Below are 285,128 nucleotides of genomic sequence, written 5' to 3'. Positions count from 1 at the left end.
ACCAATGCTAAGTTAGGTCGCTAGCACGAGCGCTAAGTTAGCTTTCTCCTGCAAGAACTCATAAACTAAGTTAAAAGTGAGTTAAAATCGCTAAGTAATCTCACTAGCTTTCAAATAGAGCGCAAACCAATATTCACCTTCCAAAAGTTTTTTCTTTTCCAGTATTTCAACCTGAAGCAATAAGAAGAATATGCAAGGTTTGCTACTTGGTGTGTTCCAGATCGTAGTCATGCCGCAGGGTGACGTCACCTGATGTCAGATTACTCAGCACGGCGAGCTCCCAATCCAAGATGGCTGCCCCAAATGTAAACAGGAAATAGATGTTCCGAAGCAATGAAACAAACACAGCTTTTCTCAAACAGAGACGTATTTATCAAGATGTTACCTCCCTTCGGACAAGGCGCGCATGAGAATAGCATTCATGTACCGAATAATACCAAAAAAAAAACATATCATAGGAGAGCCACTTTCTTCTAACACAACAAGCAGCCATCTTGGATTTGGAACTCAGGGTGGAGGGAATTCTCCCACCTTCCGACTAGGAAATCCGATGTTGGGTGACATCATCGTGGGGGTTGAGCTCTTACCGCATTTGTTCCTGTCATTGGCAACGCTGTTATCAGAGATTAGCCGAACTACAGTTTACTGAACCAAGACATGCTATTGACTTTTTCATCATTACATCGCAATGTCGTTGCTATGGAAACCAGAATAAATAAATGCTAATAAACAGGGCAGGGACGACTCAGAGAGGATTCTGCTTAGTCACAGTCCCACAATCAGATTTCACGCACAACTGTTTTGGGGTCCGTTTTTCAAATTCCAAAGTGCCTTGAGAGTCATTGCTCTGCTTCCTGTTTGCGCAGATGCACCAGTATGGCCCCTCTTTTTTTTAAAACAAGGCTGAAAGATTATTGCGTTTTATTAATGAAATCCATTGTGTTCCAGCAGCTGACTGTGTTTCTTCCTTCTACCGCCTCACTTTAAAACATCAATGGCTTCATTAGAGAATCAGGTCATTTAGCTTTTAATTGAATCCCAGCGTGTGGTCCTTGTTGCATAATTGTGTGCAGCTAGTAGCTCCCACAAACATTTACAGAGTTAAGGCCGAACGGGATCAAAGTGTTCAACAACTGCTTCCCACCATTTGAGGGAAAGAGTTTGTTTGTTTTGCCCCTTGCAGGAGTCATTTCCTAGCAATGCTGTAAAGGCCGACAGCACTTCCTAGTGTTGTTCGCTCGACCCAAGGAAGGCAGTTTTTAGTCCAGAGCCTTGTGACGTCCGAGGGAAAATTATTGTGTTAAAGTGACACGGAAAAGGGCTGCAATCTTTGTCAACATCTGAACTACTGTATTGGGTTGGTGGAAAGTCTTTGAAGCCTGCAGCCACGGAGCGTGATCACGGGTGCGGGCAGGCGGCCAAATGGCCCGCTGTCCTATAGACGGGTGAGGCGGATGAGTGTACGTGACTTCACATCTTGCTTCCCTTTTCCAACGTCACATGGACTTGCACAAACATATCCTGCTTTGTGTCTGCAGGTTTCAGACACGTTGCCTCACCCAGAGCCCGAGGCCACGCGCTGCACCGAGTTGGAATGAACCCAGATGAGAGGGAGAGGAACCCGCTCCGGAGACACTCCTCCAGTTCAAACTGCACTTTTACTTCAGGGGATTTTGGCTCCCATCTTTGACCTTTTTTACCCCATTATGTAAAACCCGAGTGTTTACCGGCGCAGGGTGGTCGCGAACACTGCAACTTTCTTTTTCGTTTGTGAATTTTAGCTGCTCTCTCACTACCACTTTACCGTCGTCTCTGATCCGAGACGAACTTTCTCTTCCTCTGTTTGACCATGGGATTAATGTGACTCAAACATGCCCTGAAATATCAGCACCTGAAACCAGGAAATCATTTAAAAAAAATCTTATTTCCAAACAACCCGCGGCTGGAGCCTCAAGCTCAGCTCTCAGTGTTTCGCAGCGTTAAAGCAAACAGATAAACATTTAAACTATGAGGAAATACCAGCTCTCAAGAGGAGATAAGACAAAGCTACTTTTCAGTTATGCGGTTTTGAAAATACGCCGTTTACTCCGTGATGATAAGATTAGCTTAAAGCCTTATATTGCTCAACAATATCTCGCAGCACACGTCAGCTAAAACTGAACACGCTGTCAGTTTTGACATTGACATTAATATTTTCCATGTAAATAGATTGTCCTTAGCAGAAATAAAGTGGCTCAGCAATTTCAGAAATAAATAAATAAACATCAGTTTAACAGCATTCATCTTTATTGTTGCTTGTTGCAGAGAAAAAGGCAAGACTGTAAACCAGGCAGCTTGGCTTGCCTAATGGGAGGGAGGGCCCAGGCTCGGAGTTTATTCCGCTGAAGTTGTGTGAACTTCCACACATCTCTTCCCTATACAGGCTGTGTTGAGAGGCTGATTCACCGCGCAGTCATTTCATTCGCTGGTGCCACATTTGGATGACTGAATGAAAACGTGGGCAGCGCCGTGATCACGCTGTAAAAGCGCGATCCATTCAAGTTCACCAGACTCCGGCTGGAAATCCCCACCTCATGACAGCGCTTCCTGCTCGCTGGCTCATGGAGGCGCCTTCTCTCTCTCTCGCTCTCATGCGCGCGGGGGGAAACAGGGTCTGAATCCCCACGTCAGCACATGCTGCTCGCACACAAAGACGCAGCAGACGGCGGGGACGCCATAAACACGCGTCGCCGTTCGTATGATTTACAGCAGAATTCGGAGCAGACCGTTATAATAAAGAGGCGGCTTTCTCATTCATGCGCAGCCGCTCGCATTGAGGAAACCAAGCGCGTGCCATCATCGAAATAAAAATAAGTCGGTGGCGATTGAAGCACACGAGCGACCGAGTCTGCAGCGAGACAGGAGGGGAATGTCGAAGAAATCAAGTCAATAGAAGCTCAAGTGGCAGCAGGCGTCGAGAGCGTGACGTCACTGCTCCACATTGCGCGCTGGCGGAGTCAGTCAGATAGAGCGCGCGGCGCGGGAGTGAAGTACACACCGACATGAACTTCTCCCCGTGAAACTTCGCCGCCGTCGCTCCACTCAGTCGGGACCGGACCACGGAGCTTGCTCTTTTCCTCGTTGGTTTGTTTTTCTTTTTCTTCTTGTTGAAGCAGGGGAGCTCTTACGAGGAGAAGGCCGGACTCGAAGGTATTATTTGGGGGCTTTCTTTGATCCGAGAGGGGCGAGCAACATGTCGTCCGCGGCGGTCGCGGCTTCTTCCAGGAGGCAGTCGTGCTACTTGTGCGACCTGCCCCGCATGCCCTGGGCCATGATCTGGGATTTTATCGAGCCCGTGTGCAGGGGATGTGTCAACTACGAAGGAGCTGACCGCATCGAGTTTGTCATCGAGACCGCCCGGCAGCTGAAGAGGGCGCACGGCTTCCAGGAGGGCAGGTCTCCCGGGCCGGGGAAGTCGCAGCTCTCCGGGAAGGAGATCCAGGCGATGAACCACGCAGCCGCGGGAGAGCCGGGCTCCCGACCGCCTCAGCCGCTGGACCGCTACCCGCTCTCCTCCGATCGCCCCCCCAGGCTGGGTCCAGAGTATCAGTCTGGCCGGCAGGCCAACGGCATCCCGGTCCCGAACGGATTTCCTAAGCCAGACGAGCCGCCTGAGCTGAACCGCCAGAGCCCGAACCCGCGCAGGAGTAGCGCGCTACCGCCGAGCCTGATGCCGCTGGTGAACGGGAGCATGCAGCCGGTGCACGCCGTCAACGGCCGACCGGGACAGATGGGTCTCCCCTCGGCAGATCTGGGCGGCAAGAGACCCGCCTCGGTGTCCAGCAGCGAGCACGACAGAGAGGGCAAGGAGAAGCACCGGGCGGACAGTCTCACCCCGGAGATCTCGGACGGCCACAAAGGCAGGACGGAGGCGGAGTGGCTGGGCAAGGGCAAGACGGTGAGGGACCTGATGGTGCTGCACACCTTCGACAGCAGGTACAAGAAGGACCATGCCATGCAGCCTAGAGTCATGGGCTACGAGAGCAGCGCCTCGGCGTCCAAGTCAGGTAGGAAGCTGCATGACCCACCAGAGTTGTTTGTTCTGTTGCATCACTGAGTCAGTGTGAGCCACACATCCCTCCATACGGATCGTCGCGCTGACAGAGTGTGAATGAGGAGCAAAGACAGGCTCTCAGATCCGTGCGACTCATCTCCTCTGTTTAACCCCTTCTTCCCTCCACCAGACCGTGGAAAGAACCCCCGGAGCATGAAGAGAAAGGCTTCTCCCGAACCGGAGGGAGAAGGAACGGCGGCCAAGCTCAACGGCGAGGGACAGCAATGGTTGCCACCGCCTGCTGACGGACTGAAAATGCCACCGGTTCCCCCTCCAAGCTTCGCCTCTCCCCCTTCCACAATATCCCCCCACTCCCGCACCACCCCGCCAGAAGCGGCTCAGAACGGACAGTCTCCCATGGCGGCACTCATCATGGCGGCGGACAACGCAGGTGGGAACAGCTCCCCCAAGGACGCCAACCAGGTCCACTCCACCACCCGCAGGAACAGCAACAGCCCCCTGTCGCCGTCCTCCGTGAGTCAGAGGAGGCTGGCGCAGAGGGAGGGGTCCGGCGCGGGGACCCCCCACGTGCCGGGCATGGACCAAGGGCACCCCCAAAGCATTCCGGACTCCTCGGTACCTGGTAGCATACCCCTGTGCTGCACGTTGTGCCGCGAGCGCTTGGAGGACACGCACTTTGTTCAGTGCCCGTCAGTGCCCTCTCACAAGTTCTGCTTCCCATGCTCGAGGGAAAGCATAAAGCAGCAAGGCGCCACCGGCGAAGTGTACTGTCCGAGCGGAGAGAAGTGTCCCCTCGTGGGCTCAAATGTACCGTGGGCGTTCATGCAAGGAGAGATCGCCACCATCCTTGCAGGAGATGTCAAAGTAAAAAAGGAGAGGGACCCTTGATTTGGCCCGCATACTTCTTTTGGGGAGGGGAAGCAAATATATGAGTATAAATATATAAATATCACATACATACCATTCAAAACAAACTAACGGACTTGTACATATTGGACCCAAGGGAAGAGTATACTTCGTAAACATGGTTGTATAATTTTTGATTTTTGAATACATTGTGTTTCTATATTTTTGAAGATAAAGGTATGTACTCATCATAATGGACTACGTTCCTCTTTGTTGATGTTTAACAAAATTCTTGATGTACTTCTAGGTCTGGTGGCAGTTCCTGTTTAACGTAGAATGTGACTAATGCTACTCTACGAGCACTTGGCAAAACTGAAATGCTTTTAGCTGTACTTGTATGCACTTGTTTAAAAATTGCCAAATACAATTTCTGATCTTGTATGAACTTATTGTCTGAGCTTGCTTCATTTGAGTGGTTACGTGTGCACAGATTAGGATACGCAGGCTTGTTGTGACGGCTCATGAGGCTGGATTTACGCTGCCCTACATACGCAGGATGACTGTTGCACCACTGCACCCGTGTGTCCACCCCTTTTAAAAGCGCAGTTTGGGTTGGAAAACCGAACAGAGGGTCTGCGATTTGCTTCGGTGCGTGCATCGCTGTAATTGCTGCATACAGAAATATTTGCAGAGTCATGTTCAGCCGCTGGAATCTGTTGAGTCAGTACCGTGAGAAACTGTATGACTGTCAACAACAGGGTTTGACCGCCAAATATTTGCTCTCCCTACGACATATATACGCACTTCTATACGCTGAAGTAAAGAGCTTGGCATTCATGCAAATTCAGTGACGGCACAGCTCTGGTGAAAAAGGGGAAGCAAATGTACAAATGCTTGAGCGGCCGTTTCTGTGGCTACGAATGAGGAGCTGTCTCTTTCAGACAAAGAGCTCGACACCGACCCAGCGTGGGGAACTTGCTGTAGTAGTAGGCGGTTGCGTAATTTCTTTTGAGATCCAATCTGTTTCCTGCTCATGTTTTTACTGCAGTGAAGCAACTTGGGAGGAAAAAAAAAAAAGCACATGATGATGATGATATTCTCCGCACATGTGATGGGTGTGATAAAGAGCTGTACAGTTAATGCTGAAAATGTTTGCCATCCGGGACAGATAAAGCGTTAGAAAGCCAATAAAGCATTTCACAAGGCGACCTAAAGTTCAAGCTGACAGGAGAGTGTTTTCTAAATGGTGCTCATTACCACATCTGTTTGTTTACCGGCCTTTTTTTCCATTCACTGCGGGCGCTATCAGCTCCTTATCAGGTGGACTTTCAGACCAGAGAGAGGCAGCCCAGCCAGATAAAAGCTTAACGCTTGACTCAGTAAATGTGCTCATCAACAACACACCCACGCCAAGGTTCACCTCACATTCTGTTCCCGGAAATAAACATTTTGACCCACTTTGACTAACTTAAAGAATGACTGCGTAGTTGTAACGACGGCGGCGCTAATGCCTGTGTGTTTACTGAAGCATCTCCAGCCGTATCTCACCCAGTGTGTTCCTGGAAGTGGCTCTGTCGTAACACAAAGCCCTGCCGTTGCGTAGTAACCGCTGACATAGGTGTGCAGCAGATGCTTTGCCGTTGCCTGTGCAAGAAGATCCAGGAGTTGCAGTCAGGGTCACGTGGAAAAAGATGTTAAGTTTGTGGGTTTGTGTCTGTTTCTGGTGCACTCATTCAGCAGCCAGTTGTGGTTGATGACTCACTGCTTTGTTTACCTATAACAGCCTTCAGGGATTCTTTTCATGTTCTGCGGAGGAGGCTAACATTTCCCCCCTTGTCTTGTTGATGTCAGGGTCATCTCTCTGCTGGTCATCCTGTGTCTTCACCAACGTCTTGCTTGTGTATTATACAGTATTCTCCATTGGTTCAACCCAGTCTTGCTTGTGTTTTCTAATGTTACAGATGCGTTTCGTACGTCAGGTAGACTCCGCTCATGCTTGAAATGCCGCCGTAACCCATTGATCATGTGCTTTATCCATCAGCTGAAACACAGCGCCTGATCAATGGTCATAAAATCCCTCATTGACCGCTTGATTGATTTACTTGACTCGGCGTTGTGTTCATCAGGCTAAGTGAAAGGCAATAACAGACAGGAGACCCCGCGACCGCCCCGCCTTCCTTTTTAATAGTTAACCAGAGCGTAGGTTGACATGTGCTCTTATGCAAAGACGTGATCGTAAAGCTGTAACTGGGAGAGTCCTGTTTGTTCTCTGAGCAAACGCATCACATGCTCGACTCTCGGCTGCTTCCGTAACAACTTTCTTCATGCTGCGTTTGAGGGCTGCTGTGTTTTGCCGATAAGGTGGATCTATGGTGGCGTTGTGGAAAAGTGAACGCCATGTTTTTGCTGGTCATTGAAGCAAAAGCGCCGCGTTGTGTGTCAGCAGGTGTTGCTCGAGTCGCGTACAGATGTTTTCTATATTTATCCCAATAATACGCCAAAAGCAGAATCTAGCTCACATGTCCCCGGCCCCCTACATCACTGATCCGCTGGGTTAATATTAGACTTGTCAGGGAAAACAAGGTCGCGGCAAATGTAGTATCGAGGACACACTCTGATCTGCTTCCTCTTTTCATCAATCAAAGTTTCCCTTTGGAGTTGAGCTGCGAGACTAGTAATAAAGGTTGCTCTTCTGAGCACCGGGAGCGAGGGGTGGCGGAGGGGGGGAGGCTGGATCTCCAACCAGCAATTAGAAGGCACTCGGCTCAATCCCCAGGATGTGAAAAATTTCCCCCCAGATTGTTGGCTTTGTCCACAGAGGAGGCCTTTTTATCTGTCGGATCTGGCCTGTTTGCCATAAAGGCCTTCAAAGTTAAGATGATTACAGTCTTATGAGCCAAGTTTGTTTTCCCCTCAAACTGGAATCAGCAACAAAGGCGACGCGAGTATCTTTTTTTCCCAGAGTTCAAGGGGTTTAAATTCATTTCATGCTGCTTTTTTTTTTTTTCTTTCAGATTTCCATATAGAATATCAGCTGCAGCCACGAAAATGTGTTTCACTTCTGAGTCTTTCATGTTTGGATTTCTTTACTGTCATCATATTTTCTGAGGCTAGTGCTTATCTCTCCATCCCTTCTTCCTCTCCCCTCTGACAGGCGGTTATACTCACTCTAAATATTCCTTCTTCTTTCTGCTGTGGTGTTGCTATGAATCAAGTCTGTGAAATGGAAATGAGGACTCTCTCGCTCACACACACACACACACACACACGCTCTCTTTCCAGACATCAAAACCAGGCGATGCCTCCAATGTTTTTCTCAGATCTTGGAGTGCTGCCAAATCTTGTAAGTGGAGCAGAGAGGGAGAGGAGGAGGGAAGAGAGTGAGCAGAATGCAGAGGAAGGAGAGGAGGCGCAGGACAGAGAGATGAAAGCGGAGCGGATGAAAAATGAACAGGGGAGAGAGAGAAGCAACGTGAGAGACGAGGACAAAGCATGGGACTGATCCAAGAGCATTTGGGCTTTTTCTCATTTTATAGCCGAGCCCAGCACAATCCCGTCTTTTTCTGCTGAGCAACTACTCCTGGCTTCTGGCTGCAGCTCAGCTGATGAGATGGTGAGCCGCTACTCTGCCAAATGAGAAACAGGAAGAGAGAGAGAGAGAGAGAGAGGGTGATGCTATCTCTTTGTGCAGAAAATAGCGGCCGAACGGAAACGCAAATGTTATGATTTCACTGAACAAAGGGGCTTCTACTGAGACCAGATGAGAGCTCAGTCCAGATGTAGCCCACCACTCTTTATATATCACTCCCTTCACTGATTCTCTTAAGTCTTTTAGTGAGGGCCTATTACTACGCTATTATTATTGAGAGGCCAAAAACACATTTGCTGACTCGGAATTCACTGTGAGCCCAAAACCCTGGCTCTGGGATAAGTTGTTAATAAGAAGTAAATGTTAAATAATACACAACAAAATACCTATATACCAACCTATATATCTCCCACTATAACGTCAAACCTCCAACATAAAAGAAACATCAGAATAATGTGAAGTCAATCGGAAAGTTCCCTATTTGTAGTATTAAAAACCACCAACTAAAGTTGGCAACTCAAGAAATCTGTCTGAATGAATTTAAATAACCGTTTCAAACGTTCAGAAAGAAAAAATACAGTTTTTAAAAAACTGGCATGTCGCCAATGAGTTGAGCAAAAGCCCCGTCACACATCGTTTACATCCCCAAAAAAGTCCTGACTTCCCGTCATCTCTGGCTGAACGCTTCTCCCCAGACGTGTGTATATTTAGGGTCAGTGGGAGGGGCGCGACAGCCATAGCAACATACTTGCTGCCCCCCTCTCACATTCCTGGCTATAGTTAGTCAAGGGCTTCATGTGAGACGTGCTACAAGTAAACATGTGCGCTGCCAGAGCAGCTCGGCTCTTGGAGGCTCCGCGCGCCGGAAAATTACTGGTCTGGGAAAGTTCAGCCAATGTAAGGCTCAAGATAGACTGTTGCAGCGGATCGACAGCTGCAACGTTAATTATGAAGTTGGTAGTATGAAGACTGTTATTATATCATCAACTGAATTGTGGCGTCGACACAAGAATGTACATAAGATTCCAGCCGTGGATATTGAAGCGAAGAACACGCTTCTTTTTTCACCAAACTGGAGCGTTGTAGCACCTACATATAACATATTGGTCACACTCTAGATTAGGGGATGTATATTATCGTAAATAAACTACTTTTTCATATGTGTATTAGCAGCGTATTAGACTGCAATTGAAGTACTTCTTAGTTTCTGGTTAATTTTACTCTAAATAACATCAGAATTACTGATTATTGACTGGTATTCAACCTCTGGTTTGTTGTTAATGTGTTCCCCAATTTAAATTGCGAGCAACATATATCATGGTCAGACATAACGTTCCTCATAAGGAAAACGGAATTGGTTAGTAATATATGATTCAAAGAACATTATCATTTCGCTAACTTACTGATATTTGTGTTCATGAATAACTACAAATACTGTTCCATCGTTGTATTCTATAGCTACTCAAATCTGCTGCCCAGACTACATGTGTGAAACTTTAAAGTTGTACACAGTGCAAATCGCATTCTTCTAACTGCTAATACGAGTCGAAACCGAACATGATGTTAGCGCTCTGTTAGCTAGCGGAAGCTAACTGCAGGGTAGAGCATCTATCACGACACACTAGCACAAGAGGCTCTCCATTTGGAAGCGATTTGACTTTATTGTCAACATCTACATGTATTTTAAATACTAGCAAGCCACAGAATTCCTTGGCGAGTCAGATATCAACATTGTTTTGCTTCAACACATCAGTAACTTTGAATGTGAGCCAACTACAGCTCTAAAGACCTTCAGTTGCAAGCTACAAATGTTGTGTGAGAGCTGGTTGCTAGGCTAGAAAACATGTGACCAAGAAAGCACGCGACCTGGATGACGAACAAACTACATAAAGTTGGTTGAAGGACCTTCAAACACTGCGATTGCTCTAATACGAATATAGATACCTGAACTTTCCTTTAACAGTGTTGTGCTCAACAATAGTTTATGACACTCGAGAGTCAGTGGGGAGCAGCGGGGCCGTCGTGCTAGTCTAGGTCTCGTTTCAGTGTGGCTCATCTGTGAAGCGCCGTGTAGATAACAAGGGAGAGAGCGGAGTGTGAGATCTTCCGATACATGAATGTTTGAGAGGCCCGCCGACCGCCACTGCACGCCGTCATTGATCCGCCGGTCCGATCAGGGGCCGGGCTGATGAATGGCTCGGCTCCCGGGGTGTGTCAGCAGATTCTGCGGTGATGTATTATGGGATGTTTCCTCCTATCTTTGGCAACGCTCCTCCCCAGACTTTGACAATTAGAGCCAAACTGCCAAGAACAAGAGCGAGTATATCTGAGATACCGGCGAGAGTCAGCGAGTTGCCTTTGCTGCCAAGTCGCTGTCGGCGGATGAGAGCGGGACTCTCAGATATGCTGTCACGTTGTTTTTATCCGGGAATACGTCAAGCGAACACACCCACACGGCAGCTCGCTGATACAAACTCGCTGTAGTTTCTGTTCTGTTACATAACTGAGTGGGAGCTATTTCTCCTCCGAGTGCTAATGCTGTTGTCAATCAGGGCTTTATAGTGGCAGCAGCCACCGCAGCATCTCTGCAGAGGCAGAAGAAGGCTCTTATTGTCTGGCGCTCTCTCTCTCTCTCTCTCTCACTTGCCAGTCGGATTTGTGTGTGTGTGTGTGTGTGTGTGTTGGAAATCATTCGCTGGAGAAGTGCTTACGTTGTCTTGCAGCCATGGAACATTTGAGTAAGGGAGCGAGTGGAGGTCAGGTCAGCGCGCAGAAACAAGCAAGGCCTGTGTTTGACAGGTGGCTTCTATTATTGGAGGCGGCCAGTTCGAGTGCGTTACACAACTGTCACTTGGGCAGGTTTGATTTAAACTGAGCTTGGGTGTCTGGTAACTGGCATTTACCAACAGGTGTCCACGCTACAGTGAAGAAGACCCACCAAAACACGCTCGAGTTTTCGCTGCCATCAAATATAAGTGGCCTGATGATAGGCTGCGCTTCATATACTGTATACACGCCGACTGCTCTGTAATGATATAATAACAGAGCAGGAGCCGCTCCCCTCCCGCGACCTCCACTTTGGCTGGAATGTGCAGCCGGAGAAAAATGATCCAGCGTTGTCCGCAGTGATGGAAGCTTCTCTGTTTGAGCCAGAGGGATATGTTCAGGCGAGCGAGGGGGGTGGAGGCGGGGCGGGCGGATATTTCTGTTTCAGTGTGAGTTTGAGTAAGTCCGGGCACTTGGCCAAGCATGCCGACGGAGGGGAGAGGAGGGGAGGGGCCGAGAGAAAGGCGAGTGATAGAAACCCTTTTGGGCTGGCGCAGTGTCAGCTTCACCAGCACACACAGCTGCTTCTGGAAAATTCTGCACCCTGCCCTACTAAAGCAGCAGGCATGACATGAATAACAAGAATGGCCCGGGCCGTCAGCGGCGGATGCTTCCTTTTGACGTGGGCCTCGCAGACCGGCGCAAATGCCCCGACCTTGCACACGGTGGAAAAATCAACAATGACGGGGGGGGACACCGGGGCACAATGTAGAAATAAAAACCCAGGGTTTAGAAGGCTTTGTCTGGACAAGGACGCGGTGGACGCGGACCCTGTGGGCTTTTGGAAAAGGCCACGAAACCAAATGCCAACAAATGTGTTTTGATAGGGAACTTGCTCACCAGCCAGGCACTAATCGAGCGGTTTAACTGGAAGTCGGCTGTCGAAGCGACGCCTTACGGCCGATGAAATAGTGGGTTTTCTTTGGATTTAGAGGGAAGTGACACATCAGTCAGACATGGCGTCTGGAAGATGGCTCGCTCGCCAGTCATTACTTGCCCCAGCCTAAGTACAGCCTTGCCGTAACCACATGAGTGCGGCTCTGCAGATGAGATAATGCTAGGCCTTATCCGTCCACGAGGCTGTGAGAGGAGCGCAGCCCTCCTCGGTGTTGACATTTCCCGGCCCGACCTGTCTGAACACATCGAGCCACCACGGCGGCTCCTCTTGGCCTGTCTGTATCCGTGACTGATAAAGAGGTGAGTCACCCTCTCATCTATCCTCCTCTGCCTGGCGATACTCTCCTTAACCTCCGCCGCTCGCCGTCTCAAGGCCTTATGTGTGCATCCAGCACATGGGTGGGAATATAAATAGCAGCGAACGCGTGGCTTGACGCTGACACCTGACATTTTCGTGTCCCAGCAAGCCACCGATACGTTTGGCACGCATTCCATCCCCGGGCTTATCCATCTGTTGATGTGGAGCCCAACCCCCCAGCCAGTACTACGTTCTTGTAACACAACGCGAGGCTCGCCTTTCCCTCTATTCATCTTTACGTGCGAGCGCGGCGCGGCACAGTCGGAGGCCCCTCCCAGCCTCGGCGTTTCTCCTGCAGCCCTTTCCGTCTGTCTTGTTGTTTACATCACATAACCCCGCTGCAAACACTCAGGTCAGTGCTTCTCGTGCTAGCAGGAGCGCGTCAATACAAAGCATCAGATGTAAAGAGAAGTCGGAGGGGGAGAGACGAACCGGAGAAGAGGGAAGGTTGTGTGAGCGCGCAGGGTGCTTCCTGGCTCGCTGCCATCTCCGGCAGCAGCACTGCAGCATGTCAATACCTCCGTCGCCATGGAAACAGCGAGAGCACACATAGCAACATGGAAGAAAGCTTCTCTTCTACACCTACTTCTTTTCATTATGGTTCAAAAGACGTGTAGTACTCTCCTGCCGCAGTGTCATCCACAGGCCAAGCCGCACGAATCAAGGACACATGTTTCAGTTGTGTCAATGGTGGCATCAATTCTTTTCTTTTTAAATATTATCTCTACTATCTTCTTTTTAAACAGTTTCTTCATACAAAAAATGTCAATACTCTAGTATGGTGCACTAGAACAAGCTACACTCCAAACTATTTCATCATATTGCTCTTCTATCTTCAGCTACACTTCCTTGTGAATGACAGTACACCATGCTATACTAAATTATACTGTACCACTGTGTCATTTTAGTCCACTCAAACCTCTGTTTTCTGATGTATTAATACAACATAAGGCTGGCAGATGCTACTCCTCCTGTCCTGGTGTGGGGTTGTCCAGCTTCATTGTTGCCTGCTCTAAATAACTCGGACGTGAGTTACAGCTGGCAGCTCCGCACTCTTCCCTGTGAAAGATGGACCTCTGATACACCATGTGAGTCTGTTGCAAAGTCACAACTTGCAACATAAGTCATGTGTTCCCAACAGTTGAGCCACGGCAACCTAATCAGCCTGACTCCAGCGTGACCTTGATCCAGGCGACTATATCGCTCTGCTGACACTCAATCATGAGCCAGCAAAAAACGGTTTTCTTCAGTGCGGCCGGACGCTGCTTCTGCGATGTCGAGGTGGGATCTGCTGAAGCACAAAGCTGCTCGCAACAAGGGTGTTTTGCTTGCTCACTGTAACGGGGTCAGTCTGTGGCTGCTGAGGGCCTCAAGCTCTTTGTGGGAATTTGCTGAGCACATAGGTTTGCCAGCACATGTCCATTTTGCTGGTTCTCTTTAGGATGGAGTTACCTTTTAAGGCTTCGGGCGAAATATTAGAGCTGCTCGATGGAAAAATATTGAAAACTGAAAAGCAATTTCATTTCATTTCTAACTCACAGTTCACAGAAAACTATAAACAAAATAATTTATTGAAACAAAAATATTTTATTAATTTTTCCATTAATGATTAACATAAATATTTCTTTGAATTCATGATCAGCCTTTGTTGTTTGTTTTATTTTATTTTATGAAACCACTTTATTCCAACGCACTTTCCTATTTATTCTTGCAATTCATTTCATTTTAACAATAGAACAAATAAATAAATAAAAACTTTAAATAATAAAACTTTTTTTCCACAATAAAAAAAAAGTTTTGCAGCTCAATAGTTTACATTTCCACCGAGAGTATTTTAAAAAACTTCACTTATTGTTGTGTAGCCTTAGATTGTTGCTTAACATTTTGACAATGGAGTCATTTCTTTACTTTAAAATTGAAATTGCAATTTTATTTTTAGTGCACTGAACACGTTTGCACACTTGAAAGATACAATTATTTTCTTTAATGCACTCCTTTGTACTGCAATTCATTGGGATGGATGAGGAGTCGGAATATTTGGAAGATCTGCGTGCCAGCCTTTGAAGACTTCTCAGACTAGTTTTCACAGATGTCTTCTGGGATCGTGCTGATAGATTCTGATTCCTGCTTTCAATGATTACACACTTGAGTTGTGCGTGGAGATCTTCTCCCCAGGCCTGACTCTCTGATCAACGTCTGGCTCTGTCAGTGGAGCTGATAGGAGGCGTGACAGCGCTTCAGTATTTTGGGTCCGTGCCTGTGAGTGGTCCGGCAGCTGCCGCGGCGCTGCTCGGCCGAGGCAGATGAAAGTGCTGATGTGTCCTGTTATTTTCAGATGGGTGCTGCTCAGGGGGGGCTGGAGGAGATAGTTGGCAGGGAGGGTGGAGCGTCCAGATGGGGACCTTAGCTGAAAGCCTTTCCTCAGAACGCAATGTGACCCCGGTCGCCATGTGGTGCAGTGGGAGTCTTGGAAGGGCTCGGAACTGCTGACAGTACCGAGCTGAGTGACGGGCACAGGCACGAGGATGTGCTCTGTGTCGCCCAGGATTTCACTATTCCTGGCTGTTTTAATCTCAGGTTTCCACCAAAGTTCACGCCGGTCACCTCCGGTTCCAACGTCCGTTATTGCTAAAGCAGACGGTGAGCTCACCTCAGAGTCCGCCTGGTAACAATCCGGAGCATTTGATCTTATCTCTTTGGCCTTTGTTGCCGACTGAACTTTGGAAGCAAACAAGAGGGAGCGTTGAAGTGTGTCAAGGAGGGTGAATCATGTGTGCGGAGAGCCAAGTCATCAGGCTGAGTTGACACGCGTTTTTATGACTCGTGAAGCAACTTTGCCACGTGGTAAGGACTTGTTCTTCCCTCCACCCATTTAACACCTGGGCTGTCAGAACCTGGGGTAATTATGGGTGAAAATGAAATATGACGCCGACAAGAAAACATCTCAGAAAGCGTGAAATAAACACTTGTTCCTGCCGCTAACTGATCATCTTGCGTTTGGTACAGAGGAAGGTTTCCTTTGTATAATGAGAATGGCTTGTCTCATGAGCCTAATTAGCTGCTAAAGCTAAAGCCACTTTTTATTTTGACACATTTTATGGCGACATTCTGACTGAATAATAGCGTGTAATGCTGGCGTGATATTAGCGTAGCAGTCCAGACCGGGTCGTAACTGCGACCGACTTTGAAACAGAGAGAATATGTAACATGGAATGTTACTCAACAAAAAAAAAAAATACAAAATAAACATAAAGACATTCTAATACATACAACTAAGCACGGATAAAAATCCAATGTTACATTACATTACAGTGAGTATAATACAAACTACAGTGGTACCTCGGTTCTCGACCACAGTCCGTTCCAGATGGCCAGCAGTTAACTGGAAAAAGCTGTGTGGTACATGGAACCAATACAATGCAAGTGAATCCTGAGAGTATTTGATGAATGCACATAGAGCTCCAGTTTGTAATTCAATTTCACTTCCTGTATCTGCCCTTCACATGGCAGCTGCTGCTACAACGCCTGAAATGTTAATGCGGGACATTATGCTTCCATTAACACCGGCTGTAAATGTTATCATAGATCTTTGCTCCGGCGTAACGTCCCCATTTCCATTCAGCTCACACGCGGCGCTAATATGACCTCAGCGGCCGAGAGAAGGATGGCCACTCTTAATGGTGCATCCCTTTCTGGGTCACACCTTCAGGACCACAGACCGCCAAAGTGTTTTTTGTTGGAGCCCGGAGGAACGACTGCAGGCAGCAGCTTTATTGTCATCTCCGCCTCGGAGACAACTTTGACAACCGCTGACTCACTGTTATGCTTCACATCTGGGACATTCATGACGCTGGGTGGAGAATAAAGCAAGAGTTCTCCTCCACATGTGTCTGTCGGGTCTCTTGATGTTCTCTCGCCGCTTTGCCTCTCTGGCTGGAATCACTCGGACAAAAAATATTGAATTTAATTTATTATTTAAAGTGCTGTCAATCGATGGAGGAATACATTAAGTTAATAGCTGCAATTATTCACAAAGTCAAAGACATAAACCTCCTGGCAGGAGTCCAATGCTTTAGCAACGCCAAAACCAAATATATAAACAAACATATCTGATATTAAACTTACAGTTAAGAATCTTTGTCACTGAACTATTTGCATCATGAAAAACATGGTGTTGCTTCAATTCCAAAGCCTAAAGCACATGAGGCTTCATCTAGGCGGGGCCTGTCCCAGCTACACAGGGTGAGAGGTGGGAGTTACCCTGGACTGGTCAATGTGGATATAAAGGGTTGTAAAATTGATGGAATTTTGAGGAACTTTGAGCTGTATTCTGACCTGCTTTGTAGGCGTTAAATGCCCACCTGGATTGGTGTGTGACCAACAGCTGAATGTTTAGGGGTCAACAAATAGGTTTATCAACGTGTAGATGTGTTTTGTCCTGAATAAAAGTTACTTATACGCTGCAATACATCAAAGCATAGGCACAAAATAATGAAAACTGAGGGCAAGTTGACTTCTTCCCAGTGAAATGATTCCACAATAATTCAATATTGTCGTCTCATGAATGCTTTCTAAGAGGATTAGTGAAACCGTGCCCCTTAAATAATGACATAATGAGCGCATGGCGTGACCTTTGTCGACCTACGTCTTAAATATATGATTAAAGAGGCTTTTCCCTGCGAGTAGCAAGCATGTGAAGATCAGGCTCCGCTATAATCCCTGTCAAATGATCTGCAGAATGTGACTTAAACAAGCCTCTGATATACCTGCGCGCAACGCTTCCTTCACTTTGGCCCTGCGGCGTAATGTTATCCGCATCTGACAAAGACCAGTGACGGAGGAAGGAAGCTGTGAGTGAATGTTCCCATTCTTTCCTGATCTGAATCACGAGAGTCCGCGTTGACAAAGGCCTGAATCAGACTGCTTTGTTATTTTAGCCGCTCATGTGATCGGCGTGGAGCACCAAAGGGCACCCCTCCCCTCCGCCCCGGACCCACACACAGAGACTCTTTCACCCCAGAAACAAAGGTCAGTGTACTGTGTCGTCACAGGACCAATCTTGAAAGAGAATCCAGAAGGGAAACAAACATGCTTTATTTGGGCCCAAACAAGGCGAGGGTTGTTGGGATGCTGCGGGAGATGATGTCACGTCATGGTTCATCCTCTCCGTGACCTCCGTGGTCCTTCGGCCGCTTGATCAGGAGCCCACTCCATCGCAGTTTGTCTTATGACTCCCACTTGGACCAAAATAAACCGGTTTAATCGGATACCACCGACACAAATCAGGTCTTGTCTGAATCAGCGTCAGGACGTGAATTCACCCAAATTCATTTTTTTAACCAGTAGACAAGCGTTTTCACGCCGCTTTGTGTTTCAGCTCAGTCATGTGACGGCGAGGGCTGAAGCCTCACGGGAAGGTTTCAAATCTTGTTCAAGATAGCTGTTGGTCTGGAGTTTGTCTATTGTCATGCACTGTAGAGCAGTGGTTCCCAACCCCCGGGCCGGGGACCGGTACCGGTCCGTGAATCAATTGGTACCGGGCTGCACAAGAAATAATAAATTATTTCCGTTTTGTGTATGATCTGAGTCTGAAGGATCTTTTATTTTGAAAAACCGTCACTTGAGAGTCAGAATGTAACCCAAACGCTTGCAAAATGAGTAGGAAACAGCCGTTTCTTTGCGAAGGGGAAAAGGTTCAGTGAAGAGAGAGGACAAGAGCCGACGACTTCCAAGTAGAAGAAGGTTTTTTTTACAAACAATACCAGGAGTCGTACTTGAAATTTATCGCGGCCTGCCGTCTCATCGCAGAGAAACAAGCTCAGGGCTCCCATCTATTTAACAATATGGTGAGCTAAAATTTTCATGCACTTTATATTCGGTATTGTGGTGTATCTATATGCAACTTTGAAGGCATGCGTAAACGTTACCATAGCGACCAGATGGCACCGTCTTGTTGCAGAGAAACAAGCTCAGGGCTCCCATCGATTTAACAATATGGTGAGTTAAAATTTTCATGCACTGCAATATACTGTATTGTGGTGTATCTGTATGGATTTTTGACGGCCACTGGTTGAGAGGAGGAGAGTTTGTGAGTCTTAGCGGGCACACAAACATGCAGAGGCCTTAGATGACGGGTCAAAGTGGCAACTTCATACCTCCCAGGCCACGTTCCAATTCTCAAGTGTTGACCGGTCCGCAGTGATAAAAAGGTTGGGGACCACTGCTTTAGAGGGTTTCAGAGAACTGTATTTGCAACCTCTGTTTTGAACTGTTTTGACATGGAAAAAAAGTGTATAAAAGGAGCTAAATAAAGCAATTGCCAGCCTCCAATTTGTCGTTTTTTTTTTTTTTTTTTTTCAAACGTTTAGAGAAACAGATGTTCTGTGGTGAGGGAAGACTTCAACAGCTCTATCTCTACATGCGACCTTTGATGATGTCACACAGCCTCTTGATAGATGTGTGGAGCGTCGGCCTCGAGCTGCTCGCAACGTTCTGCTCCCCGAAGGCCTCGTCGGCTAAACGTGTCGCCGCCTCTGGATCACCTCGACTGCCGCGCTTGATCTCTGCTGAATTACACGCCTTCATCACACGGCGAACAACAAACCTTAGCGCCTCATTAGCAGCGCACGAGTCAGAAGCTAATTTGTCTGCCGTTTTGGCCCCAATAAGCCAAGACTTTTACCTGCGAGTGCTAATTCTGCTGAGCCAGATCAAAGAGGGTTCATTCTTCTGCGACACCGACACAACAAAGGAAGATAGGACGCTGAATTTGGGGGAAATTACCGTATGTTCTTGACTGGTGTTAATAGGATTATACAGAAAGTTGGTAGAAGCTCATGATCTGTTTTGTGGAGGGAAAAACAGGGTCAAACTTTGTCAATGGCCGACACTGCAGCCTGCTGTTGCCCTCTTTTGCGTCCATCTTAGCAGCACTTTCCACGGACGGCTTCACTGAGCCGTAGCTGCATCTGCTGCTTCGCTGCTTCGCATGAGGTCTCCAGCTGCGGAACCTGATTTGGATCCCGAAAATGTATCCAGAGACTCCGACAAAGTTCCGTTGGAACTTTGGTCTTGTGATGATCTTTGGTGTGGTTTTTGGGAATAAACACCAAGAGGTTTTGTTACTTCCTGCTCCTCTCCTCCGACTCATTAAAACGTGATGAGGCGCATCAGCTGAGCGGAGCATGATGGTAGCGATTGAGCAACTTCCTGATTTCACCAGCCTACGTCGGTGTTGCCTCACACGTTCAGCAGCTCATGAGGAAAGGAAGTTTCGACCCTTTGTTATTAAGCTTTGACAAACAGCAGAAATAAACAATGGAGCTGAAATACAACTAATGATGCAACCGGGGACAAAAGGGTGCAGGGCAGGGCGGCGGTGCTCGGATGAACCGATAAAACACACAAATGGGAGGAAATACAACATGTGGAAACAGCAGAGCTCTGGGACTTGAAGACGTGTTGCGTCAGAACCTCTCTGGAAATATAAAACTGAAATCTTTCACGAAACACTGAAGTGAAAGTGGCGTTTTTTTTTCTCACCGCATTGAAAATGTCAAAGTCAAAAATTCACTTGAACAACCAACATGAGACTGAGAATTTGCCATGATTTCATGAGGTATAACTGTTGAGGTTCAGCACGGACCCATGAATACTTACTTACTCGTGGGGCTGTTTTGATATAATATAAGGCAGAAGATGTTCAGGAAAAACATGCAAGGAATTTAACAATGTTTTTGATAAAAAGACAAAGAATCTGAACAAAATTATTTGTCGGCATTATAACATGATACAAAAAAACTTCAATAAAAATGCACAAAAATTCAAGAAAAAAAAAAAGGGCAAATAAAAACAGTACAAATAATTCATAGAAAAAAGATTAGGAATAGGATTTAAGCCTCAATGCATGATGAACGGACAATAAATAAAAAAAGTAATTAATAAAGTCCTAAGTAAGTGTTGTTAAAAGAAAATATGTTTTTTTCATTTCAGGTTTTTCAAGAAAATGCAACTGAAATAAAAATGTATTTAATATATTCACAACACAACATTTAAGTTTCATGTAGAATGTTTCATTTCATATTCAATTCATACAAAGTAATTAAATATTTTTTTTCCATTTTTAATACTGAAAAATAATGATACAACATGGTTAAAATATTGTTGATAATATTTAAAGTGGAAGGCAACTTTTAAATATAAACATCAAGCTTCATTTATATAATGGCAAGACCATCTCAGGGAACATTCAGAAGAATCAGGGTAAAAAGGTTTACAGATAAAAATAAATAAATAAAATTGAAGTAACACTACAAGTCAAAGTGCATATTCCATACATTAACGTCTCACTTTAAAGAAGCAGCTGGCATGTTCAGCATAATACGGTGGCCCTATAGTGACAGTCTCAGGGCCCCTTTCCTGGGCCAGTTATTTTGGGTAAATCATCATTGACATGTCGTGTGTCCCAGTGTGACACTGATCAACAGAACAATGGCCCATTGGTGGTTAAAATGAATTGCTTTGTTGACAAGTTGGAATGAAAATCCCAGGTGACATTGCTGCACCAAGACAACATGTAAATAATACGCCTGAGCTAACAATCACAGGACCAAATGATTTCTATTCCAATGGTTTTCAGTTCAGTCGACTGCCTCACAAACGTCTTCGGCCATGACTTGTTCCTCACCCACCTCGAGTAGTTTTGCTGAAAAAAATAAATCAAAGTTGTTGTAGGACAGAAGGGCAAATGAATGATTCAAGCATCAGGAGAGCAGAACGCACCACTCCCCAGCGCTCACCTCACTTCCTGCGAACATGACAGTGTTATGTCAGCGAGCTGGGAAATGGCAGTAAATTGAGAATCCAAGTGTTCCACAGAGGAGGAGGAGGGGGGTCTGAGATCGAGGCTGTACCTGAGGCGTGCAGGGCTCCATCATTATTCACTGGAGCACTTTGATGTTGGGGACGTGTGGATCTCGGGGAGCAGCGGTTCTAATTAAAAGAGTAACAATGGCGTCCGAGCTGCCCGGAAAACATCGCAGCTTTGAAGAGTCACTGAATGTCCCATTTAGGCTGGACGCCCGCAGTTATCCAGGCGACGCTCTCCCAGGCTTCTGTCACCGAGTGTGTATCTTTGCCAGTGTTTTCCTCAGTGTGTGTGTGTGAGAGAGGGATGAGTTCTCCGTGTCCTACTTTCTGGGTTCTTCGGTGGCGATGTGGGGCTGACAGCGGAGACAGATTGAGTCGGGCTGCCGGTGCTCAGAGGCCAGGGAAGACAGGAAAGCCGCAGGGAACTTGAGACAGGTAGACGAAGGAGAGTCAGGACTCGGACTGAGAGCGACGTTTGTTTCTCCGGTTTCATGTATCATTCATGTCCTGATCTTATTTCGTGACGCCTTTCTCTGAAGATGGGCAAAGTCGAATCATAAAAGTCATTTGGTTTACATCTTTAACTCGGAATAACTCTTCTGCCACGGATCAAATCTACTTTTCCCATTTAAAAAAGTGCACAAGTTCTTCTTGTCCTAAATAAAACACTTCTCCGTCTGGTGTCCGCTGACTTGTTCAGACTTGAGAGCTCTTGATCGTGAATTCTGAAACACGTTCAAGGATCAACTTCGCTGCCATGCTCTTCTGTACTGTTTGGTTTCTCTCAAGATTTTGTTTCCGCTGCCTGTGTTTTGCTATGTTGTATCTGTGAGCTAGTTCTGACTGCCTCGCGCTTTCTTCCATTGTTTCCTCTGCTCAACTGTGTGTGAGTTGGACCACCACGTTTGTCTGATTCTTTTCTTTGTTTCATTACCTCCACTTTATCTTCTGTTGCTAATTTTTTGCTCTGTTTGACTGGTATATCCTGTACAGTGGTACCTCGGTTCTCGACCACAGTCCGTTCCAGAAGGCCATACGAGAAGCGATTTGTTCAAAATCTGAATGGATTTTTCCCATTACAATGAATGGAAAAAGAAACAATGCGTTCCAAGCCTTAAAATAGTCTTTTGTAGGAGTGAATGTAGAGTGTCTGCTGCAGGTGGCTGTTCCTCTATCTGTGTGGCCGCTGCATGTGGGAGGGGTTGCCGAGTGAGTGACGTCTCTCCAGAAGTGAAGAGGTGCCCGGTGCGTGTCCAGCTCTGAATGTGCGCTTCTGTGCAGTTTGGCTGTGACAAAGTCATAAACCAAGTCACGCTCTGTCCCAGACTCGCCTCATCCCTGTCCCAGCTCCAGCCCACAACAGGACATCAAACCCTGGAGTGAGCGCTCCAGCCTCGGAGGTGTGGAGAGCGAGCACCTCCCCTCTGACACTCTACCACGGTCCAGTGCGGAAACAAGGTTTTACACCTCAATATGGAGAAAAAACAATCAGTAAATGGAGCTAACGGGACACGTCTGCATACAGAGGCTGCGTTATACACAATAACAAAGCACGTCTAAGTTTGTTGCTCCTCAGTATGTTTAACCACGCGTGATTGTACATTTCACTTCTAAGTATTCCGATTCCCATTGGCTTTCCTCCTCTGTTCATGTTATAGTGCTTAATTGTTCAATGATACTCATGTCCAAGTCTGCCTTCACCCCACCAGCACTAGGGTCTTCATCTTGGTCCGGATTTAACAAGAGATCAGACCTTATTTTCACTTTGAATCTCTTGCCCACATCTTACCCACGTCTCTGATCGCAGTCCTGAAGTCCTGAACACTGATCATAAAGATGAACCCCAAAAACACATCCATCACACTGAAACTACAAAAACCTCGACGCTAGTAGATGCTCCCAGCGCATTACTAGGCCCCTGTCACAGTACCTGACAGTGTAAACCGGCTTCAGCATCGACATTATAAGCAGGAACTTGTGGCAGATTGGAAGTAAAACACTTTACACTTGCAGTTGTGAACCCCGCAATAACCAACGGTGGCAGTCTGTAATCTTTCTGAAAATGTTTTACATCACAGCAACTGGAGTTGTGAACGCCGCAGTGCTTGTATAACTTGTCCATCAAGCATGTTTCCGTCTCTCCCGGTGATCCGGCGAGGCGAACTTCACTGAGCAGCACAAGTAGGCTGCTGATGTGAGTGATGCTCGGAGACAGTAGCAGTTCAAAGGGACTGTCTGCGTGGAGAGAAGGCTCTAATTTTAACTCGGAGACAGAACGGCTCATGAAACGGCTCCTCGCCTGACTACAGCTCAATTATTCATCCACACCAGAAGTCTGTCAACTATAAAGCTCGCCGTGTTATTTGTTCCCCTCTGTTCTGGCATGCTGTTTCATTCAGGCGCAGACCGACCCTCCCACCAGCAGACCAGCGCTACACACCCTCGGCTGCACCAAGCCCTCAGGACCTGAAGATTTAGTCAAAACAAGTTGAGAATAATCAGGTGTGAGAGAAACTCTTCAACGTTGTGAGGGTGTGTTGAAGCCGACTGAGCTGTGTGGAGCTGTGCTCTCTGTGTTTGTGCAGGTTTCCTGCCATGGTCCAAAAACATAGGGAGGTTAATGGAGGACGACGTCGAGGGTGGGCTGTCAAACCAAAGAAAGAAGGAACAAAGAAAAAGTGTTATAATAGTATATTAAGTGTTTCATTATTCCATGTCAGTTTAATAAATATTTGCATATAATTATGTGCATTTAATTCATTATTAAAGTGCCGTGTTAACTTTTTTTTTTAATGCTTTGAAGGCTAAAATATTCACCTCAAAGAAGATAGTCATGTTTGTATAAGACAATATTCTTGCTTGTGCAAAAGAAAAAAAACGTTTGGAGAAAAGAAGAACTTTCCCTTGTATATAAATGATATAAAGCCAGCAATTTTTTGTGCAACCGTTTTCACAGAATTTCACCAATTTTATTTTATTTTATTTTTTGTTTGTCTGATTCTTTAGTCTCATTACCTCCTCTGTATCTTCTGCCGTTCAGTGATGCTCATGTTTTCCGAGTCTGACTGACCACTCACATCCAACGTTAACAGAGAGTTATACAAACGTGAAAGAAGCTTCACCAGGCAGTTCAGTGCTTCTGTATAGCAGAAGCAGAAACAGAAATTATTTCTCCGATTCGTTTTGAGAGAAGGTTAAACAAGCCAAAATAAATAACTTTTTTTACTCCTCCCTCTCAGTATCAGCTAGTGTACCTGGACTTATGTGCAATAACTCCTTCAGTGGCAATGACCTGCTAATGTGAACACACTGTTAATACTGTCTAGATGGTTCTTTTTTCTATTTTTATATGGAAATACATTGTGTAGATGGTTCTTTTCATTTGTGCTTAGCAGTATACATATGCTTCCTCTTCATTACTCTTTTATTTTGAGCAGGTTGTGGTTGTAACAAAAAGCAATTTCCCTCCAGATCAATAGTTTCTGATTCTGAAACAATCTGTCACTTCTACGTGAGCAGTTTAGTTGGTGTGACCTCACCTGGGGTCCTTCATCTGCAGCTCAATCGTGAGAGTGGTTGTCTGTTTGGACCGGCGACCTGTCCAGAGTGTCCCTCCCCAGGGATACGAGTCAGACCCCCGCACAGGGAATAAGCCAGCAAATATGAGTCAACAGCAGAGTGGTGCCGATTTAGACCCTGAAAATGCTAGTTGATAATGAGTGTTAGTGTTTCCAAGCTTGTTAAACTGAATGTCTAAAAGTTTCCAAAACAAATGTGGCTCTTTATTTGCAGCACCGAAGACGATCATGTGACACCGAGACACTTTTTGCTTCACAAAAGTTTCATTTCCAGTTGTGTTTTTATCAGGGGCTGCGGATATGGAACGCTCCCACGTGACTTTCGAACTCTTCACCCACTCCTTCGTATCAGATTGATCAGTTTGGGCCTGTTGGACGCTTCAATCTTCGCCGGGCTCAGCTAACCAGTCTGACCTCAGGCGACATGACGGGAGACTTGAGCTGGCTGTGATAATTGTGTCATTTACAAAGTGATCCACACAAGCTGACAAAATGAAACGGTTGACTGGCCACGGTGAGACAAACACGTATCAAAACATCCCAGCAGATGGATCATTTATCTTTCATTTTCAGATCAAAACCACGAGGCTGAAACACACGGTAGGACAAACATCCTGAAGGTTGTCATTGATTTCCGTTACACAGCAGTGTGATTTTCTTTGAATTGGAGGTGTGAGTGGGGACAGTCCAACTGAATTTACTGAGCACGCGTCTATCTGTGACAGGCAGCAGGGGCTGTAGATCATGCAGAGAGGAAGACGAGGGCCAACTGGAGGTCCGGTGGTGCTGGCAGATAAGGGATACCAGGCTAACCGTGCCACTTCTCATGGAGGGAAGAACGATGATCTGCTGCTCTTTGAAACTCTGCCTTGATAAAGTCCTGAGAGATAAAAGAGAGAGAGAGATCTAGAGACGTCACGGTGTCTTTGATTTTGGAGGCAGTTGTGTGGGGGAGGCGACCAAAAAGTACAGGGTGGCTTGAAGGGTTCTTTGGGTCATGAATCAAATGTGTTGCAAGTGTTTATCATTCCATGTCTAATAAATATTAGTGTATAATTTCATTTTAAGTGCATTTAATTCATCATTAAAGTGTGGAAACGCTGTCGTGTTAAGGTTTTTTTTTTATGTCGTGTGAACGATAAAATATTCACCTCATAGAAGAAAGTCATGTTTGTATAAGACAATATTCATGCTTGTGCAAGAGGGAAAATGTTTGGAGAAGAGAACTTTCTCATTTTTTTGGGACAAAGGCAGCAGAATTCTTTTTTTTTTAATTCTTTTGGGGAGAAGTAATCACAGAACTGCCTCTTAAGAGCACCTGCTCTTAAGCACCTGCGGCAGGGGCGAGATAGAAGAACTTGCCAGATCAACTTTCCCCCCCATGTTCTCCTGTACTTTTAGGTTTCTCTCCTGATTTACTTTCTTTTGTCTGAGAGCTAGTTCTGACAGCCATGTGCGGTCTTCCTCTGTTTCCTCTGCTCAGTTGGGTGTGAGTTGGACCACCACGTTTCTTTATTTTCACTACCTCCACTGTATCTTCTGTTGTTCAATGATACTCATGTTGTCCCAGTCTGACCTTGTATTTGTCACTTTGACCTTCAGTCCACATCCTATTTCTGGCCCACATCTCCATTAAATCAATCTTATAGAAAATATTTGGTAAAGAAAATGCTGAAAATATACAATATTAAACCATTAAAATGACTAAATACTAAATACAGAACTACTGCAGTAGAACCAAACCTAAACCAAAAGTAGTTCATTTCCGCTGGTATTTCTGTGCGTTTTTATCACAGTTTTTGTGCTTGCTTTTCGACCACCCTCCCAGTCGGATTGAGCTGTGAATATCTCCACCTTACAGCCCTGCCCTCACCTTCACAGTTGAAGCGGCAGGTGGTGCCTTCAGGTGACCTCCTCCGTCATGTGGGCCAATGACATGTTTGTATCAGGCGCTCTTTGCTCAGTGTGAAACTACTTTGACGTCGCCCTTCAGTTTCAGCGCTACAGGAGTTACATTTCAAGTTTGTTTTCTTCAGTCCACGGATTGTTTGGCAGAAAACCTATCAAGTTTTAAGAAGCGGGACGTGGTGCCAGGCAAGCTAAGTATTTAGCTGCAGGCGATCAAGACAAACTTACTTCTTGCACTCGGTGAAATAAGCAAACCCGAAAGACAGAGCATTAATTATTCACCCGCTCTGCCTGACATTCAGATTATGACTGGAGGTGGTTACAGGATATCAGGACGGCTGCAGACTCGGCATGACAGGAGTTCAGGCTCTAATATGTTTGCTGCCAATGGGCGTGTGTGGCGTGTAAACTGGCTGCAGGTTCGGTTTGAACAGCAGGAACTCCAGACTGCGGCTTCCACTGTGTAGCCGTGACTGTGACTGTGGTCCTGTTCTTATGTAAGTGAAGCTTCCAGCAGGAGGGTGGAGGCGAACTGGTCAGATGCAGCAGGTTCCAGGTCGTGACGTTTCTGGTGAAGGAGCCAGCCCGAGGGCTGGGTTAGCCTCCGGTGACGGAGTCTCCTGGAGTTGTGCAATCGCGGGCGAACCCAGCTCATTGTTGTGTTGGTGCACGATGTACAAATGCCATGACGGCTGAGTCATACCGCTGACGGTCATCTTGTGCAACGGCTCTGACACGGTTTTGAGGAACACTCGCCATCAATGGATATTGGATGAAATAAAAATGGCAAGAAAAATACCGACTCTTCTCAAACAAATCAATATTTCAGTGTGGAGTTTGACTGTAGGATCACATGCCATCACGATGGGCCATGAATGTTGCAACATGTCTCCCAGCAGCGTCAGTCTTTTCTCTGTTGTGAAAGTCAAAGAAAGTCTGCGCCGACTGTGAAAACCGGCATGTTGATGCCTTCATGCCGCTGTCACGCCGTTCACAAGGTGCCCCGGAGAGGTGTCGTAACGCATTCTTCTCACTTAGTAGAAGCTTGTCGCCCTGTCCAGAGTCAGATGTGGTTTCCCTCTTCCATCTGCCGTGGCTGTTGTTGACGCCGCGTGGAAGTGTTCTCGCGTCGCCCCGATTCAGCCGAGTTCTCATCGTGACACAGCAAATCAGGACCAACTTTTTTTTTCATTTGAGCTTTGATTCATCAGTTATTGAGGCTTCGTGCAGAAAGGAGATTCAGGAAGTAGCTTACAGATGAGTGTGGAAGTTTGCGTATTAAAATGTAGATTCATTTATGCAGTCTGCAGTACCTTTTGTTGAAACGTCTTAAGACTGAGGAGCTAGATAGAGGTGCCCTGTTACTCTTGTTGTACTAGCATCTTCTGTGCGTAGAGCCAGGGACGCTCCGAACTCAAATACCAAAAAAAGTTTTTGGTCGTCGTTGGACAAGTTAGGTTTTAATGCTGTATAAGTCACTTTTTCCACAATAAGGGAACCTGAGCAGAAATGGAAAACCCCAGCAGAAAGTGAACCTTTTTATGTAAAGATGTAATGTTAGCTTTAAAACCATAATGAAATCTGCAGTTTTTGACATGATCATAAATAGGAACATTATCTTCATCAATACCACAACATGAATTGGACCTGGGCTATGACATGACACTGTCTGAGTTGAACATTTTTGGAAGTCATTGACCTTCTGACAGTCTGCAAATTTATTTTTGGTTCACTGGGAGCTGGTGTGTGAAATGCCAACGGAAGTGGGAAACACATGCTGCTGGAATACACTAGATTTGGTGGCATCAAAATGTGGATAGCTTGAGAGGAGAAGTTCTAGCTGGAGATAGCGTTTCAACTTTACAATTTAATTTATTCATCTACTGCTTTTTCCCTTGTTATGTGGGGCTGAAGCGAAGACCAGCCTTGTTTTGTCATGGCCTTTGACAAAGCAACTATCCACACCTCATCGCAGTATTTTTGGACTGTGGGAGGAAATCAGAGTAACCCTAAAGCTAGTAGAGAACACCCACAGAAAGGACTGGGAGCAAACATGCTACCTTACTGTGAGGCAGGTCAGAGTGGTGTGACAAATGAGGTTGTACTATTATCAATAATACTAGTGAAATTCAAAGAGAATAATAAGTGAAAGAATAGTCAACATAATGCCAGGATACATCTTAATTCACAGTTTAATTCTCAGCACGTCGACAGGGAGTCCTTTGAAAGGAGGCTCACGCGTGCTGCCTTGCGTCGTGTTAGTACAACATTTGTAATGTTGAGGTTTCCTCACCAGCGTCCACCGCTCCCTCCTCACCCCCCCCGACTCAGACGGCAGCACATGGTGGCACGTGGTTTTGATTACAACCAGGATGTGGCCTCCGAGTTAGGAGGGTCATTGTGTAGCGTGGCACGTGGTCTCTCTAAAAATCAGTTTGGTACACGCGGCTCCCCAGAAGGCTTCTATTTGTGCTGAAATATGTCAGAGTGGTGCAGTCGACACACTCGATCGTGAGCTGAAGTACAACCAGGAGATGATGCGGTCGGAGCGAGAATCAGAAATTGTATTATGGGCTGTTCAGAGGAAGATCATTTGTCTTCTTCCATTTGGAGTCCAGGCACTTAAGACAATTCCCTCGCAGTCTACAGAGGGCCTGCATCACTTATTGGCAGAATACGCCACCGTCTTTCACGTTCACGTCCCAAACGTCCTTCGGCTTGAACCGCATCTGCGGCCGCTGTTGTACATCCGGTGGTGGCTATCTGACGAGTCACCTTGAAGATGCCAGTTGACAGCCGCTCCACACGCAAGCTGGGCCTAATTGGCGGGGAAATTAGCCCGACCTTGACTGTGTCGGCGCCGCGTTGCGTTCAGCCACTTGAAATGACATTGTTGTAATTTTCGACAGCAGCGAGCAAACACTGAGCATTAATGATAAGCCGGAATGTGCAGACGCGCCGGGTGAATACTTATGTAAGCCGGTCTCCATGGCAACCTGCAGCATTCTAACACATGCCTCCTCCGGTGTGCCATCCTTGAAGTGGGCAGTTTCCATGGAAACCAGGCAGCTGGCTTTGATGCTGGCTCTCATGAATCGACACCCGCTGATATCTCGGGCGCCTCCGAGTGAGAGCACGTATGGGCGGCCTGGTGTCGGCTCCTGGTCGGGGGAAATGATGATGAAAGCGAGAGCCGATTAATTTCTGCAGGAATGAAATCTCCTGCTCAGTCTGACAGGGGAGACCTGGTACATGGGCGCTGGCACGGTCGCCGTGGATCATCTTGATTTGTCAGCTGCCTCCAAAATGTCATCAAATATGGCTGCCTCCAGACACACGACTGCATCACCGTTCGGAGACGTGACTCCGTCAGCAAGAACTGTCACAACATCGTACACGACAACTGACACGACTCGCTATTCAAATTTGAAAGTTAATTTCCCCGATTTAAAGAGAAAAAAAAAGGCCCAAAAACAAGTGTATAGGCAGCAGCCTGAGCCCAGGATAGAGATGAGCACCTCCAAATCTGAAACCATGATTCTCGTCCTGTGTGGGAGATTCATTGGTGGAATCTACTTCCTGGACGACCCCTAGTGAGGAGCTCCTCGACACACCGGACTGCATCACCGTTCTGAGACGTGAATCCATCAGCAAGAGTTGTCGAGACATCGACATCATACACGACAACTGACACGACTCGATATTCAAATGTGAAAGTTAATTTCCCGATTTTAAAAGAAGAAAAAAAGACACAAATGCAAGTCTCTTGGCAGCACCTCCAAATCTGAGGCCATGATTCTCGTCCTGTGCAAGCTACTTCCTTCTCGACCCCCTAGTGAGGAGCTCCAGGCATGTCCAACTGGGAGGAACTCGCTTGAGAGAGTCTGTCCCTCAGGTGACCTGGGAATGTTCCCCCTAAAGAGCTGGAGGTTTATGGGTTCAAGGAAGAGTCATTACCCCACCTGACCTTGGGTATAAATGGACGGATGTTTCCCCAGAGATTGCATTAGTAGGAATCACAGAATTCTGCGTCCTGAAAATTGAGAGGACCTTTTAAGCTATCTGAAGCAACGCGCCCGCAGCGATAGCAGAAACGTATCAAACCATTCATATCAGCGCGCCCACCATGTGAGAGGGATCCGGTTGCATCAGCAGCAAACAGTTTGTGGTTGTAAGTGACTGTTATTCATTACCGTTGTGCAACATCCTGAAATAACCAGATACTTCTTGGCAATCCCAACTGAAATTGGCTCCAATTCCACTCCACCTCTTGAAAGCTGCCGTGTGGGTTTTGCGAGGCTCTGAATGTCAGTGGGTGGATGAAACTCTAACCCGCGTCTTCTGCCTTTAGGCGAACGTGGCGCGCATGCTAGCTGGAGAAACGGCTCTGGCAGATCAAAGTGATCAGACGAGTAATCCCCCGTGAGTCAGACGCAGCTGAGGTTTGTCTGTGTGTGGGCGGCGGCCAGAGAGGCTTAATGCCACGTATGTAATCTGTGTATCAGCACCTGCGTGTCCTCCTCCAGCCTTCCTGTGAAGCACCTGAGGTTCCAGTTTTACTTTGACTGAGCACCAGAAGTCTGTAATTCCCCCGAGTCGCCGCGTGTCCGTTCGGAAAGTGAGACACGTCACATGTGTCAACCGCAGACGAGAGCGTTCTGGCCAGTTCTTACACAGACAAAGGCAACAATTTTGGTTTAAACCTTTGGGACTTTTCAACTTTAAATTCTTCCTGTGGTTTTTAAGCTCGTCCAGTGAGAACAAACACTCCACCCGATGATGGATTCATCTCCATCTTGAAAATGCTGTGAGGAGAAAGTGTAGTCACAAGCTTTGGCTTTAGTTTTAAGGATATTTTGGAGATTATCAACATTTTTACTTTGTACTGCACCTATCAGTATTGTTTTAAAAAACTTATTCTGAAATGGCGTGTGATTTTATTGAAGGGTTTTCTTCCTACTGTGACATGTTCAAGTTTTTTTTTTCCTTTGACATAACAGTATGACTAAGCCATCCTTGTTGACATAAAGTTACCAGAAAGTCCTTCATGTTTGAGTCTAGAGGCTCTACGGTGCTAACTCGAAGTTTCATCAACAAAGCTTTGTGTTCTCAGGGATGACTAACAGTGAATAAGAAGCCAGTCACATGCTGGCTTACTCTCTGTTGTAGAGTTTTTTAGCCGCTGGCACAAAGGAGTGTTGGAACTGTTCAGTCCCGAGCACTTCAGTTGACAGAATGTTCCACCGTAAGGGCGTTCCACTCACAAATTACAGCTTGAAAAGAAAATGACTCCCTAACACGACGCGGAGAACAGTCAGCGGCACTTATGTGCTGATATGCCTCTAAAACTGAATGGCTTCTTTCTGCCACTGTTAACAGAAGCTTTTACGCGGCTCCTAAGCCCAGTTCCAATAATTAAAGCACGTTCCCCAGAGTTCTCTGCAGTGCTTTTGTTTCTAGATTAGCCGGTAATAGAGAGATGTCATTAGATGGCGGGCTCACACAAAACAGTCCTGCTGCAGACCTTGTCTCTCAGGCCCCAATCTTGCAGACATCCACCTCGTCTCTCAAGCCCCTGCAGCTCAGCTCTTCTTCCTCAGTCCTCCACCTTGCTTCTCAGGTCCCTTCTTCCTCAGATCTCCACCTTGCTTCTCTGGCCCCTTCTTCCTCAGACCTCCACCTTGCTCCTCAGGCCCCTTCTTCTTCAAACCTCCAACTTGCTTCTCAGGCCTCTTCTTCCTCAGACCTCCACCTTGCTTCTCAGGCCCCTTCTTCTTCAAACCTCCACCTTGCTCCTCCTGCCCCTTCTTCTTCAAACCTCCTCCTCGCTTCTCCGGCTCCTTCTTCCTCAGGTTTCCACCTTGCTTCTCCAATGCCCCTTCTTCCTCAGGTCTCCACCTCGCTTCTCAGGCCCCTTCTTCCTCAGACCTCCACCTTGCTTCTCCGGCTCCTTCTTCCTCAGGTCTCCACCTTGCTTCTCCGGCTCCTTCTTCCTCAGGTTTCCACCTTGCTTCTCCAATGCCCCTTCTTCCTCAGACCTCCACCTCGCTTCTCAGGCCCCTTCTTTCTCAGACCTCCACCAGGCAAATATTGTATTTTAGAATATACCGGTACATGAAAAATACATATGGAAGATATACAGTTGATAATTCTATCTTACTTTCTATCTGAAATAAATTTGCAGCACTTAATCACAAAATAAAACAGGCACCTTGCTCAACAGAAATATGTTGATGGCTGACATCAGTTGATGTCCACCGACCTGCCAAGATGGAACACGTGTAGTTCGAATCTTGGTGGACATTGGCTCATGGGTCTGGCCCAAATGGACAACTCTGCTGGACAATATATGAAGGACAGTTTGCTGAGAAGAGCCGGTGTGATGTGGAACTTTGCTCAACAGATATATGTGGATGGCTGAGTGATGTTGTGGACCCTTGGAAAAAACAATATCAGTGGGTGGACACCTGCCTCAGACAGGTACGAGTGAAAGTACCATCCCGCCCGTCTGGTTTCAGAGCCAAGGAGGAAGTGCCTCGGCGCTTAATGTGATGAGTCACCTGGCTTTCTGCTAAATAATCATCACTGGACTCGCAGCTGAAATTCTTGGGTGAATGCGTCTTCAGAGTGTGGCGGGTGACTCACTCCATGGAGATGACAAATCCTTTATTTTCTTCACTTATCGATGAGGCCGCAGGCTGCGTGAAACACGACTGCACATGCCAGGGCCACTCCCAAGGTGCTTAGTAGGACAAGTCAGGCAGTTTCTCACCCGTCCTGGCTTTGTTGTCTCTGCGATTGCGCTCACCGTATCCGTGACAGCAACTGGATCCAGCCTCGTCGGATTCTCCGTGGCAGATGTGCTACTGGAAACCAGTACAAACACTCGCACACAAAGGCGGGGGGGGGGACTATTTCCTGCTCTGAAGTAAAGCAGCGCCACGTGTAGCGCTACATGTGACCGTTGAAGCAATTAGACTAGAAGTGTTTAAAAGAATCTACATACTCGACCTCATTTCTCTTTCATTAATGTTTTATTCTGCTGTAATTACCCGACTCTGGAAACTTTTCCACTGCACACCAGCATGTGAACTCAAGGCCTGTGCAGGATGCCCTGTGTAGCTGGGGTAGATCTTTCTCGTCCCGTGAGTTCCACCAACTTCATGTTTTTCCCACCTTAGTCTGACCTGTAACAAACTGCGGGGCAACTTCCAGCCCACCTGGTCATTTGACAAGTCCAGCAAGAGGTTGGAATAACTCATCTAAAACACCAACAATCTATGTCAGTATCGTGACCCATAAGGTGTTTCAAGTTGTTTTGTTGCCACTGGCGATTACGAAGGTCAACAATGACACCAGCAACACAAAAGAGAGTTTTCTCAAAAAGCACATGCAAGTTTGTGCGTCAAACCAGTTTCTGTTATTAGTCAGAGGTGTAGGAGGACAATTTATGCATTGCGACACGGAGAAGCTTTACGCTAAGTTTAGCCTTTGGTTATGAAAAGAGGCAAATAAAATGCCTATTATAGGCTCATCGGAATGTCTAACTGTGGAATTCTAACTGATGGTGAAGAGTTTTCAGAGCACAGTGGTTATGTATTGTTTGTTTTTGTGTGTCCATGGCAGTAGTTACAACAGCTGACAAGTGAATTCCTCTTCTCGATTTCAAAGTATGACAACAAACAGGGTGTGGACAGATCTGTGAAGATCCAGTTTCCTCTTCCTCTTTGTTTATGATGGGTGGTGAGCTGACATGCAAGAGGAGGTTTGCGTGTACTTTTTTTTGCCTGCACGTCTGTGAGAGATGCGGTAATGGAATCTGTGAATGTCGCGAACACGTGTGCGGTAATGGTGTGAACAACACTTACATCACCACATAGGTGTGTGACAGAAAGCGCTTCACTATAGAAACGAGGAACTCGGCATGAAAGTAGGACAGCTGCCGCTGACGGAGTTTCGCTTTGTGTTCCTCCTCAGACACAACACTTCCCTGACACAGACTTTTTATTTGCTCTGAAGAACCTTGTAAAATTGTCTGTCGGACTCCCAGTGTAGACAGAAATTTGTGGCTTTGTTTTGTTTTCAGAAGAAATTTGACTACCCCACTGTGACACATTTGTTTCCCCTCAACTTCATCACAGACACATGACAAACACATGGTGATTTACTGCTCTGAACGTTCTCATTCTTAGTGCCGCAAACCTGTTGTAGTTCACTGCTGGAGGTCAAGATCATGGAGGACAAGAGGTTGTCCATGTCTTCAGTGACTTAGAAGGACCTCGTGGTTTTCTTTAGCGGAGCAGTTGGACCGTCAGTTGGCCATCTGAATCCCCTTCTCATTTATAGATAAAGCTATTTCAAGGAAATAATTTTATACAATTCATCTTGAAGAACAAATAATCATTCATAGTTCTGTTGACTGGAAGCTAGAACTTTTTCTTTCTTACTGTTTAGCATGGACACAGACTGAACACTATGATTGATGATATGCTGGAAGCAACCAGCTTCACCTGGAAGGGCATGATTTGCTCCAAATATAATTGAAAATGCTATTTAGAGACTGGGATATCGTCAGCAAACAGCACTAGAACTTGCCTGCTTTGTCTCTGCTGTCGACGTCTTGGGCCCCGTCCACACGTCTACAAGTTCTGTGTTGGATCGGCTTTCTGTCCACACAAATCTGCCCACTATATTCAGTTTTTTTTTTTCATACCAGAAATGCATCTACGTGTGGACAGTGGATCTGAATACTTTTGAAAACGGTGACACCTCGACTCTTTCCCCGAAAGTCACCACCTCACACCCATACCAGCGAACCAGAAAGTGGTAAATGCTCAGCAACAACTGTTCAGGTTATTGTTAATATGAACAGCAAATCTTCAACTACTGTTATTGTAATGAGCAGCAGATGGTCATTGTGATACAGCAGTGCCGTGGACATTCACTGAAGCCTGTCACAAACACAAGTGGAATATTAATTTTATCCAACCATAACCAAACAACAACTTGGAAACTTGAACTGAAATCCAAGCTTATTACTTCCTTGTGGTATCGAAGCACGAAGCAGGGGACCACAGAAACAAAACACTTGAAACACGTGTCCCCGGCTGCTCGCTCGTGTCTCTGACGCCTTGTAGTTCAGTGCTCAACCGCCTCGTCTGAAGAGACTCATAGCTCTTTTACATCCATTCAGCTTTTACAGATAAAATATATGATCTTTGGTAGGTAGCCCATTCACGAGCAACTCCATTGCCGAAATACGCGGGAACCCATTCATGTGTCATCACTGTTTACAAGCCCATGCGACATTGATTTGACCCTCATGACTCACTCAAATACTCACACTAGACATCCATTCTTCCCCATCCCTGCCCGGGTGCTGTTCTCTCATGCCTGAGTTCATTTGCCTCTGTAGGACCTTTTTGTGGACCTGAGGACCCTGGAAATGTCTCCACTGGTCCCACTTCTGACACCATTTGTCGTCTACAGTGCTGGTTACTAATCCAGACTGGCATTTCTTAGGGAAAACATGCACTAAAGAGTTGTCACTGAATGACAAGAAGTTTAAGTGTTGTTCAAAGCTGTTAGGTTTCGATCTTTGCACTGATTCGTGGGCCTTGAAAACAAAATACAATCATCCAAAAGGCATTACATTCAGAAGCTCTGAGTTCCAGAGCGCTACTTGTCAAGGTCTCACACTTAAATATACAACTTTTGTAAATTACAGTGTTGGAGCGGCCGCAACCTTGATCCGCGGGAGTGAGGTAATTTCTCCACATTTGCAGCTGACGATGAGGCGCAGCGCTCCAGCGACACTCCTGCGGATATTCAAATACTTGCCCTCTGCTCTGTGTGAGAGCGAGAATGAATTTGAATAATGTATTGCAAAGGGAGAGCGGCCACGAGGCCTCGGAGGTCGTAAATTCAGCTGCTACGTCGGATCGGCCCACGGGGAAGGGAGGCACACTGGGTTGTTTATAAAATGCCCTTGGAAAAATGAGTCTAATCCCCGGCCAAACCGTAAGCCATAGGGAGAGCATTAGATAACCCGCAAGCTTGCAGAGTAATGAGAGTAATGAGGGAGACGGAGTAGGAGAGCCAGGACACAGAGAATGCATCCATTTATTGGCTGTATGCTCTGATGGCTCAGACCATTTGAGACAAACTGGAGCCTGACACAAGCGCTGGAGTCCATTTGGTGCGATCAGGAGCAATAAGAGTTTTCCACTGGCAGTGAGTGCTCCGGGCGGCAGCCATACGTCATGCACGTTTATATAAAAGCCCTGATACCATGTCTCGCTGAGTGTTCACCCCCGACACAGACAGGCATCAGATTCATTTAGAGGAGGGGGTGGAGTGGAGTGGGAGGGGGGGGGGAATACAGTAAAACAGTTTGAAGATGGGCGTGGACATCTGACTGATGAAGATCAAGTCAAACATTTGTTCTGGTGAGCGTTGACTGAGCGTTCCACGCGCCTGGCCGAACCGCTGACATCGTAGAATTAGCTTGGTCAGCTGTTTGCCCGATTTAGCAGTTTCGTAACCTGCCACTACCAGAGCCCCATAACGGCTGACGTTACACAGACAAATGTGTCTTCTGATGAAATGTTACTTCACTTGGTTGGTCGAGGTTTGTGAGACCCACGACTCGGCACACAAATCACTCACTCTAGCTTGGGAATGCATGAGGTAACTTAATCAGAACAGACTTGGCGATAGAATCCCTCACAGCTTTTACAGGTTTCTCTTTCATGCTCAGTGCAACAAGTGCTTTTTGGTGGTCGGACAGACTTGTCTGACTCAGGTGGACCTAAACCCTTCGTAGTGGCCAACTCCAAAACTTGCACTTATACCTGCAACTTTTCAAGGTTGAAAGTGCAGATGGTAGCGATTTCTCCGTGTGTTTGGATGTGAATTCTTCCTTTTCATAAATGGTATGAAAAGGAAGTTTCAGAAGCTAGCTGGAGATGTGAAGACGTTATAGCCATTTAAGTTCCCACCACGTGCAGCCCCTCCCTGGCTTCCTCTTCTTTAACACATTGCTAACACGCCGTCACCTCGCTAGGTGAGCAGACGTCGCTGTCATGACAGCTCGCGTGTCTGATGTGAGAACGTGATCTGAGGGCTGTGGCGATGACGCACTTCATTCTGGCTGCGACAAATCCCCCATATGGATGTCAACAAGGAATGCTGTGAATTATTATGGTGGTGTGTGTGAAGGTGACAAAACCTAGAAGTTAAATTTCCAGGAATCATTTGAAGAGTTTGTGTCTCACCTTCATTCTTGTGTTGGTGTTGATCTGGCAGCTTCTTTCTTATGCTGTTTTCCATTTGTTTGGCCTGAAAAAATGGTGTAGTGAATCACTGGATGGTTCTAAATCCACCAAGGAGGAGACATCTATTAGATATGATATTTTTGAGCAAGTAAGTTTGTACAAAATGCATTTTAATTGCAGCTCAATGTATGACAGTTAAATATGAGGTGAACTTGATCTGTGAAAACGCAATAATTTTAATGAAATTTTGAGAATAAAAATAAATATAATTCAAAATCAAATGTTTGACTTGGAAGACGTGACTCTGAAAACTTGGTAAACAAACATTTTAGATGCCGTCAGAGATCAGTTCAAGGTTCCTCCTGAAGTCCTGTTGGCTGCAGCTTTCTCTGGAGCAGCCAAAAACGAGGCGTGTCGTGCGGGGCGAGGGGGGGCGATGTGTGAGTTTAAGGTGGGGGTGTTGGGTTTGTTATTACCTCCAGAAGGTTCCTGTAAATGAGAGCTGCCTGCCACTGCATCGCCCCCCCCCCCCGCCTCCCTCCCCAGTCATCTCCTGGCAGCCCACCTCGTAAAGCTGGGGTGACGGAGCAGGTAATAAGGGCCCTGGAACAGCATGACTCAGCACTTTATCCTCAGTTTAATTTCATGTGAGTGCAACGCTTGCTCCCCGCCCCCCACCTCCAGCCTGTCTGTCTGCCTGCACGTACCTCCACCTCTCCGCAGCCAGCAGACTTAACCCTTCCCTGCCAGGTGACGCAGTCTATTTTTGAACCTGGACAGAAAGTCACTGACAACCTGTTCCGTCCTTTATCGTTTCTGATCGCAGCCTGTTTGACTTCTGCACGCTGTGCTTGGGAGGCGGGGGCCGCAGAGGGAATGTAGGCCACACATTCCTTTCCTTCAATCCGTCTGAGCTCGGGCAAACACGGCTACACAATCAGACCAGGATTTCCGCCATTCCACAGCAGGAGCCAGACTCTTCAGCTTCCCTCTTTTTCCACAAACTCTGGTGCTCGCGTTCATGACGTTAACTTTCCGACCGCTGCGACTGATCCGTCTTCTCTCATTGGAATTACTGACATTTTAGGGCTCCTGCATTGCTGCCCACTATTACTTCAGTTTTCCTTCCGCAGGCTCCACGACAATATGCCAAGTATTACTTCCAGGTTTTTCAGCAATAAAACAAGGTTTCAAATACCTCGGATTAGAACCTCGGGAGTCACTGTCCTGCGTTGATACACATCATCGCAACATTGCACTTTGCAACTTACTCTTAAAATTTGTGACGTAGTTCACAATGAATCACAACACTACTTTCTATTAGACTATACAGTGTACTAAGCTAAGCAAAACACAAATTACTACACAATTCAATTTGTACCATAGTATTGTCATTTAAACTTCACTTATATTTGCTGAACTATTCTGAGATGCTACACTACAGTTACACGACACGAACATATCTGCTTCACCATTACTACACTAGATAAGCAAGTACTAAAACAATCCATACTATACTACCAGACATTTAAGTTTTTAATCGAACATGCTGTGCTATACTATACTACTACTGGGCTACATCCTAAAATACACCACACTATATTCCACTATTTTATGCCAGTGTTTTCTATATTATTGAATGTGATACATATGTGGCATAAAAACTGAACAGTCTTGCATGCAACACTATGTAGTTCTCATACAGGTCACAGGATGTGTCACCACAAAATGCTTTACGTTACACCTGTATACCAAATACTATAATACTATCATACCAAAGTTGCTCATCCTGTGGAGCTGTGATTCAATGTACAGAAGTACTGATGTGGGAAATTCAGTTTTTAGATGAGCAAGAAGAGACTAGTCATGTGGAATTGTTGCTGTCACTGAGATTGTTTACAAGTCTGCTGAGGTTCTTGCTTTAATAATAAGCTTTATTTACACAGCACTGTTTTGGAACGCTGTTCACAAAGTGAGTTTCTCCTAGCGTCCACCAATAAGAGAGCGTTGGTTTGTCCGTGTCCATAACTTTTAAAATAACTTTAAAAGTTATGGAAAGATTTAGAGGAGCCTGCACCTGCTTGGCAGAGGTTTGCGCTCTCTGAGTGCTTCTCTAGTTTGTAATTTTAAGTGCTGGTCGGCTTCACTAAACTTCGCGACCGGCTTGAAAGGGTCAATGGTAATGGTGTGATTTCCATTTCCTGAGACCCCATGTCATCAGAAGACGACGGTCGGCCACTGTCTGGACACAACGTATTGGGTTTCTGTCTGAATACCTGTAATGACTCTGCAACTTCAGCAGCTAAAACAATAATAAAACTGCTTTTCCCCAAAAATTCTGATCCGATTTTGTTTGGAAAAACAACATTCATCATCCGGAGTGAGTCGGCGCTTGCTCGCTCCCTCTCCCGCCCGCATGCTTCACTGATTGTTTCTTGTGGTTTCCTGGGAAGGATGGATGACATTATCCAGACCTCCTCTCCCCTTCCCTCTTCCTGCTTCTGCCCCTCCCGTGACAACTCTCTCTCCTGCTTTTTTCCGACTGCGTTTCTGTCTCCTGCAGCTGCGGTACAATAACAGTGTTTGAGTGCAATAGTCCAGACAGGACTTTGGTTTAAATAAGCACCCCCGGGGCCGTGTAATAACCCAGCAACCCCAGTCAGCACCGGGGGCCGCTCCATAACACATTCCTGCTCATGCACACGGCCAGCCGCTCGCTCCGCCAAACCACCGTCGGAAAAATACAGAACATGGAGCTGTGATTCACAGCCCTGATATAGAATATCGCCTCCTCCCTTCTCCTTAATTCAACAGCTGGTTTCCTGGAAGCAGACGTGTGCGGTGGGAGTTCAGAGCGGAGAGGGGGAGTCACAGAGGCCCCCGACTCTGCCTCTTCAAAGACTTCTCTGTTCACATCTGCAGCTCTGAATGCAGAGTTGCAACATCTCGGTGAGAGCCGGTGTTTATGAGAAGGGTAGTGGAAAACAGGGTTTGACGTAACGCAGGTTATCTCACTGAATCACTGGAGACAAAAACTGATGACGTGGCCTTTAAAGCGACTCCAGGATTCCACTTGGGTCGGAAAGCTGGGGATTATTAGTGGCTCATTGATGGAAACTGTCAACTCAACATCTGGTCACCATCATAAACCCTTCAGTGACAGCGGTCCAAATATGTTTAATCTCATTCATCATCGTAAAAGATGTGCTCATGTCGAGGTGACACCATTTTTGGCTGCTGGGTTCAACCAACGTTTACTGGAGGAGCGAGTCAGTGGGGACGTTTTCTTGCCTCTACTGCTCTCATTGACGCAAACCTATTGGAAATTGGCTACAAAAAAAAAAGAAACACTGTTAAGGGAACTGGTTCATCTCGCGGGTTTATGGTTTATAAGTGTATTAGTATTGATCAGCAACTTTCTTTTTTTGTGCTGCACAGGTGCTGCTTAAACTTTTACTTCCTAAATACTAAAATACAAACAGATAACTGAAAGTGGTTCATTATAATGCGACTTGCTCCCCTGCTCTTTATCCATAGTGTCACTTGAATTTTCTTTTTTTAGTAAATGTTTTTCCTTTATTTTTTCCAAGAATAGGCCTTGTTCTATGCTTCCATTTTCTTTTTCCAACCATTCATAATTCTGTTTGCATCAGTGACAGCAATATAAAATATGAATTCAGAAATTCACATCTGCGGATTATAGACAATTCAGGCACAATTCAAATAAACTACACACTCGAACTCGAGTTACACCATCAGTTTAGTTATCTTTGCAACTCAGCTTAAAATAAAACGAACAAATGAACTTAAAAATGAAATGAACATTTATTTAGTTGCACTTTCTTGTAGTTGTAGTATGTTTATACCTTTTGTAAAGTTCAACAAAAATGATCATTTTGAAGGCTAGAAATTGATGCTGCTATATGAAAAATGGCTTGAAATGCTGATGTTTACCAGGATCACAGCTACAGACGTGTTATATTTTGGATACAGCTCAGTACCAGCAGTCAGTCAGATTTAATGAACTGTCAGTATTTAATATCAGTGAGATGTGTCGCGTGTCAGAGGAGGTGAGTCCACCTGCTCCCCACTTGTATGTTACAGTACAGTACATCACCAGTCAGAGCGAGTTCAGCGTCTTTTGTTGTGCTGCTCTGAATCGGTCGCCTCTAATCCCACTTTAAATACCGCTCTGTGTGATTTTTTTTAACATTCGCAAGTGGAGCGCCCTTAACCTACTTTGGTGAAGCACGTCAAGTCATATGTCTCTGTAGCTTTTTCCTGTCTGCACAATGACCCTGGAGTGGAGGAGAAGAATAGGAGCAGAACTTGTTCCCCTCCTGTGCATGAGCAGCCTAATTTAGGAAAGCGTGTCAGCGTGAACCTTTGTCACACCGCCGGGCTCAGAATACCCATTGTTCCCTTGATAGAGTCACTCCACTGGGCTGTTAAGGGACCTGCATCTGACACACACACACACACACACATCTGCATTTGTATGCTCACACCAGCCGAACTGGTGCGCACACACTCTCTCTCTCTCTCTGGCAAACTCTTCACTTCCACCCGCACACACACGTGCCTGATGCGGAAAGATTAAGAATGGAAGTAGGCTAGCATGAGATCATGCCTGCTCTGGCTCATTAGGTACATTTAATGTAGTCTGCCCGAAAAACCATCTGTTCCAGGCGGATGCTGCCAGAGATGATGTGATGCTGGCAGCCGTGCTCGTTCCTGTTTACCATTTTCAAAGCGGTCGCGAGGCAAGACGATCCTCCTGAAAAAGCCTTTTAATGAAATCTTTGATTGAGGTTCTGTCCCCAAATCAAAGGCTCCTCCGCATCTAAACGGGTTATTTTTAGGTTGGGACTGAAGAGTTTGTGACGCTCTCTGTGGCTGTATAAAAAGAACGGTGACCCAGTTAAGATTCTCACTGCTGGACTTGGCGTGTTGATGAAAACCGAGTTTCATGTTTTCCAACAAATCGGTGCTTTTTTTTCTCATTCAGAAGTCCAGGTCAGGACAGGTTTTCTAAACTCTTCCATTCTGAAACGGTCTCAGATGTAGAATGGGCATGTGGTCGAAGTGTGGTCCATGCATGTGAAGAACCACTGGGAATAAGTCAGTGGAGGGTTTTGAATGGTGCTGCGTGAAGTTCTCAGGTTGGAGCCACTGAAGACCAGGTTAAGAAAACACTTCCAGACCGATATGACCAATTTTCTTTGACAAATAGGGAGGAATACTGAATTCCACACTTTCAATATCGGCTGTAGCCGATAACCGATGATTCACGTAAAATCAAACGGCACCATATTTTTGGTGCTTCAACGTATCCTTGTGACTGACAGGGAGCAGAAGAGTGGACGTATTTCCAAGCTAAACACACCTTAGACATTAGCATTTACCTATAACTTCTTATTTGAAAACAAACATTCACAGTGACTGTTTCCGTTGCCGCCATCGTGGCTCACATCCATCCTAGATGTGAATTAAAAGCCTTGCGAGTGTCTGCGGCAGGACAAATGTGTTTGTGTGCGTGTGACCCCACTCAGCAAGAGACCCTCTCCTACATCTTGTCTGGGCCTGGGAGGGTCTTGGGGATTAACTTTCCACTTCTCTGATCCACTTTTCCACAGAGCCAATAGCTATGTAGGTCTGGAAAAGTGTATCGTGGCTCGGTGAGACAAAAAAGGAAAAAAAAAAAATCAAGGTCAGTGGCGAAATAATTCATGACCTCCATCTCAAGGTTGTTGCCGCTCTTCACCTTTGTCGCCGGTCGCCGGTTCGTCACGATGAGCTCACCGCCATCATAAATCCTGCAGTAAACAAAGACGCCATTAAGACCCGCTATGACTTTGCCAAACACATTTAGCATCACGCCTACATTAAAATTAATCTCTTCTTTGTTACGTAAGGTTGTTTTGCACTTTTCCATGTGCTTCTTTGTGTGTCCGCTACATTCCAAATCACGGTAATTGCTTCCTCCTTTTGCCGTTTTGGAGTCAGAAGAGATTACGCTCGGCAGCTGCAAATGATTTGGCTTTGAATTTGGAAAGAGAATCCCAAATTAGAATGGCTGAACACACAGAAGGAGAAGTGAAGCGCCATTCTCTCGTTTCACCTCTAGCTAGCACACTTTAATGCACTGCGGTTTTATTGGCGCAGTATATCTCGGGTTTCAGGGAGCGCTGCAACATTTCAGCACAGCGTCAGTCAAACCGCAGGGTAGTGATATGAAATTGGCGAGTCCTTCAGGAGACGGGATTGAAAGCCGCCATCAGCCAGCCGGGGAGGAGGCGGCGGCCCAGGCGTTCCTTTGAAGTGGGTGGCTCAGATATTAAATAATTGAGTTGTAGGAGATTAAAGTTTCAGGAGCTAATTTGGCCCCCTCCAGGTCCTGTCACTCTGGGGCTCGGCGAGTCTGCAGACGACTGGTGAATAAGTGTGAGTCACTTCCTGTGTGGCTGGGATGGAGAAACCCGATATCTGCAGCAGACTGAAACAGGAAGTTCAACCAGGGCACACTCTGTGTCTGACTCAGAGAGGGGGGGTGACGCCATCTTCGCTCTCCAAGTTTTCAGGAATCCACCGTGTGTTCACACAGAGGTTTCATTTCCTCTTTTTTTCTTCACGAAACGTGGCCAGAGCTGCTGACAGACGAACTGTAAAAAGAGGAAAGACTGGCCGAGCTATAGAAACGCTTCCATTCTCACCGACCATTATTCTGTGGCGCTGGGACCGGATGGTTTCGGTTTCACCCTCAGCTGAAGAGGAGGCGGAATAGCCTGGAGGAGAGAGTGCAGTTAAATTTGTCAGGAACGTGCCTCTCCGCTGACATTGAAACCTAATTTTCAAACACCTTGGGGATGACACCTCCAAAGTCGTAAAGTAATTGATATGTGCGAGGGCATATAAACACAAGCGCGGCGTCTTTGAGGACAAAAACAGACTCCAAGGAGTTGTAAGGACACAGCGGTGACTAATGCGGCGGTGCCACGCTGGGCCGGGAGTCTTTATCAGAGACTCCAACCTCTGCTGGGATAAGTACCGGCAACTTCATCCAACCTGTGGTGAATGATTGCCTCATGAAGTCGCCGCACTTGTTTTTCTTGACTGGCCTTTTAAACGCCAACTGTGGTTATGTCAGGTGAAAACCGGTTTGAAATGATTTCTGGTCATTCGAAAACCAACGGCAAGAAATGTCGTCATCACGGAGCATTCCTGAGTCAGAGGGTGAGACAATGACGTCTCCCACTGATCTGTCCATTGAGACAGTGGTCCCCAACCCCCGGTACCGGTCCGCGTGGATCAATTGGTACCGGGTCGCACAAGAAATACGTAATTATTTCCGTTTCATTTCACCCTGGAAAGGTCTCCAGTCCCTCACTGGGACACTACTGTAGACTATCGCGTCTATGAACAATTTAGAGTCATCAGTTAGCTTCTGTATGTTTTTGCACTGGGGGGAAGAAACCAGAGTGCCTGCAAGCACCAAACTTCTCTGTGCTCCACTATAGGGAGACTTGATCTTCCTACTCAACACTGCTTCAGCGAAGGCAGAAGTGTGTTGGTCCTACACACTGGCTCAGGGGGAACCATTCTGTTCAGGAAAAATGTATTTCACCAAACAAACAGACACTCTGAAGGCTCTCAGCAACTATCTGGAGCGTAGATCTTCAGCCAATAATGTGTTTTGTCAGTCAAGGGTCAGGCTTACCTCAGGGTGGTGTTGCTATGCTGCGAAGCAAAACAGGCCTCCTGTTGTCATGAGGGCCAGAGGGCTGCTGAGAGCCGGAGCCAAAAGCCCTGCGGTGAGATCAGTTTTTGGAACGCCGACTTTCAAAACGAGCCATCGTGAGCTCTTGACAACGTGCTTAACCAGCAGCGCTCTCACGTAGCCGCAGGAAAAACAAATAAAGCACAAACAGTGAGACTAAACGGACCATTATTGCTAGTTTGCTGGCTGTTGCATCACCAACTGCACAAACCAAATGTGTGTTGTGGCGTGTTTGTCTGCGGCCCCAACTTACTGTAAGCTGCAATCTCCATTCCAAATATATATATATGTGCAAAAGTTGCATATATTCATCTATTTGGGTTGTCTGAACTCTGGTTTCCTCCCATTTCTTGTGTGTGTGTGTGTGGTTGTCTTATCTGACCTGTTTTGGGTTTTAAAGCGATGACACTTTCTGTTCATTCTTAATCATTTCCTGTTTCCTGTGGCAGTTGTTCGTACATCTCTCGTGACCTTGTTCCACAAACCTACACACTCATTCATTCTTCACTCACCTCAGCATGTTTTTGGATTGTGAGAGGAAATAATACTAATAAAAACAATAACAATAGACGAGTAACTGCCGACAACCTTACGTTTAAATGACTTTATTCGTCAGCGTTTCTCATGAGTCACCACGGAAAGCTCAGCATCATCTCCAGAAGAATGAAAAGCACGACGACGACGGCGGCAAAAGAAATCACAAACACCGGAGTCGTCGTCGTCGGGGGCGGCGCTCGTCCCTTCACCTGCCTCCCTCTTCTGTTCATCCTAATCCGCCTTTCCAATTTAAGTGCTCCCGACAAAAACCAACAGCCGCAGGCCTGCTGGTGTCTTCACTCAAAAGCTCTGATGTCACTTTACCTTCTTTTTTTCCCCCTCCGCTGAGATAATGTCTTGACTGCCTCGAGGGACGATCTCGACAAAGACGCCTGCAGATGAAAGAGAGCAAAGTGACGACAGGTGAAGGGGGAAAAAAAAAGAAAAAGAGCAAACACGACCTGGCAGGGAGTTTCTAGCAGTGGCAGCTAAACAAAAGGCCCACAGCGAAGTAGATCCCACCCTACTCTGGTTTGCAGCCAGGCGTGCTGCGGCTTAGTCTGGGCTTCTGTGGAGGCTTGGTAGACTTTAGCTGCAGGCTCGGAGGGAGGAACGGTGGGCCGGGTGTGTCTGCTCTCTGAGGGAGCAGGTGGGCTCAGGGGTGATAGGAAGACGCGGGCGGGGGAGCGGCGGCGCTGAGGTTTACCTGCCGACTCACTATTTGCATTTAGAACCAGTCAGGAAAATATGCTGAGGAGACATTTGACTATTCTAGGTCATGACTTTGTCCCACTTCCTTCACTGTACAAGACATAAGAAAGTTCAAGGGTATCTTATCTCCGAAGGACCTTTGTCTGTCTGAGGTGTCAGATGTTTGTCAGCTGACGATAACGTGGGAAATCCTCCACAGCAAGGGTGTCCAACTCATTCAGGAATGGAAGGTCGTGGACCTTCATGTGTCCAAACCATCTGGTCTCCCTAACTTTGTTGTTACTTCACAAACTGTCCCGGTGTTGATAACCTCAGTGTTTTTATCTGTGTAGATATCCAGGTAGCATATCAGGATTTGACAAAATTCCAGTCTGCAAAGGGAATGAAGGCTTTATCAGTTGCCATGTTTGTTCATAAGGGTGTATGATTTTGTCACTTCGAGCGACACAAATGTGACTGCTTTGGTGGTTTGCTTTGGAATTCGGGACTCCTTTGCCATCCACGTACTTCATTACGTCCTCTGACTTTTTGGCACTGGTAGTTATGGTGTGAAGGGTGACAAAAATCCAAGTGATCACTGGGAAGAATAGCTCATACAAAGATGGGATATAGATATAGTCAGATATAGATATAAGGGCCTCTAATGGTGCTCATCTCCAACTAGTATTTTTCCTCAAACATTGACCTCATGTAGCACGTTGTGTTCTCCTGAGGCAGCTTGAGAAAGGTGGGTCACCAGCTAAGGTGGCAACGCTGTAAACAGCACGGTATTCATCCATGCTCTCCATCTTCTTCTCTTTGTGAGGTCACAAAGTTCAGCTACCTGGACGAGAAACGGAGTATAGCGACACCAATACTCACAACTACTTAGAGTCATCACTAGCATCTAAACGTTTGAGAACTGTGAGAGGAAACCAGAGTGTCTGAAATCCTAAAAGCGGCAAGTTAATGTACAAACCACAAATGAACACAATTTGAATGAATTTGGTATATTACTGAATCAAATGATGGAGCCATACATACATTTAAACAACACAATGACAACAGCACAGTAAATCACGATGGTCGCTATATTCAAGTTTTTATAACACCTTATTTAAACTAAAGCTCTTTTAATGTCTTGAAAATATTTATATAAGAATTTCCAGTACATTCAGAGTAGTGGAAACCCTGGTCATTGTGTAGTGAAAAACATCCCTGAACAAAAGCAAACAGATGCTTTTGTTTGCTTTTGTTTTGATTCCTCCATGTTTGTTGTTGTTGTTGTTTTCATCCTAGCTGCCACGTGTCTTGTGCATCAGTGTGATCAGTGGAACAGGAACTCCTGCACTAACAAAGGTTCCCAGTTGTCTGGAGAGTAAACTGTTCAATTATTATTAGACCTCGTAATGCATTTATAAGACTTGAAGGTTAATAATCATGTATGGTAACTTATTTCAAGGTTTATGAAGTATTATAAGTAACAGATTTAACTCCATCTTTTATTATTCTTTTTATCATACAGGATTATGAAGACTTATGAGATCTTATACGAAGCTTTATAAATGCATTATGATGCCTTGTGAGTGTTGTAATAATGCATTATAGATGAGACCTTTGAGGTAAGTGCAATAACCAAGAGCTTCACAAAACTCTCCGCAGCTCTAACAACAATCCGCCCGGAGACAAATTTATTTGAAAAACATCTTCCTTTTTTTAATGAAAGGCAAAATAGAATGGTCATAGCATTAGAAGTATTTTCTTCCAGGGCTGTTGTCCCAGATAAATTTGATCTAGGCCAGCTCCACAGCAGGGTTGCCAACGGGAAACCAAGAAGCCAAGTTAACTAGTCCATGTCACACATGCCGACTTATTTTAAGACAGAAAACCTTGTAGAGAGAAGGAAAAAAAAAAGAGAAAAGTCTTCATCCACTTTCCTCGCCGACTGACCTGTTTTTAGTGACACATTCTCACATTCCGGAGTGATTTCTCCTGACACTAAGCAGCTTATTTATACACGTTTGTTCGCGTCGACTCCTTCCTGGTCAAGGAAAAGGGGGATCGGCAAGTTCAAGCAGCGGCTAAACAAAGCACTCGCTGTCATAAGGCATCAACCTCTAATAAGGCAGTCCGGGGTGGGCGAGGGAAGCCGCTGTTTTTCTGCTATTTCCATTTATAGACTGCACCAACGAGCCCCCTGGGAGATTACTTGCCATGACTCATGTCTCCAGCGCTTCTGGTCCAGACTAGAACTCCCCCTCCCCTCCTCATCATCCCCTAGAACACCATCTCTACCCCGCTACTGGCGCTATATTTATCTCACCTTTCTAATATGGATTATTTCTCCGCATTTCCCTGTCACAGCCTCCATTCATGCAAGATAAAGCTTTGTAAGCCTTGATGGGGAGCGCGGCGGGAGGGGGCGGGGGGTGAGGGAATCAATGGGAGGAGTGAAACACGGGGGTTCAGACCAGTCACCGTTGCTGATGATGGAAGCGATAAGCAAGCTGAATCAGTCTGGAGTGAATAGTAGCTACAGTACAGACGGCGGCCATTTCCCAGAACTGTTGTTGTGGTGAAACGGCAGCATCAATATGTGAGTGTGTGTAGAGGAGGAGGAGGAGGAGGGGTGACACTGTCTGCCTTTCCCAGCACATCAGCCTGCAGGCTTTTCAACGTCACGTGGTGTGCTTGTTCTCTCACCCCAACCCCTCTCTATTTGGTTATATTCCAGTCACGGCTCCCCCACCCCTCGCTCCATCCCGCCCCGCCCCTCGGTGCTCTGTCAGGTCACCCGCCTTGTTTGTTCAGATGGAACAGAAGAGGAAATGAAAGCTGGGAGCCCGCTGTTAACCCGTTCCTGGCTCTGTTCGACGCCATTGTGTGCATTCCTGCTGTTTCTCACGTTGTTTCCGCGCTTTCAGGGTGATTTATGTCAGGAAGCGTTGCCCATGTTTGGGATAATAATAGCACCTTGCGCTGGGAGAAATCACACGCCAGATGTGTTTACGTTGGGCAAGTGCAGCATTGGATCTAATCTTCGCGCAGGGAAAACTGCAATTTGACCAGAAACTCTTTGAAGACATTTTTTTGTAAATATAATATTCACACGAGAAACCGGCAATCAGAACAAAACACAAGGTTAAAGAGAGTGAGAGCAGGCGCTGGACGCAGACGCCGCACACATCCAGCCCAAAAAAAGAACAAAGCACAAGGGTCATTTTTGCTGTGAATCAGCAGCATTTTTTGATCCCTTCAACCTAAACGAAGAAATGTGGGCTCGAAATCGTAACGGCCAGAGACACGACGAGTCATCGCTTTGATGGAAGATAAAAACTGAGTATGAACAGTTCAGGTCCTTCTGGTTTTCCTCGGAAAGCCAACAGACAAAGTTCAGACCGGCGCAGAGATTTTCTGACCGGATCGATGTGGACATTTTTCAAGGAGACCTTTCCAACTTTTACATTCGATACATTTGCACTGGTTGAACTTCATGTTGTTCATGAACTGAAAGTGCCTTTGCAGACAAACAAATAGAGCAACATAACAACGACAACATCCTTTTCTTTCAGGGCAGTTTCTTCCAAATCTGACGATGAATTCTGATGATGATGGCAGCTTCTCTGTCTGTGCCGAGGAGGTGATCATGTTCATGCAAAATAACTCCTACACAGGCAGATTCCAATGCAATTTTGAGGATCTGTTGCATTTTGTTAGTGATCTGAATCACTACCTGAGCAGAAGAACGAGCTCAACATCTTGCTGAGCTTGCTGAGTGTGATGTGTTAGTGAACTCTCAGATACACAAAAAGTTGTCAGACTTGGCAGATTAAATAAATGTAGGTGATATCATGGGCGACAGAAACTGGGTGTAAATGAGCTGCTTGGAGGAGGTCTGTGCTCTTTTGTGCTTTTTATTATGTTTTTTTTTGTTTTTGCTGAGCCTAAAAACACAGCTGTTTTTGAATCCACCGTGCACATCGCAGTCTGGTGATATCACTCCAGTGCACCCGGAGGAAACCCACACAAGCATGAGGAGTATTATTATCTACTAAAAATGTTCAATTAAACAAAGCAATGTGAGTCTCTCTGCACCTTTTTAAAAAAGATGGATTGAACTGACGTACAGTGTCAGAATAATGTATTGTGTTTGTGTGTTCTCATATTTTATGTAACCTGCACTGTACTCGTGTGTTTGCATATGTTTGTGGGTGGGTTTATCTCCCCCGTCTGCCACGTACGAGCTCGGTTACTACGCAACCAGGTCAGAACAACACGGACACCGCAGTAGCTGGATGGCCATTTTGGGTAAAAGCTCTCTGCAATCATAAACAGCTTCTGGCGCAGACAGCCTGTTTTCCAGCTGCGGATCTGTGCCAGAATTCAGAATGAACTGCAACACCGTTCAGCACTGTGGAAAAACATCAGCCGTCCAAAGCCTCATACCTTTGCAGGCTTTGAACAGCTTGTAATCTGGTGGCTCTCCCGAACACGACAGATCCCGTCACTGCCAACGAAATTACCGCAGTTATGGTGTTTGCCTTCATGAAGTGGACTCCGAGCAGAAGCTCCTCCGGGGAGGGGAAAGTAATTGCTGGAGCTTAAATGAGTGTTTTTTTGGCCACAGCTGGTTATTGTGTTTGCTGGTAAGATAAGCCAGAGAGGCGCAACGTGACAGCTGCTTTGGATTTGAATGATATTGGAGCGGGAATGTCTTGTCTTGCTTGTTTGGAGAAGGCTCCAACATATTCAGAGCAATTTGATGGGAGATGGGTTGAACTCTGTAGACAAACAAGATGATGCTACTGCTGCCAGAATCTTCAGAGTCGGGATAATATCAGTGTTTTTTTTTTTTATTGACTCGCAAGAATGTTTTTGATGGAGGAGCAGCAGAGATGAAGCCAAAGTGGCCTTGATGTTATGAACGATTTCATGGTCGGCTCGACTTCAGCATGGAGGGGAAACTACAGTTCGCTAAGATACTTGGATTTGACTGACAATTTAGCCGACAGTCAAACCCAAGGTTAAAGCGGGTAACGGATCTGTTTGCTGTCCCTAAAATACATGGTGAAGATTATCTCCTCTCTCCATGGGGAACAAGTTGTGGTTCAGAGTTTCAGGGTCTTGTTACTAAAGAGGGAGACATCTTGGTGTAGTGTCTTCAGTCAAAACGGAGCATGAGGTCATGGGTTCTACACTCATTGGTACCAGTGTTGGCAGGTAGGGATCAACATCGAAAACCAGTTCCTATTCAGAACCGGTTCAAAACTGTCAGATTCTCTGGAATCTTAAAGAGCTGTCAATTTCGGTTCCTCTAATCGATTCCCTAAGTCCGACTCTTTTCGCTGACGTCACTACGTGTTCATGGAGCCGCGTCACCGCCGTCGACTGTGGTCTGTCAAGTGGAGTTTGAGCGTCGACGGATTGTGAAGCGTTCATAAGGCTTGGTTTCATTTGCAGGGATGATGCGACTTAAGGACGACCGAACCCCTTCAACACCATGTTTTAATGATGAACAAGTGTTCCGTGTTGAACAGCTATGTTGACAGTTAGCTTGGCGCTAAGGTTTTGATTTGTTTTTAATAACGTGGCACACGTCAGATTTGCGCTGCTACCCTGCTAGTTTCTACAGTGATGTAGCGAAGTGTCCCCAGTCTGTCTCCTCGGGACAGACCAGAATTGATCTCAGCAGCTACACTGAAACTGTCATGTTTATATTGCTTATACAAATAAGACCGTTTAAGCACGATGACCAGATATATTAAAGAAGATATATGCACATGTACACTGACGTTTTGAACTGGTGTTCATGGTTCAGGCGTCACAGGGTTCATTTCCGTTCCTGATCTTAGAGCATGTCTGAGTGTTTTTGACTCTAAATGACTCGAATTCAGACGTCATTTGTGCAACACAGTAAACCGAAGTTTAAAAACATGCTCTTTGATCCTGATCTGACTTTAAAAACTGACAATCATTACGAAATAGTTTTAGCTAGTCATATCATAAATGGAATTACTCTGTATAATGACACAAATCTATTGATACTTATTTATCTGTTGCTCTTCCTTTTTTCCCCCATTGAGAATCGATAAGAGAATCGCTAAACAGTATCTATAACACATTTGTGGTTGTTAAAATCTTATCAGTTCCCATCCCTATTGGTAAGGTCCTTGCTACACATCATGACAGAGTTGGGCTCTCTTATTATGGAATGTATAGTACTAGTGGTAGCTTTTTTTCAAACTGTGAAATTGTCAGGAGCCCCACACTCATAATTTCTAACCAACTTTTGGGCATAACTGGACGCAAAGAACCCTTGGCTCATATTTATGACCATGTCCAGTGCTGAGTTTTGAACATTTTCTGAAACACGAAGGAGAAGTCTAAAGGATTCTCCAGCTCCCCACAGCCCAGTAACATGTGAGCGCAGCTTGTGCAATCTGTCCCAGCTCCACTTTCTGCTGAGCTGTGACTGAAAGAGCTGTACTCTGTTAGCCCGCCGCTGACATGTCATCATCGCGGGCTCTGTGACCACTCGTCCCGGTTTTCTTGGAAACGCAGGGTGGGGGGGGGGCAGGACTGTTGCTCCTGGCCGCCGGCCACATTCAACAGATTACTGAAAGAGTGTGTTTGGTAATCAAATAAACAGGACGGAGCTGGTCAGTCAACAGTGTTGCTGGAGATCTCAGGTGCTGCTCCACCTTCCACAGCCAGCGAGGGGAAACAAGACGGCCAGTGTTGCTTGTCCAAAACACATGCTCTCATTTTAGGCAGGAAAAGGAAAATCACATCAACAAGTGCTTTTTGGGTTGCTATCAGTCCACATGTAGACCACTCTCTAGCTTTCAGGACAAAAATAGCCTCTTTGAAACTCAAACCCAAGTGACAGACTTTCCTCCAGGCGTCGGTTGCTTTGGCAGAGGGAACGCTTCGTGGGAGAATCAGTCATTTAACATCCCCTGTTCCAAGACGAGACACCGATTTATAGTATTTAGGGACAGTGAGAGTCCATTGGGATTTTGAGAAATCTTGAGTCCTGACACGTTGAAACGTGCCATTGGTTTTCTCTCCAAAATATTTCAGGTCTCACACCGATGATCGGTGATCATGGATGGGGGGGCGGGACTGAGGTGGGGGGGTTCATAGGTCATATTCCTGCCTGAGGACACACAGAAGGCCACCTTTGTGACTGGTGGACAAACATGATTCTGTGGAGCCCTTGGCTTCATGTGGACAGGGTTTCACTCTGCAGCCGCGCCCCCCCTCCCCCGCCCACTGCTCTCTGATCAGTGGGTCGGGGGCTGTTGTGACGGGGCCCCGTCTGACAGATAGGCCATGATGAGAGTCAAGGCTGAAAGCCCGGCTCTGTGGCTGCAGGGCCCGGGCAGGGATGACGCAGGCCTGGGGAAACAGAGAGCACTGTGGACGGACCCTGAGCCCCCCCCCACTCACCGGCCCCCTCCCCTGCCTCCCAGCACTTCCTGCGTCTGTCATTCTACCAGCGAATCCAATCCTTGATCAAAGGCCAAGGAGAAAAAAGGGCAAGAGACAGAGAAGGCAGAGGAGTGAAAAGGGTGAGAGAGATTGACGTGTGTGTTGGAGAGCCGGTGGGAGGGGAGGGGTGAGGAAACAACAAACCGCTCTTTATCTGAGGGGGAGGCAGCTGCTCGGGAAGGGCACCTGTGCGCCTCCCTGGCCAACGCCAAGCTCCGCCCAAGCACTGCCGGTGCCAGGTCCATGAAAGGCTGCCATGGCAACACATGGCTCATAGATAGAAATAAACAACACTTGAACAGAATCAGTGATGCTCATGTGATCACTACCTGTCCCACCTCACAGATGAGTCAGTCACCACAGAGCCCGGGCGTCCCGGGTGTCATTTGAGGTGATCTGGTTTATGGTACTTCATTCACAGATCAGTATTGAATTGTGACCCAACTATTTCGGGCCCCTTTAAACTGACTTGGCGGGACAAATTCAGCCCTCAGGTCTTCAGTTTGACACGTGTTACTGGAACATCACACAAGCGGTTGGTGGCTAACAATGTTTATGACTTGGATGGTGTCACCTTCACTTACTGGCTTCATTAATCACCAGGATCTGATGGCGAAGCTGCGAGTGGTTAGCCACCAGATGAACGTGCACCTCCCGGCACAGATAACCCACCTGCTCGTGTGTTTTGCCAGGAGCAACGCGCTAATCCTGCCGGACTGGAAACGTCGTAACACCGCAGATTAAAAACCATTGAACAGATGTCCTGGTAGTTTCTGCCGACACACCACCAGGGCGCTCTACCAGCATCCGACTGGACCCGTCCACACACACACACGCTGCGCTTTAAGGACGAGACCTCAGGTTCTAAGCAGAAGTGACATGCTATTCATTTGAGCTGGTCAGGGTCTGATGTTCCCTGTCTTATCTTACAAGGCTTAGTGCGGTGAAATGGTGTTGGCGCCGCTCCAGCAAGGACCACTGCAGTGACGCGTCTCTCCGACACACACACCTGCTCCCTTCAGTATCACTTCACACTGCAACAAACACCGCTGCGTTCACAAACAGCCATCACAGGTGATGAAACATGTACGAGTCAATAATAGTTTTACAGATTAAGAGCCAGATTATCCCCTCTATATGAGTGGTTTAACTACTGTTTATTGTTAGTTCGACGAGACTGTTTCACAGTTCATAATGAGAAAAAAGCAAAGCCTTCCTCTCACTACTTCTTGTTTTCTCAGTTTGTTTTCTTGATAGACGCGTGCAGGTGCAGGCAAGAGAGGCATGAGACGGTTGCCATGGTAAACATGTTCAGTGATGTGGAGGCTATTGTGTTCCGAACATGTGACACCTTTCCCTCCTGGAAGTGTTGAAAGAGCACGTGCCACCTCAACATGTTTTTTTTTTAATCCATGTTAAAGAAGGATTTTCAACAGTCTGCTCCGTGACAGAAGCAACACATGACGCTCCGGCGCTCGACCGTCAAAAGTGTCCGAGTCGTCCCCGTCTGTCCTTTTGAAGGTTTCTCTTTCATTCCCCTTCATTTAACGACTGCAGCGTCCCGCGTTTCCACGCAGGGTGGGTTCACAGGGATGAGCTGAGTGTGGGCGGGAGGATGATTGATGCTGGCGGGCGGCTCGGCCATGACGTGGACTGGTTACATGTGGCGCCGCCAGATGATAGAGGGGGCATATGATAAACGGGTAGGTGATGAAACCAGGTCTTTGAAGGGAGACTATTTCTGTCCTGGACCTCGGAGGCTCATTTTTTTTATATTTATTTAAGCTCTGTGGTACCAGGGTACAACACGGCTGACAGATATATTCTCTTCTGGAAAACGATGCTCGACAAAGTAACAAAGTAGCTTGAAAAGTTCAATACAAGTTGATGAATTTAACAAATGGTGGGATAAAATGTTATTTATATCTCTCTTTTTGTCTTTTGTTCCCATAGAAATAAATGAGTTTTTTTTTTGTATTAGGTACACTTCAGTATAAGGATGGAAAGTATACTGCAGATTGTGCACTCATAGTTTAGTAGAAAGTATATCATGTAATACTTCTTCAGACTAAATTGGAACATTCTCAGGATACTTAAGTACACTTTCCAGTATAGTATATTCATCAATGTACTAATAGGTCAATATTTTGGTTATCCAAAATATTCTTGAATTTCTCTCCATGTAACTTCTCGAACATATAATAGCTGCACACCACCAAGTAATAAGAGCAATTCTCAGGTACTTGGCCTTTATTATATTGGGCGACTTATTTTATACTACACAAACACGCACACTCCACGCTAAGCATCTTTACCGGTGGCAAAACCAGAGGTTTTTCTTCGTCCAAAACAGGCTGTAGATCCTTCGCGGACACCCTGACTCATTCATTTTTAATAATAATAATAATAATAAAAGAACATTGTTTGGGCAGTAGCTTGTGTTAGCATCTGTGTCTCGAACAACCTTCTGAGAACCAAAACAACATCAGAGCCACGTGATCTAAAGTGATCCACCGATCGCCGACTCCCATAATCCTTTGCACTGTTTGCTTCTGGATCCCCACAATCATATAAAAATAAAAAGTACATTATACTTGAGTGTGAATACACATGCTTTCACTTTTAGTGAACATCCTCAGTTTTACTGTGAAACATATATAAATATATACTCAGAACACTTGGGAAACTTCTTTTTGCGAAGGTGCTAAGCTCTGTACACATCTTAATGATCAAATCCTCAGATGATTCTACAACAAGTTCCTGGTGAACACCAATTCGCACCACGGTGTACAGTGTATGACTTGGCCTACATTGTGTTTGACAACATTTTCACCAATTGGAGATGAGTCATGATCCATTTCTGAGTTGAGTTTGTGCGTCTGATAAGGTGGATGCCTATTCATATAAGGGACTTTCGGGGGATTGGCATGTGTGAAAGAACAATGGTTGGAACTCATTGTTCTCGACCAACGTAATTGTCATTTTAGTATCAAGACAGCTTGACTGAACACAAGGAAGCTGACATACTGTAGCTAATGTAATGCTAAAGTGTAGCCCTGCTCAAATGTCTTCATCTGACTCTGAAGTCCAGTGAGTCGGATGAGAAGCACTCAAATCCATGGTCATGACTCAGCAGTTCCATTGTTATGACAGTTCACAAATGTGCTCTTTTTGATATGAACTTCCACGATCATAACACCATTTGAACTGAAACCCAAGCTTCATATTTTAGTTGAGTAATTTGATTTCAAACATATATGTGTTGATCCTAGACTTAAAAAAGAAGCAAAGAAACAGAGTTGTTGAGATAAACGTGGAAATATTATTTAATTTTGGCATTACTTTTTATTTTTAAAACACCCTGCTTAGTAAAGTGCAGCAAAAGAAAGAGGCGCCATGGGACTGAATAATCCGCTTGAGCATTGTTTGTGCTTGATCAATTAATATTCCCATCATCTCCTCTTTCAGCGCAGGCAGTGAGACAGACGCCCCTTCATCTCTGCTAACACCAGCTGTGCCGAGCCGCAAGACATCCACGCCTGCACACCGAGCAATAAACACAGCGCCGCAGATGTATTTATAGATTCATACATGCCAGTAAACTTATATAATTGAGAAGTTTTGCCGGCGCCTCATCAATTTTGCATGACAATCACGCCGCACCGTGTGCAAGTTGCTCCGGCGGATTCCGAAGCACCTGCACAGTGTCGGAGGAGACGGCGAGGAAGTGAACGCCTCCAGATATCACCTCCCGCAGTCAGTCTGGTGTTGACGTGCTGCTGGCAGCCCCAACAGTCCCTCCTTTCATATTCCACTCATCTCCCACATCCTCCTGCCAGCCACTCATTTCGGCAAGACATTCTGTCACTCATGCTCCCAAATATCCTTGTGTTTCATGCCTCCGACTCAAAACTGCAGCCAGGCAGTGGTTTTTCCATCGTTCCCCCGGGCTCTGCTTGTTCCCTGCTCCTCTAAAGCGATTAGTTTCTCAGGCGGTGAGTGGACTTAGTCTCCCACTGTAGTCTGGAAGCCTCTGATAGAGGACCGCTCACAGCTGGGCCGACAGAGTCAAGGGCATTTGACTCTTGTTATTGCTGTTTGTTGCAGTTTTTTTTTTTTCCGTGTGAAAGTGTCCAGATCCTTTAGGGGCTGATCCGGCGCAGTGAGCCATGGAAATTACTCGTCACAGTGCTTTTGCACTCTGCTCTGACCAACGCCGGCGAAAAGCTAACATCTTGTGTGTTATCTTGGTAATGATTCACCCATCAGTTCACATGGACGCAGCACTCTCCCGCCACACAAACACACTCAGCCCTCTGCAGATTTCCCCTTCAAGTCGAACACACATGACCCTGGCTGCGTTGACTCATATTTCTAAAAGGGTTTTTGTATTACTGTGTGGTTCAGCTTTTAAAGGAGATTAAACCCTCCTAAACCTGGGCCTGCCTGAAGCGGGATTCAAACCACCAACCTCTGCCTCGATGCTGTCCTTTTCCCAGGTTTAATCGGGAATCCTAAATGCCAAAAAACATGCCCCCTTTCGATAGTTTCCCCGCTTATTTCATTTCAAATGTAGCATCATGAGATCTAAATTCGACCTTTACAATACCAGCGTATTCCAGAGCATGTCTGCTAGCAATAAACTGGTCACGTTATTACGTCACGTAACTGCCGGGGCTGTGAGTTATGATTTTCCTGGGCTCGAGAGACATGACTACATCTTAAACCTGACCTTGAGAGGTTGGTTGCAAACAGCTTGCACATAGTATCCAACCTTGGAGCGCTAGCAACAGCACTGGAATCCTTTCGCCAAATGCTAAACCGTGGTGACAAGCGCTTACACCAATCGACTCATCACAAACATCGCACAAAATATTACTGTTGTTGTCACTGAAATAACTTTCAGCTGCCTAATTTGACGAAAACACGTTCTCCATGTGCAATATTTAGATCTCTTTTGTATTCGACAGTAGCCTAGTGGTTAGCACTTGAAAGGTTACTGCTTTGTGTCCGCCATCAGACTTTAATGCATGGAACTGATGGGAGAGTAACTTTTTTCCCTCAAGAATCTAAGAATGAGTCAAGCGCCACCAAGTGTCGGGATCGAAATCCCCGCAACCCTTTTTGTCACCCCCCTGCCGAATTTTATTCCAGCTCAAATATTCATCCTAGTTCATGGTTACCAACAAGGGAATATGAACCACAAAGGTGCTGCCATTTCTAACACTCTTCAACATGTCTCTTGTCTTTCTTCACCACCAGTCCAAACCATCTGAGTCTCGGCTTCCTAACTATGATGGTAAAGTTGATCCTCTCCAAGTACAGGTGCTGCTCCGCAAACACATGTGTATGGCAGACCTGGGCAAAGTGCCACCTGACGGGCCATCGGGCCTGTGTTTTTATGGCCCTCATGAGGTCTGACTAAAACAATACAACTGATAAATTGTCATTTTCTGTCATTCTTTTTTTTTTTGTCCTGTTTCCGTTTTAGCCAGTACTGGTTCAACATTAAATACAACACATTCATGACTAAATTTATGTTTCTACTTTTGGTTTGTCATTTTAGTATTTTCCTCAAAATTAGTTGAAAGAAAATTAAAAATATAATAGATTTTGAAATCATATACATATAACATCTTCGATGTTTGGTCCATAGTTTTATTATGATTTCTATTTAAATAAAATGCATGAAAAGTGTTTTTTGTTTTTACACTTCTTAATATGTTTGCTTCCATTGAACCTTTTACGGTTCATTTCGTGCACGTTACTTAAGATTTTTTCTTTTGGCATGGCGGCCCCTCACAGCAGTCACAGTTTATAATGTGGCCCTTTAGGAAATTTAGCTGCCCACCGATGTGATCTGGTGCTACAGAGAACAACCTAGAAATTTCACCTGCAGCTTGTTGGTTCCATCCATTTGAATCTGGAACGTTCCAAACACGCTTGGGTAGATCGTTGCTGAGCAATACGGCCGGTCACCTTGTTTCCAAGGAAACAACCAAACCCAATTACAGCAGCCCATGAACCATCGCAACATGTGGCGAAGACTGCTGGGGGAAGGATCCTCCATCATCGGAGGTAAAACAAACAATTCCTGCAGAGTGACCCAAACAAACGAGAATATGTACGCATGAGGAAGCATGTGTCCAGGCAGGAAGCCATTCGTCTCTCGCCGCCAAGAGAATTCTCCGTATTGAGGAGAGCGATGATAGCACTGATGAGCTTTGTGGCGAATGCATTATTTTCCCGTCTAAACGTCTTTCATGTTCAGAACAAAGCACCTCCAGTTGTTTAGCATTTCAAAGGGAATGTGTTGTGCTGATGAGGATTGATGACGCTATGTAACCCGTGCTAATTGTCCCATGCTAATTGTGCCGTCGAATACTTTCAATCCGTCAGCCTGGTTCTTCCAGGGTGATTCATACCCTGGCGCGTACTTCTGCTTCATCATATTTGAGTCTAAATGTTAAGGAGATGCAAACATCTGTGGGAGGACGACGTTCTGTCAGGCGTCCAAGTCATGACGGAGTACAACCTTCCCATGGGCTGAAGGCACTCATATGTCCGCTGCTCTTATCTGACACGTCCCGTGCAGATAGGCGACGCAGACGGCTGCGCATTCTCATCACACAGCCAGGCGACAAAGAAGCCATGTGAGCAGGAGCCGTCGCCGCTATGTGGAGCAGACACGTGTCAGAGATGGAGTAAGGCAACGCTCGCTGGCCCAGTTACCATGGCAACAATCTAACAGCACTGATGAATGGATGTGTAACCGGGCAGATTAATGCAGATGTTCTCCATGTTCACTTTTTAACAGTGGCGATCAATCCCCATCGAGGGAACATGCATTTTGTGTTCTCATTTTAACATAGTTCCGAGTCCCGATTATGTAATGACCATAATGGATGGATGGATATTCACTTTATTAATGGATTCATTCATGAGCTGGTGGATGAATAATAGATTGACCTGTTTCTAGATTCAGAAATGTATAGACCGATAGATGATATGGTGCTCTAGCTTTGAGGTGGAATTGTTCATAAACACACACACGTACTTTGATTGAAGGTAAAGGATCAATTGATGGATAAACAAATGGATTGACCAACTAATGCAGGATTTAATAGCATAATTTCTCAGGTCTGCAGGTTTACAACGTATGGGTGTCAATCATGGGTGCTCAAACTGACCTTATTTGAGGGGCTTCTGTATTGTAGGTGGAGTCTGAGTGGTCGATTCAGTACTTTTGTGTGGCTCGGGGGCCATATGCGGCCCTTTGCCTGTGTTTTTGCGGCCTTTTTTTGCTTCGGATTTCCAACGAACGCTTTGTTATTGTGTATAACGCAGCCTCTGTATGCAGACGTGTCTCGTTAGCTACATTTACTGACTGTTTTTTCTTCATATTGAGGTGTAAAACCTTTCCTGTCTCCGCACTGGACCGTGGTAGAGTGTCACAGGTGCTCGCTCTCCACACCTCCGAGGCTGGAGCGCTCACTCCAGGGTTTGATGTCCTGTTGTGGGCTGGAGCTGGGACAGGGATTAGGCGAGTCTGGGACAGAGCGTGACTTGGTTTATGACTTTGTCACAGCCAAACTGCACAGAAGCGCACATTCAGAGCTGGACAAGCACCGGGCACCTCTTCACTTCTGGAGAGACGTCACTCACTCGGCAACCCCTCCCACATGCAGCGGCCACACACATAGAGGAACAGCGCACCTGCAGCACACACTCTACATTCACTCCTACAAAAGACTATTTTAAGGCTTGGAACGCATTCTTTCTTTTTCCATTAGTTGTCATGGGAAAAATCCATTCAGATTTCGAACAAATCGCTTCTCGAACAGCTGTCTGGTACGGATTGTGGTAGAGAACCAAGGTACCACTGTGCAACACATTCATGACTAAATTTTTGTTTCTACTTTTCATTTAAATATTATGTATTTTGAAATAAAAAAAAAAAGATTTTTTCATGCCATATTTACATCTGCTTCCATTGAACCTTATGGTTCATTCCGCCCACGTTAAGATTTTTTCTTCTGGCATGGGGCCCCAGGCAGTCACAGTTTATAATGTGGCCGTTTAGGAAATGTAGCTGCCCACCTCTGGTTTCGACCAACCGTGGCAACAGTCCTCTCCAGCTGACCCGCACGACGCTGCTGCGGCGTCCTGCATTTCCCCCTTCATCTTGATTCACGGCGTTTAGGAAAGTGACAGGCGGATGATTGAATCGTGTTTGCTTGAAATGCAGGGAGAGGAAGGAGAGCGGTGGATGTGATTGAGTTGTCCTTGTGATTTGGCTCCTGCAGCCTTCACACACACGGCTGTGGACGGTCACCATGGCAACATCTGGTCTCCTTACCTGCTCAGAGGGACACTCGTGACTCGGAGCTTGGGTTACTCGCTAGCAAGATTGCATGGAGGGTGGAGGGGGGAGCGCCACAAAGACCCCCGGTGTTTCCTAACGTCCATTCAGTCGCCGCAGATCAATGGCAGCTGATTCGAGTAACTCAATATCACATTTGCAAAGCAGAGCCGCTGTTTCTCTCACGCTTATTCACACACAGACATCACTGTGCCACAAGTTTGACCCTGAAGTTGCTCTCATCTCATCCGTCACTCATCCTCGCCGCAGCGCTTGTGGGGCCCCGGACTAGCCCGACTGGAAGACCCTCCGGGTCCTTTATTTACTCTTATTATCGAGAAGCTGCTTCACATGGAGAAGTAATTAATTTTTGACTAATGATGTGCCAGTCGCTTGACAACAGCAATTACATCTTAATGAGTCAAAAGCTTTCGTGTCAAACGATGGAGGTGCTGCTGGATTGGTTCCGGAATCTCTTGTAAGCCCTTTCAAAGAGCCAATCGCGTTTTCATCTCCCGTGATTTATGTCGACTCAGTCTGCTGGAACCTAGCAGAGACTGAATAACAACAGAGAAAGTAACAGCTAATACGTGGCTTTCAACTAAACTGATGTCCGGGAGGTTGATGTGAAGGGTCTCCTGCAGACGATTCTGTCGCGGGGAAGACTTCCCTGCGCCACACTGAGACGCTCCGCGCACTCACAGCTGAGTGAGAGTCTAATAGCCTCAGGTTTCCCCAGAAACAGGCCACACATTCCTGCATCAATGGGATTTGTTGTTATGATGGAGCGTGGGCTGGCAGTGGCCAGATTTGGAAAGGCTGTTACCATGGAGACTAGTGGAAGGGCCAAAAGCAGCTGCAGACAGTCAGCTGATGCCCTTCTGAGTTAGTCCTTTCAGACATCTTTAGTTCTTCATTTATTTATCAGCCGCAGAAAAGAACCAGGTGACCACCGGCTACTGTCATCTGCCGTCTTGGTATGTTGCATATTACACGCCATTTAGCGGACACTTTTGTCTAAAGCAACTTGCAGTTGAGAGGCATGTCTCACCAAGGACATTGCCTCAGGGCTCACATGCGTTAGCTCATTGGAACTAACCCCACGACTTTGTTCTCCATCGTCACTGTTGCTTAGCCAAATTTAAGAGACTTATTCTCCCCAAAGCTAATGTTGCTACTATACTATATACAGTGGTACCTCGGTTCTCGACCACAATCCGTTCCAGACGGCCGTTCGAGAAGTGATTTGTTTCGAAATTGTTCACATGAAAAAAGAAAGAATGCGTTCCAAGCCTTAAAATAGTCTTTTGTAGGAGTGAATGTAGAGTGTGTGCTGCAGGTGCGCTGTTCCTCTATGTGTGTGGCCGCTGCATGTGGGAGGGGTTGCCGAGTGAGTGACGTCTCTCCAGAAGTGAAGAGGTGCCCGGTGCGTGTCCAGCTCTGAATGTGCGCTTCTGTGCAGTTTGGCTGTGACAAAGTCATAAACCAAGTCACGCTCTGTCCCAGACTCGCCTCATCCCTGTCCCAGCTCCAGCCCACAACAGGACATCAAACCCTGGAGTGAGCGCTCCAGCCTCGGAGGTGTGGAGAGCGAGCACCTCCCCTGTGACACTCTACCACGGTCCAGTGCGGAAACAAGGTTTTACACCTCAATATGAAGAAAAAACAATCAGTAAATGGAGCTAACGGGACATGTCTGCATACAGAGGCTGCGTTATACACAATAACAAAGCGCATCGTGGGGCAGCTGGTCGGTCCGCGCGCGTTATGTTTTTTCAGGCTTTTTTCGGGGGCGTTCGCGTTCTGGATTTTCATTGGAAACCCAAAGCAAAAAAATCTCGAAATTTTTGTTCAAACTCTGATTTGTTCGAAGTCCGGGACGTTCGAAAACCGAGGTATCGCTGTGTTTTATTTTTGTCCACCACACTGTTTCCCTCTTTTTTTTAACAATTCCCAAATGTTTGTGGGTTCAAATTGCACTGTGCTTTTCATAATCTGTCACAATGCCGCCCCACTTCCCCAATCGGAGACACCCCCCATGCTGAGGAGGAAATCCTGGGGACAACCCTGCTGAATAATAATAATAAAAAAAACCCTGATTCTAGAGATTTCCAAACGCTGTCCATCTTACACAGCAACTATAATCAATGTCAAAAGAAAAATAACAACAGACTGTGTCACCACGCTTACATGAAAGTTTGTTTCGTATGCTGCATTTTACAATGTCCAGTTTGTTTGTGGTTAGTTCTGAACAGAGCAGGACGTCTACGTAGCAGAAGTGAAAAGTAAACCCAGTTACTTAGTTTCCTGCCCCATTATCGAGGATTCTTGAAAATGTAATTCAATGGGGTTCAGAACATTTCGAGATATTTCGTGAGCAAGCTCACATTAAGGTACCGAACAAAAATAACCATTGAGATGTGACCTTGGATATGTGTCTAGAAATGACCAAGAGGGATAATAAATCAAGGTGTGTGTGTTTTCTGTGGAGAAATAACCAGAGTTGAAAGCATGTATTGAACGTCATGACTTGTTGTCGTAAAGCAGTTTTTCTTCATGTTTTAAATTGCTGCTCTTGTTTTCTGAGCGCACTTCCTCGTGTTACCCTCCGTGTTAATGTATTCATCATGTCACCATGTGAGTCACATGCTGGGCCGTGGAACAGGCTGACGTCTGTGAGAGCCGACCTGCAGAAGAAAATAATGCAGGCCGGCGTGTCAAAGGGGGCAACGTGATCTTTTTTTTTTCGCTCCGGAAAACGCCTGCAACACAATCTGCTGCTTAAATGGAGCGAGACAAAGAGTCAGGGGATCGTCGTGTATCCTCACTGTCCCGTAGCAGACAACAGCGGGTGTGTTTGTCGTCGCTCAGGTTGCTGTTTTGTGCAAGTCATAGTTGATAATTTCACAGCGTGTAATCTGATCGCGCCTCGGACGACGTGATGGAAAGGCAGGGAACTGTCGTAGTCATCAGTCATAGTACAAATACCTTTGACATGAACTCAACGCTCACGTCACATCAGCAGCTGCACATAAAATCTTGCTGAGCTTGTTTGAATGTTTGTAAAGTCGCTCAGCTGATCTTTGCTCAGAGGCAGCGAAACTCGGCGGCAATATTTGCTTGCATCATTCTTCAAACAGCTCAGGGACTGGGCGTGCCCGTGTTGAGCCTTTATTTTGGGAGACTTTTTGTTGTCTGGCGGTTTAAAAGGAGGCGGTTTAACTTTCCAAACAAACAACTGAGACCGCATGACTCAAGTTCAGCAGGCTCGGTTTGGCAATTTCAACGTGTAAGAGGCAGTGAAAGGTCGGGGAGGGCGTGGGTTTGTGTGCGCTCGCCGTCCTGGATGGCGTTTGTTTGCAGTGCAACTAATCCGGCTCACCTTACCCCACGCTGCCAGTAATCGTGGGAAAGAATGCGGCTCCTCTACTGTACTTGTTTTTCTTTTGTGTCAGAGGTGTGGTGCCGCTTCTCATGACAGCTGAGTCTCCAAGGTGTCACCTGTCCAGATCTGCGCCTCGATACCGCAATGAGGAAAGACTCCAGACGAACTGGAGCTGCGTGACCTCATTTGCTTGCGCCGCAGTTTCACTTTACTGTCATCGGTCTGCCCTCAGCAGTCATTAGTTTGAACACGACCGGTTCAGCCTCTTCACTTACCTGTTGCCTGAGCCAACAAGGAGTGAGGTCATCGCTTTTCATGAATATGACTCAGAGGTAAATAGGGGCTGATGAATAGGCTTCTCACTTTGTTCTGTCTTTCATTCAAAATACTTTGGATTCATAAACTTCTGCGCTGCTTTAAATAATGGGGTGGTGAGTGACTTATCCCACTACTATCCCAAGGTTCTGATGCTGAAATGGACGAGTGATCGATTACTTTATTTGGATTGAGTCTTGAGACCTGCTTCTCTCTTTACTCAAATATCTCCTCAAGACTTAAACACATCACAGAGTCCTGCTGACATGAGAGTATTTAGACCTAAAGGAGCGCCACCCCATGGCATAGCCTCAACCTCCATCTTCCTCCACATGACACAGTGCTCAGGACATCAGGATGTGCCACGGGACATGCTGACTTCAGCGTCACCTCGAGCTGCATGGTTACTATTTAATGCCTTCAGAGTGTGTTTAGATTCCCAAGCTTCAAGCTCAGCTGCTCCCTCTTGCACTTCTTTATTTTTGAATGAAATTCTGGGCTAAACAGAAACATACGCCAAAGATCAAAGGCAGCAGGATTTGCTGTAGCTGACCTTAGTTACTGCAAAATGACACGCAGGACACAGGTAGACTGACAAGCAATCGCGCACACTCCTGCTGTATCTTCAGATGTTTCAGCTTTTTGCTTAGATTTTCAGCGGCTCAAAGTGCAGAAATAACCCAAAGAGCAAACCCTAATTTAAGTTGTCAGAACTTCTTGTAAACAAAGCCAACATGAGGGTAAAAAGTTGACGCATTTCATCATGTTGCCTTGGAATAATGATGCAAGGCGGCAGTACAGTGTGGCTGCTTCATGGTTCTCGCGAGCGAGGAGAAGCAGAGTGCAGGAACTCATTAGTCATGTTTGTCAGAATCCTCTCTGTTGTCGGTCCTCACAGCTACAGCACTACAGATAGCTTGATTCTGCCCACTGCCTCAGCTCCAGTGTGAATGAAGAAAGCTTAACTGAGTCACGTTTGAGGGTGACTCCAGGTTATTTCCTCAGAATAATGGAGCTTTATGCCTTCTTCTAAACACCGTCTCCAGCTCTACTATGCATCAGCAAAATGAAACGCTGACCACTTGGCACCGGTTTCCAGTGCCACATTTGGGTCCGTTTAAAATGATGTTTTCCAGCCGTCAGCAGCTGCTTTCCATCCAGCGGCTTTTTCCTCGTCTCCCCACTTTTCTTCTTCCCCACCAGCGCCGTCCCCTCCTTCTTCACGTCAAACTTGGCAGGCAAGTTTACACTCAATTTTCAAAGCCACCCTGTTCTCCATCAAATGTTGCGTGGCAACATCAAACGCTCGGCTGGACTAAGGCTGCCTGGGATTCCAGCGTGGTGGGCGGATAATTGGAGGCAGGCCTCGGCAGATTTGACAGATGTGTGATGAGTTTTACTGGGTGTTTTTTTTTTTCTTTTTTGCCTCTCTTGTTTTGTATTTGGGAGGCTGCTTTTAGAGGGAAAACATCAGGGTCGGCTTTGTTGTCGTCGTCTTATAAAACCTCCCCAAAAGCTGGTCACCGGAGGGTCGAGTGTGGCGGTAAACATGGCACACACACACGATATCTCAACCCAGCTTGTGGAATTTGATGTGTAAGGTCCGAATCATAAAGCCTTCAAAGTGTGCCCTGTCCTTTTCTGGCCGTTTCCGAAAATGTCTGCCGCAAGTTTGCATGAAGGTCACAGCAGTTGTCAAACAGCGATTACAAAGATACTCAGGAATTCCCCGCTTTCCCTCCACCCGCCCTGCGGCAGGAATGCTGGGCCGCTTTGCCGTCCATCCATCAGTGAGCAAGCATAACAGACCGGACCAGTTCCTCCCAAGCTGAGGGTGGGCTTCCAAAGAGAGTGCAAGAGGCCAGAGTGGGGGGAAGTTTGGGAAATAATTTAACCGAGGGAACTGGACGGGAGGAAAAAAAAAAAAAAAAAAAGGACATACAGATTTAGTTTCAAGAAAGAAGAATGAAGCGTGTTTGTGTTGCGTCCCTGGGGCTCATGCAGACAGTATTAAGTTGAAGGTTTTTTTCTTTCTTCCTAACAGGAAGGCGGTGCAGATGTTCCTGAGAGCGCTCTTGTGGTTTCCTTGTTTTCCCTTTCTGAGTCTGTTCCACCGTTGCCAGGGCGCTCCTCTACTCGGCGCTGGCGTTTTTTGTTTTCCCTGAGAGTGAGGCTCCAACAGGAGGGTCATCTCCAGGCCAGCTCCAAATGAGAAATAGTTGGCCAGCTGCCCTGGCGGCCGCTCAAATCCACCCTTTTGAAAAGATTACTGTGCTGCTGCCGCCGCCGCCGCCGCCGCCTCCTGTGGGGCATGCCAGATCTGCTGAGGGGAGAGGAATGTGCAGGAGGGCTAGAGGAGGGGAGGGGAGCACCGAGGGGGCCACATTTCATTCGACCTCTTTCAGAAAGTTTTTCTCATTACTTTTCCTTCAAATGTTTCAATTTACGCGGCACGGAACAAGCTGTGGACTGTTCCCAAATAAACCTTTTTTTTTTTTTTTTCCCACCAGCTCTCGTCTCTCCCTTGGTTGTCTTTTGCCTCTGTGTTGTTGTTGTTGTTGTGGGTGAATGATGGGCTTGATAGGCCCACAGTGGGACGGCTGCTTAGCCTGATAGGCTGCAGACTGCGGACACTCCAAAAGCTGCAGCAGTAAAAGGTGATTTGTGGGGTATTGTGAGACGCCCCAGATGCTCAGCAGAGGTGTGCGCATCTCCTCTGGCCTGTCACGATCGATACAACCCCCACAGCGCCTCAGCTACACTTTAAATAATGCAGCACACCCTCACAAACTTGGAGCAGTGTGGAAATGTGGCCTGGCTTCTTGGGTGATTTCAGACGAGCGAACTGAGCAATCCAATCTTTTACGGCTCAGATTACACACCTGCCTAGTTTCAGCCAGGATTAGCCTTGGAGGAGAAGCACATAACAATTAGCGCAACAAAGGGGATAAAGCGAGCGGTGCAGTGAACCCGGACATGTTTGCGCCTCATATAAAGGTGCCCTGAGGGGGAGCCGCTTCAGTGTAGCGCGTTAAATAAACGCTGAGTCATCCGCTGGCGTCCCCAGATCGCGCCGATACGAAGGCCTCGTTGGGTGGTCCTTATCTCAGTCAGGAAGCAGGACCAGACCCATAAACACTGGCCTCAGAGGAAGCCCCCCCAGAGGAGACCACACCCTTCAAAGACAATGCTGGATCCAGCAGTCAGGCAGCTCGCTTTAACTTGTCTGTTCCAAGAAATGTGGCGTCCACACTGACTCTGTAAGAATAGCAGCGTGTATCCCTGAGTCACAGCATCTGCTTAGCAACACGCGCACCAGGGAGAGCAGGACGTGGCGACGTGATTGGGGGGGGGGGCTCTGACCCTCAGGACATGGAGCGCTAATTGCAAGGCTGTTTTCTCCTCCATTTTTAACAGAGAGCAGGTTGCGTAACAGGATTTAGGCTTCCACCCTTTCATGCACTTTCCCTTCTCCTCCATCACCTCCTCTTCATCCGCTCATAACAGCTGGAGCAGAGCCAGATGCCTCGGAGTCTATTTTGTGCAGCGCGCTGAGAGTCGTGCGGCAGATCTCTGCTAATTGCTTGAGAGTCGGTGTTTTCTGACCCGATTCTGTACGTTTTGGCAGCCGCGACAAAGACCTCGGCGGCGCTGGAAGAGCCTGCTTCCATATTGGGACAATATGCGCTTCGACCTCCGACCTCGCTAAAAGGCGGCACATAGAAAGCGTTGGGAGATCTGAGCTTTCAGAATTTCCAACGCACGCAGAGCAACAAAAAAAGCACGTTGGCACGAGGGGGACGACAAACACATGCGCACCAACTGTTACTTTTGGTTCGTCAGGGCCTCTGGGTCAGAAATTACACATGCGAGCGTTTTGCAGGTTGACGGGGAGTGGAGTGGGGGGCAGACTTGGCCGGGGGAGTCAGAATATTTAACACACGCACACACGCACAGAGAGACAAGTGATCTCACTCTGTAGAGGGAAGCGAACACAGAGTATTTGTTGCCACAGGGCTAAATGTGTGTGTGGGATGTGAGGGGGTGGGAACGGCTTTGTGGGAGAGGAGAGTCGGAATGAGACATCACTGTTGTATGATTTTTTTTTTTTTTTCATTAGTATCAGCCCATCATGAGGAAAACAAAGAGGCATTACGCAACGTCTGTGTTGCTCCACCCTGCGAACACCAGGAAACAACAGGAAATGGAGCACATAGAGAGAAATGTCTGCGATATAAAACAGCCGCTGCAAGTGAATATGAGCAATCGTTTTGATACAATGAAATCAACGTACTGTTGCAAATATATCCGTAGAGACGTAGAAGGACATTTATGTTTAGCTATTCCGGCCATCACGCTTTGTTTTGAAAGCTGCGATGAAAGAAAAGGCTGTTGTTCATTCACATCACACAATATTCTCTGTAATGTGCAAAGATGATGAGAATCCATGCAAATAAGGAGATAATTTTCCTCTTGTTGCTCAGATAAATGTCTCGAATGTGTCTTACAAATGCTTGGTTTGGCTTCATTCATGACTATTTTGGGTCAATATATTGATACATTGTGGTGTTCATTGTTTTCAAGTGTGATATAAGAGACAATATCCATAATGGTTGTGTGTTATTTTTTTCCTCTCTGTGTTGCAGGTCACTGCAGGAGCAAGGCTCTGTCTGAATGCATTTTTCCTTGGCCTAAAAAAAAGGCGGAAATTGACCAAAACAGAATTATCTTTTATAAATTTGAACAAAACTTGTCCACCATCAACCTGCATGTAAAATTTTGCTGTTTTCACTGGAAGCCAAATTGAAAATATTTTCTACCTTGTTGTTTTTCGCAGTTGACACTGCAAAAATATATTACTCATTCACGAATAAAGAGCACTTCCTGTTTACGTTCGGGGAAGCCATCTTGAATTCCGTACTTGGGGTGGTGAGGATTCTCCGACTTTCCAACTTCAACAACACACCCTTAATGTTGGATCGAATGGTGGATAAGCGCTACAGTCTCACAATAAGCAGCTCCACAGAGCACAGTGGTTTCCCACCTTTCAAAGGCACATAAAATATGGAGCTTTATGGGTGACTATACAATGTTGATGCAAATATTCTGGCCCTCGTGAATGTTACTCATTCATCAATTAAAAGTTTTAACATGATACATCATTGTGAAAGCACAAAAAAAAACCAAAATAAACATAGTCTAATTCGCCCCTGGAGCTGTCCAGGGTGTCCCCAGCTCGTGACCCCTTGTAACAGGAAGAGCTTGAATATTCAATATTATGTTTAGCAGTGGTCTGTGGTCGATGTTATTCCTTACAACTATTTTCCTTATAAAGCTGGCAACCTGTTTTCTAACCCTGTTCAGTGATGGGGATGTGTCCCATTGGTCCAAAACAGCTTTATGAAAGGGACATAAACATCACGATCCACCATGACTTGCTTGTTTGTGACAAACGTCAACATCTCCATCATCTTAAGTTCTGACTTTTTTTTCTTTTTTTAACATGTAAACAACATTAATCCTTTAATTGACGGAAGACTTACAGTCTGGAGTATTGGGTGGATGAGAATGTCAATTAAATATCTGTGTACATTGGACGTGGTCTAACAATGAACAGTGATGTAGGAGGCATTAGTACAAAATCAAAACAACAAAGGGCTCTATTTTTAGGTCCTATTTTTATATTGTGTGCCACTTTAAATCTGTGCGAGAACGCCAGCTGATGTGAGCGCGTGTTATCACAGCAGCGCACTCTTATGCAGTCGTTGCATGTTAAGCGATGACTGCATCTGCCACCCACAATAAACCCCGGAGTGAAGGCCAATGTGCTGAGTGTGTTCTGATGCCTGTGTGGCGGGGTGAGGGGAGGATAGTCCAGAAATAGAAGCGGTTCATGAAAACATCAGAATGGAGAATCATTTCACTGTAAAGGCTAGTTTCATAATCGCCCCGCAGCCAGGGAGGCTTGTCGGTTCCATTCAGCCTCCATTTTTTTTTTACCCTAATTCACTCCTCAAGTGCATTTAACCCAGTGTCAACTCCATTCCTGCTTCCTTCTCTCCCGTCCGGACATGTTTGTTATGCAAGCGCGTGTTGCTAGTGTGGCAATCTAATTGAGAGCGATGACCGAGCTGCGTGAAGCAACCGAGGTGCGAGGTGTGGTCCATCTTTCCTGTGACACTTTTGGTTCGTGTGCATTCGAACAGGATTTGTATGCAGCTCTGACAGCAGCGGGGACTCTGGGCTTTCTCTTGGCCGGATACTCTCAAATAGACTTGTCAGGGCTCTGGGCGCAAAGGGCATTTATGTAAGGAGTCAAAAATAGGAAGCCCATTTTTCTTGTTTCAGCGTTAGTCACCAGGTTCACTGGCTATTTATTACAGCCTTCACACATTGTTTACTCATCAGGATGACAAATGGAGAGGCGCTGCTATTATGTTGTTCTTCTCAACAGCCTGACTGGTGTTATTAGCAACCTGTGACAAATTCAGATAACACTGCTGAACCTAGCATCAAGTGTTTCGCCTATAAAAATAGCTAGAAAATATTTTGTTCCCTTCATTATTCAGCTTTTCTTTCGCTTTTGTTGGTGATGTGCAACCATATTTCTCTTTCAATTTCATTTTTCATCCTGTAAACATTGTTTTTTTTTCTCCTTATTTCTCCTCATCAAACGTGGAGCCACAAAGAGTTTCTTTTTTGCACATTGTTGCTTGGACGTTACAATTGGATTTGGATGACTAACGGGCCACATTATGAATAATTGAAGCATCTTATGATTTCCATTTAGTTTATTTTAAAATTCACCAAAGAGCTACGCAACACTGTGTGACTGATCTGCTCTGTATGATAAGAGAAAAATGGCAGTGGCTCCATTCTTACTCACTTTATTTTACTTTCATTTCACTTTATCATAATAATGATAATAATACATCAGTTTTATATAGCGTGTTTCTCAGATACTCAAAGGCGATTTACAGTTCGTTTTCAAAAGCGATTCTAAAAAGGTGGGTTTTCAGATGACTTTTGAAAGCAGTGTGTCCGCAGCTACTGTCTACACCATTTGTTTTGTGTAGTTCAGATGACTCGTCTTCCCAAAAGTGGGAGGAAAATGACCTGTGGCAAGTGGGTTTTCATGTGTGGAATTGCAGTGGTGGACCACTTGTGTAGCCCAGCAAGCTGAGCACAGTTGTGTGTGTCGCTTCATATGGTAGCAAACCAACTCACACCCTGAGATGAGGCTGGAAACTGCAACACAACTCCAGCACAAGCCTCCTTTTCAACAAATGATGTCTCGTTTGATTTACCAAACATCAATACACGCACTGGGGTCAGTCAAGCGCAAAATTGAATCACATATTTCAGATCTTGGATGAACACAACGCAGCTTCATTATTGCACAGTCAGCTTGTAATCGGTACTGAGGTGTCGCCGCTGACCCTGACACAATGCTATCTGTCCCATCCATTTGCAAATGCCGTGGAACCCAAGGCGCTTCATAACTGGTGATGCAGAAGGACGTTCCTGGTTTGAAAATATAACGTTAGTTTTATAGTGGGGGAACATCCACCTGCTTCACCGAACGCCGGCCTGCTGACCAGATCAATGCATCTGCAGATCAATATGGTCTTATTAGAGCTGTGGTTGAGCGCTGAACAAAGCTGATTTGTTGCATCCCAGGTGAAGGGGAAACGCAGGGTAAGTCACAGAGCACAAAGTCATTGTTCTTTGATGGCTGCTCCGGCTGAGGAGTCACAGCTGGGTTGTTTGATTAACAAATGATCGACCTGCTCGCGCCGTCCCGGCTTTGTTCTGCAGGTTATATATAGCAATGGCATATATTTAGTAATGTAGCCGAGCGGCATGATAATAAATTATTCCTTGACTCCATCAAAGGTAGTTGGGGTAAGGGTAACCAGTCCATCCCAGGGAAGGAACAAGGAGATTTTGTGATCGTCTGCTTTCGTCTGTCTGTTAGCAAAAATAGCTCAAAAACGGATTAAAAAATAAATAAGTGAACAAGAAAAATGTTGCTAATAGGACAGTGACTGGATCTTACCATCCAGATCCACAAATATTTTGAAGGATTCATCACGCATCTTCCATCTTAAATGGGTTGTTTGAGTGAGTTCTGGAACGCTACTTCCACCTACTGTCTAATCTTGCTTCTATTTGAATTTAACTATTGTTGATTTTCATAAGATAAAAAGTTGGGATCCACCGATGCCACTTTTTTTCCAGGGTAGTGTATGAGTACTTGCATTTGAGTACTCACTGATACAGATACAGAGTACTTGCGCCATTACACATTAAGTTACTTTGAATTGAAGTTGAAAATTGGATAAAAAATTGCTGTGTTTCCATAAAGTGGTGTCAGTGGCCATTTTATGAGTACAAGCAATCATGTCTAGTATCAGGCCGATATCAGTATCGGTGCATCCATACTAAAAAAAGCATCGAACGATACAGATTACATACATAATGGCGAATAATATTGGGGAAAATAGTGAAAATATGCGTGTAAATGAGCAGTTCAGAGGAGGTCTGCTAGTTATCTAGTGTTTTCGTGGTGAATTTAGGGGAAACATGTTTAGCTAAGAGGATATTATATTGTCATGTAATATAAAAAGATCTAAACGTTAGTCCTGATGTTGCTATCAAATGAGACGGCAAAAGCTTTCCAGTTTAAAGCATTCTTCTCAAGTATTGCACGCCGAAGATTCATAGAAAAGATGTTATGAATGGATGAAATGTGAGGCCGTTGGCTGAAAATAAATCATTTTAGTGCTGCTTTTCTTTCGGAAACTGTCTGATTGCTTTGCGAAAACATCTCCAAGAGGTGGCAGGAGACACGGAGAGGGACTGAAAGAGACGCATTCATTTCCCAATCTCTGCTACCTGGGGTCTTATAAATCTCTGAACTCTAATGGGCTTACAATGACTAACACGACTTTTTGCGGGTGTGTACCTTGGATAATCCAAAAGCTCCTTTTCCTCCACGTGAATGTTGCCGTACAAATTTGAAAAACAGACAAGATAAACACTGCGGGTGCCGTGTGAAAACAGAGATGACTGTGTTAAATGGGGAAAAGCAACATTCGCGAGACCTTCGCCTGTGTGACTTCCTTACAAGATGAATGGGCTGCTCTTTCCCACTGAGATACAGGCCTTGTGTGTGCGATGCCTGCCTTGTGAATGGACGGCTCTCTCAGCCGCGGTCTGTATTCTGAAACCCAGTACGAATGGAGGGGGGCGAGTGGAACTATCCTGGTCAGCTATGACCCTCCGCACAAAGGCCACTTTTGACAGAGCGCTATAATGAGGTAGTGGCAGGAGGCCGGGGAATATCTGATGACTAAGAGGCTGTGAACGCCACTGTACACCACCGTGATTAATGATGGCTGCATCATCACAGATTGGCCTTCACCCAACCCTCTGAGATCATCGCCCTCGCTCCCTCCTCTATATCACAAGCAGCTGAGATGAATCCTGGAAGCAGGCGTTGTGTTTGAGGATGGTTCTTTCCTCTGCCTTGTGATGTTTTTCAGGTAAGGCGTCAGCTGCCGGTGGGTTCCAGTGTGCTGGCTCAGGGTTTACTGGAGATGGATCCCTGGAGCCGTCCAGATTCAGCTGATCCAATTAAACCCTGTGAATAATTGATCCGACTGAGCCTGGGGAGCGGTGACATCACCATGTACGGGTGAAACCGTACTCCTGAGCAGCTGGACCGCCCCCGGCTCCTTTGTTCCACAATCGGCCCGCTGTGTCTGATAACCCAGTGTGATACGGAGCGTGAGGACAGGAGACCAGGCTACGCTGGCGCTGACACGCTGGCCAACACTGTACCCAGACAACGGGCTCGCTCAGAAGCAGGCCGATCATGGGACGCTCACATGTCGCCCTTGGTTAAACGAAACCCGGCTCATCGAGTGAGCTGTGATTTCATCTGGTTACAGCTTTCAAAGGAACACAAGACTGTCTTTGTTTCTCTCCTCACTGTGTTTATTTGCTCTTGTTCGGAGGCACGTCTGGGTTGCGTGCTCGAAAAGGCCATTCCCAAACAAGACCTCCATATGAACCAGATGGACTCTGTGCGGGTCATTGATCTTCCTGGCCTTGAAATAGGGTGAAAATAGGAGCCATCTTTGACCCTGGCCTTGAAGGAAGCTTCGATAGTGATAGCTAATGAAAGCCCTCTAGAAAGGTTAACTGGCTACCTTTTCATCTGAAACCGAGCCACAAATGAGGAAAAGGAGGTTGTTGAAGGTCCGACATCTTGTGTGAATTAGAAGCAAACCCCTGGGCAGGGATGGGGGGAGGGGGCCTGATCTCCACGTCTCCTCTTGGGTTCTCACGAAAGAGTGTGCGGTCTCTCTTTTGGCTGACTCTCATGCTACAAACATTTTGCTGCTTCGGCACTTCCGATGTAATTATCATGAACTCATGGGCTTGGTGAAATCACCCAGAGGGTTCCGCAGCATGTGGCGGCGGAGTCATCGCGCGTCATTGTGTAACACTCAGGTTTGTCATCACTGCTGAAACTCGTCTGCAGACATTGAGAAATCATGGCGTGCTCAATGGCCCTCGGACGCAAATACCAGCAAGCATGACCAAGTTCTCCGAAATGTTTAGCGTCAACACGAAATATAAAAAGTGATTCTGTTTATAGATTAGATTAACTTTATTAGTTCCGCAGTGGGGAAATGCAACATGTCACAGCAGCCATTCACAACAAGGACAATGACACATATCAAAGACATTAAAGATACACAACTAAGACCAAAGACATCCACAAGGCATCAGCAAAAAAAGCTATGAAACCCAAGACAAATAAATACCCATAATATATAAACAGATATCATGATAAAGTAAAGATAAGTAAATAGATAAACCATAGATAATGATAAATTACATAAATAATAAGTTGTAGTGTCCAAGAGGGTGGTGAGACCAGCAATGTTGTATGGTTTGGCAACAGTGGCACTGAGGAAAAGACAGGAGGCAGAGCTGGAGGTAGCAGAGATGAAGATGCTGAGCTTCTCTCTGGGAGTGAGCAGGATGGATAGGATCAGAGGGACAGCACATGTGCTCAGGTGTTTAGGAGACCAAGTCAGAGAGGCTAGATGGAGATGGTTTGGACATGTACAGAGGAGAGAGAGAGACAGTACATTGGTAGGAAGATGTTGAGGTTGGAACTGGCAGGCAGAAGGTGGAGAGGAAGGCCAAAGAGGAGATTGATGGAGGTGGTGAAGGAGGACATGAGGTCTGTAGATTGGAGAGAAGAGGACGCAAAGGACAGGGTGAGATGGAGGAAGATGATCCGCTGTGGCCACCCCTGAAGGGAGAAGCCGAAAGAAAAAGATGATAAATAATAAGTTGTATAAATAGATAAATGATGAATAAACAAATGATGAATGAACAAATGTTTGACAATCAATATGCAATAGTTATAACAGATCTGGGAGGAGGCCTCGGGGCAGACCCAGAGATATTCCCCCAGAACACCATGGTATGGGGGGGGGATTGCCAATTCTACACACAGAGCGATAAACGTTGATGTTTTTTTCTTCTTGTTGTTAGCTTAAGTGATCTTCTTTACTTGATCCAAGGCACAAACTCAATGGTGAAAAAGGAGTCACTTTCTTTCCTTCACACAGATGCATCAGTCACTGAAGGAGCTGCTCTGTTTCTTAAAGGAGGTGAGACAGATTCTTCTGACAAATAGATGATGTGCAACATGAATCAGAGTAAGAAGTCTTGCCTGGTGTTCATCAAATGTCCCCATTCTGCAAGATGCTACAATCCTGAAAGCATGATTCCTTTGAATGTTTCAACCTGGACGGCCACCAACATGTGGGTGAAGAGTCAGACCAACTCCCCTCATCTGTCAACTGGTGTACAATTCAACAGTTACGAGCGGAAGGCACCAGCTTTCAAGGGGGAACAAAATCTTTCTAGCAACACTCTGGCATCATGTCGACCTCCCAGGAAAGGTCATGTGGTGTTGCTATAGCAACAGGGAACACCACCGGTATGTTAAAAAGGTAGTCAGAAGTGTGGGGGGTGCACCTACTGAACCACGGCTGAGGGATTCAGAGGCAGCGAGGGGACGCTTGTGGAATATTAAAAAGTGAAGTCAAAGAAGCCGCGGCTCCATTTGTCACACCGCTCTGATGTTCCGGAACTATTAACATCTGTTAGGGCCCAATAAGCACCGAGACAGGCTCGGCAGAGTGGACTTGGAGGGTATTTTTAGACACGTAGTCATTAGCGCTCTGAGATCATTTGTACTGAAGGACAGGAGAAGGCAACGGTTCTCAGAGAGATGGCATCGATAGGAAAGGACCCGGGGAGTTGAGCTGGCAGTGGATGGAAAAAGACAGAAGTGGAGGAGAGGGCGGACAGTGATTTTGGGGTGCAATGAGGAATTTACGCTGTCAGGAGAAGGTCAAGGAAAATGACTGGGTGCTTTTCAACAAGCTCCTGTCACCGTGTACTTAAACAAGGGCGTCTTCTGCAAGTGGTCGTGACAAAACAAGCCTAACTAACTTGACATACCCATTATTAAGGTCTTCCAGTTGAGAGAGAGAATTCATAATATTCCAAGGAGACAGAATGGACTTATAAGGGATGAGTACAAACCTTTTTGTTGGGAGGGTGGAGTTGGAGAGATTGGGTGAGATGCCAGTTTATGAGGCTCTGGCAAGACATCATTGCATCAAAGTCATTTTTAAACATGACGGAAAGGTCACCATCAAGACTTCTGTCAATGTGCTCAGCGCAACTGTGTCGAAATGCAACTTATAAATACAAACACAAACATGGCTTCATAGCTTTTTATTGCCTGTGTATTCAAACGTTTCAGGCAGGTTTACTCTGTTTTCCTATCTTCGTTTTACAAGAACAGGTTTGGTACAATTTTCATGCTATATAGTAGTTTAGTATAGCATAGTAGTAGAATAGTATAGGTATCTTGTGTGCTTCAGAATTTGCACTTGTTGTGTTTAAGGGATCAAAAACAGTGAAGTTTGGAGTGTGAAGTCAAGAGATGGCGTGGAGAGCACGAGAGAGTTTGGTCTACTGTGTTCAACCTGCATGTTTGGACACGTCATCGTCGATACCGTAAGGGTGACCTAAGTTGCCAATGCTAAAATGGAGAGTAACTGTACTTTTACTCAAGTTTGAAAACATCATGTACAGTGACCTCCAATCATAGTGAAGGTCCACAGGAAGTTCTGTCTGGGGGAATCCTTTAAAATGACTGCGAAATATTGTCAAAATAGATAGCATTCCAGTTGGAACCAACCTTAGAAGAAGGATTTGAGTCTGGACCTTTTTATCCCTGCAGGCAATTTTCTGCAGAAATGCATTTCACAGCGATGATAAACTTCCCTCATCTGGAGTCAAATCTATTGTTCTCACGGTGGATCAACATTCGCCAATATTTAGGTTATAAATTAAATGCTGTCTTCACTTCCATTAGCAGTGCTGCGATTATTCAAATTCGTGCATGGAATCGATTAATGGAGTGTGCAGGATGAGAATGCTTCAATTACTCTGCTGGGATGATGCATATCCTGTAGTCGACATGTTCCATATTTCCTGTTCGGGTGGTACAGTTGTTATTGAGCCGTGAGAGTGTCATCTGCTTCTAAAATGGGATTCTGATCGAGTTAGTTGTACGGAGGACAGCGGGCGCTATCTGTCTTCAGGTGGAGGTTAAATCGGATTGTCTCGTAAGAGTGGACACAAACTGGAGTTATGAGGGTGGACAACCCTGCCACTGCTTCTTCTGTTTGACTTGGTGGGGTGTAGCCTGGAACAACAGTGCCCCCTACAGATCAACCCAAGAATGAGATGCTTGAACTGTTTCCAGAGAGCTTTAACATAGTCATAGCAATGCAACATCAACTGCTTTCATGTGTTACTCCGCCATTGTGCTGCACAGTTAACCACAGAACATTGCGTTGAAGCAGAACTCTCCACTTACCGCTGATGCCAGATTGGCTCATGGCTTCAAACAGGGTTGGCCAGTTTGGCCGGCAGCTTGACCGTCACGCTACGCCAGTTACTGACAGCTAAGAAGCCAACAGATGGGAGTGTCTATTTTGCAGGGATTGAAAAACAGTGGTGCGGCGATAACATCATCATAAAAACTGAATCAGAGCTGGATAAACGTGTCTGATCCAGTTCCGAGTCGATGAGCATTGTGACATACAATTTAGACAAATTTTGAATCTTGTTTTGCATTGTTTTCAAATGTCAAGTATATTTTTTTTCAGATAACCTTAGTGACATTTTCAATGGGCTGTAATGACTGAGTAACAGCCATTTATGACAGGCTGGCAGTCACTTACTGCCCCCTACTGGCCCCAAATCAATAACCACCTCCGCCTTCTTTTCAGTTTCATCACTAGTATCTTTCATGAAAACAACAGGCTGGTGGTGACTTTACTTTATATGGAAACTTCCTAGAAGCACGGTGAAGTTGTTGGTAGTGAGGCAGTCTCACTGCGGGTCAGGAGGCCAGCTCAAGGCAATTCTTGGAGGAAACCTAGTGCCTTTCTGTGTGAAGTTTCCGTGTTTCAGTGGATTTAATCTGGGTACTCTGGTTTCCTCCCATGATGTACTGCTGTGACGTAAGCAGCCGCAAGAGTGGAAGGGAAGCTTTCTAGGACTGTAGTAATGACAGAGCAAGAAGAGTCAGAGATGAAGACACAGAAGTGGATTCTTGGAGATTGGTGAAGAGAAAGACGACCATTGACCTTCATGACTGTGGTGAATGAGAACATGAAGAGGTCAGGTGAGATCAAGATAAGGTGGAAGAGGCCGACTTTGTTGTGGCAGCACGACCATTCAGCTTTTAGAACACCCTCACTTTCCAGGCTCATGAGTCAGTCTGACAATCCCCTCGACTAAAACTAATAAACATCGCACATTTCGACCCAGGAGAGCAAAGCATCTGTTCGCCTTGAGAGAGCTGTCAGAAAATCACAATAGGAGAGGAAGCCGTGCTCACGAAGGGCACAGATGCAGAAGTCCTTGAAATATCTCAAAGAAAAGGATGTGATGTCAACAACTCGCCGACTGAGACGGCGCATGTGCTCGCATCAACGTGTGTCACTCACGTGCAGTGCATGATGGTTTTCAATGTTCTCTGCTTAAGAACGTTAATGGCAAAGCTCGGGGTGACTGTTAGAAGAAGAGACGTGGATGGTAACAAGACATTTGAAGGCTTCAGCGTGGTGGGTGTTTTTCAGACCACAGCCTGTTGAGTTCTGGGAAAGAGCCACTGAGAGACTTGTCTCCTTACTGACCACTGTTTCCCCCCCATGCTGTTATTGGCAGCAGGCTCCGAAAGCCATTTTTCGGATGGTAATATGTTGCACATCCAGGCAAAAAGGCAATCCACCGGTGTATGGAAATGCACAAAAAAAATCGGCATAAAATGTGTCAGACTAGTCTCATGAGGCTGGAAAAATCCATTTTAGTTTAAAAGCCAAATAAATAAAACTCAATTTGTTTGTTGTTTTCTTTTTTCCGTTTTGAAAATATCACATGTATGAGATCAAAACATGAAGGATTCCTATGTATTTTGATATCAAACGTAACCCACCAGCGAAATGGAAAAGTTGAGGCGAGAAGAGGAGACTTGATACAGTATGGACCTAACATTTGCGGTTCATAAAACATGTTATTTGAAATGAAAAAGTCTACTCAACGCCCTCCAAGTATCATGTTCGTGATACTTACGGGATCTTTTGCTTCCAGAACTCCAACCAACCAACTTCTTCAGGGAATATTAAAAGTGGCGTTGCAAAATCCTAAGTAGCGATGGCGTTCAAAGGCTTGACGGAACCTGTCAAACTCTTGGAGTGACAGTCCCGATGATGGAGAATTTATGAGATGTCAAACGGTTGCATCAGAATCATCAACAGCGTACACCGGCTCAAATACACCGCGTCTGTCCTGCCCCGCACTGTGATGGTGCTGTTGTGGAAAGCAAGGTCATTGAAGGCAAGGTGACAGGATGGGACACTTATCTTTGGCACCATTTCATGCTGTGTCGCTCTGCAACAGTGCAGTTAGCCCTCTTTCTCTCCAGCTGAAGCCTTCTTTAGCAACTACGATTAAATGAACAGCTCCAGTGCCTCAGAGGAGCAGGGCTCTTTTGAATTTGTGAACGCTCTTTGAATATGTTTAAATAACTTTCACTCATGTTTTTTGAGTGAACATTACCTGATGCACCAATGAGCAGCAGCAGACGGTGGGTAGACCACTCTGCAGCCTTGTTACAGTTGGAACTGGGACACCCTCTCCGGTTGTAAATTTGTATAAACTTAGAGGAATTATGATGTAATTACACTAGTTGACGTGCTTCTAAAATAATGTTTGATCTAAAAGATACCTTTCGACGTGCAAGGCTTCTTTGCCTTTGGCAAGATGGTAGTTCCCTCCCACTGATAGGAGAAAGTCTCGGAAGCTGGGTCGGTCTGACTGAAGCCAAACTGGACGAAAATCATCTGGAGCAACATCCGGATGGGGGTCTGGGGGCGTGTGGGTGGTTTGGGAAGGCAGAGCAGATTAAACGAATCCTAAAAAGCTCTTGGCACATGAATAAAACAGCCCCAAAGGCTGTCTGTCATGGCTTGGTGTTCAAGGTTTGGCCTCCTCTCTCTGGTTCTGGCTTTGTTCATGTCCTGGTTTCATAGCTCTTTCATCTCCCTCCATCCCGCCCCCATCGGTGCTGCTGTAATAACCGCTGACACAAAGAGGAAGAGGCCGACATGAATCCTGCAAATAGTACAAAAGCGAGTCACAAACTGTCGATTCATTTTATTTTATTTTTTATTTTTTTATCACCCACCTGACACTTTGGCGACATTAGCGTGAGGAGGCACATAAACTAATAGACAAGGAAGTGCAATTACATTCACTTATCATTATCACATGCTGAGGTGTAACTGTCAGATATTGGCAGGTGTGAAGCCCAGCTTTCTTCTAATGAGTCACAACCCACTGATAGTGGCTGTAGATCGAATACAGTGTTTTCTAACATTTGTAACGCGTATTCTTCAGCAGACTGGTGAAGTTTTCCACCAAAACAAATTGTGCGATTGTGCAAATGTCTATCAAAGCAAGCAGTTTCACTGGAGCTTCTCCGAGAGAATTTATATCACCGTATTTAAACTAAAGCTCTTTTAATGTCTTGAAAATATTTCTATAAGAATTTCAAATACATTCAGAGCAGTGGAAACCCTGGCCATTGTGTAGTGAAAACCTCCCTGAACAGAAGCAAACAGATGCTTTTGTTTGCTTTTGTTCAGGGATTCCTCCATGTTTGTTGTTGTTGTTTTCATCCTAGCTGCAACGTGTCTTGTGCATCAGTGTGATCAGTGGACCAGGAACTCCTGCACTTACAAAGGTTCCCTGTTGTCTGGAGAGTAAACTGTTTAATACTGTGAAATTAAATTACATTTTGAATATTAATATAACTTTTAAACCACCACTACTTATTACCACTATCAGTAAGCTGAGCTTACTGCCTATGTTTTTTCCCCCCAGATATAAGATAACTGTAACTAAAAAGCTCAGTTTTCAAAAGAGACGAATCCAACGTGCTGGAGCTGTGCCCAGTGTCATCAGTGATCATGAAGAAGCCTCTGGTTTGGGGGCGACTTAAATGTGGTGGGCTCTGATTTTGCATCAACCGACATCAAGTGTTTCATCACGGAAGCTGGTGTTGTGCTGATATTTTCTCTCTCCCTCCTGGGAAATCCGCGCTGACACCAACGATTGCATCACGTTTGCACGCGTCTTTCATGTGGGCACAGACTTGGCACAACAGCTGGCCTGTCAGGAGGTGTCATTTTAGCAAAAGGAGCCGGTGGCAGCCGCTTTCAAACCCGCATCCCCCGCTGCTCGCCTCTGAACTGCTGAACTCCAGATGGTGCTGACTCGCTGACTTATTAAAGATTTAACCAGGGGGGAGTCTGCCAACGTGCCCTTGACCCTAAGAGCTGCGGGTTGGTTCTGCAACTGTATGGGCAGAGTGACAAACGGCATCATGGGCCTGGCTTCACAGTGTTGACAGCTCGAGAAGTATTGTGTCTTGTAAATTACCCAGCACCAACTGTCGCTCACTGCTGCCACTTGCTGCCCACACAACACAGGTCAAGAAACTTCATTAGAATTTCTGCTGTGTAAAAAAAAATGTTTTTCATTGTCACACGGAGAGGTCAAAACTTCAGCTCAAGGAAGTGACTGATGACCACTTGGTGAAGGTGCCCTCAGCTTCGCCTTTAGGCTACAGCAAACCCACCCCAGTCAATCTTTAGTCCAGGTGTCTCAAAGCGGTGCTTGAAGCGCCGCAGTTGGTGCAGGAATTTGTTCCAACCAGTCACCTTTTCGCCAAACAAGTATCTCGATTGCTGTCCACTTCTGTCACAGTCTCTCATCCTCTCGTGTCAAAAACATCTGCTCACCCAAAACTTTTTCCGATCTTCTTCTCTCTGCTATATTTGTTTCAGTATATATATATGCTTCGGGTTCTGTCTCGGGTGGGTCTGCGTCTTAGGCGATGTCCTTTTTTTCTCCTCAGCTGGCGGACCTCTGCTCAAGACAACGCAGTTTTGTATCAGAAAGACTCCAACCAGACGGCCACAGTTTGCCGACAGCGGCACAAGAAACATGTCAGAGTCGAATCACACTTCTGCGCCAGTGCGCCCCACCATTAACATGTTAAACGTGAACAAAATAAATATCTCAAACGTTTGCACTCACCTAGCGCTAAGCCTGCCATGGCCGCCTGACTGGAAGTGGCGAACTTTCTCCGCCTGGTGATCTCACCGGTGTAGATGCCGGGATAATGCAGGGGAGTAGAACAGTGTGATACACGCTGGAATGTCACCAAACATCTGTGGTTTCATTGCTCTGAAGCTAGTTTGCCCATAAATATCCTCATATGTTTAAGCCACAGGCGAGAAAGGGGGAGCGGTTAGTCCTGAAATGACGCTGTGAGTATCCAATCACAGGACGCGTAGTAAGTCGTGAGGCTGCTGTCCCCAGCTCGTGACTTGACTGACTATCTATCAACTATCTATCAACTATATGTGTCCGTACACTCTGAGGCACCTGCTCCTGCACTGTTGCTGCTGAAGGCCTTGGACATGACACAAGCAAGCTGAATTCTGATTGGATGAAAACTCTAACCTGGAAAAACAACACTGGGATATATACTATGACATGAGTATGATTATTATATACACGATATATATATGATATATTTGGAGAAAATACATTAAAAATCACTTCACTTTTGTCATAAATGTGCTCATGATTTCGGGTTATGTGAGGCCAGCAGAGAAGGCCTCGCTGGCCCCGCCGCCACTGTGCTAATCTCTCTGAACCAGTTGAATATAAGCGCACAGTGTTCACTTCAGCGCCCGATTCACCTGTCAATATGTATCATGTTACGGCTGATCGTTCTATCTTGACTCCATAGGAGAAGAGTTGGACACAAATAAACATTTACTTGTCTGGATTACACCCAATGTGACAGCGAAACGGAGCTCTGGTGTCAGGAGCCGGAGAAATTATATCCCACAGTGACAAACAACAGCAGCTTATTTCAAGAAAATGATGCTATTTCCAGTGACAGGTTGGCTCCCAGAGGAGTCGTGTGTATGATGTTTTGAAGGAGTAATGGAGGTTAGATCCTGCAGGTGCAACAACTACACACCTTGTGGTAGCTATTACCCCTGTGGCTCACCTGTCGCGCTAAATAAAAGCAAGTGACAAAGTAAATATCTAACTTTGCAGAGTGACTCAACAGCAAGCGTGGAAGCAATCTCCTCATGGAAACGTGTGTCATCTAAAAATCTGGCCAGCGCCACCTCCAAAAACACTTAAATAATAGAAGATAACGACTCGGAAAATAGTGGAGGAGATGGGAAAATGTGCGTTTAAGAAACTATGACAGCATCTTTGACTGGAAAGGAAAGTGGCAGGATGTTGCTCTGGTGGGATGGAAAGTCCAGAGAAAAAGCCATTAGGGGCCTCAGGCAGAGCACAGCATGCGGTCATGCTCCAGTTAACGGAGTCCACCAGAGGTTAAGTGGGCTTTAACTTCACTTCAAAAACTTGAGAGGTACATGTCCTGGCAGAGAAGATGAACATGCTGTCTGACAGTTTCTGTGTGTCCACGGCTGTCACTGTGATTTTGACGTTCTTAGTCGAAGAGCAGAGCGAGCCGCTGCGAACACGCTGCCAACGCCGGATTGTGACCACCAGGATCAGAGGGAGTTTGGACTCCTCGCGTCTTTTTCACCCCGCGGCGACGTGCACCTGACCAGAGCGACGCTTCAGCGACCACAGCCCTCTCCGAGGAAGTGACCTCAATACATCCAATAACGCTGCTCACACAGGCGAGACGTCCTGTGAAGATTGGAGGCAGACTGGAGTCGCACATTCAGTGGAAATTAGTACAAGATTCTAAGTGCAGAAAATGTCACGGCGGAATGTTACAGCTAATGAAGAAACGATCAAACTTGAATCGGGATGGTGCTTCTTTTTTTTTTCTTTCTCTTCTTCTGCTTTGCAGCAACAAACTTTCCCAACCAAGTTTTCTCCAAGTCAAACTCCAGCTGTGACTCTTGATGTTCATTCCCCTCTTTTCCTTATTTCCATCAGCTGTTGCCACAGCAAGTTCTCTACCTCCCTCTTCATGTCCTCTTTAACCAAATCCACCAAGCCCTTCCATCCTCTTCCCCACATGTCCAAACCATCTCGCCTCCCGAGCGTTGACTCTGAACTTCTCCTCATGAGCCGTTCATTTCTAGATTTGACCTGTGCTACTTGCACCCAAGAGGTCATTGCTTACCAGCAACAAAAGACTCTTCCCAAGTCTGTTGAGCCATACGATAAAAGTAGGTCAAAGCTGGAACATCAACATGACAGAGGGTGCTGTCTCAGGGTCAAGCAGACCCTTCAGAGACTCTATCACCAACTCATTTCACTTGTTCATCAACCACATATGTAAATCATCTGCTTCACTCCCATCTTTGCCTCTACTCACTACATCACAGATCACCCCTGACAGTCATCTCCACCCATTCAACATTCTTCTCTCTCCTTCATCTCTCTCCTCAATGTCTTCCTCATGAGAGTCAATATAAGAAATCTAGTTCTCACACTGGTAGCTCCCCATTAAATAGTTTTTCTATACCCAAAATAGGTTTATGATCTCAACCCTAAATCCTTCAAAAGTCTTTGCCCTTCTGTCTTAGCTTTTTTCTTAAAGCAAGTGCTGCTTATAATAATCATACAGTGGGATGATTTCCACCACACCACTTACTTCAAGGTTTTCATTCTATTCACTGATGTTATTGAAGGTACAGTAGTCTGCTCTTCACTGCTCAACACATGAGTTATGGAAGCAAATGTTTATGTTTCTTCATTTAACTATTTTTTGAAGTCTTGTTTCAGGAGTGACAAGTAATATTCCGCAATATGTATCAAGTAAATCTAGTCCTGTTTCCTTTGGCTTGTCGATCATTGATGAGTAAAAATATTCTGAAACTTATGATGCTGTAACTCAAGTTTCCAAACGTTTGTGTTTTCGGGTCAGGAGAGCCAAATCGACTCTAAAACTCTTCATCTTACTTAGTATCTTCATCTTACATCTAACATTAGTCGCACGGCTCCAACAGTATTTTGCATTTTGCTTAAGTTTAATGGGGTTCTAGAAGAACAGGAGCTGCTGTTTTGGTGTCTATAAAGCAGGTGGTGGCAGATAAATAGAGCTGCTGGATGTGATTTGAGCAGTTTACTGGGGTTTGTGAGCTGCATGGCCAGTTGACAGTGTGAGATCCTGCGTGTCGGCTGCTGTTTTTCCACAGAGATGCTAATCATCCAGCCAGGTCTGGAGGCATGGTTAAATGTCACCCAGTTCTCTGGGTTCTTGCCCTCTCACAACCCTCTCTCTCATAGACCCACAGCGCCCCCTGCCGAGGTAACGCACATAGGCACACAAGCTCCACCGTGAGAAACAAGTTTGACATGAATTCGTCTGTTGTTTTGCTTCACTTGGTTTTCATTTCATTAATTTGAATAAAAAGAACACTTTTTCAAAAAACACACAACAATGTCGAGAATTAAAACAGACTTTATTGTAGCACTGAACAGGGTAAATTCGGTTTGAACGGAATTGTATGACACTGTTACCCCGAATCGTCTGATATGACACAGCTGATTTAAAAAAAGAAAAAGAAAAAGGCAGCAGTAAAACACAAATACCCTCATAGAGTATATAGATGATCACTGAAGGCATCAAAGCTGTGAATGAATACATATGGAATTGTTTAGTAAACGAAGAAGTGAGTTACGACTCAAAACATGTTTTATATTTTAGATTCTTCAATACAGCCACCCTTTGCTTTGATGACTGCTTTGCTCATTCTTGGCATTCTGGCGATGAGCTTCATGATGGAGTCACCTGATCAGGTTTTCCAACAGGTACAGTAACTCCATCACGAAGCTCACTAAGAAGGCCAGAGTGAAGTAAAGGTGGCTCCTTCCAGTCGAGTCTAAAATACTTTTGTTTTTTGATCCCATTAAAAAATGGACTTAAAGATCTAAAATTCATTCCAGATACACAATTTTCTCTCAAACATTGTTCACAAATCTGTCTAAATGTTTGACAGTGAGCACTTGTGCTTTGCTGAGATGATCCATCCCACCTCACAGAGGCTCAGACTGTCCACAATAAAAGGCTACATTGAAATGTGCAGTTTTGTCTCATAGCAAAATGTCCCAAGCATTGAGGGAGTATGCAATTTTAGCATGCTGACAGCACGAATGTCACCCAGGTTTGTTGCTCCTGCATTGAATGTTCCTTTCTCCACCATAAGCCGTCTCCAAAGGGCTTTCAGAGATTATGGCAGTGCATCCAACCGGCCTCACAACCGCAGACCATGTTTAACCACTATACCACTGTGCTGACATGACCTGATCTTGAAAAGTGAACACAAAAGACTTGACATAAAACCAGAACACCATCTGTATAAAGGTGAAACGTTGTTGTTCACCCCTTTAGAACGATGGGTTTTAGATTGGTGCTGCATTGTGACACTGGTTACCGAAATAATCAATATTTAGCAGTGGCTTCGAAACTTTTGGTCAAAGATATTTACATAGTGATCGTTGACAGCATAATTTTAAAATTATTTTAAAAAAATACACTTGATAAAACCCATTAGACATTGATAACCTACTGGATAAAATACATTAAAATCTTTTAAAAACCTAGCTGAACGGAATCAGAGTTAAAAATGGAAAATGGAAATCTCACTCAACCATTCTTAGGACACATGATGTTCAGTTGTTGGCTCAAAGGTTAACAAGTTTTTCTTTCTTTTGCCACAGTTTCTTCTGGGTAAAGCTCGCTGTGCAGTTCCTTCAGCCGCTTCTTTACCTCACTGGCATCAGGGCGGTCCACTGGTGTTTGAGACAACATCAGACTGATGATTTTGCTCTGCAACAAAGAAGCATGGATGGAATCATGATATAGTCAGACCCTGCAATGTTGGATCTCCTGACTGTAGGCGCTAAATTTTGCCACTGGATCAAAGTCCCTGGCACCTGACCTTGTCTTCTGACCCTGCCACTGGTTTCTGTGAGTCTGCACTCTCTACCTGCAAGTGGATTATCGACATCCACATGTCTGACACCTGGACATCTGACCATTGGTGCATACACCAACATGTGGTTCCGCAACACTTCTGGGGGCCCTACCTACCCGCCCACCATTGTGTGCTCAATAGAAGAGGGAACCTTTATCTGAATCTTTCCTGCCAGTAGATCATTTCCTGCCTGACAGTCTGCCATCCAAAAACAAACAAACAAAACAAACGGTAAAAAGTGGCAACTTTTATTTGCGTGTGATTGGGGGGAAAAAAAGCAATACTATACCTCAGTAGGAAAAAACTTAGAGAATCCTGGTGGAAATTTCTGCCTTCTGACATCATTCCAAATCTGTGTTGCAAGCAAGGCAGGCGATAATAAGTACATGTCCGTAACAAGGTTTCACCCAATATACCATGACACAACCAAACCCACTTTATCTCTTTCTTGTCCAGTGTAGATGCTCCAGAAGAGTTCAAAATAAATCAGACCCAAGGAGAAAATATCCGCTTTCCGTTCACAGACGTACGCGCTGACCTGTGATAAACAAGACCAATATAAGGCAGGGTGCAGAGTTTCAGTTGGATCACTGGGATCGACTCATCACAGCTGTTTAGTGAATGACATTATTTGAGTGCAATGCATGACCCTTCAGAAACACACAATTTGAAGTGAATCCTTTGAAGCAACATGCTCAAAAATCCACGCCATCCTCTTCCATTGACTGTATTCCTGGACTCAGAGTCTTTGTTCAACGCAGGCAATAGTTAGGACAAGTCTTGTCTCCACCTCTTGATACCTCAGACACCTAACCCTAAAGTTCCAATGATGCTTCCTTACTTTGGAAAGTAAAAAAACCTCAAGCATTCTACCTGCTCAGGGGCCATGTAAATTGGTGTTCCTTTGAACATGGCTCTCTCCCGCTCATTTTCACTGTCATCATCGATCTCCTCTGTGACCAGACCAAAGTCCCCGATCTTAACTCGGTCTTCCTGCCCGAACATGATATTTGCTGGCTGCAGGAGACAAACAAGAGTCAACGCGAACATGTCCTAAACGACGTCGTACCAGCAAAGCCACCCACCTTCAGGTCTCTGTGAATGAACTGTTTGGAGTGGAAATATTCCACACCTCTGATTATTTGCTGAGCAATGGACAGACTCTCTTCTCGTCTGCTGGGATCTTCGAATGGCTTCTTCACGTTCTTAGCATTTTTCTCTTCGATCCACTTGCGCAGAGTCCTGTCGCTACACAGTTCCATCTTGATGTAAAGGTACTTCGGTGTGGTGTCAGTGGACCTGGAAGAGGAAGCCATTCTGGAGCATGGAGCATGTACATGACATGAATTGAGAAAGACTAGACTCACGTGGAAGAGCAGCTGGATGATGGAGCGTCCAAGTGGTAGAGTGAATCTTCAATCCAGCAATTGTAGTATCTCACAATGTTTTTGTGGCTGAGATCTATAAGTGCCTTTACCTCAATTAAAGTTTTTTTACTATGAAAAGGAAAAGATAAGTAAATACACATAAGTCGATTCAAATACAGACAATGGCTTCTCCTGTCTCTCTCTAGTACAAGTGTGGCAGAACTATTTCTTTGGTTGAAAACATAAAACTTAAACTCACTCTTTGAACTTCACAATCTTTATGGCAAATTTCCTGTCCACCAGCTTCTCTCTGGCTCTGTACACACGGCCAAATGCCCCTTTGCCGATGCGTTCAATTGAGTCAAAGTCAGACATAAAGCTGAAGAGGGAAAGTAGAAATTGAAAAAAAAGATACATTACAATAACATTATCAGTGAAACAAACACAAAAAACTCTTGGTGTCTGGTGTGTTTAGCCCATATTGTTTCAGTGCTCAAACAGTCTCTCTGAGTTGTGTGATGGAAAAATTATTGATTCCATAACAGTTGAAAACTGAAACTTAATCCGGCCAAAAACCTTCGGTGGCCAAATTTTTGGTGCAACATATTGACCAACTTTAGATGTTCCGTCTTTTCCCTGGATGCGGAAAAAGCATTTGACATGCTTGAGTGGGATGATCTTTGGCAACGCTATACAGATTTGATTGTGAAAAAGAATTTATTCAGATGGTTAAAATATTAAACCGACAACAGACAACAATTAAAGCAGTTATTTTCATAAGACTGAACATCAGATATCATTATACGTTGAGGATATTGTTCAATATTTAAGAAGCACCTCACAATTTGAAAATTGTATTTCTATTTCTGGACACAAAATTTAAAAAAAACCATTTTGGCCATGACTAATGTATTTTTATATTTCAACTCCAAACTCTATATAAACAGTAATATAAATATATATATATATATATATATATATATATATATATATATATATATATTGACCAACCTTGAGATGACTTGCTTGTTGTCGTTGGAGGCTTTTCCTCTCAAGTCAGGCCTCTAACAATGTAAAAAACAAACGAAAACTCAGTTAAGCCAATGAACTATTTGAAATGACTGCATTGTACCTCCTTTGTCGCTTCTTTTGGAACAGCGTTTTTGAAGTTTGCAGCCAGTCTGGGGAGAAAGGGAAACGTCAGTAACGGTGACTGATATCAAGAAAATATATGAGTCGATGGAAGTTCGTACATTCTTTTGGGCTTCACGTCAGGAGCTTTAATCTGAAAATCAGAAGTATTATTAGAAGTCGTCATTTCCCTTCGATGTAAAGTGGAAGAGTAAAGTGATTCCTACCTGTGGAGAAGATGCCGAATCTTTAAACACGATAAAACTGCCTGAAGTTGACATCATGGCAGGGTGTTCTGGCTCACTTGTATCCCTGACGTCACAAACAGTTTTGCCATTATCAGGTGTATCTGCATTGTGTTGCGAAACATTACAGCATGAAGGTTAAGTTACCCTGATCTCACTGGGGTGGAGGAGCCGCACGGTGACCCAACATCAGATGACGTCCAGGATGTCTAAAATGAAGATGATTTCATTGACTAAAAGCATGTCATACATCATTGAACCCAGGGGTTCTTACCCTTTCAAGTAATACAACTGAATCATTTTCATTACTCTTGATTTCATCTGTGATTTACGCGACTTACACAAACCAAAATCTTGTGAAATGACATGAAACCATGTGATCATTGCAAAGATATTTGTCAGAGAAAAGACCAACAGGCAGTAGCACCAAATTTACTAAAGAAAAAAAAATACACTTGATACAAACTGTTGAGAAAATGGGAAAAACTGCCTAAAAATTCTAAATAAAATAAATATAATAAAACAATGTCTAAATACCAGAAAATAAAAATCATATCTTTTATTTAAACTCCAAAGATGATATAAGTAGAGTGTAAATGAAAGTATTGGACCAGGTGCTTTCATGTCTTTATCATTTTTTCTTTTCCAAAACTTCTCCATAGTTGGTAACTATCACAGATTCGCAGCTGTCAAGTCAATTCAGTGACACACTACTGCCACCAAACTTGGCTCATGTATTAAAGCTGAACCTCTTGCGGCCCAAAGGTGTAAAACAAAAAACTTTTAGTGGCCTTCTAGGGGGCGCTCGCGACTCGAACATGTGCCCGGGCCCTTTGGTTAATAATCACTGATTTAACTTATAAATTAGACCAAATTAAAAGTGGGGAAGGGAAGGGAATAGCCAAAATAATAATAATAATAAATTGACATATAATAAAACAATCCACTCACTGCCATGAATGTATAGATAAGACACACTTGATGGACTGCATTGGCAATAGATTAATAGACTTCCCCAGCAATGTTTATGTCTAAGATGTACTAAAAACTGAATTTGAATGTTTTTGAAAAAAAAACAAAAAAAAACAAAAGAGGTCACAAGTGATGACTCCCTATTTTTAGGATTGATTTTCATTGGACATGACTCATCAGTCAAGATGGGACTTACTTGATCCCGTCTATATTGGTCAAAAGCTGCTGGTTGAAAACTGGAAGGCCTGGCTGGATTTTATGTAAAATTGTCATGGATTCCCTAAATGAAGTCTCAAAGAGACATGAGTAAGAGGGTTGGGATCACTGCAGTCAGAGAGATAGAGTCAAACAGCTGGAAGTGGAGAAGAGGAAACATGGTGGTACCTTGCTGTCTAAGTCTGACTGCTCACTAATGGCATTCCACGCTTGTTGCGCTGCGTTTTGTTTGGCCTCTTTAATGTTCCCTCCTTCACCTGGCAGGTACTCTTTGTCACCGATTACCACTTTGTAGCAAAATCTGTACAAGCAGGGACAGAGACATCTTTTTTTCATGGGTGAGTTGCTCCAAACATGTCTAGCTCTGACGCTGATGTGGTTCAGTACCTAAGCTGATGAGGCAGACCTCCTCTCTGCTCCTCGGTGATCTTGAAGTGAAGCCTCTTTCTCTGACAGTACTCATTGAGCTTTCCAATGTAATTCGTGCCGACAAAGCTCTCATCCTCAGACGCTATGCTCAGATTCATCAAACGGCCCCTAGTGCGACACACACCACGCATTAGAACCTGGAGTGTAAACAGTTACAGGTGCTCATTTGGTACTCACTGGATCTCAGACACATCTCCCACAGACTGTGGACTTGCTCGACCTGCTGCCTCGCAGGACTTGAAAGCAAAGGTTTAGTAGGAGTTTAGCTGAGACAATTACGTTATACTGTACAATGGAAAATAACACGTTTGCTCGGTGAGTCACTTTGGAGAGGTGCTCCTGGGTTGCACCACGCAGTCCCAAACACAGAAAGAAACATGGATCCCTCTGATTTTTCATGTGTCTGAGCAAACCCACAAACTCTCTGAGCGGTCACCCGGACCCCTGTGAGCGACCCGTCGTCGGCTGTGCCTGTCATCGTTTATAATAGTGTTAAAACATTTAAAATATTTGTGTTATTCACACTGAGGAATGGAACATGTGTGAGATTTTATATGTTTTTTTATTTAAAAAATAAAAGCATTCAATTGTTTTTGAATTATATACATATATATTATAGATATTCTTTCACTGACAGCACAGTTAATTTCCTCACCTGACTAGTGAGTAGTCTCTGTGTATTCTAGTCTGAAACCTGCGCTGCTACGATTCTCTCTCCTGTGCGTAACTCCGCCGCCCCAACTGGCTCAGTGCATGTGCCCATTTAGGACCAAACACGACCGAGAAATCAGCTCTTAAACATCAGCCAACTCCAATAGTTCACTTCAAATAGCAGCTATTTTAGTTGCTGTTAGTTCTAGTGTGTATGTGGCGGTGTCACTCGGCGGACGGTCTTAAGCGCCACTGCACCGAAGGACCTGTGGAAACTGCCGGTCAAGAACACAAAAACATGACTTCATTCTGAGGCTCAGAGATCCGGCTCAAATGACCAACCTTGGCCGGGTCTCTGTGTGTGGCCCGCCATGAGATTCCTATAACTAGACTTACCATTGTTCTGTTGGGCGAACTGAGCATGTCGAAAGCTATTTTGGCTGCCGCTTGTTTTGCCTCCTTTTTAGTCATCCCTCTGGCTTCCAGGTACTCCGTGTCTCCGACTTTATACCTGCAGCAAAATCTAACATGGCACACATTATGTCAGTGAGACATCTACTATCATGTTTTTACTCATGCACACTCACGGCGCCGGGACATTTGGGTCCGGGCGTGTTGACTGAATGGGATTCACAGACAGCCTGCGGTCCTGTCCATACACATTGAGCAAGGATACGTAGTCCTTGGTAGGGGTGTGATCGACAGAAGTAACTGATGCCTCTGACACGTTCGTTCTCTACAGAAACGTAAACATGAAGAGCAGATTAGATCACAGACAACTTCAGTTACAGTCAGGAATCTCACCGAATCCTCAGACTCCTGCCGCAACATCTCCAGGGCATTTTTAGCTGCGTTTTGTTTGGCTTCTTTCTTGTTCTTTCCCACACCATCAGGGCATGGAACTCCGTTTACAGTCACTCTCATGACAAAGCTGTTGAAGACATCACCGAATTAAAAGTGTGAGAATAGATGGGGTTGCTTGAACTCAAATGGATCTTTACAGGAAAGTACTGCATAAGACATGACAGCACTGGCAAACACAATTGAAAATGGACATAGCTGAAATATACATTTCAGAGATATACTTTGAATTCATTTCAAATACTCTCTAAATTAACTCTCCGTAATTCACCAAATAATAATAGAGTGATGAGCTTGGTATGAGGAACTCAGGAACATAGGGACGCACCTTACTTAATAACAAGAGTCAACGCAGATTCCTGTTGACTCACACAAGCGTCACACTCATCGTGGAAAAACTTAAAATGAATTAAGCAATCAGCAAATCCCATGTAACCCGCCATGAAAGGAAACCAAGCGATATCTGAGCTGAACTATTGAGGATAGCAGTCTTCTTCAGGACTGATAATAATAATAATAATAATAATAATAATAATAATAATAATAATAATAATAATAATAATAATAATAATAATTCCAGCGCTCTGTAATAATGATAATAATGAGAATTAGTGCTGTAATTTTAACGCGTTAATTCAATTAATTAATTACGCCGCAATTTAACACTTTAAATAACAAATTAACGCAATTAATTCTGAGTGTCAACGGTTCTTCATTTTGCCTCATTTAGAGGCGTGTTATATTTCTATTATTCATTTTTGAATTGCTATATTGAGCTTTAGTACCTATTTGAGACAGCCTTATTTTATTTCAGAATTTTATTTATTGAACTGAATCGCTGTATTTGTTTTACATTTTTGAAAACAGCCTTATTTTATTTATTTAACTGTATTACTGTTTGTTTTACATTTTTGAAGACAGAGCTTTATTTCATTTTTTTCACAGTATTGCTGTATTTGTTTTACATTTCTGAATAATGCACCTGGCCTAACTGGTTTGTGGATGTGCTTGACCTTTACTTTTGGATTTCATTTATGAAGCACAGTTCACCAATAAATAAAAAAATGATTTCAAATCTCCTCTTCTTACTGTATTCAATTGACTACATTTTTTTTTATATCCTAGAACTCAAATTCTCTATCAGGAGACTTTAGCAGATATGACATAAAAATACGATTAATTCATAACAAAATCCTGTCATTAATTCCATTTTTTTATCGACTGACAGCACTAATAAGAATGTGTTTTTATTCTTTTCCAGCTGTTCTCTCGTGTTCACTTCCTGTTCCGGTAAAACGGACTTCAAATTAAAATCACACCAACTACGAGAAGCTTATTACATACTGTAGGTTTTTGTACACAGTTAATAGAACATACCGAGGAACGAACACATGAGTAGATGGTGAAACACGTCAAAAGCAAACTGTAATTGAAGTACGCCTGTAATACGTACATGTCAGATGAGTTAATAATTAAGTAATAACGTTCCCTGTTACAGCCACTATCTGTCCGTTGAGAGGGGGCTGATGACGCCCGTTGCTTTCACCCTTGTGATCTGTGAATCCCACGTCGTGACACAGCCATACACTCGAGGCAACTCACGTCTTGATGTGATCTGGTCCCTTCGCGTCCACGTCCTCATAGGTGACCACGGCACGTTCACTCTGCATGTACAGGTTCAGTTGGGCGACGTAGTTGTTCGAGTCCATCCTGCTGTTGGTGAAGTCAAGAGTGAATATGGCGAGTCGACTGGGACTCCCACTATTGAAAAACCTGAGTCACCCTCCAAGCTTTAGTTTCGTTTTCAGCGATGACTTTCGTTTTCCGCTGAATCCCGACTCTCAACTTCCGTGCTGTCGCACTTGGCAAGCAGATATTTGACTTGACGCTGCTGTATCGGTCACGCCAAAACACTGAAACGACAAAACAGCACTCTCAAGCCACATGACACGCACTGTATTTCTCTCCAACAACTGCCATTGGGACGTACAGCAAGTCGAGACCCTGACTCTTCCAGGTGAACTCTGTGCGTCCTCTGCGGTTTTTTCCCCTTTTCCCTCTTTTCCCCAAGAATCACACGATTGGTCAGTGCGTTCTTCGACGGTCCTACAAAGATGACCCCGCACCTAATGTCTTAATTCTGTTGTGCGAATGCTAAACAGTTTTTTTTTTAGGTAGAAACACATATTTCAACAGAATAAAAAAGACTGGACAGGATTTACGATGTTATTTGTCAAACATTTATGCATATTAGGTGTTTTTTGATTTACAAACAAACAAATGAAGAAAGTGACATTGAGAGCAAAAGTCAGAGCAGTGAGGGAAAAAAACTGTGAACCATTAAAAAATACGAAAAACGCAAACTTTTCCGATAACTTTATTCAAAATCTGACTGTTTGCAGAAATGAAGCAGTTGTTTTGTTTCACTTCTGTCGACACAAATCTGATTCCACAGACTGGAACAGCGACGTTGCTTTAAATTCTTAAATGTCCAGCACTGTCAAAGGTGTAATTTGACTCCACTATTAAACCAGAGGAGAGTCTGTTTACTTCATATATGTTAAGATTACCCAAACCTTCTATACATGTTGTCAATGTACTGTACATATATAACTATACAGCAACTTCACTAACTCAACTGAAAGGATTTGATGTGCACTTTTGTTCTGTCGTGCATTTTCTTCTCCTCAATGTCATTTTTTAGATACCATTGTACACCATTACAACGGTCACCACAGCCGCCATCGTCTAACAGTGTCACAAAATGTGTGAAGCCATCACACAATATTTAATTAAAATGTTCCTTCCCACAATGGAGAAGAAACATGACAAAATGGATTAATATCTATTTCACTAAAAGAACAAATGAAGAGCCCATAACTCAAAGCATTTTATTATAACAAAGAATTGTTTGTTGACATCAGAGACCAGAGAACTTTTGCTAAGCTAATAAAAAAAAGTATATACTAAAACAGCCCGATCATAGAACAGTTGTGATCATTCGTGGTCAGCTGCTGTGTCTCCAGGACAGTTTGACGACAGGTCATCTTCATCTGTAAAAGAGTAGATATGGTAAAAAAAAAAGAGAGAAGGAAAAGAAAGGCAGCAAAACAAGAATTGCTTCACGTACCATTATAGGTGGTGCCACACCAGATGCAGTAAAAATGCACTCCTCTCAAGTAGGACGTCAAGATTTGCAGTTTGTCAAATGACTGAGAGAGAGAAGTAGTCATTATTTATCAAGCACACAATCCAAGCTGGACCTAGTAGTAAATGGCAATAGACAATTGAACATCTATCAAGGGTAAACAGTGCATTCAGTGCATGGAGGCTATCCAACGCGCTGATACATTATAAACATTCTAAACGTATTAGATGTAACATGGCAATTTTAACATCTGCTATAAATTTAACTTAAAGGAAGATGTTATGAAAACAATGCAGGGAAGGCGCCTCAAAAATATTGGCGGAGTTAAGACTGACTATAGTTAACTTGTTTTTAACAAGTTTGACAGCCAGAGTTTAACTTTAGATAAGAGAATATAAAGTGACCACTCAGTCACAGAGGACTGCAGTCTGTCCTTGCTACTTAGGTAGAGAGGTGGGGAACATCCTGCACAGACTGAAGGACTTTCAAACTCAACAAAGGACACAGGTTAACTCCAAACCCAGGGTTGCATCAAGGTTGATTCAAACCCCAGACCTTCTTGTTGTTGCTACATGGGCTGGGAACTACCAGTAAAACAACTACGATTAGAGTTCTAGGGTGATTCTTCACTAGAAAAGCGGGGTGTTCAAGCAACAGCACCTTCAGTAATGCTGCGTTCGGGTCACCTGATCCATGTTTTCCCAGTCACAGCGCTGGGCTGTGACTGAAAGAACAAGCTCAAGCATCTCATGAGCTTCCTCCACAGCGTGTGAAGCGCGACCATATGGAGGTGGCTCAATGTGATAAGAAGCGAGTCGAGAAGTGGCTAGTCAAGATGTGAGGCGTTTACTGCCCCATTTTTGCTTATAAAACTTGAATTTCATTACGAACGGGGGAAGTACATAATATGTAAATGAAATAACTGAATACAGACTGTTAATTCTGAGGCCTCCTCCTCCTCTTTTTTATCATCCTCTTCTTCTTCTTCAGCATCGTCTAAATTTGTTTTGGGCCAGTACCATTCCTCCCTTGGAGCTGTGATACCCTGAATTAAAAAAAAAAAAGTTAAAAGAGTTTGTGACAAAGCAATGTGCAGTGTGAGATCATTTTAGACTTCTAGTGCTGTATATTAAAAATGTTTTCTACCTTCTGGCTATCAAGCTGCTCACAGGATCGTTGACTCCTCCTTAGATCGCCCTCAATTTTTTTCTCCTCTCGCTCAGTCCTTACTCTTGATCTGAAATATTTAGTTGTCTTCAATGAAGCAATACAAGCTATAGCTTCCACGTTACAAATCATCAGTCTCCTGCGCGCATTGATGAGCTACTTCACATGACAATTGTACACTTCACCTGAAATCTTGCAACGACTTAGTCTCATTCTGTTGCTTGGCTCGTACTTTCTGTCGATAGTCTTCTAGTGCCTCCTCAGCTTTCCTCTTCTTTGCCTCCTCCATTCCGATTCCTCCTCTGTCTGGTTCACAAAATATATTAGCTTCATACTTCAGACTAAAAAAAGGTGAAACATTTAATTCCCTACCATTTTTAATGTTCAACGGAATTGGCTCAACTCTTCCCGCACCTTAAGAGACACCAGGAAACAATGATGAGCTCATGCAGCAAAAACATTTATCAATGCTTTCAGATACGCACCCTGCTTCCCAAGTCCCTGTCCTTCCTTGTAACCCATTTTCTGTAGAAGTGCAAATCCCTTGTTCTGGTTGCTAATGGAGCTTTGTAGAGCGGCTTCTCTGCTTTCTCTTTCTTGCTCCTTGTAGCTCTTCTGGCGGTTTTTGATGTTCAGTTCTTTATGCTTCTCCTCCCGCTTTATTGCAGCCTTCACACGGTGCACCATGTTGACACCAGGCTTCACATCTTGACTAAGAAAGGGAAATGAGAATTCATTTAATTTAATTATGTACAATGCAGTTAAGAACAACATTGCAGAGTGGGGAGTGAAAGAATTTCAAAAATTTAAACAACAAGTTATTGAGGAGAATATCACTATTCAAATTCACATTTACAGTATACAGCAGAGCGACATGAGTTGTTTATCCTGATGATGGACGGACTAACATTAGGTTACAGAGGAGGCTCCATGGGCCCTGATATTTGCAGATGATATAGTGATTTGAAGCTGTTATGATGGAAGTATAAGATGCAGAGAGTGAATGATGGCAGGGTGAAAGCAGCAGATGCAAATGGGAAATGGGAAAGCTGTGTGAGATGCCATGATGTGTGGCGAAGGGTCAAAAAGACCTGGACATGGACTGTTTGTTCCTCTTCCCTCTGGCAGGAGGCTACGGTCGATCCAGACCAGAATCTCATGTCTCAGGAACAGCTTTTCCCCCTCCACCATCAGACTGTCGAATTCGTGAACAGCCTTTGCCGTTTATTTTATTTCATTTAATTTTATTTTACTTTACTTTAAAACACGTTCCTAGTTGGTGGATTCCCCACTGACCATGGCAATAAATTAAATTCTGATTCTGAAGTTGGTGAGGTTGTCACAGGGTGTTGAGAGTATATCAGAGGGTCAGCTCAGACACATTTGTTGACAGTTAGGGAGGCCAGATGTGGGAGGACACAACAGGTAAAAGGAGAAGAGGAAGACAACATTGATGTACATGGATCTGGTAAACGATGATACAGTACAGAGCCGTGTAAAAGTGTAACTGGGGTTGATGCACAAGATAGGCTTGTTGTGGCAACATCCGACAGCAAATATTTATTTACTTGAAACCCCCCAATAGTGGAACTCAAAGCGTTACATAGGAGCCAGACAAGCTTTCAAACTATGATACCGAATCAAATAGTCGATAATTCATTCCAAACATCATCCGTGTTTCACGTTGGTCATATTCCTTTCGATATTGACCGGATCGAAAGTCGGATCGACACGACAAACAACACCTAAATAACTTACATTGCATTTAGAATCGCATCTGACATGTAATCATCTTCTTCGTCCGACATCATGAACGTGACGGTGTTTTGATTCCGGAGAAAGAATTGGTTCGTCTGCTTTCGGCTTCCGGTGAAAAACACGACTTGAAAAAATGGTTCTGAATTCATTACAGCCATGGCAACCAAAACAACTAGCCCCCTTTTTCCTTGTTGAAATCGAATAGCCGAAATGCCTTTTCTTTTAAACGATGATTAAAAATCGTGGTTAATGCGCCATTCTATTATATATCGAATATTTATATAATTATATAATTATATAGACTTATATATGGATTACAAGTCTCGCAAACTATTGCACCTTTTACGGTTTTACTCGTTGCAGCGGAATAATGGTGTGGGCCATCAAAATATGCAAAACGTTAAACTAAAGTAAAAATAAAGGAACTCGCCCAGTTTCCCATCGGACAGTGGTTGACGTGACACCGCCGCTCCTTGTCGTCATTCATCAAGGGTTATCGAAGAACAGGTAGATTCTTCCTTACTTGACATGAAACAGGAGTTGTCTGATTGAAATCTAGTATACCTCTGAAGGTGTTGTTTGTAGGGTTTTCACGTGGTTTATGCGTGTGCTAAGTTCTTCATGTAGCTTGTCCTACGTAGAAGATGTTAGCCCGAGCTGCTAACAGCTGGAGGCTGTCAACAACGATGTGCTAACCGAATATAGCTAACCATTTACGTCACTGTCAAGTTCTGACACTGCTTATTGTTCTTATTGTTTTGATGTGGCTGACAACAGGCGTCTTGTAGTTCGCGGTTATTAGAATAAAGGCTTATTAGCTTTGCTCCCATAGTGAGTATCTTTCTGTCGAGTCACTACACTCACGTATATAATATTTCTTCCTTTAACATTTGTTTCTTCTTCTTGACCACAATAACATTCTGTCTCAATTCTTGAATATTTTAGTTCTGCTATTCTTATGGTATTTCTTTTTGTCGTTATAGTAAAGTATTATTTATTTGTCACAAATTGTCACAATAAGTTAACAAAATAAAGTAAGCAAGATACATATTTTGTGTATCTTGTTCATGCTTCAAGTAATTTGAGTGATCTCAATAGAGGTTGAGTAGTGATTCATGTTTGGATTACATATTCTAGATATATTATTCTACAGTGCTGTATATTAAAAATGTTTTCTACCTTCTGAAATGTTCTATTTCTTAGGAGTCTAAAACTTATCTGGTTATTCTTTTTCCTCTACAACTTTCTGCATCTTCATTCAACATATCTCATTGGGTTTTGATACAATAAGGTCAGACTCCCCCACCTTCATCGTCACAAATATCTCTTTCATTTCCTCATTTACCAAATGATGTGGATAAGAATGCACCTCAGTGGTTTTTTTCCCCTCTTTTTTGTGTTATTGCATTGCTAACATTATTCGCCCACTGTCTAGCAACTCTCTGAACCAACTGGGTCTAACTTCCCAAACTCCAAACTCCAGGAGTTTTCCCCCAGGCTTTTTCTTATCTTGTTCCACATGTTGATATTTCCTTTCACTGTGTTTTGTTAAATCACTTTGCTTCTTCCTATGACAGAGAGGGGGTCACCCAACAGTTGCCCCTTAATATTTAAAGTTCCCGAAGCAAGGTCTTTGCCATGGAGCTGGCCCACAGTCTGCTGCTCAATGAAGAAGCCCTAGCCCAGATCACCGAAGCAAAAAGGCCTGTCTTCATTTTCGAATGGCTCCGCTTCCTTGATAAAGTCCTGGTAGCAGCAAATAGGGTATTTGTTGTTTTTTTTCTTCTGAATTATCTTCTCTTGGTGTCTCACTTGTCTTTAACCTTGTGCTTGTGTTTCAACCACAGGTGGATGTGAAGGAGAAGCAGAAGAAGCTTGTGGAGCAGTTGACAGGGCTGATTAGCAGTTCTCCTGGTCCCCCAACAAGAAAACTTTTGGCCAAAAATCTAGCAACCCTCTATAGCATCGGCGACACCTTCACTGTTTTCCAGACGCTGGATAAATGCAATGAAATCATTAAAAATAAGGATGACACACCTCTCTACCTTCCCACAAAATTGTAAGAGTTTTTTTGTTATATGCACAATATGAAAAAGTATACTCATTCCCAATATTAACTTTTTAACAACCAGCGATCACTGAACTTCAAACACCTATATGTTCTGTCTTTCAAATGTGTTGTTTTCCCTTCCCTGGTATTTGCAGTTAATCCTGTGTTAATCTCTGGACTGATGTTTTATATTTTGCCCAGCGGATTAAGTGAACATGATGCTGCCTAATGCTGTATTTTCTGCGTTAATGGCTTAAATGCTGGTTTCATTTTGCTCTGAATCTGAATCCACGAAGACTGTCTGCCTCTTTTAGCTGAAGCAAAATACCTTCTGCTTGTTACAAACTTATTTAATTGGACTAATGTTTACAAGACTCAGATGTTTGCACTGGAAATTGGATTTTCACAACTGTGCCAGCTTTTGAGAGATCCAGTTGATGAGTCACACAATGAAGGTGTAGGAAAAAGTTGTTGAGTCTAGGCTCTTGAGAACTCAGCAGCAGTGAGCGGCGTTTTGTCGTGATAGAGGACCAGAGATCCTTTGTTTGCTGTTAGGATGTTGATAGAGAAGGTCAGTAGGAGTTCCTCTGTTTCTTTGTGGATCTAGTGAAAGCCTATGACAAGAGAAGAAGTGTGGTATTGTATGAGGTCAGGAGCATTGGCGGAGAGGTATGCAAGGCATGTGCAGGACACATATGAGGACAGTGAGACAGTGGTGAGGTGTGCTGTTGGAATGGTGGAAGGATTCAAGGTTGGTGCAGGATCAGTGGAGATGATTGTCTGGGGCTGCGAAAACTAGAGTGAAAGGGAAGCTTCATGGCAGGACAGTAATGAACGCTATGAACGTTCAGAGCAAAAAGATGGGTCAATGAGTAAGTGGATGATGCACAGGATAGGTTAAGATGGAGACTGACTTGCTGGTGGCTAGCCCTCCCCGAGACCAGGCCCTGATGGGAATTGACAAAGATGATATTGTAAAAACAATTGTCTTCAGGGCTGCTGTGGCATGTGTTGGAGCTTTTTACGAGAAGATGGGCCGAATGCTCGGGAGCTCTTTTCCAGACACCATCAACAATCTGTTAAAGGCTTTAAAGGGTGCAGAGGTACGTTTTGATGACCCTCTCAACACTCAAGTGCATCAGGTGCAACACGAAATGTCACCTCTTATTCATCCCTGTACCTGTTCACACACTGTTTCATTCCAGTCCCAAGGAAGAGCAGAGATTCTCCTCAGCCTCCAGAAGGTGCTCTGTGGTCTGGGCGGAGCTGCGGCCTCATGTCATCGAGATATTTACAAGAACGCCCGATCTCTGCTCACCGACCGCTCCATGGCAGTGCGCTGTGCTGTAGCAAAGGTAACAAAGATATAGATATGTCAGAAAATGAAACATTTGTCTTGAACTAACTCTATTTTTCAGTGCCTGTTGGAGCTGCAGAATGAAGCTGTGTTCATGTGGACCACAGAACTGGAGAACATGGCGACCTCCTGCTTTAAGGCCCTGGAGGGTTCAAACTATGGTGTTCGAGTTGCTGTGGCTAAACTGTTGGGGACAGTCATGGCGACTGCCCTGATGCCTAAGCAAGCAGCTGGTGCGTCTGTTAGATTGATTCATGACTAGGTTTGCATGTCTGTTTAAATTTTGATGACATGACGGCACAATGTCTCCTTTTTACTGACTCAAGTACTAATCCTGGGTCTCATGATGGCTGCAAAGTTTCAGTTATAATGCTGCCATAACTCAGAAGTGCTACTGTCTGCTTGCCATTAACATTATCTCGCTGTTGAAAATAAATGTTTGATTCCGTTAAAAGGACGAAGTAACTATTAATATTGACAGTATTTCCTAACAGTTGATTAGCCTAGAGATGCAACAACAGAAACGGTGTTCAAAAAAATTCAGTCGTGAAAACGGCTGTGGAAAGATGATTTCAACTTTTGCTTACCTTCCAGTGATGCGGCAGAATGTGAAGCGGGCCACACTGGAGGAAGTGTTTGAGTTAATGTCCACCGGCTTCCTGCGTGGCGGCTCTGGCTTCCTGAAGAGTGGAGGGGAGATGTTGAAAGGGGGAGCCTCTGTGAGCAGGGAGGTGCGGGTGGGCGTCACACAGGTAAGGAGGTCTCCTCAACGAAGACATGTACTTTTCCTAACTCAACCTTCTTCCAGGCTTATGTTGTATTCGTGACCACGCTTGGCGGTCAGTGGTTGGAGCGCAACTTTGCGACGTTCCTCTCACATGTCCTGGACCTGGTGTCTCACCCGCGGGCCACGCAGACGCATGTGGAGGCGGTTTATTCTCGCCGATGTGTCTCCTTCATGCTGCGGGCCACCTTGGGGGGCTTGCTCGGGGAGAAGGCGCAAATTGCTGCCGGCAAAGAAATCTGTCAAGCCATCAGCAAGCAAATGAGGGCTGTGGGTAAGGAGGATGGGGGGGAAATATCACGGTTCAGAGCATTACAGAGTAAGTAACCATCCATTATCACCTCTAACTACCTACTCATTCGGCCTGCCACATCTTTGCATGGTTTGAGCTGGTGTGCTTTGTGGTGGTTGCTGCACAACGTGCACTCTCACTTTTCTCCGTCAACTTCCTCAATTTTGTGCTTCCTTCTTTTCGCACCATTAACATTACTCATGCTTTACCTTACATGGAGATAAATTCCAATTGGTTCACTATGACTCACTTGCCACTAAAATGACTGATATTTACTGACAGTAATGCTAGTTTGTGATTCATATGTGCTTTAATAACTCACAGCATCAATTTGATCATTAAGAAAAATCATCTTCATCTCATTAATAAGGATGATTCTTACTCTGATTTGCTTGGTAACCAATAATGTTTTTGAGTGTACATAGCCAAGTAAACTTTAAAAAAAAAAAATTAGGTTCACCACATACTATAGAGAAAGTTATGGATCTTGTTTGATGATCTTATTTGTATTTTACATTAATTGTATTTAGTTTACGTGACAGTATGCATTTTAAAATCTACCAGCAGTTTTATACGTGTTTGTCAGCTCTTCTCCATTTGAATATAAATGTAATGATGGTGTGTGATAATGGTGAAAAGTATTCATAGTGTTAATTATTTATTGTTAAATTGTTATTACCATTCTTTGTCATTACTAGTCGAAGCTATTTGTTGTAGCTTTATTTTGGTCACATCACCTCAAATGGGCGTATTCCAGTTCATTCCAAATTTAAAAATTCATTGCAAGACTGAAAGACAATAAATACACATGACAGTGATATACATGTGAGAAATTCACAGCCCCAACAGACCTAACTACATTGAAACAATTACACAATGATTATTTTTTAAATGATTACCATTATGTAAAGCATCAATAAGAGACAACTGAACATGATCAGCTGAACACTGCACAGAAGAACTGGTCTGACAGGTTCACTTGGCATCCCTCAGGGTGTAGTTCTGGGTCTTCTTTTTTTCCAACAAGCGTTAATAAATTAAGCATTGTTTATTCATGTTATTTTAGACTTAATTTGTGTGATCGACCCTCTGAATTGCTACTTATTGAGAGATCTGAGGATTCAATAATACTGTATATTTATACATGTTAAATCATCTGGTTTTAATGCTACGTGTCTATTTGATAATGATAAAAATGCAGATGCAGAAAATCCTCAGCCCTCCTGATATGCAGCTTCCTAGGTACTCTAAAACTAATTTACCAATCAATCCTTGTGTGAGCATTTATTATGATGACACAAAATTCTAAAGCTGGTGTTCATTCAACAAATTAATTTGTTAGTCACGGGTGTTTTTAAATTCTCCTTCTGTATGTTATTTTGCAGAGGCAGTTGTCAACGACATCAGCGGGGAGAACAAGGCAGGTGCAGGCGATGTGTCTGCAAGTCAGCACGTTATGGTTTGTGCCCTGAAAGAACTCGGCAGCCTGGTGCAGAGTTTGAGTGCCACAGCTTCACCGCTCATCCAGGAGCCGTCCATTGGTGAGATCTCAATAGTCATTATGGTATATTTTATTGACATTAAAAGTAACTTTTCTTTTTGTTAGGACTTCTGGAGACAGTGACTTCGGTGCTGCTGCATCCCAGCATGGCAGCTCGTCTGGCTGCTGCCTGGTGTCTACGCTGCGTTGCGGTGGCGCTGCCTTATCAGTTGACCCCTTTGCTGGACCGCTGCGCAGAGAGAATCAACAGCCTGAAGACCTCACCTGAGGCAGTCAGTGGTTACAGCTTTGCCATGGCAGCTCTCCTCGGTGGGGTTCATCAGTGCCCACTTGGTATACCTCACTCGAAGGGCAAGGCAAGTTATAGCACATATACAGTAAATATCAATGAACTGTCATGAGTAAAATATGAGGCGGAAAGAACTGTTCTTCACTCTGCTCCTTTTCAATCTTTGTGAAATGTAAGTCATGCAAATGTCAAACGTAATGAGAATGTGTAAGAGGACATTGACATTAATAGAAACATTTGCTTTCCATTGTGAATAAGTATGAACCAGTGAAATGTGATTTCTAAAATTACTTTTTTGACATGTCATCCACCATCATCATTACTCTCTCCTGTAGTCGGTGGTGAGTATAGCTGAAGACCTGCTGCGAACGGCTGCGCAGAACAGTCGACTGTCGCTGCAGCGCACACAGGCTGGATGGCTGCTGCTGGGAGCCCTAATGACACTAGGCAAGTTCCCAACGTACGACTTTGCTCTACTTGATGACGACTGGCTGACTGACCCATCCCTTTATAGGTCCCTCCTTAGTACGTTACCACCTCCCGAAGATGCTGCTGCTCTGGAGAAACGTGTTCCCTCGTTCCCAAAAAGAACTGGAGGCAGAAAAGGCCAGAGGAGACTCCTTCACCTGGCAGGTCACGTTGGAGGGACGAGCCGGGGCTCTGTGTGGTACTGAAACTCTCCTCTGGTCCCTTTTATACGTTGTTCAGTCTAATCCTAAAATTTTTGACCCAGCGATGCGCAGTTTTGTGGCTCACTGTCCAGAGCTTCTGACGGAGGACATCATTCGTAGACTCATGACACCCATCGAATGTGCAATGACGATGATGTCTCAGTAAGTATGGTGGCCGGAAGATGACATTCCTTTGTACTTGACACCTACACGTATTGAAGTTTACATTGAATAATAGCAGACATTAATTATCCATCCTTGGTTGCTGTCTTTAGTGTCCCAGCGATCACTAAAGTTCATGGAGCTCATCTGAAAGCGAGTGCAGCAATGGTGAGGCTCAGGTTGTACGATATCCTGGCCTTACTCCCTCCGAAGACTTATGAAGGTAGATCAAATGCTGATAAACAATCAAATGAATGGCTGTTGAAAATCTTTAATCTGTGTCTATAGGGAGCTTCAACGCATTGCTTAGGGAGCTGGTGGCAGAGTTCACATTGACTGAAAACTCTGCCAACACAACCACTTCTCTGCTACGCTCTCTCTGTCACTATGACGACAGCGTGCTCATGGGCTCCTGGCTGCAGGAAACAGACCACAAGTCCATTGAGGATCAGGTAAAACGGATAATATAAAGCGAGTTAAGGAAGGTTGTTAGACGGTTTCTATTGTCTTCTCAGTTGCAGCCCAACAGTGCGTCTGGCAGTGGCGCCCTGGAACACGACCCTTCTTCGATTTACCTCCGTGTGCCTGTTGGTGAAGCCATCCCGGGTCCACTCCCTCTGGGCGTGTCTGTCATCGACGCTTCTGTGGCTCTGTTTGGTGTTGTTTTCCCTCATGTGTCTTTTAAGCACAGGTGAGTACTCTGTTATCGCTGTGATCAAATTAGTAATGGTTTTATTCATGCTTCTGTCTGAGTCTAAATCTGCTTCACTGATCACCAAACTGTGAGCCATTGCTTAACTCACGAGTGTTTTCATTTAACATTAAATTTATTGTATGTCATTAATGCTAAACAAGATTATCGCTGATGCTAAAAAGCTTAATGAAGAGTTAATGTGTTATCCTATTCCCCTATTTAAGTAAACAAATAACCATCTTCAAACCTGCAATCATTCACCGGGGATATATCTCAATGTTGTAGGCTTCAGATGCTGGATCACTTTGCAGAGTGTATAAAACAGGCCAAAGGTGTTCGACAGCAGGCTGTGCAACTGAATATCTTCACTGCTGTCCTCAGTGCCCTCAAGGTGCGAGCATGTCTTGTTTTTATCCTGAACGTCATGTTTTTTTAAATTTATGTTTGACATATACACTTGTTTAAATCCAGGGTTTGGCTGAGAACAAGAGTACTTTGGGCCCAGAGGAGGTACGGAAATCTGCTCTGGCTTTGGTGATGGGAGCTCTGGACAATCCCAACCCCATCCTGCGCTGTGCTGCCGGCGAAGCCCTCGGAAGGATGGCTCAAGTGGTGGGCGAAGCTACATTCATCGCGAGGATGGCTCAGACTAGTTTCGACAAGTAAGCAATCTCAGCATCTGTTGAGCTCAGGCTGTCTGGGGATCGACCGTCTCCTGTCCGTCCTTGACTTTCATTCTGTGATCTGTATCTCTCCGCGTGTCTTGCCAGGCTGAAGTCCGCCAGAGACGTTGTATCACGGACAGGGCATTCACTGGCTCTTGGTTGTCTGCATCGATATGTCGGCGGAATTGGCTCCGGGCAGCACTTAAAGACCAGCGTCAGTATCTTGTTGGCTCTAGCCCAGGATGGATCCTCTCATGAGGTCCAGGTAAGGTCAATAACTGAGCGGAGACGACTCCCACGCCCATATTTCTTAGCTTAGAAATGACTTCTCAATAGTAGTACTTTTAAAGTTGGTGGGGTTTTTAATCATATTTGTCATTGTACTCTCAGACTTGGGCTCTTCACTCTTTGGCTCTCATCGTGGATTCCAGCGGTCCTATGTACAGGGGCTATGTGGAGCCCACCCTCTCCCTGGTTCTGACTCTGCTGCTGACGGTGCCACCCTCTCACATTGAGGTGCATCAGTGCTTGGGTCGCTGCCTGGGAGCCCTTATCACCACTGTGGGCCCAGAATTACAGGGTACCTTTATTTTCTGTTGCAACCCGCGAGTTAAACTAATAAGGCCAGCAGGTGGCAGCGTTGCATTACTCAACATCTGATTCTGTGTATTGCGCTTAACATAATACCCCAAATCTGTCTGATGTGTTTAAAATTCTAGGCAACGGTGCCACCATCTCCACCATCCGCTCCTCCTGCCTGGTCGGTTGTGCTATAATGCAAGATCACTCAGACTCCCTGGTGCAGGCTGCTGCCATCTCCTGTCTGCAGCAGCTCCACATGTTTGCACCTCGCCATGTCAACCTGTCCAGCCTTGTGCCCTGTCTATGTGTAAGAGGGCGAACGTTTTGTGTGTTTTTCATTTAGAGTCTTATTGTAATAATTGTTTGTGTAAACCACATCAGGTGCACCTCTGCAGCTCTCACCTCTTGTTACGTCGTGCTGCCGTAGCCTGCCTCAGACAACTTGCTCAGAGGGAAGCAGCCGAGGTCTGTGAATACGCCATGAGCTTAGCGAAGAAGGCAGGAGACGGCAAGGACAACAACATCATTAGTAAGTCCCACGTAACCATCTTGCTCGTTCATTCAGTGAGATTATAGCTCAGCTGTTGTCTCGGTACAGATCTGAACATCTCAGAAACTGGACTGGAGGGGGCGCTGTTTGGGATGTTGGATAGGGAGACGGACAGGAAGCTGTGTTCCGATATTCATGACACACTGGGACACATGCTGTCATCTCTGGCAGTGGAAAAGCTGTCTCACTGGCTTAAACTCTGTAAGGATGTCCTGGCGGCAACCACTGGTAAGTGTGGTGACTCCGAAAAACTGAAAATTGACATTCAATTATGCAATGTTAGTGACTAGTCTTGTTACATACTATGCTGTGTACACTTCTCATTGGCAGATGTGGGAGGTGCTGTTGCATTTGAAGTGGAGAAGGACGAGGAGGACGCTGAAAAAAAGGATGAGATGGATGATGATTCCATGTTTACGGGTCTCGGTGAGGATGACAAGTCCAAGCCGTCAGTGGCTCCACGATGGGTGACGCGAGTGTTTGCTGCGGACTGTTTATGCCGCATCATCCACCTGTGTGAGAATGCGGACAAAGCACACTTCGACCTGGCTGCTGCTCGTGCTGCACAAGCCAAGAACCCAAAAGGTAGAGCTCGGACTTCCATGTCTTGTCAGTGGTGAGAGTTGTCAGCATACATAATGTTCATCCTGCCTCAACTCAATGAATGGATTAGGATTTAAAATCTGATGGAACAATTTAAAGAAAGAATGCTCTGGTTGGTTGGAAACCAGGCCAGGATTTCAGGTTCAAGGCTAACTTAAGAAAACCTTTTGAGTTTGTCCTTTAGACAGTATTAGTATTTCAAGGGCCCACCTAAACCTATTTGCTCATCTGTGCTATCCAAATAGTTGCACAGACATAAATGGTTACACAATTCTTTCACGTCGACGTGCATCATCAGAGGATTACTAAAACTAATATTGCACAATCTGTCTCCATTTTCCTAGTGAAACTTGTATCCACTCCTGAATTTTCTCTCTGCCCATATCTGTTTAAGGAGATCTGCTGGTGCTCCACTTGTCTGACCTGATTCGCATGGCTTTTATGGCTGCAACTGACCACAGCAACCAGCTGAGGATGGCTGGTCTGCAGGCTCTGGAAGACATCATTAAGAAGTTTGCTGCCGTTCCTGAGCCAGAGTTTCCTGGACACGTTATCTTGGAGCAATATCAGGCCAATGTACAAATCGGAATTGGAACATTATGGAGCAAAACAATTTAACCTGATTTACTAATCCATATTTTTATATATACCTGCAGGTTGGAGCTGCATTGAGACCTGCTTTCTCACCAGACACTCCATCTGACATAACAGCTAAAGCTTGCCAGGTGAGATTGGCATCTTACCTTTAAAGCTGGCACACTAAACTCACGACCTGTGGGTCACTTCCTGCTGTGATCGTGCTTAATAAAAGTGGCTACACATGAGTCAGATTGTCTTCTAGTGTGGTGTGTAGCAACAGAGCTGACCTGAAATTACAGTGTCCTTCTGACATTGCAGGTGTGCAGTACCTGGATTGGCAGCGGCGTTGTCAGCGACCTCAATGATCTGCGGCGAGTCCATAACCTGCTGGTGTCCTCACTAGACAAGGTGCAGGCTGGAAAAGGCTCTTCCAGTCAGTTGTACAGCGAGAGCGCCACTACAATGGAGAAACTGGCAGTACTCAAGGCGTGGGCTGAGGTAGATATATTCACCGTCTTCCTGCCTGTTGTATACATCTTTGCTGACACATTGACCTCTTGCACAGGTTTATGTGGTGGCAATGAAGGTCAAGAAAGAGGCCGACTCCAAGCCCGCCAAGATGGTCCGAAGTGGAGATGAAGACGATGATGATCTGAGTGCTGATGTGCTTCCTCCTGACAGCCTCATCACTTTAGTGCAGCCAGAGTTGCCTTCCCTCAGTCAGCTGTGGCTTGCTATGCTGAGAGATTACGCTCTGCTGACCTTACCAGCAGAGTTCTCCAGTCAGCTTCCCCCTGATGGTACTGCCTCATTTGTTTTGTTTATATGTATATATATGTATCGTTTTCACACAGATATGACATGATGTGCTTTTGTAGGCGGAGCCTTTTACACCCCAGAGACCATAGATACAGCGAGGCTTCATTACCGCAGCTCCTGGGCTCCTGTCCTGCACGCAGTGGCCTTGTGGCTGAACAGCACGGGATTTGAAGGAGGAAAAGAAACTGCTCCTTCAGCACCATCAAAGAGTCCTGTATTGCCCGCCGGAGCCTCTTTGTCTAATAAGAACTCTGAGGAGTCTCTGAAAGACAGGATGCACCTAATGCTGGGTGAGTCAGTGTGTAAACTAATGTTCTTTTGAGTGCAATTGCAAGTGGAATTTAGCATTTCCCATCTACAGACAGTATCAGAACCTTAAGTCGATTATTGGATCGTCTTACAAGTGCATTTTTGTGTTCTGTTACTCAGGTGTCAGCATAGAGTTCCTTTGCTTCCCTCGCCCGGAGGAACCCATGGAACATGTGATGTCTTGCCTGCAGGCTTTGTGCACTTTGCTGGAAACTCCCTCAGCTAAAAGTCACATAGCCGAGGACCAGGTAAGTGCACCGATGCTGACAAATCATTCACGGTGCTGCTTTAACAAACATTCTGAACGGATTACTTGGCCATGTAATGATACATCTTCAATATGTTGTCTTGTTTTGGTTTTGTTCTATTTATGTGAATCTGCCTGTTTTACTTTCTATTCATATTGTTGGTTTACATCCTCTGCAGAAATGTTTTTGTGCAATAGAAACGATACTGATACTGACACTTTTAACACATTTGCTGCCTTGTGGTTGATAGCTGTTAGCAGTAGAGCTCTTGAATGTGCTTCATCGACTGCTGTTGACCCGGGACCCACCAGCCATCCAGCTGCAGGTGACTGCAGTCGTACAAGAGACCATCAGAGCTGCACAGGACCAACTCAAGCAACAGAAACTCAACGCGGGTCAGATACTTGCCCTAATTGCATAAACACTTTTTATAATTTGGTTTGTGTGAATAATTATTTTTTTTTGTATTTGGTAAACCAGAGGAAGGTGAAAAAGACTCCCAAGTGGTTCTAGGGGAAGGAGGAGAAGCAGGAGATCTTGTTCCCGGAAAATCGCTGGTGTTCGCAGCTATGGAGCTGCTGGTTTTCATCCTGGTTCGTCATCTACCACAGCTGAACACACGTGTGACGGAGTCCCCCAGCCACGCGGCAGCAAAGACGCAGCGGCTGCCTGAGGAAAGCTTGCGACTGGTGGCAAATGCCGTCGCCATCCTGGCTGAGCTGCCATCGCTCTGTTCGCCTGCTGGTGAGAAGTGAAACCAGCTGTGTTCTGACCTTCTGAGGACTGATTTCACTTATTTACAAAATGCATTCTCCCACAGTCTGCATCAGACCTGATGAATATGTATACTATAAAGGGGAGTTGAGGTTCAGTGAAGTGTGTTGATCGTGTCTAGGAATCACAGTTATCATTCTGTGGACACCTGCACACACACAAAAGTCCTGCATAACTTCATGCTTCTGGCTGAAAGAAGAACAGTCAAATGTTAGCTTAATGTGATGTCAACACCTTTTGTGATGTTTTTGTTGTGTGCAGGAAGCATGACTATCCTACCCACCGTTCTTTTCCTAATAACTGGTGTACTGAAAGAAACTGCAGTCAAAACTGCTGACAACTCAGTGCCTGCTACTGTGTCCGCTGCTCTGCAAGCCATCAAGACCATCATCACGTCTCCCATGGCTCGAGGAGACAGTCTGCAGACACAGTGGACCAGCCTGGTCAGGAGCAGTCTGGCCTCTGTACTAGAGTATTCGCAGCCAGGTACTAGTTCAGCTGTCAGGACAACAAGAAGTGGGTGCTGTATTTGCTTACTCATTTGTGGTTGTCTTAACAGACGAGTCCAGACCTGATATGGATGACGTCAGTATGTTGACAGCCATTACACTGTTCCTACTGTCTGCCAGCAACGAACTTCTTGGAGTGACCGTCCTGCAGAACGGCTGCATGGAGTGCTTCCGTCACGCCCTCAACTCCTCTGATCCTTCGGTGAGTCACTGATCCCCAAAACCACCAACAGGTCTTCACATGCTTCATCTGTCCAGTGGAGGAAATGAACGTTGCATTGTGACTTGAAGCATATAACTCATTGCCCCATGCAATTTCACTGAAGAACTAATCCAATACATTCTGTACATTTTTAGCTTCAATTACTACTTTGAATCTAAATATACGGTAGCTTGTTCAAGATCTGTGTTTTATGATACAATGTTTGCCACTTTTCTCTTATTTTTTGTTTGTATTTTCCTTTCTCTCAAAACAAATGGAAGAAAATTAAAAGAAAAAGTGCCATTATGTCATATTTGACCTTAGTTTTATTATTTGTAATGTGAATCTTTAAATTATATGTTTATGGATTTTAATAATATACAGTCAAATAACTATTTTATATTGCTGTAACTGCATTACTAGATGGCCTTAAATGCAACATTTAAACCATGATTTGTATGTGTGCATATGAGCAGAGGCTTCTGGATAAATCCAGACTGATGACTCAGTTCTCTTTTGTTCTCCATAGGTTCAGGCTCGCTGCTACCAACTGTTATTGTCAGTGTTTCAGCACTCCAGTCGAGCCCTGGCGACCCCTTACATTCACAATCTTGCGCCTCTCATGGTGGAAAAGCTAAAGGCAGTTGAGTGTCGTCGGCCAACGACGGCTGCTGAGCTGCAGGCGGTGCAGGAGGGCATCAGGGTCCTGGAAAATCTGGTCGGCATGGGTGAAGAGCAGAGCCGTAAGTGTTCCTCTGCTTAATGGACTTCTGAAGCAGCATTTTTTTCCCCTTGAAAGCGTTTAACTCCATTATAGTAGATCTATTGAATTATTTAGCTCACTGCTGCCTTCTGTCAGGGATCAGGCCCATAGAGCATTAACTGCTAAATTTAGAATTGTTTTACCAGTTCAGTGTTACACTCACAAATGTTTTCTGGTCTGTCAATTAAAAATACTAACTCCAGTTTAATGAGTTAAGTCCAAGCAGAAACATGCCTCATCCTGTCTTCGCTATAACTATTTTTGTTCACATTTCTTTTGTATCAGAACTAGCATTATTTTCATTTGTTTCTTTAAGCAACACAATTATTGATATTTGCACAACAAATCTTAATGAAACCAAGCCTCATTTAAACTGCTATATAGTTCCTGATCAAAAGATATAAAGAAATCTGGTGTGTTGTGATGTTAAGGTGCTAATTCAGTTTCAGTCCGCAAACTTTCTGTTTCAGAATGTCGGTCTAATATTTTATGTTTCAACAGGGGTTCCCCTTTTGGCTCTTCTTGTTCCGACGCTCATCTCTTACCTTTTGGATGAAAAGAGCATCTCATCTGCAACCCAAGTCTCCAAAAGCCTGCACGATTTTGCCCTCCAAAACTTGATGCGGATCGGTCCACTCTACCCTGCTGCCTTCAAAACTGTGATTAGCGCTGCACCTGAGCTGAAGACTCGTCTGGAGTCAGCTGTCCGTGCGAATCAAGCGAGCAGCAAAGCCAAGGCTGCAGCCAGGCAAGCTCAGCCCACCGTGCAGGCCGCACCAACCATCAAACTCAAGACCAGTTTCTTCTGAAAATCTTATTATTTTTGGCATCTCAAGTCTTGTTTACATCATCTGCATTTTCTCAAATGCATTTATCAATTATGTAAAACATTTAGAATTTGAATGTTGAAAAAGATCTTGAATGTTCACTTAAAACATAACTATATTCCTTTATTTGCCATCAATGTAACCCTAAGGATTTTTAATGCACTTCAACTCAAGTTGTTTTTTTGTCTTTTTTTTTTCTTTCTTTCTTTTTGGTTCAGTGTTTTCTTTAGGTCTTGATTTAATTCCGTTAGCATTCCCACAACTTGGCACTGACATATGAGGTGCTGGTCAAAAAATGCATAATTTTCATTTTTAGTTTTTCTCCTTTCAGAGTTTTTATGCTTCCAAAAATATCATGTGTATATACAGATAGCATATCATGAGAAATAATGCTGCGTCTGATTTTCAGTTGTCTTGTTGAAATGGCTTTCTAAAATCTTTTTTTTCTTCAATTGTCTCAAATGGATTAAAGTTTTATTGACTGCAACGGGTTTTTTGTTTAAATTGTGATCAAATACCAAAGTGGGTCGAGTTTCAGCACGCACGGTGATCGTGGGTGTACGCTGTGGGCGGGGCTTGACTCACTGACGTCATCCAGTGACAGCTAGCTGTCAGAAGTGAGTTCATTCCCCGGACTCGAGGGGACGGAACGCCGTCGGTAGATTTTCACACAGCCGCTTGAATTGACCGCCTAAAACCAGCGATACAACGGACAGTACTTTTCACCGAGCCCGGCCATGGACGAACAGGCGGGGCCCGGAGTGTTTTTCAACAATAATAACAACTCTGTTTTACCGGGCGCTGGGAAAGGACCGCTGCCGGATGGCGACGCCGGGGAGGCGGCCAGGGCGCAGTACAGTATCCCGGGGATCTTGCACTTCCTGCAGCACGAATGGGCCCGCTTCGAAGTAGAAAGAGCACAATGGGAGGTGGAGCGGGCCGAATTACAGGTAAAAAGTACCTCGGTTCGCAGCTACACCACCGCGTATCGATGGCCTTGTTTCTGACGGACGCTTTTTGTTGCAGTAATTCGTTTCGAGCTCCTATTTGATTGTCTCCACTACGCTAGCCTGTTAGCATTAGCCTATAAGCTAAAGGCGCCGCATCGCCCCTTGACCTAGGGGCTCGACAACCTCTTATCTCTCACTCAGGCCCATAGAAACACCTTTTAATCACAAATAGCTTGGCAGACGGAACCTATTGTACAGATAAATCTGATGTTTACGACACCGTTTAAGACAGCCGTGAAGCATAGCGGAGGCTAACGCCAAAAGCTGTTGTGTGTTAGCAGTACTTGGGTGATTTAAAATGTGTTGAGTCAACTTTCATTTTAAATTGTGAACCCCAAACCACGTTGACCAAAGCTTCTCGCAGTGCCCACTGTTGCGAGACAAACCAGCAAGTGAGACAAAAAGCTGTTTTGTGTATGGTTTTGCTCCCAAGCTATCTGTCCCGTCTATATCAGCTCAGACACTTCGAACTGATTCACATCAAGATGCAGTAAAAGAAAAGATTTAAACCATTTTCTGAATTTATAAAACATCTGGAAGTAATTTGTTAAATGTCTGGAAACAAGATGAATTTCTGACCGTGATTTATTATTACTTTATTTCTAACTCTGTCTTTCTAGTTTCACCATAGCATTTATATTTTGTTATGAACCATGTCTGCCTTTCCTCTTTGTTCCTCCTTCATACTTTAAAATAATGTCACATTAGGTGAGTACAAATTACTAGAAGACTGCCAATAGCAGTCTGGTTGATGGGTCTTTTTAAGACATCATGAGCTGCTCTGAATAAAATTGCTTTCATACCATGCTGTTTTCATTTGACCCAGATTATTGTCTTTATAGATGATGTTCTCTGCTTACTCCTTCGAGCAAATCATCTCAGATGATCATGGGTTACTAGGACTGCAGTCACTCTGCTTCCTGAAGAGGTTTTGACTTGGGCACATAGATGCGTGAAGCTTCCTGTCTTCTATTGCAGCTATGATGTTTTATGCGGCTTCTGTCTGACTAGTTGGTAGATTCGTCTGGTTCGCAGCTGTAATTTAGGCATTTTGTGTAACAAGGACTGTTTCACACTGCAGGATAAAGACTGAAGTCTTGTATATAGTATTTATTAACTAGATTTGTACAATTTCCCATAAGTAGAGTTTTAAGTAGATTTTCCTAATTAGAGGTCACATAAAACTTTTTCAGAACAAGATTGTTTTGGAAGCTATGTATACGTTTGGACAGTAGAAAAGTACAGGACAAAGGAGAGCGGTTTAAAACACAGGTTGCTGTGGTGACATGCTCACTTGCCCTCTTGTCTCAAATGAGAGTAAATTCCAGTTAGTGTTGTTAAAATGCTATTTCTTTAAAGTATAATGCCGTAGCTTAAATGTTAAATTTGCCATTTCTAATTTCATAGGCCCCCGGGCTGTTTCAATATTGTAGTAATAGATATTTCACGTCCAGACACGCAGTTACCATGATCAAATGTATGTGCAAAAAATGAAACTGACAAAGAGACATCTACCTGATTTAACAATGTAACTGAATTCAAAATAGTCAATCACGTGTGGCGTAAAAAGTTGTTCGCAATGACTGTTTCATTAATGAACAATGTTCTTAAACAAAAATGGTTATCATCTTCTTTCACTTTCTTCCAAAGAGCAATTTTGTGTCCATTAAATTGGTACTCAACATTTGCTCCATACTGGTACAGTGAAAATGTAAATTTTGCATTTTGTCTCATTGAATTCATGTAGAGCACATGCTTTAACGCAGTGCTTTTAACGCATTCTGTTTACTGCAGCTTATGTTGCTGTCAATAGCAGCTGAGTCCATGTTAACAATCTGACTGCCTGAGCAATATTCCCTGGAATTTTCTTCGGCTTTGTTTTGACATTGCATCCAAGACAGTTGAAGCTGTGTCTTATTCTGCTGTCTGGGAGGAAGACGAGAGCTAGAAGGAATGTGATCCAGCAAGCCTGCTGGGTCGGGATGCAGGCCACTCCTCAGCAGCACAACAACATGCTGCCTTATAGGCTATATGTTACTGATGATGAGATTGTTGGTCCGTCCTGATGATCTAACGGATTGCAAAGTGGCAACATTTCTGGTTGCTGTGCCATGTCATAAATGAACAGCTACATTCTGTTCAATGTAATGGTGCTGTTTTTTTCTTAGGGATTATTGTGTCTTACTGTGTTAAATGTACAATTCTATGATTATGGTTTTGCTCATCGGATTTATATAATTCTAATTCAAATTATTTAATGTAATTTCCCTCCTGGATGCATTTCAATGTATAGCTTGGCTGATGCTTTTCATGCTGTCAGACTTGTAGGATTACACTTGGGAGCTTGAAAACATTTACCAATGTCCAGAGTTTATGCTCAATCTATAAACAGATTTGGCTTCAATGCTGTTGTTGTTTTCATCTGTTGCCGCATATATTAGAGCACACTCACAACGGGTCTATTTGTACTCCCCTTAAGCATTACACTAAATTTCATGCATCAATGCATTGGATGAACATATTGTTACAGCATTTTATCCATCACTGTAATGTTGTCGTAATCTTATTTCAGCTGACTCCAAGGTGTACTTGTGTTTATGTTGGATTGGGTTCTATGGTTGGGTTGTACAGTAACATCTGTGCAGTTGTCCAAAACTGTGGTTCACATCTGATCATGTTATGATGTAATTGAAATTAAAAACAGCAGTGTGTTTATAGGCTGGTTGCTGAGCAGAGGTGGAGTTTGCAAGAAAAGTCTTTGCTACAAGATTTGAAATGAAACCCTCTGCCATCCTGTTTGAACTGATCGTGCCACATTGCTGCTGTTGAGTCGAGTTACTCTCTGTTGTGTTCAAGTGTGCTCGAGCCTGCCAGTTCTCGGGAAATCCCTGCTCTGTGGGGTATCTCCTTGCAACCAGCATAGAACTGCAGCGATAATTCGACACTAGTAGAAGGTTGAAGGTGACTTGTGTAAGCATCATACCCCCTTGTGATAATGACAGAAGACTACAATATTTCATCTTATATGGTGTATAGCGGTAGATCTGTTTTTACTTGGACTAATCTGGGCTGTGACAATTCTCTCTGTAATGGAGGAGTATTGAGGGCTGAGCTCTGCACAGAAATTCACATGCTTATACCACAGCATTCAGAAGTGGGTGTCACCATCATTCCTAAGTCCATACTCTGTCTGCCCCCAAACTGTAGTTATTTTTGAATCTCAGCCTGTACCTCAAATTGGAGGCCTATTACAAGAAGAAAACTTGCTTCCACAATGGAAATTTTTTTACATTTGGTTACGCCGTAGTTTGGAATTCCACAACTACTCACATTATATTTATTTTAGCTTCAACTCTGAGTCAAAGAAAGTAATTTGCTGCAGTGTGTTACCTGCATCTAGACATAACATGCTGTTTGTTGGTGGAGTGGTTACTAACTGCTTTTATTAGTTTATGACTCTCTATATTAATGGAGTGAAAGATAAAAACCATCAGTAGACCTGCCATAAAGCCATCTCAGTCTTGGTATGACTTTTTAAAAATGTTATTTCATTTTTCCGAGCTTGTTTCTGCAATAAGTATCAAGAATACACAGCTTTGATTATTTACTCATTCAATGCCAAAAAGAGACATTGTTTTTCATTTTTTTAATTATTATTATTGCATTGTTGTGATTTAGAATGACACATTTATTGTTCTTAGACATTAGACCAGTAAACAATGTACTATATTTCTGATGAATAATTGACTGTATTGAATATGCGAAATCGCAATTCCAATTATATATCCAACTTGGCTCTTTCTTAACTACATAATGTTGAAGAATCTTTTAAAACCAGACTTCACGTATGCTGCCTCCTGAATTATACCCTCTTCGATTGGTTTGTGGATAATCTCTTTATATCGCTTATGTGACTTCAGAAGCCTGTAATGTTGATAGAATGAGTTTAATCAATGGTATTGATCTTTTCTTCGTCCAGTGACGAGCTCCAGCTATTCCGTAGTACCATAACGCTTGTTATATTGTCCAGCCCTGGAACACTAGTTAATAACTTTTTTTACTCAGTTCATGAGTATAAAATGTTGCAGTCTGACCTTTGCTTTGTATTTTGTCAGATAAGGCAAAATGAAACTTGTACTGTGGAACCTAACCCTCAAAAGAATTAAAAAATAACCGTGGTCTCAAATGATAAAATCTAAAGGCACATGCTTTTCATGACCACATTACGTTGCTCCATAGACCTTCGCCCTCAGACCACACCTGTTTCAATGAGAAAGAAGTGAATGAGTCATAGCAACAATGACTTGCTGCAAAGAAAACTGACATGGCAAAACTTCCACAAGTTGGCACTGTACCGTCAAATTAAAGTCAGCCAGGTGACGGCAAATTGTGAAGTGAGGATGAGAGTCGTGTTGAGGTGAAACATCTCACTTGTGCCTCTGTGGAGTTTAACGACAGACACCAGAAGCTGTTTCAGCTGTTGGTTTTTGCAACCAAGTCTTTTTTTCTGATTTCTGTGGTTGAAGATACAGATCAGGTGGTCACAGATAACCAAGCAGACATTCTAAGATACTTCCGGCAAAATACTTGTGCATTTGAATTTCTCTTTCTTTCCTGTTGTTTTTTTTCCTCTCTTAAACTTTAAGCTTCCGTGGATGACGTACCCCTGTTCTTAAGCGGTGGATTAAAACAGTAGTGTGTTTATCTGTTGGATTATATTGTAGTCTGTATTTTGCTGTTATGCTTTGATGCAAAATGTGGCTGTATGTAGGTGACAGTACAAACATTTTTGCATCTGGTGTTGAAATGGAAGTGCTAGCCATCTGGTTGTAAACTTTTAATCTGAAAAGAGTGTTCTCTGCCGTCTCATGATGAAGCAAGTTATATACCTATAAAGACTTTACTCAATGAAAGCATTCAAATTAAATAGTGGAGGTGCAAACAGACATAAGGAGTACCTGATGTCATTTTGTCTGGCCAGGCAGCTGTAACTGCTGCAGCCTCTCTACAATGGCAAGATTCCCGGTTCCCCAGGCAACTGATGTTCCATTCTTCCCGGAATTACTCACCTCTGCTTCAGTTTCTTTCATAAGTTACAAATGATAGCTTATAGGTTGAATTGATGACTCCTCTTTGTCCAGCTGTGCGAATGTGTTGTCTTGTGTGTCATGTCCAAGGTGTCCTCTCACCAATTGTCAGTTTGGATGACCTCCAGTGACATTGACGTGTCAGTAGAAGCATTATTCTTTAAGCTCTGACCTGACCAAGGTAGTCTTTTTGTTTAAATAGACAACCCAAGGACAGCTTCGGGTTGGGGCATGTTGTGATTGCCACTGCACTATTTTTACTGTCGTTTCAGTTTTACTACCAAATAATTTGATTTGTTCCTTGTTTATTTCATTTTTTCTTTTCTTTCTTTTCAATTTCTTGCAGTGGTTATTTTCGGGAAAAAATATTAAGGACCTTGCAATGAGTGCAACATAGATAGAAATAATGATGCAATTCAGAGTGGTTGCTCAATACGAAGAAGTGGAATCGCCTCAGGAATTTGCACACCATCCAGGTGGCAGTAGTTGTTAGTGCCCGACACCTGTCAGCCTTTTGTTGGCTGTTTTCTTTTCTCCTAGGCTGCCAGTTTTGTGAAGGCATGCATGGAATGCATGTGTCTTGTTATCAGCTCGGTCACCAAGGTGCTCTTGTGTATCTGTGAGAATAAACCTGCAGGACATTGAAAGAATGGGTATTTGCATTGTAAATATCGGATTTACACCCCCGCCCCCTCCCCTCCTACAGTCCTGATGTGTGACCATTTTTTTGTGTGTCAGCCCCGAGGCTGTGCGAGCGTCCGCTGCGTCTCTTTTACAAATGGAGCGAGCTTAGTCTTGCTGTGCTGCATTCTCCCTCTGACTTCATTCTGTCATGATTAAATGCCCTCATTGTGTTGTTGCATGTCCCAACTGTTGAGAGAAAACAAGTCTGGAAGAAAACATGTCTGTGACTATTAAACATCAGGCAAAATATTTCTACACAAAATTACAGAGCAGTGTCTCAGAAAATAAATCTATTGCTGCTGTACTTGTTCCTCTCACTTGATCTTTTACGGTTTAAAAAGCTACTCTGTTGATTTGTAAATGCATCTATTTAAATATATTATTTCCACAGATCAGCCCCAGCTCTTCCTCGATATTCCTGTGTTGCTATGCTGTTAGGAAAGCCACCAACCAGTGTTGTCAGAGTTGTATGAAATCATAATGCTAAATATTCAGTGTGGTTTGCTTGATATGGATCAACCTAGTGGCCTGCGCGGTGGCATCGTGGTTCTCTTTGTACTGGCATTGAATTCCTCCAGCCACTCTGGTTTCCTCCCAGCTCACAGTGACTGTTGACAACGTATACACTTATTGTGACTCGTAAGTGCCTGGAGGTGAAAAATGTGTTGGTGGATGTTGGTCTACGTGTGACCTGTTCATGGTGTCCCACTTCATTAGCTTGCCAGTCATTATTTCGACAGTAATTTTTAATCAATCTGTCCATGAGAAAATGTTTGGAATATTAATATTAACTGCTTAATAATTATTGACTAATTTATAATATTATTTATCTTTTTTGTGAATAAGTTTTCACCTTGACTCTGGAGTGTTTCGCGTTTGCAGACTCCAGTCCACATCCTTTTTCTGTCTTATTAAAGCTGTGCCCTCGTTTCTACCCGTCCCTCACTCAGACACACTAAGTCCTTATCCTGCAGCCCAATAATGCAGCCAGTGTGAGGCCTGGAATTAAACGCTTCCTGTGTGTCTTTATTGCCCAAGTTGACTCACTGCATTCCTCCCAAGGTTAATGTTTGATGGAGGAGAGATGTGGAGCCAGAGATTCACAGAGCACCACTCTTCTCTATCGCTTGGCACTGAAGTGGGCCAAGGGTCCATGGTGGTGGGCGGTGGCGGCGCGGCCTGAAAGTAAATGCTCGCTGACGATTAAAACGAGTTCATGTTCGGGTTCATTGCAAGGCACTTTTATGAATGCTTACATGTTCCACTTCACCTACCCTTGAACCTATCAGACCAGCGCGGAATACTTGACAAATGATCAACTTCCCTACTTTTTACAGATATTTGTTTTATATGATTCATCTGTCTGTGACTCTCAGTGCTAAGTGGATAGGTTTACTTCTTAATATGAAGTGATGCAGGTTTTCTCATAGTTTCTGCTGAATAAAATCAAGCAAGTTCACAAACTGGAAGGTCGTTGTTAACAGGAAACAGGATCATGTCTCTGCATGTTGAATGTGGGCCTTTTCCTTTAGCGAGGAAGATCTGGGATCTTGCGTCTTAGTGAGTCAGGAGGTGTGAGTGGTCGTCCTCCAGGGTTGCTTGTAGAGTGATTAATTACAAAAATGTCAAGCATTTTGTAGATATTTATGAGCATTGATTGCATCTGTTGTTTGTCAAATTGCCGCTAGACTTATTCTTTGTCTGTAAATTTAGTTTTTTTTTGTGAATAGTGCATTTACAAATAAATACAGTGAATGTGTTTCAATTTCTCATTCTTTAATCTGCGGCATGTGATTTCAAGTTGTCAGTTTGGACACGTCTCTGTGTATGGCTACTTAACCCTAACGGAGAATTCATGCAATTGCTGGTCACACAGTTTTCATGTTTCTAGCCATCCAGATTGAGGGCTGGACTGGAGCCACTTTATGTTATTTTGGGAGCCTCACAGTCTGACCCTGTTTGAATGAATAAATTCTCCTACGCTATACTTTCCTATTGGCCTATTTTTCACAGCATCAGTATCATCTGTGAAGTCCATCTGCATATGACTTCTTTCCCTTTGACTTTCTTTGTTGATATAGTTATGTTTTGTAACAGGCTTGTACTATGAAGGGTTTGCCTCTCTGGTCTTATTTGTGAACGTACTAGTTGGTTTCCACCAAGAGAGCCACTCTCAATTCTGATCTATCATTGTTCAATATAAATGATGATGCTTATGACTGTTCAAATACACACATATCAAGGTTTGGCGTTACATACGTGGCAAGATATCAGGTGCCCACAAAGTGTGCTTTTGTGTCAATGGAGCATTTGGGTTGTTAATGAAAGCATGGCAGATTAAGAGCTGAAAGGTAATGTGGGAAGGTATTTTCTTATAAGATACTCAATGTTAAGCTGATGGCATTCAGTCCAACCTACTCACACAGACCTGTTGCTCAGGGTACGAGCTTCCGTCATCCAATTCAGTGTTTAAGTAGACCCGCAGCTTTTTCCTGCCACAAGAAGTCAGTTCTTGTTGTTTGACTGTCTTGTCAGGATGTAACCTGGTGTCTTTCCTTAGTTATTCATGCACATCCTGCTGGGAGAAGGTCATGTTGCAAGCCTAGAACCAGCTAGCTTTGGAGCGTCTTAATGAGAGTGGGTTGAACCCCTAGGAATTATTACAGCAAACTGATGATTATATTGTCAAACATCAACTTAGTTTTGTATTAGTGATTGCTGGTTTGTCATATCTAACAAATCATGGTTTATGAAGGTTTTACTGGCTTATGTTACTGCAGCTTTTTTGAGGATCACTCATACTAACCGCTCCCCTAAATTGGTTTAACTCAGGTTGGCTTAATAAGTTAAACCACTCAGCCTGCTAATGGACAGAGAGTGTTTCAATGTTGAGCTTGTTTTGTGGCACTGTCTGGATATTAGACTCTGCAGGTTGAATTCCTCTGCAGCAAAACCGTAGAATGGAAAATCTGTTTTTAACACGAGTCAGATTGAAGTGCTGTCATGACTCATTGTTGCAGCAGCGGCGTTACTGTGTGAAACTGTGATCCTGCCCACTCAAACTCACACCGTTCTCTCGGTGGATGGAGACACATAGAGCCAAATTAATTTGTAATTCACTCTGAGATGTTTTTTGGGGATTTCATGCTATGATTAATATTTTCTTGTTTATTCCTGTCTTGTTGTCCGTGTACAATTCAATATAAAATACAGCATGGCCCCATTCAACTTGATGTACTGAAGAATTGAACCCTAAAATGTAATTTGCTCTGTTGAAGTTGTGCGACTGCGATCAGCTAATGTGAAGAAAATTACCACAGATATTGGTTTGGAAATACACATGCCGCTCATGTACCTGTAATTGTTTCATCTGATATACTATTTACACTATTAAATGCAAGTGACACGCCATGTGGTATGTCAAAAATGTGTGTGGCATTTAACCCAAAATTGAGTTAAATGACTGGAACAATCCTTGGGGACTCTTTCCGAGGATTGCTGTAACAGTTTTATTGAACTGCCTATTTATTCTTTATCTACTGCACTAATCGTGTGTTATACTACAGTATTTCAACCATTTAAATGTGTCAACAGATGTTAAAGTTGGGGGCAAAGTTATGATTCTTCATGATTTGTTCGTCTTCTATTTGGTGTTTAGTATTCTGTAAGGAACTTTCACCGGCTACAAATCTGCACTAAACATACATTTGCAGTGCATTTCACGTGTCTGCCAGTATGTGCTCTGAGGCCTGAGTGAGTGGGCGCACGCATGTGGCCACCCCCGTTGATTTAGCGCTTTATAATGCTGACTCAGACTGTGTGTGTCAACAGCTGCTGCCTGTCACTGAAAGGCGACAGCGATGTGAAGTGGGAAAGTGTTTTAAAGGAGGGAGGGGGAGCAGTGATGTGTAGGAGGGTGAGTAGGTTAGATTAAAATAGAATGGTACATATTTGTTACCGTCATATTGCACACGGATTTGACGTTGTATCTATTCAGTTTCAACAAAAGATTCGCCTAGATATAGCCACGTGGAGGTGGTCTTTCAAGTCTGACATGAGAATGCCTGGAAACCAGAAAGCTATTTTGGTCAACTCAAACTGACCGTCGGTGCTGACAATTTCATTTTATTTGTCTGTTTCAGGCCCAGATTGCCTTTCTGCAGGGGGAGAGGAAAGGCCAGGAGAATTTGAAGAAAGATCTTGTGAGGAGGATCAAAATGCTGGAGTATGCATTGAAGCAAGAGAGGTAAGAGACTTACAGCCCACCCACCACACATAAAAATACCTCTGCTGGTCTCCAGCAACTGCCTGGAATCATTGCTTTGTTTCATCCTGAAAATAGACCACAGACAAAAAACATTGTAGCTGTGTCAGAGACTCCTGCAGCACATCATTTTAGCCCCATTTATGGAATTAAGGTCCTGATTAATAAATCATTATTGTACAGTTCTGTCAGCACGACCAATTTAAAAAATGTGGTGTTCTGTTTAACAATCAGAGAAAAGGAAAAAAAACAAATAATATTAACTAAAACCAATATGTATTATAACTGAAGCCTGATTCAAATCATAACAGCAGGTATCTAAACTGATCTCTGAGCACATTAACATCTGTGCCACTTTATGGATATGGTGATAGTGATGGTTGATGGTAACCAGAATGCTTTTGAGTACGCATCCAGCACTGAAGTGCGTTTCTGTCACTGTCATGTGATGAACACAATCTGTGAGTGTGAGAATGACTCTCCAGTGGCTGTTTGTCAAGAGTATTTGCTTACTTTGCCTTCATGAGATCCTCACAGCGCTGCTGGAGTAGCACATCTTAGAAACTACCTCTTTAAGTGGTTGCTGGGCAACGGGTCACGTCTCTCCAGCGTATTTGAAAGCAATACCCAAAACGGATCTGTGAGTGTAGCATGTGCTCAGTTTGAACTGAATTAGATTTCCAGAGTGGTGCTTCCTGTGTGGGAATTTCACTGTGTAAAAGATCTCCTTGACTTGACCTGACCTGATCTCTCCAGTGTTTGGATGTGTGCCACAGTGAATGGCTGCATCCACTGCCTGATGCAGCTCTCATATCCCATAAGTGTACCTATGAGGAAGATGATAATGTTGGCTGGTCTTTTATATTATAGGTAGTAACATGTTTTTCTTGCACTGCTCTATTCTCCAGGGCAAAGTACCACAAGTTAAAATATGGGACAGAATTAAACCAAGGTGACATGAAACCTCCGAGCTACGACTCTGGTAAGTCTACTCACTAGCATGTACACAACACCTCAACTTACCTTTAAATCACTCACAATTGTTGCAATCGCATACCTAGTGAGACAGCAGTGTTTCATCAGCAGTATCTGCATTCCTGTTCTGTCACGTTTGCCTGGTTAGTGTCTTTTTTTTTTTTAACACGTTAGGGGTTAGGGTTAAACTCACCGTCTATAATTACCTACGGCTTTGATTTGTCTGTGTACAAAATAACTTAAACTAAAAGTTATTGTTGGATTTGAATTACATTTCCAGGAAATGTGATCTTGGGCAAGGAACAAATGATTTCATTTTGTGAGTGATCCAAATCACACTTTGGATCCAGGAATTTGTTAAGGGTTATTGAACTTTTTTGGCATTTGTTCCAGGTTGGCATTGGATTCATAAAGATTCTTTGTCATTGATAGATTGTGTTTGGGGTGGACTGAAGCCACTTGGCAGAGGTTTGCGCTCTCCGAGTGCTTTCCTAGTTTTACACAACTCATGTTTTTAAATTAAGGTGCACCCAAATTTTCCTCCGAATCAGCTTTAATGCTATTAAATCTACGTTTTACCACTTCTGAATGATTTTAAGCAATAACACGATGTAAAGAAATGGATCGTCTCGATTTGGTCGGTTGTTGCTCCAGTCACGAGTAACCTTAACGTTACCAGCCATGCTCAGACAATAGTATAAATAAATTATCCTTTAGTCATGTTAATTAATGTAAAATTATTATCCAATATATACTTTGTCTAATGTGATTAAAATATTTTCACAATTCTCTCACCTGAAATGGTTCTTTTTCATTGCTGGATTGAAGATTTCACATTGCATTTGGTCACATATGCGACCAAAATAGTGGCGCTCTGGAGCCCGGCATGTGACCCTGTGACTTGATTTCATTATGTACATTATTTATGGGTCGGCCCGTAACACACTGCAGTGGTCGGTGCTGTAGGAGATTACGGCTTTTTTCTTTTCACATTAAATGTCCGGTAGAGTGCAGCTCTTTAAGACTCCATCCGTCCATGTATTGTGTCCTGCTTATCCGAGATCAGGTTGCGAAGGCAACAGCCATAATAAAGAGGCTTCAGCTTCTCGATCCTTAGAAAGCTTCTCTTAGGGGCATAGCAAATGTTCCCAGGCCAATCGAGATTAAATCTCTGCTGGGTGGTCAAGTACTGATCCTTTTGCTTCTTTCAATTAGGATATATCCAATAATCCCAAAAAGGCAGGTTGGACGCCTGAATCTCCCCAACTTAAATCTTAGATCCTGATGCAAACATTAGCAATTGTCACTAGTGTCTTGATGAACATCCCCCCTCTGGTTCAGATACGATGGCAAGTACACTCAGAAGTGTACTGAAAAGTGCCATGAGAGACTACACTGATGTGAAGTGGCTGCTGTGCTTGTCATTTCAATGGTTTTTAATTGGGCCTCTCAGGTTCAAGTCCTCGGCTGCTGCTAAGTCAGTTTGTGATATTTCCCCTCCTCTTCTCTATTCATGAGTGCATCCAACCCTTGAAGTGTTAATTAATGAGTGTTTGAGAGAGACGTGTGAGGTGTGCGAAGAGCCAGAAGTGGGTGGTGTGGCTCATATGGTGAAGCACCTGCCACTGTTCACCTTCCTGAATTAGGCATGACCCACTTCTGGAGGCATCCCGTATCTCTTTGACAGGGACCAGTCAACACACTGGCACTTACACACACCCCTGTACCGTTCTCAATCTCATTAACACGCCACTGCTGTATACAAAATTTCCCATTTGACTCTAAACAAGGAATCGATGTCAAATCTGTGGAAAGCATGGCATTCTTGCTTACATTGCATCACTTGAGATGGCTATAAAGGGAGTGTTGTTCTGGATGGTGCGGGCACAAACATACTCTGACGCAGTTGCCATGGAAGTTGTTACATTTTCAATGAAACACAGACGAACAACTAGTCTGAACATATGCATTGCATGCTATTGCCCTTTCAAGTCAGTTGAAAGAAAGCTTGATTTTAAAGAAAATGTTCATACAGGTTCTGTCATTAAAGTGTGCCTGATAAATAAAGATGTTAATCATTTGCATTGCTAGTGACTAATTTATAGTCCGTAAAGAAGTTGGCAACAGTCATGTGATCCGATATAAAGGTTAGTGGGTTGCCAAGTGTGTAGTTGCTGGAATGTCCTGGTCATGTTTACAGAGTAGAATTAATGTTCTGTGTGCCCTGATTTGTGTTCTTCTCTTCTCCAGATGAGACGAACGAGAACGAAACTTCAGGGTCGCTCAATAATCAGCTGTCCTGGAAACAAGGCCGACAGCTCCTCAGACAGTGAGTGTTTGAGACCGTGTTCAGAAGCCTCTGGCTGCATGTGTCTGCGTATTTAGTGTATCTTTTATTCATTTGACTTAACCTGGAACTCGTGCTTTTTTCCTTTCTTACATTTCTTTGATTAGACAATGGTGTACTGCTGTAAAAATGTACATTTCCTTTGCTACATTTACTCTCACCGCCACGGTGTTGCATTACACTGTTTCACGATTAAATTTTTCACACTTCAGCTGACATCCCATCTTGTTCTCGCATCACTGATCCTTCTTTAGAAATCTCCCAAAATTCAAAGCTGACACCAAAAATGACAAGCCAAGGCCGGAAAGCCCTTTTTCTAGATATTTTTTGGACAGACTTCACTGTGACCCTAGTCTCACTAAATGCTGTGTTAAACATGAATTTTAGTGAGATTCAGCGCTGCACTATGAACATCAATGAAGCTTTCTCGTAGATGTTGGTGAGGTTGTATCCATAGATGGCCTGAGAAAGTGGCAGATTACTCCCAAAAAGCTTTCTGAAGAATGCAAGTCATCATTTTAATGAGAATTTCTCCTTGTTTGCTTGTTGGTCAATGTTGGAGTTTTAACCTTGTCTTGCATGTGTATTGTGGAGAGCAGCTCCCTCACATGGGCATCCTTGGTTATTACCAATTTAATTTTGTACATTTTGTTTTCCCATATGCTTCAAATAAGGTATTCTCACATGTCAGTCAATGTAAGCAACTTAGAGGATTCTGAGCCTTCACCACAGTCGCCATCATGCAGCCTCACACATCATCTGCTCCTACATGCCGACCGAGGACACAGCCAATTTATTCACCAGTCTGTGTCATGGGACAAATCAATAATGCGCTAAGATGCACTGCTGTTCCAGTCTAGTCATTCCAATGTCTTTAGCCTCCCTATATGGATTTGAGTAGATCACCGCGTTGCAGATTCTGATCTCTGATCTTTTCCATTTCTTTCATCATGGCTATATGTATCATTTGCCGATTCACATCTGATGATGTCGATGCTGTTTACATGGTCAATTTGTGTCTTAGGTATCTGCAAGAAGTGGGCTACACAGACACCATCTTGGATGTCAAGTCTCAGAGGGTGCGAGCACTGCTTGGACTAGCAGGGGATGGGAGTGGAAGAGGAGGTGACAGAACGAGTACTGAGCCTCTGGTTAATGGGACCGACACTTCATCGAAGGGCATCGGCACCAGAGGGTGAGTGGCGTACACGCATGATGGTGTGAAGATGGTCGACCTTTCATGCATTGAATCTAGCCACAGGACGCCAAGTGTGTGGGAACTTGACACCTAGTCTAGAAAGTGAAGCTGCAATCACTTAATTGTATGAATCCTGGCTCAGTTCGGTTTAAAAAAAAAGTCATATTGCGCTGGAGTGCAAATTAAGGTTGATGATAGAAGTGACCTTTTCCACCTCCTCTAAGCTGAAATCTGTTTGCAATAGAAGTGATAGATATTGGCATTTGTAAATGTCAAGTTGATTGCTGATCACCTTTTGTCATTTTGCCCATTGAAAAGTAGTCACAGTTGAATCAAAACTGCAAACATATTGTGTGTCTGTTGGACTGCCTTTGTTGAGATGTTCTACATATCTGATGGTTCTTCATCGCCCAGAGTATGTTGGATAGACATTGGTCGAACAAGGTGAGGACTGTGTCATGAAAGTGGCCTCATGCGAATGCTCAGGACTGACACTCCAACATGCCACATTTCAGGCTGATGCTAATGGTTTGAGGCTAGGTAGTGGGGATTTCTGTTTTTTTTTTATTCCAGGCCATTGTATTTGCAAAGTTATGTAATGTAAAATATTTTAAAATGCACAGTAAGACTGCGATGAGTCTTTGATGATATTGTGATGAAGCCAATGCTCTCTGCAGAAAAGCTGAGCTGTCAGACACAAGCGCAGTGCTGGAGGCCTTCAAATTTATTGAAAATGCAGCCGCCGAGTTCAGTGATGAAGATGAGGAAGACGACAGTGAGGGGAAGGACAGGACCATCGTGGAGTCCAGAACAGTACGTCAAAAGCAGTGTATTAACTAACTTCTGTTTGTACCATGTGAAGGCCCACTTATTCTCTGTATTGGTCCCAGATTATGAGGAAGAAGCCGTCATCATCAACGCCACCCGCCAGCATGGACACAAGTGAGGACCCTGACACAGAGGAGGCTCTGAAGGGCTTTGATTTCCTGTCCAGCCCTGATGAGATGGACATCTCACCGGAGTCCAGAGGCACCGGGGACGGTACTGACTGGGGTAAGTTTGAGAAAGCCACTTCTGGAAGAAAAATGGAGACCAAGAGAAAAGGAGAGCTTCATGGAAATGTTGTCATGTCATGTCATGTTGTGATCATTAATCATGTTTGAAGTTTCCGTGTTAACCCCATAGTGTCTGCCCCACTGTGTGTCCTCATGTCTCTCACACTCCCTTGTCATTTGACCCGATTTCTCTGAAGGAAGAATGAGATTACTCAATTTACTTTAAGAGTACTTGACCTTCGGTACAGTTAATGATTACGGTGCCCAGCGGATAATTTTTATGATGAAAGTGCCTTCTCTTAAATACGCCAGACAGTTTCATCATATAGTGAAAGTAGTAGACTAGTTGCTACCTGCAAACTGACTAATAGCAACTGGGATTGTTGCAGAAGCATTACTTTGGCCTCTTTCACACACTTGTTGTTCAACTGAGAGAAAATTGCGAGAGAGTTTGAAACTGACGGGCTCAGTACTGCAGCCGCCCCACCAGGTCACCAGGGCCATGTGTCTGGTTAGTTCCTCAACAGCATTGGTTTGGTTTTGTCCCCCTGTGTAGAGAAGGACGATCAAGATCCCATATCTGAGGCCTGGGACGTGGACCCGGGCATGATAATCAAACTCAAGGAGCAGTACAAAAAGGAACGCAAGGGGAAAAAAGGGGTGAAGAGTAAGTCCCGTCAGGCGCTGCTGCCTACTTGCTCCTTCTCCTGTCTCTTTAGAGCCTGACTTTCTTCAGTTCAGCCAAATACGCCTGAAAGTCTTTAGTCCTCTACTTGCTTGTCTGTCATTCCATCTTGTTTTCTTAGTCTTCTCTGGTTCTCCCATGAAAGCATCTTTTGCATTTGTTTTCGCACTTGAATGTTGTGAACGTCATCTCGTCTACACATTTGAGTCACAGCATTTCATATGTTCTGTGTGTCTGCTCCATCTGGATGGAACTTTGTCTCCATGTTCTTCCCTAACTAGCCCATGGTTTGCTCCATGTCATCAAGAAACGGTTCACTAGTTATGTTATGGTCGCAGGATGCAAAATGGGTTCAAACTCTCTCTGGTGTCGATTTAACTGAATTCTGTTATACATTACTTGGGTCATCTCTCTAAAGTGATATTCATTGTGGTGATGGCGTGGGATTAGTAATACTGTCAATGAATGCATACAAATTTGTCTTTTCAAAATCCAGATTTGTTTGTTCTTTATCCCTAAAGTGTATTACACAGGCAAATAAATCTGAAATATTCTCGATGCCAGACCTGACTCACACTAACTTTAATGTCTAACCAAGTCTCCTTTTACATTTGCAATGACTGTTTGAGTGGACAACAAATGTATGTTGCTGCACATCTTCTTATCTATAGAAAACACCACGAAATTTCCTGTTTGCGGTAATGAGCATCCACAGCAGGAAACGTCATTTATGGACACCACACAACTGTATTGTGTGTTGAAACCTAGATCAATGAGGAGCGAGACCAAGACTGAGACCAAACTGAATACAACACAGATGAATAGCTTGTTTTGATAAAAGCATTTCGGTTCTTGAATTATTTAGGGACAATTGCATCGTTTCTTTTGCAGTAAGAAATAGGTATGTGTGTTTATTTGTTTAATAGATTTATGCCTCTGTATTCATTTTGGTCTCTGTCTTGGACTTGGTCTCTGTATGACATGGTCGCTGTTTTGACCTCGGATTTAACCTCGACACTTCTTGACACACTGTCACAGTTCTTTCACTCTGTTTAGATGCAATGACACCGACATCACCATATCCAAACAATTGTGTCTGAATTCACACATTATTATCAGTAGTATTCCATTTCTTTTGATCAAATCTGTGAGGCAAGTAACTAGTTAATTTTAAAATAGCCTTCAGATTTTTCCCTTCCTTCATTCCCACCGTCCGTCAAACTCGCACTTGACGTTCACACCGCCGCTCGTCTCAACGCCAATTTGTTCTTCACACTTAATAGGAGCTGTGTCACCGCTGTGAATCCATCTCGCGAAAGAAAAACAGATCTGAAGATGCTAATTCCCAGCTCACCTGTTTATCAGCCATCAGTTGGACTCTCACATGAAACTCAAAGCTTAAGGGTTCAGAAAAGTGCCACAACCTTGGTTTCTTTCCTTCAGTTTGATTAAAGAGGAGCCTTCTGCTGCACTTTCATTTTGACTCTTGCTTTCCTTTATTTCAGTGCTACTTTCATTTCATTTCCAGGCTCTTCACACCTTCAGTCTCTGCTTGTTAATTCCTGGAGTTACATTGTGTTGATTCATATAATCCGCTGGTGGTAATTATGCTCCGCAAACTGCTCACAGGGCCCAACAGATCCAAGCTGCAGGACATGCTGGCGAACCTCCGAGACGCCGAGGACGTGCCCCACATGCAGCCCCCATCCACGCAGCAGTCACGACCCAACGTGGTGCGCTTCAACGAGCACGACGGGAGCCGCACTGATGAAGGTACACGAGGTTTACCGTGCCCTTAAAATACAACTCTATCCTGCGCATTAGCGTCTTCTACGCCGGTGCATCTCTGATGGTCTGTTTCTATTTTTATTCAGTGGAGGCGCTGACTTTCCCTCCCACATCAGGGAAGTCCTTTATTATGGGCTCAGACGAGTCCTGGAAGAGCGAGCTGGGCCTGGGAGAACTGGCTGGGCTCACCGTTGCCAATGAGGCCGACAGTCTTACGTACGATGTGAGTAGGAAGGGAATATATTCCGAAAACCTGGAGGCTGGTTTTGCATCACTCAACATCACTGCAGCATGTCGTCATTTCTGAGTCAAATACAGACTTGCAGTACCTTTCTCAACTTAGTCCCTCGTCATTTTACATTGTGAGTCTGGACTGACCGTCCTTGTGACACTGTCGTGTCGCCCTTACACATGAAGGAGAAATTCCTCCCTGCTCTCCTCCTGCAGGTTTCTAGTTTATAATTATAGAACAAATATATGTTGCTGCACACCACGAAATTTCAGCTTCAGTTCACATATAGCTGCTTGACTTTAATAAACCTGTTCTTCGTATCGATAGTTAAGTTCTGATCGGATGTCCTCTCCACAGATCGGCAACAACAAGGACGCCATGAGGAAAACCTGGAATCCCAAATTCACTTTGCGCAGCCATTTCGATGGGATCCGTGCCCTCACCTTTCACCCGGTAGAGCCGGTCCTAGTCACTGCCTCTGAAGATCACACACTGAAGATGTGGAACCTTCAAAAGACTACCCCTGCTAAAAAGTAAGCGCAAACCTCCTGACTTTCTCCTGACACACACAGAGTAAAATGGCTTTAAATGAAGTCCGGAATGACGCCACATTCTTTTGAAAATGAGCTTTCTTTGTTTACCCCTTCTCATTGTTGATACCGCCTTTCCCACTCTCATGTTCGCAGGAGCACGTCTTTTGATGTTGAGCCCATCTACACGTTCAGGGCTCACAGGTAAATCTTGAATAATAGCAGTCTAATCTGAATTTAATTTAATATGGAAAAACAAGTTGTTCTGAGTGACGTTTTCCCACAGGGGGGCGGTATTGAGCGTCGTTATGAGCAGCACAGGGGAGCAGTGTTTCAGTGGAGGCGTTGATGGCACTATCCAGTGTTGGAACACCCCAAATCCAAACATCGACCCCTACGACTCTTATGGTAACCTTGTCGTGTGGCTTTGGCAGTGCCATCAAAATCCAACGGGGATTGACTTGACGTTATTCCTCAGAACCGTCTGTGCTGCGTGGCGAGTTGTCCGGACACACAGACTCGGTCTGGGGTTTAGTGTACAGCAGTGCTCACCAGCGCCTCCTGTCCTGCTCTGCTGATGGAACCGTGAGGTTGTGGGACGCCAACAGCACTTCTCCTGCCCTCGCCGTCTTCAACGAGAACAAAAGTAATCATCTCACTCATTTTTCTTTTTCTTACTCTCTTTACCTTGGGTTAGACAAAGTGTTTTGGTGTCTGCTTCAGAGCTGGGAGTTCCCTCGTCTGTGGACCTGGTGTGCAGTGAGCCAGCTCACCTGGTCACATCCTTCACGAGCGGCGAGATCGGACTCTTCAACATGGAGACCCGTCAACTGGTCCTCAACCTGGAGTCCAATGTAGATGCAGGTATGCTGGCTTAGCTCTTCAGAAGAAAGAGAAGTTTATCTCTTCTTCCGAACCTCCTCAAGGCTTCAACCAAGTACATTGCGTTCTGAGGAGCATTTAAGGACGTCATTTTACAACTTCTGTATCAGCTGGATAGTGAGTCACATGGTGTTAGTTTATGTGTTGCTCTCCTTGTCCGAGCTAATATCTAGAGAGATTAGGATCATTTGAAAGTGACGATAAGCAAACGGGGTTCACCTTGTCAGGGAGGTTCCTGTTTTTGAAGATGCAATGCTAATCTCCGGACTGTTAGGAATCAGGGTAGCCAATAGAGAAGTCCACGTGAATCTTCTGCCACCCTGTAATAGTGAGTCAGTTAAGGAGAGGCTGTGAGCTGTGAAATTAAAGACATTAAAGACGCCGACAAACAAGTGACTCAGGAGCTTTTCCACAGTCTGGTGTCAAACAAACGTCAATGCTAAAATGCCCCCTTTTGTACTGACTGTGGTTTGAAACATAGTTATTTTATATTTATATATTTTATAGTTTGGGTTTCATTGTTTATTTGGTTGGCATGTTCCTCCGTCATCTTTATTGTGATGTACCCTCCAGGTACTCCGTGCCAGATTAACAAGGTCCTCAGCCACCCGACACTGCCCATCACCATCACGGCTCAAGAGGACCGCCTCATCAAATTCTACGACAACAACAGTGGGAAGCTCATCCACTCCATGGTCGCCCACCTGGATGCCGTCACCAGCTTAGCGGTGGACCCCAACGGACTCTATCTCATGTCGGGCAGTAAGTGTCTTGGCCTGTCGAGCACAGCCTTTGACGTGACGTTTATCACCAGAGTAATCCTTCCCTCCGCATCTGCAGGTCACGACTGCTCCATCCGTCTGTGGAACATGGAGAGTAAAACGTGTATCCAGGAATTCACAGCTCACAGGAAGAAGTTTGAGGAGTCGATCCACGACGTGGCGTTTCACCCCTCGAAATGCTACATCGCCAGCGCCGGAGCAGACGCGCTCGCCAAGGTGTTCGTATGACGCAGCGCTTTGTCTCCCTGCGGTCCCTCCCTCTCTGACGCCGCCTCCCTGGATCAGGGACCAATAGTGACAATGGAGGGGGAAGGCCTTCAGGCAGGGGTCTGATCCCTCCTCACTCAGCCCGATCACTTCGCTGTTGGCAATGCAGACACTGTAGCCTGACAAGGCTCTTCAGGGAGGCTAGTCAGAAGGAGACTCCCGCCCCTCATCGACCATCCAGGCAGGCCTGGGTGTGACGCTCGCAGTGCACCCACACACCGACTCCTCAGACCCGGAGGCTCAGGACAAGTGTCAGTGTGTCGTGATATGGTGAGGTTTTAAAGCCGGTCTTCTGCCCCTGTGACCTCACACTTCACCTCAGACCCCGCTCTGGATCCCACACCTCCCTCTCACACAAATGGGGTCCAGACCTATTTCGTTGTTTTTTTTTTTTGTTTAGTGGGACACTGGAGGCTCACTTCTTCTTCTGTTCCCACGTGGACTCTAGTTGCTGGCCTGCCTTTGCTTTTCCTTTTTAAACACTCGTCGACAAATGTGCCTTTGCTGTAAAAAGGCCTTGAAAAGTTATTTTAACAAGCTAATGTTGGGGAGTGGGGGGGGGACGGCAGAAGAAATCGATCTGGTTGTCACATTTTAACATTGGATGTAAAATTAAAAATGCTTATAATAATAATAATAAACAAAATATATGAAATATATATAAATATATAAATATATTCAGTCTTAAATTTACTGTGCAGAGTGAGTTTGAGTGCTCAGTTTTTGATACATGTGGTCGGGGAATCAATCTTGTGCGTTTGAGGCGAAACCAGTAGATGAACAGACCAGTAAATATTTGTCTGTTAGATTCAAGTACCTGTACACTTGAGCAGTAAGATTACAACATCTGTTTCCAAAGTAAACCATTTTGGTTAGCATTAAAACCTGGTTAGAGATGTCTGGTTTTTAGGAACCTCTTGATTTTGGCCAGTTTGCTGTTGTTTGAATTGAATGGCTTGTGTTGTACGTAGTTTTCCCAACTGTGTGGACATGCTAGACTCCACTGTGATGTATATCATGTCCAGGTATTTACAGTAGTCCGCTCTCTAGCTGGAAATTAGCACAGTTCTAATCGAGACGTTCACCATCCGACACTGGAGGACGAGGAAGAACCTGCGACTTTCAAGTAAGCGAGGAGGGAATAATGTTTGGATCCAGGTGTTGGAGCGCAGCATCGGATGAGCCATTTTCTCAGTCACTGGTTTGTATATCGAAGTATGTTCAAAATAAAATCTGCTGTAAACTCAAGTCACCGGCTGCCCTGCTGTTTCTGTCTTTTTTTCAGATCGTATTTGTTCGCCACAGAACACTTGATAGAGTGAGTTGTTTCATTGAGAGGTCACGACGCTGCGCCCTCTGGTGGGCTCTGATGATAAAGGTCAGGAGAACACGTGATAGGAAGCGCAGCAAAGGACTGAAAGAAAGAAAGAAAGGCGCTCAGGTTCTCTTCAGTTTTTATTTTATGAAAAATTACAAAATGTTTGATCGCATTTTAGACACTCCCAGACAACAGATTTAATATGCATATGTACAAACGACCAATAGGAGGAAATCATAAATTATATATATAAAAGATAATTGGCTGCTGTGTTTGAATAATAATATAGAGTGAAGGAATATTTTGGTTGTAATAAAACCTTGTGTCTGTAATAGAAAGCGTGCTGGTCCCCACCTGTATTCATGCACGCGCCTCTTTCTGCGAGGAACATTTGACGACTCAGTCTAGAAAAAAAAAATTAAATCCGATTTTTATAAAAGAAGTGCTGAGGATGTTGAAAAAAAAAAAAGCTTTAACCCGCCAATTTTCTTAATAAAAAAAAAAGCAAGAAAAAGAGTTACAGTTGCTGCATCGCTTGACTGTATACGGCGTCATGTGATGATGTGACTGACTCTTTTTATTGTAATGGTTATTGTAATATAATTGTAATGGTAGTGAGTCGGCAGTTTCCTTCAATTTCACTGTTCAAACGCCAAGCAAATTTTATTGCGAACAATGCGAGGCTTAAACGGACACAGAGGAGCGTGTGTAAGTATCTTACTCGGCTAAACAGTACACGATAAAAATGAATGTGGAAACCCAGTTCCAAACGCCTCACAGCGACGACACGTCCGCTCTTTGTTTGTGGTTCTCTGAACATTGTATGGACACACAATTCTTGGTCAATATTTTTTGCTCCTTGAAACGGTAAACACACCAAAAACAATTGTGCGTATTGTCTATGCTTAATAAAAAAAAACAAACCCAATTGTTTATATTTAATAAACTATAGTGCACGAGTGACTAACTCTGCTATGATCTGGAGTCTTGCTTTGGTTCAGTTGCGCTTCAGAGTTGAATGTTTTTCAGCTAGAAAAAGATTTGACTGACATTTCGTGATTGCCAAAGCAAACTGTGTTGTTTAGTTTACATGGACTCAAGTTTGTGACGCACGGATGTAGCTGGGATGGGACTCAAAGTTGACATCTTCAGCAGCTGTTTATAATGTGTACAAAACTGAGTTCGAGTGTCCTCGGATGGGTTTTACGGTTCACCATAGCACCGTTAGTATATGAGGGGGACTCGGATGAACCTGCGTGATGCTTCCTCTCTGACACATCTGGGCACCAGCAAAAGCAAATTTACAATCGGTGTTCCGCTAAGACCGCCCAGGATCCAGCTGTGGCCTGCCGCTCCTCCCCTCCCCCTGTGTGGGCTCAGTTTCTGGGCTGGGAGTTGAACTCCTGGCAGATGTTGTGGATGATTTTGGGAACGTATTTGTAAAGGCTGTCAAACTCGTCCACAAAGAAGGAGTGCTCTTTGTCGGGGTCGGTGGCGATATACTCGAGCTCATCCTGGGCGGCCCAGGCGATTCCAATGGAGTAGGCGATCACACCTGGAGGCAGAGGGGACCAAGTGTCAGAATAACATGTTATTTTACGTCTTGACCTGTAGTCATCAATGGAGCACAGCCAAATAAAAACACAGCAGCAGAAGTCCCAAAGAGGCATTTACTGCTTGAAAATGATCATTTGGAATTTGCGTTTTCATTATAACGTAAAGATGTCTAGATGATGTCATCGTCAAGAAACAAATGTATTAATGTGGTAATGTGCGGCTGCTTACTTTGGTTAAGGGGCCAATGCAGAATGTTTTTGTGAAGGGTGAGGAAGGCTAAATTGTATGTTAGGCAGGTTTGCAGCTTTGATAGATATTTTTGACTGCAGATGTCTAATCTCAATTTCTTTCTGAGTTTAGTTCAGAATAGATTGAGGGGCTTTTCACACTGCGGGTTCTGTCTCGGGTGGCCTGAGTCCGACTCGCCCCCTGCTGTGCAGCCTCGCACCTCTCCCTTTTCTCCTCAGCTGGTGGCACTCTACGCAAAATAGCTGGTTTGTGACCCACGACAAAGTCATCCTGAGCCACGTGACAACCTGTTTACCTCCATCGGCTTGACCACCTTATTTCTGTCAATTCCTAGTACTACGAGTCGTCCTCAGATATGAACCGATGACGGAGCTCCGCCACGGCTGTAACAGAATGTGACGTTTCACTGCCGAAACTACACATGAAAGTTTTGTCATCTTTATTTTACAAGGAAATAGCGGAATACGGAGCATCTTGACTGATCCACGCTGCTCTCACAACACGTTGAACACAGTGAGAGAGATTATTGATGATCGAGAAGATTTTAGTCAGTGAAGTTCAGATCCCGACGTCAGAAATGATCAATGAATTGTCTGGTGATCTTCAGTACCTTGGGAAAAACCTGGGTCTTTCCTCTTTGCTACCCTCCTCATACAGACAGCTATGCTGCTGCCACATCACAGCAGTGAAAACAGTTATTGTAGAGCGCGGCATTATTCATTTAAGCAAATCTGTTTGTGTATACAGTCAAATGTTTATCAGCCTAATAAAGGCGAAAACATGCGAGTTATCAAACTTCCGCACACTCGTGAGTCCCGGACCGCTGCGTTCCCGTTCCCGAGCACCATTTTCCTGCAACTCTCAGCTGCACACCTCAGTGTTCTGAGAGTTTGCGAAGTTGTTTTTGAACGATGTTGTGCGCCCAGACAGCGATCAGACCCTTTACTGCCCGGCATCTATCATGTTTCTGGTGAGTCGCACTGAACACGTAGTTTCCGGCATCTAGCACCGAGTCGCCTGAGGCGAGAAGGTCACCACCCGCTGAGAGTTTCCCAAGACGAAGTGCTGGTCTCCAGCCGGGATCAAGTCCACGGCCAAAACCTGACTCGCTTGTGTTCACCTCTCGGACTTCTGAGCCGAAAGAGCTTTGTCTTGAGACAGAAGCCGCAGTGTGAAAGCACCCTAAGACTGTGACCTTTGAGAGGTGGATCTGACTATTGTCCTTGAAGTATCGGCCTGACCAGTGACAACTGAAGTGGCTAGTGCTTACCTTGGCGATGCACTGCCAGTGCCGGCGCTCTGACGTCATCATAGGATCGACCATCTGTGATAACAATCATGATCTTGCGTTTGTTGGGTTTGGACTTGCTGAAGAGCTGCTCGGCCGCGTAAGTGATGGCAGCCCCGGTGCTGGTCCCGCCGCTCCAGTAGCTGATGCGTTTGATGGCGTTGAGCAGGTCGGCCTTGTTGTTGTGTTGTCCAAACGCGAACTCCAGCCTCTGCTCGTAGGTGTACTGCACCGCCCCGACCCTCGTGTCCGTGTCGGAGATCTCAAACTCTCGTGTGACGTTGGCCACAAACTGCAGCACGGTGCGGAAGTTGCCGGTCCCCACGCTGCTGGATCCATCAATGACAAAGGCAATGTCGTTGGCGTTGAGGCAGGTTTTGCTGCAGACCAGTCGGTCGGTGTCACACACTCTTTTCACCAGAGGTTGTGCCGCTTTCCTAAGAGCGAACCAGCTGGAGACCGGCAGGGAAAAGAAGCCGTTTGTCCGGCACACAGCCTGTGGACCGAACCAACATCTCTTTGTAAAGCAGCTGCATGCAAATACAAAGTACATCTCAATTCACCTTGTCCACAAAGTTGGCCTCCACCAGGTTATGCTTCTCTTTCTCATCAGCGCCCTCGATGGTCACGAAGAAAATGTTGATGCCAGACTCCCGAGCCAGTCGGGACGCTTCCTCCACCTTGTCTGTGGGCCAGCCATCCACTAGCACCACCGCGACGTTGGGTGCCCCGCCACGATTTCCATTGGCATCGCTGAAGTATTGCTTGTTGATGTAAGAGAGGGCCTTCCCTGCCATGGCACCAGGGGGCAGCAGAAAAAAAAACAGGTCTCAAAAAACCATTTAGCGTGCCACAAGCTTCTGGCCGACCAGCAGCCACATTCTTGTTTACTTCTATTTACACTGTGGAGATTAGAGAGTGCAGATCGCAAACAACAAATGTTGTAGCGGAGTGCAATATTTAGCAAGGCCAGTGTGGTCGATGGCTCAGACGCTTGACGAATCAACCCCAACTGGCTCAATGAATGCTGACCCCCACTGTGTCCTTTTCTCAGCAGCAAAAATGCCACTCTCACATGCAAGACTGTAATTTGACCAGCGGTGTCTGGCGTCAAAGTCAGACCTCATTCTGTCATTACATGCGAGACTGTGCCCGGGTTGTAAAGACGTTGACACGTTCGACTCACCCACGTTAGAGAGGCCTCCTTTCTGCAGGATCTTATCGATGTTGGACTTGACGTCTCTGGAGTTGGAGTAGCTCTTCAGACTGATCTCTGTCACGGGGTCATCCCTGTCAGTGGGACACAGACACGTTGACCGGTCTGGTGGTGGGATCCGACGGTAAGTCGAGAATCTCACCCATATTGTATGACGCCCATCATGGGTCCGGCCACGCCGACATTGATGACCTGAGCCACCTCGGCCAGGAAGTCCTTCTGGATCTTAAAACGCCTTTTCCCGATGCTCCAGCTCCCATCCATCAAGAACACCAAATCTACCTTGCAGTCTGCAGACACAGTGACATTTGCTTGGATGTGAAATATCACTGATTTGACTAGTCAACTTTCATTTTTTAGTTGATGATGCAAAGCAGCAACCATTCTAGATGTTGATGGAACTAGCTAGACATACTTGGATCTCCTTGAGATACTGGCTCTGGGACGCGGGGTGGTGCAGGTTCTGGCTCTCTCACATTGAACCCTGCGACCAGAATAAAACACAATAAAATATATGTTCACATCTGTTTGTGCATGTTCTACCAGTGATTCGTTTTACAAAAACCTCTTGGTAAATTCCTCACTTCTGTCCGCCATGTTCACAGAGAAACATCTCTACCACTTAATTCTGGAGGTCTCCCTTCTGTGCAAAGGTTGTGGCATAAATATAAAGCTTGGTGATTCATGATCCGAACTGTTTTCTGGCCAAAATGAAAAACAGAAGTTTCCTGTAGCTGTATACTTCTACCATTATGAGCAATATATTAATATATCAAGTTTGCTGTGTACGTAGCACTTGCTTCACAGCACTTTTTTTTACCGATAAAACCATTATTATTGGCCTTCTATAATAAAATTGTTGGCTGGATTTTGCACAAATGCCCAAATATCGAGTTTCCGTTTGTTTGAGGGGTCAAAACCACTGTGCAACTCTCACCTGATTCGTAAGGGTTCGTGTCAGGTTTCCAAGAATCGACTGGCTCCACTGTGAAGAAGCAGCATCAGAGACAACCACACGTTCATTTGAGGTTCCATTTCAGCAAGAACTTTGCCGCACCTCCGCTACGGCTCACCTCTCGTGTGTGTTGTATCCACCGAGACTTTTCTATTCCCGTCCGATTCAGACGAACGAGGCACTGAAAAACAGATGCTACCATTCGTGACTGGCCAAGACACACACTTGAAACAGCCGATACTGTGGTCTCTATTTTTTTTCCCGCTTCTGGTGAGATGTTTGTGGCACTTGCCGTTGAGCTTTCTGAATTCCGCTCTAGAATTAGATGGAGGGTTCGATCACAGAGATGGAAGCGAGACCTGTAATCTCGCAATGTGGCTTTTTGGCAAAACACATTGTCTCTTATTGTGCCAGTTTGCGGCATGGTTGGTCTGCGTGTTTCTTTTCTATTCAAAACTATTTATTCGTACGCGTCATGAGTTTTATAACTTATGGTGATGATGATGACAATGATGTGTGCCATCTGACACTGGATGTCATTGTGTGTAGAAAACATCAATAGATGGCAGAAGACCCTTTCCTCAACCCCTGAACCAAGCACACATTGAGACATAAAAACCTCCAGTAGAAACGCTCCTCCCGAAAAAAACACATCATTGACACTGAGTGTGTTTTTCTACATGTAAAACATGAGCCAGTTAGTTCCCGACATATCAGAAAGTAGAACAGGAAAAGCACTTACGGTACGGTCCAAAGTTATAAAACCAGCGTTCATACTCAGAGATATCAGGCCTGTGATCCTGAGCTAGAGGAGGATGTTTTGAAACCTGTTAGTATTCCCACAACAAACTGCTTACAACACCTTTTTTCATGGCGCTGATTGGCGCCTGGACCAATCACATGCCAGTTTACTGCGTGTTAACAGTGTGCCTTTTTAGCTCTATGTTCTGCAGATACCAAACGGTATCTGTCACGTGATCATGCTGTTTGGACATGCAGTGCAGAACATTCAAGCGAGGCAGTGCAACCTGCCGGAGGGACTTACCTGCGCTGTCAGGTGTGTCTGTATCCGTCCACGAGTAGCCAGAGTCTGGAGTGCCATAGCTAACATCTGAATGTACAGCAGAGAGTCACAATGAAGACGCCTGCTATGAAGTTCTGACTGATAACCTCCAGTAGATTGATATAGGAACTTGAGTGAACCAATGAAATACTCAATATTGATGTCACTGTAAAAGGTTGTGGCTTGAAAATGGGTGGAGATAAAGACATACTGTGGATGGAAAAATAACTTTTGACTGAAAGATGCTGCTCAGACTGAAGTTGCAAGTGCATATGGGTGTGTGTTGTACTTTTTACTACAGTACCTGTCGAAAGTTTGGACACACCTTCCTGTTTAAGTATTTTTTTTGTGTGTGTGTGTGAGTAAATACATGCTGGAAACATCAAATATATGAAGTATGATATATGGAATTACGTAGCAAAGGAAAAAAACATGTTAAATAACTCTAAATATTTTACATTTTTTAGTGCAAACCCTTCTTCATGAGCACCATGATGTAGTCAGAGGTGGAAAAGCATTTCAGGTGGCAACCTCATGAAGCTCATCGAGAGAATGGCAGTAATAAAAGCGGAGGATGGTGATGATTTTGAAGGATCTAAAATATATGTTGCTCAGACTGAAGTTGCAAGTGCATATGGGTGTGTGTTGTACTTATTTACTACAGTACCTGTCAAAAGTTTGGACACACCTTCCTGTTTAGGTTTTTTGTGTGTGTGTGTGTGTGTGAGTAAATACATACTGGAAACATCAAATATATGAAGTATGATATATGGAATTATGTAGCAAAGGAAAAAAACATGTTAAATAACTTTACATTTTTTAGTGGAAACCCTTCTTCATGAGCACCATGATGTAGTCAGCGGTGGAAAAGCATTTCAGGTGGCAACCTCATGAAGCTCATCGAGAGAATGGCAGTAATAAAAGCGAAGGATGGTGATGGTTTTTTATTTCCATTTACAGCTTGATGCCTTCAGTGAGAATCTAGTCATGAATGAAGAAGAACAGTTCAATGAGAGGGTCTGTCCAAACGTCTGAGTTGCCGTGTAAGTATTGTGAACTAGCTAAGACAAGCTAAGAAATCCGATGTATTTTCTGGGTTTTATAGCCTTCACTTTCTTCTTGCCTCATGTTTCGACTGAGCGTGTGACAGGACAGAAGATAGGTTTACCGGGGGAATGAAGAGTCGCTAAACTGACAGAGGATATACTACAAGACAGTTAAAGAGACTGTAAATATGGGGTACCTGCTGGTCTCCTCGCTCCAGGGTACCACTCAGGACGGGGATAGGACGGGGGCGCCCAATCCCTTCTTGGAAAAGCTGCGCGGGGAAGATTAGAAAGCGGTGTTCAGCGCAGACATCATGAGCTGTCGTGACCTTCCCTTAAAACCTGCCACGTCATGATGGAGGGTCTGCGCCGCAGCCTTGAGTCCACACACTAAGCATACAGTAGGCAGGGAGTCAGGCAGCCACAAGCGAGAGACAGAAAGCCCAGAGGAGAACATGTGTTTCTCATTCCTCGGCCCTCTACCTGCTGACATCCAAACGCGCCAACACTCTCCATCTTACAACGCAGCCGAAACTGTGAAATGCAATCTGACAGACTCAAAACAGTAACATAATACGTGACTTGTTTAAACAAACGGAACCGAGGCAACATACTGATTGTAGTGTGATGTGTGCATGAGGCGCTTACACAAACTAAGCTCTGGGTTCCCACCCCCTCGCAGCGACTGAGGGTCTTTGTTTGTGACGGTGAGCCCAGCCACTCGCCTAGTGAAGCGTGGGAGTATTATTCTAAAGTTGGTGTCAAAGCAGGGACAGTGTAGATAGAAGGACGCAGAGATTAATCTAATCCACTGCTGGTGGAAGAGCTGGCGCTCGAAAGTAGACGCTGCTGTGTTATCCAGCGTAAAAGGAGCTTTCAGAGATGTGTTTTTGCCAACATGACCTCAGCGTCTCAACGTTTAAAAAGGTGCTTTAAATGTGTTAGAAGTATTTATCTTTTGACCTTGTTACAGTGTTGTTACAGTGTACTGCTTGTTTAGACATCTAGAGAAATGTGTTTTGGAGGAGAGTTCTGGCCAAAGTGAGCGGGGCAGAAAAATAACGCTCAAGACTGCAGCCATTCATCTATTTATAAAAGAATGGAAGTGTACGTGAAGTTTGTGTCGACTTCCTGACTTCTGCACAGGCTTTATTCACTACTCCAATGGGTGTACCTTCTGCTCAGTGCCAAAGTCAACCAGAGCGGGAACCATTTCAAAGCTGTCTGCAGTAAATTCAAACATCTGTTTTCGGCAGCCGAGTGGCAAATTGACTTGTGAGAAAGAGCTGTCTTCTCATAAATCACTAGTCAAACTGCAGAGGTATCTGAGGTAGCTCTGGTGGTGGACTGATGCTGAGAGACAGGAGATAAACCTGCAGGTCTCCTCGGCTTTAAGGTGCAAACTGACCTCTGACCCTCTCACCTCGGCCATGAAGAATTTCCCTCAGGCGATCAGTGATATCACTTTTATTTACTCAGCGTTTGGGTTTGCTTCTCACAGCTATTCTTCCCGCTGCAGTCAACAATTGATGCTAGTTCCTATCAACTATCATTAGAAGAGGCCTCCTAAATGAAGGGGTTCCTGGTTTCACATTCCGCAAAAGCACATTCCCAAGGAAGCCAAACCTCAGCTGGTCAAAATGGCAAGAGCTGTCTATTCCTGACTATTGGACCCAGACTGCAGAAGTGGTCATCATTCGTCCTCTGGGAGCAGCGTTTTCCTCCCCCACCTCTTTCTCTGAGTGACTTTTACAAGAGGAGGGAAGACGACCGACCAGATGGGACCTGTCAGAAGATGCCATTACCGAGGGAGAGCCTCCTCACCGGCGCAGGCCGGACTGGCATGGAGCTGTTGTTGCATCAGATCGAATATGTCGTGTCTTGTGACCATATACCATCTGGCACTTACTCAAGTTTGGTGTGTTTTCCATCTGGGCTGTGGCTCAGTTGAGAGTTGGGCTGGTCGAAAATATATTTAACCTTCATCATGTAGGTTAAATGTTTCTCTCTAGAAACTCCTCTCTGTAATGTCTGGGTTTAGAGAATATTTTTGAGAGAATTGTTGATTTTTTTCGTCATGAGATCATGAGAGAAGTCACTTGCTAAATGATAACACTTCCACATCAGAGCGCTCTTCCTGCGTCTCTGCAGTGTGTTGTATGACAAGGAGTGCTTGTTTTCATCACCCCTGTCTCAGGTTGAGCGCGAGCGACTGTTCTTATGCATTTATCCACTTCCAAATAATCATTGGTTTTCCAAACATCTCCAACAAGCAGCTATCGCTGCAGTTGTGGCTCAGAACGCTGGCTGAGCAAGTGCTCCTCAGAGGTGAATACCAAGCCGCCGTTGTACCAAGTCGGGAGATAAAAGTGGCTAGTATTAGCGTCCAACACACCGTGTAAACATAGACTCAAGCGCTCTCGCTAACAGGTGGAGCCTCGCGCTACTCTGTGTAGCGGGCTCACTGTGCCTTCTGGACGAGGGGTGGTGCAGCGTTTGGGTGCAACGCCCCCAAAAAAAGCCGGAAAAAACATGACGTGCGCGAACTGATCAGCTGACCCACGACGCGCTTTGTTATTGTATATAATGCAGCCTCTGTATGCAGACGTGTCCCGTTAGCTACATTTACTGAGTGTTTTTTCTTCATATTGAGGTGTAAAACCTTGTTTCCGCACTGGACCGTGGTAGAGTGTCACAGGGGAGGCGCTAGCTCTCCACACCTCCGAGGCTGGAGCGCACACTCCAGGGTTTGATGTCCTGTTGTGGGCTGGAGCTGGGACAGGGATGAGGCGAGTCTGGGACAGAGCGTGACTTGGTTTATGACTTTGTCACAGCCAAACTGCACAGAAGCGCACATTCAGAGCTGGACACGCACCGGGCACCTCTTCACTTCTGGAGAGACGTCACTCACTCGGCAACCCCTCCCACATGCAGCGGCCACACACATAGAGGAACAGCGCACCTGCAGCAGACACTCTACATTCACTCCTACAAAAGACTATTTTAAGGCTTGGAATGCATTGTTTCTTTTTCCATTCATTATAATGGGAAAAATCGATTCTGATTTCAAACAAATTGCTTCTCGAACGGCCGTCTGGAACGGATTGTGGTCGAGAACCGAGGCACCACTGCCATCGTAATCCCGATAAAAAACAAATCGATTAACTGACCGGCCCTAGTTGACAGACAATATACGTACTGATGATATTTCTCGTCGACCAGGCACCTGAACAGCTTGGGTACTTACGAGGGTTAGGCTGGCTGATGGTCGGGGTCCGATCCTGTGGGGCTGGCTGGACCCTGTTATAAACTGCTGAGAGCAAAAAGGGGCATGGAGTGAAAAAGTCTGCAGCACATCTCCTCAGAGACGCGAGTCTAAGCATTCTGGTGTCAATCACCAAACAATACATGGTATTTCAACATTCTATTCATCTGGAAAAGTAAAATAGGAGAAAGGAATGTGAAGTAAGATGTTTGATGGGGTGCATTAGTGTTGACCTTGGGGTGAAGATCTGAAAGAGTTATGAGTTGTGGACAGGAGGGTCCTTCTTAACAACCTCCCCACCGTAGGACTTCTTGTTCCAACAAAATTCCCCTCAGCCGCCCTTGACCCACATTAACTGTCAGACTTTGTTTGTGTGCCTGACCTGGACCAACTGGAGAGGACGGCTGCCTCCTGACAGAGGATCCTGTCTCGGGTCTTCGTAGACCTGGAACAAGGCCCAAACACAACAAATGTTCAGTTGTTACATAACCGGGCAGACAGAATTCACATAAAAATACCCAGTGCAGTGTTAAAATGGATGCAAGGTATTTTGATTGCTGGAACATTCTTTGGATTTATTGACATACTTGCAGCGTGGACTGCTGTTAAAGCAAATGATACAGTAAAACGTAACGGATTGCAGATTATTTTCAAGAAAAGCAAGGAATACAGATGCCATGCAGGGTTTTGTTAGTACTACCGCACGATGGGTGAGTGAAGGCTGTGTAAATATAAAGCCATGTGATAGAAGTAATGGGATAAAACTTGAGTTTACCTGCACTTGTGCGAAGTGGAAATCTATTTGGATAGGCACTTCCTCTGAACACTTTGAAGACATGTTTCATGAGACTTCCCGTGTTGCATGTGGTGTTTTGGGTATGGGCATACTGTACCTTGGCTGGGACTCTTCGCTTGACCACTCTGTGTTTGTCCTACACCGTTGTTGAAAATAACAGTCAGGAACATCGTAGATGTGAGTGAGTGTAGCACCCAGTCACTTATTAAATTTGTAAAATTCAAATTAGGGACACTCTGATCGATCGGTCGCCGATCACGACCGGCCGATTTCAGCGTGATCGGTGAATGCCGATCACTACCTGTCACTGCCGATCACAACAACCGATCACGTTCTGATGAAGCTGCCCTGGTTGTGATGCGTCCGCTCCTCCTTACTTGTTGCTCACTAAGCTGCGTCATGACCGTCTGCTGTGGAGCTTCTTTAAATCTGTCATGTAAAGTTTGCATCGCGCAGCACATGCACACGACAATATTGTGCAGGGAAGCGCCTTTTAAGCTGCACTTGAGCACGGAAGAGTTTTCTGGGCTCATGAAAGTAAGACTGCTGGTTCCTCAGCAGCTGTTAGCACAGCTAGCCGCCGGTGACATTCGGAATGATAAGAAATAATTTCACTGAGCTAGATGAGCAGCCGTTCTCAGGTGTCATTTACGCTCAGACGGAAACGACCGGATTGGTCGCCTTTTTGGAGTCAGGTGCAATGTTCATTAGCCGCCTGAATCTGAAACTTTTGAAAACATCCGGAGTGGAGACTTGAGAGAATTGTTGTGGGAGAAGTCCCACTACAGTATGTAAATATTTCTCGGACATAGCACAGTCTGTAGAGATTCTCCTGCAACTTCTCACACCTTGAAACCTTGAAGAGGTTTATAAAAATGTGTCTGAATTAAAAGGTTCACATCTTGTACACAGAAGGTCTCATCATTTTGTTTACGAATTCATTGTCAATCCATGTGATCGGTATCGGCGATCGGCAGCAAAAGTCCTGATCGGAGCATCCCTAACTGAAATTCATCTGCAAACAGAAACGGGCTTCCTCTGAAGGGGCAATATAGACACATACACTCTGTGATGTAGGGTTTGGAACAGAGGGGGTCAGAGTGATCTATTCTTGTTAGGACACCTCCTTGTGAGGACAACAAGGTTAAGCCAAAATTTGGATGTTAAAACTTATAAATAACTGGGTAAACTTTGGTTGAGAGTCCTGCTTCAGGTGAGCTATTTGTTTCGGATGTTAGAGTGGGAGGCTGGGGAAAATGTCTGTTTGTTTGACCGACAAAACCATGAACAATTGCTGACAATATTTGCATCGCACTGTACTTCAAGCTCATCCAGCCAAGGTTAGGGTCATTTGGGCAGAGATGACCTTCACAGAGACACAACTCAAAATGTGACTGAATCTCAGAAGTGTCTAAGCCCCTTCAGGATCCTGATGCAGATGAATTCTAAGAGGAAGAATCCTTCCCTTGCTGCAATACCTCATACTTGATATGAACCCCCCATGCACGCCCTCATTCCACCAGAATTCCACTTACTTGCGGCTGCTACGGCAGAAAGATACGGGTGACTGCTGCCTGGATGGAACAAAAGAAATGTGGTGCCGATATAAAATCAGACAGACAATGTGACTGAAGTTTCCCTGATACGATGCCCATCTCTGACGCACACATACCTCTAGATACTGCAGCAGTCCATGAGTCTGCACTTTACCTGAAAGGTCCAGGTGACTCAGAAACACCAGTTTGACCGTGTTTATGTGCATAGAGGGCAATGAAAGGTTGGGCAATCAAATGTACAGTATGTATGTACAGTATGTACAGTGTATCACACAGTCTCATACAAATGAACGCTTGTCCGGTGCGATTCTAGTGACAAGCTGCTATAGCTGTTAGTTCCACTTCACATCAGCAGCACAGTGGATCTTGTGTGTGCATTGGATTTATTGGATTACAAACTAAATCCAAGTAAATCTACAATCCACCACACAGCGTACGTGGGGCGTCGAAATATGGGTGATGGGGAGACGTTGCGGACACGCTTTACCTGCGTCCCGGACTTTATGAACAGCAGCTCGAGCTTTGGTGGTGGTGGGGGGTGGTGGCGGTGTCGTGGTGGTGGGAGCCGGTGTGGTGGTTGTAGGCGCAGGCTCAGGGGTTGTGGTTGGCTCAGGTGCGGCTGTGGTGGGTGCAACTGTGGTAACTGCAGGTAATCTGTCCTTTTGACCTGAGAGGAGATGACAGACGGGGGGTGGGTGGGTCGGGGGGGGGTGTTGGGAGTCCCACGCAGCGTGAATTAGTGGAAGGAAAAGTCCACAGTAACTTCTATGTTGCAATGCATTCTTGACATTCTGCCCCCAACCGCACTGGTGTGACTCCTTATTGCACAGCTACAAAGCTCAACATGCCTGAGCCAATTCTATTAATAAATCAAACAAAACCACCTCTCTTGAATGGAATTCTCAATGATTCATTTTGGGTCTTTAATGAAAGACAACATTCTTAGGGGATGGCGATAGCAGTCAGGTCATGCTACAGTACAATGCTCTGGACTAGAGGCGAACGTTGGTCTATGATGCAGGAACGGGGTGGTCTGGACGCTTTGGGGTGGTGGATCACGCAGTACAAAGTACAGCTGAAAGAAGTATTCAAACAGATCTGTGTCTGTGTGTCTGTGTATCGTATCAAATCCCTGTATGCTGCATCGGGTTTTGGTATGAGTCCTGGGATTTGCCATCCATAACTTGGTTGTGGCACAGATTTAACTGTAAATACTGGGAGTCAGTGAGTTGGAGGTTTCTACAGAGGCAATTGCCAGGACTTTTTTAGGTATCTCACGAGTGTTACTTCAAACTAAGCTAGCTACACACACAAGGAAGGAAGCACAAGACCACGTGTCCACTGCTGTTTATGAACTCAACAGGAACTGTTCAGCGTGTTTGCTGGCCTCTTCCAATCATATGGACCATCCATAGAGTCCAAACATTTGAGTCAAGCTATTTAAAGGTTTTTTTTTGTGATTTTATAGGTCAACACTGGTAGCAGTTACAACGGGAAAGACGTCGTGGTGAGTAAGACCAGACTAATATGTACCGCAGGTGAGTCATTTGCTGACCTTCATCGAGTCGATCTTCATATTGACAAATGTAGTTCTCAATACATGACTCTCTGTGTTTATGAAGTGCTTCTAAACAGTTGGTGAGCTGGCAAACCTGGTGTTGATGTTGAATTTAGATTTGAGTCTGCTGTAGCTACCATGTGGGAGGACTTGCTGTTAAAGCAGCGATCGATCAAAGAGCCCGTGACTGCGAGTATCCTCCACCACCTCGCGCTCTGACTTGCCTCAAAATGCTTTGATGCATCACATTGCAGGGCTAATGAAGTCATTAACAGATTCTTTCGTGACTGCAAACCACAAATGGTTGAAGGGAAACTTTCATCTTCTCCTCAAAGTTGACAGCTCTCACTTGTCTTCACGTAGGTGGGTCTGGAAGGCACGTAGTCGAGGGTAGCGGGGTAGATCACTCCTTTCTTGGGCTTCCCCTCTGGAAGGCACCGTTTTAACGTCAACAAATGTGGAGAACAAAAAGGTTTCTGACTCTCTACGCGTTACCTGTGACCACGAACGACTCCCTCCACTTGGGGAGGGACAGCGAGCGCACGCCATTGGAGTTGCTGCCCTTGTAGACGTTCTGCCCCGCCATTTTCCTCACTATCACCTTCCCTCCCGAGTTGGTGATGATCCCGCTGTGCGCAATACACACATTGAAACACCAGATCACTTGACATTTGACTTGCCGCTGTACCTGTGAATGGCGGCGTTGCAGATGCTGGAGATGGAGGCGAACACGCCCGTCCCATACACCTGCTGCTTGGTCTCCTTACAATGGGCGGGACATTTGACAATGAACTCTGGGAGGTTGATCTTTCCGGCTCGTACATCGCACTCGATGGCAGGAATTACTAGTGATAAAATGCATTTTCAATCTACTATACTTTTCAACAAAATAGTTCCATTCTTAGTTAGGCATAAAAAAATACATTTAAAGATGATCACACTCATCTTTAAATGTTGGCAACTTGTGCTTGGTACATCATAAGTGGTATACACTGTGACTGCAGCAGAGTTCTAAAGACATTTGAGATAGTTGTATTTTTGTGTGGCATTGTTTCCCTGTTATTTTGTACCAAGGCAGGAAGAGGTGAAAGAGCTTACCTTGCTTAGGTTTCTTATTCTTGGAGCCATTAGGTTTGGCCCAGCAGGTGCAGAGCAGTAGAAGAGCTGCGGATGAATAATAACAGACACAATAAGATAAAAATCTGTTTGCCTGCCTGCAAACGGAAGACTTTGATGATAGGGGACGCAGGGAATTGAAGGCATTCCGCATTCCTGCTGGTACCATAGCCAGAGGTTTGGGACACCTCCCCAAACTGTGCCACTACACAACGAAATGATTTTGTTTGCTCACAAAATGTGTTCTTTGTTGTTGACATCTTGTGTGCCTGCCATATTTTGAGTTTGCCCGGTTAATGTCAGGGACGATGGAGCCACATATGCAAATATTTAAGGCAATCTTTTACAAGTACTTGCCAGACCTTGGGAGGTTTCATTTACATGATACATTTGTTTCATCAATACCTTCATAAGGGTACATGAATATCATAAGATGTCAAGCTACTGTGGCCACCTGGAACATGCTCTTTGGTATAAGTGGTGTGGTATAAGTGGAATGTACTGTCGTCTTCACAGAGAAATACAGACCACCTTGACTTTAATGTCAGAAGCCAATGGTTGGAGGGAGGACAGTTCAGGATTTTGACACCATCAGCTAGTTGAACTCAGCCTTAATGTCCAGACCTGCAGGACTCTTGCCTTCAAAAGAGCTGTGTGAGTGGGACTATTACTTATGTCTCCAACAACCATAACCTCTAGTGCTGCCCAGATAACCAGAATCATGGCATGGGTCTGTGGGAGTCTCAATGGTCGTACAGGGGTTGGACAAAATAATGGAAACACCTTAGAGCTAAAAAAGCTTTGAGGTGTTTCCATTATTTTTGTCCAACCCCTGGAGATGCTGGGAAGAATAGATCATTGTGGGGTTTGCAAACATCAAACCAGAGTTGTGGGGCTTTGACCGACCTTTGAGGAACGTGGTCTCTGGTGTCCGAGAGACTCATCAACAGCTTCTAAAAGTTGACTTGGTGGTGGATCACCTCGCTGTTTTGCATTTCACTTTGGAAACACAATTGGTCCACACTTCATGTTCATCTTCATTAAAATTCGATGAGGTCCTGAAGTATGATCTACCAGATGGTTGAATCTTGGAGTGGCTGTTGGTATCTTTTCAGTGTGACAGGAATTTTTTTTTCTTATCTAATATCTGTTTTTCTTATCTAATATCTGTTTTTCATATGAGAAGTCTGACCCGTCACACCGTAGTTTGAAATAGGGTAAGAAAAATAGGCAGTCATGAACTTCTGACCTGGAAAACTGTCAGAAATAGTGCATTTGGAGGCAACATGTCTCTGCAGAGCCGCAGACAGGAAGCTCACCGAGACAGGTGAAGGAGATGGAAGATCTGATCATGATGAGTGGAGAGCAGGTTCACTGGGTCAGCCAGACGTCCTTGTTCAACCTGAAGAGAGGAGCCTGGGTCAATGTTATCAAGAAGTCTCCTGCTTCCTGCTCACAGTCTTCCGTCATATTTGAAAACTTTTAGCCAATGACTGTAAGTGCTGGTTGTCAGCTGGAAACAAAGCAGAGTAAACTTGTGCCACTGAGCTACACTCTCCAGAGGCTTGGGGATAAATACAAGGCAGGCTTTTAGAACTGTAACTGCACAAAAGGCAGGATGACTCACACGGCAGCTGTGTAACAAATGGGACCATTTATGCAAACACACTGGAAACATTTATCATAACACACGTTGTGGCGTCTGTGGCGCTTTGTTGATTCTTCCAGTTTGTTGGGAAGAACAATGTTGAACATCTGGTCTCAGTGTGAAACAGTCTGTGAGATAATATCAATGGCGTCGGATTCGATTAGAAAGCTGACCCAAGCATAATTTCGCTTGGGCGCTCCATGCAGCTGTGGTTAATCAGATGGTTACTTTGTTCCACGCCAAAGACCACATGAAACCAGACCCTGGTTTAAAGTCAAGACCGTTTACAGTAGATGTCTTTGTCTGCCTCTCATTCTGATTTTTCAAGTAATACCTGTGTTTAAAGCAAAGCCATCGCCAGTGTAAACAAGAACAAAAGTGGGTCACGCAGGCTTCGACGCCGGTCAGTTTGAAAGATTGATAACAGTGGTGATAGCCATGCCAGAGGGGGAATCACAGCACGTTTCCCTTGTCACCACTGCCTTCCACTCTCAAACACACTGAGGGAGCTGGCCTATGTGTCAAGGCAGTGGGTCTGACCTCCTTGCGTACAGAGGCGGGGATGACTGAGGTCTCCCTGTTAACAGAGGAATGCTGAACCTCCCAAGAGGACGGTGTGGCGTCTGCTGGTGCCGCCACACACAGGTTCAATGTGATGAAGTGGGAACTTGTGATGGTGCTGGGACCAAAAGGCAGAGTCACAGATGACAGAATGGATTTGTAAAGTCTTAAAAACAGGCGTCAATCCTCCTTCTTCCACTGCCGGTCAGAGTGCGGTCGTACCTGGAACCTTTGATCTATGACTGTGTTCCATATCTGTGTTGCAGTCCATGTTGCTAAAAATCCCCAAATCCAAACGCACATGGCTTTTTTTTGAGGTTGACCAGGAGGAAAGCGAACCGGCAGAAGAGTCCAAAAATATCTTGCATCGCTTGATCAAACATTGCTACGGCCTGGAAGTCCTCATGATAAAGATGAAGCTCCCTTCAAGTTCAATAGCAACATGCTGCTTTTCACAATGAGAAACAAGGCAGGAGAAAGAAAACAGGGCAAAGACGAAGTCATTGCTAGACATTCTACTAGTATTATAAGAAGAAGTACAATGTTTATATCAGAGATATTTTTGTGTCGCTGTGATTAGACGCCTTGGGATCAACACACTTTCTTGTGTTTATAGCAACCCACCCATTCGATGTTGGTGGTATGAGCCTGTCGCTGTTATTTAAATTCAGAAGACCGTGTGCGTGTATATTCGTCTGGTTTTTAATTATCGACTTGATCCAAGAGCAGAGGGGGCACAACGATTTTCAGTGTTTGAAATATTTAATCACCATGATAGTATGCAGTGGAGGCCGGTGTTCAATGAAGCCCTGAAGTGGTGGCTCTGCTTTCTGTCAACTGCTGATTCACTTTCTCTTTGACTAAACTATATGTCTGTATTCTTTACCAAGACGCTGTTGTTCTTTTAACCATGTTCATTTGCTAGTTTCATGACTCCCGCCCGCTTTAAAATGTAGTGCTTATGAAGATTCACTTTCCACCCCTATTTTGAGAAGCACAGTTATGATGCAAAGCACTATCCTCCAGGTGAGCAAAGCTCCTCCTCCTCTGCATCGAGACAAGCCAGTGGCTCTGGATTCCTCTCAGCAACCTTTCTGTTTCAGTCTCAAAAAATTGGGAGTAGTTTGTTATGTCCCTCAGAAGACCATAGTTTCAATGACTATATCTTGACATAGACATGATAACTATATCTTTTTCAGCCCTACCAGAGACCCGCTCCCTCGATATTCCCCCAGAAAAGCTTTAGGAGTTCTCTAGGAGGTGGACCTCAGGGCTCTTTATGTCAAACACTGCCAAACACAACAATGGTGAAATAGCTGCTTATGTCTTTATGCCACATCCACACTGGAATCATCGCTCCGCCCTATTTAGTCACACCTGCTCAGGTCAAGTGTGTCGAAAGGGTCCATCTTCAGTCAGTCCCACCTCCAAGCAAACCACCACTACAAGCTAAAACCAGTTACCCACCAGTCTTTTTTTTCCCACCGAAGATACCGTACCTCACGCTGCATTAGTCACCGGGCATATTTTTACCTGACATTCATAGGCACCGACTTGATTTTTCCATGGTTTTACAGTTTGGCACGCAGGTAGATCGACGCAGCACATATTTAAGAGAAAGATATTTAAGCGCAGGAACAAGCCAGGACACATTTGTAATCCTCCGGTACCAGAGATTAAACAATCGCTCCAATGACAATATGTTTGTTTCTCTGCCTGCCATAGGAACCGCATGCATACTCAGCAGATTACTGGTCTCGAGGCAACATGTGCAGACTCAACCAAAAGGTGAAAACTAACAAATGACATAATTCTCATAAACCACAATCCTTCCATGCAGCAGTTGAAGGGATGCGCTTCTGCTCAGCCTCAGATAAGACCATCAATTCCAGTCTTCAACACACGGCATGGGGTTTGAAACTCATTTCAAATGGCTGTATGAAAGTTAAAAAAAGAAAAAAAGAAATGCAAATTGACTCCCACAGCTGCTGGGTTCAGAGAGGTCACATAACTTATGGAATAAAAGTTTCACTCCAAAGTGGCTTACTGGCACAAAGCAGCCAGCATTGCTCAAGTCCTCCATGGCATCAAACGCTTTCAGCAAAATAAACATTTTAATCTCCTAATCTCATATTTTGAGTGGTTGAGGGTGAGTCTGGAGCCAAGGGGTGAGACTGTTCCTCCTGGCCACAGGGTCTCAGGTATGTAACTGTTAACACGACCTGAGTTGAGCCACACCAGCGTCTGTTTCCACAGCAGTAACTGGCTTGACAACTGCTCGGCTTCTGATGACAAGCCTTTCATCAGGCAAAAAAGTACCTGATGTCTTTGATGCATAAACTTATAATATACACCGTATTCTTTATCCAGGAATGGCTTCAGACCAAAACCCCAAATGCTTTGGTATTTTACCATTTCACATTCAACTTCACCATCACACGTTTAGTCTCAAGTCTTATATCAGGTCAACATACACAACTCCACACAGCAGGGACCAGGTTCACTCACTCGTAATCTCATCTTCACTGTTGTAATGCTGCTTAACACCACTAGTAAATTTCCTCGGATGTGAAATAACTCTTATCTTAAAATCATGAGTCAGCAATACAAATGTCAGTGGTGTAAGCAGGTATGCCATCCTACTGCAGCTGCCCCTACTACTAAACTTAAATAATGGAATGGATTTCTATCCTTGCAGCAGCAAAACAAGCTAGCTCTTTTAAATGGGGAGTATTTTATCCAAAGAAAATTTGCTGTTGACATCTGTGATATGGAAACACGACATACACAATTGAACCACTGCAATAACAAAATTTTATCCAATGTATTTTGGTTACCTTCTATGTAAACTGCCATTAGCAGCTGCTCTACACTTGCAGACACATAGACCCACAGTAGACTAGGACAAGTATAACATAGGGAGAAGAAAAGTCAGTCCAACTGGGAGCCCGGTTGAGCAGTTTGTTGCTGTATCCTATTTATTAAAACACCTTGGAGAGGTATTGTTGCAGGAAAAGGCATGTAACCAATGGTCTGTTCCAATTTCTCCTATTTTTCTACATGGATCCCTCTTTTTTGCAACACAATGCATCATTTGAGATGAATACGCTGATGTCCTACTCCATGTGTCTGTTGGATAAGGTTCATGGCCATTGGAACAACTGAATTAAACAGTAGCAGTAATGTTTAAAGTTTATATTCCACAAAGAAAGGAAACTCACAAGCTCTTCCTTGGAGAGAATTCCTAAATAAATGCACATTCCTGAACAAAACTGGATGATTTAACAGCAACACATCAGCAACCTCATGTGAAATACATAGTCAGATTTGGAGGCACTGATCCCTATCATTAAAAAACAAACAAACATCAGCTGTCCACATCGCTGCTGTAAAAGTTTAAAACAGGAATGGAATTAGTGTGTAAGCACAAGATCACCAATGATCTTGAGCTTCTAACATTCAGGGTATTGAATCCAAAGCTACAATTTTCATTTCATTTCAGTTTTTAATAAATACATGTGATGAATCAGAGCAGCATGCACTTTCCGCCCCAGTGTTTCTTGAGTGACGGTACGCCTGGAGTGAAATGAAAACACACCCGGGGTCACACGCAGGGAGTGCTAAATCCCAGCATTCATAGGTGTCAGGACTGTACTGTACGCGCGCTCCCTGTGCCAAGCGCTGGAGCAACAAGATCTATAGGAGAGATCAGGCACACATGAAAGCCAAACAAGTCTCTGCAAAGTCATTTGTGAGGCGTTCAGGCTTCTGCCGCCGCCGCCGCTGCTGGGCACTATTTGTTTATCAAACTCGGCGCACACTGAATGACTTGAAATTCTTGGCATCTGTCGGAGCGCAAGCCGGAGCCTGTAGTCTGCGTGGACCACCTGAGCTCAGGAAACATAGGGCGAGATGTCCAACACGCTTCCCGTTCGAGATGAAGTGGGAGGCGGTCTATGTATATTTCCATTTCATTTTAAATCATTAATAAGAAAATGTCATGGAGCGTCGCATCCAAACCTCCTGTAGCGATGGCGCAAACGCGCTTAAACGCGACACCGCGCAAGAGCGCGCAGTGCGCACAGCCGCGCGGACAACTTTTAGTTAAGTTGAGAACAAACTCACCGGTGAAGTTGAAATAGTCCACTAAAGGAAAGGTAATCCCCTTCTCCTGTGAGTCCCACTGGCGGATGGGAAGAAGAACTCCTCCACCTGGTCCTTCTCTCCTGCTTGATCGCAGCCCATTAACAGAGGAGAAGTGGATGGAGGCAGAGCTTCGTCCCCCTTTGCCCTCCCACTTCACACTCCCTGCTCCCGATAGATCTGACCCTCCGACCGAGGGCAGGCGGGGAGGATGGAGCCGGACCTGCTGACCATCACTGACAGCAGTGTTTCAGTCGCAATGATACTTTTTTTGATGCTGGGATCTGACCGTTTTGAGTCATGATGGTGGCTGTTTCCGCTGGTGGCTCTTACCACAACCACCTACTAGTGGACACAAGCGCCACACACACAGCATGCATGGATTATGTGTCTACACCTGCAGATTTTCACCACACATAAAAAGGATTTAAAACACAGCTATTGTTTGCAGACACCAATCGACACGTTTCTTATTTTGCTCATAGAAAAAACACCCACTGGAGAGCTTATATAAAAACCCAACCGCATTCTCATCAACATAAATGCCTTATGAAGACATAAAAAGTTGACATACAGCTGTAATTCATGCACCTATAGTCATCGGTTTGAAGTACATTTCATGTTAGGAATAGTTTTGCCTCTGTCTTTCAAGCCTCAATTCCTCTTTCCTGCAGCTATAAAGAATGATCTTATCTTATTTAATCTTGTCGCGTCTTGTCCTACACTCGGGCAACACACGCACACGTCTGTTATGCTCTCCTTCTGTATGGACCGGGATTGTGAGACTGACTCCGACTGTGACTTAAGGTGCTGAGAGGCGACTAATTGACTCGTGATTAAAGTCTTTGCCCAAACTCAAGCCAGCAGGAACTTCCAGGATTCCACTGACAGCTTGATTCTTCTGTATGATATGACTTTACCACCATGTTTATCCTCCTTCCTACGTGGCTTTTAGCTGGAGAATGAGCCGCCACACCCACATCTCTTGCTGTGTGGGAGACACGGGGATGCAATGGTGCAAGGGGAGGAGATTCTGTTGATGTTTTGTGCCTCTTTTCTGTCTATATATCAATCCTCAAACTTGTATTAGTACCCTGCTTTTTTAGCAACTGCATGAGAATGACCATTCAGGCCCAGAGAGGGGATTTTTCAACCTCACTCTGGCTTAGGAACACCTACATTGAGTCAAGGAATAGTTCATGTAGCCATCGCTGTGAGCCTGGATCACAGTTTCTAATGCTACTTTAAGAGAGTGTTGGAGCATCTGTGTTATTGATGCACAATTTTCTCACATCCAAAATACTCAGACTTGAAAAATAATTTATTGACATCATTTACAGGTTTTATAAAGTCAAGCGAGACCAAATCAAATACAAAATACTATTAATCTCCCCTCAGGATTCAAGTATGAATTGGAGCAGCGTGGAAGCAGACTTCACAGCCGGTCACACCAGTACTGTGATGTCTCAGTGTGCATGGGCACCTCGACGTGGTAGACCTCTTGGACGTCCAGAGGAGGGGTGTCGGGGGGGCTGTTGACTCCAGAGTCACTATCCGGGTTGGACTGACTGAGCTTTGCTGTGTATTTGGCCTCTGGCGTCTGCGCAGGAAGTTCTGCGGGCCCAGCCGGCCGCTCCGCCTTGGGCTTGATGTTCTTGAACTGCTGCAGGCGGATCACGTCCCTGTTCTCTCGGGTGCAAGGCAGCAAAACAGCAACGTCGCTTCGGAACTTGGAGCTCATGCCGAAGTAGATGAGTGGGTTGTAGAAGCTGGCAGACTTGGCAAAGAGGCGGGTGATGATGCTGGTCGTGCTTGGCACGTGGAAGCCCCAGGCCGACCACATAGACACCACAGCATATGGTGACCAGGCCAAGATGAAAGCTGTGCAGATGACAATTGAGATCTGGAGGGGAACAGGAGGGAGCAATTGTCATTCATGGAATAAAAGAGGAGGAATTTGTTTCACTTGGAGTTCAAGCACCCGGTGAGAATAACAACTTGAAAATACTGAAGTGGGACAATGACTTAAAATGACCAAATTGGTATGTGAGATACGACTAACCCGGTCAGTCCACCGTCCCTCGGGCTACTGATACTGATACTGATACTAAACCGAAGTCCAGATTGTGACTGGGAAACAACATTTTAACTCGGAATATATTTGAATATTAGACACGGGATGTGTAGTACATTGGTATGCTATACATCCTGTTACCACAAACACTCAAGATGTCAGCTGCCACAGGCACTATAGAAATTGTTACTTTCCTTTGTTTCAAGTTAAACTTATTGTGTCCTTTTGAGTGGATTTATTTGAGAAAGCAAAGTGGTCGGTGCCTGATGGCAGTGATACTTTGTTCTTACATAAGTTGCTCTTGATCATGGTGGAAAAGCAAACAGCTGCAAATATGCACTGTACTGTTGTTATCTCTCCAGTTTGCTGTGTGAGTGTAATTACATTTATGAGCTAAAGGTATTTAATTGTAAACAAGCCTAGATGTAAGATAATAACCGCTTAAATTTGACAGAGAAAATGCTGAGGTACTGAAATACACAACTTGCAAATGGAGTAAACACACAAAATATAGATAAATATAGATGTTTTCTTATGATCCTAAAGTAATGATCATGTAATATACTTGTAATTAATTGTCTGTATAAAGAAAAGACCTGACAGAATTCCCGGCAATATCATTCAGATGAACCTGCTACTTCACCGTTGCTTATCGGATCAGTTTTAAATGGAATTCCAACTGCATCATGGGGACCAAACGGACTTGCATACCCGAGTCACATCTTTCTCCACCTTCCTCTGGCGGGAGGTGAGGAGGCCGTCCGACGACATGGCGTTGGTGCTCTTGACCGTGTTGATAATGGAGACGTAGGAGAAGAGCATGATCATCACCGGGATGAAGAAGCAGAAGATGAGGATGGAAATGATGTAGGACTTGTGGATGGTGGAGTAGTTGGCTTTGGACCAGTCCACTTCACAGGTACCATATCCCCGGTCTGTGACCCACAAACACAACGGTAACGTCCAATAGCAGCACTTGTATCGTTGCACCACTGCAAGTTTAGCTCACCTGTGTAACTCCCCCATCCCAGCACTGGAGCCAGGGACCAAAACAAAGCTCCGGTCCAAATACAGATGAGCGATATCGCTATGGTGTTCATGCTGATGCACTGACCTTCATAACATGAGGGGGAAAAAAAATATCCAGCATCAAGTCGCCTACACGCGCTCAACAAAGTCTGCAAAACTGGGGAAAAGTCAGATGTTCTGACTTTGGCAAACATGGAGCAGAAAAAGTGAGAGGCAAATTATGATCAAGCTCGAATGTCAGATGATGACATTTGTCGAACAATGAGGGCTTTGAAGGAAATAAACAGATGTGGCAAAAATGTTTGGTGAAAGGACCTCAGTTGACTCTCCTTCATATAGCAGAGAGAAAAAAAGTTGTTTGGGATTTTGAATAAGTGGCTATGTATTCTTTACTTACAGATCACTTGACACTGTCTAAACTATATTTACAAACATATCTGTCTAGTATCGTCATGGTTGTCACCTGAAACACTCTTTCTCAGTGCCGTCAGGGTGGAGAAGTTTTGCTGACCTCTAGATCTCGTTGGTGCCTTTTGCTAATAGGGTGGATTGTATTGGGGGAAGGATGGAGGTCTGCGGTAGGATTGGCGGAGTGTCCCAGACCATGACACTGTTCCAGATTATTATGGTGAAAAATGAGCTGAGCCCAAAGACACAGTTCTACGTTCCTAGACCAATGAGGTTGAGGCTCTTCCGCATCAAAAAAAGCCAGTAGTTTAACCAGCAGGGAGGATGGTGGTCTGAATGAAATGGTTCTGCAAAAAGTTCTTAAACTTAAAAGGGTGATGCAGTGCGAAAGCGCCTTTTGTTGACCAGGGAACGCATCAGTATCCACCATAAAAGCTGGAGGGTTTTTTAGGGAGACGAAAGAATTGAGGAGCTTGTGGTGAAAGAACATGGAACTTCTTTAATACTCTTTAGTATTGGACTATGTATTTTCAATCCCATAACTGAAGTCAACACGCTTACTACAAAAGTGACCTCTTGAGGTTTGACACTGCTTTAAACGTTCCCCTGCAAAAGGACCCAAACGTCTCAAACTCCCGGACACAGTGAAATCCCAGCCTACGGTTTGACTGTAAAAGAAAATGATGAGGTTCTACTGCTGCCAATTGCCAGACAAGCCCCACTGTCACCAGATTTACAAGTCTTGCTTTTGTAATTGCCATGTTTTTACACCTAAGCAGCGCGAGTCTCGCTTCAAAATGACTTAATCACATGGTGTTAAAATGTATTTTTAATTGTCGTAGACATGCAGTGGTTCTCTTTAACTTCAACATGCATTTTTCTGAACCACCGCTGCGATTCCTTTCGCTCACCTTTGTTTGGGTGACATCCCTTGATGTATCTGGTGACGCTGATGACAGTCAGAGTGTTGATGCTAGCAAGACCGAAGAGCAAGGTGAAGAAGCCGTCCACCTGGAGGAGAAAACAGGGCAGATGACTGTTATCCCAGCTCCAGGATGTTGGCGAATACCTTCCTAATTGTTCCAGACTTCTGTCTGTTGCAGCTGTTTGCCTCACATCAGACTTATCAGGTGGAGATTGCGGGTTAGCGCTCGGTCCTGGCTGTCGCTAATATGTTCCAGATTGTTTGCTTCGGGGCCTTTTATCGTGCAGAAATCGCATCAGGAAATGAAAATGGAAATTCTCCTTTGAGTCATATCTGAGGTTCTCACCAATTCTAAGGTAGAGCAGGTATCGCTTTACTTCATCGTGAGGACACGATGATCTTTTAATCTGGAGCGCACCAGCCATCTGGCCGCTGAGGAACTTCCAGTTGACATGGATCACTCGAGGGCTTTCTCTTTGGCTTTCGTGAGTGTGACTAAATCTAATTATAATCACGGATCAGGTTTCCTCTTCCACAGAGTCCATCGCTTCATGGTGGGAGTGAACTCTGGACAAGATTTCCCATTAGATAAAACAACAGTTTCACAGGTGGTCGCCGCTAACTGTGCTGGTTATACTGCGAGGAGAATCCAGTCTCAAAGTGACCTGTGAAGGACTTGACTAAGCTTACAACCGCTCATGTCAGATCACGCTCGGTGCCGTAATCTGCTAATGCTTCTCACATGTCTTTCACCTTGCTACCTTTGTCTCTCCTCTCTGATCCTTCTCTAGATTTGGAATTACTCAGGCTATACTTTCGTGAGAAATAGGGAGGGAAATTAGAGGGAGGGATCATGGGTGTCGGTCCTGCTGCTTGGGTGACGGCCCAGTCGCCCACAGACATGGCAGGACTTGTTTGCCAACACACGTTCAGGTTGGAAAGGCCCTAAAGCTTTTGTATTTTGATTTTAACAGCATGGACTTTAGGGTCTTGTTTTGGTGAATAGTAATAGTTATTCATCTTGTGAATATCCTTGTAATTTCCCCAATATTATGTTGCTCTTCTTAAGCAAGGTTAAGGTTTAAAATCATTAAACCAAATGGTATATCAGATCGGCGTGTGCTGGCGCTTGTCTTTTGTTGCTCTGAAGCTTGAAGCACCTGAGCACCAAATGGCACATGCATAAATCAATTTTGATAGCTCATGCTCTCCCCTGCCAAAAGTTGAACCCAATTCCTTCAGTCAAACCAAGCATAACTAGCAAGCCTCTAGTCTTGCACCAGATGATTGACTCCGCACAGTGATATGGCGGCGCTGCTAGCCTTGAGCGAAACACGCTCATTGAATTCTATCCCAAAGTATGACAAGCATGTCTTCTGCGCTGAAGAAATGAAACGTACTTCCGGATTTACAGCTCTGACTCACTGCAGCGTAACCCCGGCTCGCTTCCCGTCGGCTTGTTGACAGGTGCCGTACCACTTGGAAGAGTTTTCCCCATTTAAAGTCCTCCACGTTTGTAATCTCATTACAGATTTAACCTCCAACCTAAATGGCTACCGGTTTAATCCCCCCCTCATACGCTCACTCAGGACCAAACTTCCACTTTATTGTACCACATAAATCTGGATTTTCCCCCAAGACAAATAGATAAATGCATGACTCCAAGGGTTTTGCCATCACTTAGGTTTTATGGGCGACATCGAAAGAAGGGGATTTTACCTGGCAGGTCCAGATCCAGGTGATCAGAAACCCATCGTCCTGGAAGATATTGAATATTTCCAGAATCCCTCTGGAGTAGCCAAACACTGAGATGCTGGCATCAGAGATGGCGAGATTCAAAGTGAGAAAATCGGTTGGCTGGAGCGATGACCTTTGTCTGTACAAGACAAACATCACTAAGCTGTTGCCAAACCAGGACAGCCATCCTGCGGAGAGACAGACACGGCATACGTTGCTTGTTTCAACTGTATTGCGCAATGGGATGATATGACAACACAATTGTACACGCAGGAAACCGTGGTTTTCACAAACACATTTTCAAAGGCATAAAGGGTTTTACAAATAACAAAGGCAGCATCAGCAGACACAGGGAAATGCTAGAGTAGTGTATGAATAAAAAGAAAACTTCCAAAATGGCACCCTTACCAAGGACCAGCAGGTAGACGCCGATGATAGTTTCTCCCTGTTCTGAGAGAGGCGGCTCGCTGTGCAGCGTACTGAGGTTGTTATTCCTCCATGGGATGTTGACCACTTTCAGTGGGGGACTCCTCAGCATTATTTCCATGGCCGAAACCGTTGATGTCGAGGCATCCAGTCCTGCTGCCCACCGTCTGTACCTCTCGCTATGGTTTTCTGCAGACACCTCACGGGCCAGACGACCGGTATTTTCATTTTAAATCCAGCTTAGACTCTAATACCTCAGCGCTCACTGTCCCAATGATCGTGGCTCTAATCCTATCTTTGTCTTAACAGCTAAAGACGCTGGTTTGGAGGGATACCCAGTAGGGAAACGTCTGCTCTACTTAGTTTCATGAATAGAGGCGGTTACTGAAGAAGACTTTTTTGAAGTGACACTGACCGGGGTTGATTCTAAATAGTAAGACAATGCTTCAGCAGTGATGTCACCGACTTATAAGGTATAGTTTCATAATGTTTCATGTTCCATTTGGGGTCTTGACTTCTCTGTAAACACCACACTCAGTCTGGCAATAATTAGCTTTGTCCAAACCTTCGCAGGCTTCACACAAGTCTGCTACGATGACTCACAGTCTTATCTCCAGAGACGTCTTCTACCTTCCACAAATTACTTCCATTTCCGAATGCATGACTTAAAGCCGGTGTGCATGTTTTCATTCAGCTGAAATGTAAATTGTGGTCATGCGAGTGGAAACCAAAGCTGTTTGAAGTGAAGTGTAAGTTGGTGAGCATTGTCTATAAAGTTATATACTGTTCAGACTGTTGATTTCAATTCTTTTATACTTAAATCTGCACCCCATTTTAGCAACTCCACCGTTCTGCTTCTCACAGTGACCCTCTCTCTCTCTCTCTCTCTCTCTGGGTAACATGACCTCCCCTCCCCAAAGTCTGTCTCCCTATAACAGTATCCAGCTTGTTTCCATTCGCTGGCAACCACAAAGTGACTTTGCTGTCCCTCACGATGTGAAGGGAACTGCTCCAGATGCTTGGGCGCTTCCGAATTCTCCTCCCCATCAGCTATGAAAGCCCACGGCAGAGAGAGAGATGGGGAAAATGAACCTCTGACCTTGACTGTCACCCGTCCAGCAGCAAACACAGAACCCAGTCATCGTTCCTCCCCCACCTTTCTCCCAATGGAGCTCAAGCTTTGCAATGATCCGCGTGCGAGCAGACGTTCCCTGATTCCAGCATGGAATAATTCTTCACGTCAAAGCCCATGGCACCACAACTGTCATCGAAGCTCTTCAATGTGTTTTCACACAATTACAGAAATTTTGAATCGAGCTCTTTAACTCACACATGAGGTCCAGACACATCTGCTGAAGTGAGAACTTGTAACAGGCGAAAGCCTTTCCTGCTGTGTCCTCCATGTCAAAGACAGCTGCTTCTGAAAATGCACCGCTCACGAGCACAAAGGTTAAAGGTCAAGAAGAAGCCGCATTCAGCAGGTGCGAAGGTCAAGAGCCGAATTTATGTTCAACATCAAACATGTGAAGTGTTTCCTTGAAATGTCCTTAAAAAGAGGCTTATCGCTTCTATCCCAGACTGGAGTCCCACAAGGTTCAATTCTTGGACCGAATTCTTGAACAGAATGGTCGAACATACCTTATGCCATCAGTGGCTGCACTGCTGAGCAAAGGTCAGCGGTGAGAAGGCGGAATCCTCCCTCTGGGTTGGATTAAGAAGCCCACTAGCAAACTCTTGGTGACTAAAGGTTTTTAGAGTCCTGAAGCGAGGGTTCGGTTTTAACTGTCAAGAAGATAAAGCGCCGCTAAGTCCTGGTTCAAATGGGCAGTGATATCTGTTTGGTGAAAATGTTCACCTTGAAATTGGAAAATTTGTAAGAATGGAAAACCCTGACCTTACAAGTCCAGCGGCGAAGACTAACCTAACTAATATGGGACGCTAATAGTCCAGTCAGCGAGACAAGGAGATGCTTTGTGAGGATGAAGAACAGCTCCGCTGGAGGAGATCTGACCGTTTTTTTTTGTTTTTTTTCGCACCTAACTTTTAGCAAGGTGCAAACAGCATTTAAAATGATTTATGGCTGCGGAGCCCGCGACGGCTGTATGTAACGTCCGATCCATCTTCTTATGTTCACAAACACTGAGGCCACTGTAGGGCTTCAGGTGATCACTTCCTCACTGTGCGTCAGGACAAAATCCGCCACGCGTGGTTAAATGCTCACAATTTTCCAAATGGAAATCCACAGACACAGATACTTTTATGGAGGCGTGTGTTAAAAGGCTATGAGCTGTCTGAGGGCGACAAAGCCTCTCTTCACACCGGGACATACACCAGGTCAAGAGACCAACACAGACGGTGCTCAAATAGGTTTCACACACTTTCTCTCTCGCACATGGAGACATTGGATTGCTTGTATGAAGGTTCCACTCAGTATCTGATTCTAAATGGGCTGTCTTTCTATTCCCAGTGTGAGAGGTTTTGGAACACTAGGCAGAATGGCTGGAAGGCGGGAGAAAACATCATCATCTGGAGGGACTATATGAGTTTTGGGGAAGAAATGCAGCTGGTGGACAGGTGAAGGCAAAGGTCCAGTAATGAAAACTTGTTAAACACAATGGCCTGTTCGCATGTTTACACCTTCTTCTGAAGAGAGCAGTGTGAAAAGCTTCTTCGCGTTTGGTGCCTTTTTTTAACCTAATAAAATAGTTGCTGCAAATGTAAATAAGCAATTTATGTTTGCTTTAATGCGACTATTGATTTCCCAATTCCCGTCAATCATCACCTGATTTGGGTCTCAGGCAAGCAGCACGCATAACCCACCATTTAGTGGCCAAGACATCCTTGATGTGCAGCAACAGTAAACTTGGGCTGTGTCCCATTTCTCACCCTAACACTGGGTTTTGCGCGTTCACGTCTAAGTGTCGAGTGTCCCAATACTCCTAAGACAGAGGGCACTCACTGTTCACCACTTGAAATGATCCCTTCAAACCGAGGGAGGTGCGGAGCTGACTTGAAACCAAGTGGGAATATGAAGTGTGGATAGATACCAAAGTACTTTATTTAAAAACTATGTTGGACCACAGGGACATTTTAGTAACAAGGACTACTCTTCCATTTGTTGACTTTCTCTCATATCACACGTTAGTGATCCAAATGCTCGACCGTGTCCGACAACATGAACAATACAATATGTATGGACAACAGTATGTTTTCTTTCTGTCAGTATGTTTTCAGTTCATCTCAACAAACAACAGTCAGCTAGCATCCAGGCTAACGTTAACATCCTCATACCTCATAACACAGATCTATCACCGCAACATAGTGGCGAAGCGAGCTTTGGCTCCGCCCATTTCTTCTCCGTTGGTTCACCAAACCAGGTGAGATGATCAGCGCCGATGCAAGAGGTTGCAACAACATTGGAGCTGGCATTTCCAAAACGTCTCCAATACTCGATATGGAGGAAACAATGACACGTTGTCTTTACACGTGACATCATGAAATGTTGTCCCAATTCTTAGGGACGTCGATCACTTCACTATGTCGTCGGCGGACACTTCATAGTGCAGGGCACTCAGAACCAAGTGCTAGAGTTATGGTGAGAAATGGGACACAGCCTTAACCTGCCCATGAAGTGAATACCATCATCACAGCAGCAGCTACTTGAAGTCAGTTAAAGAGGTAGCAGTAGTCGAGCAGCGTTCTGGATGAGCGTTTGCGATTGCAGTCAGTAAGGAGCCTGTAAACTTTAAGGATCAAAGTGTGGCAACAATGTTGGCAGCCACAGAGGTGAAGGCCAGGTTCTCAGGTGTGTGGGGTATGGAGTTGTGGTGATGGAGAGGTCTTGGTAAGGACAGTCTTTCTGTGCCAGGAACAGTCACTAAGAAAGCCCTGAAGACAGTCCGAGGCCCCATCTCCACCATTTTTGACCAGTCGACTGTAGAGTTCAAGGCGGGTCATCACGTCTGACGTCCTGGTTCTCGGAGAGGTGTGATTTGGTTTAAAAGACGACACTCAGGTAAATGCTAGTTTGTGCTGGATCTGTCCTTGCGATGGACAAAAATTACCACACATCCCGGGACACTTAATGTCAGTATTGGACTCAGGGAAAGACCATTGTTTTGAGCCAGTTAAAACATATTTAAGATGTTTTCTAAAACATCGCAAAAAGCCAAACAGGCACTCAAAAGCAGTTCGACAAAATTTCCATTGGGAGCCAAAAAAATGACATGGCTCACATTTGTGGCCATAAAATGGACTCGTACAAACATTTACTTGGGCACAGGGTCCAGTTTGCACTTTCACTGCGCCGGTGTGTGTTACTTTATGAGCTGCTCAGATTGAAGTTTAAAACAAGCTTCACAGCGAGGGGTCGTATTTGACATGAGGAAACACGAGTTTGACAACAGGCCTTGGATGTGGGACAAGAGGCCTCGTTGAAATGTCATTTTTAATTTCCACCAGCATTATAACTGTCAGAATCTGGACTTCTGTTCCACCTCAGCCACTTCTGTGTGTAACCGCTCCGCTCCGGAGATTTGGGACTTTAAACCATCACCTCCTTACTGACTGATAGATCCTTCTGGAAGAATGTTTCTCTGCCCACCAAACAGTTGCAGGACATAAATGGAGTCAAGGCAAGTGTCAGTCAACATCACATCAAATAAGCATTTCAGAAAAACCCACTAGATGCTCTCAGCTGTCTTTAAACAGCCCCCGCGGGTTCCTGTGTTGACCCCAGCGTGATGGGAGGTCACAGGCCACACCGTTATCCCCTCCCTCGGCGAAAAGACTCATTTGCAAAGATGACACCGGCGTTGCACCTGATGACCTCGTGACACACGCCTGTTAGGGCCCAATTAAGGAGGAGCAGGACGACTTTCATACTGCCCTTGTGCTGACCGCCGGGTGTTTGAGGGCCCCTTCACTGCTTCACTTGCAAGTTTCAGGTCCTTCGATTCCACTCAAGAGATGTTCCATGTATGTATGAGCTGTGGCAGTTTGAAGGAGAGAAATAGTGTCAGTGTAATGTTCCGTTTGGGGAAGCAAGAATCTTCTTCACATCCGAATCAGAATCAGAATCAGAATCGGTCAGTGGTCAGTGGGGAGCCCACCAACTAGGAAAGTTTTTGGAATAACGTGCTGACAGAAAAAATAAAATAAAATAAAATAAAATAAACAACAAAGGCTGTTCACAAATTCAACCGTCTAACGGCCGAGGGCAAGAAGCTGTTCCTGTGACGGGAGGTTCTGGATCGACCGTAGCCTCCTGCCAGAGGGAAGAGGAACAAACTAGGAACTGTTCAAATAGTTGTGATATTTTCAGGTCACCACCAGAACAGCCAAGAGATCCTCAGATACCTGCAATGGAAGTCGGTACTTGGGTTAGTTTCAGTATTTCTGACCAAACTGTTGCCATTTGAAAACTTTTCAAAGATTTCTGGAACTTCAGTGGTTGAGGCACTGAAGTTCAGTCAGAACATTATAAAGATGCTGAATATTCACTCACTCACTCACTCAGTCCATTTCACATTTTGTTATTCACGACCACCGACTGGGACGACACCCAAGACACTGTGTTACCTAACGTAACCATCTCCATATGCAAAGACTTAACCTTTCAAGCCCTGGTGCGCTTTTAAAAGGAATCATTTTCCTAACCACCTGGACAACATACCAGACAGTCCGTCACTTAAGAGCGCAGCACCTGGCCTGATCTGGACTTCCACTTAAAACACCGAACCACGTGGTGTTATCATGTTTGCTTGATTCAATAGTTGCATTCGCCCTTGCTTGCTTGTTAACATGTCGTCTCAGTGAGGAGGAAATCAAACTCCTCGACAATGGTCGCTGAATTGATAGAGACGGTTGTGTCCAATCATAAAATCCATACATGGTTTCGACTTTCTATGACTGTGCAGGATTCTGGAATGAACTGTACTGCCATTCCGTATCTGGTCAGCCCAACTGTGTGTCTCTCTTGTATATTCTGTTTTCAAAATCCTGTCAAAATCTTTGTGCATAGTTTGAGATAAATTATTTTGATACACATTTTGACCTACTACAGGACACACACTCCCTCAATATGCATGTATATATCTACACAACTTTAGAATAAAATAGTCTTTACTAAGAGAATCTGTTTTTGACAGAAGATGGATTTCATCTGTGATAGAAAACTGTGATGTATGGTCTCACTTGTTTGTGATGTTGGTAACAAACGAGACTATGTGTCTCCTGTCGATGTTGGGTGAAACATGTCTGAAGTGTGATTTGGTCTTGAAGATGACACTCAGATCGATGTTGTCTGAAACATTCAGAGATGAAAACATGAATAATAGCCACGTTATTTTGGGTCTGGTGCTGGCTGCATGTAGTAGAACCAAATATAGGTGCATCCTCTTAATACGCATTCAGTTTCTCCTTTCTTTGCGGTGGATCTGACCAAATTATTTTCAAGCTAAAAACCGATCCCTTCCTCCAAAAAGGGAAAACTACTTCAGTTGCTTATCTGCGAGGTATTTTTGGTGATAATAGCAGTGATAAAACGGAGCTGTTTGCCATCTGGCTTAGCGCTTTCATTCGAACATCCCTAAAGTGAAGAGCCGTTTGAGATAGTGGAAACTCTGCTGGAAGCAAAGAGTGTTCACCTTGTTCCCTTTAATGTAGCCGATCGCTCTTATAGTAGCTGAAGTTGAATGAAGGATCAAAGGTGCGAACAGGGCCATGCGATTCTCCTGTCAGTTAAGGCCCAAAGCTGAAGATAGAAAACAGATTTTCTGAGAGGCATTACAGGATCAAAGGATCAAATACTCAACTAAAAATTAAAATTAAAACATTCTATGAATATGACCAGTTAAGTCAAGGTTGCTGCAGCTTATTTTCTCTGTAATATTTTTCAAACACGCAATCCTGTGAGTTCCTGAAATGTTTCCATAGTTGTTGGTGTGTTTTGCTCACCAGTGCCACTGAAACATGAAGTGACTGAATGGCACTATTTCAACAGTTTAGATGAGCTTTTCTGCTGGGTGGTCTTCTTCACTTCTGGACAATTACTGGGGAGGAATATTTTTCCTCCCCAGTAAGATATAGCTTTTTATTTTTATAAAAATCAAAGCACATAAAAACTATCTTTGAACTAAACTGGATGTTCAGAAGATCACAGAAGTTCAACATCAAATTTAAGCCTCAATTTCTAAGCATAAATTCGTCTTCAAATGACAAGCAAAAAAGAATCTATTCTGAGATTGTGATGAAAGTTTTGTCTCTAGGACGATTGTAATTTATTTTTTATCTTTAATCGTTTGAAGGAAAAACACAAATGTGGTGCGATTTAATTCAGGTTTTCAGATCATCATTCCGTGGCCTCGACATTTTCCTTTCGCTGACGTTATTGTTCAGTCTGTCAACACCTCGTGGCGTTTCAAGCCATAAAAAGAGATGACCTGAAGTTCAATGACCTAAAGTTCAACTTGAGTTCATCGTCATGGTCAACTGCTTCAGCAATTCTTGTCGAAACCCTTTCCATTGTTTTGAACCGGCTTATTAATCTGTTGTGAAATTCAGAAAACTGACTTGATCTCAGTGCAGCATATATTTTGATCCGCCACAAATCTTGTGGTTTGTGGTTCCACACCGTGACTGGGGTCAGAGGTCGGGCTGAATTGCTGCTCTTGCCCTCACATGAACGACCGGAGGGATGGCCGGCAGAGATTCGAAGGGGAGGAGAAGAGGTGTGATGCGGAGGCGGAATGACAGATGGACAATATTATTGTGGGAACGTTGAGTCGCGGCTGCACTCTCACTTTTCATCAAGTGTTTTGGCTTCACATGAAGCGAAGGAATGCACCGTGGGGCAGCGTGCCGCTCAAGCTGACAGTGTCCCACCTCCCAACTCATCACTGCGCCTCCCTGCATCGGAGCATAAGTCTCTACATGTCCAGTTCAGATTCAAATACGGATACTGTTGGGCACGTGCAGCGGTGAACAGTGATAGTTTGTGGTTCTGCTGCCTTCCAAAGTTGCTTCTAAGAATGACCCCTGTAAGACGTGCTCATGGAACAATGATTGATCTGCACTGGAACCGGGCCAGCGTTCACCTCACACAGTTTACAGAGATTAATGGCTTTGAAGGTCGTGTGCGGACACGTCTGTCCACCTTTACAACCTGGTGGCTGCAGGAGGAGACAACACGTATGAACTTCACTTCACTTCAAGGAATGCTGTCTAGGCCCATTGTTCTTGCTTGAAGGCTGAGCTGGAAGTCAACTTCAGTGGCTGAGATGATCACCTTGTTTAGATGAAAACATGAATAATAGCCACATTATTTTGGGTCTGGTTCTGGCTGCATGTAGTAGAACCTCCCAAATATCTTAATACGTTTTCAGTTTCGCCTTTTTTTGCGGAGGATCTGAGCAAATTACTTTCGAGCTAAAATCGACCCCTTCCTCCAAAAAGGGAAAACTACTTCAGTTGCTTATCTGCAAGGTATTTTTGGTGATAATAGCAGTGATAAAACGGAGCTGTTTGCCATCTGGCTTAGCTCTTTCATCGGAACATCCCTAAAGTGAAGAGCCGTTTAAGATATTGGAAACTCTGCTTGAAGCAAAGAGTGTTCACCTTGTTCCCTTTTATGAAGCCGATTGTCACTCACAGTGAGATAACCCTCTTATAGCTGAAGTTGAATGAAGTTAGCAGGACCAAAGGTGCTAACAGGGTCATGCCAACAACTCAATGTCCAAAAAATAAGACATTTTCTGAGAGGCATCACAGGATCAAAGGATCAAATTGTAAACTAAAAATAAAAACAATCTGACCAGTTAAGTTAAAAAAAGGTTGCAGCAGTTTATCTGCTCTTTGATATTTTTTCAAACACGCAGTCCTGAAATGTTTCCAGAGTTGTTGTCGTGTTTTGCTCACCAGTGCCAGCGTCGATTCCCATCTGCACCTTGTAAAAAAGGTGCTACCTTCCCAAAATTGCACAGCCACTGAGTGAGGCCAGTTATTACTGACCTCACCACAGACCGATACACTTCTGGACTGAAACATTTTAACAGTCACACAGTTACTGAGTAAACTCATCTGAACTCAACTGAGGATATTTCACTTTAAATATGTGGTGGGAAATTAGTTTTTTTTTGTTTTTTGGAATTGCTTACTACCTATCATCATCACGTGTTTTTTTATGAGACAGATAAGGTTCTGGAGCCCCCATGTTTGCTTTAGTTCTGCAGAGAAATGAAAAATGACAGCACTGACCTACTTAGTGTCAGTTGAAGGGTTACCCCACGAGTGTGTATCTGACAGCCGCCTCCTTCACCAGACCGACAGCAGAGCTTCCATTTTTAATTTTGATGACCTCAATAAGAACATTGATGCCTCAAGGGACTGCCAACCCTGTGACATCATCACTTACTCCCAGGTCAGGAAAGTTTCTTGTCTTGAAAGGAGACAAATGTCATGGACCAGTGAGCTTGAAGACCGTCAACAGATGCTAAGATAAAGGTGTAAAAGTGGGAGTTTGCAGGTTAATAACCATCCAGGTTAGATAAGACTCGTGGGGAACTTGGGGGAACATCGGAGTTATATCAACATTTACCTGAACAGTTGTTGCCAAATGTATGCTATTCTCTTGTTCACTGTTATCGCCGTGAGGTGGCGACTTTTGGGAAGACAGCCGAGGCCAACGGGGCAGTGACATCATCAAAAATATCCACTGTTCATCCAGAGAAGCGTAACTATCATATTATTCACTCTGGAACTTGGTTTCAGTGGGTGGAAACGTTGGATTTCTGTGGACGGAAGGCAAATCGGTTTTGTCTCCGTGTGGGGTCTGAGTAGCCCATCCATCAGAAGAGAAGATTTTCAAGATTTATCTACGACACACCTGGACAAAGTATGGCCCGGGGGCTATAGGCGGCCCGTTGCCTGTGTTTTTGCGGCCCTCATGAGGTCAGACTAAAACTATACAACTAATAAGTAGTCATTTTTCTGTCTATTTTTTTCCTCTTGTTTTTTTCTTAGCATTACTATTTCAACAGTAATCGTCTGCCATTTTAGTGAGTATTTTTTGTTCCACAAAATATATTGAAAGAAAATTGAAAATATATTTATATATTTTAATATTTCATAGATATTTGCACTATAAGTTTATTATTATTTATATTACATTGAAATAGCACATTAAATTGAATATTTTTATATGTTTCATGCCACATTTGAACTTCTTAATATCCTTACATTAAATCTTAAATGATTCATTTCATCCTAGTTACTTGAGATTTTGTTTTCTGTCAAGTTTCTTCATCATCGCTGCCTTTCTTTTGGCATGGCGGCCCCTCACAACAGTCACAGTTAATAATGTGGCCCTTAAGTAAATTTAACTGCCCACCTCTGCTGTAGGAGAAACTTAGCGTAGGAACGGGAAGCGGATCAAAATATTATGTTATACAGTAGCACTGGTGAGAACCCGATTGTTTTCCTTCTTTCAGAAGAAGGGAACCATCAGGTGCAAGAGTTAAAGAAGAGATTAATTTTGCCGTTCAGGTCCCAATATTGGAAAATAAATGTTTTTTTTTTTTTATTTTGTGGGCAATGAAGTGTCCACTGCAGAATGAGAATAAAAAGTCCACCGACCAGTTATGTGTTTCTGGGCCTCTTGAATCAAACAAGTGTGTAACAGCATTAGGTTTGACAGAGCTAGTGACTGACACCTACATCTGTGGTAGATCGCCCTGTAAGCGCAACAAGTGGGAGATGTTCCACCATCCATGACGCTATGTGTCAGACCAGGGGCCCCAACCACATGCCGTTCAGTAGAGAAGCAGTTGAAGATACATATCCGACTGTTTTAGCTCCCTCAGGTTCCCCTGTGACACACGAGTGAAGTGTAGCCACTTCACACCTCCACCTCACCCCTCTCAGATGATGAAAACAAACAGAGCCAGAAAAATAAATTTGTTCATCAAAGACAGATGTTGCCGTGAGACACATGATTAGCTTCAGCTCTGCGTTTCCCGCGAGACGTAAAGACAACACCGCTGCGCTAAATGGAGCTATGTATCTGGCGAGAAAAACACTGGAAGGACTGAAGGCCGCCATCAGAATTTTACAGAGATGGCTGCTTCCCACAGACACGTCTAAGTGGATTCACTTCAGAATTATTTGCAAGCATAAGACGGACAAAAGGATCCACGCCGTTTTCATTATGACCACTTGAGAGAGAGAGACGTCCTCACTATTATTCCCTCCGACACTGGGTGGGCTCCTCCAGTGTGGGTATCAAATGATCACCTATTCTGTTTTCCCTCCAGTGGATGTCGCGCTCACAGTATCAATGAGCCAGTGTGGAGGTGTGAGCCTCTCCGACACGCAACCATGAAAAAAAAGAAGCTGTCCGTCATCTGTACTCCAAACTGATGACCACTGTTCAGCCACATGTGCTGACTTGCATCTGACAATTGTACTCTATATCCTGCTCAGTCTGTGCTTGGGTTTCCGCCTGTAATGCAGTACATTCAGAGGTTACTCTGATTTGAGTGGTTGTCTCTCCATATGTGCCTTGAGATGGACTGGTGTCCTTTCCAGGGTGTCCCCCCCATGAAAAGAAATGGGGGGAAAAAAAACAAGCCTTGACAAATAGAACTTGATTTTTATTTCTTTTGACTGTTTTCAACCTTTTAAATTTAGACTCAGTAGTTGGGTTTATAGTGCGTCCTTAAGGGGACATACTGAATACATACTCAACTGGTCACGCCCTAGGTCTACGCGATTTTATTGATCGGTCGATGATGCAACAAGAAAGGAAACATACATTCAAACAAAATAAGAGGGTTCTTATATGAAATTCATTTCTCTCTCCCTCTGTGTCTGCTGCTTACCTGATCCCTGCTTTAAAGGGGTTTTATCCACTTCACCTTCTCACTTAGAATAACCATTAGGAGGCGGGGCTCAAGTACATAGGGCCAATGACTATTGTATTCAAATAACAGAAGCAGACTGATGCATGGCAGCTTAGTGGTGATTGTTAAAAAAGAGGTCCAGCTCAACTGTTGTCTGTGTGCAGGGATATTTGACACAAAATGTAAACTCACTGAAAAGCAAACAGGGGAGAGTTGACAACTGAAGCGCTCCATGAAAGAAGCTCTTGAGCCGTCACAGGTTGAAAAACAGGCCCTGTCTAGCGCCTGTCCCGCGGGGGAAAGAGAGTAATCCTGTGGTCGCGGCTCAGGAAGCCGGGGTTTTCGCGTTATTTATATAAAAAATGTTTTCATTCGATGACTGGGTGCAGTGTGGGAATTAATCGCATATAAACAGGCTGCTGGCTCGGTGGCCGCTGCAGCGCCACCTTGACCGCAGGACCCTGGCTGACCAGATGAAAGGCCTCGAGGGAATAAGGATGATTTCCTCCAAGAAAATGGATTAAAAGCCTGTACCTTTTCCACACATCTCAGAACTCCAGTCATAGCTCACTGCATGTGTGTTCATTCACATTCCTCACATCTGTGTTGTTGTGATGTACCTGGTCATGGCACATGTTAAGCAACAGCGCCACCTACCAACAAGATGAGACACAACACACCAAGGCAGGAGAATTGACAACACTAGTCAATAACACGTCTTATTTATTAAAGCAAATGAAAACAGTGTTGATGGGTGATTGTTACCAGATTCATTAGGCTTATCTTTAGAGTTATGGAGACGAAATGCGACATGGTATCGACAGTGATGCAGTGAAAGTTTAAAAAGAAAAAGCCTTTACTGCCCTCTAGAGGCTAAAGATCGGTCACATTCTCAAAACAAACCCAGAGCCTGGCATTCATAGAGATTTCCCACAAAACAGGGAATAAGTTCAAACTGTTTCAGCTGATTCTTTTCTCTAGCAGTGACAAATCAACAAGCTGTAGTGTCGCCGAAGTCTGTATTCCATTTGTTGTAAACCTCCAGAGTGGACGGGCTCACGCTGGATTTGATTCGCTTCAGGGAGTCCTTGAAGTCTTTCATCTTAATGTTGCGGATCTGTGGAGACAGTTTGGTTTTTAAGAAAGGTATCAACGGCGTCTCGTGGCTTTGAGACAGAAAGAAGCATCACCTGACTCGCAGCCATACTGCGGACTTGGTCAGGACCCAGCTCTGGAAAGACACCGATGATTTCTTATCAAAAATGGGGACGAAACGTCATGTGTTTGGAGCCTCACCTCTGATCGGCCCCAGGGCAGCATCTTTGGCTAGTGAAGTCAGGTCGCTCCCAGAGTAACCAGCCGTGTCTCTGCCGCGTTCACAAAGTCAGCATTCAACAAATGTTAGAGCCAGGAAGTCAACCTGCGTGAATATTCCGGACTCACTTTGCGAGCTCGGCCAGCTCATTTCTGTTCAGCGGGCTCCCTTGCTTTGCCAGAAGAGACTCCAGCAACATGGCTCGTGTCTAGTTGAGAAATACGGTGAACTTAAAATACCATAATGTGAAAAATGATAGACACTGAGCCGTTCAGCACCTTAAGATCAGGAAGGGTGACGTAAACACGCTTAGCAAATCGCCTGCAAGTGTAAGGAAAAGGGGAGAAGTTAGTGAAAACAACACCAGAGAAACACATTTGCCAATGCTTATTCCACGTGCTGCAGGCTGTTCAGCTCAGCTCAGGGAAAATGCACATGCTTTTGGACTGTGGGAGGAAACCTGAGTGCCAATAAGATAGCCATCACAAGCACAGGACGAATTACCTCAGGACCGCCAGGCTCTGAAAACTAGTTATTATTTTTTCTTACATTACAACTCGGGGTGGGGATTCACAAGAAGCCACATTTTTCAATTTGAATGAATCTGGTATAATACTGGATCAAACGCATACATACGTTTAAACAACAAAATATTGTTTTGTTTTGCATCAGTTTGACAATAAATCACGATGGTGGCTATAGTCAAGTTCACCTTATTGAAACTACAGCTCTTTTAATGTCTTGAAAATATTTGTATAAGAATTTCAATTTTATAAGAATTTCCAGTACATTCAGAGTAGTGGAAACCCTGGTCATTGTGTAGTGAAAAACACCCCTGAACAAAAGCAAACAGATGCTTTTGTTTGCTTTTGTTCAGGGATTCCTCCATGTTTGTTGTTGTTGTCATCATCCTAGCTGCCACGTGTCTTGTGCATCAGTGTGATCAGTGGATCAGGAACTCCTGCACTTACAAAGGTTCCCTGTTGAGAAAACCGTTAAATTAAAAATATTTTTGTTGTAAGTAAGTAATTGTAATTATGAGAATTATGAGAAGTTGTAATGATCCTTTTCCAAGTGAAAATGTTTACATTTGAGAAACCTTAGTTTAGCTCTTTGAGATGAGGAAATGAAGGGGAAAACACACAGACACACTGATATACTTAAGTGCCACCTTTCCTTAGTATAATATAAGATAGTCTTCTATTCATCCCACAATGGGGAAAATTTGGCACAGCAGCAAAGTAAAAGCAAGAGCTAGAACTCTCTGGTGAACAAACAAGTCTTGCTAGAAATCAAATCCAGGACAGAAAGGCAAAACAGAGCAGCTTAAATCAATTTTAAAATCCGTTTCTCACCATGGTTAAGAGATGCGATGCTCACTCACATGATTGTTAAACTCCATGTGGAGCTCAGTCATGACTGAGACAAATTTCACCATGAAATGTGCACTGAACAACAAGACACTGTACCGCAGAGCTGCTTCATCCAGCTCCTGAGGTCGGTTGGTCGCACCCATCACCAGCACCTTGTCATCTCCTCCAGACTGAACCTGAACCCCGAAACACACTCATAAAAAAAACCTCTTCTAATCCTGATATTTTGGACTTGGATCTCTCACCCCGTCAAACTCGATCAGGAACTCTGTTTTCAATCGGCGTGAGAACTCCTGCTCCCCCTGCCTCCTTTCACACAGCAGGCTGTCGACTTCATCTGGATGTAACGCAGATGATTTACTCAAAACAAACTTGAAGGACAGAGGAAAGTCGAGTCTGAACTGAACCGACCGATGAAGATGACGGAGGGCTGCAGTTCTCTGGCTGCTGCGAACAACGCCCGCACCAGCTTTTCACTCTCTCCCACCTGCACACACATTTCACCACAAGCTCTTGAGAAACCCATGTCAAGCAGCAATAACACATTCAGTTGTTGATCAATGCAAGCGTCAATAGTGTTGTTGAGAACAGTGAAGAATCCATTCTTTGCCGCTATGGAAGGGATTTAGTCTGAACTGGAATCCACTCCCCAAATGAGGAACATTGCTTCAGGAAGATACATTTTAGAGCTGCTGGTTTTCAAAGAATAAATCCAAAGGCTAATATTGATGCCAAACATGTTCACAGATGAAGAAGCAGCAAGTCATGAATAGGGATGAAGAATGCTAGATACCAGGGAAAAGAAGATGAGGAAGACAGCTGGTGAGACTAGGAGGGGGGATCAAGGTAGGTTGAGATGGAGGCTGCGGCCACCAAGCATTTCAGTGGAAACTTACATATTTAGATGTTAAACTAGCAGCACTGATGTTGAAGAATGTGGCTTTGGATTCAGCTGCCACGGCTTTTGCCTGATGGAGAACAAAGCAAGTCAAAAGAGAGATCAATAACCAAACCACAGTACAAGTTAAAAGACAAATGTTTGGAAGATACACTCACAAGCATTGTCTTCCCATTTCCAGGCGGCCCAAATAAGAGTAGACCACGAGCGGGTGCTCTCAAGCCGGTGAAGAGCTAACTGGCAGAATGTGGAAGAGCGTTAAATGTAAGTGTGTCGTGTTCTCTGAGAGAGTGGCGCCGTGAAGCCGGAGAGGATTAGAAGTGGTAACCTCAGGTCTGATGGCTGGTAGGATGACGATCTCCTGGAGTGCTTGTTTGGCGAGCTCTTGTCCGGCGATATCTTTAAATGTCACCGAGACGCCACTGCAGCAAGGTAGAGCATAGAGGGGGTCATAAACAGAGAAGCTTAAATTGAGATCCCATTCCAACTTACGTGTCAACAATTTCATTCAGAATCAAGTGAGCAAGTTTGCTGTCTACATTCTTGAAGTTTTTAAGTTCTCTCTTCTGAGGCTTGCCGTTCTGGTTCTTTCCGATCGCTGGAGTCACCCTCAGTTCCGTGCACCTCGATGGCGGTCTGGTGGACGTCGACGGTCTGGCGTTACCGGGAACGCCTCGTAGTGCAGGCTGGACCCGGGGAACAGTCTTTGATTGGGTGGGCACTGGGTTTGAGGTCCTTGGAGTGGGAGGTCTGGCCATGGACGTGGACCTCAGCGTCGCCTCTGAAACAGTACAAACAGCCATTCTAAGAGGGCGAAAATGTGAGGGAATAATCCAGATTTGACTTGTGACTTGCCTAGAAGAGCTTTCCTTTCTCTCGCCATCGTGAGATTGGCGATCATTTTATCCTGGAGTCTCTTCGCCCGCTGATATTGCTCATCTATTGACAAATGGGAGGGTCAGGTTTCTGTGCAGTTAAAATAAGTCCCATTTCATTTCCAGAGTTAAAAGTAAACCATCATCAATGCAAGATCTTGGTGAAAAATTCACGCAACACTGGATGGAAATAAATCTTGTGACATTGAAGAAGCTTATCGAAACAATGCCACAGCAAATGCGTGCTGTAATCAAAGCTAAAGGCAGTCCAACAATTTTTTTTGGGCCAGGCAGTGTATATGTACCTCATATAAAATATCTGATCAACATCCACATCAAAAGGTCTTATTTGAATAATGATCTAAAACGGCGTGTTCAGAGTAGCTCCCTAGTTCAGTTCTGGTTATTATTAGAGACGAAGTCAGGTGCCGTGTTCTGTGCGTTTTCCATAATGGTTTCCATGATATTCTGTTTTAAAACATAAATTCCATGTGAATCAGCAAATTAATTCAGCCAAATCATAAAGCCTTACAGAGCCTTTGTTTTGTTCTCTTGATTCCTGTTTTTTTTTCCCTGCCTTTATGTCTATTTTATGTTCCTCCATGTTTCTTTTCTGACTCTTTCAGCTGTTATTGGCTTTGAACTTGATCCATCAGTGCCTCGACAAACAATGTTACAAAAAATAAAAATACTAAAACAAGTCTGGAAGCCAGTGGTTGCCTCATTAACTAATATTTCTGATTCATTTCATTGTATTTAATATTTAAAAACTGTCACACATATACATTTCAGATGTACTCAGGCTCAAGTCAGGATTGATCGAACGCTCTGACTTGCATTTGGCAGCCAGGTTCAATCTTTTTGAGGGCGTTTTCGGCATAATGACTCAGGACTAGTGATGTTCGATTCCACTGATTTCCTTTCCGATCGGACACTGAGTAATATTCAGGCTGGTGCCGGCGATACCGATACCAATACCATATTAGCTATCAACAAAAATGGGATACAAACAATTATTATACTGGCAACTACTTAAAATATTAGAAAAAATACTGGCAAATATGTAAACAAATAATGCCATAATAATTGCACTGTTAAATTAATATATATTATTCATTAAATTATTAATAAAATATTCAATTTATTTATATATATATATATATATAAATTTAACACTTTAATTTTGATTGAAAGTAATACAATATTTGGTAGCTAAACTTGTGTTTTATTCATCTTTTCTGGCTCATTTTTCACAAAGGCTGTTTTATTGTCATTGCACTGTATCATATAATAGATCTTCCAACCGCGTGTCAGACAGGATCTCAATAGTTAAGTTACTTTTCTTCGTGTTCCTGTTACCTCAAAATACTTTAGTATCGAAAGTATCGATATTTTGGTTTGAGAATCGATTTTAGAGAATCAAGATCCGGTATCGGAGGTATCGATGTTTCAGGATCGATCCGCACATCACTACTCAGGACACTCTTGTCAGTCGTCCCCCCCACCGAGCATCTCAAGCACTCTCTCCTACAGTAGCCTGTCAGATCGTCCTATCATCGGTAAACCCGGTTTCCATGAGGAGCTCGCTGGTGCCTTATTCGTCAAAGGCACCAAAGGCACATGTGGCCCACAAACCGCACTTTGGATGGTGAACAGTTTAAAAGCGGTCCGCAGTCGTAGAGGTGGAGGTGTGTGAGTGTGTGTAACCTGGCCCCGTGATCTCGACCGCGATCCCCATTTCCAGCTCGGCGATGCCTTTCTTGTACCAGCGCACAGCCTCCTCTTTGTCGCCTGTCATCACACAATAGGTACATAAACCGCATGACACGTTCGGCTCAACAGCTACATTAACAAACCTGCATCGTTCTCGTCGATCCCGATGGCCTTGGAAATATACTCGAACGCCTTCTTGTGGTAGTTTTTGATGACTTCGCTGTTGTCTCCTCTGCCTTTACCCGACAAGGCCGACATCATGACAGTTTATCGGCTGTTTTTTTGACAGTTCGATCTCAAATTTGCTCGTCTGAGTCATACATTATATTGGTCAAACGTTTGCGGCGGATGAGCAGATCCCCAAACAGCACATTCGAGCTAAACCTGACGAGTGTTTTACCCCATCAAAACATTGCAACCGCTAACTTCCGCGTCCATGTCACTGCGCATGTCCACCGTAACTTCCGCTTTTTCTTTCAAAATAAAAAAGCTTCACATCTCGATTGTGGCGTTCCAGTCACAGTCTTTTGTTTTCCAATAAAGGCACGGCGTCAAAAAGATGAAAGGGAAAAATTACGCGGAACATGTCCGATTTTTTTGTCACTATATATATTTTTTTCAAATGCAATTAAACGAATTATAGAAATATAAGTAAAGGAAGCAACTAATGGCTTCCAAACGTGTCAATTATTATTATAATATTATTAGGAAGAAAATTCGGATTTGTTTGATAGGGCAAAACAACAAGTGACGCTCACTCCAGCTGCTCTCTCTTCACATCTCACTTACTCCGGATGATAAATCGTCTATTACAATGCACAACAGTCAATACGCTTTGACACATGGATCAGCACGACATACTCATTATGATGCGGTTGCTCGCCAGCCGCTCATCTGTCCTCCATGCATCTTCCCTCTTCTTCATGCCTCCCGCTCACTCACGCACACACACACAAACGTATATTCTGTCTCGCTTCGACTGACTTTCATTCCCTCTTCTTTCCCGCTCGTAACTCCACCTCCTTCTTACTGTCACTGCAGATCATGACGCCAGCAATAAACAGCATCTATAGAGACTGTCCTACCTATCACTCGACGACATATAGTTTAATTATGTTTATTTAATATTTATTTTAAAATACATAAAATGCATGACATGTTTCATTACCCTTTGGAGCAACACAAAACGAGGCAACATCGAATAAAAAACATACAGAAAATGAACAGTACTAGATTTACTATTACTTACTCTGCATTTTGGATAGTTCTACTCATTCAGTCGTTTTTATTTTATTTTTGGTGCCTTTGTCTCTTCAGCGTAGACGCTTTGATTATGCCTTTTATGTTTCATCTTCGTCTGTGACGTCTTCGATGATCCTATGCTGCTGTAACAATCACAATTTCCCCATCGTGGGAGAAATAAAGGCAACCCAATGTGATCTCATTTATTCCGTCAATAGAGGCTGTATTAAAAAGGCTATTGGAATTTATAGCGGTGTGATAATTGATAAATAAAAACATGCTTTGGTATTTGTATTAGGGCTGCCGGAAGACAATCGATCCAAATCAACAACAATCGACAACCGAAAATCTTTACGTTTAAATTCCTTCACAACCACGGAATTCAGCGTTCTGGCAGAGACCACGCCTATTTAAATACCAACCAATCGTTTGACTTACACGGCAGCGCTTAGCCAATCAGAGCCCTGAAACGTCATCGCGTGCTCCAGTTCTGGCACGCCTCCTACCTTCCTCTCTTCAGTCTGACTCGGCTCTGACACATCTTAGCTGGTGTTGTTGTTTATAACCAGAGCCGGACAACTGACTGCTATTTGGAATATTTTGAGATTGGCTCGACGTCGCCCCTCCCCTGGCGAGTAGCTCCAGTCGGCGTCTGTGTCCGCTGAACTCGCCGGTGACTGTCAGCTGACGGACGGGGCGATAGTTAGCCAGTTAGCCCAGCTGTCTCCAAGCGAACAGCCTTTTGTCTTTACTCACTCACCGTCGCTTCTCTTCTGTGTCAGCAAACAGCGGCGCCTGCGACTTTGACTTTTTCCCACCCGACAACTGCCTAGTAGACCAAAATAGGTGGCTTTGGAAGCAAGATGTCGAACCGAGTGGTGTGCAGGGACGCGAGACACGCCGGGAGCTGGTACTCTGCTTCGGGTAACTGTCAACACAGCCCCGGCCGTGTTAGCATCCGATTTAGCTCACGGTTTCTGCTTCCATTTCATGGCTTTTTATCCGCAAGTATTTTACCTCTACAGTGCAGACGCCTATGTGTGTCGAACCAGGCTGAAGATAAAGGTTTATTTGATGTATTTTAGCGATTGTTGTCCGTAGCTACCGTTAGCTTCGCCTCCGTTTTCACCTTTCGTGCCTGTGCAAAGCTTATTTTGTCCATTTAAACATTGAGGAAAAGAAGCTTTCATGCAGTTTGATTCACAATCGGTTTGCTAGGCTGTCACTATGCAACTTCTTGGCCTACGGGCCATTTGCTTTAATGAGATATGTCGAGAAAAAAAATCCTTGCCGGCAGCAAAGAAGTATGATTTGAGTCATTTATTTGAAAACCGTGGAGAGGTTTGTGTGAAGAGTTTCCCCAGAGGTATCCAAGTTCACGCTTTGCCTTTTCACAAAGGTCTGAAAGCTTCGCTGGAAACCCTTCCCCCATTTTAGCTCCTCACTAAAGCTTGTTTATCAGTCCAGCCCCTGACTGCTCAGTCCCTCTGGAAAAGCACATTGACGTTCAACACACGAATAACATTCGTGCTAGGATGTCACTACATTGTCATCATAGTTAGTCTTCCATACACTCATCTACCTGATCATACATTTGACTCATTTTCTCCTTATTATTCTGCTCAACAAGATGTAGCTGTTGATGGATTTTGAGTGTTTGCGCTGGCAGTACTCAAATGACTTATACCACTTATTCTCTTTCCTTTTATATCTGGAAGGATCCCAGTTGAATGTGCAACTAGAAGGTTGGCTGTCTCAAGCACAGCCCACTCTCAGTCCTGCTAGAGCCATCATAGCACCGTGAGTCAAGTCTCTATCACTTTGTCTGTGAGGCTATTGTTTGAACTTATACGTTTTTGTTTTCCAGACACGCTGGTTACACCTACTGTGGTGCTTGTGCAGCACATGCCTACAAGCAGGTTGATCCCTCAATAACGTAAGTAATCTACTGTGAATATCATTTAAATAGCGTGCATTTTTTAAAAACAAGGCATGTTCGCATACAGTCGTAGGGTCTTCATCTTGGGACCTTCGCACCATTTCCCGCTCTCCCGGTGTGCCCTGTCATCCGCAGACATCTATAAAACACCGCTCTACGACCTGAGAATTGATCAAAAGGGTATCGTTTGCTCTTCTAAACTAATTAATGCCTCATGTGGTGTTCATTTGAGAGCAATTAAATTGCTCTCAAATTGATAGTTTCTCAGTTTATTGACACATTTGTTCCATAAGAAGCAAGCCAGTGTTGTTACTTATACTTCAAAACTGACTTTTATTTACAGTATATTCTGAACTCTGGAAAACGGGGTTGTTTGATCGGATGAGTCTGCAGACGGACGAAGAGGAGCATAGTATTGAAATGCACTTGCCTTACACTGCTAAAGCCATGGAGAGGTATTGTACTACACTCAACGTGTACTGTCAAATGTACTTTGCTGAACACAACATTATCCGCATAAATAACACACATACTCTTGGGTCATTCATGAGCTTCAAACACAATGGATACACTTTTGAAAGTGCAACACAACATCCTTCTTTGAAGTCCATTAACTGAACTGGCTCCTTACCATTGGTCTTCTTTGGGCACTGACATGGCACAGAGTGCTGGCTTAATACTGAGGCACTCTTCAATTGCCCCACTCTTCTGGTTTTATACCTTCATACAGGTGCTCCTCTTGGGGTTTAATTATTGCACATGGTCCTCTTATGACATCAGTGACAGTTCCAGTTTGCCATCTATTGTTACCTGCCCTTGAGCAAAAACTATTGAGAAGGTTTAGTTATTTTTATGCATAAGCAATGTGGTGAAGCCTTGTGTAGGATTAATATTCCAAGATTCCAATTCACTTTGCTGTTGGTGCCTCGTCTACCACCTTCCTTACAGCCACAAAGACGAGTTTAGCATCGTGCCCGTGCTTGTTGGCGCACTAAGTGAGACTAAGGAACAGGAATACGGGAAGCTGCTCAGCAAGTATCTGGCAGATCCTTCCAACCTCTTCATCATCTCATCGGACTTCTGCCACTGGGGTCAGTAACAAACCTATCAGGTACCACTTTCGTTTGTCACTTAGATGCTGACGTGCGGTTTCCTTCTTGTAGGCCATCGTTTCCGCTACACATACTATGATGAATCTCAAGGAGAGATCTACAGATCCATTGAACATCTTGATAAAATGGTAACAACTGACTGAATGAACTTAAGCTTGAATCATGTGGTGTGAGGTGATCACCCACAAAGGCATTTGTATTTAGAAGTGAACCACAATATATATATATATATATGAAATCTGTGTTGCTTCCTTGTTGACACAATTATTTTCATTATTTCATCCGAATGATAAAAGTGTGAAGATACTTCAAGTCACAAAATGTACCAACATAACAACAATACTAAAAGCCATAATAATAATCATAAAAAAATAATAGTATCTCTGTGATTTCAGGGGATGGGCATTATAGAGCAGATGGATCCTATATCTTTCACCAACTACTTGAAGAAGTACCGCAACACAATCTGTGGTCGTCACCCTATTGGAGTGCTGCTAAATGTGAGTAACACAGAAGCATTTTGACTTTACTTTTGGACTCATTTAACTGAGTTCTACACTTTTGACTTGGCGGATGTCCATTTACCTTTTTTGGTTTCGTATGTCGCCATTTTAAAATTATGTAACCTCTTTATCAGAGCAGCAATAATGTGAAGACGGAATAGCATAAAACCTTAATACTTGGAAATGTGTTAGAAAAGGACTGGTATTGTCGAAATGTTGTGACAAACTGTCCTTTTACCTGGGCTGCCTTCTGCATCTTGATGCCCTTTTAAAACTAATTCCCATGGAACACAAGGAACAGCCAGGCTGTTTTTTTAACAGTAGACAGATTGTTGCAGCGTAGTCTTCTGGCCAAACTACAAAGAAGACCTTCTGCTGCAGCTCTCTGTAGGGAATGTTTCCACCATTCAGAAGCCAACACAGCAGAGTTGTCCGGGGTGAGGTCTTGATACTGAGGCAAGAGGAGCAGTGTGATATTGTTTTAGGTGTGTCAGTCAGAAGATCTATCATTTGTTCTGGCACATTTGCTCCTAGAGACTATTGCATCATACTTCTTTCTCCATCCCCTTTAAAGGTCTTCCTTAAAAGTAAGTCCTGCTTAAAAGATAAAAGATGCTGCTAGACACTGAGGAGAACCCTGCTCTTCCAACCACATACTTGAACCACCGAACCAAATATTCAGATGTACATGACTATAGCCGCAGTGGAAATGTGGAACTCACTGACAAAGGAAATGATGAATGATCGAAACATTGTGGGATTAAAAAAAAAACAGAGTCAAAAAAAAGCTCAGGACTACTCTCCTGCAGACTTAAATGAGCAGGAGCAACACACTGACAAATTAAGTATTTCTTTTGGTGACATTATTGACTCCAGATAGTTCTCTCCTGAAGTGATATAATTCATTACTGTTTTGATGGGGGCTGTGGCGTGACATTGTATCATCAGGTTAACAGAAAGTGAGCCAAGCTCAGGTGGGTCTCTTCAAGATGCAGAGGATCTCGGCACAACAGCCAATCTAAAACCCAAGTTTTATATTTGAGGCATTTATTTCCAAACCAGACTGAAACAAGAACTGTAGATAAATGTATACCAGGGACTTGTTGCAGACATGGTCAGCTGACTGCTGTTCACTATTGCTCCTCTGAGGGTGTCGTAGACCAGGGTTATTCAACTCTGTTCTCAGAGAGCCACAATGGTGCTGTTTAACCAGTCAGCTCTCTGAAGACTATCTGGTGCTGCTTGTTTCAACTGACATCTAATTTCTAACAAAAATTTGAAGACCCTTGTTGTCGCAGGGTGTGAGTGAGGGGTGTCCTGGTCTGTAGTACTGTGGGGACATTAATTGGGTCTTATTTAGTCCACATCCATCTCCGTTTTCCTTTTTTTTGCTTCTACATTCAAGGAGAGTCTATTTTTATCGAGCCATTTTGTTCATTTCCATTTCATTGTTCTCAAGACTGAATAAACACCCATTCATTCGTGATTTATCACGTAGCTTCCTTAGTCATGACTAGGTGATTTGAAAAACAAACCTAGTTTTCTGGTTTCACAAAAATGTAATGGTCGTTTTGTCCCCAGAAAATGTCTTTCCTGTCATTCGTTCTTTTAAATCTGTTTCTGAAGTGTTGCTGTGGAAATGCATGCAAACCAGGGATTAACATGACGACTGCTTTCCAGGCCGTGGCCGAGCTGAGGAAGAGTGGTTTTAATATGAACTTCACTTTCCTGAACTATGCTCAGTCGGGGGAGTGCAGGACCTGGCACGACAGCTCTGTGAGCTACGCCGCCGGCTCCCTCGTCGTTCATTGAGCTGGACGTCCAGACGGGACCCCGCCCTTACTATCTATCGCCATAACCCGAGCCCCGACACCCTCCCGCGCCCCATCCTCCAGTACAATCTCGCAGGAAGGACCTAGACACTCCAAGCCAATGCAGTCTCCTCTCCCCCTCCACCCCCCATCCTCCTCTCAGTTTGAAGTGCATCTCAGAACCCAAAGGTTGACTCTTTCTGTTTGAAGTGCAGTTTTGAGATTATACAGAAGCAAAACCAGACAGGGGTGATGACATCGTAGATAAGCTGTCACATGGGGAGGTAGGAATCTGATTTAGGCTCTTTCCAATTGTTCTTTTTTTTTAGTCCTTTTGCTATTTTTTGGGGATTGATTGGATTTGTAACTAACCTTGGAATTGCGGCAATCTGTGCTCATGTTCCTCGCCGCAGAGAAGGAGCGAAAATAAATCCTCGGCTCAGAAGAACGCAGATGAAAATAAAAGTTTTGTTGAGCTTGGAGCTGCATGCACTTGAAACGAGTGTCCAAACTCATAAAATTGCTAACAAAAGGGCTGCATCCAACAAAGTTCAATTTCACAGAACCAAAAAAAACGAAAAACAAACCCTTGTATTAGTTGAATCTATCTTTCCTGTTTTGGTTATTATCTAGCCCTTTCTTATTAGACGTGGCTGTATTTACTCAGTAGTTTGTAGGCTCAATCTGCAGCTGTGTATTTTAAGGAATTAGAGAACACGGTATTATAGCTCACGCTGTCTCGTTCTCTCATCCCAATTTGTAACGTAACATTCTAACTTGACGGCATTCTGGGCGGACAGGTGGCTGATGGGTCATATTTGAGGTTTGGTGTTCCAATTTGGCTGTTTTACATGGTTATTTTGGCTCTCTAGATCGAACAACTGTCGTCATGTTCAAAAATAAATATTGGAATTTCCCTTATTTCCTTGAATTTATGATCACTAGACGCCCACGTCTCCAAAAGTGTGAAATTTCACGCACGATTGATGCTTGCTCTGGGTGTTGCTGGTCAGCCTCCTGCCCATTACCCCTCCTCTCAGAAGCCGTCACAGACGACTGAAGTTGATAACAGAAATCCAGTGAACTCTTGTTTACATGTGGACCTATTGAACCAGAACAATGTTACAGACGCGACTGACCAAAGCATACACGGTCTGAGTTGACACAATTTACGTTGCTTTAAAATGTGCGTTGGTCACATTTTTGATAATCCGTACAAAGCCATAAAACAGTGCTCTGCTTTAAGACTTTTCTAGCTGTTACACGAAACAATAACTCAAATGATTTTCACTCTTCAGTAACCAGAGGGACACGATGAGTCATGCCGGCTCTCAACACTAGAGGCAGCAGCAGCAGCACACTGTTCTCTGCTCTCGCTTCAGTCCAGTATTCCCCGTTCTAGTCGATGCAGTCCGTTATATTGAGCATAAAAGGCTTGAGAGGCTTGAACCCAGTGGGCACAGACTGAAAGACCAACCCGATGGCGGTAGTTTAAGGGAAACTAGTCAAGCATGACACACTGTGCCATTGTGCCTTTTTATCACTGTTGCACATAAATCGATTTCACTTTTAGTCTTACTTTAGAATGTGTACTTTTGTTTTTCCTGAATATCGTTGCCAAGCGCCCGGCGTTGTCTCTCTCGCGCTCGTGAAGAAGAATGTGGCACTGGTTTTCCTCCCATCTTGCATAAATCTGATCGAGACAAAGCCTGAACCTCAACACTGTCTTCTTTTTCATTTTTTTATTTTATTTTAGAAGTATCTCTGTATTTTTGTTGTTCTTGCATAGAGGATAGGAACATATATGAAATCTAAACTGCTCCCTTTGGAGTTTCTTTATCTCAGGTTCCACTGATAAAGCATCCCAAAAGGCTCTTCTGATGAAGCGAAGAATTCATGTTACAAAAAGAGTAAAATTTACTGAAAACACGTCTGCTTTGTTCTTTTCTCTCTTTTCCTGGAATCATGCGGAACAGTTTGGTTGCTGTATTCTCAACGTTCGGTGTGTCATTTCTGATTACCTCTTTCAGAGTTGGGTCATGTTTTCATCCGGGTCTGTTGGTTTCGTTTATATGTCTGCAGGTTTATGCAAAAAGTAGAGGACTGATTTCAATAAAAATACGTAAAAAGTTGGAATCTTGCCACGTATCCCTTCTTGGTGCTCTGCTTTCCTCACGTGGTTCTTAACACACCGTAATGGATTTACGTAATCTTTTACTGTGAGGTTTATCCATTCACTCCATTCAGTGGATGAGTTCTTCATTGACACATCTGTATTCAAGCTTTCAGTCATGACAACTGACCAAATGAGTTTTCTCATGGGTGTCCACTCTGCTCTGTCGAGTATCGGAACTATTGATGTCAAGGAGCAGAACTGCCACTCAAGAAAAGTCAGTTCATGTGGCTCAGGCAAAAAAGAATCAACCTCCCGTTTCAATTAATACTGTTTTTGTTTTTAATAAATTCAGAAATTCATTTCATGTGACGTATTCTAAAAGCAATGAGCTCAAGTGGACAGCAGGTGGCGTGAGTGCTTCGTAGCTCCTGTAACAGTTGCATTGTTGGCTCAAGAAAAGTCTGCATAGGATGAAGGAGAAACCCAGTGACAGTCTGAATATCCGCTTGCTGACTGTTTTAATCGGAGCCAGTCATGTGACTGGATATGGCTTTCGTCTCTTTGGAATTCGATGGAGGGATCTTTACCTTGGTAAGTCCAAATGAACATACAGAACTCCACCTAAATCTAATCGAACCACTTCTAAATTCCAACCAGCCCTGAAACTTTCACTGAAATTCGTTAGGCTGTTTAAGAGCTATTCTGTTCCCCATCCATCAGGACCCCAAAAGATAAAATCATCCTAACCAAATGGGAATTATTGAGTGCTGGTTATTGTGTTTTATTTTCCTTTAACTTAAGAATTGTATCACCAAGAATGAGTGTTCTGACATGATATACTTTAAAGTGGAAGAGCACTGTGAAGAAAGATGCATTGACTATAATAACTACAGTACGATAAATAAGTAGAATAAATACAAATGCTTTATAAAGTCAGCATCCTCAGCTAGACCCGTCCTTTTTTAAACTTTTAAATTGTCTTTTTTTTTAATAATAATTGTAAATGTTATTGTACAGTACCTCAGTTTATCTTTTGATTTTTTTTCTTTTTCTCAGAAAAGGAACAGTAGTGCTCAGTTCTTATCTTGAATGATAAAATTCACATCCAGAACAATATTTGCAGTTTCTACAGCAACTTGCAGCGCATTCTTCTTCGCTGTGAAAGAGTCCAGAACTCTGCATCGCAACGCGGTTTCCTCCGGCAGCTCAGGTGAAAACCCTGGACCCTCCGTCATCGAACAACTCCTCTTGTAGTTGTTCCTCAGCCCACAGCCGCAAACGTGACTCTGCATCTGTTCTGGTGTCACGTCAGCTTGCAGAGTCCAGTGGTGAGCACCAGTCGGGTCAATGATGGAACTGCTATGGCTGTGTTCAAGGGCTCGAGCGACGCATTCCAAAGAGCTGCAGAAAGCTTCCACGCCCAGCAGGTACTCGCCTGGCGTGCACCCCAACGTTGACGCGGTTTCTCTGTTGTTGTGCTCGCACTAATAAAAATAAATCATCACTGTGGCCTTATTGAAAATGACATAGTTGAATCGAGGATCTCACCTGGTGTCTGATGTAGGCGGCCAAATGGGTCTCAGTGCATCCACCTCCGAGTAGTGACTTTGGTTCCCTCAGAGTGAGTCTCAGCACGTGCTCTGCTTTCTGGCACGCCACCTTCAACATTTACACTTCATTCAGAAACGTCAACCGTTGACCCGATTCCATTCCTACTAACCTTCAGCTCATTCAACATCGTCTCGTTCCTGTGGCAGAGTACCATAGTGCAGGTCACCGACTGCTCAGCAGGGTGTAAATGCAACAGGTTCTTGGATCCAAACGGTCTGAGCTGCACATTTTTAACTTCTCCATAGGCCTTGGATGGGATGGCGGTGTGTAAAGTCCCGACAGGTCGGGCTCCTGTTTGGGAAAAGGCAGTCTAAATAGCCATGTTGGAGTTTAACAGCTGGGTTCAAGTGAGAGCCACCTGTCAGCTCGGCGAGCGGCTCCATGAATCGGATGCCGACTCTTTCCACCACCACGACGCCGTGGCTCCTCAGGTAATGCTGCAGCACCGGATGGACGACCTTCTGGCACACAAGGAGCTTCACCTCATCCTGAACAACCTGCTCAGCGATCTTCATGAGCTCGTCCACCACCTGCGAGTCAGTGTCCACACCCTGGTGCACCTCTACTGTCCCGTCACCGATTCCAGGAAGGTCTCCAGCCAGAGAGATGGCGAACAACGCCACGCGCAGAGGACCAGAGGTGTGAAACTCAGTGATGAATTCAGGCAGGTCCAGCAGGACGCCTGGAAACACAGCAGAGTCCAACACTGGGAGACCTTCCATTGGCATTGTTATGGTTCGGCCGAGGGCTGCGCTCCCGGGGCTGCTGCAGGGTACAGTCAACAAGAAGGACTTCACCAACAACGTGCTGATGTGAAGTTGCTCTGCACCTGTCAGGACACACGCAGGTTTGCTGGACACAACGCTGCGAGCCAGCGTGATGAAGTTCTGGCTGCTGCTGAAGTCCAGCTGCACCACACACCCGCACTTGTCCTGGTGCAGGTAAGCATCGCACAGACTCAGCAGGTGCTTGTACACGCGGATGGCGACGCTTCCTCTCAGAGCACCCCGTTCTGACGCCTCTATTAAAGAGATGCACAGGATCCCAGCCTGCAAACCGCAGTCGCAGAACCGAGAAACGTGGCTACGGACGGACTGGATTATGAGATTAAGCAAGGGGTGTGAGGAAGAAATGGCGGCAAGAAGAACACACGACGTTGAAGTGGTCGTCACTTGCCCGCCGATGTTGTTGTGGACCTGTTTCAGTCGCCCAGACGGACCGACGCAGGATCTGAGAAGCTGCGACAGATGACGAAGCTTGGTCTGCACTTCAGCTTTGTCGAGAGGTGAGTCCGAACACAGAGACGGCGCTTTCTTGGCCAGTCGAGACATCGTTCTATCAGGAGATCTTAAGTCAGTTCAATGTATTTACATTCGTTAAGAAAACTCGCATGTGCTGAAAAAAAAACTGTACGACAGGGTGCCTTTATATTTGCCTGCGCGATATTATCAAAAATAAAAGTTCCCCAATCTGAATTTTTAAAACCAAAGTCCATATATATGTAACGTATAAAATCATGACCTACCTGCAACGGAACCCTTTATCTGAAAATCTACATTTAATGGGATTCGATGGATTACTATTGTAAAATCTGTTCAGGCACTTTTTCGGACAACAGCCGTTTCCATGGCAGCTGCAGTGTTGTTACTGAGACGTCAACAACTCACTTCCAGTTAAACTCTGTTTGACATCAGTATGTCTCGTCAAAATGAAGCTATGACATTGGTTTCTTCATTTCGACTGTTTTCCACCCTATGTGGCGACTGATAGCGAACAAAATACAATGTAGCACAAACACGAAGGACCCTGTTTTTGACGTCACATCCGCTGGGTTGACTCGTTGATCAACGTTCAAAACAGTTGGCGGTATGAACAAATAACAGAATTACACCGAATACATTCGGACTGTTTAATACAACCTTCACTTTTCTGAGTAAAGCGCGACTCTCGTTAGTTAATGTTTCGTTGATATCATAGACGTCTGGAGTTGTTTAATTGCATACATCTTCAGTTAGCCACCGCTTCGTCCTGCTACCTGCTAAGTATAGAAGTGGTTGTATTGACAGTGTTTTACCACCACTGTTCTATAAAGCAAGATTCTGTACACTGTAACAAATGCAGTGTTTTTCCCAGAGACTTGCTGCGCGGTTTTTGTGTGTCCAGTTGAGAAGGTGTGGCTTCTGGGTGATTGTTATTCTCGGTTGAGATGAGAATTATTCTTTATTCTTTATGTTCACTTTCAAGTTGAATGGTATCGACTCATAGTGCTTTGTTTTTAACACATGTTGTGTCACTTTTTTTTCCAGGTGAAACAAACCAGGTGGTGTTGAAATGGCTCCGCACAAATTTGTTATTAAGGTGAGTAGCGTCAAAATTGTATTTAACAAAATCGGACCTTTTTGTGATAGGTGAACACTAGATAGTAACAATTAAAATAATGAACATTAAAGTAGCTTCTGGTTTGTTATTATCGTAGAATACTAATAGTTGTGGATATAATTCAGGTTGTAATGCATATTAAGAAAAGACTACGACTGTTATACGGGAGAAAAAAAACATTCTTTTCTTGTAGTGTGCGCGCTGTCAGGTCAAGACAGTTTGTGAATTACAGTTAAGCTACAAACAGGTCAGTGTATGCATCAACACAAAAACACGGCTCATACATACCACTGTAATTGCAACTCTTCTTGAAATGTATTTTTGGAAATAGTAAGTAAAAGTAATGGATAGTATTTCACGACATAATGAAATATATTATGAACATACATCTGCTCTTTCATCTACTAAACAAATGGCTTTTTCAATCTCTACTTTCAATCCCATAATGCAGTTAATTATGAGTATCAATGGTTCTTCATTTTGCCTCATTCAGAGGCATATTGCTATATTGAGCTTAAGTGCCTATTTGAGACAGCCTTATTTTATTTCAGAATTTTATTTATTTAACTGAATCGCTGTATTTGTATTACATTTTTGAAAACAGCCTTATTTTATTTATTTAACTGTATTTCTGTTTGTTTTACATTTTTGAAGACAGCTTTATTTTATTTATTTAACTGTATTTCTGTTTGTTTTACATTTTTGAAGACAGCTCTATTTTATTTATTTAACTGTATTTCTGTTTGTTTTACATTTTTGAAGACAGCTCTATTTTATTTATTTAACTGTATTGCTGTTTGTTTTACATTTCTGAATAATGCACCTGGCCTAACTGGTTTGTGGATGTGCTTGACCTTTACTTTTGGATTTCATTTGTGAAGCACAGTCCACCCATAAAACATTGGATTTCAGACCCTAACCCTAACCCTTCTTACTGTATTCAATTGATTAGTCATGCACTACATTTTTTTAATATCCTAGAACTCAAATTCTTTATCAGGAGACCTTTAGCAGATATGACATAAAAAATGCGACGAATTCGATTAATTAATTACAAAATCCTGTAATTAATTCGATTATTTTTTTAATCGGCTGTCAGCATATATATATATATATATACACTGCTTTTTTATAGAAGAAACTTGCTATTCTATTCAAATTTCAAAATGCGATCTACTGTTGAGCCACTAGGGGGGAGCAAAGACTCGCGTTTGAACACGCTCACCTTGTTCAGTTTGCCGTACTATTTTGGGCTCTCGTTTACCTTTTGTGAAAATCTAAGGATCGCCTCGCTGACCGCCTCAGTTAATGGACCCTGAAAAATGAACTGTGTCTCTCCCAGTCTGGATGTTTTGTCAAGAATAACGCGCATCAGATGTTTTTGTTAAGTTCTGCTGATCTCCTTTGTGTTTGTGTTTCATATATTGAGTGGGCTTCAGACATTCACACTGATCTCTCACATCCTCTGTAATTCCTCCTGTCCTTCGCCGGGGCAGATATTGGACTGACTCCTTCTTACACGCCGCCCCCTCAGCCAGTGGTGTGAGAGTCTAGCCCTGAAGGTTCACTGAGGGTTCCTTCCCACTGGGCATGTAATGATACAGTTCTGCCTGAGAAAATGTCCTGAGAATCTTCGAGGCTTAACTAACTCACCGCAAACAAGAATGTAAAAAGGCTACGAGACCAAACAATTGAGGTCGCTCAGCTCTCTTTCTATCAACATATTGGAACCAAAAAAGGGCTGCTGAGTAAGCACATATTTCAAATGCTGAAGTTTAACTGAAGCTTGTTTTACAACTGCAAAATGTTTTCAAATGACTCCCTCGCTGGTGTGTGGAGCTGCTGGAGGTGCTGGTATGCTCTCCCTTAAGTAGGCTTAGATTATATGGTGCCCTGCCACTTCTCAGACCTCCTGAAAAGGGCCTGCAGGCTACAGCACTGATCCATTGAAGCGCTCTCTGTCTGCCAGGACATTTCCATTTCAGAGCGCCGCAGTCTGTCTTCGATTAGAGACCTGCATGGATGAGATTGAATGTCTAATGTAGTTGACTTTTTTTTGTTGTTTGTTTGAGCCGTCACAGAGCAGTTAGAAGTCAGTGGGTTTATTGGCTGTTTAGTGTTGTCACTCTGCAGATGAGCTCATGTGGGACCACACATCGGGGCTCTGCAGAGAATCAGACCTACATGGTGACACTTCCAGAAATGCTGGAAAGGTGTCAAAGCGACTCATTTCAAGTGCTTTTCTGTACGTGTCGTTCCACCGCTAGATCAAGGCCGTCTGCATTTGCTGGCTGAGTACTACCTGGAGATATTCCTGTCCGTTCTTGCTGCTGGAATTCCTCTCCAGGGTTGTGTCTCATTTTATCATCAAATAAAGACTCAGGTGTGCCAACTGAAGGAAGCGTTGCTCACAGATGACCCCTGCGAGGGAGGCAGCTGACTGTCACACACTCTGGACTGGAGTCTTTACAGACTGCCGAACAAGAAAGTGAAAATAGAGAGATACAAAGGGGTGGCGGGAGCGATGCATGTTTTATTGAGTGAGACCACATCTGCAGCCTCTTCTCTCCCAATGTAAACATCTGCGGCTGGTTAGTGTTAGCCTGTGAGCTAAGTGCAGTCCGAGAAGGTCTGGTTCTTATACGATGCGATAGCAAAGGCAAAGGGCAGCGAGGTGGGGAGGCTGCTTAGGTTTGGGCTCTGTGCCCAACTTGGAGCAGGAGGATGGAGAGCTGGGTTTGGATGAGAGATAAGAAAAGGTAGACAGTGTTTTGGGAACTGTGAGTGATATAAACCAGAGCCTTAAAGAGAAAAAAAAAAAAGGAAAGACGTTGCGGTAGATTTGTTTGTTTACAGAACATAATGGAAATGCCCTCCGGTGTGAGACCATTCAAATATTTCAAACTCCTTTTTGTCTTTGTTAACCCTTTCCTCCGCAGGCGACGGTTGTTAGGAATTAGAAAAGAGAAGTTTAGCAGTAGCCTGCAGGAAGAGCGGTTGAATGTGTGACAGCACACAAAAGGTGGCATCATAAAGGGCTCGGTATTAAGTAGCAGCTTCTCATTCAGCCTTCAGCTTGTGTTCATCACTCCAAAAGACCAGTGCAAGATTGGGAACAAAGCAGAGCTGGCCCACTTTAATGTGTATGAGTAGGGACTTCCTGAAGACCTTTATGCAAATGTTCTTTCAGAGAATCTGATAGTTCCTCCAAGTCTTGACCTTTTTAACAATTGAGTGATTGCAATAAATGTTCTTCTCATTGAAAACTATCCAAGATAGTATCCCAAACCCCGAGATACTTCAAGGGTCTTATCACCAATCTGGACAGAAAACTCCATTTGTTTCCAACAGAGAACCATGGTCCCTGTCCTGACTTGATCACATGTGAAACTAGATGCTTTATTAGGATTTAAGTGATGAGAAAACTGCAATTTTCATGTTTTTTTTCTACATATTCTGACTTGATAAAAGCTCCCGTGGTTCGCTGAAGAGTGGAGCCATTTGAAACCTGCAGTTTTCTAAAGCAAATTAATGGTATTAGTGTGATTGCATTAGTTTGCATTCCTGCCTTCCCTCTTTCTGAGAAGCCTTCAAAATCACATGCTTGTTTTCTCTTCCTTTTTTTGTAAGGGGGAGACCGATGCTTATCATTAATGTCCAGTCTTGTCTGGTGGTCTAATGCGATAAAGGAAGTCAGTCACAGGCTTGCAAGATGTCTGGCCTTCAGCCCGACACATAGTCAGAAGCTCGGGATCCACTTTAGGGGATTCACCCTGTTGCTCCCCTCCATAGTTACTCACCTCTGCCCACCCCTCGCACGATATTGACCACATTAACCTCTTTAGAGCTCATACCGGATTTCGCAACTCTGATGTTGCTCTTGTGATCCCTGTTAAGATCCACATACTCAAAGCAGTCCAACACCGTGTTTAGCATAGCAGTTGACCTTGGACCTACAGGAGAGCGGTGTTGTTTGTTGTTGTTTTCTTCTAGCCAGAGATGTGAATAGCAACCCTCCAAGTATGTGTTCTCAATACAAATCCCTGTTACAGCTACAAACAGAGGCTGTTAAAGTGGAAGTTCAATAGCCCAGTTTCATCGCAATTGTGGCCTGTAATTATAGACACAAATCTACTTTTATCGCTAAATCTGGTCCCCATGTCAACATTCAGTTGTGAACTTGTGTACATGACTTCCCACTTCAAGACTTTTAAAGCTACATCAGTTTTTCTCTAACTTTTGAGCTTCTTTGCCCATTTGTTGGCCAGTCTCTTAAAAAAAAAGAAATATTTCCACTTGCCTTCCAATTTATAAACATGAGACCTGTGCGTCTCAAGTGCTGTCTAGGTTTGTCCTGGGGGTCCCTGCCTCTTGTCTGTTCGTCGATTTGATGGACAAGGTCGAACCCTCGGTTGCTAAGCATTCCCACACACTGGTCTATGTTGAAGGCAGCGAACTGAGACCATCAGTCAAGCGAGGATCACCAGGAGACAAAAGCTAGTCGATGGAGAGAATACTGATGCAGGAGGGACACTGACAGCCAAGTTGAAGGAAAGAAGAACTGGTTTAATCTACTGACCCCGTGTCAAGAGCCTCGGTTTGCATCCGTTTACATCTTTCAGCTCAGCATACTTAAAGTTGGCTACAGAAGTACATGTCGTGAACACATCAGTCTTTACTATGACTTAACATCGTAATAAATTTTGTACCTCTGGGCGGCAAAAGGCTGTATGCTAGCAGCATATCAGTGAATACAAAATACAGGTACGACGACTAGACCTTTGAACTCGGGAATATTCTGGGTTTGAAGGTGAAAACTTACAAGATGATGGAACTTATCTTGTAAATCACTAGTTTCATACAATGTACTACTATGGGAAATGGGATTTGTTGATAGGAAGAAGTAGTTGTCAGAGCTCCAGGCTGCAACACTGGCTCAGTCCTTGGAGCACTGAGTAATTAGTTATGTAACTTGTTAGTGGTAGTTACCGGAGAGGAATGTGGAGGCTACTTGGACGTACCTTTAAGGGCCTGTAATGGCAGTCACTTTTCTTTCTTGCATGATTTAGTTTTGAATGAAGATCTGACACTCGCTGGTTACCTCAAGTTAAGGCTCCTACTAGTATCTGAACCTGACGTTACGTTTCTGTACGCAACCCTAGTTCCTCCGGTGCATCTGACAGCCATTTTGAATGATTGTCACTTTAAACTGGAGCGAAGGACGTTGGAAGTGTTTCCAGATCAGCACTTGTGTCCGCACACACCCGCTTAATTCCCCTCTCTTCTGAGAAACATCACGGAGTCTGGATTCTTGAGGTCCGTCATCTTGTGTGTAATCCTTCATCCGAGAGGATGACGACTTAAAACAAAAGTTGAAGTGTACAATACGAGATGAATGACTGCTCCTTTCTGGCTCTGTGAGAACCGGAATCTCTCTTGCTTTGTTTTTACTACTCCATGCATTTTTTTTGGATCATCACTTTGGGTTTCAGGGCTCTGTTTTATGTCGTGGGTGGTCTTTGTCCATCCATTACTTTACTGTCCACGGAGAGGCCGAGTTCACACAAGACGTTGCCGCTGTGCCACTCATGTGTAAACCATAATCAGGCCAGCTTGAGAAAGATGTAACGGCAACTTAACCAGCCTCGGCGTTTCTGACCTCCCACTCTCCTGTAGCTTATTGTCATCGACACAATGACGTAGCGCTTCTGGAATCCGCTCCGCAGCCATGTACTTGGTTTTTTACTGCTCTCCAAAATGGTAGTACAACACGAGGTGCCTCAGGGTCGGTCTGCAAAACCCAATTACCACTCCTCGACAATTTAGGGTAATTCCACTACATACAGTGGAAGATGAGGCTTTGTGTTCTGCCTCGCAACCTGAGATGACAACATTGCTTACAAACGCTTTTGACACTGTTTGATGAGAAACTCGAGGAGACAAGGGGATCATACTTTTTGGTAGTGAGATGGCTGGACGCGGAAATAAAAGGGAGTGGACTGCTGTGAGGGGCCTGGGGCGAAGTTTGAGGACATAGGGGGTCGTTGTGGTTTGTCTCGCTGTCAATCACCCGCACTCTGATTTCCTTTGTTGTGTGTGAGCTCAGTGTCCTTTGAGCAACCTGCCTCCATCCTTCCTCTTTGTGTTACAGTGTGGGAACTTTGCTGTGTTGGTGGATCTCCACGTTCTGCCCCTGGGCGCCCAAGTGGACACCAGCTGGTTTACTACAAGCCATATTGAGGTACAGTCCCATTGAGGAGGGCGTGCGCGTGAATGACTGCGTGTGTGACTATGTGCCCCCAGTTTTGCTGGGGGGCCTTTTTTTTTTTAAATAAGCAAAAGAATAGACAGCAGCAGCGTGGAATCTAAATGACTTGAAGCCTGCTTCTTTCTTTCAGCAGGTTTTTTTCTGTCACTCTTACCCCCCAAATGTTCTCTTCCCTGCCATGATTCCCTCTCTTTCAAGATGCATTTACTGTATTCTTATTTTGTGTTTAGGAGGTCACGTCTCTGGTTCGTGATGCTGTGGACCAACGAGTAAAGCAGTACGCAGAGTTCCTACACAATAGAAGACAACACAAACAGAAAAAGGAACTTCCTATGGCTTCTGCTGTAGTTGTAGAAGGTAGCATCATCTTCACACCAAAACCATCGTGCACTTCACTTGCCGTGCCACTTTTGAACTTATTTTTTGCCTCAAAGGTAAAGTTAAACAATAGAAAAATACTGATTTTGATTGGTTGAACACCTACTAGCGTTTAGTTGACTCATTTTTTTGGTCAGTGTTTACAACTTGGATCCTCACTGCAAAAAGTCCAGCTTGAGGCAACTTTGCTTGAGGGAACCACATCCCTTCTGCATGTCGGTCTCTATGGTCTTCCTGTATTTGTGGGACTTTCTTCTCACGTTTCATCTACACAATGTATGTGAATTGTTGCACACACTTGTATAGTGTGAAATGCCGTTTAGAAACTTTACATTTCAATTTGAATTGCTCGAAATGTGGTGTGAAAGGTATGTGTCCTTTGATGTGTTTACTTTTAATGAAATGATCCAGTAGTCTGGAGTCTAGGGTCACAATGGTCCTGTTGTCTCAGCATACTGCGGAGAGACAACATCGACTCATGAACCCATGAACTCATTTTTATAGTCAACGGTTCCAACTAGTCATTCCAGCCCTAGTGTGGTTATTTGCTGCGTGATGGCCAGGAGACCTGCCCTGGGTGTACCCCGTATCTCGCCCCTGTATTTTGTCTGGATGCCTCTCTAGTGAGATTCTTAGTGGAATGTGTTCTCCTGAAGAGCTGAAGGAAGTTTCTGTGGAGGTGGAAGTCTGGTTCTTAAATTAATTTGGGTTTTTGACAGGATAATTGTAATGAGATTGAACCATTAGACTGTAATCTGACATTTCAAATCAAGACTGTCGTTACATGTTGAGCGTTGTTGGATGCCAGTGGGCACTGGCAGGAATAATCATTAAAAGGGGAGAGGGCCACTGCTCATGGGAAAAGTCTGTGGAAATACAGCAAACTAGTCAAGGCATGGTTGCGCCTTTTGCCCAGGGTGTGTGACCTGTGCAAACAAGAACTATTATGGTCTGTATTAGGTTCCACTTCCACACCTGGCAAGTTGCTGTTTTTGCCCTATGCAAATGTGATGAAACTTTCCCATATTTATGACCCTTCTGTTTGTCTGCGCCTGTAGCCAACACCGAAACCAGTTGCCATGGCATCCACACACAATTTTGTATAAACTCCTGAGAAGAGTTTAATTTATCCTCATTATCCAATGTGACGAAACCACCCACGCAAACGCCTTTGAAGCAGACTAAGCCCGGCGTCAGAGGCGCCCCCCAGCTGTGTGTTGCAAGGCAGACAGGTTTGTCACAGGTAGCAGTTAAGAGAAGTTTCAACTGGGCTCACTCAGCAGGGGCAGGCCTGAGTGTGAGAGTGGGATTACAGGGCAGCCAGACTCATAAAGTTTCTCCCGTGGCTGTATCTCTGTCTCTCACGCGACTCTCCACTCTTGGTAGCTTTCATTCGTGTACGTTCGCTGTTGTGTTGAGATTTAGGCAGCAAATGTAGTCAAATTGAATTCATGTTCGAATGCACGGCAGAGAGAGTGAGAAGGAGCCACAGTGTGCTGGAGAGATATATTCTCCCACTGGGGTAGGTGTGAACAGGCTAACAGTGTTTGGTTACCAAAAAGCCTGACTCATATTCCCCGTGACAGACCGAGGAGAGGCAGACATCTCTAATGATCGAGATCACAGGCTGCACACACACACACACGCACGCACACACACACTGTGGGCATGCACGGCGACTCTCACACTCGGCTGTGTGAACAAGGGCACTATGACTGTTTCAGCAGTGAAGTATGCATGTAAAAATGATTAAGCTTGTTTGCCAAAAAAAAAAAAAAAAGAGCCGCTGGAACAAGACACTGCCGACCATATCAGAAAAATGATCTTCTCTGGACTTGGAAAGATTTAGTGCCTCATGTCTCCCCTCCTATTACAGGTCTTAAGTGAGTGTAATGGAATTCCTCGTCTTTTCATTGTCCCATTTGAGGCGACCGTAAAGGTGGGGTCTGTGAGAAGTAAGCATGTGGGCAGCAGTCATAAAAAGGGGAGGACAGACCAGAGGCTAAGGGAGGGAAACCCTGCAGAGCCCAGGGCGTGTAATAAGCATTGGGGTTGTCTGTACTTCAAGCAGGTCAAACGTCAACCATTACTAGACGTTGTCCGCATCGATTGGTTGTCTTCACAGGTCTGCTTTATACCTGTATAAGACCATGTTTTGGTATCTGAGTAGGAACCAAAACATACGTACACATATGTTGCTGCACATGGGGAAGGGTGTCAGGTGGGGCCGCACTGATCTCTGGGCCAAAAAAAGGCAGATGTTTTGCGATGTATGTGTGGGATAGTGTTGAACAGGGATTGTGAGTCTTGTATTCAGTAGAGTTTGAGTCGGTGCCAGTAGTAAAGACGGTGCAACGGCCTCAGCTGTTGGCACTTCAAATGAGCTATCAACAACTTTCCAAGGACCCTCAGAGCAAATTCTTGCTGCAAGTCTTCTCTGCAGGCTGTGCACACACGTGTGTATGTTCACGAGCCAGTGAGAAAAAGGAGCGATGCGATTTATCTTAAAGAAGTTCCTGGATTCTGAGTCGCTCGAGTCGTACTTTCTTAAAGCAGGCCACTTAAGAATGGATTACTAGCTTGTTACAATGTGATTTATTTAGGTGTTATTTGGCAAGCTCCCAAGAGTTTAGCTATCCCTTAAGTACTAGTTTATTTTGGACAATTTACAGTAATTTATCGAATAACACTTCACTTGACACATTTAGAAGGTGCTTTATGTCCTCTCTGTACTCATTCTCGGGGCCAGCGAGTACCATTCTGGAATGTCCCTCTGGAGGTGAAGCAGCCTGGGTGATGCCTCCTGGCGGTACCATCTTACCCCATGGCAGAGCTGGGTCCTTCTTCTTCCTGCACAGGTGCCAGGGCTTAGAGGGAGGGAACACCTGCCAGACTGTTTCCCCATGGCCACGGCAGGCGAGAGAGGCATTTTCCCAGGCTCCCCACATGAATGGTCACTAATAGCCGTGGGAGAGGGCTTTGCGAGCGCTGCACAGTGTACCACTGACTCCTCTTGGCAGCCCTATGAAGGGGGCTTAAGGCAGCCTGGCCACAGCCATGGCAGGGGACGCACAAGTGTTGCAGGATAGCTTTACTGGTGGAGGAGGTTTCTGTGAATATCCCACTTATCTCCTCAAAATGAATGTGGCAGATGAGGAAATATTAAAAACAAGACTCATTTTGTTCTTTAAATGACTATTGAACTATAAACCAGTGTCCATCCATCTGTGGCCGTCCCGAAGATATCATGACATTTGCAGCTTACCTTGCTTCCTCAGTGTGCGTCCACTACTATTTTTGTGACTGGCTGCTATGTGTGGACTGGTCTGGAAATAGAGAGGCATGTCTGTGGCAGAGCTACCTGCCTTGCTCTGGGCGTGAGGCAGCCCGGGATTAAGACAAGGGGGAAATGGAGACCTGTGACAGGAACAAAGGAATTCCAAGGCCCAGGCTTGAAATGGATCCTGATCAGAGTAGCCGCTCCAGCTAGTATAGGCCGCTCTACTCTCTCCCTCCCAACTCCAGCCCCTGCTGGGCAGCCCCTTCCTCCTGCTGGTCTGTGGTGTTGCTGTGCCTCTTAAAATCCCTTCTGTAAGACCTGTGCTTTCCACTGCAGTCACACATAGCACAGTCTCACTCCTCATGCAACCCCCTTGTTCCACACCTTCAATTCAGATTATGATTCTCTCTCTCTTTTGTTTTTGCATTTTTACTCTCCCTCACTTTTGCTAGCATGGCGTTTCCACTCATATACTTACTATAGGTTTTCTCACTTTCTCTTCATCTCCTCTCCACAAGGTCAGATGCATTCTCTTGGGACACGACCACAATCCCTGCCATAGCTGTCACACCACACTCTTTCCCCATATAATTAGGGCCTGAGCCTCTGCCTGAGCACGAATCACATTCATGTGACTGTTCCCCTTTACCACAATCTGGTCTGGGAGTCGGCATACACTCGCTTGAACTCATTCTAAATGTTTTGCCCGACCAGAGTGCGTTGTTTGAGGAAATTTCAGAAGATGTTTTTTTCACTCCTGACTGGTTGAGAGAGTCACTGCCTCTAGACATGTTCTGCTATCAGCTGCTTTTGTGATGGACCAATCCGTTTTAGAGGTTTAGCGCAATGCTCAATAACAGTGGCCTTTCATGTTGACAGGTGTCAGAGCAGCACAGTGAACTAATTTTACATTGGGTTGTAGGTGATCGTCCATCATTCATTGCTCATTTTACACGACAGTTTACTTGGTAATTCAATTTAGGGTAACTGTTGAAAAGTGTGTCATCCCACCGACACGCATGCATACTGAAGGCAAACACCAATACGATTTCGAAGGTCTGTGTTTGGGTTTTTCAAATGGCGTCTGGAAGTGTACCCTGTGTGTGTGCGTGCGTGCGTGCGTGCGTGCGTGCGTGCGTGCGTGCGTGCGTGCGTGTGTGTGTGTGTTTGTTTGTTTGTTTGTTTGTTTTCCCAGAACAATGAAACCTCTAAGGACTCAAAGAGCTGGCGAAGGACAGTTGTGTGAGTGGAGTGTGATCATACTCCGCAGGGGGGTTAAGACATGTGGCCTAGCATTGCTAAAGTGTTGGGAAAAGGTACTGACTATGAAATACTTGGCCAGTTCTTGGGCTCTGAGATGTGTTTTCCTAAGTTGACCTGGGTTGGTGTCTATTGTGTCAGCTGTGATCGTGTCTAATGCATGCCTTAAATAAATGAAATAATTTCACTTGAATTAAAAAAAGAATCCACAAAAAGCTAACTCTGAAATAGTGAGGGATTATTGTGTTCTAACTCTGCAACTCCATACAAGCGTTGTGTATTTTCTCTCACTAAAATCTCCAGTTGTCTATACATCATAAATTTCGTGTAACTAGTTAAAGTCTTTCATCATCTGTCTTGCATTAGAAGAAATACAATCCCCAGCATGGAATTAATGGTTTTAACAAACGTTTGATCCCTGTCAAAAACCTGAAATGAAGACCAAGCTATGGCCTTCCAAGTAGTTTTGGGTGTGCAGTGCATGCTTTTCACAGACCAGAAATCCAAGAGTTTATTGAACTCAGAGCTGAACGACTGACAGCGCTGTCTGAAGTTATGAGATTGCTGTCTTCAGCCTGGAATCGTTGAATTGTCAGTGGCAATTTTAAGTGAGTGGCATTCATTGTTGAATGAGGAAATACAATTGGCAAACTGGCAGCAGTTGAGAATCTGTCACATTTTCTAGTAAACATTAAACCCAAGGCATGCAGTTATCTGTAAACAGCCAATCTTAAATTTAGTGGCGCTTTTAATGCAGAGTAAGCAGTTTACCATCATGGTCTCAATGCACTCTGATGGCAGCACTCGAAGAGATTTGTGGTTTCTCGGACTACTTAAAGTGCAATAATGATTCTTTATAACATTTTGTATCGTAACCACATTACTTTTATCTGATCACATTTCTGAGAAGGAGGGTTTCTTCATAATTGCCTCTAGATTCTAGTCACATGTTGCATTATGGGTTGGCCTGAGCTACCATGCTGCGGTGTATTTTGTAACTGCGATGAAGGGGTCACCCAAATGTTAAATTGAACGCTCATGTACAAATATTGTTTCAGGTGGACGTTGTGCAGCATGATAAGGCACAGTGCTCCGCTGCAGCCTGAGTTACAGTTCCACACAGAGAGTGATGTCCTTCCAGGAAAGCCCCCACTCACACATGGGTAACTTCCTCACGCTCTCTCTCGTCCCTCCCCACTCTCGCTCGGACTCTCCACCCTGCACTTGAGGACAGCAGGACGGTGTCCACTTCAAAGCGGAGAAGTCAAAAGAACAAGATTCTCAGGCACTCATGTCTGACCGTCCCACTGACTTCACTTCTTTTCTTGAGACTGCGTGGGGATACGTTTGGGTATCTACCTGTGTCGGGGCCACACAGTACAGTCCGGATTTTGGAACAATATGTGCATTTTATGACCTATACAAATTGACGCTTCGACCCATGAAAATGGTTCTGAATTTGACTTCACCTTTGGTGTTGATCCCGAGTGAGAGAAATGAGGTGTTGCACACTATACTACAGTGTAAAGTGAATGGGTGTTTTTAACTACTGCTTTTAATGATCTCCTCAGGAAGTGACTTCAGTTAATCAAGTCGGTTCCCAAAGGGGCTTTTCCTTTGACCCTACTCTGAAAGTCTCTCACCCCTGCCTGCTCCGTTTACAGTCTCCATCACTTGAGTTGCCTCTTAGTTTGTTGACTTTTCTTTCCTTTCATTGTTTTCCCAGGAAGCGGTGAAAGCTAAAGGGATGTGAGTTTGTGTGCCTGTGTGCCAGAAAGTCATCTCTTGGCACATACACTGGGTCTTGCTGCCCTTATTTTGTGGTATTTACTGAATAATAGGAGATTCTTCATGTTACGGGTGATGATATTATCTGCCACTGCTTTAAAGACATGGCATGCTGCGTTGTTTGTGAGGCCATTCGACCCATCACGATCCTGTTTTACATTGAGTCCAGAGGAAAAGCACCTAGCAAGACCCTTCTGTCTTCAAAGAGGTGCAAATGAAACCAGTTAAGGCATGTATACTATATAGATTGGAGTATTTCACTGCTGTTGCCACAGAAAGGGGCCACTGACTCCCAGAGGAGGCACTAGCGATCTGTTTGTGAGAGAGAAACATGAATGTCAGCTTAGCACGAGAGAACCTGGGCCTGGCGCCAAGAGCAACTCTAGTGTTGTGCAGAACGTTATAAAGTTGGGGCAACAGCTGATGTCTCGGCCACGCTGTGGTTCCCAACTCAGCGACCAGACTTCCCAGTCCAACTTGTCCTGGGAATTGGCAAACTCAACCCACCAGGGACGGCGTTGCGCATAGTTTCAGAGCGAGACATGAAGTTCGGCTGATTAATCAAAGTATTTAAACACGGAAGCAATAAGCACGCAATGAAAGACACTTACTTACCGAGCCTCTGGAGGGATAGAGATCTGCATTCCTCTTCGCTTAGACACTTTGTATCCGTGATAAATGAAGGAGCGCTGTGCTGCTTTTTATAGGTGCGTTGAGGATATTTGTGTGATCTCCTGGCGGCTATTGTGCGCAAAGATATAAAAAGACTTTTGATTCAACAATTGCTGTTTTGATATTTCAACATGTACTTGTGACTTTATTTAACAACCACACTGGTTTTTTCTTTGAAATAGCAGTCTGCTCTGAGTCTCCCACGTTTACAAAACGCATGTATCATGAAGTAGATCGTGATACTAGTCAAGCTGGTAGAAGATGGAGGAGTCTGAGCTTTTCACTTGAACTGCTGCTGCAACTGGTTTTGGATCAAGATTTGGTTAATGTTTTGTGTCTTGTTCTGTTAGTTTCTACATTCAAGTTCCAACTGTCATGAAACCAACATTTTTGGTTGCATTTTTGAAACCTACTCCCAGGGTGGATAATTTTGAAAACGTGGGCTTCACATTTGACAACAGTGATGATACTGGAGAGGGAAATATGAACAAGCCGAACAAGCTACAAAGCATGAAAGACCAACTGAGCTGTCCACAAACATACAATGGTCATGTGTAATAAGCATAATCCCTAGCAACAGTAAACCACACGCCACGGCCACAATATATATCAGTACTTTTGACCTGTCAATATGTTTTTACCCTATAGTTTGATTTATTTACTTGTCTGTGTATATGCATTTCGTTTTTGCAAGATAAAGAAAACATATATTTAGTGGTCCATTAACACTGTAAAATTGTATATTTTGGGTTACTGTTGACAAATGGATATGAAGTCCTCACTTCAATATGGAAGAATGTTGGGTGCGTCCGATCAATTGTAGCTTCTGCAATGTTGTTATACCGCTCTCTCATCTGGTTTCTTTGGGTTTTCCAACAGCAACGATTCACTGTTGGATTATTGTTCGGCCATCATCAGTAACAAGCTCTGGAAATCTCAGATAACAGAAGCCACTGATTCAGTGGCAGCAGAAGGAAAGTGTTAGACTACGTTGCTAATGGACCTGACAAACTGATATGGTCCGGTATAACTGACTGATTTTGAGGAGCCTTTTAGCTTTAATGTTCTCTGGTGGAGCTTCATAAAATCATGGACTCTATCGTTGAGGTTTTCTTTTTTTATCGGCAGCTGCCATGGTGTTATCAAATGATAGATAACAGTAAAATATTCATAAACATATAGCGCTTTGTTATCCTGTCTGTTAAAGAACCTAATGACGTGCAAGTAATGATAAACATATTCCATAATTGATGTTCTCTCATAAGTGAGAAAATTGGACGATGAAGATAAATAAATATTTGGTTGACTTGTTTGAGTGCCGATAGGAAAATCTGAATCACTTTCTAAGTTCTAAGAGAAAGTTTTTAGAATAATGGCCCCATTTACGACGTGCGAGCTAATAGAAGTATGCAACACCTCAGTACAAGCAGCTCAAGAACCCAGTGGAACTCTAAGGTTGTGTGTTTTGTTGGTGGCGGAGTGAGAAAGTTGGCCAGGAATTGAGTAAAAGAAAAGAAACAATGCAGCCTAAAAAGTGAGCAACAGTGTTCCTACAGCCAGTAATACAATAGTGTCATTTATTATAACTTTATTGCATCACTGGATGATCTGTATTGTGTGAGATAACAGTCTTATCGTGTATAGTGTCTTTGTTTTCTAGTATCGCAAGTAATAAAACTCTTCATCTGTGCCCTCGTCTTATAAGTGGCAACTTGAGTCCGTCATGTTTAAATGTTCTGGAAGTGCTGACAAGCGCGTTGGTATGAACGTTGCTCTCAGCAAATTTTGTACTTAACAGCTTAAGAGGTCAAGATCTGACAAGAACTTTGAGCCTGTCAACGTGATACTCATCTTAATATCTTTGTGTTTCATAGTTTGGAATTCATAATCTGATGAATGACGGAACTGTTTTGATTTTTTTTATTATTTTGTTCGTGTCTCTTTGTGATGCATCTGAGAACAATAGTCGAACATTGTGCTTGTCACTTATCACCGGCCGGTAAGTTAAACCGCTACCAGTTTGGCGGAAAACTGTGGGGTGGCAGGTCATTAAAGAACGAATCACCAGACGCCTTCTCCTTGAAGACGATAATTAGACGTTTCGCGCCGCAGCCGTGGTGACATCCACGAACAGAGAAAGGAAAGCCGTTCACACAGGCGCCTTCACACGTGTGTGTGTGTGTGTGTGGGCTGTAGACGTCTGTTTTGTGTGTAACACGCCGACCACCACTCGCAGCAAATATAGCTGTCGGCCATGTTGTGAGAAAGAAAAATGAACGTTGTTCTGCCACCGGGGAGGAGAAGCTCGAATGACAACTTTTGGTTAGAAAAAAGTTCAGCAGGTTAAAAATCTTGAACTGTGTAAGAGACATAATCCTGTAATTGAGGGGAAAGTTCTTCACTTTAAAAGTAATGAGGTGTTCACACGACAACTGCAGTGTAAAAATAGAAAATCATCTCTACGTATCATTGAAAACTCCCCACATTTAAAATGTCTTGTTTAGTTCAGGGGCCGTCATGATGTGGACACATGGCTCTTCTTCTGTTCCTTCTGCACGTCAATATACAGTATGTGCAGCTTCAGTTATTCTGCTTATTTAGTGTCACGGCTGCACTTTGTCCTTTGACTCTGGTCTGGTTCGTGAACTTTATGTACCCAATATCTTGCCCAAGGTCAGTAGGAGTTGGTGGCCTCTGGGTTCCAATACTGCTTTTTGCAGATGATGTGATGTTGTTGGCCTAATCCAGTGGTTCCACTATAGTTTTAAACATGCTACTAATCTACTGTATATGTAATGAGGTTTACATCGGTAGTGACGAAAATGCTATAATACTTCCTCAAAGCTTGGTTGAGAAAAGGCAACTAGAAGTGGGAATCTTGCGGCAGGTCTTCAGTCCCCATCCTCGCAAGAGGGTACCGCTTGTTCGCTATTAATAAAAGGTTGTTTAATAATAGATCAAATAACATGTAGTTCTGTTTTGAATTGTAACATGGTTGTTTGATGAATGTCTTGACTCTTACTCTTCAATGGTCTTGACCAGACTCTTCTGGGTGGTACTGTGGTTCACACGACGCAGCGGTCTTAATTTCACATGTGGGTTTTTCATAAAGCATAAAGAGTAAGATAATAACTGGAATGCTGCGGCTCCTTGTAGTGCGGAGACTGTAATAACAGCTGCACCTCCACCACTGCGCCGAGCAGCTGTTAGCTTAAATGCAGTAAAACACAGGGGGCAGTTGTGTGTTTGCAAGGATTCACTTTTTAATCTGGAGATTTAGATGGTTAGATCGACGATGCAACAAGGCATTCTGGGGAATTTGTCGAAGCTAATCGTCTGAACGTGATGGATGTAATTCTGGAACCAGATGTTTTGTTGTATAATCACTGGAAGGTGGAGGAATAGAACCAGAGGTGGATGGTTGGAATAAAAGCCCTGAGGGTGGGAAGATGGGAACGAATTTCTTAGTAACACGACATGTCACTTGTGCTTGGAGGTCAGGCCTTGAACGATGGCAGAGAAGCTCTCACTCAGCCCTAACCTAAAACTGACACAATCTATGACGTTGCGAAAGCGACAACGCTCGATCCCAGATCTAGCCCTAACCCCCCGCCCTCACCCCCTCGGAAAACCCCGGCATTCACTCGGCCATGACAAACAATCAGAGCAGTTCTGTGATGGTAACAGATTCCATCCCCACACCGTAACGGCGCCTCCACCCCAGCGATCTGTTCGCACAGTCTTGATGATGACAACATTTGCTCTATCAACACCATCCCCTTGGATGTCTGTCAACATTTCACAAGTGAAACCGTGACTTGTCGGAGAGCAAAACACTGCCAGCTTTGCGACAACCACACACACACAATGCTGTTCGGTCCATCCATGCTGTTCATGGCGGTGTCTGTCAGTCAGGATGGGCTGAATATAAGGGTGTGCAGCACGGAGATGGCGAAGTTATGATCAGTCCACGCTGGCCTTGGACAACTCTGGCTCTTCAAGCTTGGCAATTGGTGGTTACTCAACTGCCATGGTCGGCGGTGGTCCCTGTTTGCACCTGTTTGCTATCACCTGTTGACAAGTCGCAGCAGGGCGAAATGATAGCACCCAATTGTCTGCTAATAATCTGGCTCAATGTGCCGACTTGAAACATGCCCTGGTCCTGTTTGGTACCTCTTTTCCACTGGATAATACACTACATTATGATCAGCAGTTTATGTTTATAGGCAGCGTCCTACTCTTTTCTCTGCTATTCTTGTTCACATGTGTTGTTTTTATGCTCAAGAATGTCCTTTTCAGTAAAATCATATCTTTTAAGATTATAAACTTGTGTTGACTTTTCCCAACGCAAACAATGCACTCAGCTTGTTTTACATGTATCAACTGAGTCAGTGCTGGTGGTCCTTGGCTGAAATACTGATAACCATTTCCAAGTGATGATGATGAAGTGAGCAAAATCGGCGGTGACTGAAGCAGGATTGTAAGTGGGTGACGAATGAAAGTTTATGGAAATGGAAGCTTATCAGATTCCCAGCGCTGTTTTCTTGTTTACAGCGAGCCACTGGGTTGCGTGTTAGCCTGCCTCTCGCTTTTAGTCAACAAATTCCTGCCAGATTAAGCAACAGGCCATCATTTCTACCCAGCACATCTTACATACCATGTCAAGCATTCCAGGACAAACAGAGCAGAGGCCCGGGGACGCAGCTCCTCTGCTCCTGCTCACAGTTCACATCATCCGCAGCCCCTTAATAAATGAGCCTATTCTGGACAAACCGCAGCTGCCGACTGAATGTTAAGATTGATTTTTCAAGCACAAAATAAAACTTCACAGGGTTGTGCTTGTTGCGAGACACGGCGGCTCTCTTTTAAGCCGCAGTAGAGTGTTATTGTACAGTAGAAAATACTGTTTAAAATATATTCTTTTTTTTCTTCTATTTACATTGTCATCTGATATTCTTGTTTAAAGATTATTTCAACAATAGTGACTCATGCTGACACATCATTTTGCCCTTTAGCATCTAACTGTTTTGCTCCTTTCAAGGCAAAGACTTCAGCCTTGCTGCCAATTTTCTGAAGCGTCACATCAGCCTCCGCTGCATCGTCAAGCAGGTCTACGGAGGTATGTGGCCACTCACCTTTAATACACTTCATCAAAACAAGAATGAGAAACTCCGGTGAACTTCCTGCTGAAAGATTCTGTCACCTGTGGTTTCTGTTTCCCCTTCTCTTGTCTTTATGTCCCTACCTGCTCGTGCAGCCGTGAAGTCGCTCCCCTGAGAGAGTGAGAGAGCCAGTGAGACTTTACCTCCATGGCCCATCTAGCGCCCGTGACCCTTAGCAACCTCTCCATGGGACCAATGCGGTTCCCTTCCTGCCTGCAGAGTCAATATTGGCTCCCCCGGACTGTGGAAGTTCTGACCCGCTGCAGACAGAGTCGATGGCTCTTTCTCAGCAGGTCCATTACACGTCAAATTAGAGCCAGTGTCCCCGGGTCAAAGGTCGTGCAAGTGGGTCCACTGTGTTTGCTGTACGTATTAGCCGGGTCAAGAAGAGGTTTAGGTTAAATGATGCGCCGTTTAACAAACACTTTTTTACCTGGTAGTAAAAGCAGTTCATTGCTAAAGACATGACTGAAATGTGTCTATTTTCGTGCAATATTTTAAATAATATATTACATTTATTCTCATAGTTTATTTCTGACACAATTTATATGAAAATATTTCTTTATTTTAGAACTATCTTTTACATTTTTATATTATTTAAAACCCCATTTTTCGAATATATGGATTGCTTTTTTTATATTAAGTCATTATATTTCCACATTTTTGTTTTCACATTTCCCAGTCTTTTCATTTTCTCTGCTCCCTCCATCTTTTCTCTTCCTCTTTTCTCCCACTCACTGTATTTTTACATTAAAATAAAAGTGTAATACATATATATTTTTTTATTTATACAGAAGTTACAGTTAACATCATTTGGGATGTTAAGTCACTGTAATAAACAATGGATTAAAAAATGTAATTACTGCTAAACTACTACTTGGTTGTAGTATTAAAAGGAAGTGAATACAAATCTGTAATGAATCGCACACATATCTCTGTGTATATCAATCTGATGTGCTCAAGTATATGATGATGTGTTTTATGCCATCAGATCTGCGTGTGTTTCCTGAGCGCTACGTTGTGTGCGTGAGTTGTCCAGAGCATTCAGCAGCTCGCCTCGGAAACCTGAGCCCAGCCACAGTGAGTACTTTTTATACCCCTCTATTTCCTATCCCAGTTGTCTGGCAAAGTACATCGAGCGACCTGCTGTCGTATGGCCAAGTGAGTCTTTCTGTTTATAGTGTAATCTCTTTGTTTGCTTGGACGGGTCGATAGTTCCTGAAGATGCAACACCCTCAAGTGGGAGACCATGATCAATATAGGCCAGTGTGGATTAAAGCGCGGCCTGCGGGCCGGATGCACTTCAGCTGTCGAGAGGTCGGACGGTGAAATGTGACTGTCCTAGTATATGAGGGGTGGGAAGTAGTTCAAGTGGGCACCTTTTCACCAGTCAGGTGTCTTAAGTCTGGTGTGGTTTGTTTCATCTGAAACCTCAAGTCTGCTGTATATAACAATGTAAAAACCCTCAGCCCAGTGATGGAGGGATGATGAAGACGCCGCTGTTTTAGGACTAACTAATTTTGACTGTTGCCTTTGTGTTGCCACATCGGTAAATCCTGTGAGGGTTTCATTTAGTAACTTTGAAGTTCAGCAAGTCGCCAAACTATGTTGTTTGTATCATTAAGAGCCCTCATGAAGACATCTGCAGCCACTTACTGCTGTCAACACACGTTCTGGAGTTGATTTGAGCAAAGCAAGGAGAAGTGTGTGATGTGTAACACACATGCTGTGAGTCAGGAAACAGCTTTATGAATGAGAAATGGAAGGCAGTTTCATCAAACCCATTTTCTGCGGAGATCAGGTCGTCCTGTCTCCTAGCTAGGGCGGTTAGCACCCTAGGAACTGGACTTCCTTAGCTTTGTCTTTGCCTGAACCTCAACTCTTCCATGTTCTCACCAGGCCGCTCCTCTTCTAACACACTTCATGATGTCATAAATCTCATTCCCCTTTGGTCTTGATGCTCCATGCTGGTAGATTTTTCTTCCGTATCGTTTCGTTTCTGTGTCTCCCTTTAACATACGACCTAGCTGAGATGAAGATGCATTGGGAGTGAGGAGAGGGACAGCCTTGTCTGGGGAGGGTTGGAGCCAAAGTTAGGGAGGCCAGATGGTTTGGATACAGAGGAGAGACCGAGTATGTCGGAGAATGTAGTGGTGAAAGAGGAGGATGTCAGAAAGAAAAAGACTCTCACATCAGGAGAGTGATGAGCACAATGACAGTGTGGTGTTATTATGCAGAGTCAGAATTGGTTTTATTATAAGGAGCCCTGAGTGAATTCATAAACAGACGTTAGCGGTTCCCATGATGTTAGCGTTGCTAATTATATTGTTTAGTGCTGCAGCTTATTCACAATTACAATGATTATATTTCATTTGTTCGTTCTTCCCTTCAGTGTTCTGGGGAAAGTGTCGTATCTCGCTCTGGCATCTCCACCGACAGTCAGAAATGGTTTTCCAGCACATCCCATGATCACTGCTCCTCATGTTTTTCCCCCTATGACACGTCTCTCCGCCCTCCGCGGTTCGGATTTCAATGAAAACAGTAATTGAGTGGAGTAAGGCGATTCAAAAGTTCACATTTTGTAACCAATTTTCCAGTTCAAGGAGACGCTGCAGTGGATTTGCGTTCCTGGGCTCAGGATGTGGTTCTCGTGCTGCTACAGTACGAGCACGTGGGCGCAGAGAGTCTTTGTGGTGAGGCTCAACCTCCAGCACCGTTTGCTCAAGACAGACGCCAGACAGCCGGTCTGAACTTTATCACATGACAAAAACAATTGTTTGTTTACAGCTGTGGCCCCGCTTCACGATTCGCTCTGTCAGGAGTCACAGTTCGGTACACAAACCTCACACACTGATGGAACAGCGCGCCGGGTCCAGAAAGTATCCTGTGTTCTGTGTCACTGTGAATCAAATGTTTATGGGATTTGATTAAGTGGGGTCTTTTATTCCTCAAGTCTTGACAGCATGAGCCTAAAAATACCACAAGTCCCTCTATTCAGGGTTCAGTTTTTGTTGTTTTGATTCACTCTGAGTTGTATTTGAGCAGAAACCATTAACCTCAGAGGAACAAAGTGAAGGGTAGTTCTAGGTTAAGGGTTATCCAGGAGGCAGATTCACGAGGGCTGCTTTTGTCCAGAGCATTCAGTTTTAGGGACTCTGGTTTGTTATAATAATAGTTTTTATCTGCATCATCACTTCTGCCAAGGAAGTGTGATCTATCTGTCTATAAAATAACTCGAATAAAGTTATGAACATATAGGATACGGAATACAGAAATGTCTAAAGAAAACATAAATTTAGACGATGTTTCAGAGTTGTCATTCACTCGTAACTGGTGCTAGAGCTTCCGTTACTGCTGGTCTATTGGTTAGTGGTGATGCCTTCACCCCAGCAGTTTGTTTTTCCAGCAAATAAAAAATAATAAATAAAATTGTGTGTCTGAGCTCGACCAGTCAATTCTCAAATGTTTTTAAGGAGTCCTGTGTTTGATAAAGTCATGTGAGATTAGATCCTTGCCAGAGGTACGCACTTCCTGAGCGTCTTTGGCGGACGACTCCGCCACATTTTTTTTTAAATCTTGGCAGAAACCCTGGACTGATGGTCAAAATCTGTTGTTTGTTTGTTTTCGGGAAGATATCTCTCTAAAACTGCCGAATCACCAGGCTGCGTCACCTGTGTAGCCATGATACAATAACTCAATAGTGGATAGATTTTTTGTTACGTTAAAAAACACAATACAAGTTCTTTCAGAAGTTTTTTTTACTGTCTTAAGGCAATTACATTTCTTTTGGTTTACAACAGTGGACCGTTTATTTGCTTTTTTTTTTGTCATGTCGGGGGTCACGCTTGACTTTCATCGTGTCACACTGCCTGGCTCAGGAGCTTTTTGTTCTCCTTCATGATCGAGTTTAGTGGTGTGATTCTTTCATACAAGTTGAACAGAGGGCATTTTAAGTTTTTAAGAAACCCGTTTTGATACAGTGAAGTTGATCTGTCCAAAGATAATGGACTAGGTCAGCAGACTAATCCAAGAGAACTCAACTTCCCCTCACCTGGGTGGAAATCTGAGGACTTGGTCCTAGGCCAGCTCATCTTTCAGGCGACAAGATGCCTGAGCAACTTCAGCTTTTTCTTTCCACACAGACTTATTGACACCTTTGAACATCTCTCTGTCTCCAATGTAACCCTACGAAGGAAGCGTGATCTTTTCCTTGGTTCTCTGGATTATTATCAAAAGCTTGAGAGATGAGGACAGGAATAAAGATCAAAGGATTTGATGAAAGACTGGGGCTTGTAACCTTACAATGACCATCTTCTGTGAGACGCTCAACTACTTCAACACCTAAAGAGTTTCACTTCACGGTCTCACTTCACTTCACTTCACGGTGAAACTCTTTAGGTGCTGCAATGGCACAGTGGTTCAATGTTCCCGCTCCCTCCTGATGCCCTGTGCATGTATCCATGAGGCCCTACTTTGCTTACCAGAGTTGCGGCCCGATAGCTTGATGGCGTGATAACTTAAGTTTGCCTGACGAACTGAAGCCGTTGGCCACTACAATTTTATGACGATATCTCCAGACATCTTTTCTTGGTGTCTTGAAATGGACAAAAAGGAGCGCGGGAGTCAACTCTTCCCTCCATGTGATGCTCTATAGCCACAGAGGAAGTCTATTGTTTGTGTCTAACTCTGTGTCTGTGTTTCCGATAAACACTTTGGTATAAAGGATTTCTTGAATGTCTTGGTCTCAGTAGTAATTTGGAGTGAATGGCTTGTTCAGTCTAGTGTTATGAAAACTGGATTACTGGTTTCCTCTGAGCTCTTTGATGGTGGGGCTGATAAAATCCTTAAACTGCAGCAGAAAAACAACAATTTACGTGTGGGAGGCGACGTGCCTCCTGTGGTGAACGCAGTACGCTGGGCACGCCCCTCGCCCTTTACCCAGCCGACTGCCAGTGAGGAAATATGCCCTGTTTGCTTAAGCTGGCCGCATCATCCCTGCAACAGGATCAACAAACATGCACAGGCACATTCTTGACTTAAACAGTCGACAGCTCAGATCCCTGAAGAATGACTGAACATGGAGGATACACCCCCGTAGCCAGGATTAGGATGAGCTGTTAACTGCCCGCTCTTTCTTCCCGAGAATGAATCGCCTCTCTTCTGACAAGCTGATCCGACACCTAATGTCTGCTTGAGGTCCTGGGCCGGGGCGGAGAGAGGCTCTGGTCACTTGGGAAAGCGCTGGTGCGAGCCGCTAAGAACAGAGGCGTGCTGAGGTCATGAGTAAACACTCTTCTGGTGGAGGGGGGGCGCGAGGGACTGGAAACACATCTGCTCTGCCTTTGATCCAAACTTCTGCAGCCCAGCACGGCGCTCACCTCAGCTGCCCACTCTGCGCCTGACCAGAAAACAACGGCCGCAATTATAAACACTTGCTCTTCCTTCCCATGCTGCCCTTCTCCACGCCGGCGCTGGCTCACAATAGGAGCGACTTTTTTATGCGCGACCCGAATGAGGAGAGGTCAAGGGAAAGAAAATCTTCCCATTGTCTTTTTTTTTCGTGAACCTTTGGTTTAAATAGCCCCACCTCTGCAGGACTGCGCTTTGGGTTTTTAGGTTACAGGCAACATCATTGACGAACAGTTGTTCCCTAAAACATACTGTATAGGAAGGTTTTGAATTTGACATTCTTAATAGTGAGATTCTTAAACATTACAATCGGAGAATAAGATACGCGTGGATCGGTGGTGATCACGTGAACTTTACGCAAAAGTTGCTAGCGAGATTGGGGCGTGCAATACTGGTATAAGTGGTGGCTGAGGTAGGTTGAGTGATGTGCTAACTTATGGGCAAAGCCACAGATGACTCCCTTTTCTGTATTTGACCTCAATGAACCAGGCGTTGCATCATTCAATCCTTCTCTCGACGAGGAAGGAGGAGTGATCTCATGAAGAGCAGGGACATGGGTTGCACTCCCTGAAATGCCTTTTGCTGGTTTAGCGTTCCCTTTAAACGCCCATAGTGCTCCAATTAGCATGTGGCTGCAGTCCACTTTGGGTCAAGTGAACTGGAGAGAGGTTCTGCTCTGGATCGTGGGACTTTTTCGAGCTGATGGATGTGAGCTGGGGGTTAAGGAGTTGGGTCATCCTGGAGAGGTGGCCTTGCCAGAGGATAAATGATTGGTGTCTCCTGACACCTTCCGAGTGAAGTATTCCGGGTATGTCCTGCTGGAAAGGGGCTCTGGGACAGACCCGGAACACACTGGAGAGATGATATCTCTTGGTTGACCTGGGAACGCCTTGTGATTCCTACAGGACGGCTGGAAGGGGATTCTAGGACTGTGTCCCATTTCTCACCCTAACACCTAACACTTAACACTAGCACTTGGTTCTGAGTGCCCTCCACTATGACGTGCCCTCCGACGACGAAGTATAGTGATTGACGTCCCTAAGAATTGGGACAACACTGCATGACGTGTCATTGGCTGCCGTGGTGTGTTTTGTTTCCTCCATATCCAGTGTTGGAGACGTTTTGGAAATGCCAGGTCTAACGTTTTTGCAACCTCTTGCATCAGCGCTGTTAATCTCACTTGGTTTGGTGAACCAACGGAGAAGAAACGGGCGGAGCCGAAGCCGGCTGATAGATCTGTTAGAGGTGTGAGGATGCTAACGTTAGCCTGGATGCTAGCTGACTGTTGTTTGTTAAGAAGAAATAAAAACATACTGTAGTACATACATGTTGTATTGTTCATGTTGTCGGACACGGTCAAGCATTTGGCTCGCTAACGTGCGATACGAGAGAAAGTCAACAAACGGAAGAGTAGTCCTTCAGAAGACTGAGCTGTAAATGACCTTTAAGTGCCTTCATTGGCTTTGATGATATTTTACCGTCATCCTCACGTATCCATGACAAAGCCAAATATATAGAAACACTCCCACTTGCTCAATTTTAAACACATCCGGTTTGAATGGCACAAGCTCAAAGCCAAAATTTGTCGGCAGGTCAGAACAATGCTCTTGTTGCCATTATTTGTTTACGCTGATTTCCCCTCTCAGGCGTGGGTGGGCAGACTGTCTGGCAGATACAACCCGGGTTGCGGACACAACGGCTTCTTATTCACCGCATTCGCTCCGTTCTGGAGCTGGAAAGTTGCCCAGCTTTAGTGAGTTTGCATAATTCTGCGCCGAAGTAGGCCACCTTAGTTCCCACACAACACTTGATGTTTAGCTGCACACATCATGTGATATTTATAAAGTCTCCCTCCTCCTCCTCCCTCCTCTATCTCTCTCTATTCAGTCATTGTGTACAGAACATCCAAACCCCACAAGTCCCCTGGTGAGTCATCAATCCATCATCATCGTCTTTGCATATAACTTTCTATCAATTCCATTCCCAGTCTATACACACATATATATATATATATATATAACTGTCGTCTTCCTCTTCTCATCCTCCTTACTTTGCTCAACTTTCTTGCACAGTTTGCGTTTGAAGTGGAGCCGGCCAGAACAGAAACGCACTGAAGTTTCCCAGAGCAGTGTCCCGTCGGCTTCGTGTTGGTTTTTCTTTCAAGTGGATTTTCAAACAGCATTTATTCATACGAAGCGGACGAGGATACATATCAAGGCATTACGATGCAAATGACGGCACCCACTTCTCTCTCAGCATTGTTGTTGTTGGGGCGGTGCGCCCGAGTGCGTGGGCGAGAGCCTGCTTGTGTGTGTGTGTCATTGTCATAAATCCGAAGCTTAGCTGTTGCTCAGCGCTATAACGGCGTAAACACAGAGCTCCTGCCCACACGCTAGCATGACTGCCTCGACACAAAGGGCGGCCTGTGGAGAACTTCCTGTGTGAGGATTCTTGCGATTGTGGGAGAGACTGTGGATGTCAGGTGTTTGGACTCTAAGTGGGGGGGAGGTTGCCCCTTCTTTTGTTGCATGCCCCTATAAACACGTTCGCTTTTTCGTATTCATTCTGTGTTATCTCGTCAGTGGCCTCTTGTCGTCTCCGCCCACCGCTCTGTGGCGGCCCTTTGGTTTCCCCCCTCCCTCCGTCTGGTCCTTTTATTCCCTCCTGCACAGCCTCACCAGGGCAATACCGCGGCCAACGCGCTCTACCTCAGACACTGTTTCCATTCAAACGCTTCCGCCGTGCCTTGTTTGGTGACACTTAGCTCACCTCAGAACTCCAGTGATTCATACCTTTTAGATAATGTGCTTCCTTGGAGTTCACTAGAAAATGATTCAGTCCTGTCGAAGCGCCTCGCTGCGACAGGACCGCACCACCGTCACAGGTTCTCACGCTCAAGAGATAGTCCGTCCAATGCCTGTTCTTGCTGACTGTAGAGGCCAAGGCACCATGCTCTACTGGGAAGAGGCTTTCGATTTGATGGCATCTGCTGCGTCGGCTTCTGGCTGGACTTCTAAACTCACACACTTGTGAGTTCAACTAACAGCGGCAAAAGTCCCACTTCCTTGTCGGTCCATACCAGCTGATGTGTATCGTCCTGTCTGCGGTATATTGATATGGACACTAGCGGAGCTCCTGCTCTGGTGGCACCTGCACCGTGTGCTGTTCTTCACTCACTTCCCTAAAAATACACCGCCACTCACCTACCCACCATAGTTATTACAGCCACGCAGGCCGTGAGCCGCACCGTCGCTGTGTGGAGTAAGTGAAGAAAGACACCAAACCCGATGTTCTTTACTGGGCGATACTTTATGGAGGGGTTTCTCATCTGTAGAATGATGAAAGATCGCACTTAATTCCCCTTATTCCCCTCCTCGATCTACCAAAGAAACGTACAAAGGAGACCAACAAGAAGATGTCGACTCCACTGACCTGGACTAGAATGTTGCAGTCGCTGGAATCAAAGCAAGACATTTTCCAGATTTACTGTGCTGTGGACGTGACGACAGTCAACCGTGTGTTTACAGTGTTCTACGGCCAACTTTATCAGGATTAACTGGGGAACCAGAGCCGTTATTGATGCAAGTTATTTACGATAAATTGACGGCTTCAACCTTTTGGATCTGCTGGATTTACCGCAAGCCCACTGCGGCTGCCGCTGCGGAGTCTGTTCAGGCTCAGTGGGGGAAGACCGGTCATTACCTTTCATTAGTGGCCTGTTGAGGGCAGACGTTGGTGAGAGCCAATCCTGGCCTCCATCTGTCATCTGGCCCTTAAGGGCCCTTGACAATTTTATATCGTTTCATTCATTCATACAACTCCCGCGAAGAGATTAAAAGAGGTCGCCTGACGTTTTTATGAACGCTTAAGCAAACCTTGATAGCTCCAGCTGCGTGGCGAGTCGGCAGGTTTTAAGCAACGCTACTGTCCCGGTGAGTCTCGTATCCGCCGGCGTTTCACCCTGACTTTGCTTTACAGCAACAGTGCTCTCAAGTGTTTTCCCCTCTGCCTCGCTCCATTATGCTATTAATGGGATTTATCGCTGTTGTAACTTGTCAACATGGTTCCAGCGTTTAGTAATTCCGCCCCGGGCTGCGAGCATCGCTTCGCAACGTGCGGCTCATCACGCAGCGGGATCCCTGCGATTATTTGCTGAAGCCTTTGAGGTGGTTTGGTTGGACTTTGTCGGAGGAACGATCCTCTCTGCCACCCGGGTTGCACATCTATCACTGTTTAATGGAGCCAGGGGTCGGCGTGTGAGGGGACGAAAAGGGAAGCAGGTGGAGCCAACGCTGAGCCTGTGTTTCGAACGTGAGAACGTTGCGGTTGTTTCCGAGTGATTCACATTCATGACTGAACTTTTGGTGCCGCTCTGTGAGACAGCAGCGGTTAAGAAGTGACGCCCTTCCCGTCTGATCTTTTGTCCGGATGGAACACATTCTGGCCTGGTGTGTGTCACGTTTGTAAAAAAAAAAAAAAAATACTGTTACTTTTGCATTATGGAGCTTCTCCACCGCGTACAAGAGCGCGAACATAGCGAGTGGAATGTGAACTGCAGAGGCATTGGTGCAGGTCACGTGCTACAGCTCCATCATTGCCCACAAGCCAGTTTTTCTACAAGGTGGTAAAACTGTTTTCTGGTACAGCTCCAGGTATCGTGTTAGCCACTGCCTTCTCTGTTTTCTCAGTGGTACATCCATGAGTATGCTTTCACTATCGTGAGAGACACCTGTTGGATGCTCATTCAGAAGGACTGAAGAGTTGATGCTACTTGTTCCTATAAGGCAAAGGCTCTTCTCTTTCCACCATTGTTGTTGTGAAGTGAGTTTGGCGTCTAGCATCTGCCCGCTCTGGGACTAGGTTTCAACAAGTCACACTTCCACTGAAAACGCGGGTCAAACACTGTACTAAAGATTACGACCGACCCCATACGAACTGGGCCTTAACAAGAGGCTAGATCAGACCTGGGCAAAGTGCGGTACGGGGGCCATATGTGGCCCGATGCCTGTATTTTAACTGTTATGTTGTAATTTTCTGCCTTTTTTTTTGGTTCTTTCTCTTTTAGTCATCGCCACCACTTATAGCGTGTTCTTGTTTTCAGTGGCCATTTTTGTGTGTTTTTCATGTTCCTCAAAATACATTGAAGGAATATTGAAAATATATTTTGGAATAAATAACCTTTTTATCTTGAATGCCTGGTCCATAGTTATGTTGATTTATATTCAAATTAAATGCCTATAAGATTAAATATTTCAATAGGTTTCATGGCATATTTACACTTTTTAATATCCTTACTTACATTTAATCTTTTTACATCTATTTTGTTCTTGTTTTGTTATTTAAGTATATATTTTGGATATTTTTCCGTCATGTCTTGTGGTCATCGCTGTCTTTCTTTTGGCATGGCGGCCCCTCACAACAGTTGCAGTTTCTAATGTGGCCCTTTAGGAAATTTAACTGCCCACCTCTGGGCTGGATGGACGACACAGTGTCATTAAATGCATCTTTTGGAGTTCAATTTTGTCCACTCTAACTCTGTTCCAGGCGGTTCCTTGTGAGAAAAGCAGATCTGAGTATTTTTCCGAAGTGGGCGAAAACCAAGAGCCATCAACCGTCCTCACACAAACAAAGAAGACTGTGCTGCAGAAGCTGTAAGGATGTTTCCGAAACCATCCGAGACACCCCTGCATCCCCTCATTTCCTCTCTCTTCCCCCCCCCCTTCAGAGCCAAACAAGCCCGTGTCCAGCGTGAGTCTCCTGGTTCCAGTTTGCAGGAGCAGAACATTGACCCGAGAGTCTGTTTGATAAAGGGGGAACACACAAGTCAGTCAGGGGGAAGCTTTCCAGAGACGGAGGTCCAGAATCAGGACCCGGGCCCTCGACATCCCACGCCGACGCAGCCTTCCAGCAGCCCAGATGGGGCCCCAGCGGAACCCCTCGCACAGACGGTCAGCCCAGCGTCCAGGAAAAGCCGAAATTCTAAGTCAAGCAGCTCGAGTGAGGATCCTCATCGGCAGAGAGCCAAGAAGAAATGCCTGGGAATGACCAACCCCACACTCCCGCCTCACGCCAGCGGGCGTGACCCTCCTTCCCCGACGCCTCGTCCTCCAGACCGGGCAGAGTCCAAGGCTTTCCCAGTCTCCCAGTGCAAGGAAACCACACTGGAAGTGGAGCTGCTTACTTCAGGGAAACGGGCCCAGAGGCTGCTCCCCCTCACAAGCAATAACACGGCGCAGACAAACCAAAACAGGCCGGCCGCAAGTCTGAGGGGCCTATCTGTCAAGCTCGCATCCTCCGCCGCCTCTATTGCTTCCAGACCCGCAGTGGCAGCGGAGGCCAGCGAGAACGCGCCCCGGACCTCCAGATTACGACGACAGAAGAGGTCCTGAGGGGACGATCCAGATGCCTGACGCCAAGAAGATAGAGATGATACCGCTGCAAAGGCCTGGCGTTTCACCCCACGCAGTCGCCCATCACGTGTTACTACAGCGCCTGCTCCGCCGGCACCAGCACGGATCGAATGTTCAACACATAATTGATGCATGAGCGTCTGTCAAATACTTGAAGCAGAGTTCGCCTCCACCCATAAGTGGCGGCGGTCAAGAGAGGCTCGCAAATCCGACTGAGAAAAACCTTTAATTGGGGTTTCGATTCGCCTTTGTGTTAAAGATGGAGGGGGGGTTTCAGACAGGCAGGAGCCGGGCGCCGCGTCACGCCGCTGGACCACTGGCTCCTCCGTGTTGGACGCCGCTGCACTTCCCTGATGGATCGCTGCTCCATCGCAGCCGTTATTTTCCCCCAGTTCATTCATCCACTAGTTGCTGGCTCCTGAGCCCCGCTCACCCAGATGTGTCACATATTTCGCTGAGTCACTGACGTCGATTAGCGATAGCATCTTTTTCAAACCTTCTGTCAACGGCTGTCGGAGCCAGATCTGCAGTGGAGCGAATCTTTCAGTCTGTTGTTTCATGACGTCATGTCAGCTCATGTTGTACTCTGCTGTTTTATGAATTAAACTGTTTAATTTGAACACTGTTGTTTTGTTTTGACTCTTGTGAAAGCTCCCCATTGTTCCTCGGACCTCAGTGCTCACACAGGTCTGCTTTAACGTGAAGACTGACCGTGCCTCACTTCTGCAGTGGTCAGTACCGAGCTGAGGTTGAGTCATCGTGCCACTTTATTTACGATCCACTTTCACCACTTTCTGAGTCACCACAGATGAAGTGTTTATGTTTGGAGCCGTGTAAGTGTCGACGTAGCGGGTTCAAGTCCCTGCCGACCCGAACTCCAGTCAGTCTACTCCGTCTGTCATTGTGAAGAATACAAGTTTGGGAATGACTCACTGGAATAAAGGGCAAACTGAGAACTCCAGCCTTGTAAATGCACGAGTTCAAAGTCAATACTGTAAATCCTCTGTGTCAAACTGAAGGCATTTACACAAATGTGGAGGGAACATGTGTGTGGGTATAATAGCAAGTCAACTACATGCGTTCCAGTCCCAGACTAACCTAACTGCTGACTCTAAAACTCACAATCCAGGTAATGTTTGAGTAAGAGCGTCACAGTCGACGTATAAAAGGTAGTTTTCACCTACCTTGATAGTTTTTCCTCATTTTTTCCACCTTTGTCGTCTTCCACTTTAGTCTGATAACCTCTTTCTATCACTGTCAAAATTATGGGAAAATAGTGCGACCATCTTAAAATACTCGACTGAAAGTTGAGCTGTTCACAGAGACTTTGAGACTTCTTCAATGGACACTGGAGAAACTTGCTAATACCTCTTCGTCATACGTACGTAATATGTTGTGGAGGACGTTATGTATAAAAACTTTCTTTTCTTTTACTGTATTTTTGTTGCAAATTTTATGTTTTGTGTTTCTATGTTTATGTGGTAGTGTGCTTATAGGGACTTTTCTTTTTATCACATATGTATCAAAGATGCTAAACTTGAACTTAAACATACTAAAATGTAGAAAAAAGTTAAAATAATAAAATAAAAGTTTTTAAAAAAAGCATGACTGTTATATATGTATGACTGTTGCTATAGACAGCAGAAAATGTAGATGGATAAAGGAATATTAGTGAGGTGGGTGGTGACTCTTTGACTTTTAAAGTAAAATGACTTTTGCACGTTGAGTTCAGAAAGTACTTTTACGACAACTGTACAAGAAAATCTCAGAACTACAGCCGAGTCCGGGACTTTTCGCTTCATGTCATTTTGCTGACTGGTATCCAGGCCTGTGGGGGATTAAAGGGCAGAAACCAATCGAGACGTGCTCGGAATTGACTCGATTGACCCTCCCCCCCATCACCCGAGTCCACCCTCACCGTCCAGGGACACTTGTGTTCCATGTCTGATGACCGGAGTGATACAATTTCACTGTAAAATGAGGGAATCTGGGTTTCAAATGCATGAGGTTGTTTGCTGGCTGTCCATGTCACAGACCATCGAGACATTTCGTCCATGGTATTTAACCCTCGTCTGACACTTCGGAAGGTTCCTCTGATCCATGACCTCATCTCTCAGATTTGAGGTGTAATGTGATGTGATGATCTGGAGCAGAGAGACCGCTCAGGTGCTCTACAGTGACTGTCAGGAGGCGTTCTAATCTCTGGTCTTACTTTAATCCCCATAAACAGACAACTCTTAAGTGAAGATGTTTACACGAGTTCATCTCCTCACAAAGCATCCGAAGCCTGTCAGGCTGAGAGGTTCGGGCTAAACCCGCCTCTTGAACACACCAACAAGGAGGACATTGTGAGGATCATGTGGAGGTATTTTTGTCTTCAGGAATGACTGGGTACAAAGGCGTCTCACTGTCGTGAGCTCTGAGGACGTTTGGGCCACAGACCAGCTTGCCACACCGCTTTCAGAACAAAGACAACTTTAATTCTCTTTTCATACAAAATATTTAATAAATATGACTTTCAAAAATATATTGCCAGATCAACAAATAATTCTCAAGTTCATAACCTCAAAAACGAAACGGGACAAAATGTTGCCATGATCTCAAAGGGTTAACAGATGAGATAAAACATGTTTGTCGGTAAGAGCCTCTTTTTTTTGTTGTTGTTTTGAAAGAAATGTGCACAGAAACGAAGCAGACTGGTCGAGCAAGGCAGTGTTTGGGGTCCCCATCGCCCCCTGATGGTCAAGTACTCGCCGACTAACAAACTCCGGCGTGAAGTCAAAGGAGCCGAACAATCTCTGAAATGCGTCGTTGGGTCCGTCTGACGAAGGATTTTTGTTTTTTTTGTTCCCTTAAGTATAAATCCAGGGGAGGCAAGCAATATGTCTGCCTCCGTCTCCAGCGCTCGCGGCGCTCGCTCTCCGTCCAGGTCCCAGCGACAAGTCGTGAAATGTAAAAGGCGTGGAAATGAACTTAAAACGTACTCGGGGCCCGAAAAAACCAAACAAAAAGCGCCCGTTCTTGCCGACTTGAAGTGAAATGTGGCTTTTGTAGAAAGTGAAAGATCCACTCGATCCAAACCTTCAAACTAGACAGAACATATAAATAAAACGGAATGATATCTTAAGGCTCTTGATTATTAAGTTAATAAATCAAATATACACAATGATTAATAAAAAAAATGTACATATCTACAGGCTCTACATTGACACATAAATTCTTCATATTGGCAGCGACCGCTGACATCCACCCCCCCGCCCCCTCCTCCTCCCCGCCCGCTCCACAAAATAAAAATAAATAATAAAGTCAATCTTTCTGGACAGTTGCTGCAGTGACGCTGAAAAGGCACCTTTCTCCAGACAGGGAAGCTCTGCGCGGGTCTCCGCCGGATCGGAGTGAAACTCGCAGAGCGGAAATGTTGACCGGCGCCTTGTGGTTCCAGCCGCCCGGAGCAACCGTCGCTGCCAGTGTAAGCCAGCTTGTCGAAACTTAAATTAACAGGGGGAGGGGGGCGTCTGAGCCACTGCGGGCTGAGACTCCAGGCTCCCCTGGTCCACCCACCACCGGGGTGTGAAGGCGTCGGGCTCGGTTGCACGGCAACTGTCTGCTATACGATGTAGTCCATCCTGTTGATGCTGTTTGCTGTCTCCAAGTCTCTGTTGTCTTGTTTGTTAGTCCAGTTGGGGAGTTTGGAGGCGGCGTTGGAGCCGGGCGCCTTCTCGTCCCGCTCCACCAGCGTGTACGCCGGCTGCTTGGCGAAGAGGCCCTTCTGCAGGTGCCGCTCCTTGTCGTCCTCGTCCCCCTCGGGGTGGTTTGTCCTTATTTTGGCTATGATGGAGTTCTTGTCCTCGTAGTCTTTGATGGCCACCGTGAGGCTCACACGCTTCTCGATGGGGTTCTTGATCTGGTTGAGCTGCTCGCGCACGTTGTTGGTGGTGTTGTCCTCGGAGGCGGCGGCCGGCGCGCCGCCGTGGCCGCTCTGCTTCCGCCGCCGCCGCATGCACCACAGCAGGATGGAGACCAGCAGCAGGACCCACAGGACGATGAAGATGGAGCTGAGGAGGGGCACCAGGTAATCTGAGGAGGAGGAGGAGGAGGAGGGGGGGGGGGGGGGGATTAGAGGGATGAGATCCAGGAGATCCCCAGTAAACCCAGAGTAAGCGTCAGCAGAGCTGAACAAACGCAGCAGCAATAAGCCAAATATTGAACCTGCTCTTGAGCAAATAAACTGATTGTGTAAGATTGGGATTAGAACTCGCAACACTGCAGCGTCTCAGCGCAAAATATGGAGCAGGATCAAGGTGCTTAAAGCTTTCTGTCCGATAATCTATGTGAAGGCTGCAAAACAATAGGTAGCACAACTCAAGGCCCGGGGGCCTAAACCAGCCCGGCGAGTCGTTCCATGCGGCCCACGAGAGCTTCTACGTCTCAAGTCCGATTCAATTCGACCATCCAAAGTCGTGTAAAATAAAAGTGCAAGCAGGGATTACAAATGTCGACAACCAATCAGAAAGCTTCCAAAAATGGGTGCAGAGTTGGAGGAGAGTGGGTGGTGATGCAGGAGGCAGGACAAACCACACATCTCTGCTGAAGTAAGAAGTAAAACCCAGATTGTACTCTGTGGTTTCCTGGTGAAGAATGGCAGCTATAAATGCATCCTGCCCTCCAGTGTCTGGAGCCGTTTTTGAATTTTGGCCTCAAATTTTTCATTGTTCCAAACGGTGACTTTTTCTGTGAAGCTGTGAGACCACACACACAGTCACAGCCACTGACTACGTGAAGATTAGAATAAAACACACAGGAATCTTTACTCTCTCTCCTTAATCTGGTATAATCCACAAAGAATGTGATCAAATTCAAACGTGTGTCTGTGTATTTGTGTGTCGTGACTCGACTCAGTGAAGCAAAGAAAGACAAAGGTTGTAAAGTTAGAAAGTGATGGTTTTCAGTGAAACAAGAAACACGACATTGTGATGTGAACCGATGAAATAATCCCAGCTCAGAGGAGGAGGAGGTGATTCTATCGACCATTTGGAAGCTCTGACTAAGACACTTGAGGTGAATGGTTCCTTCATGACACCAGACTTCAAGCTGGAGAAAAAAAGTCAATTGTAGTGAACAGTCTTGGATCCATTTCTGTCCAAAGCAGGTAGTGCTCAGTGAGAAGTGCCTGTTTTATGAGGTTGTCTTCATCTGAACCCACCAGCGGCTAAATCATTAAACTGCTTGTGCAGCTGCAGTCTGACCTCTGAGCCCTTCATTTAGGCTTCTACTTGGCGGCGGCGGCGGTCTGCTGTCACCGTTTTGATGGATGGCGGACACATGCTCCAGATCCTACTGAAGTTCTGCCTGGTGTGTCGGTGCGAGTGAGTCTGGGCTGTGTTGCGGTGGGCGACACATTTCCATGGTTCCTACCGGTTTTGCCGGGCCTCGGCACGCGCACCTCCACCACGGAGCTGAGGATGGTGTTGTTGCCGTGGCGCTTGCTGACCAGGTCCACGATCCAGTCTGTGAGCTCCTTGACGGGGCTGCGGTCCAGTCGGTGGTCGTCTGTGGACTATGAAGAGGACAGGCGTGAGGAGACTCGGCCCGTCTCAGGTGGAGACACGAGGAAAGGACACTTACAATGCAGACGTGGATCTCGTTGCTAGCGGAGAAGGAGGGGTCGCAGGTTATGGACACGGAATGCTCCAAGGAGAAATTCTTCACCACGTACAAGCGCCGCAGCTGCTTGCAGACGTTCTCCACCGTCAGGCCCTGAAACACAGACCGCCGACGTCAGTGGAAACCAGGTCCGCGGGGGGGGGCCGAGGGAGGAAGCGCTGGAGCCGCCGGCAGCTTGGCAGCCGGATCAACATGCTATCTGCTTGTGATCCACTTTATTTAGATAAAAGACCGCGGGCTCATTTGCTTGTCACTATCTGCTGTCACGCTTGTTAGACGACTGGCGAGTGATGATCCCGCGTGGTGACAGAGTCGCCTGTGCCCCCGATTTAACTCAAATCCATGTGATCCTGAAATTAATCTCCAAACATTCTCCAGCCGGACGCAGGTGGGAAGAGGCAGAGAGACTCACCCGGGACAGGGTGTCCTTGTTGAAGGTGAAGGTGACGTTGGCGCAGCTATTGTCCTGGTAACAGGAGCTGGGGTGACATTTGGCGGCGGGCGGCGGCGAGTTGGAGCGCCAGCACTCTCCCTGGTCCAAACAGGGCTTGACGAAACAGTGACCCTCCCGGACGGGGACGCAGCTCTGGCCTGACGGACAGCCGCCTCTACCTTTTGCCCCCAGCTGGCATTTCGACGGACCGCACCACATCTGAGGGAAGACGACAAGAGATTAAGGGGCGGGGGATTGACGGGATACACAAGCGGCTCACGAGGTGAAAGCAAAAATAAGCAGGCTAATGTGTTGAGCAGTGTTCGCTAACTCGCCGATTTAAAGTTCCGACACCAGTTCAGTCGGCTCAGGAACTGACTGAGACTCTGTGAGGTGTTACATTTTACACCAGAAGTGCAAATATGGCATAAAATATTCCATTTAATATGCAATTTAATTTGAATATAAATAACAATAAAACTATAGCACAAATATCTACGAAATTTTAAAAGGAAAATCATTTCAAAATATATTTTCAATTTTCATTCAGTGTATTTTGAGGAACAAAAAATACTCGACGAAGACGACGCAGACGAAAAGCAATTCTAGTCCTGAACATGTGAGAATTACTGTTGAAATAGTAATGCTAAGAAAGAAACAAGACAAAAAAATAGTCCTAAAAATGATCAGTTTACTTTAGTCTGACCTCATGAGGGCCACAAAAACACAGGCAAAGGGCAGCACATGGCCCCCGGGCCACACTTTGCCCAGGTCTGTTTCAGACACTTGAATTACAGCTTTTCTGAAAGGATACACGTTTGAACGCACATGAATTCTCCATGGACAAGCCAACCTCAACGATCTGGTGGCTACGGTTACTCTTTAAACACACGATAAATATTTTCAGAAAGGAACCACAGGGGTCAATGCTTGGCCCCTGTGGCTCCCCATTCGTAACTATAGTGTCAAGTCACCCAAAGTAAGTGCCATTTAAATACACAATAATAAGGAATAGGCTCATTCTACTGTAAAACAAAAACAATAAAATAAGACCATAAAATAAGAATACGAGTTACAACTCGTGTCCTCTTATTTGACCAAGCCGTCATGTTTACTTGACCTATACTTTGATATCATTCTTTTATGGAACAAAGTGTTGTGAAAACATGGAACTGAAGCCGCTTTGTCTCTGTTATTATGACTTATGTGGCGAAAGCTTCTCTTCTGACGTCAAACATGATCAGCCATCATAGTTTGATACTCAATCTCAAGAAACAAAAAGCCGAACTGCATAACTCAAGAGTGTTAGGAGTCAATTCCACCAGAATAAACCTCAATAACTGCCTCAACATTTCAGTTTTGCTAACACTGTGTCGCTGTTTTTGACACAGAGGGCATCCAACAACGCGCATATATTTCACACTGAAAAGAAAAGAAAAAAATAACTGAAATGTCGTATCATTATCTGTAAGTCACAGCAGCAACGCAGGAACTGCTCGCCAACGTCTAATTCTGTCTTGTTTCAGCAGCCGACTTGTTTTGTACGATTTGAAAATCTTATCTCAGTTCATCGCCTCCAATGCTTTCTATCTGAGGCCCTTTCCTCCTGTGGGCAGATCATCTCCATTGTTTCCTCTCAGGTCAGACAGGAATGAAAAGTACCAGCATGCGAGCGGGAGATCTGCCTTGGCATCTGACTGCCAACACTGCCACAGTGTTTCTTTCCAAAACAAAGCCTGAAGAGAACCCGACACTCCCACAGCCCCGCCTCCGCCCCCGCCGCCTGATGTTGTTGTCGAGCTGCGGACACGCCGCCGACTCGGTCGATGGCGGCGACCCACCTTGCTGCACGCGACTTTGCCGTTGAAGCAGTGACACGTGTTGCAGTCTTCATCCCACTTGACCCCGTCGTGGACCGCGTGTCCGTTGACGGTGCACGGCTTTCTGACAACTGTTGGAAAAACCAATTGGATGAAGGACTGCGCTGCGACGGTTCGGGCTCTCACTTTTACACGGATGCTACCTTCTTGACACTGAGGTCCCGACTTGTCTGGTGGACACAAACATCGATAGCCGTTTATCTCATCCACACACGTGGAGCCGAAGGAGCAGGGCGACGATTGGCACTCGTTGATATCTGAGAAAGAAGGAGACATTTTTGAGCCGCAGGATGAAACCAGAATGCCATACAGAGAGGAGCCACTCCCCCAAACATGTGCTGAAATTGGCTGTTAATCCTGACATAGTAGTCTAAGATCAAGTGCCTGGGATCCATGCACCTCTACGGAGAAGTGAGAATGCGATGACTAAGCGTTTATTTGAAGAAAAAAACAAAAGAAAAAGTCTTTGATCAGCATGGGACATTATTGTAGTTTATTAAAGGCAGCATCATTAGCAGGTATGCCGGAGCCACAGGCTGGACTTAGCAGAACAAAGACTCAGCAATGGGAAAGAATGTGGCCATCTGAAAGCCTTTAAGAGGGAAAACAATCTGTGTAATCTGTGTGTCAGAGAGCACGGCTGATTAGCTGTTGGCCTGCTAAGCCGGCTTCCCCCCAGGGACAGCAACAGGTCCTGGCGGAGTGACACCGAAAATGGCTGGGGCTGGCCAAGCGCTCTATGCCCAGATAATTGGCCGGCGGGACCTTTCATTTTCAGGGCGAACCTCTGGCTCAGACCCTGCTTGGACTGACACCTCGAGCGGGGCGAGGGAGGCTCGGTACTCACTGATCCGGCAGTCCGGTCCGGCGAAGCCAGGGGCGCACTCGCAGCGGTACCAGTTGTCGCCGTCCACGCAGGTTCCACTGTTGTAGCTGCAGGAGAGTAAAGCAAAGGGCAAACATAAGAGCCAGTGGACATCATGAGTCAAACTCAGGGCCTGGGGGACCAAATCTGACCCGTAAAGCAATTTTGCAAGGCTTGAAAAAGCTTGAAATGAATAAGAGTAAAACTAGACCACGTACAAAACACACCGCGGTGGTGACCCACTAAGATCAAAGGCTTTGAGGCGTCCTATTTATAGATTAGAGCTTCATATACAGAAATGGATGGGGACAACATTCTGGAGTTATGAGTCATAGCTAGTGTTGAGGGAGGGCAACCTTTGTATTTTGACTCAAAACAGAGATGTGGCCGATAAATTTAGCCTCCAAAAATTAACACGGACAAACATAGATTTTGTATGGACCTCAAGTTTTGGCCCCTTAAACAGCTGTTTGTCTTAAGGAATCAACATAAGTAAAGGAATCAATGGTGGATGATGGAAGCTTCGACTCAGGTAAAGGCAAAACAGATTGTTGGATTCGGGACGAAACGGTCTTGAGCTGGAGCATGAAAAATACGGCGCCAACTGTGTCGCAATGAAAGTCAAATAGCACTAACGTAATTGATGAAGAACACTTGTGCGCCGTCCATAGAGAAACCTTCTCCACAAATGTTCCCGTCACAGTTTAACGCACAAGACTGTTTGTCCAAAACCATGCTCTGCTGACTTATCGGAAACACTATCACATAAAAGCAAACGCTTGTTGTTCACATAGGACTGAAGGCTTCTTCAGTTCTGACTGGTGTCATTGCCAGGCAATTCATCGAGTCAGTCAGAGCTGGAGCTACAAGCCCAAGTCCGATGACCTGAATCAAGTCAAACATCAACGTTTTAACATCTGTGCACTACTGAAAATGAGGATATGTAAAGCAACACATATCCACATATTTCGCTTGCGACACCAGATCATGTGACCTTCAGAGGAGCATGAATTTTGACGGCCCAAAAAAAGAGAACAGCGAGCGCAGTTACAATTTCAGAGACCTTTGACAACAAAGGGAAAGTGTGTGCAAGGAAAGGCTTTCCTCCATTTAATCTGTGGTGTTGTCATGAATGAAACCAGCAGTGTTGTGCCGACAAATATTGGTATCGGCTAAACTAAGCGACATGTTTCCTACGTGGTTTCGCAGGAGCAATTTAACTGACAAGTTTGGGAGGGAGCTGTGTGCGGTTTAACGGTGTCCCAGCTGGGAGTTCACCAACAAAGGATGACAGTGAAGGGTGTATCAGCGCAGAGGCCGTGAGAGCGAGGCAGGTGAGAATATAGGAATCTACAGGAGAGGCGCCCTGTTTACATCGCTCCCAATCTACAGGAAATGTTTGGCTTCCACTTACCATGGGTGGGGACTGCAGTCGTTGGTATCTGAAAGAGAAAAAGAAGGAGAGAGAGACAGAGAGAGGAGAGTAATGAGTGGGTTGTGTCTCCTTTCATGAGTGTTTTGTGCACATGACGGCAGAGAGCACGTCTCAGCTTGCGTGTGCAGAGGCGTGTTGGGCTGGTTGGACTCTGCGTCGCCCGATTATTCTTATTAACAACACAAGTAGATCAAACCACATAGGCAGCGCACAATGTCGACAAAAATAAGAAAGGCTCCGCCCCCCACCCCTCACTGGCACCGGCTCCACACCCATACTCTCAGTCTTCCCCCCAAACCGATGTCGGGGATTTCATGTTCTGGAATACTTGTGCTCAGGGCAGGGGAGCCGCAGCAGAACAAGCAGACATGTCACTGTTTGGACAGGAATGCAGAAGCGAGTGGGGAGAGACGGGTGTGTGTTGGACAATAGGGAGAAACATCTGTCTCCACTTTCCTGCGTTTGCACCCCTCTCTCCCTCCTCTTTCTTCTCTCATGGCCAGCAACCGCCCGAGAGGAAAGAGGGTTTTTTTTAAGATAGAGATCAAGAGGAGTAGGAAGAGGAACTCCAGCTAATCAAACACAGGAGTCCACCTTTGCGGTTTCCCCTCGCGTAACCGTCCCAAACTTACTCTGGGTGCAGGTGGGGCCCTCCCAGCCCTCCTTGCAGACGCAGGTGAAGGACTCGCCCTTCACCACGCAGGTCCCTCCGTTCTCGCAGGGGTTTGGAAGACAACTGGAGTTCTTGGCTGCGGGTCGGAGAAGAAGTTTATTTTAGTCTTCAGAAATCTTATTTTGGTCGTGTTGACTCGGCAAAGGCGAGTCGGACTACTCAGCGATTTTGGAGCGATATCGAACGCGTCAGGGGCGCTACGCTAAAACGAGTCCCGGCGCTTCATCAGTCAAATAATGATATGCGTCGCGGCGCTGACTGAGTGGAACGAGATGTTAATGTTGGAGTGGAGGCGCTGCTGCCTTTCCAACCGCAGCTCCTTTAACTTAAATTAAAATATGCAGAGAGAGTTTTGAGCTTGCAGTAAAACAGCAAAGACAATCAAACCTAATAAGAGACATGCAAGTTTGTTCAAGTTGATGTGACTGCACCACCAGCACTGGACACATGAGGCATCAAGTACAGAGTTCAGCAAAGGAATAATCCATACCCATTGGATTAGATACGTCATCTGTGAAGCCCAAGCAAGACATTTCTCTAAAGACAGAGGTTAATCCACAATTCACAGAGCATCTCTATTGTTTATTTCCAATTTTAAGCACAAATGACTATCCAAAAAACATAGTTATTTAAGTGCATAACTGTCGCATGGGCTGGGAAATGCTCCTGATCTTATTCCCACTGGGGTATTTGGGAAAGCGCGGCAGGGTTGCACAAGACGTTTAGCGATTTTATTTCAGTTGCAAATTCAAATACTGCGTCAATGCAAGCTGACTTGACTGTACTTCACTCAGCTGAGAAACAAGAAAGCAGCTCTCACCACATGACTGCGTGACTCACCGATGTTGCACGTCGTCCCCTCCCATCCTGGGGAACACTTGCACTGGAACGTGTCGCCCTCGTCGTGGCAGGTGCCGCCGTTGTTACAAGTGGCACCATCGCACTGACTCTCCCCTAGAGGAAGCGTTCAACCATCAATCTGGTGTTAAACTGTGCATCAGGTCTGAATAAACTGGCTGTATACATTGCTGGATTGAGTGATTACACACAGCCATCAGCACATACCATAAGCCTGCACGGACAGACTATATGGGCGTGGAGAAAAAAACAAGAAAAAGGGATCTTACGGGAGTGGCACGTCTTTCCCTTCCAGCCATTCTTGCACTCGCAGAAGAAATCAGTCACCAGGTCTCGACATGTGCCGCCATTTAGACAGGGGTTGGTGCGGCAGTCGTCAATGTCTGATGGAGACGTGGGACAGAGATTGATGAGAAAATGAATGAATGAACACCGATCGAGCGTCTGGAGAGGGGCAGAGATACGGAGGTGGCGCTTACTGATTTCGCAGTGGTCGCCTTCCCAGCCGTCGCCGCAGATGCACTGGTACACGCTGACCTTGTCGATGCAGGTTCCTCCGTTACGACACGGGTTGCTTTCACAGTCATTAATATCTACGAAGGAAAGCGCCGCCGTCAGCCTTTGGTCAAACCAAGACGCAAGCATCTTTAGCTGTGTCACAACCGTGGCAATATCACTGAGGATCAGGTGAAAACATGAAGTGGCCGACAACTTCAGTAGCCACGCTAATCTTGCTTGCACACCGCATGTCTGAACACGCTCGGTAGAGAATGGCTGATCCTCTGAAGCCATCTTTGACCAGGGAAAAATGATCAGGAAGCAAGTGCAGCCTCCTTTATGCTACTTTTCATCGAAGATTACCCTTGTCTTTATCAAAGCAAATCTCCTCGTCGCACCAAAACAGCAAGCCTCCAGCATTTAAACATAGACTTAGCGTGGTGAAATGTGCAAAAGCTTTCTGACAATGAGGGTTTCATTGGGATTAGGAAGCAGAAGTTAATGCTTATGCCATTAATGTTGACATCCGCATGGAAGTAGACATCAGTAAGAAGTAACATCGCCATTACATCAGTTCCAGTTGCAACAGCGTCATCACATTTCAAGTTCCACTTTCGTCTACTCTTTAATTTTAATTCATAACTAAGATCAATGGGACGTGGTACGATTCTTAGCTAGCTGTCGGGTAAATCTGCCAACACAGACTTCAATCTCTCATCAGTGCCTTGAAGTGACTTATGTCGTGATTCACTGCTAGACAAACAACATTTGACTTGATTTACATGTGTGCATCTGTCAGCACACTCACTTTCATGGCAGTAGGTGCCCCGGAATCCTTCCTGGCACTCGCAGCTGAACTGGCCGCCGGCTTGGCTCCGACAGCGCCCGTGGGGTCCGCAAACATTCGAGGAGATGTAGCGTTCGCCTCCTGGCGTGCTGTTGGACGCCACGGCAACCGTGCAGCTGTCAATCACTGCACCGAAGACACACGTTGGAATCAATTCAATGTGGTTTGAGAGTGGATTACACGAAAAGCGGAGCCATGAAACAACAACGAGGATTTAAAATCAACTTCCCACAAAACTATCGGCACGATGGGAAGAAAAAAGTGATAAGAGAATAAGCTGTTATTCTTTCATAAGCAATCTGGACTGATCCTGTGCATTCTGAAAGCTTTTCCCCCTGTCTGATCAGGTTAGCAGAGCGGGGGTGAATTTGTCCCCTGTAATCACCCAATCCTTGCCAAGAGGGGAAAGAATCCCAGCGTATGGTATCTGACTCTGTGGTTGGTCCACTCACTCAATTACACTCACACACAGAAAAATATGTGTAGACCCGTCGAGGGGGGGGGAGAAGAGGTAGCCCACCAAGTCGTTACCAGGAACACACACGGTGTGATCAGAGGGCTGCCAGATTTTCACGGAGCGCCAGTGAGAATTGATTGAAATGCTCAGTAGGGGGGGATTCATCAAGGGGACGGCAAACTCAAAACATAAGGTCCCCCCCCGCCTCAATCTTGGAACACCTTTCATGGAAAAAGGAGAAAAGCGTCTGGAGTTGCACCTTTACACGTGGTGGTCCGACAGTGGTCCTTGAGGTGAGAGCAGTTTTTCCCCTCATAGTCCTCCGAACAGGCGCAGAAGTAGTCGGTGGCAAGGTTGAAGCAGGGCGCTCCGTTCTGACACGGGTTTGGGGAGCAGTAATCGATATCCAGCTGAAAGAGACAGAAGTGAACCCCATTGTCCAAAGAGTTGCCGCTTCATTAAACGGTAGAAAAAGCCCCTCAGTATCCTCCCTACAGGCCGAGCCAGGAAACAACACACACTTTTTAGGGAAAAGGGGAAAAACAAGGCAGAGACATAGGAGCCGTCCTCAGAGTCTGGTTTATGGAATGCATTCTGCTGTAGCCAGGAGCAGCTTCAGCAAAGCATTTCCTTCAAAAAAAAAAAAAAAAAAAAAAAAAAAAAAAGGCTGTGGAACAACAGGCATTTAAGAGGGTGGTGCCGGAAAAAATCGACAGCAAAAGTACTGAGGAGGGGCGGGAAAGCAGAGGCTGAGGATGCTTGTGATTTTTGGGAGGACTGCACAGGCGAAAAGTTATTTATATAGCACATTTTCAGACTAGTATCAACACAAACTCTTTCATCTAACATTTTTCTTTTTAAATATACATTTTATATCAGTATGGCGCAGCAACAAACAACAATCTTATCTATCTCATACATGTTTGATCGCAAAAACAAAAGTTATGAAGCACAATCATACCTAAATTCAAACCTACAGGCTACAAGTACGAAAAGATGTCATACTTAAACGAACAAATCCTGAAGCATCAAATGGCAGAAGGTCAGAATAACTGAATAATTAAAGCATCAAATTAAAGAGTAATGTGAGCTAAAGCTTTAGCATAGCAACTGCGCAGCAGTGCTAATATAGCTTAGTGCTAACATGCTTCAATACAAGTTGATCCAAAAAAAAAAGACATCAGTCACAAGACACTTTTGTAAAATGAATTGTTTTGAATTCTTCTTACCTGGCAGAGATTTCCTGAGAAGCCAGTTAGACACAGACATTGGAAGCCATTCACTTCGTCTTGGCAGCGGCCGCCGTTGAGGCACGGCGAGCTCGAGCACTCGTCGATGTCACGCTCGCAGTGCTCCCCGGCGAAGCCAGGTGGGCACATGCAGCGATAGCCGTTCACCAAGTCCTGAGAGAGGGAAAACAAAATGTAACTTCAATGACAGGTTTAAGAGCAACATGACGCTTGCATAGAAGACTGGGGGGAGGAGGCGCAGCGAGTTTGGCGGGACATTATCACGGTTCCACAATTATTTCAACACATTTTCCTGGCACGGACTGAACACAATAATGTTTTTGGTAACATAATCCAGTGTGGTCAAGGAACTTGTGCGTCCCTCCCTCAGAAACCCCTATGAACCCACTACCCTTTAGATTCCATTTCAAAGAGGAATCTGCTCCAGTCCCAGAGAGTGAGAGAAAACAATTCGCAGCAGCGACTCCATCGACCGCTTCGAATGACATCAGCAGAAAAGCGGGAAACACTGGCGACAGCAGGGAGAGCAGCTCGGCACACATACCTTACAAGTTCCCCCGTTCTGGCACTGGTCGCTACAGTCATTTATATCTGCAAGAAAGAGGAAAGGGGATTACTTCTGAATGTCCCTTCTCTTGAAAACAAGTCTGTGCTTCAGTGTGCGTTTCCCATGATGCGGGCCTGTGAAAACATTGTAGCAGCTTAAAAGAGCTTTACGAGCGTTAGATAACATGGCTGCAGAAACAGTTTGACTAGCTGCATTGAGCAACTGCGTCGGCTGCCAAGTCCTGGGATTGTTTTGAGCAACTTCTAATCAGGCCACACACACAGGCTGGTTTTCACTCGCCTCGCACTCTCATACGCAGCTTTTTTGTCACATTAAAGTCCTGTAAAAGGAAGCAGAAAGCAGACAGGTGCAGGCGACAGCAGCCTACTCACTGGTGTCGCAGTTCTGCCCCGACCAACCGGGAACACAGTCGCAGAAGTATCCTCCAATCAGGTTGCGGCACGAGTTGGCATTAACACAAGGCTTGCTTTCACACTCGTTGGCATCTAGAGACGTAGAGGAGGAGGGCATGAGTGGCACTGGCATGTGCTGCTGACAGCTTTGAGCAGCAGCCCGGCTCACCTATCAAACATGTCTTCCCGGACCACTGCGAAGGACAGTGGCACTTGAAGCCATTCACTAGATCTTGACAGGTTCCTCCGTGGTTGCAGGGATTCGGGGAGCAATCGTCAATGTCTGCGCGGAGTAAAACAAAACACATGAAGCAACACAAACGTGATGGCTGGGATAAAGGTTCAAAAACCAAAACAAGCCCTGAGCAAGAACCAACAGACTACACCTTCAGTACTTCATAATCAAATTTGAGTTCAAGATTTTAATTGGCCATTTCTGGGTCACTGTAGCTTCAGTTTGACAGCAAAAACTCGGGCGACTCATAATTCCGATCAATATCCCGATTAATAAGAAAACGGTTTAAGAGAAAGTACAAGCAGTTTTTCTGTGTGATCTTCTTACTGATGGTGCAGGAGGGACCGCTCCACCCCGCAGCACATTGACATTCGTAGCCTTGACTGGTTTCAGAGCAGACGCCACCGTTGGAGCATGGGTTAGACAGACAGGCATGTTCCGCTGAAAAAGAAAATATATTAGGCATACTGCAAACATTCGACTAGAAAACAGGAAGAGTTAAAGGAAAAAAAAGGCTTTTCTACATAATTGTGTATTTTAGTGAGACATCAACAACAAAAATATAATAAAACTCCCCTAAAAAGAACACACATTTCCATATGGGATTCCGAGGTTTACCAGGACTTTGAATGCAGTATGTGTCTAAATCAAACATACATAATCAAATATCAATTTTAAGGTATCATAAACTCATCGTATCATAAGCACATCTCACAAAATTAAATTTATAAAGATGGTTTCAGAAAATTCAATAAATCTTGTTTGACAACACATTTTCTCATTTCTCTCCAGTTAATATCACTAAAGTAATAAACGGTAGTAAATGAAATGAAAAGTCAGAGACAGAAACGAATCACCTCACAAAAAAAAAAAAATCGGACTTCACGCCTCACATCTTTCCCTCCACTCCTGCTCCGAAAACCCGCTCCAATCATCCCATCTCACTGGCATTATCCATCTGACAGAGCACCCCACCAGGAAATCATCGTTCATGCTAAGTTGACCCGACCAACGTACCGTGACTTCCCTCTGACTCCCCGCCATTCTGTCTGAGTGGCGGGAGAGCAAGGGGGGGCGGTGAGCGGGAAAGAATCGGCCACTATTCGATGGGAGAGAGTTAAGGATGAACAAGTCTCAAATGAATCCTGAATCAATGATTGACTTGGTGAACTGGTGAGTTGATCGAGGGAATGCCGCGGAGGAGGGAGAGCAGTGTGACATGAGGGTCCTCTTCCGTGGACCTCCTGTTAGGAAGGGTGCCGTTTCGTGACATCTTTGCAGTGAAGCTGTCAGCACCTGGCGAGTCTCAAATTTAATGAGGAAACAAAACCCCATCATGTTTCCAGAAAGTGGAGGCAGCAGCTGAACCAGAGTTTCCAGAGTAGGACGAGGATGAACCGCCTCAGATCACCAGCCCGTGGATTACCTGACATGGGGGGCCACTCGTGTTGAAGTGGAAACAGATTATTGGCGAGTTACCACCTCCTCTGATTACAAACTCGGGGCACCTCTGACCTCCTGTCCACAGGCAGAAAACTAACAACCTCCAGTTCAATTTAGCTCTTCGCAGGAGTTGAAGGGATTGGAATTATTTGTGACTCAAGTTAGGGCTTCACACTTCAAATGACTACATGATTAATGGTCATTTAAAAACAAAAACAATAATAAAGACTGAGATAGAAACAGAAGAAGAAATGCAACTACATGATACAAGACAGCTGCTATGACACATCCTGTTTTGGGTTCGACTGGCATCATGTCAAAGCCACCTCATGACATGTTCCAGAAAGTAGGCAAAGCCATAGATCATCTATTTCATCATTTTATCGTAGCTTGAAAGCAGCTTAAGAGCCAACACGTCCATATCTGGACCGTGAGGTAAACACTCCCCCCTTCACTTAAATGAAAGAGAAAGAGATGAGTGACTGCCGTTGCTCGGAGGAAATATTTTGTAAGATTGCCCAATGACTGGCATCTAATAGGTCCCTCACTCAAAACCGTGCAAAATGAGCTAATTCCAACACCCCTACAAGCCATAATTCAGAGGAGAAATGGACAGCTGATGTTATCGCTCACCTCTCTCACAGGTGGCTCCAGAGTAGCCCTCAGCACACGTGCATTGGTACTTGTCAGGTCCTGTGTTGATACACGTCCCTCCGTTCAGGCAGGGCTGGTGAGTGCCGCAGTAGTTCAGATCTGTGAAGGGATTGGTTTGACTTCTTGGTAAAGGTCAAACGCAGTGGAAAAGAACGCGCGTACCTTTGTCGCACAGATGTCCTCCCCAGGTCGTGTCGCAGAGGCACTGCCAGGGCTCCACGCAGGTGCCGTGGACGCAGCCCGGGTGGGGGATACACTTGTCACAATACTGGCCCTGCCACCCGTACAGGCATCTGCAACACATTCAGAAAGAGGATTTATTAATCGAACAGATCATTGAGCTATTCACAATCAGCAGTGGGAGAAAACTGTCGAACAAACTGGACTGCAGCTTAAAGACCACTTCAGTCACGGGGTGTTTATGCAACAGCCTTTAAAACAATAGTTGGGAACAGGGAAACAGTGGACTATTTAGCATTTTTAGCAAGCAGAAAAAAAAGCCAAAACAGTAAATTACACTTCCAATGGGAATTTAGCACGGCTAACATTAGCATGCGGCCAGACGCGCTCTTTAACAACACTGTGCCTGTGGCTTGGCAGCGGCAGCCTCTCGCAGGGAACAGCGCTAAGCTCTCGTCTCTGCTGTTACACTGTGGATCATCGTGACTCCCATGAGTCTGGAGTCTGGCTCATGCCCCGGGCCTGAACAGAGGAACTCAATCTGCCGACCGCGGACATGTCCAGGTCCATAATTACACTGATAATGGTGCCTTTTCTTTCCCCCAGCGCGCCGCCATAAAGGCAGCAATGCACCGTGACTGATAAGTCGGCTCTTAAAACAGGTGACCAAGTGGCGACACAGTTGCTGTCGTGGAGCGACAGGAAGCAGAGTGTCCACTTTGGGGACGGGTCGGGGGGGCGGTGTACTGATTAGCCTCAAGAAATGGATGGGCTGTAAAAATAAACGCCGTGGTTAAGCAAACCTCAGTGTGCGATTAAAGAGGCCGTCCTTAAAAGTGTGCTAATCCACTCAACGCGAAGTAAGCCAGGATCCCGCCCCCAGCGGGGTCCCAAATCATTTACAGTTATTACACAGCTAAATTACCACGGAATGTGCCATTGTACTCCGCTGCACTGGAGACGCACTTTCAGAGTCAATTGACAACCTAGTCATAATGAGCTAAAAATATCGGCGGCAGACCCGTAGCAAACATTTCATCATTTCGTTGACACAAAACTTTTGCTTCTTTCTAAACATTGCATATTGTACGTAATGTTTGACGTAAAAATGCATTGAAATTTCAAGTAAGCAAATTACTAAGCAAAATGATGATTCAAATTCTGACTACACCCTCCGTAATAGAGCCACAGTTCCCCAACAAGGTTAACCCCAAACCACAAAGTCCCATTTTGGATCCATGTCAGAATTCTTCCAAATGTCTTCCAAATGCGACTAAGGATACGTTACGCCGGATTAATCCGCAAATGGTTCAATTTAGAGCAACAACTGCAACTAATCGAGTCTCATCCCATTTCAGCTCTGAAACAATAGGAGACGGGTTTAACCTGCTACCTTCTATTGACGACACCGTGTGAGGCGGTTTGGAACGTTCCCATGTTTTAATACACATTATGCTAATTTCACATTGTCATCAAAGTTCCACCAGAACTGGTTTTAACCAATGGAATATGAGTATTTACACGCAGCATTAAAGACTAACTATGAAACGGAGCGAGACAAGGGAAGATGGATGACCTGATTCCACTTATCCAAATCTCTTTTTATTTGAGGCAAATAACAGGGCATTGCCATGCTAGCACTATGTTATTGATTGTAAATCTCAGTAATCTTCAAAACTCAATAAAAGTGGGGGAAATAGTTGGGAATTCCAGGCCAGCAGAAAATCCCAAGGAGCCTTATTAGCAGTGTCTGTGCGGAGTTACAGTCAATGATGAGGAGGCTGCCCTGCCCTGCAGCCAACATTGTTGTTGTGCTCTGCAGTTGTATAACACTTCACCATGAGAAAGTAACTAGCAGAGCACGCTGGGAGAGTTTGTTGGCAAAGCGGAGCAGCTTTAACCCCAGAGCTTTGAATACAGCCACACCTGTCTAGAGAGAAAACAATTAAACTCCCCGCTCTGAGAACGGCCGCGAAAAGCAACCAGATGATGTCACCCGCTTGGGAAGAGAAACAACGGTGGAGCAAACTTAAGACTTTGCTTGATCAGACAACTGAGGAAGCAACAGGGCTCTGGGAAGCGCTCGGAAGGAGCAGGATGAGGGTACGGCGCGACTAAACACAATGCTCCTGCTTCGATATCCATCTGTGCCTGGCTTTTCCTCTGGCTGTGCGCATAAACACCATTAGGAAGCCATTAGCTACACAAACAATACACTTTTGAGACTCATCTCAATGTTACGCGTGATTTGACTGATAACGCTCGGTTCATTAGAGGGAAACACATCGCTCCTTTCCGCAATAAGTTTATTCTCCGTCAGTACCAGCCCTGCCTCAGCGCAACGTCTGGTCGAGCCAAAAAAGAAATGAAGAACACAGATATTCATGCCAAGGTCAAGCCACTGCTTGGCTCCACTCTACATATCCGACAGAGCTCCAGCAGGTGATCCATATGAAGAGAATGGTCTACGGCTTTTGACATCTCCCGTCTGCCAACACCATAAATCCATCCTCAAATAAACGGAAATCAGAGAAGACAGCACTTACTTGCATCCACCTGGTTCCTTACAGGATCCATGTTCCGTGCTGCAGCCTTGGCGGCAAATTGCTGCGATAGAAAGAAGAGAATTATACTTCGTTTCACACCACTTTAGACTTGTTATTGTGAGATTTAGCCCCATCTATGTTGTGAACGGTGTTACACACCAACACCTGGTGCATTTACTGATAGCACGTGTTTACTCAGGGTCACTGGAGGGGGTGAGAGTCCACCGTCGAGACAGTGTGAATCACACATTAAAGTCTAGCGGCGGCAATTATTCACAGAGGGAAATTCTGACGTTGTTGGCCTCACCTGTGGTGCAGTCCGGTCCAGACCAGCCTTCCAGACACGTCTTGTTTCCATTGTAATCGCACGTGTAATGGCCAAAAAACTCGTCCCTCGGCCGACAGAACTTGTTGCAGCCGAAGCCATAGTAGTGCTCGTCGCAGCTGACGCGGATCTGGTATTCAAACTGGGCTACGGGGCCGTTGTGGGTCAGCTTCTGCCAGTGGGGGCTGGGGTTGATCATTCCTGAGTGGAAGGCTTTCTCGATCAACTTTCCATCTGACCCTAGAAACAGATGACACCATTAGTCGGGGGGAGTGCGACCTTTTTTTTTTTATCTTGAAACAATGTACACCCTTCATCCCTTTACAGACAAGCTCAGACAAGCCAGTGTTGCCAGGCGCTACAGTACAAGCTGACATTAGCAGGGTTTACATGACAGTTTTTTAACTCAAGAAAGGCAATACTAAATCATCATGGACGCTCATCCCATGAGACTCGAGGTGGCGGAGGAGGACGGGCACTCAAAATCAGCTGCATGTTTATCGCAAAGGACCAAGGCAGCGGTCGATAGATCAGAGGTCAAGTCTGTATGTGTAGCAAAAGCCACATATAAGGGATTTCTGGTCAAAGACTGTGACGAAAAACATGACGTCCTGTGATGTGTAATTGAGGAAAAAGTGTTGCCATGTTGGTTTGTGATACCTCTTCAGCCATAGTTAAACAGTTTCTGCAAATTCTAAAAGTATTCCATAGTGCTACTTCGATTTTACACATTTCAAAGACACCCATCAACGATTCGTCCCGGGCCTGAGTCCCATCTTCATACAGTATTCTATTGCTTAAGTTTCATGCTAAAGTCAGGACGCAAAGGGCCAAACCTGACATTCATGAAGACCCATGCTTTGAAGACGTGGCTTCAATATTTAAACACGGCTATTGTGTCTAATCACTGGGCAGAAAATTCAAAACCCACATCAGCCAAACACTGTGTTTAGTTACTACTTCCAGAGGAAACCATTAAAAATGGCAACTTAAAGGTTTGATGTTTTCAGCCACACGATCTGTTCCTGATCAAAAGTTGATCTCCATCTGTGTTCTTCTTCATCCATCATGTCTATTGTCATGAAATCCAGTAAACACAAATGATGCTTGTGTGTGGGATTAGACAAGGTTATTCTCATCTGAACCAATTTACTATCATTTCCATCTCTTTCAGACCACTGAGACACAGGTTGTGAGTTATTTGAGACCACGTAGGATGTCAAAAAAGATTTGTCTTTCAGCTTCTTCAAATATGGAACTTGAAGAAACCTTGTAACGGCAAAAACCTGAGCAGCACTGAAAGAAAAGTCAGCAGAAAAAACTCTTTAATCGGTTTAACAAAAAACAGTTTTTGTGTCACACAGTCTAAGTGAAAAAAGGGCCTTCAGTAAATGAATGGAGGCTTGTAGTGAAAGGACAGAGAAGTGAAGACAAGCTTAAAAAGGAAACAGGCACTCTAAAAGGCAATCTTCTCACAGTTCCCATTCCAGGCCGTGTTTGTTTGGTAATTCCCTGGTTTACAACACAAGGATATTGCCAGTCTCGGGCTGAGCACTGTGTGTGTTCAGACATGCAGGGCAGGACCACGACCCGGCATAAATTACAGCCTGAACGCCACAATCGCTCCCAGGAAGCCAGCCAACGCACCGTCAGCACTTTATACCATTTTGTAGACAAAAGTAAGAAAAGCTTTCAGAGTCACAAAGCATCAATCATCGTCTCCCGACTCTCAGTTTGTGTTGTGATCCGCAAAGATATTACAAGAAAGAGACTTTAGCTCTCGTCAAACAAGAAGAGGTCACGGCCCTGTCAGGCGGGCAAGGACTAACCTGCGAGCCATAATGAGCTTCACACGCAGAGTAAACACATTCATACTGAGCAAAGCGAGCTCTGCCAGCCGTCCAGATACTACTTTCACACGTGTTCGTGACAACGCCGCCTCGCGCCGCGCATGAAGCGCTCGTTTTATTCCCAAATCTTCCACCTGGGAGTGAATGAAAATGGTGTCGGGACGTTATTTACAGTGCGCAGAGGGGTCTGACCGCGGGGTGAGTCCTCTGATGCAATGTGGCCGATAGTTCTCTGTCACTTATTTACTGTGTATTTGTGTGGGGGCTGGGGGGCTGGGGGGCAGAGAAATCACAGGACCTGGTAACATTTCGCAGCACTCAGGAATCCAGAGCTCAACTGTGAGGCATTTCTCTACCGACCGCCAACCTGCAGTGCGAGGAGTAACACATCCTTACTACCTGCTGCCTGGCTTGGAGCGAAGCATAAATCACACACCAGTGTACGGAGAGGTCAGACTCGGGCACAACGCGTTTTAATATCATGCTAAAAGCACCGATATTATGCACCGATATTATCCAACGCTTCATAATCGTCTAAAACCATCAATCCAACAAACATTTTTTTAAATAACTTCATAACACTGGCTTCAACCATGATCACGGAAACCTCCTTTGGTGCTGGACCAAGAGCTGTGAGGGGGGCCCAAGCAGTATCGAGTGCATACATTCAGTGGGCTTTTCACACCACGGCCCTAATAGCTCTCCAGGGAGCGGCAAATACAGCAGAAAAGGACGAAACCTTGTTGACCTCAAGCAGACCTGCATAAACAAGCAGAAGGAGGGGACTGGAACCATCATGAGCAACATCAGCACATACCATCAAGTTTATCCCACTATTTCTTACTTTTGATCTCACCATTACTCGAGTGCTGGTACCAGTACAGCGCCTGTACTGTTGAAATACGACGGCAGCGTTGGCGTTAAACGCCTCAGTGACAGCGAGACCAGCGCTGGCAGCATCAGTCATCGGTGGAATCAAAACATTGTCATCGAGAAGTTAGTCCCCCCGCCCCCAGAGTGCAGACCTCGGCGTTTCCTACACGGTCGGCAGCGGTCAACCCTGTCCCCACTTGTTCTTTCTTTCCTGCCCTGCTCTTGGTCTTTACAGTCACCTGTCAACACACTTTCTTCTGTCAGACGCGCACACACACCCAGTGGACCAAACGGAAGAGGAACTTCCTTCTCCATCCTTCAACACAACTGGGAGTAGAAGTGACGAAAAAGTGCAGGCCGAGATGGAGATAGCAGACACTTACCGCTGGTTTCGTTGTCGAAGTCCAAGGCTTCCACTATCAAAGTGTAGGATCTCTGAGGGAGACAGGACAGACAGTTAGAATACATTTATGAAAGAAGCAGGTCATAAATATGGAACGTCGGTGTTCATGCAAGCAGCCTTCAAAAGCGGAAGACCACTGCGGACACTGCTCCAACATGCTTTAACCGCTTGTCAATGAAAGTACAATGTCCTGAGAAAGAAGACGTCTCATGCTCTTCTTCTTCAATTTTTCCATTATTTCCAATTTTACACTTATTAAGATGCTTATCACAGAGCATGATTCCGACTTCGCTATGGTACAAAGTGGAATGGACAAAACTGAAGACAGGAGGAGCTTCACGCTATCAAGGGCTTGTCTTGATTTCCCAAAACGCTTTGTCTGATCCAGGGTCGGTAGCGCTCACACCAATATCATCTTACACCCTCGCACCGCCCGGTGCCACAGTCATGATGGAGCCAACAATGAGCCTGCGAGCGCCAGAGTCAAACTATGCAGTTGTGATAAAAGGCTAATTCAGTTTTAGTGTTCAAGCCCCTACTAGAATCACCTCCGTGTTACAATCACACTCGCACCTAACTGCTCCGCTTGGAGGCATTTCAGATATTCTACATTACCACAGTGGCACCCTTTGCTGTGATGACCTCATGGTAAACAAACCTGCTGGGAGGAAAACCCCTGTTCACTTTCAAGCGAGGGAAAAGGGCATGACTCACCGCCGAGCCCTGTTCTCTGGCTTTACCTTTGTTTTGTCAGTCGTTCAATCCTCGCTCTTTCCTCAAGAAAATCGTCTCATGATCTGCCAGCTTTTCACGGCAATCAGAAGGGCCATAATTTAAAACGCTGCGCTCCGTGGCGACAGCTTTCTCTGAGAACTCTGAGTCACTAGTTGGCTTCAATCACTTCGCGCAGCAGGAGAGTCTGAAGTAACGCGATACCTAATCAGTTAATACAAGTGCCCATGTCACAGCAGTGACACCAGCGACGCTGGACGCTGTTCAAGAATGTAGAGGGAGCATATACTTCTGTGTTGGTGTGCAGAACAGACATGGAAAAATAAAAGAAAGCTCAGCAATAATTGCGTGTACAAAGGCGCACACACACACACAATAAGATAGCCATGAGTCAAAAGGAAAAGCTGATCACAATTATGTGCTCAGCCGTTTATTTGAGAGTAGAATCAGAGCCATAGAAGACAATGAAGCCTCTTTGCTTTAAATGGAACATGTTCCTTTGCATGTCCAAAACTGACATCCTGATAATCTCAGATTACTAGGACGTACCGGGCCAAACCTGGCCCGGACCAAGTCTCTTGAATTTAAAAAAACTAAAACTAACTTGAAGTACACTAAAAACTAGGTCAACAACAAAGAATACTGATATCCTAACCAAGAGCCGTGTTAAAGTGTTGCCCTTCGATAATCCAAAGAAAGTGATGCTAATGAAATGGAATCAGATGAGAATTTGGTAAGCGGATGAATGTTCACGCTTCAAGAAGAAAACCAGACAGTGTCCTCTGTTGTGAGTCAGTGGTGGAGGAGGAATTCTATGTGAGGCTAAAATGACGATCTCAGGGTGACGCATTGGCTTTTCAACTAAATCAAATGTTTCCCTTCCCACGGCATTTCCTGATGCTGTAGGTGGCACTTCTCCTGACAAGTTAAAAAAAAAGGTTGGGAGTAAAGGGTAAGCCACGGGGTAGTGCACCTTAAGGTCACACTCTTGGAATCCAACTTGATGTTACTAGTTATATACAGCACATCGTGACCATGAGCAGGACTCACATTACCAGCTTTTTACCGAGTCAAGTCACATGAGGTAGTGCATATACCATGTAGCATCACAAGTAAGATAACAAAGATCACTTTTGAATGTCACGAAATACCACAGGAGGGAACATTGGATTTAAACAGCTTATATGTCACCATTGGTCGCAGAGTGAGAATGTGTTGGTGACACCTTTTCTAAAACCACTGATCTCTTATTCTTTAGATCAAAAGAAAGCAAGTATACAGAGGGAAAGCCCACATAGAACAGACTGACGTCACACATATAAACATCATTCCACTCCTCAATGAACTTCCTGTATCTCAAAATGAGTCATCACAAATCAGGAACTACTCGTCAACATAGAATGGAATCGAAGGGAACAATCTCGCACGCAAAGATAGACCTCATTTCCACACGAGCTTCTCTGAAGCCAGCGTGACAAATGCAAACTTTCTTTTACAAGAAAATTATTCATCATCCCAACGGCACAGGCAACACAATATCAACCCTGGACTCTTTTGGTTCTTTTTGCAACATGACTTGGTCAACATAACCAGTTTTGACCAGCACAATCTCCTACTGAGAACATGGGATCCTAAAATGCTGCAAACCTAACCGTTCTCAGTTCAGGTTTACGTCGCGTTCTATGGGAGCGCAACGTTTAAGTATTGTTCGTTTTGTTGCAGGCCCGTAAACACACCCCAAACTTGTCCGATGGAGACTTGCCTCAACATGGTAGCTGCCGATCATCATCAGGACAGATCATGTTCGTTCAGTGTTTTAAAAAGATGGGCTTTTAAAAACATAAGTGGTTTCTATTCAGCTAATATCTAGTCACACCCATTTCAAAGCTTCATCCTCCACTTTCACTCAGCGAAAACACGAGTCTCAAGAGGGCTGGTTTTGTCCAAGAACAATGTCAGAGGGCCTTGATCTAACAGGGAGGCTCGTCGTCAGAGGGGGAGTCGGGTCCAGACCAAATAACTGACCCGGAGAATCAGATAGCGCCTGACTCCTCATTTACAAACACTCTATAACTTCTCAGCGGTTATCAGTCAGAAACGGTCTGCTATTGCCAGGTTCACTTTTCCCAGGCTCCCAGCTGACTCACAACTTCTCTCTGAACTGCAGAGCACGCCCTCTCCTGCACAAACACACACACACACACTCACTCAGGAAGCAGTAAGTGTGGCCATATGTCTTCTTATCTCTCCCGGGCCAAGATGACAGTGTCCAACAGACGAGCAACATAACTAAGATCATTCCAGTTCAGATGCCAAACACCACTACTGGATGTTCTCAGAAGCGCGATTTCTAGCACAGATTCAATCACGCGAGCGGAGCTCAAGACGTCAATCTCTGATACACAAACACCTATTCAGGTCAAAACTGACATGCAATGAAAGGCACGCTATAAAAGTCTTCATCAAACACTGGGATAATGGGTGAGAGCTTCTGAGAAATTTCGATAATGGGTTAGAAGCTCACCCCGTTTGCCATTAATTTCAGGCTCAGTCATGAAAAGACAACTCCGATAATCGCTTGCTAAGCCTGTAATGGCGGTGGAGAAGGAATGCATTGTTTGCTTTCATCCAAACAAGACACAAAAAAAGACTCCTCGATCTATAGACTATTAACAATCCTTTTAAAGACGACTCAGCTGGGATGTGACGGAGCCTCGCCCGAGCAAAGGAATCTCACCTTCTGCCAACTAAAGCAAGGAAACCACTAACAGAATTTGGATGCACTGCAAATGAAACGAGATCAAAACATGACCCGAGAGGGGGATAGACAGGCAGAAACCATTAAACAAAACAAGCGGCGTGTTTTCTCAAGAGTCACTAAGCAATCCGGCAAACAAACAGGTAAGGCCGAGTCAGATACTTCTCAGTCAGCGTTACGTTTCCCAGACTGATCCTGCATTCATTATGCAATGACAAACTGCCACAACACCACAAGAAAACTTTAAGAGACCTTATTAAAAAGGGCGAGGTGGAGGGGGGGAAAAAAAAGAACAGATTTCTTTTCACTCTCACACTGGAGTCATTTGCACTTAACTGCCACATCAGAGGAGACTATATAAAACAAACATGTCATTACCGCCAGAGCTGCCAGCGGCTCTTTCCCCTCGAGGACGATTTGACAATTCAGAAAACTCACCTGAACTTCTCAGATCGCTCCAAACAAATCTATTAGAAAGGCAGCGTGCAGAACTTTAAACATGGGTCAATTATGTTGTAAAACAGATCAAGTCTTCGTGAAAGGGAGGAGAGAGCACATTAAATTACTTTTGAATGCTCAGACTTGACTCTGAACTCTTTGATCGACCCAGTACAATTCAGAGAATGTCCAATGTTGGTGGATAAATTGGGAAAACATGCTTTAAAAAGTGACAAGAGAGAAACTTCAGCAGCTTCCTGTTGCTTGCCTGAGCCAAAAACCATTGTGCTCTGTAATCCTCAGACTATTGTCCGCGCTGGAAACAGCACGAGGACCCAAGCCCAGGCTTGACATTAAAGAATCGATACAGCGACTGTAAGGGTCCCCCATCTACCGGCATACAGCTGAGTGTTTGGCTCTTGCCCTACCTGATCGAAGCCCATGTGTGGAGCCTCATTAAGTGCAGCGGTTACTGTGGGTGGCAAGGTTAAAGTGATGAGATGCCTGGGGTCCAACCGAGCGTGACTTAAACAAAGCCCTTGGCCCGGACAAGAGGCCAACTTGATGGAGCTCACAAGAGACGGAGGATGAAGGGGGGGAACGGCTTCATGAACTCAGAGTACCCGACAACCCAATTGCACCACACAACCATCTGTCCACAGCCGACAATCAACTGATGAAAAGGACAAAGAGCGATATCGTACCTAACCTGGCGATTGTGGATGTTCATTGAAGCACTGGAAGTGAGGGGTGACAGATCAGCCTCTATTCTTCCCCTCAACTACTGTACACAACTTTACTTCACGGTCATCTCAAACAATGGGGATATAACCCCCGAGAAAGTATTTGAACTCGAGTTTTTGATTCATTTTAATGACCGTATTGAACCTGTAAGATGAAACTAATCTGCCTCAGAGCGTTGCTGCCAGCTAGTGTTACCATAGCGTGGATATAAACAGAAACCTTTGTGGCCCGTTGTTTTTCTTTGAAGAAGCAAAAGGTACAAAGCGAGCACAAAAAAGGGACTATATCAAATTGCACGGCACCCTGCTGAGAGCACTGCCAAACTGGATATCAGATGGTGGACACCGAAATGATCTGCTTTGTTTTGGAGACGACAGAAATGCAGATTAAATGGCAATGTTTATTTTCGGCTCAGCTTCAACTTTGAATTGAAAGTATAACTGCGACTCATATCAACTTTTACACTTGCAGGCAGGGAGTATTCTAGCCAAACTTTGGGGCCACTCAGTCTGCGCCCTCTTCTTTTTTTTGTGCTCCGGCAGAGCACAAAAAAAAAAAAGGCTCTCACAGACCTACAACATTCCCACAGGCTCATGTATTGACTCTGCAAAGGCACATGAGGAAACCAGAAAAGTGGGGTTTGACTGTGGACCGAGTGGATTATGACACCAGTGCCAATTGACAGTCAAAAGTTTGGGCAAAGAAAGCAGGAAAACTACCTTAGACAAGTAAGAAAGGTTAAGCAACCTCCATTTATTGCTGAATTACAACCGAAAACTACATTCTCCGATATTTCCAGTCAGTATTTAGAGTGTTGCAGGCACTAGTTTGAGCAACAACACAAGATGAATAACCTTTTAGCAAGGCAACGCGACCCCCTTCCACGACGTGTTCGTCAAGTAAACAGCGGCGTTATCTGACGACTAGCTTCTGACCAACACCTGCACCTGGTTCACTGGACCAGAGGCGCCTCTTGTTCTCCACTGACGGACAGTAATTGCGGAGAATTGCCATGAAAACAGACTCAGAAGAGGTGTGCCACTCACCGGCCAGGCGAAACTGAAGGGCAAAACAATCCGCGACTTGTCGCTCCTGAGCGAGCTCCTCAGCGCAAACGTATTCCCTCCCAGCACGGGCGTAGATCCCATTCCGAAACTACAGGGTCCCGCGGCGGACACCCTGGACTGGTACTCCTTCAGACAAACTTTGAAAAAAGTGTCGCACTCGTCCCGCGTGCACTTCCGGTCAGCGGAGCTCCGCGAGCCGTCACAACACGCGCCGCTCTGCAGCTCTCCCTTCACGTTGTGCATGGACAGGATCTGCAGCTCGAACTGTCCCGATCCATCCGACACCTGTTGAGCGACAACCATTAGAAAGTCCCTCCAAAACATGTCTATCAACTTCTGCAGGCAGAGAGGAGCCGCCGAACCGCGTGACCTTTCCCCCCAGTAAACGCGTCCCTGACGTACCTCGGTGAGACATAAGAGCAGAAAGGCCGTGAAGGCCGAGCTCGCTCTCAGAATCATGCCTCCGGACTCTCCTGCGGTTCGGCTCTCGTTAGTGCTGCCGACACTCGGCTCCAGAGCCTCGATCTAAGCATGCACCAGCGGGACCCCGCAGAGATTCATAGAAGACCCGCGTCCCTTCGTCTGGTGCCCGGGTGCTATGTCCAGTCGCTCTCGCTTCAGGCGCTTTCCGCTCGTTTCTGGGAAGAGCTCACGCTCACTGAAGCCATGCGGCGGCGGAGGCGTCCACTGACTGACTGGGTGAGTGCAGGAGAAGTGAGGCAGCCCGCACAAGTTCAACAGGGAGGGAGCGCTCGCTCTGCCTCCCTATTCATGAGCCCGAGCCGGGAGTCACCGCCCACACCGCCACTATGACCATAGTCATACACTCTCAAGGCTGCCGCTGCTGCCGCTCGACACTCTGTGGCAGTGAGGATAAAAAAGTGGGACTGAACTGTGACCTGCAGCGTGTAAAACCGCAGGCTGAAATCTGTACGTTTAACGACACTCCTCCTGGCATGGACTGACTGTTAAAGTGTGCAACATTAGCTGTGTGCGCAGAATGAAGTCTTGGCATAAAAATGTTTAGTAACCGGAAAGCTGAAATGCTAAAAAATCCAAGGTTGGTTGTGTCGCAGAGGCAGCAGTTTAAGAAGGCCTTTCTGACATGCTACCAAACTGAGAAAGCCAAAAACGTGTGGGATGGATGGTCGACTCCCTCTAGAGCAGTGGTTCTAGTTGGAGGTAGATTTTTTTTTTTTTTCAAATTCAAGACATAGGTACCTCGGTTCACGACCACAATCCGTTCCAGACGGCCGTTCGAGAGGCGAATTGTTTGAAATCTGAATCGATTTTTCCCATTACAATGAATGGAAAAAGAAAGAATGCGTTCCAAGCCTTGAAATAGTCTTTTGTAGGAGTGAATGTAGAGTGTCTGCTGCAGGTGCGCTGTTCCTCTATGTGTGTGGCCGCTGCATGTGGGAGGGGCTGCCGAGTGAGTGACGTCTCTCCAGAAGGGAAGAGGTGCCCGGTGCGTGTCCAGCTCTGAATGTGCGCTTCTGTGCAGTTTGGCAGTGACAAAGTCATAAACCAAGTCACGCTCTGTCCCAGACTCGCCTCATCCCTGTCCCAGCTCCAGCCCACAACAGGACATCAAACCCTGGAGTGGAGCCCCGGAGGTGTGGAGAGCGAGCACCTCCCCTGTGACACTCTTCCACGGTCCAGTGTGGAGACAGGAAAGGTTTTACACCTCAATATGAAGAAAAAACAGTCAGTAAATGTAGCTAACGGGACACGTCTGCATATAGAGGCTGCGTTATACACAATAACAAAGTGCCTCGTGGTTCAGCTGATCGGTCCACGCACGTTTTTTTGGGGGGCATTCGCGTTCTGGATTTTCGTTCGAAATCCGAAGCAAAAAAATCTGGAAATTTTTGTTCGAGATGCGATTTGTTCAAATTCCGGGACGTTCGAAAACCGAGTTACCACTGTATATGTACTTTTACCGGTGCACAAAAAGACATGTTTCAACACAAAAAGACCTTGTTCAAAGAGCAAGACCAACGCAGTGCATGAACTCACCTTGAAGTCAGCGTTGTGTTCTTGTATTCCGCATGTCCATGTAGCTTCAAGACGTGTTCCTTAAGTTTTGCCGGTGAAAGACTAGACTCTAGACTAACTCCAGTCTCACAGTAGAGTTGAGCAAGTGCAAGACTAGAGTTGAGTCTTTTGGCTTGACATAGTTTGGATTAAAATATTAAGAAAGAAATCGACTGACTTAACCCCTAGTGTTCGATTGAACCCAGGTTAAGAACTGAGTCTTTCATACTATCTATCACTGTGAGACTTTATTCCCCCTCGTAAACATGAATGCTTCTTTGCTCTCCCCTTCATGTGCTGAGGTGAATCATCTGGATTGAAGAATGACCTCACATCAAGGCCTGCGTCTCAGCCAAGGGCCCGAACATAAACGTCTGGTATGCTACACATCTTTTCTTGTCAGAGAATTCTAGGAGACCTGAAATATGTTGGTACATGAAACATTCCAGCCCGGAGTGACGTTCCAGTGGCAAGCGTTTCGAATGAATATTCACGACCATGCGCCGTCGTCAGTCCCGCCGCATGTAGAGTTCAATAGCAGTGGAAGAAAGTTATTAAAACCTCAGGTTGATATCGCTGCCAAAAAAACGGATTGTGATGGAAACACCATGATAAGAACACGGTGCATGTCGTGATCCTCATACCAGCATGTTTTTACTTAGACTTAACTCCAGTGAGCGTTATTGATGATAAGAATTCCAAAATAAGAACCGAGACAGCAGCTGATAAATGAACACGGCTTGTCAGTGATAACCTTTCTCAGAGTTTGTGAACCACCTATGTCTATTTATTATTCCAGGTACGTGGGGACATTTTATTTGTGTTGATTCCGAATCTCTCACTCATCTCTTTGTACATGTAGTGTAAGTGCAGACCTCCCTCTACCCCTCCTCAGGCTGGTCTGAGAGAGTACAAAGGCTACTTTACTAAACCAACTCAGATACAATTTGTCTGGCGTATCGTGGGTTTGTCCCAGGACATCCTCCCAGTTGAACAGTCCTGAAACATTATTATTATTATTATTATTATTATATTAACTTATATTATTATATGTATTAATTTAACATTACTATGCGGTGGTACTTGTTTGTATGTTTTTAATGATCCCCATTTTTATTTTGTTTTAAATTATTATTATGAATTTAATTACTTTTTTTGGGGACAAATAATTTATTTTTATTGAAGCATGGAGCTTCCAACCCATTAAATAAATAACAAAAAATAGTATCATACTATTTCATTACGCTGTCATATCCCAAAATTACGTGATAATGCATGATGAAATAATGAAATAATGTATAATAATAAATCATAATTTTATTTATTTATTTTTAAATGAGGCGTAAGCTCAGAATATTACATATATTGCCATTTACTAAGCAAAAACTAAAGCAAAAAATCTGACTTTTACATTTTGCTATAGTAACCATAGTATTTCTAAGACCTGAACTAGAGCATGTTATATATATTTATTTAAATTAAACTTCCCACCGTCTCATGAAACTCAGACACCATGTGGAGAAAGATTATTTGGAAAGATTATGGCTGTTGATTTTGTTTTTTCGATCACTACCCAAAGGTCATGACCAGTCGTGATGATGCTGATGTGTAGGTGAAGAAAGAGCTGAGCCAAAAGGCAGAACGGGTTTGAAGCTCTCAAACACAACAGAAGAATGTGGACCTTGGCTCAGGGTGAAGAGTGACTGGGTCAAATAAAATCCCAAGCTTTTAGCTTTTGATTTCAAGTTTTATTTCAGTCGTCTGGATATGAAGAAGATACATTAAACTTTAACATATTCTGAGTAGCTGAAAATTTTAAACGTCAAAACAGTGTGAAGTGAATCTGAGTGGAAGTGTAAATGCGTAGATTTATAGCTCAGCCATCCAGATCGCTTTAGTAGAGCACAATCCTGACAGATTCATGGTGCGTCTCTCGCTCGGCTCCCTCTGGTGTTAAAGGGCAATTGCGCCCAGGTGTATCTCCGAGGGTAGAGGACTTGTGAAGTGGAACAGTGACTGCACACACCAATAGCCCCTCTGCCCCCGCGGTTAGTGATTTGTGTGCAGCAATTACATAGGTCACTCACCGGGTCACAATAACGGAAACACAGTTTGGAACCATAGCAACGGAGACTGAAGCCTGTATCAATAAGTAACCTCGCAATGTTTCACCGTCACACTTTACGGCCGTTTATGAGGGCGTCACTCATCGCGCCTGCACGCGTTTGAACAAGATAAGTGGAAAAGATCTGGAATCTTCCCATTGTTTTTTACAGATCAATTCTTTTTCGGTTAGATTCAAGGCTGTTTTCACTTTATCTTATCAGCTTTCCTGCCGACCTTTAAAGACCCGGGGAGGAGGACGGCAGCCGGCGCGCAGATCCCAATACATAAAACCGTTTTACAGTCTTAGCTTACTGCTTTCAGAAATCTCCCGTTTCCTGTGTTTGAACTTCATGATGAAAGATAGGCCCCGCACTCCGCGCTGATAGACATCTCAGGTTACGAGTCGCGGTTAAAATGCTCTTTCTAATTAGGGTTAATTGGAGAAGTTTTGAACCCCCGGGCTGCATTTTCCTGCCTCGAGAGCAAAGGACAGTCTTCAGACTAAAGCAGGATCCTGTCTGCCCCGTGACCTGCCCTGGAGGCGATGATGCTAATTTAAACAGACCACTATTTCAAAGGTTTTTGGACAAATTGGGAAGAGTAAAACTCAAAATATGAATGGCTTTTACGCCTTTCATGGATCGAATCGGAGCCAATAACAGTTGAGGATACCACTGAGACCAGTCCAGCTATTCCCTCTCAGTCATGGGTGATTTCAGACCGTAGGAGGAAACCAGAGTGCAAGGAGGAAACTCATGAAAGCAGAGGGAACACAATACGGTTGTGACCTTCTTCCTCTCACAACTACCTTTCTTTAAGGGAAGTTTATATGGTGACAGATGTTTAGAAGTGAAATAAAGTCTAAACATCAAACATTGAATTGAATTACTTTTATTTTTTTCCCTTCACCTTTTAACATTGACACAGACAGAGCTGCTAAAAAAGTCTGGAGCAAAGTAGTGAGTCACTTTTTAAACAAAGTGAATGAAAAACCAACAGGTTTCTCTCAATGAAGGACAGAAAATGACCCTTTAAGTCCAGGATCATTTAAATCAAAGTTGCAGTGGAATGTTGCTCCGTAGCGAGGAGAATAAAGTTCTGGGTGTCCCTTGGTCCTGTGAGGCAGGAATGTGAAAGATTTTTTTTTTCTCTACACCAACTTTGAAAGGCAAAACTGGAAGTGAGGCGACCAAACGGTCCTGGTTAAACAAGTGAGCAGAGCGCAGCGCTGGGTCATTAGGTATCCAGGCAGCGTTTCACTGTCCCTTAAGCATGATCTGCAGTCGTCATGGAGCACAGACAGAGTTTCTCCTCTGAGGCCATGGTGCTAATCTCCTCCAGCCTTAATGTGATTATGGTAATGATCACACAAATGACCCCTGGGCTTTGGGGGGGATCGCTGGTTCACGCATCCTCACACAGGCTGTACAGGCGCTCCCCTGGCCCGTGTGCGAGACCACCAGTCTGAGCCAGTCCTGGTGGCCCTGCTCCTGTTCCTCTGTCCAGGCTGAGCTCGTAAGAGCCGAGTGAATGACCAAATAAATTCCAGCCCGCAACAAAAGATCTGCACAGCCATGAGAGAGATGGATATCTTTTGTTGTCTCACACTCAATGCCGTATTCCAATCCAATTACCTCAGCCTTTTGCATCCCCGGTGGATGGCATTGAAGCCGGCCCGAGTTCAGACTCCTAACAAGAATGTGCTGGATTAGGTGCTTAGAGAAGACGCCCTTCCCCCCTACCTTTAGAAAAACCTGCTCTTTCTTTTAAAATATTCAGAGCTTCTCCTTTCTTAATTTCATTGTTGATATTTAAAAGGCATCATTGTCAGGACTTGAATGAATCGGAGCTGAATTCCCTCTTCCATTCACAGACAATCAAACGTGACAGGAGAGTGTTGCTTCAACAAGGTTTTCTATTGTGGGCAGCGCATACTTGTCTCCACACTGTGACAGGTTGAAGGCGGATTTGCCCTTTGTGCACATCAGCCCTGTCACAGGACGTCCTTGAAAATCATCCCCAATATTAAAACACAGACGTACGATCGTGGAAAGACGACGCTACAGTTGGGCAAGCAATAATTTCTGTTTCATTTTAAAATGCTTTCAATGTTTTTGTTTTTTTTTCCGCTCATCCACTTGGTTAATCACTGACAGATTATTTAAATGTCCTTGAGATTTACAGACACCATCACTGGATACAGACAATAAAATCATCAGTTTATCTTGCGAGGGCTTGAAGATATGTGAGAAGAAGCCGCACAGCTGATCAGCGTCCAGCACACCACAGAAGGAGACGGGAAAGTTTAGCTTTGGGCCCACTTTACGCTGTTTACACGATGTGTTTATGGGAGCCGGGTTTACAGAGCGTTTTACACATTGTGTTACAGCTTCGATAAATAATATTTTCCACAGTTAAAGTTGATTGGTCCCAACGTTTTTGCGAGGTGATTCGAGCGACGAGTCAAGCTGCTGCAGCAAGGTTTACAAAAAGGAGAGGGTTCTGAGGGTAAAGAGAGGGGTTTTGATTTTCATTGGTCTCTACCATGTTTCATTTCTGTGGCGTGTCTGCGGGTGACTCATTTATGACGTGTTTATTCCAGCAGTCGTCTTGTTTTCTTTCTCTTTTTTTGTCTGTTTATGACATTGAAACATAGAAATTGTTTGGGACGGAAGGGGCTCACTTTAGGCAGTGTTGCGAGACGACTGGATCAGCGGCGCACGTAAGGTTAAGATCTTCTGAAGCGGTTCTCGCGTATTCTTTCAACGATGGGGTGTTTGAACTCTGGAGGATGGAGAGGTGAGGGGGCCTCAAATCAGATTAACCCTACTTAAGTCTACCACTCACCAACCTGGCAGTTCCACCTGGACCACAATAGCACGTCTCATACCGCAGACCTGACCCATCGGATCATGTGATGAAGCCCCTTCTGGCGTAATTGCTGACATTTCAGTGTTGAGTGTGTAAATTGTGTGCTGTTATTTTCAACCGTTGATTTAAAAAACACATGTTAAACGTAGCAACATGTTAAACAACATGGCACACATTATCTTACTGGGAATTTGTTCACTCATTCTAATTCAATTTGTGTGTCAAACATCAACTTATGAACCATGGTCTGTTTGCCATTACAGTTTCATTATTGTACAGTGGACATGGATCTCTTCACGACAGAACTGTGGTGTGTTCCTTGTCGTACCCGCGACGCCAAAGATTGTTGGCACTTCAGAGCTAACAGAGTTAACAGTAGTGATGTGCGGATCGATCCTGAAATATCAATACCTCCGATACCGGATCTTGATTCTCTAAAATCGATTCTCAAACCAAAATATCGATACTTTCGAAAGTGTTTTGAGGTAATGTATATTCTTAACAGGAATACAAAGCAACTAAACTATTGAGATCCTGTCTGACGCATGGTTGGAAGGTCTTTTAAATGATACAGTGCAATGACAATAAAACAGCCTTTGTGAAAAATGAACTAGAAAAGATGAATAAAACACAAGTTTAGCCACCAACTATTGTATTATTTCCAAAAAACTTAAACTGTTGAATTACCACACACACATACACACAAACACACACATATATAAAACTTGAATAATTTAACAATAATGAAATGAATAATTTATATTCATTTAACAGTGCAGGTATTATGGCATTATTTGTTTTAATATTTTACAATATTTCAGTTTTGAGTTGCCAGTATAATAATTGTTTGTATCCTGTTTTTGTTGATAGCTAATATCGAATTGGTATCAGTATCGCCGGCACCAGCCGGAATATTACTCAGTATTGGATCGGAAAGGAAATCAGTGGAATTTTCTCACTTGTCTCACTCAAAATGTATTGACACTGCTAAACCATTGAAGATCGCTTTGAGGTTTAAAAGTTGGCTAAAAACTAAACGCACAACCAAATAAATGCGCTCCAAAATGGGAAGAGAGAAATAATAATTGCTATGAAGTGAATTGAGGCAAAGAATGTTATAGATTTGTACTGGAAATTCCACAAACTAGAATAAACTCACGCAAAAGAGATTGAAGCTGTTATTTAAGATAAATGAATAAATATTTTTGCCATGTTGCCCACCCCTTTCTGGAGACATTTTAAATACATTTTCAATACATTTTCCGCAATTGTTTCTGCAAATAGCATACTAAAATAGCTGAGTGATAGTAGTTTGTTTTATATTTTAATTTTTAAATTAAAAAAAGGACTCGTGCATCAGCTCCATCCACGTCAATGTGTAAGTGAGCAGTTCTATTCTTCATTCAGGATTTACCTAAAATAAAAGTCACACTCACGATTAAAAGATGAACTACAGTATATTAATCATTGACCAACTATTGATGCAGGAAGATTAGATCCAATACCCATCACTCTCCTAGGTGGTCTCGGCGGGGTTCACAGAGTCTGTAAGTGCAGCCCTCAGGATCAGTGAGACAGAACAGTGCTCCTCTCAAACAGGATATGAGCAGTAGAGGTGAGTAGAGCTAATAACCTGCACTTCCTATGAAGAGGAGGTGACGCTGATAAAAACCTTTTCTCTCTTCTTATGCCTCTGTTTGTCAATCACAGAGCATCATGGGTAATACAGGTGTGAATCAACAAAAAGCAATGAGGTCAAAAGCTCCTCTTCCTCTCTGCTAATGTCCTGTGGGCTGAGGTGGAAATACCCCTTTGACTTGTTAGAATGGCCTTCACCAGGCTCAATAAATATTATCTCTTGGAGTATGATGTGGACTTTCTTTTTGGCATGACGGAATTGAGGATTGCTTCCAACTGGGGCTGTCAGTTTAGAGATAGGTGACCCCTGTTTCACGTTCATCCAAAGAGAAATAAATCTGTCGTCTCTCCCACACGCGGCCTGAGGTGTGATCGCACCTGGACTGGAGATACGTTTAATCTTCAAACATAGTTCAGCCGAAAAGATTGAAGCCAAACTTATATTTGACATTGAAATCAGGGATACGAGAGTGTTTCATGTTTCGCCTCACTAAACTGATGTCTCCATTTAAAATGTTTCGGCTTGACGCCAGAATCCTGACAGTTCATCCTTTAGCTGATAAGACATAAATGGTTTTCTATTGCAAGAAGAGAGAATCCGAGGCAGGAATGTTGAACACGAACGTACTGTCAGCCGTACTGAAACTTTTCAAGGAGACAGGGCTAACTTTTTGTGGTCGTACTGAAAATCTAGTTTAAGTATGGAAGTGAAATGATCCTACCATTCATCTGCTGGACTTCAATATGTTTATGTGTAAGGTTGAAAAGGCGTCTCATCTGCCCTTAAAACAACGTCAAATAGAAAACAAATTCTCTCAAAGTAAAATTGGTTAATGCTTAAATTACAGCGTGCTACTGACACAGAAAAGTTTTGGAGAGGTTTAAAATACAGCCTCACCAAATAAACAGCAAGTTATTCAGTTATAGTTTGGCTGCTGTTTGACTGCATGTTCCTTATGAGTGGTGAGAATGTCAATAAGAGTAGAGGTAAGTGCTTGGTTAGCCTTAGAATAAAGATGGAGCCGACATCTATGTGAAGTAGTTTGGTGTTCATGTTGGTTTGCTATTGTCCTTGTTTGAAGGTGACTGGTGAGTTTCCCTCCCTCGCACCCTCTCTAGCTGGGGCAGGCTTTCCAGAGTGACCCTCTGGTCTGATTCTATGTAAACACACTGCCAACAGTGCAAAACTGGAGCTGAATTTTGATCCTGAAATAGTTGCGTCTCTCATACAGACATTGTTTCTCTCATGCAAGCTCGAAATGTTCTCCAGGGAACACTGTTTCAAACATTACACACTTCTCTCAACAAATGACTCCAATAATTCCATGAAAATAAGACGGAATTTTGCCAAATATAGTCAAAACGAACAGGGGTGTGGGAACAAGCATTCATAAAATTGGAAAGTTTGCCATGTTTCTTGGCGACTGCGCTGCCATTTGGTAGTAATAGACAAAAAGCTGATCAATGTTTCACGATCCAATAGCTGCAGTCATCGCTGCTTTCCGGACTGGCACACAGCAACTCAAATAACTGGATGTCACGGTGAAAAATGGAGCTTTACGCTGTCATTGATCGCTGTTATAACTGTAAATATAAACCTTATTGAGTCAGTCAGTTGCTGAGGATAATCTTAACTGATCTAACTGGACATGAGATTGAATGGAACAAAGTAGACTTGAGGACTGTGTGCAACTCAAAAACATGTGGAAATAGTCTCACAGCTCATTTCCACCACCAGACCCTCAATCTCACCTGCCTGGACACATTTTCGCATTAACTGTATTGATTCAAGTTTTACACCAGTGAAAAACTCGGATCACATTTGACAAGTCTGTTACTTATCTTAGGTTTTATACGTCCACGCATCAGTAAGCAAGTCGCCGGGAGCTCTTGCTGAGAAGAGTTGTTTTGGTTAAAAATAAATCCCCTCATGCATCTGTCATTCCCGACAACATTTTTTTAGTTATCCTGGCATTAGCACAGAGCCCCTCTAATGTATTAGCACAGTCAAGTTTGGACTACATCAGGATATTGCAGTCTCCCGCTCATATTAAAAGTTCCCCAGCATGAGTGTTGACCCTGTCTGGTGAAGGACCTCTATCAGATGTGTGATTCTTTAAACATGTCTGGTGTGATATGACAACATTTTTGACTTAGTTGTGCCATGAGTCAGAGTGTAAGCTTGTTTGGATGTTGGTTTGTAAAGGAAACACCGATCGTAAGCACCAAACTAGAGTCACTTCCACTGTGTTTTCCGAATAAATCAGGAAGAGCAAAATGCTTCCAATGGATTCTCATTTGGATCATGGAGACTCCACTGGGAGAGGGAGTCAGTGCTGACACAGCGTATAGTAATGCACTTTTGCCAAGACAAATGAGCGATGTGTGGGATATAATGAGAAAAATGGGAAACTGAAAGAAAAACAAGGAGAAATGGGAAGGTACAATGCATAAATTGTCCCACATATATATGTGGAAAGGGCGCAGCTGAAGGCAAAAACAAAGGAGCAGATTGTTAATTTGAAGGAAGAGTAAACAACCAGAAGTCTCACTTCAAATGTCTCAAAATAGTAACTATTTTCCAGTGGTCTTTTGGGTTCAAGCACACAGAAGAGAGATCTATATTATGTGGCCATGTGCTTTGTTCATATTTATTTGAGGTGTTAAACAACGTATAAGAGGTGACACAATTATTTATACAAAGCAAAAGGGCTTATACAAGGTGAAGAATAAGAAACAAACCTCAGAGGAGACAATAGAGGTTTGCAAGACTAGAAGCTGAGGAGAGAGCAAGGAACATAATAATGCATGAAGTGCCAGAAAAAAATGGAAAAATAATACACCTAGGCTCTTGGTCCCACTTCATATTTAAAGATAAGGTGGGACACAGTAAGGATGTTGTGGTCTCAGCAGGGATGACCAGCGAGTCGCATGCTCAGGGTCAGCAACCTTGGACCATGCCGCACACTTCACACACCTCCTAGATGATCTGATGGAATTCAAGGTCAGGCCATGTTGGACAGCCAAACCAGGATTGTGTTATCGTATATACGTATATCAGGATGGAAAGAAACAAATTCCTGGAATTGAATGATCATCTGAGCATGACCAGTGACAAACACACACACAGGATGAGTGAGAGTTACCGGCAGTTGACTTCTAAAATTGGCAGATGATACTCATCCATCTCGTAACTGCAAACTGCATGAAGCAACTTGAATGACACTCAGTCACAAGTCACTCTTAGTAAGCGCTAGTTCTCAGACACACACCCTCTTTATCAGTTTGCAGTCAACCACGACAAGTCTTTGGAATAACTTACTTTACTTACACACGCTTTTTAAATTCCTTTTGGAACATAGAGCATTGATGAATTGTTTCCACCCTTTGGAATAACAGGTGTCACAAGAAATAAGGTTACAGATTGAGGAATATGTCTGGGGAACTTATGTTACTGAAACATTTTAAATCCTCAATATAAGTTTGTTGTTGCTATCTAGCAACATGGATTAAAATAAAGATTTCTACTACACACGCAGGAACAAGTATGTACAGAACAAACTGTATGTTTCACTTTAACATTCAGCAGGAGTGTTTCATTGCCAACTATTTTGTTTCATGGTCGTGACTCTTGAAACGCTGGGTGAAGACTCATAAAACTGTCAGTAGGAGTGGAAGTTTCCACACAGTGGGATGACAAACAACATACTGGCAAAATGTGGGGATATTGTTTCATCAAAAACTGATACTACATTTGGCTAGTGAAGGCAGCTGATGATGGGTGTGCTGGGATCGATTCAAACGTGAGCAGGCGTTTACTTGTCCTGTGATTCACACTTGAGTGTACTCAAAACCTGGGTATATTTGTCAATAAAAAAGTGATTGTTTCCATCCAACACTTTCTCTGCTGTACCTGGGTTTAGGTAGGAAGTAGTGCGACATGGACAAAACCAATCAAGACAAACTACTCCCTGTAAACACAACTTTATTTCACATCTTCGTTTGGCACACGGCAGATATTTTCCAATCGCATTTGAACTCGCGGCAGCGCGTCTTGGCTTTTGAACTCAGGGCAGGAAAAGAAATCTCTGCATGGTTGGCAAACCCGCCGGCCTTTGAAGTGGTGTCGGTTTGCACCCAACTGGCACGTCTGTCCTATAATGGTTACACCACACTAAATGGTTCAGAACACCGACACAAAGTCTCCCCGTCAGCATGAATGGAAGGGACAAGGGGGATTAATTTGCGTTGAAAAGATGCGTTATTAATAGAGGACGGTAAAAGGGAAGTGCTGATGGAATGAATTTTAGCAACTGTAATTCATGACGTGAAGGATGAGATCAATTCATGAACAAGTCCTGAGACAAATGAAACTCCTTTGTGTTTATATCCTCACTTTTATGGAATAGAATTAAAAAGCTTTGTTCCTCTTCTGCTGCGTCCGTAGTGTCCTGCACGAACAACAACCACCTGTAAATTATTATTGGTGAACACAGTAAGAACAAAAACTTGAAATTTCTCAGATTAATATGATCAATATGTTCATAAAAAGCATAACATATCAACATTAGCAAAATTAAATGGCATAAGCTGGCTTCTTTAAGCCAAATGTTGACTTGGCCCAAATAATTTAAGTTGGCAATACTGTCAAACAGCACACTGAAAATAAATATATACATTTCCGCTTGTATTGTGGCCTAAAACATTGCTTTAAGTTAGTAGGACTTCAAACTAAGGTCTGATATTTGCTCAGTGCAATAAAACAGTCCACAAAATTCATTTATTACTGACCATATTGATCATAGTGCAATAAAGAAATAACTATGTGCAATAACAAATAATTCACATTTACATCCAGATGAGTGCCACTTTCTGTTATAAGGCTCTTTTTACTGCTGCTACTTGTGTATATATTATTTATTAGTACCTACTTGTTGTTTTCTGCTTTGCTCAATTGTTTTTGATATATTCTTTTTTACATTGTTTGCACCAAGGGAGTAGTGCTCAAATCTCGTTGTACACCATACAAGGACAATAAAGGCTATTCTATTCTAAATTGTATTTCAACTGTTTGTCTTGTATTGTATAGTATGTCGTGTAGAGGCTGCTATGACCATGACTACTGTAAATATTCATTCTTTCTTAGGGATCCCTCTTTAGTGAGACTTACTTTTTGTCCACTTCAGGCCACGGTAGCTCAAGCTTCTTGCTCTACCTGCTTGAGCTGATCAGGCTGGAATAAATATGGATTATGATTCTTTTACGTGTGACTGTCCGTGGGAGCGAACATGTGAATTAAATAAAATAATGTAATGAGACAAAAGACATTTTCATCAAAAGACTAAAAACTAAAAAATCTGGCGGAGTAACTCACTCTGAGTGTTTCATCTTACGGCAGTTTTTCACTTGACAGCACTAGTTGGAACACAGTCATATGACATCAATCATCTGAAGGGAAGTTTGTCGATTAGATTCGATTAAATCTTATTAGTTTTGCAAGATAATCCACGATTGGTGTAGCCGTAGACAAAGACTTTTTGGACTGTAGTTCAGTTCAGGGAAGAAAGCTGGTAAATATTACCATAAATATATGGTAATATTGGATGAAATGTCTCGTGGTCGGAGGTCTTTCTCAAGGTGAAGTACAGCATGTTGTTCACGGGTGAAGCGGATGGATGGAGTGTGAGACAAAGAATGCAATGACTGTATCTGTTTGTCGTGGTGAAGACAGAGCTGAGCCAAAAGGCAGATCAGTTTATGAGACGATGAGCGTCACGACTCCCTCAAGCTGTAGTAAGGACTGAGAGAACAAGATTGCGGCTGCACTCTCTTTAAGTTTGGCTATCAAAGTGAAAGTCAAAGAAGAACTGGTGGGAGGCCACAGACATGCTTGAGATCATGGGCCTGGCAGCCAATAGACCTTTGTATTGAAGTGCTGGAGGTTTCGGGAGGGATACTAGGTATATACTGGAGACGGTGTAATGCTTCTTAAATGGTTTGTTTTGAGATTATTGAAAGTTGAAATAAAAGCTTCTCAATGTCTAGAAGGTGATCTCAGGTTTCCCTCTACTACAACACAAACAACGATAGTCATCTGGACATGAGCGTCGTGTAAACTGGGTTTAACAGAATTGTAAACATCAGATGTTTTTGAACAATATGGTATGTTATCGTTGCAAATGTAAACATGCTCAATCTGACAGGGTAACGTAAATCCAGAGCTACAAAGTGAAACCATTCGTCCCGGTGGCACTGGACTGGCAGCAGCAGGGTGTGTTTTGACACCAGGCTGCTTGTCTGTCACTGGCTGCGTCGACTCGTGTTGAAAGAGAGCGAACCGCTGGTGAGTCTCACAAGAACCAGAAAAAACGGTCACACAGAAGCTGGGTTAAAATCCACTGACAGACACGGCTAATTCCGTTTACAAGCAAAACTCAACCAAAATAATCTGGAAACCCAAGAATCCAAACATTATTTGAATTGTTTTCCAACTGATATCGTGTCTTAGCTGGATGAGAAAGCTCGTGCTTCATGTATATCCACAAGGAAAAAAAAAAAAAAGGGGGTAGATCTTTTGTGTCAGCACATCTCACATTCCTTTGTGCTCAGTTAAAAGCTTGTCCCGTGAAATCATGCTTCACTGCTATTGTGCACATGTGGTTGGTGCACGTTCATTATGGGCAGCTAGTGAATGACATTACGTCGGCGCTCAGGGTTGAAAGTGAGAGGTTGTGCTCATTAACAGACTTGGAAAGAGTCCTGACTAACATGCATGAAAGAGTGCCGCCCCCTTGCACAGAAAATAGACCGGCGGACATTTAGTCATGGTTACTGGACTCACATCTCCTTGCCAAGTTAAAAAAAAAAAAAAAAAAGAAACCCTACCAAAACTTCATATTAATTCTGGCTCAATTAATACTGAGTTCCTTCACGTTGACCAGTCATCATTACGCCCCAGTGATCTAAAGGCCATTGTCGCCGAGGCACTTGAAGAAGTCTTTTGTGTAACAGAAGAATGGCAGAGTGACCCCCAGCGGTGCAGAGCAAGGCCAGGGAGACGTGTGGGTCTCCGGCCCCTCCGCTCACCCACCGGCCCCGGAGTACAATTTCAGGGTCCAAGTGGCCATGAGTGTTGCTGAGTGATAGGAAGAGAGGGGAGACCCCAAACCCAATAGCTTTGATGATGGAAACAAAACACAGAGTCCCTCCAGACAGGGCTCTCCGAGCGAGCGCGACGTATAAGGGTCCACAAAGATCCACTTCCCCTGGCTGTCTGTTTAGTCTGGCCGAGGACCCGCTATCTTCCCTCGCCGCGGTGTGACTATTGTAGACTCTACTGCCATCCATCAACGCCGGCGGCCGCTTCCTCGCTGATACTGGGAGCCTTGACAATGACAATGATTAAGGGTCGGAGGTTGTGAAATCCCAATGCATTTTTGAGAACCAGAACTGAGCCAGATTCCGTCAACATGCTTTCACGCGCACAAATGAGGCACATCCGCATGGAGATAGACGCTGCAATAAAATCATTTACATCCTTAAATTCTTCCATCAAATTATTATTATTATGTTACAAATTTCTTCCCTTTTTCTACAGAAAAATAGATTGAAATGTTTCTTTAAATAAATCCACATTGCAATATGTTGGAATATATTGGAATACATATTCTAATGCTAGACTTTTTTTAAATATTAGTTATGAAAAAAATATATTTTTGTAATGTTAGTTTGCTGGCTTTTAATATTACTCCTCATTTAAACAGTTGGTTGGACAAAATAATGGAAACACCTTAAAGCTTTTTTAGCTTTAAGGTGTTTCCGTTATTTCGTCCAACCCCTGTAGATGACGCACCATGATGTTTCTATTTTTTTGCGGTTGGTGGTTATAACTTCTGCCACCAAGTCTAACACGTTGATAACGCTCTACTTGAACTTTCCTCTCTTATTCTGAAGCCTTTCCAGAACTTCCTCCGCACGCAACACTGTGAGCAAGATGACAGAAATGCCGAACCTCAACAAAACACTTGTGGTTCAATATGACGTCATTAATTTACCGTATGCATCCAACATTCCGACTCCTTAATTCCAATTTTGGTAGCAGACAAGCCACCTCTTCTTGCTTCTCCACAGCTGAAGTGACCCAGATGTTCTCCAAGTTCTGAGAGTCTTTCCTAAAAAGTAACCCAAGTCTTTATTGGATATTTGTGGGCAAACAAATTGAGCGCACAAAGAGAAAATGTTTAAAGACATGTTTCATTTGAATATTTTTGGGTTGGCAGTTGGTAATGAGAAAGAATTTGTGGTTAAAACACCCATATTGGAGCGTTCCTGGCATTTCTGAGAAGCAACATTGTTCTAATTCGAATGAACGACTCGTCCACAGTACAAGCTTCGATTTTACAAGACGCGATCATGTGAGATACGATCAACGCAGCAGAGTGAAGAGGAACCTTCTGTAAACCACTGAGGAGCAGAAATAGCAAAGCTCTCTATTTTCACACCAGCTTTCATTCCTACCTTCACCTTTGACCACTGACTGTCACGATGGACAGAACAAGATGTCTAAAGCAAGCAGCTGAAACAGCTTGGCTTAGGCATCGGAATGGACTCAGAGGAGATCTGATGTTATGGAGCATGTTATAGGGCGTCCCTTAAACTCTTCCAGTAGTACTTTGGACAGTTTAGAAAACTGCTTTTCACTCAGTTAGGGTTAATATGTTGCGGCCAGCTCTGCAAATGTCTAGAGAAATCAGACATTCCAACTAGACGTGTAAGAACATCAACTACATGCCAACAAAAATCTTAAGTTTGACACTGAAGCTGCCAGAGGGTTTTGACTACAAGTGTTGTTCAGCTCGCTGAGAAAATGGATTACGTTGCTGTCGTTCAATGAGAGCAACGTCTCATGCTCCTGCAGTGACACATCCAGAATAATACTTTATCAATGTGGATGAAGGCAGAGAGACAGCCACACAAAGACAAAACAAACAGCCGTGCAAAAACACTCGCAGCTTGTGGACACAAAACTCTAGTTTTCATCTCCGGTGAAAACACTTTTCCGATCACACTGTTGAGATAAAATCAACTTGGAGCTTTCTCAGGAAAACTCAAACATCATTACTGTGTATTAGTCAGCAGGAGTTGCCACAGCAAGTCACCACCTGAACCTTTCTCCACCGTCTGCTCCAGTCACACCTGCCCTCTTCATGTCCTACTTTTCCATTTATAACCTTCTTCATCTACCACGTCCCCAACATCGACAGACATTTCACCTCATGTTAAATTACTGGTATTTAGTATTTTATTGAAAGCTTTATATTGGAAAATATTACTAGATTAAAAAAAGTTTTTTGCCTGCAACATATTGCATCTTAAAATACACACTATGTTGTTATGAAATATGAATACAATATGAGTAATACATACAAGTAATTCATGTGAGTAACTTATGCTATAATTGAAACTGTTTTACTGTACGACATTGAGTGGAGGACATTCACTTCTCATGAGCTCACTGAGAAATGAAGGCATTCATTCAAGTACTGTATATAGACCTATTTCAAGTTGGTGTCAGCAAAAAATATATATGTGCGTTTTGGCAACCACAATGTGTCTTAGCCTCCAACATCGATGTGCGAGTAAACACTTGGAAAGCAAAGTTTTTTAGCAAAAACTGTTTCTTGTTTTGACAGAACCGACGGGATTCGGGAGACTGACTGACATTGTATGTATCGGTTCTGCTGACTCAGCAAAAATTTATTGAGTAAGAATTTTTAATCGGTGATGTCCTGAAGTGTTATGAAAGTCACATGAGCTTGGACAGCCATGCATTCACCAAGAGTCTCTATTTACGTATGTATTTTGTGGGAGGAAAGCGGAGTGAACCCGAGGAACCCCTCACAAGGGCATACAAGTGCTACTCAGAAAGAACGTGGGTTCGCTCCAAACAATGAGCTGTGAATTCGAACCCGCGTGTTTCTTGGAGCTCTCTACCAAACAAAAGCCAGCGAGCACTTCTAAGACCGTAGCGGCATAATTAAATAAAATAAAACATGTGCTGTTACATTTTTGGTGTGACGTTGATCGGCATTCTTGAGTGTCTGTTCAAACACTTCTCAGCACATTCTTCCCTTCAATCGCCTTTTCTTAAAGCCAAAAAAATCCCCTCCGAAATATCTAAGACGGATAAAATGTTAACGCAGAACATGTTTCACTTTGTGCGCTCACGGATCATGGAATAATTGCTGCTCTTTCTCCGGCTGTCATCTCGAGCGCTTGATCAAAGCCGGTGAAATGAGTCCGGCGCTTCGATATGAGCGCGGATCTTAAAATCCGTGCACTGTGGCAGCACTCCGCTCTGAGTGGAGGTGGCCGGCTCCAGTAGGAGTGTTGATACAGCTGATCTCTGTTATTCCAACCGAAATATATGGCCCTGTTTGTTTTGAGAGATCAGCCCAGAGCTGAGCCCCAACTTCATATTTATCTATCGAGGGAAATAAGTCAGAATCACTTAATCTGTGTTTTCTAGCAGCCTCTTGCTCTGCTACTGACTGACCTGCGTTTGTCCTCACACAGCGGTGTCGCGCGCTCTTTTAGCTCACGACAGAGAGAGACACCTACTAGGTTTTATGCCATGATGAAGAAGTAGACGGTGGATTTTATGAGCCGTGTTTACACCGTCTTGAACGGTGTATTCCAGCGGGTTCGGGACCATTTAGAAATGACACCCCTCGGCACCCTGGAGGACTTGTGCGGCTGCCAGCAAGGGTAATCTTAGAGTTGCGTGCAAGAGACAATACCTTGTGAAGCGGCTGCACAGCCATGTGATGGATTTTCCCTTCAGAACGTTTGATTGATATCCATTAAGGGGAAGAACATGATAATGACTGAACGCATTGTTCGATTCTCCTGGCGGGAGAAGAGGCCGAAAACTCTCAGCCGACTTACGTTACGACCCGAGGAAACCTTTCAATGATCCAATAATGATCGGCGTTTATTCGTTTCTCGGGACAAATTTGTCTCTGCGCGCACTTGCATGTGGTTTTGGAGCTTGACGACAACTTTCAGGTTCGACGTCGCAGTACTGAAGTAATGATATTACCTCAGTGGTTCATGAGGCAATACAGTATTCCTCTATGTCTTTGGAGGAAAAGGGGAAGTCCCCGCGTCTGTGTGCTGTTTGACTGAACCGGTTGAGTAATGCGGCCTGGGATTAGGTGGAGCTGCCTCACAGCAGCAAACCCTCCCTCACACTGATCTGTCTGGACTCACACAAGTCGAGCTGGATCAGAACCGCAGCTGGCCTCCATCCCCTCACTGCGGCAAATCATTCATGTGATTGCCTCAAATCTGCAACTTTGCAAACATATGAAACAAAAAAGGTCTGAAAAGAATGTTAATAAACTTGTTCGTTTCCCTCTGGAAGGATGTGTGGCTTTTAAATTTGGTTTTTTTCAGATGGAAAACGCAGTTTTAAACAACAAATGCGGATGAATCAGAAAGTTGAATATTTAAATGTGTGCACCTTATAAACTGTCAGTTTTATGAGGGAGTTTCCACCTGTTTTGAAGTGGAATTTGTGTGACGTTTCCTCTCTTGTTTGTTGTTCAAGTCGCTCGATTTGTATGTTAACTGTGGGCGTTTGGCTGGCTAGCAGAGCTGAGGGTAATTCAAGTTGACATTGGGCGAAAACGGCACTCACTGTGGACAGTTGAAGGCTGCGTGTAATACACCATCGCATCTATGGAGAAAGCTAGCTTGTTGACATCACCATGAAAATCCTTTTTGCTGGATGAATAAGCCTGATGACGATGTGATGCTGCTATAGGTTTCCATTTTGCAACACTAAGAGTGTCACTAACCACTGAGCAACTCCCGAGTAGCCAAAGGTTCTACAAAACTATAATGTAATTCATCTGTACAACAATACTCAAAGAGGAAAATTAGCCTTTAAATGATGGATTGTGTTTCTGTCCACATGCTTCAGAGCCAGTCTGGTGGTGGGGTCAGGACTGCAGACTGCAGCGTTGTCGATCGCACAGGTCCGACGTTTTCAGTCACAGAAAATGATTGAAACCAGGTCATAGAGTAGATATTACAGTGGTACCTCGGTTTTCGAACGTCCTGGACTTCGTACAATTCAGAGTTCAAACAAAAATTTCGAGATGTTTTTGCTTATAATTTCGAACAAAAATCCAGAACTCGAACGCCCCTGAAAAAAGCCGGATCAGCTGACCCACGACACGCTTTGTTATTGTGTATAACGCAGCCTCTGTATGCAGACGTGTGCCGTTAGCTACATTTACTGACTGTTTTTTCTTCATACTGAGGTGTAAAACCTTTCCTGTCTCCGCACTGGACCGTGGTAGAGTGTCACAGGGGAGGTGCTCGCTCTCCACACCTCCGAGGCTGGAGCCACACTCCAGGGTTTGATGTTGTGGGCTGGAGCTGGGACAGGGATGAGGCGAGTCTGGGATAGAGCGTGACTTGGTTTATGACTTTGTCACAGCCAAACTGCACAGAAGCGCACATTCAGAGCTGGACACGCACCGGGCACCTCTTCACTTCTGGAGAGACGTCACTCACTCGGCAACCCCTCCCACATGCAGCGGCCACACACATAGAGGAACAGCGCACCTGCAGCAGACACTCGACATTCACTCCTACAAAAGACTATTTTAAGGCTTGCAACGCATTCTTTCTTTTTCCATTCATTGGATATAATTTATTATTATTTTTGGAAATTTGCATCAAAATAATGTGGTCCAAAGAAGGTGTGTTTCACCCTCACAAATCTGATCCTGATGTTGCTGATCTAAAAGGCATCAATCTGTCAATAATTTAAAACAAAGCAAAGTAACTTTAGGTTCCAAATTTCATGAACAGATGATCTTGAGCTGCACTTTATAAACAGCTGTTGGCGCTCTTTTTGAACCGTCGCCGTATAATAAACAGCTTGCTTGCACTGTTTACCCTAAACGTGGATGTGGGTAATGTGTCTGCGTATGTTGAGGTAAAGCCTTGTGGTGTGGTGACGGATAGTGCGTCGCTGTAAGTCGGGGTAGTAATGAAAGAGCAGCTCGACACAACTGACATTTCTCTGCCGCGGCCCGATGCTTGGAGCAGAATTATTTTGACAGCTTATTAAGATGAATGACGTGACACGATGAGGAAACTCTGAGATAAAGATCTTGTGAAATGATAGCAAAAAAAAATTACAGTTTTTAACGCAAAAAAATGGATTAAGCGCTCATTTTTTTCTACATTTGACTTAAGCATGACATAACTGACGTCAAACTGTTTGTACTGACATGGAGGAATGAAGGAATGTTCCAGAGTGTCTCCGTATCAAATGTAATATGATGTGAGGCAGAAATTTGGTTAAATGATTTACTCACTGAGGATGAGAGGGAAAGAAAAACCGCTCCCTGCCGTCGCCATCACGAGTGTAAATCAGTGGACAGATGCTGGGCGTGAAGATTAGAAAGCTGATGAATGCTGTGACTGTAACAACACACGGTAAATCTTCAATATAATAATAATAAATTCAATATATGAACTTGATGGCATATCTATCCGACATAAGTGGATCACAATTGGACTCAAGAACTTGGTTTAATAAAGACAGATGACGACATCTGCCTCCGACACAGGGACGCACGGACCGACCCACCATCTCTGCTGCTCACAGCTACACATTGTGGAAAGATAAGAATCTCCTCAGTGTGCGTCTGTAATTCATGCCAAATGCTGCAACAGCCGCGGGACACTCCAGCAGACGTTTGCGAGTCAAAGTTAGCGGCTGTTACGAGTTACACGTTACACATGTCAAAGTTCACAACAGCTTGTCGCAGTAGCTGTTGTCTGCGTATACGTCGATGTTGCTTTGAATTTATGTTGGAACTTTGAATCCATGTTCTTATTCTGACTGATGTGAAAGAGCCGTGAAGTGAGTTCACACTTTCTCATGATTCACCATCACATCGGAGCCAAGAAGCAGCAGCAGCAGTGTGTAGCTAATGACACAGCTGTTTGGTGAGTTTTTGCTCGGCGGCGTCTCTGGGGCGTCTAAAGTTTAGTGTCCTTGGACCAGGCCTGGTTTGTCTTCCGAGCCTTTTTCTCAGCAGGCGGCAGAGGGGCCTGACAGATTGTAACGTTGAGGGAAGTGTTTAACCCCTGCTACCCCTCCAATTAACCGACTTGTGTCCCATTTCCTGAAAGATTGGCTGATAGGATGAGGGTCCTGACTTGTTACGGACGGGCGACGTGCACACACCCCCTCTCAAGAGATGCTCTCACTCCACTGGGTTAGGATTGATCTCATTTTGTTTATTTAGAGGTGAAAATACGGACCATGAAGCAGCATGAATAGTTCACTCACACTCGGGACAAGTGTGTATGTTTTTACAAGAGTAGCACTGTCATGCTAATGGATACATTACAAAAACACTTTTCATCGTATTTGGTCAAACATTTTGATTCCTGGAAATCAAAACTGAACCACAGAAATCAATTGATTTGCCATTTTTACACAGAATGGTTGCGTCATTAGCATCGGACATTTAGCGGCGGGAAAAGTTGATAGCATCTCATGCATTGCGCAACAACAATGGCGTACAAAATGTGGATTTTCAGCACAATTCTAAGATCGAAACATCACAGTTTCCAAACCTGGGGCAGAATTTAGATTAGTTACATCATCAAACAGAATATTTGGGGGGATTTATTTCGATAGGACTTTTTGCAAAGAGACCTTAACAGGCAGCCTTCCACGAGGCGCTTAAAGGCTCCCGCTCGCTTCTAAGAGCCAGTGGGTGGATATTTCCCATGAAATCTGAGAAACCTTTCCCACTTTCACATTGTGCTGGTGATTATCTAATCCCCTCGATTTGACTTATCGCAGCCTTTCTCAGCGTTAGAGCTGATCATTTTTGTAATGACGGCTATCTAGTGTGTTAATTTTACTGCTGACTGACTGCCAGAGGAGAGAAATGCAGTTTTAAAATAGCTTCTGTTCCCTGCCAGCGTTCTACTTTGAATAGTGGTTGGATAATATAAGAATTCAGGTCCTAATATTGCATATGGAATTTGATAATGTCAAAAATTGTGAACAATATCTTGGAAAAAAAAGTCTAATTTCATTTTTTTCAAAGCCGCTGCAGGGCTGCTTCAAAGGCGTTGCATCCCAAATGCTTGGGCCAGATGGTCACCAACGCAGTTCGAGGCACATATAGACAAACAAATACAATATACAAATACAAATGCTCACAATGAGAAGGGACAATTTCGAGTCTCTAATCCAAATGCGTACGTCTTTGGTGGGAGGAAACTATAGTGCCCAAAGTTCCAAGTTCAATGAGGCTTCAGCACCAACCACAGTCGGTCCTCAAAAAGGAAAACAGAAATGGAGCTTACATTTCGAATCAAAACAATAATATTATTGAAGTGTTCAAGAGGTTTACAGCCAATAAACAGCAAAACACAGTATAATAAAAGAAAAATATTTTAGAAGAAAAAACAAATAAAATACTCAGTACATACACATGATAAAAATACAGAATAAAATAAATTTTCACGAACTTGGGGACGGTCCCTCATGGAGCAAGGCTTGGCAGATAGACACTGACACACACACACACCTCCAGACAATTTTAGAGTCATC

The 285,128-nt window shown here is 44.6% G+C and overlaps 12 protein-coding genes and 1 long non-coding RNA gene across 30 annotated transcripts in view; 5 read left to right on the top strand and 8 right to left on the bottom strand.

The window, feature by feature from the left end:
* The window catches only part of LOC128764735 (uncharacterized), a 1,392-nt gene extending 1,165 nt beyond the window's left edge, over positions 1-227 (bottom strand). Inside the window, exon 1 of the long non-coding RNA XR_008415794.1 lies at positions 138-227. This is a non-coding gene — a long non-coding RNA (uncharacterized LOC128764735). The remainder of the gene's footprint in view (positions 1-137) is intronic.
* A 2,316-nt stretch (positions 228-2,543) lies between these two features.
* Positions 2,544-5,345, top strand: irf2bp2a (interferon regulatory factor 2 binding protein 2a). Its single transcript, XM_053874790.1, has 2 exons — positions 2,544-4,046; positions 4,224-5,345. Exons 1-2 carry the CDS (start codon positions 3,233-3,235, stop codon positions 4,940-4,942), a joined length of 1,533 nt encoding a protein of 510 aa, XP_053730765.1. The 5' UTR covers positions 2,544-3,232; the 3' UTR covers positions 4,943-5,345.
* Positions 5,346-88,923: 83,578 nt separating this feature from the next.
* On the bottom strand, positions 88,924-98,380 carry eif2ak2 (eukaryotic translation initiation factor 2-alpha kinase 2). Its single transcript, XM_053875838.1, has 21 exons — positions 98,304-98,380; positions 98,096-98,226; positions 97,916-98,026; positions 96,257-96,383; positions 96,040-96,188; positions 95,849-95,975; positions 94,979-95,037; positions 94,760-94,909; positions 94,541-94,673; positions 93,332-93,393; positions 93,167-93,251; positions 93,062-93,093; positions 92,941-92,989; positions 92,820-92,872; positions 92,068-92,187; positions 91,809-91,937; positions 91,527-91,740; positions 91,315-91,458; positions 90,878-90,979; positions 90,731-90,793; positions 88,924-90,293 (listed from the first exon to the last, which is right to left on the bottom strand). The coding sequence occupies exons 3-21, from the start codon at positions 98,020-98,022 to the stop codon at positions 90,156-90,158; spliced, it is 2,043 nt and encodes a 680-aa protein (XP_053731813.1). The 5' UTR covers positions 98,023-98,026; positions 98,096-98,226; positions 98,304-98,380; the 3' UTR covers positions 88,924-90,155.
* A 274-nt stretch (positions 98,381-98,654) lies between these two features.
* gpatch11 (G patch domain containing 11) lies at positions 98,655-103,110 on the bottom strand. 3 transcript variants are annotated; one of them, XM_053875224.1, is made up of 8 exons: positions 102,951-103,110; positions 101,114-101,340; positions 101,001-101,042; positions 100,814-100,934; positions 100,608-100,698; positions 100,396-100,506; positions 99,444-99,525; positions 98,655-99,366 (listed from the first exon to the last, which is right to left on the bottom strand). In XM_053875224.1, the coding sequence occupies exons 2-8, from the start codon at positions 101,313-101,315 to the stop codon at positions 99,311-99,313; spliced, it is 705 nt and encodes a 234-aa protein (XP_053731199.1). In that variant the 5' UTR covers positions 101,316-101,340; positions 102,951-103,110; the 3' UTR covers positions 98,655-99,310. The 3 variants fall into 3 exon arrangements, with proteins under 3 accessions (XP_053731199.1, XP_053731198.1, XP_053731196.1); XM_053875223.1 differs by having other exon boundaries at positions 98,656-99,366; positions 102,817-102,984; XM_053875221.1 differs by lacking the exon at positions 102,951-103,110 and adding an exon at positions 102,387-102,726 and having other exon boundaries at positions 98,662-99,366.
* On the top strand, positions 102,824-118,095 carry heatr5b (HEAT repeat containing 5B). Of its 2 annotated transcripts, none has more exons than XM_053875220.1 (36): positions 102,824-102,893; positions 103,964-104,150; positions 104,234-104,445; positions 105,431-105,539; positions 105,642-105,791; positions 105,855-106,026; positions 106,388-106,545; positions 106,602-106,851; positions 108,255-108,410; positions 108,476-108,726; positions 108,995-109,106; positions 109,174-109,326; positions 109,393-109,492; positions 109,606-109,715; positions 109,781-109,944; positions 110,008-110,183; positions 110,472-110,577; positions 110,658-110,848; positions 110,957-111,116; positions 111,242-111,431; positions 111,571-111,740; positions 111,815-111,962; positions 112,032-112,211; positions 112,314-112,568; positions 112,981-113,162; positions 113,243-113,311; positions 113,484-113,663; positions 113,731-113,965; positions 114,044-114,274; positions 114,414-114,541; positions 114,792-114,936; positions 115,022-115,285; positions 115,577-115,801; positions 115,875-116,026; positions 116,556-116,769; positions 117,291-118,095. In XM_053875220.1, exons 2-36 carry the CDS (start codon positions 104,025-104,027, stop codon positions 117,596-117,598), a joined length of 6,132 nt encoding a protein of 2,043 aa, XP_053731195.1. In that variant the 5' UTR covers positions 102,824-102,893; positions 103,964-104,024; the 3' UTR covers positions 117,599-118,095. The 2 variants fall into 2 exon arrangements, with proteins under 2 accessions (XP_053731195.1, XP_053731194.1); XM_053875219.1 differs by having other exon boundaries at positions 106,602-106,896.
* A 132-nt stretch (positions 118,096-118,227) lies between these two features.
* strn (striatin, calmodulin binding protein) lies at positions 118,228-140,650 on the top strand. Of its 2 annotated transcripts, XM_053874649.1 has the most exons (17): positions 118,228-118,566; positions 128,540-128,643; positions 129,570-129,643; positions 131,887-131,965; positions 133,008-133,178; positions 133,859-133,994; positions 134,072-134,234; positions 134,793-134,903; positions 136,551-136,694; positions 136,796-136,932; positions 137,299-137,474; positions 137,628-137,675; positions 137,758-137,879; positions 137,950-138,117; positions 138,195-138,335; positions 138,927-139,115; positions 139,194-140,650. In XM_053874649.1, exons 1-17 carry the CDS (start codon positions 118,354-118,356, stop codon positions 139,361-139,363), a joined length of 2,346 nt encoding a protein of 781 aa, XP_053730624.1. In that variant the 5' UTR covers positions 118,228-118,353; the 3' UTR covers positions 139,364-140,650. The 2 variants fall into 2 exon arrangements, with proteins under 2 accessions (XP_053730624.1, XP_053730625.1); XM_053874650.1 differs by lacking the exon at positions 134,793-134,903.
* A 199-nt stretch (positions 140,651-140,849) lies between these two features.
* Positions 140,850-162,853, bottom strand: vit (vitrin). 7 transcript variants are annotated; one of them, XM_053874640.1, is made up of 23 exons: positions 162,720-162,853; positions 157,705-157,787; positions 156,368-156,433; positions 155,958-156,114; positions 155,765-155,898; positions 155,619-155,696; positions 154,199-154,378; positions 153,691-153,729; positions 152,253-152,291; positions 152,135-152,185; positions 151,742-151,804; positions 151,342-151,407; positions 148,292-148,366; positions 147,031-147,096; positions 146,728-146,790; positions 146,104-146,166; positions 145,968-146,015; positions 145,446-145,514; positions 145,173-145,320; positions 145,001-145,104; positions 144,378-144,604; positions 143,797-144,310; positions 140,850-142,275 (listed from the first exon to the last, which is right to left on the bottom strand). In XM_053874640.1, exons 2-23 carry the CDS (start codon positions 157,736-157,738, stop codon positions 142,097-142,099), a joined length of 2,463 nt encoding a protein of 820 aa, XP_053730615.1. In that variant the 5' UTR covers positions 157,739-157,787; positions 162,720-162,853; the 3' UTR covers positions 140,850-142,096. The 7 variants fall into 7 exon arrangements, with proteins under 7 accessions (XP_053730615.1, XP_053730616.1, XP_053730617.1 ...); XM_053874641.1 differs by having other exon boundaries at positions 151,342-151,404; XM_053874642.1 differs by lacking the exon at positions 146,728-146,790.
* A 1,193-nt stretch (positions 162,854-164,046) lies between these two features.
* Positions 164,047-170,752, bottom strand: LOC128765356 (opsin-5-like). Its single transcript, XM_053876056.1, has 6 exons — positions 169,319-170,752; positions 168,893-169,098; positions 167,160-167,259; positions 165,821-165,925; positions 165,523-165,746; positions 164,047-164,640 (listed from the first exon to the last, which is right to left on the bottom strand). The coding sequence occupies exons 1-6, from the start codon at positions 169,455-169,457 to the stop codon at positions 164,173-164,175; spliced, it is 1,242 nt and encodes a 413-aa protein (XP_053732031.1). The 5' UTR covers positions 169,458-170,752; the 3' UTR covers positions 164,047-164,172.
* Positions 170,753-181,939: 11,187 nt separating this feature from the next.
* On the bottom strand, positions 181,940-189,194 carry spast (spastin). 5 transcript variants are annotated; one of them, XM_053874361.1, is made up of 16 exons: positions 189,088-189,194; positions 187,551-187,643; positions 187,402-187,485; positions 185,675-185,758; positions 185,312-185,600; positions 185,148-185,241; positions 184,978-185,052; positions 184,818-184,889; positions 184,333-184,408; positions 184,167-184,258; positions 184,018-184,097; positions 182,827-182,869; positions 182,677-182,756; positions 182,530-182,600; positions 182,424-182,464; positions 181,940-182,350 (listed from the first exon to the last, which is right to left on the bottom strand). In XM_053874361.1, the coding sequence occupies exons 3-16, from the start codon at positions 187,430-187,432 to the stop codon at positions 182,225-182,227; spliced, it is 1,254 nt and encodes a 417-aa protein (XP_053730336.1). In that variant the 5' UTR covers positions 187,433-187,485; positions 187,551-187,643; positions 189,088-189,194; the 3' UTR covers positions 181,940-182,224. The 5 variants fall into 5 exon arrangements, with proteins under 5 accessions (XP_053730336.1, XP_053730333.1, XP_053730332.1 ...); XM_053874358.1 differs by lacking the exon at positions 189,088-189,194 and adding an exon at positions 188,657-189,081; XM_053874357.1 differs by lacking the exon at positions 189,088-189,194 and adding an exon at positions 188,269-188,650.
* Positions 189,195-189,500: 306 nt separating this feature from the next.
* On the top strand, positions 189,501-196,168 carry memo1 (mediator of cell motility 1). Its single transcript, XM_053874367.1, has 9 exons — positions 189,501-189,573; positions 190,368-190,449; positions 190,517-190,585; positions 190,656-190,768; positions 190,932-191,043; positions 191,537-191,679; positions 191,752-191,828; positions 192,096-192,200; positions 193,884-196,168. The coding sequence occupies exons 1-9, from the start codon at positions 189,513-189,515 to the stop codon at positions 194,013-194,015; spliced, it is 894 nt and encodes a 297-aa protein (XP_053730342.1). The 5' UTR covers positions 189,501-189,512; the 3' UTR covers positions 194,016-196,168.
* Positions 195,721-199,143, bottom strand: mkks (MKKS centrosomal shuttling protein). The gene is made up of 4 exons (XM_053874356.1): positions 198,100-199,143; positions 197,851-198,032; positions 197,679-197,789; positions 195,721-197,614 (listed from the first exon to the last, which is right to left on the bottom strand). Exons 1-4 carry the CDS (start codon positions 199,070-199,072, stop codon positions 197,204-197,206), a joined length of 1,677 nt encoding a protein of 558 aa, XP_053730331.1. The 5' UTR covers positions 199,073-199,143; the 3' UTR covers positions 195,721-197,203.
* On the top strand, positions 198,675-231,411 carry slx4ip (SLX4 interacting protein). Of its 4 annotated transcripts, XM_053874366.1 has the most exons (9): positions 199,426-199,607; positions 200,048-200,099; positions 206,272-206,361; positions 206,619-206,745; positions 218,808-218,885; positions 219,920-220,008; positions 229,882-229,988; positions 230,063-230,085; positions 230,148-230,477. In XM_053874366.1, exons 2-9 carry the CDS (start codon positions 200,073-200,075, stop codon positions 230,318-230,320), a joined length of 714 nt encoding a protein of 237 aa, XP_053730341.1. In that variant the 5' UTR covers positions 199,426-199,607; positions 200,048-200,072; the 3' UTR covers positions 230,321-230,477. The 4 variants fall into 4 exon arrangements, with proteins under 4 accessions (XP_053730340.1, XP_053730341.1, XP_053730338.1 ...); XM_053874365.1 differs by lacking the exon at positions 199,426-199,607 and adding an exon at positions 198,675-199,026 and having other exon boundaries at positions 230,063-231,411; XM_053874363.1 differs by having other exon boundaries at positions 199,427-199,607; positions 230,063-231,409.
* A 1,555-nt stretch (positions 231,412-232,966) lies between these two features.
* On the bottom strand, positions 232,967-261,513 carry jag1b (jagged canonical Notch ligand 1b). Its single transcript, XM_053874496.1, has 26 exons — positions 261,218-261,513; positions 260,795-261,100; positions 255,057-255,108; positions 251,933-252,190; positions 251,626-251,686; positions 249,062-249,192; positions 248,879-248,998; positions 247,130-247,243; positions 246,737-246,850; positions 246,547-246,660; positions 246,152-246,198; positions 245,587-245,760; positions 244,617-244,767; positions 243,862-244,026; positions 243,035-243,148; positions 242,825-242,938; positions 242,538-242,651; positions 241,657-241,773; positions 241,004-241,031; positions 239,572-239,657; positions 238,868-238,981; positions 238,686-238,795; positions 236,824-237,063; positions 236,373-236,504; positions 236,163-236,304; positions 232,967-234,824 (listed from the first exon to the last, which is right to left on the bottom strand). The coding sequence occupies exons 1-26, from the start codon at positions 261,272-261,274 to the stop codon at positions 234,355-234,357; spliced, it is 3,645 nt and encodes a 1,214-aa protein (XP_053730471.1). The 5' UTR covers positions 261,275-261,513; the 3' UTR covers positions 232,967-234,354.
* Between the last annotated feature and the right edge of the window lie 23,615 nt (positions 261,514-285,128).

Source organism: Synchiropus splendidus, chromosome 9, assembly GCF_027744825.2.
Source record: "Synchiropus splendidus isolate RoL2022-P1 chromosome 9, RoL_Sspl_1.0, whole genome shotgun sequence".
Lineage (NCBI taxonomy): Eukaryota > Metazoa > Chordata > Actinopteri > Syngnathiformes > Callionymidae > Synchiropus > Synchiropus splendidus.
This window is presented reverse-complemented; position numbering and strand designations above follow the sequence as displayed.

Excerpts from the sequence above, each read along its gene's own strand:
- memo1 (XM_053874367.1), top strand. The coding sequence starts at position 189,513 with ATGTCGAACCGAGTGGTGTGCAGGGACGCGAGACACGCCGGGAGCTGG. Across the intron at positions 189,574-190,367 it reads GAGCTGGTACTCTGCTTCGG|GATCCCAGTTGAATGTGCAA; the intron begins GTAACTGTCAAC and ends TATATCTGGAAG. Across the intron at positions 190,586-190,655 it reads CAGGTTGATCCCTCAATAAC|TCGTAGGGTCTTCATCTTGG; the intron begins GTAAGTAATCTA and ends GTTCGCATACAG.
- eif2ak2 (XM_053875838.1), bottom strand. The coding sequence starts at position 98,022 with ATGGACTCGAACAACTACGTCGCCCAACTGAACCTGTACATGCAGAGT. Across the intron at positions 95,038-95,848 it reads GTTCGCCCAACAGAACAATG|TCCTGCGAGGCAGCAGGTCG; the intron begins GTAAGTCTAGTT and ends TTTGCTTTCAAG. Across the intron at positions 94,910-94,978 it reads GGAGATGTGTCTGAGATCCA|GGGCCGTTTGATGAATCTGA; the intron begins GTGAGTACCAAA and ends GTGTCGCACTAG.
- heatr5b (XM_053875219.1), top strand. The coding sequence starts at position 104,025 with ATGGAGCTGGCCCACAGTCTGCTGCTCAATGAAGAAGCCCTAGCCCAG. Across the intron at positions 104,446-105,430 it reads CTCTACCTTCCCACAAAATT|GGCTGCTGTGGCATGTGTTG; the intron begins GTAAGAGTTTTT and ends AATTGTCTTCAG. Across the intron at positions 111,741-111,814 it reads GCCTTGTGCCCTGTCTATGT|GTGCACCTCTGCAGCTCTCA; the intron begins GTAAGAGGGCGA and ends AAACCACATCAG.
- strn (XM_053874649.1), top strand. The coding sequence starts at position 118,354 with ATGGACGAACAGGCGGGGCCCGGAGTGTTTTTCAACAATAATAACAAC. Across the intron at positions 137,880-137,949 it reads CGACCCCTACGACTCTTATG|AACCGTCTGTGCTGCGTGGC; the intron begins GTAACCTTGTCG and ends GTTATTCCTCAG. Across the intron at positions 138,336-138,926 it reads GGAGTCCAATGTAGATGCAG|GTACTCCGTGCCAGATTAAC; the intron begins GTATGCTGGCTT and ends TGTACCCTCCAG.
- jag1b (XM_053874496.1), bottom strand. The coding sequence starts at position 261,274 with ATGATTCTGAGAGCGAGCTCGGCCTTCACGGCCTTTCTGCTCTTATGT. Across the intron at positions 246,851-247,129 it reads CGGTCCCTCCTGCACCATCA|ACATTGACGATTGCTCCCCG; the intron begins GTAAGAAGATCA and ends TACTCCGCGCAG. Across the intron at positions 246,199-246,546 it reads GGGGCAGAACTGCGACACCA|ATATAAATGACTGTAGCGAC; the intron begins GTGAGTAGGCTG and ends TCTTTCTTGCAG.
- gpatch11 (XM_053875221.1), bottom strand. The coding sequence starts at position 102,544 with ATGGCTGTAATGAATTCAGAACCATTTTTTCAAGTCGTGTTTTTCACC. Across the intron at positions 100,935-101,000 it reads TCCGTTGAACATTAAAAATG|ACAGAGGAGGAATCGGAATG; the intron begins GTAGGGAATTAA and ends TTTGTGAACCAG. Across the intron at positions 99,367-99,443 it reads GTGTGGCACCACCTATAATG|ATGAAGATGACCTGTCGTCA; the intron begins GTACGTGAAGCA and ends ACTCTTTTACAG.
- irf2bp2a (XM_053874790.1), top strand. The coding sequence starts at position 3,233 with ATGTCGTCCGCGGCGGTCGCGGCTTCTTCCAGGAGGCAGTCGTGCTAC. Across the intron at positions 4,047-4,223 it reads CGCCTCGGCGTCCAAGTCAG|ACCGTGGAAAGAACCCCCGG; the intron begins GTAGGAAGCTGC and ends TCCCTCCACCAG.
- mkks (XM_053874356.1), bottom strand. The coding sequence starts at position 199,072 with ATGTCTCGACTGGCCAAGAAAGCGCCGTCTCTGTGTTCGGACTCACCT. Across the intron at positions 198,033-198,099 it reads GCCGCTCGCCGAGCTGACAG|GAGCCCGACCTGTCGGGACT; the intron begins GTGGCTCTCACT and ends TTTCCCAAACAG. Across the intron at positions 197,615-197,678 it reads CCGCCTACATCAGACACCAG|TGCGAGCACAACAACAGAGA; the intron begins GTGAGATCCTCG and ends TATTTTTATTAG.
- vit (XM_053874640.1), bottom strand. The coding sequence starts at position 157,738 with ATGATCAGATCTTCCATCTCCTTCACCTGTCTCG. Across the intron at positions 146,167-146,727 it reads TTATAACTTTGGACCGTACC|TGCCTCGTTCGTCTGAATCG; the intron begins GTAAGTGCTTTT and ends TCTGTTTTTCAG. Across the intron at positions 146,016-146,103 it reads GGATACAACACACACGAGAG|TGGAGCCAGTCGATTCTTGG; the intron begins GTGAGCCGTAGC and ends GCTTCTTCACAG.
- spast (XM_053874357.1), bottom strand. The coding sequence starts at position 188,332 with ATGAAGAAGAGGGAAGATGCATGGAGGACAGATGAGCGGCTGGCGAGC. Across the intron at positions 185,053-185,147 it reads TACCAGCCATCAGACCTGAG|CTCTTCACCGGCTTGAGAGC; the intron begins GTTACCACTTCT and ends TCTGCCAGTTAG. Across the intron at positions 182,465-182,529 it reads TGCCCTGGGGCCGATCAGAG|AGCTGGGTCCTGACCAAGTC; the intron begins GTGAGGCTCCAA and ends GTGTCTTTCCAG.
- LOC128765356 (XM_053876056.1), bottom strand. The coding sequence starts at position 169,457 with ATGGAAATAATGCTGAGGAGTCCCCCACTGAAAGTGGTCAACATCCCA. Across the intron at positions 165,926-167,159 it reads GGGATGTCACCCAAACAAAG|GTCAGTGCATCAGCATGAAC; the intron begins GTGAGCGAAAGG and ends CATGTTATGAAG. Across the intron at positions 164,641-165,522 it reads TGGAGAAAGATGTGACTCGG|ATCTCAATTGTCATCTGCAC; the intron begins GTATGCAAGTCC and ends GTTCCCCTCCAG.
- slx4ip (XM_053874365.1), top strand. The coding sequence starts at position 200,073 with ATGGCTCCGCACAAATTTGTTATTAAG. Across the intron at positions 200,100-206,271 it reads CGCACAAATTTGTTATTAAG|TGTGGGAACTTTGCTGTGTT; the intron begins GTGAGTAGCGTC and ends TTTGTGTTACAG. Across the intron at positions 229,989-230,062 it reads AAGACTGTGCTGCAGAAGCT|AGCCAAACAAGCCCGTGTCC; the intron begins GTAAGGATGTTT and ends CCCCCCCTTCAG.